This window comes from Leucoraja erinacea, chromosome 29 (assembly GCF_028641065.1).
Source record: "Leucoraja erinacea ecotype New England chromosome 29, Leri_hhj_1, whole genome shotgun sequence".
In the NCBI taxonomy this organism is placed as follows: Eukaryota; Metazoa; Chordata; class Chondrichthyes; order Rajiformes; family Rajidae; genus Leucoraja; species Leucoraja erinaceus.
The window spans coordinates 20,664,601-20,905,295 of NC_073405.1; the positions used below are offsets into that span (position 1 = coordinate 20,664,601).

A 240,695-nucleotide genomic window follows, 5' to 3' on the forward strand; every position below is an offset into this window, starting at 1 on the left:
GACCCTGTGAACCCTCCGAAGAAGCAGAAATGTCCATCTTCGCAGTCTGTCAGACCATGAACCAGCAGCTCCCTCGCAAAACCATTAAGATGAGGCCATAGGAGCAATGAATGTAAAGGAGACACCAGAAACAACACCAGGCCTTGCTAAAGATGATGTGCCAACGTAGTGAAACCGCAACACAACTGTATGCCCAGCGGCAAAAGCTGCAGGTCGTGAAATAAACCAAGGATCAGATCAACACCCTATCTTGCAATATCTAGTCACCAGTAGTGACACAGACCCCAATGGGAAGAACGGGCTCCATGGCAGGGCACTTTCCCCCACAGCAGGTGTCTGAAACACGAAGGCCTAGGTGTAGGAAACTGATTCAAAGGGATCTGAGGAAGACCTTTTATCCCCAAAGATTCTGTCTGAAATCTGAAAAGGATGATTGAAGCAAGTACTCTCACAGCCTTAAATATTTTGAGCAGCTCTCAAATCATCAAATCAGAGAAGGCTATAGATCAAGTGCTGTTAAATAAATTAGTGCAGATGGGTTTTAAAGGGCCTGCTCCTTTTCTGTATGACTTTCTGGATCCATGACTTTATGAACACTGGCAAAACCATGGGACCAGGGCACATCTCAGCTGTAGAACTGCAGCTCCAGAAATGGCTGCAACACTGGCCAAGTTGCTCCAGCACAGTGTCAATACCTGACTATGTGGGAAATTTCCCAGGTAAGTCCTGTGATCACAAAATGCAGGATGAATCAAATCCTGTTTACAACTGTTGAATCGGTCCACGCTCAATCATCAGGAAGGTGGTGGAAAACGTTGTCAACAATACTACCAAGCAGTACTTGCTCACCAATAACCTGGTCAGTAATGACGAGGTCTCACCAGTGAAGTAGGGAACGTTCAGAACCTGGATATTACTGTTGGAGTGAAGGAAAGGCTGGCTGGATTAGGGAACCCTCAATGACGGGATATTAAGACTGGGGAGTGAAAAGGAGGCGGCTTGGATTGAGTGAATTCCTCAAGTACAAAGGATGCAGCATCTCTTGGAGAAAAGGAATAGGTGACATTTCGGGTCGAGACCCTTCAGGTTGCAGGTTACCTGAACCTGGAGAATTTGCTGTTCATGCCGTTGGGGAGTAGACCACCCAGGTGGAGTATGAGATGCTGCTCTGCTTGTTTGCTTTTGGCCTCACCCAGGCAACTGAGGAGGCAGAGGGTAGACAAGTCATGCATGGAATGAAAGGGGAGTTCCAGGTGGGCAGGTGCTTCGCAAAGTGGTCAATGGGTCTGCACTTGGTCTCACAGATGGAGGAGAATCCACAGTGAGAGTAACGAGGTTGCTGGATGTGCAGGTCAATATCTGTCTCAACAGGAAGGTCCTGGACGCTGGTGAAGGGGAGGGGGGGGGGGGGGTGCAGGGACAGGTGTTAAATCTATGATTGAAGGGGAAGGGGTGAGATGAGCAAACCAGGCAGCCATGGAGTGGGTGGGCCCTACAGAAAGGTGAGATGGGGAAGATTCCTACACTGACCTGAACTTTGCCTCCTGCACTGCCAGTGTGAGGCTATACAGAAATTAAAGGAATGGCGCTTCATTCTGCCTGAATAGTCGACAATTCACCAGTACTGATACTGTTAACCACACAACCTGTGTCAATTGCTCTCTAGTCCCGTTGCTGGGTCACGTAGCACCCAGTTTCTTTGTCCTACTCCCATCTGCTGAGCAATCATTCACTCCTCCCCCAATTCTACTATCTCTTTCCACCACCACCCCCACCCCCACTGTTCTGACCAGTCTGCCGCCCCTTCCTTATTTTGTTCCATACTTCCTCTCCTTATTAGATTCCATCATCTGCAGCCTTTGTTTATTTCACATCCCCTCCACATTACGTTGCTTTCTCCACCCTTCCCATCCCACCTGACTGTCTGCCAACCAACCTCTCCTCAACTGCATTCACCTTTGTCATCTCTTGCCCACTACTCTACCTCACATTTTATACTGGCTGTTCCACCCCCCATCCCAATACTCAGTCCTGTGGCAGAGTTCTATCCCAGAAAACTCTTCAATTCTAGTCCCTCCCACAGAAGCTGCTCGACCCACTAAGTTCCTCCAGGTTGTTTGTTAATGTTTAATACGGATCTGCATGTGCATACAGGTGGAAGTAGCTGTCTTGCGGTGTGTCATTTGCTCAGCCTGCTTTTTGACAAATACACATGTTTGACACAACGGTAACAAACTGGCCTGTTTCAAACAACTGAAAGTTTCAATAAATGTGATAAGCCGATTTTCAAAAAACAAAGGAAACAAAAGAACACGCTCCAAACTACACCAAAAAGACAGCAAGAACTACAAACTCTCCTTTAGTTGAGCTCTGAATTGTAGCCAGAGTGTGACATGTAAACAGGACAGGACGGAGCATAATTCTAAAGGTCTTGAACAGACAGACATCAAGTGGGAATCTCTCCACTGGGAATTCAACAAAGTTAATAAATATTCCATATTTTATGGAATTGACAATGTAGTAACAAGACTGTAAATACGTATTTAATGCATATGCTCACTTGAATAAAAATGCTATTTACAAGATCAATCTCATTCTTAAATCAATTTGAACAAATTGGTACATTTACAGAATGAATGACTATTTCCAATCCTTTTAGTAAAATGAATTACCATGTTTACAGGAAACTCATGCAAAGAGTCAGGGTGAAAGGTCAGTGAGTCTGTGCTGAGTGTGATTGGCAACAGAAGATATGGAAACAGCTGATTTTCTGCATGCAGTGAAGGTGCCGTTTCTTGGGAGTGTTCCTATCACTTGAATTACCAGCAGATCCACCTGGGGTAAATCTCAGGCTTCCTCCTTCTGTTTGCTGGGCAATTATTCTGCATGCCTGCCAGCAGGCCATATATTGTGCGATGTAGTGCAGTGTGAACAGCCAGGTCCTGCAGATCTCCATGTTCCTCTCACCCAGTTGCAGCAACAAGCTGACTAAGTTGTAATGGACCTCCTTGCTGTCTGCAACATTGCCAATTTTGGTATTGTCTGCAAGCTTACTAACCAACCCACCTGCATTTACATCCAAGTTATTTATATATATATAACAAACAGCAGAGACCACTACACAGATCCATGAAGAACACCATTGGTCACAGACCTTCAGTTAGAATAACATCCTTCCACAACTGCCCTCTGTCTTCTATGAGAAAGACAGTTCAGAATCCAATCGACCAAGTCACAATGGATCTCATGTATCCCCAATGGTGCTTTAGTGTCAGATGCAAACGCACAATGACATTTTTTTTGCATACAGATCAGTAAAGTATTACCAGACCCAAGCACAATCCCTGCTTAGCAAAGTACAGGCATAGTCTACTGAGACCACATGCAGTGGTGCCAGAGTTTGGCTCCCATTTCAATGTTCTGTCTGCGCTCGAGGTCTAATGAGCGGAGCTCGATCCAGACAAGCCCCAAGCTGCGGCAGGGCCTCCAGCCGTTGCCGTCCTTGGACATCTGGATCGTCCAGTTCCTCCCCTCGCCCGTCCACCTTTGTGCCATGGGAGTGCCGATCTTGATGGCGTGGAAGGCCAGACACCATTTCATTCTCCTACCGCCGTTACTTCTCGCATCTGTTGTCGCCGGCTCCCTCCTCTCCAGTCTCTGGTCTTCAGGGTATGAGCAGTGGTCGGCTCGGCAGCTTCCCCCCTACAGCCCATGGCCTGCTGGGTCTTCTGCATCTGGCTGTGCGGCCCGCCAGGTCTTAATCTTCTGGATCAGCATGCCATGAGGGACTTCATCAATTTCTTATCCTACTGCCCTACCCTCATCAATGACCTTTGTCACCTCTTCAATCTCAAAAACTCAATCCAAATGTTAAGACATGGCCTGCCATGGACAAAGCTCTGCTGCCTGTCCCTAATTAGCCCACACTCTTCCAAATGAGAGTAAATCCTATCCCAAAGAATCCTCTCCAATAGTGTTGCAACCACTGAGGTGAGGCTCACCAGTCTTTAATTCCCTGGAATATTTCAACTTCCGTTCATTGTGGTGGAAGCCCATCTGGTTCAATTCTGTCCTTCAGGGAAGGAAGCCTAATGTCCTCAGTTCCACCATCAAAGCAACATCCAAACTGAACATTTTGGAAATTGTTTACATTACACATACTATCATTGTAGCCACTAAGGAGTTTTGTTAGTTTGGGTGTCCTTAATTTCTACAGCACTTTCTACTGAGAGATATAAGAGACTTTATCCTCAACTGTCATCTGATGTCTAATTGTCATGCATTTCTCCAGCAGGTACTGAGCCTTTTGAAGTGAAAAGGCAGATAGAATATTTTCTTAAGCCTTCAATTACTTCTTTATACCCCATTATAATTCCACTGGAATGAATCAAAACATCTTTTGACAGACAGGAACTAGAGAGTAGAGATAGAGAAATGTGTAAAGAAGTGCCAGGCAGTGGCCAGTGGTATACAACAAGGATCTGTGGTTGGATTCAAGCTCTAGACAACAACTTGGACGAAAGGATTAAATGTGCTATTTCCAGGTTTGTCGATGGTCTGAAAAAGCTGTGAGGATGCAAAAATACAGGGTGAGTAATAAACTGTTGGAGGAACTCAGCAGGCCTGGCAGTATCCGTACAGGGACATTAACAATGTTTTGAGTTGGCACCCTTCTTCAGTCTAACCTGCTGAGTTCTTCCACTTGCCTTTTAATCCAGTATCTGGTGTCTGCATTTATCGAAGGATTCAAGGTTTCAATGGTCTTTTATTGTCACGTGCACCAATTAAGGTACAGTGATATTTGAATTACCATACAGCCATACTAAAAAAAAAAAATTCAAACAAATATATTATATAGGGACTTGGCGAGATTACCCTGGATTACTGTGGGTGATTTTAGTGAAGGTTTCACAGACCGATTGCTCGGATAGTGAGTCTGTTGCACCAGGAGAGATTGGGGTGATGAGGCCTGTATTCACTGGTGTTCAGTGAATATATCTCATTGAAACATACAAAGATTTCAAAATCCTCAACAGGCTAGACACAGGGAAGGCGTTTTCCCCAGCTGGATGATCTGGAACTACAGGTCAAAGGGGTAAGACTTTTGGGATTGAGGATCAGTTGATGGTCAGGTGTGGAGATCCCTAGCACAATAACAGAGGCTAAGTTGTAAAATATATATAAGGAGTGGGCAGATTACTCCCACAAAGAACTTTAAAGAAACTTGTTGCAAATTTATTTTTATGTTATTCATGCTACAGAATCTATTATAAAGGTTTATCTTGATAGTCAGTCAGATACTTTTTCATGGGTGGAAGTGTCAACACTAGAGGGCATTCACTTTAAGGTGAGAGGGGCAGAGTTTAAAGGAGGATGTGTGGGGCAGGTTGTTTTCAGAGAACGGTGAGTGCCTGGAACACGCTGCCAGCGATGGTGGTGGAGGCAGATGTGTTTGAGCATTAAAGAGGCTTTTAAATAGACATGTGCGTATGCAGGAAATTGAATGAAATGGATCAGACGGAGGAAATTAATTTAACATGGCATCGTGTTAGCACAAATATTTTGTGCTGAAGGGCCTATTCCAGTGCTGTACTGTTCTATGTTCTAAGTACTTTGAAGTAACTTGTTGTAAACTCCGTAGTTTGGGTACTTCCTGCTCCTTGAATCCATTGGAAACATTTATTTAGTTGTAAAACCTTATTGTGAAAATTTATGGGAAAGTGGACGTAAAAGAATCATATTTCTTGTAAACGGCCTAATTTGCAATTTCCATGGTAGAATAGTTATTGCATTCCACAATTTTAAGTAAAAAGTTTAAAATAGCTTGTTGTAAACCACTTTATTTTGTTTATTTACTGCTCCTGAATCCATTAGAAACATTTATTTGATCATAAAAACTTCTCCAGTAAAGTTTATTTACCATACTTGTAAAGTCAAATTTGGTGTTCCTATACAGAATAGTCTGTATAGGAACACCATGTTTCATTCACCTGCCATTAACTTGTTGTAAGCCGCTTTATTTTATATAATGTGCTCCTGAATCCATCAGAAATGCGTATTTGATTTTGATTCATTGTCCTGAAAATGTCATGCAAAGTGCATCCCACCTGCTGCAAATAGTCTAATTTCCTGTTTCCAATGCAGAGGAGTTATGTTTTATTTATCTACAATTAAGAACTCGTTTGATAACTTGTTGTAAACCACTTTATTTTATGTAATTCATACTGCTGAATCAATTGGAAATGTTCATTTAGTTATGAAACTTTAGATTCAGATTCAGATTCAATTTTAATTGTCATTGTCAGTGTACAGTACAGAGACAACGAAATGCATTTAGCATCTCCCTGGAAGAGCGACATAGCAAACGATTTGAATAAATAATAATAAGTGTCCGTGGGGGGGGGTGATTGGCAGTCACCGAGGTACGTTGTTGAGTAGAGTGACAGCCATCGGAAAGAATCTGTTCGTCGACTTGCTGGGTCGGCAACGGAGAGACCTGTAGCGCCTCCCGGATGGTAGGAGGGTAAACAGTCCATGGTTGGGGTGAGAGCAGTCCTTGGCGATGCTGAGCGCCCTCCGCAGACAGCGCTTGCTTTGGACAGACTCAATGGAGGGGAGCGAGGAACCGGTGATGCGTTGGGCAATTTTCACCACCCTCTGCAATGCCTTCCGGTCGGAGACAGAGCAGTTGCCGAGAGCTGCCAGAGCAGTTATAATGTTTATAATGAAACATTAGTTAAAGATTTATCAAAACATTGTTCTACTGGCTGCAAACAGTCCAATTTGGTGTTTTTCTTTCCAGCACTCTTTTTTCAACTCACTCGCTCCTGACCCTTCTAACAACCAGTTTTGTTAACCTCCCCCATCTGACTAGCATCCACAACTCCTCCCACTGTGTCCTGCATCACCTCCGTTCCCATCCATCATCCCTCCTTTATTTTGTTCCACTCTTCTTTTATCTGAAGAACGGTCTCGATCCGAAACATCACCCATTCCTTCTCTCCAGGGATGCTGCCTGTCCCGCTGAGTTACTCCAGCATTTTGTGTCTATCTACATATTGCTTGCCAGGCAGAACTGTAACGCAGCAGTAGAGCTGTTGCCTCACAGAGACCCAGTTTTGATCCTGACTACGGGTGCTGTCTGTATGTTCTCCCCTTTTGATTGTTTTTCTCTGGGTACTCCAGTTTCCTCCCATATTCAGATTTGTAGGTAAATTGGCTTCTGTAAATTGCCCCTGGTATAACATTTGAACTAGTGTGCGGGTGATCAATGGTCAGCATGGTGGGCCAAAGAGCCTGTTTCCACACTGAAACTCTAAACGCAGGACACAGCTGGTGTCCTGGTGCCTTTGTAACAACCTGGAGCTAAATTCTCTTAAGACAGCGGAATTGATAGTAGACTTTAGGAGAGCTCCCCCTCCCCTCCCCCCACTCACCATCCACAACACCACAGTCACATCAGTGGAGTCTCTTAAGTTCCTTGGAAGCATCATCTCCAAGGACGTTAAATGGGGGGCAACCATCGACTCCATAGTCAAAAAGGCCCCAGAGGATGTACTTCCTGCAGCAGCTGAGGAAACACAATCTGCCACAGGAAATGATGGTCCAATTCTATACTGCCATCGTAGAGTCTGTCCTCACCTTCTCCATCATGGTCTGGTTTGGCTCAGCCACCAAGCACGACATCCGGAGGCTGCAGCGAATCGTTCGATCAGCTGAGAAGGTTGTTGGCTGCAACCTTCCCTCCATTGATGAACTACACTGCAAGGGCCAGGAATCGAGTGGGTAAGATTATCTTTGACCCCTCTCACCCTGGCCACTAACTCTTTGAAGCACTTCCCTCTGGAAGGTGACTCGGACTGTCAAAGCCGCCCCGGCCAAACATAAAACCAGCTTTTGTCAACGCGCAGTAGCTCTACTCAATAACCAAAAGTTTGTAGGCTCCTTTTCCTCTGGTATTTTATTTCATTCACATGTTTAAACTATAATGTTTTATTCTTAATTGTTTACTGTATGTCGTGTTGTTACTTGCGAGCAGAACACCAAGGCAAATTCCTTGTATGTGTACATACTTGGCCAATAATCATATCATATCATTTACTTATTTAAAAAAATTGATTTTTTTTTAAAAAGCCCACTGCTCAGGGAGGCAGTGGAGTGCTGGAATCTTACGTTCGGCAACGGCTTGATTTGGAGGACCACGCCTCCCGTGGGGGCTACGGGTAGGGAACGGGTGCATTGGGGGAGCAGGTCTGCACTTGGTCTAGTACATATTAAAAGTCTGATCTTCTACTTGTGTATATGTGTGTATGTATATGTGGTTGGCTTTACATCTTCACAAAAACATTACATGGTAACGATAACATTTTACAGGACAGACAGCTCCAACCCCAAAGGTCCAGACCGGATAGAATTCAAGTAGGGAATCTCTCCTTGGGGAAATTTACAGGATTCATCTCATTATATAATCAATTTGAACATATTAATACATATGTACAGCATTGGTCAAGACACCAAAAACTTTTAACGCTGCAGCGCTGCATAGCCCCGTAGAAAGATCAAATTCCTATTACAATTTCAGGGCAAAATTGGATGACGAGGCCAATACTCATCATTGGCAAGAGCTTCTTGAGGGACTCCATCTCATCTGTCATGAAACCATCTTCATGTAGGTGCTTGGACTGCAGGAGATCAGTGATGAGATGACTGTCACAGTGTTTCTTCACAGATATCTTGGACTCGGGCTCCGAGACCATCTCAGTCAGAGCATACAGATGGACAGATAGGGAAAGCTCTTGCACTCTGTCACAGATCGGCCCGGTCCACTCTCAGGCACTGATTGACAGATTGTGGAAGAAATTTCATTGTTCCTTTGCGATGGTGGTCAGGGTGTAGGACAATGGCTGGAGCAATTTCTCTTTCCAGTCCTGATGGGGCAGGGTTTGTTCTGACCTCTCCGTCCAATCACTGGCCAGCCTCAAAATCTGCTTCTCCCACATTTCCACGACTGCAGCACAGCTGTTTAGGCTCATGATCTGCAGGCAGCCCAGTACAGCCGCAGTACAGCCTTTCTCCTCTGTTGGCAGCAAATTGCTACAAATTGCTATGAGTGTCTGAGCACTCAGAAAACCTTTTTCCTCGGAAAATGAGGGAGTATTTCCAATCTCGTTTTTTCCAGGCAACTCATCTTGCAGTGTAACACTGTATTGTCAGGAAGCTGGTATACTGGGGCATACTGATGAAGTGGAGCAGTGTATACCCTCCTTGCTCTCCAGATCTGTCAGGAAGAACATCATAACTTCAAATATTGCAGTTCAATCTTGGTGACACATATCTTTATGCAGTAGGAAATGGGTTACCCAAGTTCCTGGAAAGGATATAGTGGTCCAGGATAAAGGACATGATTTTATTCATTGATCCAGGCAGCCTCCCTTGGCCATGGCATGAATTATTTCCACCAGCATCTTCTTGATGGTGCAGTTGTTGTCCAGAAGCGCTGGTATGAGACCAGCCACAATCTGAGCCTTGCTGCTCTTCAGCTGTGAGGGCACAACCCAGATCAGGTGCCTGTGGATCAGTGTTCCCCGTCCCATCTGTGGACCCTGGATGTCTAGCTGAGGCTGAAGAAATTACTCGAGTGAGTTGGCATCATGTTGAACCACAACAGTGAAGCAGTGCGGTTCCCGGTAGCAACTAGGTCATCCCTGTCACCATCCTGACAAAGCCAAGCTTGGAAGTATGAAAGTAGAGTATCAGATAATTTATCTTGAACACTGATGGTTGAGGTGAGACCTGATAGAAGTACATAAAAGTATGAGAGGCACAGATGGGGTAGACAAACAGAACCCTTTTCCCAGGGTGGAAATGTCAAATATGAGAGGGTGCAACTTTAAGGTGAGAGGGGCGAAGTTTAAACGAGATATGCAGGACAAGTTTTTTTTTTCCACGCAGAATAATGAGTGCATGGAACGCACTGTCCACTACCATGATGGAGGGAAATACGATTGTGAATTTCAGAAACTTTTGGATAGGCAGATAGGTATTGCAGAGAATGGAGAGATATTGATTATGTGCAGGCAGATAAGAGTTGCTCTTCGCATTATGTTTGACGCAGACATTATGGGCCAAAAGACCTGTTCCTATGTTGTACCGTTCTCTATTCTATCTTCAAGTTCAGGCTGGGACAGCCATCCGTGACAGCAGGCTACGTTGTTGTACACACACTCTGGATGATAGGTAAGTGATGGAATTGGACGTGTAATAGAGGCAGAGTTCTGAGAGTTTTATTGAGGCAGTTCGAGCCGTCTATCTTCTGCCATTCCCCAGAGCATTGAGGACTGTTGTGGTCAACACACAACCTTCCATCACAAGCCACGTATTGATGAGAAAGTCAAAACCAGTGGTCATGAGGCTGGCAAATAATTATTTGACCCACCACTGGCTGAGGGTCTTCTTCTTCACTACCTGAGACAGGAAGTTCGTACTAAATGTCCCCAGGGCAGCAGCAGAGGCACATTTCTGAGTGTGTGGGCGTGATTGCTCCAGCTTGGAAAATCATGAACTGAGAGGAAAGCAGGGCTGTGAACAACCTTTATTGGGGTTTTCACCTTATAGTTTGTGGGATGGGAAGGATTGCTTCCTGTCTTTCTTTGCAACCTCCAGGACTTCCTGTGCGACCGTGCAGCGGGCGTGAGTGGGGAGAGTGAGCTACCTCGGCCTCCCCGCTGCCTTTAAGGAGGCCACGCTGCCCAGCTCGCTGTTTGTAAACAGATGCCACTTCAAGATGGCGGCGGGAGGGAGCAACCTCAGCGCCTGCAACAGAGTGAACGTTCCTAATGGCGGCGGTTCGGGCAGCCCGACCCTCGCCACCGGCACGTCGCCACCTCCCTCGATACTGGGAGCCGGCCCGGGAGGGGGTGCGGCAGCGGCGGCCGCTGCAGCCGCCGCCGTGGTGATTTACCGGGAGCCCATGTACAACTGGCAGGCCACGAAGACGACAGTGAAGGAGCGCTTCGCCTTCCTGTTCAACAACGAGATCCTGAGCGACGTGCACTTCCTGGTGGGCAAGGGGATGGGGACGCAGCGCATCCCCGCTCACCGTTTCGTGCTGGCCGTCGGCAGCGCCGTCTTCGACGCCATGTTCAACGGTGGCATGGCCACCACCTCCACCGAGATCGAGCTGCCCGACGTGGAGCCCGCCGCCTTCCTCGCGCTGCTCAAGTGAGTGCGGCCTCGGCACCGGGCGGCCGTTGTGGCGGTTGACGGTTTAAACATTTAAACGGCCGGCCCGAGGCCTGGCCACCGCGCCCGGTCGGCTGGTCACTCGCTCGGTCACCGGCAGCGAGCGGCGGCTCCGCTCAGCGGCGGCCATTCCTCGAGGATGGCAAGCTTTTTAATCCTTCCTCCCCCACCATTGTATCCGTCAGCAGGCAGCTTTGCCATCTTGTTCCATTCGCCGACACGACTATTCTCATTTTATTACTTTTAACGGGTAAATGTTCCTATTTTTTAAAAATCCGTTTTTTGACGGTCAGTTTCTCTTGATTCCCATTGTTATGCTTTCTCCATTTTATTATTCGGATTCAGATTAATTTGTTCGTGTACAGTAGAATACAATGAAATTACTTGTTTCGCATGACTCTGGTGATTATAGGCATTTTTCAATTTCATTATTCTTTTAAAAATTAATCAATATTCTTTCGTGCAAGGAGTTTTCTCGGCCCGCCGTTATTTAGCCTGTAGCTTTTTTCTTCGAGAAAACCGCAGAGAAGAGGTGGTTTTCTCTCTGGATCACGCCCTGTGGCGAGAGGGAGGGAGGGCGGTCGGTCTCTTGCATCTCCAGCCATTCATTCAAGTGGTCCGCAAGAGATTACAGCACTGTCTGATGCCGGGGCTCTCTGGACCAGAGCCTCCTGGCAGACTTACCAACCCCCATCTTTTTTTTTTAAAAAAGGTATTCCCATTAGATTGCCCAAACCTATGTTTTTGCCGGTGACGAGGTATGCTTTTTGTTGGATAATGTATGCAAGATTTAACACTTCTGTGGAAACGGAGACATCTCATTTGATTTATTACATTATATTTTCGTTTTATTTATTAACTCGCAGCGGAGCAACTTAAAGTGGTCACAATTCGTCAATCCAACATTCGTATTTAAATAACATTTGTTATTTTACAAAGCATTTCCTATTTTGATTCTTTTCAATATAAGCTATCTATGTTTTGTTTCCCTTTTTTCTTTTTCAGATTTTTCTGTTTAATGCCACGCCTTCTTTGCACTTGCGCTCTGATGTGGAATTGAACATCCGTTCCACTGCCCTCCCTCCCACTGTTTTGAACATTGTTTTATTCCCCTCCTTTAAGCTTCATATACAGCGCTATCGCAAAATGCACAGCTTTACTGTGCTAAGCTGGGTTGGAGTGTGACCTTACATGTTCGATATGCATCTTGCACAGTGGAGATGTTGTTAGCAATGTCTCTCAATTTTTCTCCTGGTTTCTAATTATTATGACTTATTTATATTGGTATCTTTCAAAACGTGCTTAAAAGTGTGGATGCAGCGTACAATAGAGTGACAGTTTGATTTGTATGTATATTAGCGGCATTTTATTTTATTTGAATCTGGATAGTGACAGTGGGTTATTCAACTGTGAGAATTAGCACAATTGGTCTTGTTATTTATGATATGTGCACGCTCTCTGGAAGTATTTGGTACCAGAGGAATAAATACAACCCTGAATAATATTTTCTTCCAAAGATAGTTACATCATGGGAATTAAAGCTGTGGCTTCTTGTCTCATTTGTACAAAAGGCCATTGTTGTGAAACACAGATGGGCCCTTAAGCCTACGATGTCCTTGTGGACCTTTTTGTCCATAGGCACTAATCCCACATCCACTCTAAGTCCTTAGCTTTCTATACCTTGCCTTTACCTGCTTGGTCATTGGGGATCGACACAAAATGCTGGAGTAACTCAGCGGGTCAGGCGGCATCCCTGGAGCAAATGGATAGGTGACATTTTGGGTCGGGACCCTTCTTCAGACTGATAGTGGAGCAATTGTTGGCTATGGAAGATGTGATACCAAAAGGGATACATCATTCCGAACTGTAGAATTGGTTAACTGACTTTCAGTGGAGAAAGAGAGTGGAAAGTGGGGGGGGAGGGAGAGAGAGAACGTATGTAGAAGTTACCTAAAATGAGAGAGTTCAACGTTTATACCACTGGGTTGCAAGCTACCCAAATGAAATATGAGGTGCTGTTTCTCCAATACTAATATGCAATACAAGAACAAAGAGTGAATTTAAAGCAGGCTCCCATTTAACTGATTGTTATTTAATTGTAAAATGTTTATTTCCACATCTGAGGAATTTAAAGAAACAATACTGAAAATTTGGTAACTTTAGCTTGATCACACTTTTCGGAATAAGTTTTTGGATATTTAAGTATGTTAAACATTTGATAACAACAATTTGAGTGGATTTTGGTCTTGGATGTAGGTGTGCACTTGGCCAAGAGTGGAGTTGATGAATCTTTTTCTTTCCAAATGAATATTAGATTTCCTTCAATAAACATATAAATCGCAAGTCCGTTTTAGGATTTAGAAAGCTTTTTCGCAAACTGTTGAATAGGTTAGATTCATATATGTGTGTGTGTTCCTGTTGGTTTATTGAATAGAATAGTAATGTGACCATGGCTGCTCCAAAAAATGTGACCATGGTGCAAAATCATGTTTAGAACGGAAACTAGTAGTTTTAAAAGTAGCTTGCTAATTGGTGGCAAAGTGTTAATCTTCACTATAAGTGCATTTCACTGGCCCAAATAAATGTTTAAATCTTAGCATTGTATTATTTTATGTTTAGTTTACTGCTGGCTATCTTTGTTCAGATGTCTTGCAACCAAGATTAGATGAAATAAAATGATTGGCTTTTGTTAGCATAGCTGTAGTTAGACTTTGTCTAAGTAAAGGCAGGGTCTCAATTCTCATGGTACTCAGTAAAGCCATCTAGCTGCAACCACCTTGATTTAATCATATAGATTGTCCTATTTTGTATGTTTAGTGTCACTAATTAGTCACACCATGACAAAATCTGTTGCACATGCAAGGCGACCAATTTGTGCAAAGCTCCTGCAAGCATTTCTCTTTGCTGTAAATTCATGTGAACATATAAGAAAAGGTAGATTTAACCATCTTATTTGTGAAGGGCTTTATTTGTTAACATTTTGATAAATACTGTTTTTGAAATGTAATGTACTCGAGGTAGCGTTGATGCGAGTTGTGATTTTATTACTGATAATATTCTTCCTTGAGACGAGCTAGCATGCAACACAGGAGTTGTTTTGCGATTCTTTTTGAGGTTTTCCGATTGCTGTAAAACTGTTTTCTCCAGCAGGCTTGGGGTTTTGGTGGTGCCGGGCTGGCAGATTTTCTGGACGGATGTTATTCCAGTCAATATCTAGTACATTTAAACCATTTTTTTCAGATGTTGCGTAGCATTGTAGTATAATATATTTTCTGGTGCTCTCGTTTGTTTCAAGGAAGCAGGAGATACAGAACTAGGTGAGTTTAGAGGGAGCATGGGAATTGGCACCTGTTAAGTCAATGCCAAACCATTGGTATTTCTGAAAAATTGCATAACGAATTATTAGTCTTACAGTAAGTTACATTTTTACTTTTAAACTTTTACTGTAAGTTAAATTCGTAAAGTTAAATTTTGCTTTATATTTTCAAAGGGTATTCCCCCATGCATGTAATTTAAAAAAATGTGTGTCTAACTTGAAAATGGCAAACCTGCTAAATGTGTTCTGGCCACTATTGATAGGTCTTGCTTAAGGAATTCAATTATTGCACCTGCTAATCATCAGCCTTGTATTTCTACTTAAACGATGCTTGTGGCGTACTCTAGAGCAGTCCAACTCTTGTGTACGTTTTGCAAATCTAACTGGTTATGGGCAATGTGGTTGTGCGAGGTGTTGTCTGAGAAGGTGTTTCTTTACTGGGTCCATGAGACCTTCAAAATTGGTTGTTCTTAAATCTTCTGTTTATATCATAGTTTCGAGGTCCGGGTGATATAAATAAAAATGGATTTGAAATCTAGAAAGAAGACGCAGGCCATTTGTCCCTTTAAGCCTTCATCATCGTTCAGTGCAATCATCAGTGATCATTTACCTCGGTACCACATTTCCAATCTCCCTCCAAGCCCTTGGATATCTTTTGATCAATGAAACGTATGAAATAATGCGGCCTGCTCGTAACCCTTGTTAAACTGATGTCCTCTACTCACTTTGTACAACACCACTCCTTGACAATAAAGGTCCTGGAAAATCTGGCCCACTTTTTGCATGAAAGCAGACTTTGAAATTCCCATCACTTTCAGTGTGCCAAGTTTTAGCTGTGCAAGAAAATCAAGACTGTAAACCTCTCTCTAAACACAGTCAAATAATCTGAGACAGTCCACAGCGAGCACTGCAAAAGCACAGGAGAAGTACCAACAATGCCCGTTCTGTAAACTTCTCCAAATCAACACACAGGATAAGAGAACCACATTAGTGTCCTTTCACATGCCAAATTCCCAGCATGGAGGCCATAATTACACAATTTTCAAATCTGACAACAGATTCCCAAATGCTAATGCCTTTTGGCACTGCAATCTGCCACAAGGAAATGATCCGAGGATGTTATTAGAGCCTCAAAATGGAATGGTTGTATTTGGTCCAGTATTGGAATATTGAGTCTCTAATTCTCTGCACCTAAAACAATTAGTAGTGAAGTGCCATCCCTTCCTACCATTCTCCATCATCTTGTCTCAGGGTTTGACTAGCATTGGAGGAGCTGTATGCGGTGGTCAACAAGCACTGGGTGACATACCCTGACACCTTTGCCATCATAGCTGGGGACTTCAACAAGGCTAATTAGCAGCTCACAAACTACCACCACGCATCCTGCAGCACCAGAAGATCAAATACTCTCGACCATTGCTACAAGGATGCCTTTTGCTCCTTCCCTCACCATCACTTTGGGAAATCAGACACCTGGGCGAACTCCTACCTGCGTATAGGCAGCGACTGAAGAGCGAGGCCCAGCGTAGAGGACTGCACAGATTGGTCAGGGGAGCTAGACAACTCCACAACTGCTTGCCGTCAGTAGACTGGGTAATGTTCGAGGACTCGGCAATGGACCTGAACAAATATGCCACAATTGTTCCTGACTTCTTTAAGAAATGTGTGGAGGAGTGTGTTCCCACTAAGACACACAAGTGTTCCCTCACCAGAATCCTTGCTTGAACAATGAAGTCAGTAATCTACTGAAGACCAGATCTTGGGTATTCAAGTCTGACAATGCCGGTTTCTATAGGAAGCCCAGGTATGACCTCGATATGTTCATCAGACAGGCAAAGAGACACTTTCTCTAAACTGGAGGATGAGACTGACATTTGATAACTGTGGCAGGGCCTCCAACCAGGTGAAACCAAATGGTAGCTCAACATGTAGTGAAGCAATGTTCTTGGAGGAGCTTAATGTTTTCTATGCTAGTTTTGTGAAGGAGAGCAATGATGTACCTTGTCAGGTCAACACAGCGTCCAATGACATTGTATTCTCAGATATTGAAGCCGATGTCAGAAAATCCTTCATGAGGCTGAGCTCACACAATCCAGCCTTGATGGTGTATCTGGTTCAGTTCTTAAAACTTGGGAGTATTTGAACATCTTCAGCCTCTCATTGCTAAGGTCCAAGGTTCTCACCTGCTTTAAAAGGGTATCAATAATACCTGTTCTCAATAAGAGTAAGGTGCAATGCCTCTGACTCTACCAACCTGTGGCACTAATGTCTGCGGTGATAAGTGCTCAGAGGCTATTTATGATGTATATTATCTTCCTTTAATAAGGTCCTGGACCCATTACAAATTTGCCTCCGACCATTATAGATCAACAGGGAATGTGATCTTGCTGGCTCTGGACTATTCGGATAATAGGAACATGTACGTCAGGCTAGATACAAAATGCTGGAGTAACTCAGCGTGACAGGCAGCATCTTTGGAAAGAAGGAATGTGACGTTTCGGGTCGAGACCTCTCTTCAGACATCTTTTCTACACATGTATGTCAGGCTGTTGTTCAATGACTGCAGCTCGGTTTTCAACACCACCAACGCCTCTAAACTTTTCAAACTGAGATCTGAGTGGCTTATCCCTGTCCTACTGGTTCATTTGATTTCCTCACTGATGGATCACAAGCAGTGTGAATTGGCAGCAGCATTTCCCCCTCAATAACCATTAGCACAAGTGCACTTTAAGGCTGTGTGCTTGGTCCCCGCTCTAATCTCTCCGTATCAATGACTACGTTTTTAGACACAGTTTCAATGGCATCTTTAAATTTGCTGACGATACCAGCATTGTTGGTTGAATAATTGGCAATAACGTGTCGAAGTACGGGAGGGAGATTGAACATTTAATGGAATGGTGCCAGAGACGCCAACCTTCCTCTCAACATCAGTAAAACCAAGGAACTGATTGTTGATTTTAGACGAGGAAGGCTGAGGATCCACAAACCTGTCTTCATTGACGGGACAGCAGAGTAGAGTCAACAAGAAGTTCCTGGGTGTGCATATATCTGCAAATCTGTCCTGCGCCCAGCACATTGGTGTAATGACAAACAAAGGCCATCAATGACTCTACTTCCTGAGAAATGTAAGGAGATTGAGTATATCAAGGAATACTCCATTGTACTTCCACAGGTAAATGGTAGAATGCATAATGACTGTTTGCATCATGGTCTCTCTGGTTTGGTAACTCAAACTCCCAAGAACGAATGAGATTACAAAGCGAGGTAGATGCCACCTTGTCCACCATAGGAACTGACCTCCTAACCTAAAGAGACTAATTGGAGGTATTAGAATAGAATAGAATAGTTTCTTTATTATCATTGTAACATGAACCATGTACAACAAAATTTAAACTGTGTATGTGTATGGTACACCAGCTGCACAGCGGCTCAGAGGAAATCGCTCCAGAGGGCCATTGACAACGCCCAGAGGATTGTCGGCTGCCCTCTCCTTACCTTGGAGGACTTACACAGTTCCCGCTGCATCAAAAAATCCCAGAGTATTATAAAGGACATTTCCCACCCCGGACACTCCCCGTTTGAACTGTTGCCGTCAGGCAGACGGTACAGATCTACGAGGACAAGGACAAACAGACTTAAAAACAGTTTTTACCCCACTGCTATAAAAGCACTAAATGTAGCCGCCAAGGAACGCAGGGGCGATACATACTAAGGGACTATGGTACACTGTGAAATCGACAGAAGGATGGAGGGTTTATGCGTGCTATTTTCATGATATTTATTTTAGTTTATCTTTTAATATTTTATCTTGTATGTATCGTTAGCTTTTAGAAATGTTTGAATGGTGCACTGACTGGCTGACATTTTTAAATTTCGTTGTACATGGTTCATGTTACAATGACAATAAAGAAACTATTCTATTCTAATTGGAGGTATTGCCTCAATAAGGCAAATATCATTAAAGGCCCACCCCACCCTAGCCACGTTCTCATTTCATTCCTATTGTCAGGAAAGGGGTACGGGAGCCTGAAAACTGACCACCAGGTTCAAGAATAGGTTCTTCTAGCAGCCATCAGGCTCGTGAACATTACACGACACTAACCTCAGCAACAATGAACTTCTATTGTACTAGGTATTTTGGTATTATAGTTAATTTATTGAATTAAAAAAATATATAATTTGTGTCTATTGTATTTATGGGCCTGTTAAACTGCTGCAAGTAAATATTTAATCGAGGTTTTGTTGGCACATATGACAAACACTTGACTCTCAAGAGCGCACAGATGGCCAGCATAAATGGCGGTAAGCACCCTCGTACCCGCTATGTCAGGCACCTCATCTGTGACTGTTTGCAGGTCCACATTATAGCCCAAATAACTCGTCCTTCATTCCAAGGGACTGCTCAAAAAGACATGTATTCTACCCAAAATTTAGCGGGGTAAAATGCACAACATCTAGGATTACATCTGCAGAGGATTCAGATTTACTCTATTAATTGTGTATGCAAAGAGTAAGCATCACTTCAATGGTTTGAAGACAAATGAAACTCATTTTGTAAGAAAATAATATTTGACAACTTCAGGATTATCAGGAATATTTTTCACTACTGTAGGTAATCGTGTCAAATAATTGACCAGTGGTTCCAAATATAGACACAAATCATGTCCAGTGACAGAACTTAACCAAGCATGTTCCCTACATTTTTCCAGAATACAGAATTTCAACATGGAGCACCATATTAACAGAAAAGTGCACAATTGTGAAGCCCATACCAACTTTTCAAACTAAATACTTCTAAAGGGTCTACAAAATGAATTCGTTATTTCAACATTTCTGAATCAATATTTTATATGATTCTATTGGTAGAAAAGACTAAATATATTGTTTCTCTGCTTGTTCCTTGCTAAGCAATGCAAACTATTGCTTATTTGAACTCGATGAAAAATATTCTTGCAAATTATTTACGTTTGTGTACCTAGCCTCTTGCCGTGCATTTGCATAGTAAAATCATAGCCCACTTTGTCACAGCACAATCAAATTCATGTTTGCACCAGGCTGCATGTGTGTTATTTTTCGGTTTTGGTCAAATAACTGACCATTGAATGCTTTATTTTCCACTCCAGATTCCTGTATTCCGACGAAGTCCAGATTGGGCCAGAGACTGTTATGACTACATTGTACACAGCTAAAAAGTATGCAGTACCTGCCCTTGAAGCACACTGTGTGGAGTTCTTGAAGAAGAATCTCCGAGCAGACAATGCATTTATGCTTCTTACACAGGTACGTTGGAACATTCATGTCGTGCATGATAACTGTCTGCAGAAGAAACTCAGAAAAATGGTAAGTGTTGATCCTATTACTCAAAGTTTATAAGCCTACAATTTTGATTTTGAGATGTGACCTCTGTGCTTAAAAAGCAAGATATTACAAACAGCCTCCAGAATAAACATGACGTGTTACAATGCTGAAGAACTGGCTTTGGTCTACCTTGCTGTTGCATTGCGTAAAGGAAATTTTCGTCACTGGGCTCATTTATCTTGGATGGGCTAGCTTTAAGAAAGAATGTGCTGGAAAAGAATTCATGAAAGGAATTTTCCCATCAATTTACTTAACCCAGTTCATTGTTTAACTGCCAGATGATGACTGTCCTGCTCAAGATTGACCTACTTAACCATTGGCAGTGAAGCTGCCAATATTCAGCGTTTCAGAATTTACTTACTAAACTGATGTGTTGCATTAAGTCTCATAAATCTTGAATGTTACAATGGAACGTGATACTTCCTTGTCCAGTCTACACGTAATGACTTGTATTAGGATTCACAGGGCATCACGATTGGCATTCAGTTTCCTCAAACTTGACATCTCTACTTGAGCCCAGACAATAAAAAAAAACGAATTTCCCTTATCAACCACTTGATCTCTGTAATCATCTTTTTTGATTATTACGGTCTAATACTTGTCTCTATTTCAAAAGTAATCTTTCCTTGATGTGCAAATGTAAAATGTTGTGAATGCTGGAAATACTTGGGTCAGACATGGTTTGTGGAGGGAGACTTTCAAACCAGTGACGTTTCATCAGAACAAGAAAATATTCTCAACCATAGCCAAATGTCCTTCTAATGGTGACTCTAATTACGTGATGAAGCTTGGACTGGGGGCCAAATATATATGGCTCCATACCTGCTGGACACGTTTATTCACAAACCACAAGTAAAGCTTGTCTGAACCTTTTTAAGTAAAGAGATTAGCAAATTTTGGATAAATGAAGAGCAGCTGGTAATTCATAAATTGAAAATACAGGTTTTTAAATGATCACAGCAGGATACACTTAATTTGAATTTAATCATAAACTTGTAATGAAAAGTAAAAACAAGTTCCTTATCATTTTATATAATTATACTTTAATACACATTGAATGGGAGGTTTTATTGGTCAAATGTACCTTTATATATCATTATAAATATACTGATTTAAACGCGACTGAGACAGTGGATCAGTTTGCCATTTCTGTTGAGTTCAAAATCTTTAAAGTGTGGGGGCAGGGAGAAGGTAGTAATTTTAAGTTGTTCATTTTTTCCATGGGAGAAAATAAAATCTAGAGAAAAATCACACTAAATTTCTCTTGCATGTCATTGTGCTGCTGATTAGGATTAGGCCATGGAGTGGATTGGTTGTGGTTAAGACATAATTTAAATAAACTAGGCAGAAATGTGAGGCATGCTGTAGGTATCGTATTTCCCGGCAATAAAGGTTAGATTGTAAGCCAAGAAAAGTAGACTTGGCTATCCCTCAGTACAACAACATCAAGAACGATGTTGCTGAACTGAGGGATAGCCAAGTCTATCCCTCATTGCTGGTAGTAGATGGGAAGCGGCTGTGAAGTGCGAAACGGTTGTAAAAGGACAGCGTCGCTGGGGGGTGGGGGTGGAAAGAGTTCCTTTCACAGCGTGTGGGGGAGTCTGGCCCGGGTCAGCAGGGCCTGGGCTGCAGAAAGTAGTAAACTTGGCTGGGCCGCCAGGGGTAAAGTTGTGGGGAGGGCAGGAGCGTTGAGAAGGAAAGGGTCGGGGATCATGCCAACAACTCACTCAGTAATTCGGGTGGTTGCGAGCGGCCGCCGGGACCGGACAGTGGAACCGGCCGCCACCTCAGCACCTTCTGCCGGCTGGCCTGCCAGCCAGTCACGGTGTCTTTCGGCACAGGCGCAACCAGTGGAGGTGGTGGTTGGCGGGTCGTTACTGGGCGGAAGGCTGGCTGCTCTGTCCCGGGCTCTCGCTCTCTCTCTCTCTCTCTCTCGCTCTCACTCTCTCTCCCCGTTATGTCACCTCCTTGAGCCAGGAAGTCCCCGTCCCTCTGAACCCCACAGCGCATTGTGGGACAGGCGAAGATGGAGGCTCCCCGATCCTCATTGCCTCCTTGAAGGAGTTTCACATCTTCCTTTCTATGGACCAAACCAAACCCTTGATCCTGTCCCACCAGCCCTTTCTTTTAAAAATTTAGCAAATCAAAATGGGAGTGCGTCTTCGACTCTGGTGAATTGCCGGGAAATACGGTATATTTCTGGGTTTGAATCATCACATTTGTTAGATACGTTGATTAAATTAGCCAATACTGGAATTCTGAAGGAGTGAGTATGTAAACTGATAGTTATCAAGATTCAATTTAAACTTATCTAGATTCTTGGGAACTGTAGTAGCTTGAATCGATTTCATAATCTGAGCACCTTTAGACTGTCCTGCTGTGTTGGGCCTGAGAATTTGAATTTCATTGTGTAAGATCCGATGCAGCATAACCTAGTATTAGAGATTTTTAATATTGGCAAAAACCTGAGGCAACTTATGATCAAACACATGTTGAATATTTAATTTTTTGGAGAGTTGCCAAAATTCAAACAATATTCAAAAAAGCTCTACTCTGCATATCCTGATGTTTTCTACTGTTGAAACTGCAAAAATGCACTACAAGATCACCTGAATAGATATTATAACTTGCTTTCAAAATATCTGACCTGCAGCATGAAAAACACAATGCTGTTAACCTATACTTTAATGTATTTGAGAAATTGCGTCAGCTGAACATGTTAAAAGTATGGGGAAAGTGATGAGTAATAGGTGAAACTGAGAAATATGGATAAATGGGTAGTAAAGGGATCAAAGTCAAATCTGAAATCCAGTGGGGATAGGCTTGGGAATTTGCCATACAGTTGAAGGATAGGGATGATTAAAAGCCAATTGTTCAATGGTGGATTCCTGGAAAAGTAGGTAACAAACTATTTTGGTTTCATAGGAAAGCTAGGAAATTACTTTATTTTTGGAAAAGACGATGCAGGATATGTTAGGAGTTATTGTATCAGATACATGGAATACAGCAATGACTTAGAGGGAACCGTGGGATATAATCAAGCACAATTGATGTCTTGCAGCTTGATTTTTCTATGCTGAAATTATTGTTCCCTATCATGTGTCCTTTTTGTACCATACATAGCTGTGGTATTTAAATTTTAAAATTTCAGCTTTTAAAACTGTTTTTAATAATATTCCAGAGGCACAGAGCTATATGTGGTAATACCTGCATAAGGTCAAGTGAAGCATTCGTGGGACAGCCATCTGGATTCCAGGGTTCAGTTTCTGTATGGCCACGGAACAGGGAGGATCGAGAGAGAGAACTAAACGGGGACGAGGAAATTAAGGAAGGAGACCAAGTTGGAGAGGGAGAGGTAGGGCAGGAGAGACCTGAAAAGCAATCTAGTAGAAAATTGTTGGTGGATTTTTTTTTTTTGGATGGGTAAACAAGCTACTAAATTTCCTGTGCTTTCTATTTATCACCTGTAATTATAACTGCATTTGTATTCAATTGTGGAAATTAATGGAAAAAAAACCCCAGCTCATTGAAGATCACAATATAATCTCTTGCATAAATGTATTCAATAGTGATATGCTAAGCTGTGTTATGCTGCATGAGATCACAAATCAATCAAAATCATTTCATCCTGATTATATTTAAAAATATTGGATATCTGGAAAATAGTTGTTTAAAAATAAGTTGGCAATTCAGTGTGTATTTTTTTGCTTCAGTGATGGAATTATTTTAATGAAGCAGTATCAGATAGGCAGAAGTTTTCATGGTGGCTCAATCACTTAAGGAGAATTGTTTAACCTGCTTGGTAGTATTTTGGAATGTGGAGAGATGGACTTTAATTCAATTATTAATTTTAATGGTCAAACTGTTTAAAATATAATGACACTAATTATTATTCAGTTGCATTTTATATGCACTTGTATTTTTAGCCTTTCATTCCTTAGATTTAATGATCATATATATTTTACTTTTGTCTGATAGATTACATATTTAAAGCAGTAGGCTTTCAAGATATTTGGAGGGAATGAGATGGAGAGAATTATGTAACCCCCAGGGAGTGGGTGGGGGCATGTGAAATGCAGATTTTTGAAGTGGAAAATGCTGGAAACACTCAGCAGGTGAAAAGAGAAACATTATTAAAAGCATGAGAAAAGAGGAGCAGTCTATAAATGAGATGTGGTCAATGGTTCTGCCAACTGTAGTAGAGGAGAATCAATCAGTCCTTCAGACCGAAGGAAACATCTCAAAGTCACCTCTGGAGTGTTTCATCGAAGCAAATACAAGAGGATTAAAATACAAACAGGAGAATGGAATGGAGGTTTTAAAGTAGGCAGGATGGAAAGATGTACAGCTGAGATAGCTAATGGAGTCTGTAGGATTACAATGGATGTTTGTGTAGCCAGTGCCCAAGTTGGGAGTGTAGTGTTCCGAAAGGGAAGGGAGGGAGGGAGTGTTGAACCCTGTGAAGGCAAGATCAAGGTGGAAATTGGCAAGTTATATAAAAAAAAAATAAATAAAAAATTAAATGGAGAAAACATTTAACTTGTCAATCTACCAGACAAGTATGACTGAAAGGAAGATTGGTCCATTTATCTCACAAAGACGAGCATAGTTTGGGCCCATGAGAATCTCAATTCTTGCCTGCAACTTTTGATTTTTTTTTTGAAGTGAGCAAAGTCGGCAAAAGTTACTCATTGTGAAAATGAGATAGACAATAGGTGCAGGAGTAGGCCATTCGGCCCTTCGAGTCAGCAATGCCATTCAATGTGATCATGGCTGATCATCCCCAATCGGTACCCCGTTCCTGCCTTCACCCCATATCCCCTGACTCCGCTTTCTTTAAGAGCCCTATCTAGCTCTCTCTTGAAAGTATCCAGAGAACCGCCTCCACAGCCCACTGAGGCAGAGAATTCCACAGACCCACAACTCTCTGTGTGAAATATTGTTTCCTCATCTCCGTTCTAAATGGATTACCCCTTATTCTTAAACTGTGGCCCCTGGTTCTGGACTCCACCAAATTCGGGACCGAAGGATAAAGGATATTCAAGAATCGAGGGTGTTTTCTTGTATGTCCTGAAACTGAACAATTGAATTTCTACTTGCAACAGCACAATGGATCTGTTTGTTTTTATATTTATATATTATAATGGGGGGGGAGTGGATTTCAATTGTATAAGATTTTGAGAATCCTTTCCTGATGTGATATAGATTTTTAAGGGAAGACACTTAAGGGAAAGACTTTCAATATGGTGAATATTGGGTCCTATGGGTGAGGGGTGGAGGGTTGCGTTTGGGAACCAGCCCTCCCCTGTGAAGCCGCGCCCCCCCACCCCTCAATCTCTACCCCTCTCCCCTCTCTCTACCTCCCCCTCCCTCTCTCCTCTCTCCTCCACTCCCCCACCCTCTCTACCCCCCCCCTCCTCCCTCTCCACCCCCCCCCCACCCTCCCCTCTCACCCCTCTCCCCTCTCTCTCCCTCTCCCCCCCCCCCCCCCCTTTCTCTGCCCCCCCCCCACCACCCCCCCACCCCCCCCCCCTACCCCCCCCCCCCCCCCCCCCCCAGCCATGCCTGTGCAGTTGGGGTTATGCGTGAGTGAATAGGGTGGGGGATGGGGTAAAAGGAGCGAAAGAATAATATGAATATAATATCAAGGGTGTGACGCCGAAGGCCGCCCACCCACAACCGTCCCCTTAACGTCCCCCTTGGTCTAGAATATTATAAATGGTGCACGTTTGATAGAATAAACTTTAGTAGCAGTAGCACTCATTCTTATTTTATTAAGTTAAAATTTGGCTCGATACAAGGTAAGATTTAGTGCTCTTTTGATTATTATGACATGATGTTCTCTGTCATGACACAGTGATTGGGCACACTATCACACTGAAAGCAAGTGATTAAGCAGCCAGCAGTTGCTTCCATGTAAAGTTTATTGAAGCACAAAAGGATTATGTTGAGAACGATTTTATTGATGCAGATTGTACATTGAAAATCAGTCCTGAGCAGTCCATTTACGATTCGTAGAATAATGAACTGACTACAGTTTGATCTGATTGGCACACTTTTTTGATCAGCAGAAGTCATGTTATTTCAGATTTTTAAAATAGAGTAATAAGTGAGTTCGATATTCCGAAAAACGCAAGGGATCATGGGATTTGTCAAAGTCACGATAAACATTTTTGGCAACTGTGCTGCTGCATGTATACAGACCTGCGTTTCATCCGTAGTCAGGATCGAACCCGGGTCTCCGGCGCTGCAAGAGCTGCTAAATTGCTACTGCACCATCCCCTCCCGAGTGTCCCGTCCCTGTCCGGGGTGACCTTGGACTGACGGGACACTGGCGTGGAGCAGTGGCGGCCCCGGCATACAGCCAGCGAGGAGCAAAATCGCAAACTCTAGCTCAACTCTGCCTGTCCCGCCGGGTTAACCGACAGTCCTGGAGTTAGTGCTTCTCCACGCTGGCTGTATACCTTGGCAGGTGTCCCATCAGTCCAGGGTCACCCCGGACATGGATGGGACACTCATGAGGGGACGGGGACGGTCCAGTAGCAATTCAACAGCGTTTGCAGTGCCGGAGACCCGGGTTCGATCCTGACTACGGATGAAACGCAGGTCTGTATACATGCAGCAGCACAGCTGCCGAGAATGTTTATCGCGAGTGACCTATGACCTGGGCATGTGCAGTCGGAATACTGAACTCGCTTATTCTTTGAGTAGAAATAAGCTTTTTAAACAAAGTTCAAATTTGCAGTGCTAATTATTTGTGCAGCAGAGATCTGATTTTCTTGTAGTCTTTATTGTCAAATGGAGAACCGTATTCAGGGACTGTTTCTTCCAAGTTGTTCTCGGGTAACTGAGCCATCCTACCAACACTAGAGTGCAGCCCTGAGCTACTATCTATTTCATTGGACACTCGCAGTCTATCTTTGATCGGATTTTACTAGACTTTAACTAGCACTAAACGTTACTCATGTTATACCCTTTGTCATGTATCTGTATACTGTGGATGACCTGATTGTAATCATGTATTTTTCCGCTGACTGGTTAGCACGCAACAAAAGCTTTTCACTGTACCTCGGTACATATGATAATAACTAGACTAAAACTAAAACAAAGCTAAAATATTTAGTTGCAGGGTAACTTGTCAGCTGGCATTCTACATCCATAAGCCAACTCCAGCTTTTACATTGCTTAACCTGGTGCTCTTTATTCTGTAGCAGATTTTTAAACCTAAGGAAAAAGATAGGTTGATGTTAGAGAGTCTGGCGTTGCAGTAACTCATATGAAGGATACAAAATGCACAAGATCCTTAATACTGTACTCTGAAAGGCTAAGGAAGCAATGCATCTAGTTTTAATAATGCTTTCATGTATTTGGCTTTCGTGGATCGAGACTAATCAGATTTTCCACAACTCATTTTAAAGTAACTTTCAGAAAAGATGTGTTACTATTTCTTAATGATGTAACTTGATCTCCGTTCCAAATATTTTGTGGTAAAATACCGGTTCAATTATTCTTTTAGATTGGTTAGATTTATAATATTGTCATTGTAGCAAACTGTTGTAAAATCTGTATTTTCTGTTTATCTGATCTGGTTTACACTTTTCCATTAGCTCATAAGTGTGAAAAATTGAAGTACAGATCAATAGGGTGCCTGCTGAAATGTATAATTTAATTACATTTTGCAAATCGTATTGAGGATGAGTAGCGATCTATTTACTCTTTAGTCAAATCTGATCAATTTCGCCCCACTTAATGTAAAGCCATTATCAGATTGCAACATTATACAATTCAATAACTACCTTCAGACTAAAGACCCGAAGTATTTCTGTAAAGCTTTGGCACTGACTTTGATGATTAAAATTAAAGGTGCTAACGTAAAAAGAAATAAGACTATCGGTGTCCAGTGTTGCAGTCCAGGAGTTCAGGAAAGGCTAAAAACCTGGGTGCCATTTATGTTATGTTGTGTTGTGGACTTTTTGTGTTTGTGCTTTAGTTAAATTTTTAATTCAATTTCAATTTTATTTTTTTTAATATGTTTTATTATTTATTTATTATTTATTTTTATTATTTTTCTTGTGATTTTTTTTTAACGATACTGCTGTACGGGAAATTCATTTCGTTGTCTCAAAGTGAGGCAACGACAATAAAATTTGAATACAAGAATACAATACAAAAGTGTCAGTTTGGAATCTCACTCCTTGGCAGCATGTTGCATTACGGAGCACCGAACTGACATAAAATGGCAAATGTTAACCAAGTACTAGAAAACTGAGTACTTTAACCGAGTACCGAGTCTAAAGAAGGGTCTCGACCCGAAACGTCATCTATTCCTTCGCTCCATAGATGCTGCCACTGAGTTTCTCCAGCATTTTTGGCTACCTTCAAGTACTAGAGAGATTGCTTTGCCAATTAAATTGTTGTGTTATTTGCCATTTTCTTAAAAGGAATGCGAGAGTTTTTTGAGGAGGGTGGTCGCAGGGTGGGTGGTGATGTTTTGTTTAACCTGCATTGCTTTTCTTTCTCTCCCTCCTCTCCCGATAATTTTCTTTGTTTTTGTCATTACATCTGTAAAAGTTTGTTCAGAATATAAATTATGCCAATTTGTATGAAATAGTGAAAATTTTAATTTTAAAGTTGACGCCACAAACAGTAGGTTCAGATGAGATGTTTGTGTTTTACCTAGATTGTTGAAAATGTAACGTCCCAGACTAATAAGATATCGTTGGCATGGCATATATATTTTTGACTAAAATTATTTTTGTCACCAAAACTGGTTATTTCCAGAAGCCTTGCGTGTGCTTGACTGTAAAGGCTATAAAACTAATCCAATTGTTTTATTTGCTCCGCAGGCTAGGCTCTTTGATGAACCACAGCTTGCCAGTTTATGCCTGGAAAATATTGATAAAAATACTTCAGACGCAATCAATGCAGAAGGTTTTACAGATATAGATTTAGGTGAGCATATGGTGAATCTGTCATCTTTTAAAGCTTTTTGAACACCTCACGTTATGAGTTTCATAGAAACATAGAAAAATAGGTGCAGGAGCAGGCCATTTGACCCTTCAAGCCAGCACCGCCATTCAACATGATCATGGCTGATCATCTAAAATCAGTACCCTGTTCCTGCTTTTTCCCCATATCCCTTGATTCCTTTAGCCCTAAGAGTTAATTCATGCTCTCTCTTGAAAACATCCAGTGACTTGGCCTCCACTGCCTTCTGTGGCAGAGAATTCCACAGATTCACAACTCTGGATGAAGACATTTTTCCTCATCTCAGTTCTAAATGGCCTACCCCTTATTCTTAAACTGTGACCCACTGGACTCCCGCAACATTGGGACCATTTTTCCTGTATCTAGCCTGTCCAATCCTTTAAGAATTTTATATGTTTCTATAAGATCCCCTCCCATCCCAAGTTCCAGTGAATACAAGCCAAGTCGACCCATTTCATCATATGTCAGTCCCGTCATCCCGGGAATTAACCTACGCTGCACTCCCTCAATAGCATGAATGTCCTTCCTCAAATTAGGAGACCAAAACTGCACACAATACTCCAGGTGCGGTCTCACCAGGGCCCTGTACAACTGCAATAGGACCTCCTTGCTCATATATTCAAGTCCTCTCGCTATGAAGGCCAACATGCCATTAGCTTTCTTCACTGCCTGCTGTACCTGCATGCTTACTTTCAGTGACTGATGTACAATCACACCCAGGGCTTGTTGCACCTCCACTTTTCCTAATCTGACACTGTTCAGATAATAATCTGCCTTCCTGTTCTTGCAACCATAGTGGATAACCTCACATTAGACTGCATCTGCCCACTCACCCAACCTATCCAAGTCACCCTGCAGCCTCATAGCATCCTCCTCGCAGCTCACACTGCCACCCAGCTTTGTGTCATCTGCAAGCTTGGAGATGTCACATTTAATTCCCTCGTCTAAATCATTAATATATATTGTAAATAACTGGTGTCCCAGCAGTGAGTCTTGTGACACCCCAGAAATTAAGAGGGGGGGGAAATAAAAATTAAAGGGGGGCATTAAAAGATTAACAGGCAGGTCCCATTAAGCAATTAAGGCGTGCGTATAGTCAAATTGAGGGTGCCCCCCATTAGAAAAATTACCTCTTAATAGTTTCATAGTTAATATTTCATGGTGATGACCTTGCACCTTTGACTCTAATTGAGTCTCAAAAACTAGGGTATCCTTCAACTCCAATGATATGGCTGAAATATCCATAAGACTTGCGTCTTGATGGAAGGTTATAAGCTGAAATGTTACGTTTTATTTGATGCAGATGTTGCCTGTTGAATTATTAGCATTTTCCATTCTGTTTTACATTTCCAGCAACTTCAACTTTTTCGTATTTGGGTGTATACAATTCAAAGCTACTTTTCTGAATAAGGGACCAATGTGATGGAATTTTAACAACAGTTGATCCTTATAATGATCAGCTCTAAATTAGATTAGATCAATGACTGGGCCACCCAAGAAGTAATAATAATTTGTATTCTTGTAGTAATCCAAAATCAAAATACTGCTGATGCTGGAAATATTAAAATAAAACAAACTGCTGGAAATTGGCAGGAAGCAATGTCAGTGGACACTATGTTTCCTCCCTATGGGCGGTGCCCAATCCCCTGAATATTTCTAGCACGTTATCGTTTATGTTGGTATCTATAAAGTCACATGGCTTTTCACAAACTAAATTTGACAATAAGCCAAGTAAGGGAATATTGGGACAGACAAAACATGAGGGTAGGTTTTAAGTTAAGTGAAGTGGAGAGACCTAAAGAGGGGATTGATGAGCTTAAAGCTGTGGTAGCATTCCAATTATTAGAATTACAGAAGGTTACTGGTATTTTGAGAATTGGAGAACAAGGGTTTAAAATATATAAAGGTATTTTTAAAATCCTTTGCCCAGTGCTTGAATTGAATGTTCTTGCAACTACAGCATATTTGTGATCAATTGTACACGAGCAATTTTGTTAATCTGCATGCAAATTGGATACTTTTCCATTGCTGAGAAGAACTGCTGATGGTTGTTATATGCAAAATTCAGTGTAAATGCATTTTTTCCCCTGCATACATGTGGGTTTTGCCTTTCTTGTACTTTTTGGCAATCTAATATTTGCTTAATCATCTTTGCCAAATAGTATAGCAGTCGTCTGCTTTCAGAGGAATATTACAGTGTTCCAAGTAGCTAGTTGGCACTCAGTTGGCTGCATACTTGGCATTTTTTTCAATCTGTTTCTGGTTTTTGAACCAATTGTGACCTTCACAACACTTGCTTTAAGCATGCTAATTTAGTTTTGAGATACAGCATGAAAATAGGCTCTTCAGCCCACCGAGTCCATGCTGACCATCGACCATCCATTCACAGTAAGTCTGTTTTATCCCACTTTCTCATCCATGCCTTATACAGGGAAGCTTTTTTTTTAAACAGGCCAGTTAACCTACAAACTTGCACGTCTTTGGGATATGGGAGAAAACCCATAAAACTCCACATAGACAGCGAGATAAGTTAGGATTGAACCTAGATCCCTGGCATTGTGAGGCAGCAGCTTCACTAGCTGTGCCACCCTGACATCAATTCTGACATTAATGTGAACATTCAGTTCCACAAACGGAGGACATTTTTTGGACACTGAAGAAGTGCATTTGTTAAAATAGATGTATTTCATTTTGTAACTGTAATTGTTGGCCTTAATGTTGGTTTCTGTTGCAGATACACTAATGGCGGTGCTGGAACGTGATACCCTAGGAATCCGTGAAATTCGGTTATTTAATGCTGTGGTTCGTTGGGCTGAAGCAGAGTGCCAACGACAGCAGCTTCAACTCACTCCTGAAAATAAACGTAAAGTATTAGGAAAAGCATTGTCGCTCATCCGGTTTCCATTAATGACTATTGAGGAGTTTGCCGCAGGTAATTCTGCAAATTTAAAGATACAAGTTAATTTACTACTTAATATTTAAATTTACATTATTATAACTCAATGGGATTTTAGAACCAGCAGAAAAAACTTTAAATTGTTTTTTATTTTAACTGTTTTCTTCAGTGGTACATTTTGACATGCTTGGTTTTGACATATAGGCTAAAAGTCAAAATTTGATATCAACACATCAGCTTGAAGTATTGGAACAATCTGTTAACCAGTTATTTTCCATTATAAATATATTGACTTGAATAAGAGTATTGATTTATGTCTATTCATGACCTGAATCTTTTGTTTTTATAGTGATGTCTGTTTTTTTTAAATAAACAGACATTCCCTCAACATGGCCTTTTTTTATTGGTTCAGATTTGTCCGCCTTTAACTGCACAGGTTGGCCACTGCTCAAACTCTTAATTGGGTTAAATGCATTGACGTGTACAAACGTGGCATGAATCTTTTCAACAAATTACAAAACAATTATAAATTCTATAAAATTAGAAATTGGCAGTGTTCCTCTCCAATTAAATGTCGGTATAGTACGGTATAGTTCATTATCCCTCAGCAAGTTGCTTACGTCTGCTGTGCATTAATTATCCCTCAGCAAGGTTATTTCTGCTGTGCTTTGAGGTTTCCATTCAAGATGTCTTGAAAGAAATTCATATAGGTCACATGGGGACCTGTAGACTGGGAAAATGAACTAAAATGAACCAGGATGGGAAAATGAACTAAATAAAGCATTTATTGTGTTCATGAATAATCTAAATGGTTACTCACTGTGACTATTAGTTTCACTCTGGCAATTTTTTTTCCTGGCATTGTTTAGAGCAATCTTCTGATCAGCCACAGTTGTCATTTTTCAATGATGCCTGTATCAAGCAATACCATTTTTTTTTCACGAGCCTTTCAGTTATGTCCTACTTAAATTTGCATGTTTCAACATTCTTTGATGTTATGCTACATTAAATATCCATTCTTGTGTAAATGTGGACAGAAACTACAAACAAGTTATTTGACTGAGAAATATAACAGACAAGCCCATCCAATCCTCAATGATATTCACGTACACAATTTACCATGAGAAACCCATTTTGTTTTGTTAACTTCCCTTCAGTCCAGGTGCCCTGAAGACAGTGGTGTCTAATTAGTTTCATTTGAGTAGATACTAAGCAGGAAACTTATTTGTCTAATTTTGAAATTCAATATTACAGTATCAAATAACATGTATTCCCCCCACAGGACCTGCACAGTCAGGAATTCTAACAGACCGAGAAGTTGTTAGTCTTTTCCTACATTTTACAGTCAATCCCAAGCCTCGGGTAGAGTTTATTGACAGACCTCGCTGTTGTCTGAGAGGCAAAGAGTGCAGCATCAATCGTTTCCAACAGGTGGAAAGCCGTTGGGGCTACAGCGGTACAAGTGACCGAATAAGGTATTGTTTCTGTACAGGTTTGTTTCCAGTTCAGTTTAGTTTGTTGTCACATGAACAGTGAAAAACTTTTGTAAAGTGCTAATTAGCCAATGGAAAGATAATACATGATTATAATCGAGCCATTTACAGGGTATGGATACATGATAAGGGAATAACGTTTATCGCAAGGTAAAGACAGTAAAGTCTAATCAAAGATAGTTTGAGGGTCACCAATGAGGTAGGAAGTAGTTCAGGTCTGTTCTCTAGTTGTGGGAGGACGATTCAATTACCAGATAACATCATTCCCTCAGGAATATGTGGGTATCTGCAAGTTGTGATGTGATACTGTGCACTATGGACCATAATGTCGAAGGATTTAATTGTTTTTAATTGAAACGTACTGGTTAGTTAATGTTCTATAGACTCTGGATCAGTTCCTGTGGACTGGAGGGTACATAATGTAATGTCACTTTTTAAGAACGGAGGAACCGAGAAAAGCAGGGAATTATAGACCAGTTAGCCTGACATCGGTAGTGGGGAAGATGCTTGAGTCGAATATTAAAGATGTAATAGCAGTGCATTTGGAAAGCAATGACAGGATCGGTCAAAGTCAGCATGGATTTATAAAGGGGAAATCATGCTTGGCTAATCTTCTGGAATTTTTTTGAGGATGTGACAAGTAGAATGGGTAAGGAAGAGCCAGTGGATGTGTATCTGGACATTCAAAAGCCTTTGACAAGGTCCCACACAAGAGATTAATGTGTAAATTTAGAGCACATGGCATTGGGGGTAGGATATTGATACAGATTGAGAACTGGTTGGCAGACGGGAAGCAAAGAGAAGGAATTAACGGATCCTTTTCAGAATGGCAGGCAGTGACTAGTGGGGTGCCACCAGGCTCGGTGCTGGGACCCCAGCAAGAACATGAAAGCAGATTATTATCTGAATGGTATCAGATTAGGAAAAGGTGAGGTGCAACGAGACCTGGATGTCCTTGTACATCAGTCACAAAATAAGCATGCAGGTACAGCAGGCAGTGAAGAAAGTAAATTGCATATTGGCCTTCATAGCGAGATGATTTGAGTATATGAGCAAGAAGGTCCTACTGCAGTTGTACTGGTGAGACTGCACCTGGAGTATTGTGTACATTTTTGGTCTCCTAATTTGAGGAAGGACATTCTTGCTATTGAGGGAGTGCAAGGTAGGTTCACCGGGTTAATTCTTTGAATGGTGGGACTTGCATATGATGTAAGAATGGATCGACTGGTCTTATATTTACTGGAATTTAGGATGAGAGGGGATCTAATAGAAACATATACATTTTTAAGGGATTGGACAGGCTAGATGCAGGAAAAATGTTCCCCATCTCTAGCTTAATGGTTCCCAGTATCACTTTCCATACCTATCAAGTTCCAGATCCTTTTGTGTCCATGCTTAATGCCCTCCAGGAGCTATCTCCATCTTCAGCCACATCTATCCTTTGTTTTCTTGACTGCTTCCCCCTATCACCCACCTGCCTCTAACTGCCAGTTCCACCCCTCTCCACCTAGATCCGTCCGCCCATCTCTCACCACTCAGTTCACCTATGACCTACTGGTTCCTGTCTCGCCCTTCCCCTCTCCCTTTTAAACCAGCTATCTTTCCTCTTTACTGTCAATCCTGTTGCAACAATGCCAGTAATTCCTTCTCCTGCACAGATGCTGCCTGGCCCACTGAGTTCCCACGGAAGTTGTTTGCTCTAAGATTCCACATCTGCAGTCTCTTGTGTCTCCATGATCTGGAATCAGTTGCCTTAAAATAGGTTAGATGTATATTTATAAAGAGGAAATTGAATAAGTACTTGGGGAAAGTTGTATTGCAGCATTACACAGAAAGTAGTGAATAACTAGAGTCAGAGTAATATAGTGTGGAAACAGGCACTTCGGCCCAACTTGCCCAGACCAACCAACATATCCCATCTACACTAGTCCCACCTGCCTGCATTTGGCCCATATCCCTCTAAAACTGTCCTAGCCAAGCACCTGTCTAATTGTTTCTTAAACGTTGCGATAGTCCCTGCCTCAATTACCTCCTCCAGCAGCTCGTTCCATACACCGACCGCACTGTGCGTGAAAAGGATACCTCTCAAATTCCTTGAAACTATTTTCCCCTTCACCTTAAACCTCTGCCCTCTGGTTCTCGATTCTCCTACTCTGGGCAAGAGACTGTGAATCTACCCGATCTATTCCTCTCTTGATTTTATACACCTCTGTGATACCACCCCTCATCCTCCTGTGCTCCGTTGGAATAGAGTCACAGCCTGCTCAACCTCCCCCTATAGCTCAGACACTTGAGTCATTTGGAATAAGTAGTATACCCCTAGATCAGGAGCTCAGTGCCATTTGCGAAGTCTCCAGGATATTTTGTTTATAATTCCTTGGAATACTTGCCTTGGATATTATTTTGATGAATATTTAATCTGTATTAATATATCCTATGTATTTTAATACTGCAGGTTTACAGTGAATAGGAGGATATTTGTAGTTGGGTTTGGCTTGTATGGATCAATACATGGGCCAACAGACTATCAAGTAAATATACAGGTAAAAATATGGATTTTGTAACATTGGAGTACCCAGAAATGCGTTAAACTCTGTATACTATTCATTGGTATATTGTTGGAAGCCAGAAGGCAATTTGAGAGTAACAATTCACACAAACTGCATTGTGACTTTAAATCAGATAATATATTTATCACGTTAGTTGAAGAATAAATATTGATGGCTTACCAAACAGACATTTGTCAAAATACTGCTTCTGAGTCTTGCATGCATCTGAAGAAATGACGAGAGTCTTAGATTATACACCTAAATACTGGAATGGTACTCGTCATTCCCTTCTCTCACTACAATCAGTCTGAAGAAGAGTTCTGACCCAAATAATCGCCTGTTCGTTCTTTCTCTCCATGATGCTGCCTGACTCGCTGAGCTCCTCCAGCATTTTGTATTTTGCTCAAGATTCCAGCATCTACAGTTCCTTGTTTCTTCAATATCTGGAAAATTGTTTAGATTCAAGATTCAAGAGAATTTATTGTCATGTGTTCCAGATAGGACAATGAAATTCTTGCTTTGCTTCAGGACAACAGAATATGGTCGGCATAAATAAATACACAACAGAACAGATCAGTGTGACCATGTACCAATGAATATATACACACATAAATAAACAGATAAAGTGCAATGGGCTATTTAACGATCAGAGTTTTGTTTGAGTTGAGTTTAATAGCCTGATGGCTATGGGGAAGTGGCTATTCCTGAACCTGGATGTTGCAGATTTTAGGTTCCTGTACCTTCTACCTGAAGGCAGCGGGGAGATGAGCGAGTGGCCAGGATGGTATGGGTCTTTGATGATGCTGGCAGCCTTTTTTGAGGCAACGACTGCGATAGATCCCCTCGATGGTGGGGAGGGCAGAGCCGATGATGGACTGGCAGTGTTTACAACTTTTTCAGTCTTTTACCCTCCTGTGTACTCAAGTTGCCGAACCAAGCCACGATGCAACCGGTCAGCATGCTCTCTACTGTGCACCTGTGGAAGTTCGAGAGAGTCCTACTTGACATACCGACTCTCCGTAATCTTCTCAGGAAGTCGAGGCGCTGATGTGCTTTCTTCATAATTGCATCTGTGTTCTTGGACCAGGAGAGATCTTCAGAGATATGCACGTCCAGGAATTTGAAGCTCTTGACCCTCTCCACCATCGAGGGGAGTTAGGAGTTGTTTACTACTTGTACGAGTGACCAACTGCAAACATTTTATCTAAGAAAAATTATTAAAATGAACCATGTTTGTAAAATAGCATAGAGCAAAGGAAAGCGAATGAAACTGAAGAATCAATCTCTCATTAGTATTTTTCTTCTTTTGAAGTAACTTGTTTTTTGGTGTTTCTAATATGAATCGTTGAAAGCACAGTGCTCTGTAGCAATGTTACAAAATTTTGAGATTTTAAAAATCAAGTGTGCAATTTTATCCCATCAGATAAAGCATAAAAAGATGTTTAATTTGACACCTAATTCACTTTCATAACTCAAGTATTTAAAAAGTTATGGCCATTTTCATACTCGGAAATTAGCATCTTGTTCCCTATTGATTTTCTATGGACATAACAAAAAAGCTGTGATCGTGGACAGTCAAAAGCACATAACTTTCTTAAAAGTTAAGAGAACTGAATGACATTTTCAGTTATCATAGATTGAAGCATTCTGAAACAAATATAAAATAATCTTTGTTTAAGAAGGAACTGCAGATGCTGGAGAATCGAAGGTACACAAAAAAGCTGGAGAAACTCAGCGGGTGCAGCAGCTCCATAGATGCTGCTGCACCCGCTGAGTTTCTCCAGCTTTTTTGTGTACCATAAAATAATCTTACTTGGATGACCTGAAATTAAAGCATATAATTAGTTAGTTACTCAATTGTAGCTAATTTCAAACTTCAATTACTAGATCTAAACATCTATCCATTTCTTAATAAATGAGTAACATTTTTAAATAGCCTAAGTGTCCAAATAATATTCACAAATAATTCACAATAAAACATGATTTTTAAATCTCATTTACATTAATTTATAGGCCAAATGGAAGGAATTTAGTGTTCAATTGCTGTAAATTAAAGTCCATTTAAATCGGCTTTCTAGTGGGATCCTGTGAACGCGCTGGTTTAGAACGTTCATATTGCGGTAGATTTGTGCCCTCAAATGCCCAGAAAAATACTGCGGGATATTATGGGGCCCTACTCGCAACATTAAATTTTGTATAAAGGAATCTTAAGAAGCCCTTTTTAACGTAAAAATAAACACCCTACCTTCCGTTTTCCCCTGTATGAGATCCGACCCGTTGTCGGCCGTCACGGGTTTAGAGGTTAATTTTTAACCTACTATAACAAGTAAAGAAAGTCCTTAAAACTAAAAGTAACTCCAGCTACAGAATCTTCCAGCGATTTTTCGTTAATAATTAACTAGGCTGAAAAACCTCGATTTGAAAGCCTAGGGAAAATCGCGTTTTAAACCCGCCCCCCTCTAAACGGCGCCAAAATCGCGCACAAGGGCTGGGACAGATTTTCAGCGATCTTCAGGTAGGCTTTGCAACATACCTACTCTCTGTTACTTGGTGCAATTAACAATCGAGGCTTCTTCTGCTCTTCAGTCAATTTGCACCTGACTGCAAAAGATGTAAATTGAACCATTGGTCATACAAATTATTTTATAAAGATAATGTAAAATTATAAATGTGTTTTCTAGTAAATTGTAAAGTTATGCTTATTGTAATACGTTACATTTTTAGATTATCCACACTGACAGTAACACAATTTTGGGACAGAATGACACTGGTTTTAGCTGTGATGGGTCATCCAACACTTTCAGGGTTATGTTCAAGGAACCAGTGGAGATTTTGCCCAATGTTAATTATACTGCAAGTGCTACATTGAAGGTATGTCTAAAGATTTACGTTAAAATAGTTTCTTGTTTAGATTTGATGCATACAGAACAACTGTGGATTTTCAGTTACAAAATTGTTGTTTAATGATTGGAAATCAATATACCCATTGCTTAAATAATAGTCCAATAATCCCACCATGATTATCAATGACAACCATCAGTCAGAAAGAGTATAAAATTTGCACCACATACAATTGTTTGTTTATAATATAAATTATCTAGCTCTAATTTAGTTCCTTTGTATATCATGAACAATGTGGTTAAATGCAATCTCTGTGAGTAATGTATTTTCATAGTACCCATATGTGGCCTTGATTGTATTTAACCAAATCTTCTTTAGTCACCGCATTGAAAATGCTCTGTATGAATTTATTAAATACATTAAGGATCACCGTTCCATAAATCAATCCCGCTATTCTTCCTGGCCACTTTTAAATATCACTTTACCATAATTCCTTTTCATAGTCTAAATAAGTTTGTCAGCATTCATTAGTACCATCATTTATTATATAAAAATATTACTTGTTTTCCATGATCCATGAAACTTTATTTAATTTTTTTTTGTATAGGGGCCAGATTCGCATTATGGAACAAAAGGACTTCGTAAAGTTATCCACGAATCTCCCACAACGGGCACTAAAACTGTCTTCACTTTCTGTTATGCTGCTGGAAATAACAATGGAACATCAGTCGAGGATGGGCAAGTCCCAGAGATCATCTTTTATACGTAATCAAGCTCTGTGGGGCCTCGATCTTGGATGGTCTCTCAAATACAAACTGATTGTATGCTACTGTATATTTGAAATGAAGAGTAATGTGCCTACTACTAGGCACAAGTTTTGAATATTGTGCTTTTAAATTTTTATTGGCTGACAATGTAAAAATGCTTTTTCCCTTTTTTCTTTCCTTCTCCTCAGCTCTGTATTGTCACAGAATGTGGGAGTATTGATATTGTGGTGCCAATTTTAAGCAAATGTTTTGCTTAATGATGTGTGAAATGCACTTATGTAACCAGGGCTGTAGCAAAGTTGAGTGTTTAAGCCTTGAAGTTTCAGTTTAAAGACCCAGGGCATTATTACAATGAAGAAGGGTCTTGGTTATGGTTAAGGCCAAAGATGTTACACTGCATACGTGGAAAGCTTCAAATAAGTATATAATACATTACTCTGTAACAGCCTTGAAAACCTTGGATTGTACCAGCGGCTTATGATACAAGAAACTAAATCCAGATCTTTTAACAGGGAATGTATTAACTTGTAATGTTTAATGAAGTGTATTGGTAAATAAATCTTTATCAGCACCAAAATATAACCAGAAAGCTGAAATATGTCCAATCCATTTTCAGCTCTTTCTCTCCTTTAACATTTGTAAATAGTGTAATCCTAACGGAGTGGAAGATCTCTTTTAAACTATTACTGTGATAACGTATGTGGCCAGTTATGTAAGGGTCCAATTTCTGGGAAGAGTGATGGTTTCCAATACTGGTGTAAAATACAAGTCAATCAAATATACACAGCATGCCTTTCCGACTGAAAGGTGATTTTTGTGCATTTAGTTTCAGGGACTTCCACTCAATACCTGAAATTTAATTTCCTTTTTTACATCAATTCACCTTTCAGCTGATTATATTGGTGCAGAACAGCTCACCCTGAGTTTCAATCCAGTTACTGAGTTACCAGACCTAAAATTGTCTTTAGTTCAGATGATGTAATTTGGAAAGACTTCAAACTGAATAAAAGTTATTATGACTTAATGAAACAGGACAGTTTAAATAAAAGATGTCCTCTAAAGTATAGCAGAATTAAAGTTAGAGATTTTAGAAAATCATAACGTTCTTTCTGAGTGATATGTTGCATTCTAGCCTCCCTCGTGTAATATATTTGTAAAGACATTACTTTATTTTCTTCATGAAATTATTTCAAACAGTTTGAAGAAAGTATTCTATTCCTCCAGTCATTAAGGCCACATCTAACCAGCTCTCGTGTGTGTTTTGTGGTTTTTTTTCGGGTTTTTTTAAACGTTTGCACTACTTTCTTCCAGCCACCACTTTGATTTTGTGCACACATTCAGCTATATTAAACACTAGAAAGCGTCAGAACATTTTTGCATTGAGATACAATTTTGGAAAAACTGGTTTAATAGAAAAAACATTGTTATTGTGCAACGGCAGAGAAAGGTTTGATTTTGCTCAATAAGTTTAAAGTTATCACAAAGTATTTAAACAATGTATGGGTATTCACAATGAATTGTATAAATTTCAATCTTGAAATAATCAGTTCTAATTCCACACGGACCTTTCTGCTCAATCCTACTTCACTTGTATTGTGCCTTTAATTATAAAATCAATCAACTTATATGTGTCTGGCAGTAACAAACCTAAACATTTGTAATGACAGAAAAGGCTGAAATACAGAAATACTCAGCAAGCTTGGCTGCATCTATGGAGCAAGGAGCTGTATTAATGATTCATATCAATGACCTTTCTTTAGAACCCAGGAAAATTTAGAAATCCAACCTGTTTACAGAGAAAGGGTAGAGGGGACAACTGGAACATATGTGGTAAATAAGGCTGAGACGAGGAGGGACTGAATGACATGGAAGGGTAGTGATGCTGGCTGAGAAAGAGTGGTGAAGACTTGATGACATTTATATCCAGTGAAACATCAAGGAAGTATGGTCTATGTATAATGTTTCCCTCCATCTTATGATTACAATTGAAAAGCAATGCATTAAAGTTAAAAAAAAATCTAAAAGTTTAGCCTCCCTATTGTATTATACTTGGATGTTAATATAATTTGCTATTGATTTTCTTCCTTTTATACTTATGTTTGTTGTTCAAGGACACTGCTTTCACTTGCGCCATTTAACTGTAATGGAATTAGTCTTTTTTTTTACCAACATTGTAATTCATTATTATTAATGTAGTTTTTTGGACAAGGCTGGAAAATAATGGTGCTAATTGGTGAACCATCACTATGAGACTGGTGATTGTCGCCATTTTGAAATTTAAAAACTTGCCTTGGAAGTAATATTTATCAGTATTGCAGTATTTTTATCTTGCAATCTGCTTTGATGAATACATTTTGACTATTCCATCAAACACAGGATTGCCAAATTTAATCATGAAGGACAGTTTTTTTTCTTGCACACTGTCCAGCTTGGCCGGATAAATCTTCATCTGAAACATTTGTCATGTTTTATCTGCAGTAGGAACTTGCCAAAATAGTTAATTGCACACACCATTTGGTGCAGAAATGCAATTGAATCCTTGTACTTAAAACAGCTTTAGATTTTGTTTTGTTTAAAATGTATTGAACTGCAGCTTTTTTGTGGTAATAACTGTGGCCTCCCATACAGAAAATAATTATGATCTTTTTACTCATGGTTTCATTTTTGTTTTATGAATTATTTAACGTTTTCTCAGGTTCAGACAATTTTGACAAATCCTTTTGAGGAAAAAAATGTAAATCATAGCACCAAATTTCCCCGAGAAGGTAATTAATCTAATTAGCAAATATGTGTAAAAACAAAAAAGAATAATGGGTAAATACCTAGGTTGGTTAAATAAGTTAATGGTATTTGAATTGGCAAGATGTGGCAAAAGCCTTTTGTCCTTGTGCCTTAATAACTTAATAATAACTATGAGCCAATCTTTAAAAATGGGCCCACATAAAAAGTCCATCACAGAAAAATCACATTTCAAAATAGTGAATCCAAATAAGGACAGCATTTATTGATTTTTTTTTCAATGATTCCTTGAGAATTTAAGATACATTTTCAGTTGCCCAGTTTGCTATTGCCTACTACATTTTCAGCCCTACGCAATTTCACATTTTTGTTTGGAAATGCCCGTCTAAAATGTTTACTGAATCCAGGACGTGAAGAACTGAAGATCTAAGGATAGCTAGTTTACAGTTTGATACAGCCTAAACAACCAAGTATGATTAGCAGTCTGCTGTCAGAAATTGCAGAATTCTGCCTGATTCAAAGCCAAGGATCTCCTTGGCTGGGATTTCCAGAGTCATTTATCTGAGAATTATAGACTAACTGCATGCACTTTAAGCATTTGGAATCAGCTATTGAGTGCAGAAAACTTTGTATTTGGGAAGCTGGAATAAGAACACAGTTGTCTCCCCTGGTGCTGCACTGATACTTGAAGGCTTGCTGAGCAACATTGTTATGGCCCTTTCATCAACCAATACACAAGTCGTGGCATTATTTAAAGATAATTCTTGCTTATTTAGACGATGAATGTATTGCAAATTTTATTGTAGAAACTCAAAATTTGCAAGTAAATATGTAAATCTTAAAGTACTTAGAATCTTAGATACAGTGGGATGAATGTATAAACTGATCAGCAAAACCTTATGTAGTCTCACTTAAGCTTTCAGAGCTATCTTGTCAACATGTCTACAACAATTCAGTATCTTTGCAGTAAATATGTAGAATGGCAATTGAGCACAACTGTCTCAGTGAAGGTTCACAAAAGGAGAATATTTTAAAGCTGAGGGAGTTTACAAATAGTGGAACAAGATTTTGTTGCAAACTGAAATACATCTATCTACACACTCCCAAAGGGACAAAAAGGCAGGATGGTTCAGGCCATACAACAAGCATGTAAATTTAAACACAAACTAATTTATCTATGTTAAAATTAAAATACTAGCCTAATTATCATCTACTGGGCAAATATTTTTACCCCTCACATATCTAGGAAAGTCACTATGGTAGTATGATTCCGTTTGTTGCAAATGTGTTGTATTTTGATTGACTTGCAGCTCTCTGAAACACTTGAATAGGGTTTAAAAGATTGGAATTCAGTCCAGAGATGTACTGTAGATTCAGAATTTGTTGAAGTAATTTGGAAAAATAACAAATCAGTAAGTGTAGTAATTCAATTAGTTTTCATGAACACTTAGAATTTTTGAACTGTAATATGATATATTGATATGCACTTTACAAATTTACAGAATACAAATTTAAAGATTGACGTTTCCATTTGGGCCATTACTGGCACTGCAATGCTGTCCTTGTGCTCCTTGATGACTTAGAACCACAGTTTTTTTAAATGTATGTAATCTCATTTGTGTGTGTCTAACTACACTCTGGAATACAGAAGTACAATGTTCATGGGATGCACAGTAATCTTATAGCCCCTTGATGGAGATGGTGGGGTAACAAAAAAAAATGATCAGTGAATGTTGGATTGGGAAAGGAAACAAATTTAGGATATTTTGGGTAAGTCATTGTTATTGGATCATTTTTGTTGGCGCTTGAAATTTAACCCTGTATTTAACTGAGCGTTCAGCCATTTTGAACACGTATAATTTATTAATGGCATCCACGTGCATTGGAATGACTTCTATTTGAGACCATGTTTGATAATGGTTGGCCTGAGGTATTGTTTCGACTTAAATAATTAGCAGGAGAGAGTTATCCAGGCAATTAAATTATTAAAAGGATCTGAATGAGGCTTGAAGAACGTGTACACATTATCAGCCCCAAACTCTGCATTGCACTCCTGTCTATTTTATGATTTAAAAGAAACCCATTATTCATAAATGTGTATTAATCCCTGAAATCAAAATTACTTCAAATCCTTAAGTGATGTTAGTGTGTGCATGTTACAATTAAAGAATAACCAATTAGAAAAAGTAATTGGCAAAAATAGTCCCTAATGTATAATGGATGGAGTCCAAACATTGTTTCACAAATCTACTTTGTTAAAATAAAACTTTTTAAAATATGTTTTTGTGTAATTCACTTTATTCCCTGTGCATCTTGTAGATTGACGACCTAATTATTACAATATGTTTTTGTTATTTTGTTATAGTCTATACTTCTTTAATACTTTATACATTGTCAGATAAATGACATCATTGGTGCATTTGCTTTATTTCTCCTTTCTTAGAATACATCAAGGAATGCTTCCATGTAAATGAAAGTAGCTTCCAGTTTGCAAATATGGTTCCGCAAACATCACTGAATGATTATAGTAAAACTCCAAAGACATGCTATGGACCCTGGTGCCATACAGGCAGATTTTCCAGATTGTTGTTTGTTAATCCTACAAATACCCCAAGTGCATTTTAAAAACAATGTTCCATAGTATTACAACAGATTTTCCAGTGAAATCAATAAGATTAAAAGTACACAGCAATTATCCTATTGCATATGAATTTGTGGCACGGATAGAAATGGACGTGATCTGATAGTGATAATAGAAAGTGGTTACTATGTGAGCAAGATTGGGAACTAAATATACTGGGGTTCTGGAAAGGATAGGCAGGTAGCTGTGAATAGGTGAGATGGCGAAGGAAATACAAAATTGCAAGGAAAAGACTGGGCGAAATAAGTATTTTGTTCTGCTAGCAAAAGGAACAGCACAATCCAGTCAATAATCAAGAAATAACATGGCAGTTGCAGGAAACCTGAAATAAATAAATATTGTTGAAAACACTCAGTATATCAGACTACATTGTGGAAAGTAATATCTATGCAGACCTATGTTTCAGGGAGAAGATGTTTCAGCAGAAATGAAAAAGCGTGAAAATAAATGTGTTTTAATTTGCAACGGGATGGAGAGAACAGTGAGAATATGACCTGGTAGTGACCGAAGAGATATCAAAATGTGGTGGTGCTAGCTGAACGAGGGTGGGGGCGAAATCTTGCTAAATTGCTGTATGCTGACAATGCTGGTCTTTTAACTTCAAGCCTCCAACTGACATTTTAATCTCATCAACAAAATCCATCTCTCCACACTGACTAAAGATCTCAAATTTGCATTGGATTTATTTGGGCCTATTTGTTATTTCACAGGCTGAAACAACTTTGCTTCTTCATTGTTATTATAGCACTTCAAGCTTTATAAATAGCTGCTAGATCCTGTTTCACTTCCATTTTTTACGAAGAAATGACCCATTGCATCTTGAGCCCTTCCTGTGTGTTGCACACTTTCAGTTCCTGCAATTTATGTGATTCTCTGGTGTTCTTTGACCAGTGCGCAAGCTGATCTTTCCTCATTGCAAAAACTGTGCCATACTTGGATTGCATCAGAAGTCCAAAAGTCAGGGACACACATCTTAACCTCAGGTTGGTCTGCTTTGCACGTTAATTTTTAAATTGCAACCTTAAAACGTGAATTTTTTTTTTTCATTTGTCTAAAATGTTATGCTTTATAACATCATCATTTCTATTACAATTTCTCCTGAATGGGCTATTTCCTTGAACAAAGTTAACTTTCCATTTTCTCATTGGATAGAGTTGTGTCGCCATGTGGAAAAATATCACCATTATCCTTTTCATATCAGGTAAGGTAAATACATTGCATTAAGTGATAATAGAGTAGAAACCGATATTTCTAATTTATTCAGAGACTAATTAATCTTTGTTTACTAATGTGCATGTAATAACTAATAGTTTCTCAGCTTGCATATTCTCTAGAATTACAATAGATTTCAAATAATTTATACTCGATTATCAGGATTCTTAATTATAAGCTTCACTTGTTTCTTTTCTCATGTAGGTTATCCCTACATTTCTGAAAGTGTAACCTACAAGTTTCAGAAAACTGCCAAATCATTTGAGGAATCTAAAGGTTATTGTACCACAGAGTTTGATGGTCTAGCTCACATCTACAATGCAGAGCAGCAACTGGCTTTATCACAGGTTGTAGATGGTCCTGCTTGGATCGGAGTATCAAAATGTGGTGAAAATTGGTGCAATACTGGCTCAAATAGGATGATGTCCTACACAAACTGGGCTGCAGGAGAGCCAAACAACCACCGCTCCCGCATAAATGGAGAGGAGGATTGTGTCGAGATGCTCAGAAGCCATAAATGGAATGATGAAAATTGTTCTCATAAAAAGCACTTTGTCTGCCAGAAATGTAAGTAGTACTTTTCATAATCACAAAGACATGTTGAGGTATTATCAAGTGTTCCAGAGGTCTACAAGATCACGTGTCATTGGATTTTATTATTTAGTAACACTGTTAGGATTAATATAGCTAAAGATTTATCATTCATTCACAATGTATGTGCAGCATACCAAGAAGGGAAGAGATGATTCTGAGCAAGAGGTGGAATTTAACTGTGGAGAGCCCACACGATAATTAGAAGTAGAGGTCTTTTAAAAGGCTTTTGAAAGATAGTAATGAAATATAGCTTGTTGGAATTGTTCCAAAGAGTAGATTAGAGTAGAGCAAGGTAGTATGATAGGTAGTATGATAGGACATGCAATAAATAAAAATTGTAGGCAAACAGAGTGAAGTGGGATCAATGGAAACAATAACTCGGATTAGGAGGAACAAAATTACAGATTTTTAATAAAGTGTATGACATTCATAAAACAATGGTTAGAGATTGCAGACTAGTTAGGGAATGAGTGGACGAGAACCCTGTGCAGCTAATCCGATATCCTTCTGTTAGTGACAGACTTATGAAAGATAACATCCCAATGTAGATTGGGCAGATTGCCCGAAAACAGTTTTACATCTTTCTGATTTTGATACACCACATAAATGCATGGAAGCAATATGATTTCCCCCCCATTTGCGTAGCTGCAGATTTAGCAAATTCAGCATTGTAAATGATTGGGAAAATTGAGAGTGATTAAGTATTTTTAATCAACTACTTTTTCAGTTCAAAGTTCCATTTAAGGGTCAGGTGTTAAACTGCATCAGAAATTGTCCAACTTCATTAAAGTTGAGAATTAATTGCATGTAAATTGCATGAGATCAGCATGTTCATTAACTAGGATCGAGTCTGATATTCTATTACCGCAGGATTTTGTGTAGCAGCCATTGTTCACCATAGTTGTTATTAATTGTAAAGGAGTTAAGTCTGACACACTGTAACTTTACTGAGTCTTTAATAAAGGCACATCTTATGCACGTCCCAGTACTGACTGCATCTAGTCTTCAGGCGTACTGGAACCAAGCGAGGAGCAAAGGGAAGATATCACAGTTATACTGAGATGACTAAGGCGTGGGTAGTGGTATTGAGGTAGCTACATTATAGGTTGCATGCATAAACCATCTACATTAATGATTTAGATGAAGTTGTATAGGTTGCTGTGCATATGCTCGCTGATTATACAATGGAATGTTTGAGACAATGTGAACAAACTTTGGGGAGATTCTGATTTAGTGGGAGTCTGAAATGCCCTATGGTATCAATAGATACGTGACTTGTAAGATGTTTGATAAAATTCCAGATTTCTATATCACTATGCGCAGTAAGTTTGCTAATGTGTTTGTTTTTTCTTCAGTAATTTAAATATATACAGTCATTGAGATGCAATATATTTGGACTGGCTTTGAAGAGATAATGGTTGCTCAGGATAACTTAATGCAAGCCATAAAAAGACACGAGTGTTGGAGTAACTCAGAGCAGCATTTCTGGAGAACATGGATAGATGACATTTTGGGTCGGGATCCGGCTTCAGTTTGAAAAAGGCACTTTGTTTTACCTTTTGTAAACGAGCATCTGCAGTTCCTTGTTTCTTCATTCTTCCATGTCTGAAATTGAATATTTTGGCCTGTAGCTAAGTACATGGCAGCACTTGCATTTTAAGTGCACATTACCAACCCAAACATTACTTCTGAAATGAATCATTTAAATTTTATATATAGTACCTGCACTTGCCTGATTACAGCAGATACAGTATTTTGCATTCCAATTCAGCCAAGAAAGAATTTCATAGTACCCTAAATCGGTGGCGCAGCGTTACAGTTACTGCCTTGCAGTGCCAGACACCCGGGTTTGACCCTGACTATGGGTACTGTTTGTATGGAGTTTGTATGTTCTCCCTGTGACTGCGTGGGTTTTCTTTGCGTGCTCCGGTTTCCTCCCACAGACGTACAGGTTTGTAGTTTAAGTGGCTTTGGTAAAAATTGTAAATTATCTGTAGTGTGTAAGATAATGTACGGGGATCGTATGAGGACTCGGTGGGTTAAAGGTCCTATTTCTGCATTGCATCGCTAAACTAAACAAAAAACGTAACTAAAATCCTCATGTTTTACAGAAGTTTCTTAAACTTTTGTTTTAATTTTCCTGACTTATTTACATCTCTGCACAACCCACCACATAACCCAAAACTAGAATCCTCTTGAGTTTGAAATAGTCCCCCAAACCAAAAGTGATATGTCCATTTCCCTCCACGGATGCTGCCTGACCTCCTGAGTTCTTCCAGCAGTTGTTTTTTTTTTTTAACTCCAAATTCCAGCATCCGTGGGCTATTATGACCCCAGAACTAGAGCACGAGGTCCTGCTAAAACTGCAGAAAACATAATTGAGGACTTCGCTGAAGGGCCTCTACTCTCCAAAGACCTTTTTATTTTTAACTGCCGGTGTGACATCAACCATCTCAACCTTTCCACTCCCGTTACCTGCTTTAACGTCACCCCCTCTGAACGTACAGCACTCCCCTCACTCTGCGGCAACCCCGACATTATCATCCCAAACTGCCCCCTCCCCCGGTACATTCTCCTGCAACAGCAGGAGATGCAACACTTGTCCCTATTCCTCCTCCCTCGAATCTGTCCAGGGACCCCCCGACAGTCCTTTCAGGTTAGGCAGAGGTTCACTTGCACCTCCTCCAACCTCATCTAACGTTGTTCAAGATGTGGACTCTTATACATCGGCGAGACCAAACGTAGACTGGGCGATTGTTTCGCTGAACACCTTCGCTTGGTCTGCCTGGACCTACCTGGTCTCCCGGTTGCTAAACACTTTAATTCTCCTTCCCATTCCCACACTGTCCTTTCTGTGCTAGGTCTCCTCCATTGTCGGAGTGTGGCTGGACTCAAATTTGCCGGAACAGTATCTCATATTTCGCTTGGGCAGCTTACAGCCCAGTGGTATGAATATTGATTTCTCTAAATTCAAGGAACTCCAGCATTCCTTCTCTCTCCATCCCTCCCCCACCTGTCGCACCAGCTTCTTGTTGTCAACCAACAAGCAGCAAACAATGACCTGTTTCCTTTATCATCGTTACTTTTTTGCATATCTTTCATTCATTGGTCTTTATCTCTCTACATCATCTCTCGTTTCCCTTTCCCCTGACTAGTCTGAAGATGGGTCTTGACCCGAAACATCACCCATTCCTTCTCTCCAGAGATGTTACCTGTCCCGCTGAGTTACTCCAACTTTTTGCATCTATCTTCGATATATATAGGAGGAGGTAGTTGTGACAAGTATTATAACAGCATTCAGTTGGACAGGTACATTGATAGCAAACATTTAGAGGGATATGGACCAAATGCGGGCAAAAAGAACTGGCGCAGCTGTAGAGTTGCTGTCTTACAGCGAATGCAGCGCCGGAGACCCGGGTTCAATCATGATTACGGGTGCTGTCTGTAAGGAGTTTGTACGTTCTCCCTGTGACCTGCGTGGGTTTTCTCCGAGATCTTCAGTTTCCTCCCACACTCGTATAGGTTTGTAGGTTAATTGGCTTGGTGAATGGTAAATTTATCCCCTGTGGGTGTAGTGTTAATGTGCAGGGATCGCTGGTCGGTGTGGGCAGAAGGGCCTGTTTCCACCGTGTATCTCAAAACTAAACTAAACAGCATCTCCAGAGATGTGGATAAGTGATGTCTGAAGAAGGGTCCTGACCCGAAACCAGCATCTGCAGTTCCTTGTTTCTATGTTTTTGTGGGTTCCCTTTATGATCATTGCCAATCTACATTATTGTTTAATTAATAGATTTCCAGCAGTCACACACACACACACACACACGCACACACGCACACTCTATATGTACACGCGCACACATACGTACACACAAACTAACGAACAATAGTAATGTAATAATAACACTAATAGTCTATTGCAGTTCAGAGCTTATTTGAGGTTGTGACGTTTAATAGCCTGATGGTTGTAGGGAAGAAGCTGTCCCTGAACCTGGACGTTAAAGTTTTCTGGATCCTGTACCTTCTTCCCAATGGCAGGATTGAAATGAGTGTGTGGCCAGGGTGGTGTGGGTCTCTGATGATGCTGGCTGCCTTTTTAAGGCAGTGACCAGTAAATCACTTCAATTGTGGGGAGGTCAGAGCCAGTGAAGGACTGGGCAGTGTTCACAACTTTTTGCAGTCTTTTTCGCTCCTGGGAGTTCAAGTTGTCGAACCAGACTGTGATGCAACCAGTCAATATGCTCTCTACTGTACAACTCTGTATCTCCGTAATCCTATCAGGAAGTAGAGGCGTTGGTGTGTTTTCTTTATGATTGCATCAGTGTGCTGGGTCCAGCAAAGGACTTTTTAGTGAATATATAAAATCTGAGTGTTAATGGTAATGCTTTTGCTAATGTTGTTACAGTGGGGTGTACTGCAACAACCTGCAACAGAAGAGGCACATGTTCTGAACTGGTTAATGACTTTAAATGCAACTGTGAAAGAGGTTATTATGGAAACAAATGTGAAAATGGTAAGAAAAATTGAGAATAAAAATGTATTCAAAGTAATAATCCAGGTATCTTGTGATGTAATAATTCTTCAGTGGAAGATTCAATGCACATTGGTGCTACTCTGGTACCTTGACCTGCTGAGTTACTCCTACGTTTTGCTTTTTCCTCTTAAACCTGCATCTGCCTCCCTTGTGTCTATTCTCTTGGTGCAAGGTCAGAAAGATAGCGGTAATGTTTTAAGGTTCGGAAATTTAGCAAATCGGGCTGATGGTGTGTAATCATTTTTGAGAAGATTTGTATTCTAGATGGAAGTGACTGAGATATTTGCATAAATGAAAGGACTAGACTGTTCAGGTGAGGTAGCCGTTTAAACTAAATGGGAGAGGAATGCTGGACATCATCAATATGTAAATGTTAGATACAACATTGATGCGTTTCCTTTTCATTGAGGTCACTGCTATCAGGAATACATCAGTGTAGTGGTGATGGATTGACTCCTTGCCTTTAGAGGAAATCTGGATGAATTACCGTGAATGGAAGGCATATTGAGATAGTGATCGTTAACGCACCAAATGCTTCCAATAACTGGAGATCTCCGATCTTTAGGAATATGGTGATTACATTATGAGATTAGAGAGATTTTTCTTTCAGAATAATTTTTCCATCTCTGTTTTGGATAAGGCAAATTAACCATTTTGGGAAGGTTGACAGGGAAGGGTTAAAGTTCCATAGATGGGATATGACATTATGTCTGGATGGGATCTTCTGCTTCCTCCCACACTCCAAAGATGTACAGGTTTGTTGGCTAATTTGCTTGGTATAATTGTGAATTGTTCCTCGTGTGTGTGTGTAGGGTAGTGTAAGTGTGTGGGGGTCGGCGTGGGCCGAAGGGCCTGTTTTCATGCTGCATCTCTAAGCTAAACAACCATAGAGCCCAGTCGTTGCATGTGTAAGGCAGCCATTTTCACTCCACCAACTCAATGTAGGACACAAATTTAAAAAATACTTCCCCTTTGTAACTAACGGGGATTTCATCAATTCCTATTTGCATCAATGGCTTTAGCTTTTATGTATTTATTCTGCTTCCAAGGGAACCTACGATGGATCACAGGGTTAACAAATTTCTATCTGTGTATCATCAGGCACTTGCAATTATTGCCTCTCTTGAGAGTTTAGGATTATTTGAGTATGCTAATTTCTCTACAGTAAGTATTTTGCTTTGAGAAAGTAGATCACAATTCGCTGGCAGGTCAAAATAATTTTGAAGGCTTCAACGTTCAAAAAGCATTGAAACCTACCTGTTTACAGCAACAATTTGCAGTGCCTAGTATTACAACTTAATATTTTTCCTCTTTATGTTGCAAACAAGAATTGCCTTGCATTTCCCTTCATCGATCAGCTATGCCTCAGGATTAATGCTACATTATTCTCTGGGTCTTGGGTCGTGACATGGGTAAATAGGATCAGTGTAGGTTGTTGCGATGGACATATTGGGACTAAAGGGCCTGCTTCTTTCTTGTGTGAATCTATGATTAACTCCATAACTCCATGAGTCATTAGGTCTCTGATTGAAATCTGACCAAGCGATAAACACAGAACCTGAGGTTGATCACATTCTGACACAGAATGCGGCTCATTGTTGGACCCGTTCTTTATATGTGACACCAAACTAAGATTCTGTCTGCTCTCTCAAGTAAGTTCGATAAATTCCAAGGCACTCTTTCTTAGAAAAGGACACGAGATCTCCTTTGTCTTCTGGCCAACATTAATTCCATTCTCAACAATACTACAAAACTAGATGTCAGAGGTTAAGGGGGTACTTAATAGAAATATATAAAATTGTGAGAGGCATAGATAGAGTAGACAGTCAGAACCTTTTTCCCAAGGTGGAAATGTCAAACACTAGAGGGTGTAGCCGTACGGTGAGAGGAGGAAGATTGAAAGGAGATGTTCGCGGCAAGTTTTTACGCAGGGATTGGAGGGGGGGGGGTCTGGAACCCACTGCCAGGGGTGGTGGTAGAGGCAGATATCATAGTGGTACTTTAAAAGGCTTTTAGATAGGCATACGGAAGTAGAGGAAATAGATGGATATGGATCAGATACAGGCAGATGAGATCAATTTAACTTGCAATCATGTTCAGCACTGACAGTTGGCTGAAGGGGCCATTCCTGTGTCATCCTGTTCTATGTTCCAAAAAATGAGTTATTGGTTGCTATCTTTTACATAGCACAATGGTGTTCACACTTTAAAATGGCTTAATTAGCTACAAAATGCATTGTCTGTAAAAAAAAAAAGGCATCTTGTATGTTTAACTATTTTTAATGCGTTCTTTTGCAGTTAAAATATGTCCACATTTTGTAAAACCAAGCAATAGTGAAGTTAAATGCGAAGGCTTGCACGGAGAGAACTATTTCCAGTCTGTGTGCACGCTCACTTGCGATCAAGGATTTATTTTGAAAGGGAACAATTCAATCACATGTCAAGCGTTTGGTCGATGGACAACTTACAACACAGTCTGTCAAGGTTAGTGCGCTGGTCTGTTTAACACAAACTGTGGCATTTGACAGAGCACAAGAGTTCAATTAAATTGAATAATTTAAGTCATAAAATAAGTCATAAGGATCTGTAGGCACTGGAATTTTGAGAAAAACAAAAAATGCAGGAGGAACGCAGTGGGTCAAGCAGCATGGGCGAATGGAATGATTCCCAATGATGTATCAAATAACGTAGCCTGCTTAACACAACCCTACTGAGCATAATTGACGCTTCATTGCTGGGGAAGGTGGTATGGGAGGGAGCTCTGACTTTGGTTTGCTTATCTTTCTAGAAAACGTGGAGTATTTTGTGGACATTCCCTTTGCAGATGCTGCCTGACCCATTGAGTATCTCCAGCACTTTGTGATTTGAATAGTTTTCCGGTTTCCCCAACACAAACATTTGTACAAACACTGTCAATGATATACCTGCTCAAAAGAAGTGTAATTGCCAGCACTTGGAGGTGTCTACAGACTGAGACCTTCAATCCGGCATAAATCTCCTGATCTACAATGCAACTGTGAATCCGACCCTACCTGTAATTGTACGCAGTGCTGGTGAGGCGTCCCTTTGAATACTATGCTCTGTTGGTCCTCTTATCTAGAAAAGCATAGAGCACAGGAGGCAATCCAAAGGAAATGCAGCAAGCTAATTCCTGGGGAATGAAAGGGTTTTGCTATTAGGAGAGACTCAACTTTAAGTTCTGTATTCCCTGGAGTTTGGAAGAAAGAAGGGCGACTTTATTCAGATATATAAGATCCTTGACAGGGGAGATGTTTCGATGTTCCCACAAGTGGGAGAATCATGAACAAGAGGATGTAGATACAAAATAATGAGCTGATCATTTAAAACAACGGTTTGTGGAAATGTATTTTCTCAGAGAGGACTGAATCTATGGAATTCTCTGCTCCCGAGGTTGGTAGTGGCCAAATCATTAGGTATATTTCAGTTGCTCTGAAACATCTGTTATTTTCCACGAACCATTAGTTCTTGAATTGAACTGCACAACCTTAATCCTACATTGGTAACAGAACACGATGGACCACTTCTTCAATGATTTAATGAATCTTTGGTTAACACAAAATTCTTTGAAAGGAGACTTGCCTCTCCACATGAAGGAATGACAATTGCAGCACATTACTGCATTGCAATGCTGTAGGTTCATGTACTGGTAATACTCTAACCAGTGGGGATGCAAGAACTAAACCAATGAGTACAATAAGCTAAACTGACACCTACATTGTAGTGGACTTCTATCGGCTGCTTGAGCTGTTTATCTCCAAATCCTTGTAAACGATGTAAACAACGTATCTCATGTGAAATCTCAACAATGGGTCTTGCAATACTTATACAAAAACTACAGCAAGGCTGCAGGCTGAGTTTGAGTTTAGCTTATTGTCACGTTTACCGAGATACAGTAAAAAGCTTTTGTTGTATGCTAACCAGTCAGTGTACAGATACATGATAAAGGAAATAATGTGAATAACCTTTACTGCAAGATAAAGCCAGTAAAGTCCAATCAAAGATAGTCCGAAGGGTAGAGGTAGTTAGAATGAGACTGCATTCTCTGCCTGAGTCTTGCAATGTTTGGAACCACTTATGGCATGGATTTGCTCAGCATTGACTATCACTGGAGCTGTGTGGCTTGACATACACTATGAAGACATGCATCATTCTGAGACCCACCCTTAGAACTCCATTACTATGTCCTCTCCATGGTGGACATAGTCTGCTGCTGTAATCTGGGAGAACTCTTTAAAGCTGGACGGCACGGTGGTGCAGCGGTAGACTTGCTGCCTTACCGGGGCAGAGACCCGGGTTCAATCCTGTCTACGGGTGCTTGTCTGCACCGAGTTTGTGCGTTCTCCCCATGACACCCGTGGGTTTTCTCCGGGATCTTCGGTTTCCTTCCATACTCCAAAGACGTACAGGTTTAAAGGTCCATTGGCTTGGTATAATTGTGAATTATCTCTAATATGTGTAGTTTGCGCGGATCGCTGGTTGGCGCCCACTTGGTGGGCTGAAGGGCCTGTTTCCGTGCTGTATTCCTAAATTAAACTGAGCCCTGCTTTCCATGATTCCTGGTGGGAAGAGTAGAGGTGATTTCTATAAACTGTTGCCATTGCAAAACTGTGGGTTGCATTTTTAGCAGCAGATGGTGAAGGCCATCTGAATTTTTTTTTTCACAGCTTAATTTCACCAAAGTTATGATTTATTGAAGATAATTTCCCAACTGGGCACTAAAGATCGCACCCAATGAAAAGTGATCTCCAAATTCCAGATGTTAGTCTTGCATTGATTTTACATGGATCTTGCCACATGCAAACCCAATATTCTTGGTTTAACTTAGTCTAAATTTAGTTTAGAGATACAGCATGGAAACAGGCCTTTAGGCTGCCCACGCCGACCATTGATCAACCGTTCACACGGGTTCCAGTTTATCCCACTTTCTCATCCACACCCGACACATTAAGGACAATTTTATAAATGCCAATTGACCTACAAACCCACACGTCTTTGGGATGCGAGGAAATAACCAGAGGAAACCCAGGCAGTCACAGGAGAACGTGCAAACTACGCTCAGCCAGCGCCCGTGGTCAGGATGGAACACGGGTCTCTGATGCTGCAGCTCTATCAGCTGTGCCCTGTGCCACCCTTTCTATTCATGGAAACTTCCCATTTCCAAAATCCAAGGGCAGGAAATCCTCTGGAATCTGACTTTCTTTCTTGGTCGGTGTTGGCCTAAGTGCCTGTTTCCTTGCTGTATCTCTAAACTAAATTAAAACCAAGTTAAGCCTTTCTTTCACACACAAAAAAACAATGTGGTGGACGAACTCAGCAGTCAAGGCAATGCCCTCTCCATTTCCCTCCACAGAGGTTGCCTGCAGCTGAGTTCCTCCAGCATTTTGTGTTTTGCTGAAGATTCCGCCATCTGCAGTCTCTTGTGTATCAGTTCGTTCTCAAAAGCTGTGCAAATGCAGTGGTTGGAAAAATTAATTGACCTAATACTCATGTTTTTCTTTTGTTGTGGAGCTCTAGGTGCTGTTAATCACCACAAACTGATCCTCATCGTTATTACCGTGGGGGCAGGAGCAGTAATTCTGTCAATAATATCAGTGATCATTTGGTGGCGTTGTCGAAGCCGTCGAGGTAACTAATGTTGAGACCGTAATCAGCATTAAGCTGCTTAAAATGCTTCAGTCGTTCAGAGTTGAGGGTGACCAGCTTCTGCTTACTGTGCAGTGCTAACAATGTTCTGCAGTTTAGTTTAGTTTAGAGATACAATGTGGAAACTGGCCCTTCCTCCCACCAAGTCCGTGCCGCCCATCGATCATCCATTCACACTAGTTCTATCCTACATGCCAGGGTCAATTTATAGAAGGACAATTAACCTACAAACCTGCACATCTTTGGGATGTGGGAGGAAACTGGAGCACCAGGCGAAAACCCACGCGGCCACAGGGAGAATATACAAACTCCAGAGAGACCGCACTTTAAACCCTTGGATACAGCCCATCGGGATAAGGAGGCTTATCAGTCTGCAACTCCATGATAAGGCAAAGAGAAGGAGTGTATATCGGAAGTTAACCAGGGTGTTGATACTTTTCTGTAGCCACTGAAATAAATACAGAGCTGGCGAAGAGAGGGGCAATGACAAATTTTAACAACAATCTATAATTTAAGCACAGTAGGTTTGGAATTTTTAGTTTGTTAATTTATTTGTTTTATTTTCTAATTTGCTTTAGAACAAGCCAACAGCACCAATGACCCGTGAGTATTAGAATATCAGTGGTCTTAGTTACTTCAGGATTGCTTGCGGATCAAGAATGCTAAAATAATTGTCACTTATAACAGCATAAAACAATGATTGTGTGACTGATATTTGGAAACAATCTGAACAAATTCCGTTTTTGCTGACTTTGGAAGAAATCAGGTACTCTGAAAGTATTGACTTGTATCGAACTTGTACCACCTGTGGCACCGTGGTTTCTCTGGTGTTAGGGACTGAGGGGAGACCTAGTAGAAGCATGGAAAATTATAAGCAGAATAGATAGCATTGACATTCAGTACCTTTCAGTGCAAATATCAATTTCTTGAGGGGATAACATTTTAAATAGCCTAAGTGTCCAAAGATTATTCACAAATAATTCACATATAACATGATTTTTATATCTAGATTTTAAGGAAGGAATAGCCCATTTTAAATCGGGGGTTCATGTGAACGCGCAGATTTTATAATGGATATATCTAATTTACAAATGGAAGGAATTTATTAAATGCCCATTTAAATGCACAGAGCATGATGGGTGCCTGAAACAGGCGACTAGGGGTACAGGTGGAAGCAGATGCAAGATACAAATAATTTATTAGCCAAGTATGTATAAACATACAAGGACTTTGATTTGCAATACAGTCCTACCAAAAAAAGTAGCAAGACACACAACTACATAAAAATTAACTTAAACATCCACCACAGCACACTAAAACAATAAAAGATGAAAAGGACAAGACAGACTGTTAGCGAGGGGCTGCCATTGTAAACCAAATAGGATAGTGGTGTTTAGATAGGCACATGGATATTCAGGGCATGGAGGAATATTGAGCACATGTATGCAGAAGGTAGACAAAAATGCTGGAGAAACTCACCGTGTGAGGCAGCATCAATGGAGCGAAGGAATAGGTGACATTTCAGGTCGAGCCCCATCTTCAGATTAATGTAGGGGGCGGGGCGAAGAAAGTGAGAGGAGGAGACAGTAGGCTGTGGTAGAGCTGGGAAGGGGAGGGGAAGGAGGGAGAAAGCAAGGACTACCTGAAATTGAAGAAGTCAATGTTCATACCGCTGTGGTGTAAACTACCCAAGCGAAATATGAGGTGCTGCTCTTCCAATTTGCGGTGGGACTCACTCTGGCCTTGGAGGAGGCCCAGGACTGAAAGGTCAGATTCAGAATGGGATGGGGAGTTGAAGTACTGAGCCACCGGGAGATCAGGTTGGTTAATGCGAACTGAGCGGAGGTATGCAGAAGGGATTAGTTTGAGTAAGTGGCCTGATCCTGTGCTGTTTAATGTCCTATGTTCTCTTGATGATAAACAATGATAGCAGCTTTAAAGTGATCTCTATTTGGAAGGATCCAGTTATGATAGCATTTAGATTGGGTAAAAGAAGAGTAGTTAAATAGTTAATATTATAACTCTGATCACATTTGAAAGGCCAATTGGGTCAGGAAATGTCGAGGGGAAAATAAAATAGGAAGAATGTTTCTGTGTTGACTGGTCAGGGCTGGAATGGAAGTTAGGATGTGATGGTGGGTGCAGGGGTGGGAGAGAGAAGTGTTGATCCTGTAAACATCCTTCAGCTCCTCTTCAGGTGAGATTGGGAGGGGAGGATGTGGAGATCAAAAATGGAGTATAGGGCAAGAGTGAAGAGCTATATGCATTGCTTTAGTTTTTAGTTTTAGAGATGCAGCACGGAAACAGGCCTTTTTGCCCACCGAGTCCACAGACTAGCAATCCCCGCATATTAGTATTATCCTACACACACTAGGGATAATTTGCATTTATATAAAGCCAATCAACCTACAAACCTGTACGTCTTTGGAGTGTGGGAGGAAACCGAAGATCACGGAGAAAACCCATGCAGTAACGGGGAGAACGTACAAACTACATGCAGACAGCACCCGTAGTCAGGATCGAACTCGGGTCTCTGGCGCTGAAAGCGCTGTAAGGCAGCAAGTCTACCGCTGTGCTGCCCAAAGTGCAGAAAAAGTTTTCTTGATTAGTAAGTGTGTCAGGAGTTCTGGAGAGAAGGTAGGGGAATGAGATTGAATGGGAAAGATAAATCAGCCATGATTGAATGGCAGAGTAGACTTGATGGGTCAAATAGACTAATTCTGCTCCTGGAACTTATGCACTTTGTCGCAAGTGACCTTTTGCTTATCGGATGATGATCAATAATTTATGAAGATTCTTAAAAATATTAGAAATGTTTGCATTGGATAAGATTAAAGACCTAACCTGGATATTTCTGTCCACTTATTTTTTTCAAAGAAATGAATTAATCCATCTTTACAATTTAGTTCTAGCCCAGCACCTCAGGCGATGTCGTTATGCCCGAGCTCAGAGCTGTATTGTGAGATGCAATGGGGTACCATATATGACAACGTTCCCAACTCGCACCAGAACTTGAATGCACCAGAAAAAGAATGAAGTAACAGTGGATGTTGTCATTCAATCAGTTTTTCTAGTCAAAATTTGTGGCTTTTAATCGAAAATGTATCTTCGACATGCTGTAAATGTTAAACTGCTGTTATTTTGACTGAGTTAGTAACCCAGTTAAAATATGTAATGATCAAGTAACTTTAAGGTAAAAGCTGGGGGACAGTATTGGGAATAAGGCAAGCATTTGTTAACTTTGCTCATCTCCAGGCTGTGCTTTGTAATTAAACTGGAAGAAAATATTGGACGAAAAACCATGCGAAATGTATTGTGGAGAGCCAACAGTTGGGATTTGATCTAAAGTAGGATATGTATTTGAAGTCTGTATGTAACTTTTATGATTACATCACAGCATGGCTATTGTTTTCATATACTTAGAAATATATGCAGGCATCAGCCAGGTCTTGATGCACCAGGGTGGCACGGTGGCGCTGTGCTAGGGTTGCTGCCTTATAGCGTTTCCAACGCCAGAGACATGGGTTTGATCCCGACCACAGGTGCTGTCTATACGGAGTTTGTGCGTTCATCCCATGACGACGTGGGTATTCTCTGAGATCTTCGGTTTCCTCCCGCACTCCAAAGACGTACAGGATTGTAGGTTAATTGGCTTGGTATAAATGTAAACTGTCCCTAGTTTGTGTAGGATAGTGCTAATGTGCGGGGATCACTGGTCAGTGTGGACTTGGTGGGCCGAAAGGCCTGTTTCCACGCTGTAACTCTAAACTAAACTAAATAGGACGAGGTTCATTATTTCCAGCCACGTTGTAGTTTTCACTTCACCGGCATTTGATAGTGATTTCTCCTGACCGCTCACTACCTAATACAGTGAATTGTTAGGTCCACATATGAAGAAAGCCCCAGCTTCAGTCTCTATTCTCTTTGAGATTACTGCCCTTGCTGGAGAGAGTGGGTCCACTGCTCTGAGCATCTTAGTTTCAGAACTGGTTCATACATCGAAGAGATTCACAGTCCACAGTAGTTTGTGCTGGATCCCGCGCACAGGCTGACTGTACGAGACTCATACAGGAATCAGTGGGCACCTCAGAGTCATTGCTCCCAGTGGGTGTATAAAAGAAAGGCGTGCACTAGCGGAGTGGCTTGTTGGTAGTGGCTGTGTGGAGGTGAAGTATTTTGCAGAGGGTAAGAATTGAGGCTTTAACTCAAGCTTCAGCAAATAAATTGACAGTGGAATAAAGCATGGTCTTTGTTCTTTCTTTCTTTTGTAAATATTCCCTTGTCTAGTGCAGCAGAGATGGCAGCTGGGGCAGTGATATAAGGTCATAGTTTATAGGATCAGAATTAGGCCATTTGGCCCATCAAGTTTCTGCCATTCAATCTTGGCTGATCTATCTTTCCCTTTCAACCCCATTCTGCTGCCTTCTCCCCAAAACCCCTGACACCTGTACTGATCAAGAATCTAACTCTTCCTTAAAATTATCCATTGATGGCCTTACGTGGCAATGAATTCCATAGATTCACCACCCTCTGACTAAAGAAATTCTTCCTCGTCTTCTTTCTCAAGGGACGTCCTTTTATTCTGAGGCTATGGCCTCTGTTCCTAGACTCTCCCATCAGTGAAAACATCCTCTCCACGTCAACTCTATTCAGGCCTTTCACAACTTGGTAAGTTTCAATGAGGCCCTCCCCTCATCCTTTGAAACTCCAGTGGTATGTTCCCCCTGCAGCGATGTGGGAAGTCAGGGAGACTTCCAGTATCACTCAGCACTACACCTGTGGTAGGTGAGTTCAGTTGCAGCTCCTTACAGACCGTGTTAGGGAACGTGAGCAGCAGTTGGATGACCTCCAATCATCTGGGAACACGAGCTGGTTATAGACAGGAGATCCAGTGAGATGCTCATGTCTCGGGTGTAGGCAAAAAGCTGATGGTTGGCCACCAGGAAAGGGAATAGACAGAGTGCAGGAATCCCCTGTAGCCGTTTCCCTCAACCACAGGTATGCTGCTCCTTTGGATACTGTTGGGGATAGGTGAACCACAAAGTTTGACTCATTTGTTATTTTAGCTGATCTGCCTGCTTGAAATTAGCTGCTGCATTAATCCGTGGGTCAGTCGTCATACAGTACATCTACTCGCATAACTCCCAGGATCAAGTTGCAGTCCTGAAGAAAGGAGGTGCAATAATAAACTGTAATTATACATTTATTACACTGGCAACATTAACTCTTCTTTTGTGTGGCGTGCACAGCCTAAAGTTGTTGGACAACTTGTTCTACTTGATCTTCCATTTGTGCACGACGAGTTGATTGCATTAGTCGAAACTGGGCGGACCACGTGAAGGTTGCGATCTTCCACCCCGCAACATTAATTCTTCTGCAATGATTCATAATGTGTATGTAGGGATTTTGAATTTTTCAAACCTTATCTGAACTTCCAAGTCTCTGCATCTGACGATCATTGCCCATCTTCTCCAGTGATTACCTATAATCTGTTCAAACTGTAGTTTATGACCTTATGATTTTAATGTAACTTTTGTGAATCTATAAAGATAGTTCTTTCTGCAATTGTATTTTGTCGCCTTAAATTAGTTTCTATAATTTGCTAGTTTTGTACTGAAATTTATAATACATTTTTGTATTATCACCATTATTGTGACTGTGAAGCTTGAATGAATTTCTTGCTGAATGGGTACATTGGTTTTCTTGCCTGATTAGTTAGCCAAATTAGTTTTTCATAATTTAAGGTCTTCATTACTTATAAATCATTATTTATGCAACAAATTACTTATTCAGTCATATAGCATTAAGACAGTTTTTGGGTGATTGCTTTGGCACAAGAAGGGGTCCTTTGGCCCACGATGTCCATGCCGAACAGGATGTCAAGTTAAATTGACCTCCTGTGCCTGCTCATGATCCATATCCCTTCATTCCCTGCATATCATCAAAAAGTCTCCTAAATGCCGCTGTAGTACCTGCCTCCACCACCATACCTGGCAGCATGTTTCAGTCACTCACTAGTACTGCCCTCTACAAACAAAAACTTGCCCTGCACATCTCTTTTGAACTTTGCCCTTCGCCAGATCGCTGAGGGAGCCGAACACACCAGCCCCAGTCTGTGAGATCTTTAGTCCTGCTGGTCAGTAGGTCTTCTGTCAGTTTTGATTGTGGGTTGTACTGCCATCAACTGGTGGGACCAGGAAACGGCCAGCCCATCGTTTCCTGGTTATTTCACTTTATACTAACTGTTGTTTATACCAGTGGCAAAGCTCTTTACATGAGAAAGGACACAAAGTGCTGGAGTAACTCAGCAGGTCAGGCAGCATTTCTGGAGAACGTGGATGAATGCTTTTTGTCTGGAAAGATGTCTTTTGCATTCTAAATGCATATTCCCAACATGGTATTGCATTGATTGCAACTACATCAACACCAGATATGTATTTGAAAAACTATATGGAATTGGAAACTACAATTGTTAATTTTTGAGTAGAATTTCCCCATATATCAGATTTTTTTATTATGTGTGTTCACACAAATTGTGAGTTTCAGGGCACTAATAAGCCCCCTTTCCCCTATTGATTAAATTTGGAACCATGTGAACGGACAGCTCGCCGACGCTTCCTCTAAGCCCACACATCCATGATGACCGTGATCATCCCATTTGCCTACATTTGGCCGATATGCCTCCAATCCTTTCCTATCTCAGTACCTGTCCAAAATGCCTTTAAACATGGGTGGCTTGGAGGTGCAGCAGTGGAGTTGCTGCCTCACAGCACCGGTGACCAGAGTTCGATCCTCACTGTGGACCACTGTCTGTGTGGAGTTTGTACGTTCTCCCTGTGACCACGTGGGTTTTCTCCGGGTGCTCCAGTTTCCACCCACACTCCACAAAGACGTGCAGGTCTGTAGATTAATTGGGTTTGGTAAAATTGTAAATTGTCCCTAGTTTGTGTTCGATGCGGAGTCGGTGTGTTGAAGGGCCTGTTTCTGCGTTGTATCACTAAACTAAACATAGTAATTGTGTGTGCTTCCGCCGCCTCCTCTAACAGTTCATTGCAAATATTCACCACCTGTGTGGAAAAAAACGCCCCTCTCCTTTAAATTTCTTCCTTCTCTCCTTGAACCTGTGCGCTCTTGTTCTAGACTCTCCTGACCCGCAAAACAGACTCCATCTGTCCTACTTATGCCCCTCATAATTGTACAAGTTGTGCACAGCTTTCTATGTCAGTGGAGAGTAAATCCGGTACTCTTTCTTTGTAACTACAGTGCTCCTTTCCAGACAATGTCCCAGTGAACCGTAGACACGAGGAACTACAGATGTTGGTGTACAGAAAAGACACAAATCCTGATGAATCCTGGTGAAAGTCAGCCTTATAGTTCTGTGCTCATAGGCGGCACTGTGGTGCAACTGGTAATAATAATAATAATGCATTTTATTTGCTGGCGCCTTTCTGGACACCCAAGGACGCCTTACAGGACATAAAATCACAATACATTTATCAATATTAAAATCAAGTTGATTAAAAACAAAATGTTTTGTGTATTTTTTAAGTCATTAAAATCAGGGTGAACATGGTGGAAGTTATGTCGGGTATGCTAATCTAAACGGGTGTGTTTTGAGTTGTGATTTGAATTGATCGATAGTGTCCAGGTGACGGATGGGAGGTGGGAGAGTGTTCCAGAGACGTGGGGAAGAGCAGCTGAAGGCTCTGGCACCCATGGTGCTGAGTCTAAATGTGGGGACAGTTAAAATTGCAACTGAGGAGGAACAAAGTGACCGGGAAGGAGTGTATGGTAGCAGCAGGTCAGAGAGGTATTGGGGAGCAAGGTGGTGTAGGGCTTTGAAGGTCAGCAGTAAAATCTTGTAGTTAATCCGGTGGTGCACAGGGAGCCAGTGGAGCTGAGTGAGGATGGGTGTGATGTGGTCCGATGATCTGATGCGGGTGATGATCCGGGCTGCAGAGTTCTGAATGCATTGGAGGCGATGAAGAAGTTTATTGGAGGTGCAAGTGAGGAGGGCGTTGCAGTAATCGATGCGGGATGTGACCAGAGCGTGGATGAGGACTGTTGTGTCTTTGGAGAGGGTGGGGCGGAGTCTGGAGATGTTGCGGAGATGAAAGTATGCAGAGCGTGTGATATTGCTGATGTGGGGGCCAAAGGAAAGTGTACTGTCCAGAATGACGCCGAGACTTTTGACATGGGAGGAGGTGGGTATGGGTGAGCCATCAACTGAAATGGTGAACGGGTGGGTTTTGGAGAGTGTGGACTTTGAGCCAATTAGCATGATTTCTGTTTTATTTTCATTGAGTTTTAGAAAGTTGAGTGACATCCAGTTGCTGATAGCTTGAAGACAGGTGGTGAGGGCAGTTGGGGGAAGGGAGGTGTTTGGTTTTGTGGAGAGGTAAAGTTGTCTATCATTGGCGTAGCAGTGAAAATTGATTCCAAAATGACGGGGAATATTGCCAAGAGGTTGAATATAGATGATAAAAAGCAGTGGCCCCAGCACCGATCCCTGAGGAACACCATGGGTGACTGTGGCAGTTATGGATGTGACTTTATTTCCCTGGATGAACTGTTTTCTGTCGTGTAGATAGGACCTGAACCAAAGTAGTGCATTGTTGTTGATGCTGGTGGCAGATAGACGTTCCAGAAGAATTGGGTGGGAGATGGTGTCAAAGGCTGCTGTGAGGTCAAGGAGGATCAGGATGGATAAGTGGCTAGTGTCAGCTGCGAGAAGGAGATCATTTGTAATTTTTACCAAGGCTGTTTCAGTGCTGTGATTGTGGCGAAAACCGGACTGAAATGGTTCATAGAGGTTATTGTTTTGAAGGTGGACTTGAAGTTGTGTCGCTACTGTCCTTTCCAGAAGTTTAGTGATGAATGGGTTGGAGATGGGGCGGTAGTTATTTGGATTGTTTGGATCAGAACCTGTTTTTTTTAGAATCGGAGTGACAGAAACTGTTTTGAGAGATGTAGGGACAGTAGCAGTTGATAGGGAGGAGTTAATTATGGACATTATGATGGGTGAGATAGAGGGCAGACAGGATTTAACCAGGACAGTAGGGATGGGATCAAGCAAGCAGGAGGAGTTATTGGACTTGGTGATGAGTTTAGTTATTTCTTTGACTGTTGGAAGCTGGATAGTAGATAGGGTGGAGAGTGGGGAGTCCAGTGTGGAAGTCCAGGGTGGGCTGTTGTGAGCAGAAGCTGAGAAAGAGTTCAATTGGTGATGAATGCTGGTGGTTTTGGTACTGAAGAAGTCCAAAAACGTATTACACTGAGCAATGGAGGTGAGGTGATTCGAGGTTTCAGGAGGCTTAAGTAGTTTGTTGACAGTGGAGAATAAAGTCCGAGTGTTATTTTCACTGTTGTTGATGATGTTGGAGTAGTAGGAGGATTTAGCAGCAGTCAGGGCAATTTTTATATGAGAGAAGATGATCTGTATGCATTTGGTGGTGAATAGTTAGTCCAGTTTTCTTTGTAAGTCTCTCCAGACGCCGGCCCACCATTTTCATATGGCGGAGTTCAGGAGTGTACCACGGAGATGACCTGCTAAAAGAGACTATACGGGTTTTCAGAGGAGCCAAGGAGTTTAATGAGTGGGATAAACAGTCATTGTAATGATCAACCAGGTTAGCAATGCAGAGTGGGTGGGGGGGGAAGTAGGATGAAGAGAGTTACTGATTAGTCTGTTGAGTTCCACTTGATTAATGTTTTTCAGATTACGGAAGGATATGGCGCGCTTCAGATTGCGTTTAGGGAGTGGCAGATTAATATCAAAAAGGACAGTATTATGGTCTGAAATGGGAAGCTCTGTAGATTTAAGATTTTACTTCGGAGTCACGTGAGTGACTACGTGAAGAACCCCGCCAGGACGCATGCGTGTCATATCGCTTTCACGCTTGCGAAACGACAGGAGGGGTGGAGCGTTCCCCCGCAGTGGTAAGTTTGAAACCGCGACCTGCAGGTAAGTGATTTACTCTGCGGTAGTTTTTGTCCCCGCGCTATTTTTACACAGGGGGGGAAGCTGGACAAAATAGTGTCCACAAGTGCTGCAAGTGAAGCTGGCTGGGGAGGACCGCGAAGTTGCGGGAGTCAGCAGCAGCTGAAGGCACAAGCCCCGTAAGTGGGATCAGCTGTGCCGACTTTTGGTCCCGCGCCGGCCAGAACACCACGGCCGGGCGGGAGACTATACAGAACGGAGCCGTTGGCTTTGACAAGTCGAAACGGCAGGAGGCGGGGTGGAACGATGTTCCCCCGTAGTGACAGTTTAAACCTGGACCTGCAGGTAAGTGAAACTGTGGTCTTTATTCTCCCCATACTGTTCTACAGGTGGGGGAAACATGCACAAGGTAAAGAAGTCGACCAGAGCTGTGACAAAGCTGGCGGGGGAAGACCGCAGAGTTGCGGACGCAGTAGCGACCGGCAGCACAGGAATCACCCGTAAGGGAACAGCTGTGCCCGACTTCGCCCCCGCACCAGCCAGATTAAACACTACGTCTGGGCGGGAAGGCAAGAAGAAAACCAAAAGAGTCATTGACTGATGAGTCCGACTTTGAGCAGCCGCGAGCGGCTAGCGACTGTGAGCGCTGGAGCCGGTTGGAGCGGCTTATGGAGCAGAGCTCCAACATGACAGACTCTGGGAGATGGAGTCTAGTCACCGTGGGGATATAAAAAACACCCACAGCAACACCTTACGTAGGGCTGCACAGTGCATCTCCCTCGTCAGAGGGGAGTACTGGGGGGGTCAATTCTGGGCTGACCTTGAAGAGGGATTTGACGAACAAAACTACAAGTGTGCAGGGGGTGCAGGAAGGCAAAATCTACTGGTCATGGTGTCCAAATACATACAGCCAGACCACGATGGACACCACTGCAAAAATACTTGGGACCAGGAAACTGCGTATCCCTGAATGTTCCAGTCGTGGAAATAGCATCTGGAAACATGTCGGAGCAGGACTTGGGAAAGCCCTGGGGCTCATAAAGGCGACACCATTAAGGATCTCCTACAGCCAAAGACAGCACTCTTATGCACCCACCAGCAGAACAAGAGAAGCTGGTGAAAGCTCAAAGGCCGGGCATACAGGACAGCGGTCTTTTAGACCATAGCCCAGACCAGCCTTCCTGGAAGATGCGCAAACCCCCAACCCAAAAACAAACCCAGACACCGGCGCCTCAACCTCCACGAAGACCACACAGAAGAAGCAAACTTCCACTGGTAACAATGGAGGTAGGTGGGTCTGGTCCCTTACAAATTATAGGAAGAGTGGATAATACACACATTGGTGGGAGATTACACTCTTTTGGATACATGGTGTATATCAACTACAGACACTTATATCCTAAGCAGTATCCAGGGATATACCATTGAATTGTGCAAAAGGGGTAATGGGTTAACCCAACACGATTGGCTGGAATTTGTGTCTTATATCTTTACCAAAAACAAAATAGATGGTGACAGTCGCATCGTCATCGAATTGACCAAATTGAATACATTGTACTATATATTCAGTACAAAATGGGAACTGGTAACTGCTAAATAACTGATTTCCAAAGGCTACTCCATGGCTAGCATCGACCTAAAAGATGCTTACTATCAGTGCCTACACGGACTGATCACAAACGTTATTTTAAAAAATTCAACTGGATGGGGCAGCTCTGGCAGTATAGAGCTACCAAATACATAATCATATGATCATACTAATTGTGGGCATAACTTTGGAGTTGGCCTAACTAGCTGTAACAGCCGCCATACAATTGGGTGAAAACTGGGGTTATCATCCATCCAGTTAAATCTAAACTACCGCCTACCAACATAATGGATTATTTGGGGTTCACTATTGACAGCTCACATGTCGGTGACTTTACCAAAGGACAAGGCTACAGTCTTAACTGAGGCCTGCAACAACCCCACTGACATCTGTGAACCGTCTATCAGATTGGTAGCAAGGATAATTGGCATATAGTGTCTGCCTTTCCAGCCACACAATTTGGACCTTTGTATTACCAAAAATCTACAAAGGGCAAAAATACAAACACTCAAAGTTAATACTGGTCATTTCGACAGACCAATAAGCCACCAATCAAAGCTTATGGAATTAAAATGGTGGAGGGATAACATTCGGCATTGTTCCAACCCTATCGTTATCAGCAAACCCTTAGTGGTGCTACAAACTGATGCCAGTGCACTTGGTTGGGGTACTACCAATTTCCATCTCCATCTGTGGAGGTAGATGAAAGGCACAGGAGGCATCATTATCACAGACACTGGGCATAAACTACCTGGAAATGTGGGGTGCGTTCTATAGCCTAAAGTCATACTGCTCTGGGATAAATCAGCAGCATGTTAGACTACAGAGTGACAATCTGACTAATACAATTTGGTAATGGTGTAGCCAGAGAAATATTTGAATATCAGCTACTTACCTACCAGGTAACTCAAAATTCAGTGACAGACATCAGGTCACGCATATTAAATAAAATAAGACTTAATCACCAGTTACCAAACTGTGTTTCTTGGGAACCAGACCCTGGGACAGCAGGGACAGATGCTTTTCACTGCATTGAGGGGGCAATTGTTTATCTATGCATTCCCTCCTTTTCTGCATCATCAGTCGGGTATTACGAAAAATACAACAAGACTCAGCGTCTGCTAATTGGTAGCGCCGATTGGCCTACTTAACCATGGTTCCCTGTGATACTCAACATGGGTTTTATCTGTGTATCACCATCCTGAAACAACCAGATCATTGGTTCATCCCATAACAGGGGAACCCATCCATGTCAAAAACAACAGACCTATCAATTGTAGAGTCTAAAGAAACCTCTACTGCAACTGGGACTGGCGGACCGAACATTGAACATTATCTCAGCGGGCCACAGACAGTCCACCAAAAAACTATATCTGGTATACATCAGGAAATGGGAGATATATTGTCACAGAAACAACATCACCTACAGTTGATGAACATAACATCTGTTCTGGAATTACTGGCAGGCCTCCATTATGATGAGGGGCTCTGTTGCAGTGCCATTAACTGCGCCAGAAGTGCCCTATCAACATATCTATGGCGAGGATCAGAGCGTCATTCTGTTGGGACTCACCCCTGGTAACCAAACTTGTGAGGGGAATTTTTAATATCAATCCCCCAATAACCAGGTACTCTCTAAAATGGGATATGAGTATTGCCCTAACGTTGCTAAGGAATTGGTCTCCAGCAACAGCTCTGTCCCTGCAGAGACTGACGCACAAAACAGTCATGCTGATGGCTTTGGTCACGGCACTAAGGGTACAGTCGTACATAAGTTAAGGCTGGACTATATGACTTCTTCAACAGGAATATAACATTTCATATTACGAATTAGTCAAACAGAACAGACCGGGATCATCAGGCCTCAAAATAGAATTTAGGGATTACCCTACAGATATCGTCTCTGTATAATAAGACAATTATTGTTATATATGAAGAACACCAAAAACATCTGAGGCTATGAGATGGCATTACTAATCAGCCACAAACAACCCACAAAAAAGTGTCAGTTCAAACTATTTCCAGATGGCTGAAACAGGTTTTAACAACAGCTGGGGTGGATACTAACATATTCAAATCTTATTCCACCAGGGCTGCAGCTACATCGGCAGCTATGGAGTTGGATGTACCAATGAACAAAATCCTCGAGACAGCAGGATGGATCAGGGGAAAATGTTCCAACTATTCTACCACAAACCAGTAGTTAAACTGGAACTTTGCAGAGCCAATTTTAAGTTCTGTAATATAATTTCACCCCATAGATAGGGGCTATAATTTGTTGTTAACAATTTATCATGGATTTCAATGTTGGATTCATGTCTAAACATGTTAACACAATTCCTCCCACAGTCAATTAAGGCAGATGTGATGCATGGACTCATTTCCACGGCATGAAATCACAAAGCTTTGAAATCTTCACGTAGTCACTCACGTGACTCCGAAGTAAAATAGTAAGATTAAACGAGAACTTACCAGTTCGAAGTTTGATCGTTATTTTATGAGGAGTACGTTGAGGTAATACGTGCCCTCCGCTCCCACCCTTGATCATATACTCAACTGGTATTTTCTTCTCTAATCTTTGTTCAGTCATTACAGTTATCTGTGATTTCCCACCGCTGCTTTGAAGAATGACACGCATGCGTCCTGGCGGGGTTGTTCACGTATTCCCTCAACGTACTCCTCATAAAATAACGATCAAACTATGAACTGGTAAGTTCTCGTTTAATCTTACTATTGTATGGTGTCACTCCAGAGCAACAGACTAAATCTAAAATATGGCCTTTATTATGGGTTGGGAAATCGATGTACTGAGTGAGGCCAAAACTATCCAGAACAGAAATAAAATCTTTAGTAAAGGTGTCAGTATGTTTATCTAAATGAATATTGAAATCACCCATTAAAATGACATTGGGGGACATGGGTCAGATAAAATAGCAGTGAGTTCGCTAATAAAAACTGTAGAAGGCTTTGGAGGACGATAGATAGACACTATGATGGTGGGTGTACACCCATGTAGTTGAGCAGTCAGGATTTCGAACGAGGATGGCTCTGTGACTGAGACTGACGAGATCTTGTGATTCTCGCGATAGGGCAGTGCAAGACCCCCTCCTCCCCCGGAAGCGCGGGGTTTGCAGATGTAAACAAACTCACGAGGTATGGCTTGGTTGAGGTGGAGGTAATCATCAGGCTGTTGCCAAGTCTCAGTAAGACACAGAAAGTCAAGTTTTGAATCCGAAATGAAGTCCGAGATGAGAGGGGCTTTGTTGGAGAGAGATCTGACGTTGAAGAGTGCAAATTTGGATCCATTTGAGGGAACGGCGGGGTCAGCTAGCAGAGGAGCTAACACACTGTGGTCAGCAGCTCGACCCGTGTTGTGTGGTTTCCGAGGACCTGTGGACCAAAAGGAGCTGATGGAGTTGGAGTTATTGTTGGAGAAGTTCCTGCGGGATCCACGGTGGGTGTATCTTGGTCGACGGAGAATGTCTCGATGGCTGAGGAGGCAGGAAGGAAGGCCCGGAGCGGAATCGACGCTGGTGGAGTTCTGCTGTCGAATAGGATAGCCGTGGGGTGGCCGTCACTGCGGTGAAAAGCAGGACAATCCAAAGCAGCATTTTGCACGTCCACATCTTGCAGCTCCGGTCGTGCTATGGGCTCGTCTAAATCCGACAGCAGGCTGTGAGACGCTGGCTACCACAGCTGACACAGGTGCTATCAGCAGCAGCAGGTTAAGCCAAACGTGATGCCGAAAAGAATCAACAAATGCCACAAGGGCAACGGCAGAGGATAATCAGTCCAACAAGTTCAAGAAAAACATTTGGTCGAACAATAATAGTGCACACAGTTAGTAGGCTGTGTAAAATTAGCTAACAGGCAAAACAAAACAAAAAGTCCGGTGAGCAGCGGCAGCCAGCTGCGCCAGCATTCACTCGACCGGAACCGGACGAACCGGCAGTTCTGCCTCACACCGCCTGAAATCCGGGTTCAATCCTGACCTCGGCTGTTGCCTGTGTGGGATTTGCATATTTTCTCTGTGACTGCTGAAAGGTCTCGACCTGAAACGTCTCCCATTCCTTTTCTCCAGAGATGCTGCCTGTCCCGCTGAGTTACTCCAGCTTTTTGTGTCACTCTCTGTGACCATATTGTTTTCCTCCAGGGTGCTCTGGTTAGCTCCCACACCCTAAACACATGCGGGTTAGTTGCCTCTGTAAAATCGCTCCTAATGTATAGCGAGTGGAGGCAAAAGTGGGCGAATATAGAACTGGTGTGAACGATGGCCTGCATGAACCCAGTGGGTAACAATGTTACAACATTTTAAAAATCAAGTCTGCAATTTATCCCATCAGATAAAGCATAAAAAGAAATTTAATTTGACACCTAATTCACTTTCATATCTTCAGTTTAAAAAAAGTTATGGCCATTTCATACTCTGAAATTAGCTTGTTCCCTATTGCTTTTCCATTGACTTAACTCAAAAGCTGTGATCGAGGACAGTCAAAAGCCCATAACTTTCTAAAAAATTAAGAGAACTGAATGAAATTTTCAGTTATTATAGATTGAAGCATTCTGAAACAAATGTGAAACAATCGTACTTGGATGACCTGCAATTAAAGCATATAATTAGTTAGTTACCTAATTGTAGCTAATTACAAAACTCAATTACTAAATCTAAGCATCTATCCATTTCTTAAGAAAAGGTTAGCTTTTAAATAGTCTAAGTGTCCAAATACCATTCACACAAGAATTCACAATATAACATGATTTTTAAATCTCATTGTCATGAATTTATAGGCCAAATGGAAGGAATTTAATGTTTAATTCCCGTAAATTAATGGGCATTTTAATCATCTTACGAGTGGGTTTTTGTGGAACACGATCGATTGGAATTTTGCGGTTTGCGGTGAATTTGAACTCCATATCGGCAGGAAAAACACTGCTGGTTCGTCGGGGACCAAAATCACATTATCGCTAAGGAAATTTGGATTAAAGTCATCCGAAGAAGCAAGTTTATATGTAAAATACACGACTTACATTTTGTTTTGTCCCCTACGTGAGATCCGTCCGTTGTCGGTGTTAATGGCGTTAGAAGTAGCTTTTATTTTACTCCAGGGATTAAATTGTCCCGCCATTTAAAAAAAAAACTTCAGAGAACGCAAGTAGGATTGATTATTCTTCAGCAGCTTAACAGCCTGAGGAAGTTCGACTCCGACAGGCAGGAGAAAACGGCATTTTAATCCCCCCTCCCCCCCCCCCCCCCCCCCTCAAAAGCGCCAAAGTTGCACACACGGCCAGTGGCAGAACTGCAGCGCCGCTGAAGGTAGGTTTTGTAACATAGCTACAGTGGGGCCGAAATGCCTATTTCCATGCCATAGCTTTCAATCTTTCAAACGTTGACACATTTTCCTGTCTGTGGGTGTTATGATGCTGTTTACATTGTAATTTGAGGCAATTGTCATTTCCCAGTGAGTTACTTGAAATAGATGTCACTTAATAATTCCACCTCCTTTCCTTAATTAGGGCATGCCAGATATTTATGACTCCTTGTTTCCACCAGTATTTATTTCATCTGACATTTGTGTGGTTTGGTATTATCTCAGCATTAAAACTAGTCTCTATCAGTGTGAGGTGAGAGGATTTGGTGGACTGCATTAGAAACCACACTCAGAAACAACAGCAGGGTAAGTCATTCATCCTTTGAGCCAGCATTACCATTCACTGAGGCCATATTATACCTCCGCACCACATCCCTGTGGTCCCACAATACCCCTAACCTCCAAGTATACTCCAGTTTTACGAGGATGTTGCCAGGACTTGAGGGCCTGAGCTACAGAGGGAGGTTGGGCAGGCTAGGACTTTATTCCTTTGGTGTGCCGGAGGCTGAGGGATAATCTTTTGGAGATGTGTAAAATCATGAGGGGAATAGATTTGAATGCACAGTGTATTTTACTCAAGGTAAAGAAATCAAGAACCAAAGGCCATACATTTATGATGGAGCAAGATTTAACAGGAACCACAGTGAGAATGTTTTCACTCAAAAGGATGATGGGTATATGGAAGAAGATGCCAGAGGAAGTCGTTGAGGTAGGTATAACAGCATTTAAAAAAACACTTGGTATAGACAAAGTCGTTTGGTTTAGAGATACAGCGCAGAAACAGGCCCTTCGGTCCACTGAGTCCGCACCGACCAGTGATCCCTGCACATTAACACTATCCTACACACATTAGGGACAATTTACATTTATATCAAGCCAATCACTCTACAAACCTGTATGTCTTTGGAGTGTGGGAGGAAACCAAAGATCTCAAAGAAAACCCACGTGGTCACGGACAGAACATACAAACTCCATGCAGACAGCGCCTGTAGTCGGGATTGAACCTGGGTCTCTGGCGCTGTAAGGCAGCATCTCTACCACTGTGCCGCCCATGCACCCAGTGCTGGAGTAGCTCAGCAGGTCAGGCAGCATCTCTGGGGGAAAAGGATGGGTAATGTTTCTATCCGGGACTTTTCTTCAGACCAGCATCTGGAGTTCCTTGTTTCTACTTTAAAAAATACTTGGACAGGTACATGTATAGAAAGGTTTAAAGGGATAAGGACCAACAACAGGAAAATGGGATTAGCTTATATGGGCATCTTGTTCGGCATGGATGAGTTGAGGCAAAGGGCATTTCTCTGTGCTGTGTGACTCAATGCTTCTGAGAAGTAATTTGTTGCTTCTGTTGAGGAGGAGATGGTGCTTTTCTGTACAAACCCCAAATTTGTTTTTTTAACTTTTAACAGTTGCTTTGATGTGGGCAACAGTTGCTTTTCATTAATCGAGATAACTCACGAGTAGTAACACTAGATGAAGCCTACACTGGTAGTAGACTGCATTAGTTTAGGTGTTGAAAATTATTTAGCCAATGTCAAAAAAAGTCTGAAGAAGGTTCTCCTATTCCTTTTCTCTGGAGATGCTATCTGACTCACTGAGTTACTCCAGCCTTTTGTGTCTATCTTCAGTTTAAACCAGCATCTGCAGTTCCTTCCTACCGAAAATATACTTTATTGATTAGATTTACGATTTTAATATGCAGGACATCAATTTATCATCATTCACGATTCCCATTTTATCAAGATATTTTAGAATAGTTGGAATATTATAGCATGGATTAATTCCCTTATCGCCCCAGAATTCAATTTTCCACATGTCAGCAGATTTCCTGAAATATTATCGAGGATCTTGGAATAAAATACAGTGTAACAGTGGATGGTATTTTGTACGTAATACAGCATTGTAACATTGTCATTTACGTTGTCTAAATAAACCAAGTCTGTTCCATCAAGGCAATAATCAATGATAGGGAAATTGTTACAGGAAGTAAGTGCGTCACAGCAGGAAGTACATGCCGTATGTTGGAGTGCAACAGCAGCAAGTAAAATTTACATAATCAAGTGTGGTTGTGCGGGCGTACACAGAGATTGAATTGGCCAAAAATGAAGAAAGAGTGGGGATCATCGCACATTAAATCAGCATGGAATGACTTAATTATGCCAGGAACTGATATAATCACAAAGGTGGAAAACGGGGCCATCTCTGGAGCAATACGTCATGTTAAAAAAAAAAAAGCAACTTTCCAAAGCAATGTCAATTATTTCTTTCTCACTAAGACCCATTGAAGACCTAATGCTACAAAATATCCAGTCCTATCATATCCAATTAGAGTCATGGAGTCATAGTGTCAAACAGCACAGAAACATGCCCCTCAGCCCAACTCATCCATGTCGGCCATCTACGTTAGTCCCATGTATCAGTGTTTGGCCCATATCCCTCAAAGCCTTTCCTCTCAATGTACCTATCAAAATGTCTTTTAAATCTTGTTTTTGTAGCTGCCTCAACTATTTCTTCTTGCAGCTCTTTCGAAACATACACCACCCTCTGTGAAAAAGTTGGGTTTCAGGTTCTTATTAAATCTTTCTCCTCTCACTTTAAACCTATACCCTCTAGTTCTTGATTTTCTGACTGGGGAAAAAAAAGACTCTGTTCATCCATCCTATCTATTCTCCTCATGATTTTGTATGCCTCATTCGGATCACCTCTCAGCCTTCCGCGGTTGATGGAATAAAGTCCAATCCTGCCCAACTTCTCCCTATAGCTCAGGCCGTCAAATCTTGGCATCATCCTCATTTACCCTCTCTGCACTCTATCCAGCTTAAAGGCAGGTTTCCTTTAGCAGTTGCCCATACATGAGCTAAATACGTCAAGTGTGGCCTCATTAATGTCTTGTAAAACTGCAACGCTATGTCCCAACTTCTATACTCAATTCCCTGACTAACAAAGGCTAATGTACCATTGCCTCTTCACCACCCTGTTTCCATGTGATGCTGCTTTCAGGGAACTTTGTACTTTTGCTCTGAGATCCTCTGCAACACTCCCCAGGGGCCCTGCCATTCACTTCAGTGCCCATGAAGGTCCTGCCTGGTTTAACTTTCCAAAATGTATCACCTCACATTTATCAGAATTAAACTCCATTAGCCATTCCTTGGCCCACTTGCCCAGCTGACCAAGATCCCACTGTAAATCTGGATAACCATCTTCACCGCCTACCATACCACCCATGTTAGTCTCAACTGCAAACGTACTCACCATATCTTGTGCATTCTCATCCAAATCCTCAATATTGATGACATACAGCAATGGGGTCAGCACTGATCCCTGAGGCACACCACCTAGTCACAGGCCTCCAGTACAAATATCAACCTTCCCCCACCCCCCCCCCCCCCCCCCCCCCCCCCCCCCCCCACCCCCCCCCCCCCTGCCTCTGCTTCCCACCATGAAGCCTATTCCATATCCAAATGTACCAGGAATGGAAGATTGGAGATCAAATGCGCTCTTCATGTTTCAGAAGTAATGGCACTGCTTATTTAGTGCTTCACTGTTATTAATGGTATATTCCTCTCTCATTTACTTGCTGTGAAGTTGTCTCGGGATTGAAAATACCAGCCTATTCATCAGAGTTCATGTTCTTCTATTCTGCTGAATGTGCTGTGTGTAGGACTGTGCCGACTTCATCCTCTTGAAAATAGTTCACAAAATTGGACGAGAAAAACCCATTAAAAATAGCAACATGTCCGTTGGCGTGTGGATTCCTGTGCTGATCTGTTTGAGCTTTTGTCTGGAGCTCCACGCAGAGCTTGCATCTTCACCCACCCACTGCTGGGAAGCGAGCCAACATTTCAATAATTCCCTTCTTGGCAGCCAGAGGTTCAGCTGTCGACGGACTGCTAGGGAAGTCACGGCACATCCCCCGGTCTGTCTGGGCAGCCTCCACGCAATGAACTGGCCCCTGTGACAGTGATCAAGCAGTCAATGATCACTGAAGATCGGCACAAAGAGCTGGAGCAACCCAGCGGGTCAGGCAGCATCTCTGGAGAAAAAGATCAGGTGATGTTATGGGTCGGAACTCTTCGTCAGTCGATGATTCCTGCCTGCAGCCCAAAATAGACTCGTGACTGAAGGATCTCTCAGTGAAGGCCAAAAATATACTAATTGCTGGAGTAACTCAGCAGGTCAGGCAGCATCTGTGGAAGACCATGGATAGATGATTGTTTCAGGTGGACCTGAAACATTGCCTGTCCATTTGTATAACCTAGAAAGATACAGCACAGGAACGGGCCCTTTGCTCCACAATGTGAACATGATGCCAAGCCAAACTGATCTCATCTGCCTGTACACGATCCATATCCTTCTATTCCCTGCAATTACATGTGCCTATCTAAAAGTCTCTTAAACGCCACTATTGTATCTGTTTCCCCTACCACCCCTGGCAGTGGCTTCAATGGCCCCCACTGCCCTTTGTGTAAAAAGACTTGCCATGCACATCTCCATTAAACTTTCCCCCTCTAACCTTCTTGCTATGGCTTCTAGTGTTGGACATTTCCACCCTGGGAAAAAGGTTCTGACTGTCCACCCAATCTATTCCTCTCATAATTTTACACATCTCCATCAAGTCCTCTCTGAACCTCTGACAATCCAGAGAAAGCAATCCAAGTCTATCCAACCTCTCCCTGTAGCTGAAACCACCTGATCCAGGCATCATCCTGACCAGGGGTGCTATCTGTTCAGAGTTTGTATGTTCCAAAGAAGTGCAGGTTTGTAGGTTAATTGGCTTCTGTAAATTGTCGCTAGTGTGTAAGGTCTGTAGAAGGGCTCCAACCCTCCCCTTACTTTCAGGCTGAAGAGGGGCCCCGACCTAAAATATCACCTATCCTTTTACTCCAGTGATGCTGCCAGACACATAGAGTTACTCCGGCACTTTTTGTCTATCTCCAGGGAGTACGGGACCAGAGCTGTCAAACACTCCTCTTTCGTTAACCCAATTGTGCCCTGGGATCATTCTCGTAATCCTCCTCTGGGCCTGCTCCAATATCAGCATATCCTCCCTTGGATACAAGTCCCAACACTGCTCATAGTATTCCGAATGTGTCCTGACCAGTGCCTTATAAATCTTCAGCATTACATCCTGGCTTTTACATTTAAGTTGGCTCGAAATTAATGCTAACATTGCTTGTGCCTCCTTTGCCACCCTGTCCACTTTCAAAGAACCACACACTTGTACTCCCAGGTCTCTCTGTTCTGCAACACTCTCCAGGGCTCTACCATTTACTGTGTAAATCCTGCCCTGGTTTTACATACCAAAGTGCAACTCCACACTCTTGTCCAAGTTAAATTACGTTTGTCAATCCTTGGTTTGCCTTCCCAACTAATCCACATCCTTTGTAAACTTGGATATCCACTATTTTGGTGTCATCTGGTGTCATCTGATAATAAACTAATAATGTTAATTACATTGTCATTCAACTCGTTAATGTAGATAACAGCGGGCCCAGCGCTGATCCCTGGCGCATTCCACTGGTCAGGAAAACGACCTTCCACAACTTGAGTTCTAGGGAGAGGTTGAAGAAGGGTTCTGCCTTGAAACGCCATCTATCCGTGTTCTCCAGGGATGCTGCCTGCCTAGTTGCGTTACTCCAGCACGTGGTGTCCTTTTGTGTAAACCAGCATCCATTTTTAGAGATATAGTCTGGACACAGGCCCTTCGGCCCACTGAGTCCGCGCTTGACCATCAACCCCCGTACACTAGCACTGTCCTGCACACATGAGGAACAATTTACAATTTTTACCAAAGCTAATTAACCTACATACCTGTACGTCTTTGGTGTGTGGAAGGAATCCAGAGCACCCAGAGAAAACCCACGAGGTCACAGGGAGAACGTACAAACTCCGTACGGACAATGCCCATACTCAGGATCGAGCCCAGGTCTCTGGCACTGTAAGGCAGCAACTCTAACTCTAACACCACAATTGTTCCTTGTTTCTATACCTCTATAATTATCTTTTGACACCTTCCTCCAAACCAATTTTGAAAAGAAGTATGGTCGGAAATCAAATTAATATGGAGGCATGGAGAAAGAGCAGCCGTTAATTACATGGCTCCTTCGAAGGGAAAGATGCGCCAATGATTCTATCAGGCATCTGAACCATCCTACCACAACCATAGAGCAATCCTGATCTACTAACCACCTCATTTGGAGACCCTCGGACTAACTTTGATCGGACTTTATCGGTTTTACCTTGCACTAAATGTTATTCCCTTATCATGTATCTGTACACCGCGAATGGGTCGATTGTAATCATGCACTATCCTGGTTTGGCTGGTTTGCCCGCAACTAAAGCTTTTCACTGTACCTCAGTACACGTGATAATAAACCAAAACTGAACAAGACGAGTGGCCTTTGTCGAAGTTTGTCGAGCACTGGACTCGGAGACCTCTAGTGTGTGACCCAAGCTGCAAGTATCCAAAGTAGACAAAAGTGCTGGAGAAACTCAGCGGGTGCAGCAGCATCTATGGAGTGAAGGAAATAGGCAACGTTTCGTCCCGAAACGTTGCCTATTTCCTTCACTCCATAGATGCTGCTGCACCCGCTGAGTTTCTCCAGCACTTTTGTCTACCTTCGATTTTCCAGCATCTGCAGTTCATTCTTAAACAACCGCAAGTATCCAACATTGGAGATCATGTCAGATGGATATAATCTCACCGCCTGGCTTCACAGGTAATCAGCCTGAGTAGACGTTAAAGGTGGAGTAACGCATTGAAATGTTGCAAAGAGAGGTGTATGTAGCTGTTTGGAAGCCAATGAGACGAGCGGCTGGGCGTCACATGCGAGGGGAGGACAGAGTAACGGAATGCGCTGGCTGTCACCAGCCGCTCGCAGGGGGCTGTGGTTACAGCGCGGCGCCACCGCACTGCATGGAATAGAGTGAGGGGGACGGCAACTTGGTTGCAGGCACCGCTGGAGATAGAGGGGGGAAGCGAGTCCTCCACGTCCCAGGAGAAGGGAGTCAGCGGCGGATAAAAGCGGCAGCGCTCGCCGCCGGGGTTGGAAACATGTTCTCTCGCAAGAAAAGAGAATTGATCAAAACGCCATCGATATCTATGAAAAACAGAACAGGAAGTCCCGTGCCGCACTGCACATCTGTAAGTTGCAAGCATCCGAATGCGTTCAACTCATCCTCGGGGTGGTTGCAAAATCCTCTGCACTTGCAGCTTTGGCTGAGAAGGGCAGAGCTGGGCGGAATGCAATGCAATGCATTGGTGAATGGAGTTGTGTCCTGTCCCCAAGAAAGTAATAGCAAAGTGGGGAAGTGGCAAGTGGGTGAATAGTTGGTGCCCTGTGTGTGAGGTCCAGGTTGGGCCAGGAGAGGAGGATGCTCAACAAGCGAAACGCCGGCAAAAGCAGCTACAGCCCTTACACCACGGGGCTGCGGGGCAAGAAAGGCAGGTCTAAAGCGGGGCTGGACGCGCTGCCTAACCGACCAAAGGTATGGCTCACGGTAGGTAGAAAACACTCGGGGATGATGAATTGTTTGTACAAGACGCTTGGTAAATGTCCCTCTTGTCACCCATGCTTAACTCTTGGTGAGAAACGTCGCCGGGAGCTCGCAGCGCCATGGAAAGGTGTGCGTGAGTGTAAATCTACAGTGGTGCAATAATATCGCCATATCAATCCCTTGCGCGTTTTTTTTACTCGTTTATGATTAACGCTGATAGTAGCTGGAAACAAAATCAAAGCTGTTTTTTTTACAACAGTTTTTTTGTTTTACAAACTGTTTTTTTTTTACAACAGACTGACAAAATGATATAACGCGCACAAGACGGGTTGCTGGAGCCCGCTCTGTGATAGCTGCCCCATCTATACTTCATCGCCCGGCTGGGAGATGAGTCGCTCCCATCTAACGGTGCTTCAGCTCACGGCGTGTAGTCTCCGGCACCGGCGCGCTAACACACACTCCCGTTTTATTTTGCTACCGCAAAGAGATCGGTGGCATCAGGTCACACACAATGCCTTTATTTCACTATACATTCATTTTGCAACCCAGCACCATTCTGTAGAAGCGACGGGGTAGACGGAATTGTGGAGTAACTGGTTGTGGCGGGGGAAAAAGATTGGTTACAAAATAGTTGGTGGAAACTTGGTTGGAACACTACGAGAAGAGTTCCCACTTTTGAACAGGGATCTCGGGACTGAAACGTTGACTGTGTCTCCCTTCCAGAGATGCCGTCAGATCCGCAGATGTTAACAACTGTCCCTGTCTCTTTCTTTATTGCAGTTTGTAAAAAAAATATTATTTACTGAACGAAATGTGAGAGATAGAGTCTGTGGGCGAGGCAGTACACGTGGAGGCATATAGATGACCTGTAGGCAAACCTTTGGAAACTTTAAGTTGAAACTAAGAACTGCTGTCGCTGGTTTATACCAAAGAAAGTTACTCAGCGGGTCAGGCAGCATCTTTGAAGAAAAAAGGGCCCTTTTTTCTCCAGAGACGCAATTGACTGTTTCTCTCTCCACAGAAGCTGCTCAACTGGTAGCTCTGACATTTTCACCCTTTAATTTAGATTGATGTTGATTTTTAACCCATTTATATAATCCTTTTAACCCATGATATTTCCATTTATATTCAGCCAAATGCATATTACAATGGAAACTCGTTATATTCTTTGCATTCACTTTTTAAAGATGCTACATGTAATATTCTTCAAAATGCAAGCAGCCTGAAGTTTGTAATGTGAGAGTATCATCTGTCGATCGCCTTTATCTGTCCTTGTCCATAAGGACATTAAAGAAATATCGCCCAGAGTTCCGTTAGTTTCACAAGATGTTTGTGAGCAGTAGTGTTTTTTTTTTTTTTTTACAATTTTGTTGAGTTTGGTTGTTGCAATTTCATCAAAGATGTGGAAAGAGGAATCGCCTGTGGTCCCATTTGCTCAAGAAGATGAACTGGTAGTTTGCTTCTAACTAGGTTGCCGGTCGCACTGTAAGTGTTAGTCGTAGGGAGTGGCTTGTATACTCTGGAATTTAGAAGGATGAGATGGGATCTTATTGAAACATATAAGATTATTAAGGATTTGGACAGGCTAGAGGCAGGAAACATGTTCACGATGTTGGGGGAGTCCAGAACCAGGGGGCACAGTTTAAGAATAAGGGATAAGCCATTTAGAACGGAGATGAGGAAACACTTTGTCTGTGAGTCTGTGGAATGTTTCGCTGCCTGTTCTCTGGATACTTTCAAGAGAGAGCTAGATAGGGCTCTTGAAGATAGCGGAGTCAGGGGATATGGGGAGAAGGTAGGAACGGGGTACTGATAGTGGATGATCCCATTGAATGGCGGAGCTGGCTCAAAGGGCCGAATGGCCTACTCCTGCATCTATTGTCTATTGTCTATTGGCTCTGATAGCAAGGCAGAGGGAGCCTCTGTTTAGGGTTGTTGCAGAAACATAGAAACAGGTGCAGGAGGAGGCCATTCGCCCCTTCGAGCCAGCACCACCATTCATTGTGATCATGGCTGATCGTCCCCTATCAATAACTCGTGCCTGCCTTCTCCCCATATCCCTTGACTCCACTAGCCCCTAGAGCTCTATCTAACTCTCTCTTAAATCCATCCAGTGATTTGGCCTCCACTGCCCTCTGTGGAAGGGAATTCCATAAATTCACAACTCTCTGGGTGAAAAAGTTTTTTCTCACCTCAGGCTTAAATGACCTCCTTTTTATTCTAAGACTGTGGCCCCTGGTTCTGGACTCGCCCAATCTGGTTCTGAACTGGCCCAGAAAGAATGCTTCCTCTGGGAAAGAGCGGAACAAGGAATCGGCAAAATCAGAAAAGTTACTGAGGCACTGGAGGCGATGACAAAGGAATGACAAAGAGGGACTGGAATGTGGAACTTGTCACTGTAGAGAATCATTGTTGCAGTTACTGTTGACGCATCTCAGGGAACATGGACAAGCCCATGTGGGAAAAGGGAAGGCAGGGCCACACTTAGGGTGGCATAGCGGCACTGCTTGTAGAGTGCTGCCTCACAGCGCCAGAGACCTGAGTTCGATCCTGACCTCGGGTGCCGTCTGCGTGGAGTGTGCACGTTCTCAGTGTGACCACATGGGTTTCCTGTGCTAGTGTGAATGAGTGGGCGGCATGAACTCAATGGGCTGAAGGGCCTGTTTCCCAGCAGTATCTTTCAATCAAACTAAATGTTGATGAGGAAGTCAGAAGTAGTGGAGCATTAATTTGGCACATGCATCTTGGGCTTGACTGGGCAGATTCTGTATATCTTATGTCATCCTTTGTAAACCCATGAGGATGTTCCATTTCATTGGGATAATCTTAAATTGTCAACCTCCTGCGGGCTGCATCGTACCTTTGAAGCACGCACAATCCCTGGGTCACACACGTGTGGGCTCACTGCCATAAGAAATTGACACCTGCGCAGAACAAGTTCGATAAACGTACGCTACAGAAAGGCGCAGTGACACCATTTAAGGGAATAATCTGACAGTCACTTCACTGGTCCTTATCTTGAAATCACAAAATTGTACTTTAACTGTTTGTGATTTCTTTTTGGACAAATATCAGCCCTGGGAGGAATTGATGCATGAACTGCAATTCCACGATGTGCGGTGATATAAAACTTTCTTTAGCCGAGTTGATCTGCCTGTTTGTGAAGTCAGCTTCCTGTGTCTGTGTTTGAGTTGAGCTTGGTAGCTGGTGACGATGTTACTCAGTGTTGGCAGTGAGAAGTGAAAATCCATTTCAGATCCATGCACCTGCTATCACCAGGTACCAAAGATTAGGAAACGTCTAAAGGCCCTGTCCCACTTTCCCGAGTTACTCACGAACTCTCCCGAGTTTTCCCCTTGATTTGAACTCGGGGAATGTCGGGGAATGTCGGTAGCGAGCTCGTAGGAGTCCGTAGATGTTTCGTAGCGGCTCGTAATGCCAGACGTAAGAACTTGGGGCATCAGGTAAGTCGGGACGTTTTTTCAAAATGTTGAAAAATGTCCACGAGTAAAAAAAATAGCCCCGAGTACCTACGAATGGCTATTACCATAATTCTCTGAGTTTGAACCAAGGGGAAAACTCGGGAGAGTTCGTGAGTAACTCGGGAAAGTGGGACAGGGCCTTTACTCTGTGGTGCAATTAGCTATTGAAAAAAAAATTCAGCTTTAAAACGCTTCACTACGCTTTTGAAATCAGGAAAAGTGAAGAGAGTCAGTAAAATATTGCAACATGACATCTGTGGAAATGTGGAACATGATACTGCAGCTGTCAACGAACATGAGTATGGAAATAAAACAATACGCAGCACACTGAACAATGCGAAAACAAAGATGACATATTACTGGGTATATTTCCAAAACAGTTGAACAAAATATCATTCATAGCTCTCTGATGGTGAATTCGTGAAGTAACCAGGGGTGGGTGCTGAGCTCTGGGGAGATTTTAACTTCATTCTCTCCATTCTCTCCATGAAGTTCCATCACCTTAGGTTAAGTAGCAAAGGCATGAAAACTCAGCTTAATCCTAAAGAGTGCACAGGGAGAACATTTTATATTCTTGATTATTACCCAAATACTTTGAAGATGCCGGAAAGACATAAAGTGCTGGAGTAACTCAGTGGGTCAGGGGGCATCCCCGGAGAATCTGGAGAGGTGACGTTTCGGGTTGAGATCCTTCTTCAGACTGATTGAAGATGCAGTATATTGGTGCCCTGGGGTTAGGTTGTACATTGATTGCCTTCCTCTGGAAAGCTATCAGTAATCCAAACGTTTCACTTTTCCCCTCGATGCTGAGACCACCGAACCTGCTCAGTAATTCTGGTACTTGTTTTTTTTTTCTTGTATTTCCAGTTTCGGCATTATTGGATATAAATTGAGCAAGTTTGGATTTAGTTTAGGTCTGGGTTAGATTCACCTACTACCTGGGTTTGCTCCCTTGTATCTATCACTCTATGACTCTAATGTGCTACTTTAGTCAGCATCTTGGGACTCCATCATTCTGCACTTACCCCATCCTCTGCTGATGTATTTATACTCCACCTGAAGTTGCAAAAGATGCACACATATAGAGCTTATTAATAATGTTTCAAAGAGATTTCACAGAATTAGTGCGTGGAAACACACAGCTCATCACATCCGTTTCCTTGCCTTAATTTCGGCATTCACAAAAATCTTTGATGGTTTTTAGTTGAGATAATAGTTCGGCTTCCAAACAGTAAATTGTTAATAATTGAAACAAACCAGGGAGCTTCCCGCTGCTGTCTACAAGATAGTCTAAGATGTGACTATGTGTTGAACTATTGGCAGAAGAACCAGGTCCACGCCAACCATCGATCACCACTTCACACAAGTTCTATGTTATCCCACTTGCAACAATGCAACAAGCAGGAGTTGATCCAAACTTGAACATGTGGGTCAGGTCGGGGGGAGTTCCCCCTGCCACGGGTACCATGTTATCTCATGGTCGGATAGTCGGTGATTAAACCGTCTCCCCCACCTGATTTGCCAGGTGAGGAGGGGGCAGTGGACCCCCAGCAGGACTAAAAACAAGACCTGTCAAAGGGCGGATGAGCTCCTAGCGAGCCAACGGCCATCCCCACTTCAGTAGAAGTAGAGATCACTGTCGTACACAGCATTGTAAGACATCGTGCCCATTGATGTTATCAACGATGATGATGATGATGAACACGTGGACAGTGACAATCTCTCCTTGGGTGGTGTTGGAAGGTCAAAGGTTAAACTTTCACTCTACCTGGGACATCTGTGAATGTGAAAAGTAACGGCTAAAGTGACAAAAGTGCCCATAGGACATCAGTTGTGGTAGCTGTGAAGACGTTGAACATGCATGTGATCTTAGTCAGCATGACAATGGATGGTGCAGCTGGTAGTGCTGCTGCCCTGATAGCACCAGAGACCCATCTTGACCTTGGGTACTGTCTGGGAAAAACCTTAACTGATGAAAAATCCAACCAGTTATCATCTTCTTGGTATTTTTAATAAGTGATTTAGTCAACACATATAATTGTAATATTTAACCTTAAACTAATGAAGCTTCTGGCATGAAGGAAAATTACAAAAATGAACATAGAAAAGTTTGAACTGCATTACATTTGCCTATTCTTTCCCCATATTCTTTCTCAACTTTAACAACAGATCAGTCAAGTTGACTTCCGTTACTTTTATTACTTGATATTTGACGGTGTAACCTCTACAGGTGGTACTTCTCCTTTTTAAAAATTAACTTTGAATCCTTTGCTCACCTGAAAATCGGTGCTGATTATTACAAGAAAGCAGAAGGTGGCATCAGAAATCTAATCAAGATCGATCACATGAAACCGTTGTTTGCTAAAAGTTACATATTACATGTTCACCTATACGAAGGGTCCCAACCCGAAACGTCACCTATCCATGTTTTCCAGGGATGTTGCCTGATCCTCTGCAACGGCATACTAGTTTTAAATAAGGAGATTATTTCTCCTATCTGAGTTCTGCACAGTCCTTCCACAAACTAAGGTACATTGCCAATCCTCCAACCTACCTGATTGCGGACATTGGAATTTTTCTCTGGAATTGCAGAGAACTATATTCGGCACACTGTATCGCTCTCTTTATTCGACCTATGTACTTGAGTTTGGCTTGATTAGAATCTGATTTGATCGGATAGCATGTAAAACAAAACGTTTCCCTCCCGACTGTCTGAAAAAAGGTCTCGACCCGACCTCTCACCTATTCCTTTTCTCCAGAGATGCTGCCTGACCCGAAGAGTTACTCCAGCTTTTGTCCCTCTCTTTGGTGTAAACCACCATCTGTAGTTCCTTCTTACACAAAACCTTTCAGAGTACCTTGGGACAAGTGACAACAATAAACCTAATCCTAAAGCAGTTTGTGGAGTTTGAGGTTGAATCAGGACCTGCCTTCTGCAGTAGATGTTCATCCCATATTGATTTCTAGTCTGCTGATTAGCATGGTTTTGTGACTCTTTCCTATTGCCTTGACAGGAGCTGCCTCGTAAAGATGCTGTCGAGGTATCGGTCTCACAAGCCGGCTCTTTGTCTGAACTATCTGCTGGGAACACCTCCTTGACCAAGCTCAGTTCTAGTCCGAGTGGTGTCAACACTCTCAAGAGGCCCGCCACCCTGAGCAGACACTCCAGCGCTGCGGCTTTCACAATCGGCACCGCCAGGACGTGGGGAGGCAACAAAGGGTACAAGACCCATGGCGCTAGCAGTTCAGAGAGCAGCGAGGGCCTCGAGGTGGAGGAGATCACCCATCTACTGCGGGACGTGGCCAGGTTCGCAGAGACGGTGGAGAAACTGAAGGACATTGTCTTAGAAGGTGAGTGGACATCTCCGGAAATGGTGGCCTGACTTACCAGGTACCCTGCCTGTCAATGCTGAAGGTTTCATCATTTTGCTTGATTACATTTTATTTGCTGTAAGTGCCCGGCTTCTTGCAGTCAGGTCTCAGACGTTGTTTCCTGCATGCATTTTCCATTTGCATCCTGTGATGAAATTCTCTCACTCTGTGTATGGTTCTGAGGGGGGAGAGAGTGTGTAGTATATCCACACATCGACAACCTGCTCTATTTAACAATCTCAAGTGGTTTAAGCAAACACTGTGTTTAATTCATCATTTATTTGCCTGGTCTAGGTCCATAGAATGATGGTGTCATGTACGTTGCTTTACAATAGTATTGTTAGCTCCTCCAGTGAAACAGGTGGTTACATTTTCTATCAAATGTGGTCACAAGGCATAGAAATGAGAAATTCTTGGGCTTGATTCTCTCACTGTGTTCTAGTAGAGGCGGGGCATTGGAGGGGGGTGATGGGTGTGGAAGACTGCAATGTATGGCTTAGATATGATTAGCCTCAACATGCCTGACTCAGGGTGGGCAGCTTGGACCAGGAGAAGGCCTTCGACAGGATATCGCACACGTATATGAGGGACGTGCTCTCCAAAATGGGCTTTGGAGAGTGAATCAGCAATTGGATCCAACTGCTCTACACTGATATCTGTAGTGCAGTCCAAATCAATGGGTGGGAATCAGATAGCAGGTGGGGGGTAAAATTGTGTAATTTTGTATACAGTATTGAATGTATGTATAGCCTCTAAGAATATTGGATGGAGTTTTGTAAGGATCATGTATTGTATTCATTTATTTCTCGAATAAAGTCTATTTTGAAATTAAATTAAATCAAATAAAATAAATAAATAAATAAATAAATAGATAGATAAAAGGGGGGGGGGGGGGGGGGGGGGGGGGGGGGGGGGGGGGGGGAAAAAGATGGCCAGAAAAACAAACAGATCAATAAATAGGTGAATAAATAAATACAATTTTAAAAAAGAATGAAAAAAAAAAGAAAAAAGAAAAAAAAAGGAAGAGAAGAAAAAGAAAAAAAAGAAAAGGAAAAAAAAGAGAAGACAGCACCCAAGGTCAGGTTTGAACCCTGGTCTCTGGTGCTGTGAGGCACCAATTCTCCCAGCTGCACCAATGTGTTGCCAATATAACCTAAAATACCTGGTTCCAGTGGAATCAGAGACCTGTTGAATTGTGCAACAGCAACAAAACTGGATAACATGGTCCTGTTTACTTATTTGGCTGTTTTCTAATAACTCTCTCTTGAAAACATCCAGTGAATTGGCCTCCACTGCCTTCTGCGGCAGAGAATTCCACAGATTCACAATTCTGGGTGAAAAAGTGTTTCCTCACCTCAGTCCTAAATGGGTTGCCCCTTATTCTTAAACTGGGACCCCTGGTTCTGGACTCCCCCAACGTTGGGAACATTTTTCCTGCATCTACCCTGTTTTTCCTGCATCGATCCTGTCGTGTCTTTGTACCTTGTACCTGTCATGTCCTGCACTAACCCATCTGCCGATCCTGGCCATATTATTTCCTGCTCAATATTTCGCAATAAATCACGATTTCTATAAATGGGGTGAAAAACAAAACGTAAACACTTTATCTCTTAAATTGTTTTACAAACTATAAACATTACTGAGCACAGGAAGCAACAATAGATAACATAAATACTGACGTCCCTTCATGTGGTGAAACAGCTAAACATGAAATATAAAGAACACTATGGGCGGCACAGTGGCGCAGCGGGTGGAGCTGCTGCCTCACAGCGCCAGAGACAAGGGTTTGATCTTGACTTCGGGTGCTGTCTATGTATTGAGTTTGGTAGCGTAGGTTTCTTCCGGCTGCTCCAGTTTCCTCCCACATCGCGTAGACATGCGGGTTGTAGATTAATTGGCCTCTGTAAAAATGAGTGGGTAAGAAAATGTGATAAGAAAGAACTAGAGTGAATGGTTGATTGAAAGTCGGCATGGACACAGTGGCCTGAAGGGCCTGTTTCTCTAAACTGATCTAAACATAACCACAGTATGGCTTTTATTGGACTACACTCTGAAGATGTCCACCCACCTTGAACAGCAGGCACTAGAAGTTTTAAGTCCATTGCTTTTCCTTCTACAAAGTCCAAACAATCCTTTATTTGGCCACTCACTGAGTTTCCAATCTCTGCAAGTCAGGTGTTTGATAAAACACTCCCATCTTGCTCTCATGAGTATAGCTCAAACAGCTTTCCAGAAACTCAACACCATTCAGGTAAGAGCTTGATCAACAACAACTCCAAATGTCTGAACATTCAGTAAAACCCCTTGCTGGGTTAATTCAGTGGATCATCTTCCATTCTAAAGAAGAGCCCTGTCCTGAATGTCACCTATGCATGGCCTCCCAAGATGCTGCCTGACCCAGTTTGTGTTTTACTCGACTGTGATCGAGTGAGCGGCCTCCAGATGCTCTGGTTTCCTGAAACATTTTCTGTTAGTCATTTTCTGTTTTAAAAATGACTCTTTAATGACTAAGTTTAGCTCAGATACACAACTTTGACCCATGGAGTTCACGCCAACCATCGATCACCACATCACACAAGTTGTGTATGTTGCAACAATGCAACAAGCACTAGTTGATTCAAACTTGAACATGTGGACAGTGAAAATCTCTCCTTGGGGGTGGAGTTGGAAGGTCAAAGGTTAAACTTTCACCACCTGGGCCATCTTTAAATGTAAAAATAAAGGCTAAAGTAAAGAAAGTGCCCATAGGACATCAGTTGTGATGGCTGTGAAGACCTTGACCATGCATGTGATCTTAGTCAGTGTGACTACGTATGGCACAGTGGTGCAGCTGGTGGACATGCTGCTGTCTCCGAGCAGCAGAGACCCATCTTGACCTCGGGCACCGTGTGGAAGAAATTTGCACGTTCCCCCTGTGCGGGCGGGTTTCCTCCAGCTACTCCCGTTTCCTTCCACATCCCGAAGATGAGTGGGTTTGCAGGTTGATGGGCCTCTGTAAAATTGCAGGGAGTGGATGAGGAAGTGGGATAACATAGAACTTGAGATTGATGTCCGCTGAGGACTCCATGGGCTGAAAGGCCTGTTTCCATGTTGTAGATCTGAACTAAACCCAGTCATTAAAGAGCAATTTTTAAAAACGGAAAATTACCAGCAGAAAATTGTGGGGTTACCGATGATGATTAAAGTGAGCGATACCTGTTAACAAAAATTCAGAAGTAAATTCTAACGCCTTTAAACAAAAGTCTCCTTTCTTCCTTCCCTTAAATGATGTTTTTCTACTTGTGACAGCACAAACTTGCACAATGCTGACCTTTAGTTTCCTCTCAGCAACGCTGTGGTCTGCCACAGTGAAACAGGAAATTCTCATTTATTCGCCCCTGTGAGTACAGTCTCTACAATAACCAGTTCCGAAGCAAATACTTTATCTAAAATGGTCTCTAACTCTGAACGGTATTTCACATCTCCACTCCTGGGCTGCAGCAGCCATTGTATTGCCATCAAAACATACGGTTAAGAAGGGTGGGGAGTGCGCCATGAAATAAAAAGAAAGAAACAGGGCAATAATTTTCTTGGAATTGTCTTTTTTGACGTAAGCTAATTGATTTATTTACTGGTTTTGCAGTTTGGATGTTGCAGCTGTTCAATCAAGGCATTCAAGAAGGCACCTCAACACTGCCATTTTGTTTCCATGTGGTATGACTCTTTGACTCTTGGTCTTTTGGACAAGTGGATGGATGGGAATTAATTAGAGGAATTTTGGGACAAACTGGGGCAAATGGGACTAGCTAAGATGGGGCATCTTGGCTAGCATGGACGCGTTGGGCAGAAGGGCCTGCTTCCATTCCTCATGACTCTATGGCACCTTCTCAAGAACAAATTCCATCAATCACTAATTAAATGTAATGGTGTGAGGTGGCTTTTGAAACAGTGGTGGCGTAAATACTCAGGGTGGGGTTACGTATAACATTCCAGACTTTTTAACCAGTGATGAGAAAGGACCTGCTGGTAGAGGTGGCTGATGGGCTGGTGCGTTGAATTGTGGCAGTGCATTTAGATGGAGTGGGTGCACACTATAGTCACGGTGCATAGTGGTAGATGGAGTGGATGTCTTGGGTCGGTTAGTGAACAGAGGCAGGCAAATGGGTTCCTCAGTGATAGCAAAGCGCATGTGTAGAGAGGAACTGCAGATGCTGGTTTATCCTGAAGATTGACACAAAATATTGGAGTAACTCAGCGGGTCAGGCAGTATCTCTGGAGAACAAGAATAGGTGACATATCAGGTCGAGACTGAAGAAGTGTTCTGATCCGAAACGTTTCCTATTCTTTTCCTCCAAGTTACCTATTTATTTTGTTGCCTGACCTGCTGAGTTATTAAATGGCCCTCCTTGTCTTAGATGGTGTTGAGGTTGTGTGTTGTTAGGTGTGTGCTCTTCCACACCAGTGAAGATATTGGATCATACTGCTGAGTTCTCCTTGTTCCTTCACTTTGGAGTGCCCCCATGCTGGATTAGTGAGGTTAAAAAAAAAATGATACAGCACGGAAACAGGTGCTTTAGCCCAACTTGCCCATGCCAACAACAATGTCCCATCAATGGTAATCCACCTGCCTGCATTTGGCCCATACCCCCCTAAACCCTTCCTATTGATTTACCAATCCAAATATCTTTTAAATGTTGTTATAGCACTTGTCGAAGGTCAACAGATCGTTAGCATGAGTTAAACCTATTCATAGCTGGTTGTTGTTGAGTTTGAATGGGCACTAAAGGCCATGTAGATGAGAGGGAGTTGAATATGAGAGGTGTGGAAAATGGATACATCAAGCAGGGAACTTTCCCGCGACATGGTCGGAGATAAACAGGAAGATTGCAGAATGTGCTTAATATAAACAAGTGGGAGGGCAGTGCATGAAGGCCAATGTGCTGAAAGCCTTCTTGACTACCCTTACCACCTGTGATGCCACTTTCAAGGTACCTTTACTCCTAGATCCGTCTGTTCTACAACACTCCCCAGAGTTGAAATCAAAACAGACAATGCTGGAAAGCTCTCAGGCATGAAACAGAGTTAACATTTCGGGTCAATGTTAGTTCACATTTCCAGCGGATTTTTAGATTTTTAATTGCATGGAAAATTATATTTGGTTTCCAAATGCAGAACTTCAGAGATAAACCTGAGAATCTGGGATTCATCTCAGCGGTTACAGGAGATCTGCAGGGGACATAGCTGTGGTGTGGGCATTCTGCGGTTCCGGGATTTGTAGCGACTTTATACTGGAAAACTGCAGCATCATAATGCAAGGTACACAAAATTGCTGGAGAAACTCAGCGGGTGCAGCAGCATCTATGGAGCGAAGGAAATAGGCGACGTTTCGGGCCGAAACCCTTCTTCAGTCTGATGGGGGGTGGGGGGGAGAAGGAAGGAAAAAGGGAGGAGGAGAAGCCCGAGGGCGGGGGGATGGGAGGAGACAGCTCGAGGGTTAAGGAAGGGGAGGAGACAGCAAGGGCTAGCAAAATTGGGAGAATTCAACGTTCATGCCATCAGGACGCAAGCTGCCCAGGCGGAATATGAGGTGCTGTTCCTCCAATTTCCGGTGTTGCTCACTCTGGATCATAATGGATATGGATCTCGGGTGTGGAGCAGTTAATTCATAGAACACTCAACATAGAACATCGAAAAGTACAACACAGCACAGGCCCTTTGGCTAGCAATGTCTGTGATGAACATAATGCTCATATAAACTAATCTCACCTGCCTGCTCATGATCCAAACCCCTCCACTCCTTGCATCACTCCTGTGATGTCCAATTCAGATGAGATTTAAAGAAAACATTACTGACTGGATACTGATCACTGGAACAGCTCAACTGCGATTTGTAGTGGCAAGCTGGTAACATTAATTTTAACTTGATGTGTTCACTCCCCATTCGTGCCAGCATAAAATGCCCTGCATTCTGTCTTGCCTAGGCTGCACCTAGATAGAGCAGATGTAGATAGAGTGGATGTGGAGAGGATGTTACCAATTGTGGGAGAGTCCAGCACCAGAGGACACAGCCTCAAAAAAAAAAGACCTACCTTTAGAATAGAGATGAGGAGGCATTTATTCAGCCAGAGGGGGGGTGAATCTGGAATTCACTGTCACAAGGTCTGTGGAGGCCAAGCCATTGGGTATTTTTAAAGCGGAGATTGATAGGTTCATGATTAGGTGGTGTGTCAAAGGTTGAGAGGCGAAAAAAACCAAGAGTGGGATTTGAGAGGGAAAAATAGATCAGCCATGATCGAATGGTATAGCAGACTTGATGGGCTGAATGGCCTAATTCTGTGCCTCTGCCGTGGTCTTATGGTCTCTGACAGCCCTTCCCAATCTGGCAGGGTAAGGGCAGCAAGAGCAAAAGAATATCCTCACATATCCTCCGAGCTCCCCATGGTCCCAATCTGGAAGTGTGTCGCTATTCCTTGGGGGGCGGTGGGGGGGGGGGGTGGCAATGGTGGCACTGAAGGGTGGCAATGGTGTTAGATAGCAGCTCACCATCATCATGGGACGGGCAGAAACTATTCTCCTTGTCAGTGATGTCTCCACTGATGAAGGGTAAGTTTATAAAAATCAGCTTTGATGTCTTCAAAACAATACAGGCAAGCACCGTGGCCAAGGTTGACTAAAACAGAGAGGAGGGCAGCACAGAGGTACAGCGCTAGAGTTGCTGCCTTACAGCGCCAGAGACCCGGGTTCGATCTTGACTACAGGTACTATCTGCATGGAGTTTGTACATTCTCCTGGTGATCGCGTAGGTTTTCTTCGGGCGCTCCAGTTTCCACCCATACACCAAAGGTGTACAGGTTTGTAGGCTAACTGGTAAAATTGTAAATTGTCCCGAGTGTGCGTAGGATGGTGTTAATGTGTAGGGATCGCTGTTCGGCACGGACTCGGTGGGCCGAAGGGCCTGTTTCTGTGCTGCATTTCTGAACTAAATTCTAAGCTAAACAATGTTTCAGTGGGCCTGCCTACTCATCTGAAGTTTGTCGCGGTGATAAACACGCACCATGCATGGTTTATTCAGCACTTTCCTTGTGTGGTAGTGAAATCAGAATCTGTTACAGACCAAATGAGCAGAGAATAATAGGATGTTAATGTGGACAGATAGTTTTGATATGAAGGCGTCTGTAGAATCTAGTGTTGAGATTATCTTTCTGGCTATCAGGGTGCAACCGTTGGCTTTTAACAAACCAATTTTTTAAGTATCCAAGGCAACAAATGATTTCCTTTCTGATATGTCACTGGATGCTTCCATGAGTCATCAATTCACTGGCAGTTTATCTGGTGTAGAGCAGCCAAGTGGGTTTTAACCATACACAATGTGTTTCTGGTTGTGCTACTGTTCACAGAGCGCAATTGAAGAGAGCAAAGACGTTTTAATGTTGGAATTGTTTAGGAAGGAACTGTGGATGCTGGTTTAAACCGAAGATAGACACAAAGCTGGAGTAACTCAGCGGGTCAGACAGCATCACTGGAGAAAAGGAATTGGTGAAGTTTCAGGTTGAGATCTTTCTTTATTTTTGTAATCCAGCATCTGCAGTTCCTTGCGTCTTTAGTGCTTCCCCGCATCTGATCACCTTGAGGTGTCCATTCACACGTTGGTGGAAAACCTTGCTGGAAAACTATTGTTTGATTCATTTTGTCCAAGTTTCTCTCCGTCGTCTTGTCACTGGAGGATAGTTGTCCGAAGTCACAACCCCAAATAGCAAGACGAAGAGGCGTTTTTCATGAATGAGCCTAAAAAAATGGCCATTGACTATCGATATCAAAGAGGCCAAATTGGAAAGAGGCCAAAGAGTCCAGGATTGGAAGCAATATTCCGCAGATGTTGGAAATCTGAAACGATCCCTGAAAATTCCACAAAGAGTCAGCAGGTCAGACAGTATCTGTGGAGAGAGAAACAAAATATATTTCAGGTCCATCCAACTCAAATCTCACTGTACCAGTTGGTGCATGTGACAATAAATGGAACTTGAACATGAACAATTTATAGTAAGGATGGACAACATTTCTTTGGCAATAGTTCATGAATTCACCTTCATCATTTTGCTTTATTCTTAAATATTTTTTAACCAAACTGCTCCCTTCTCAAGAGATCTAATGGTTACATACATACATACATACATACATACATACATACATACATACAAAATAGGTGCAGGAGTAGACCATTCGGCCCTTCGAGTCAGCACCACCATTCAATATGATCATGGCTGATCAACCAAATCAGTACCCCGTTCCTGCTTTCTTCCCATATCCCTTGATTCTGTTCGCCTTAAGAGCTATATCTAACGCTCTCTTGAAAACATCCAGTTAATTGGCCTCCGCTGCCTTCTGTGGCAGAGAGTTCCGCAGATTTACAACTCTCTGGATGAAAACTTGTTTCCTCATCTCAGTCCTAAATGGCCTACCCCTGATTCTTAAACTGTTGCCCCTGGTTCTGGACTGCCCCAATATCGGGAACATTTTTCTTGCATCTAGCCTGTCCAATCCCTTAAGAATTTTATGTGTTTCTTTAAGATCCCCTCTCATCGCTCCAAATTCCAGTGAATATATGGCCAGTCGATCCATTCTTTCATCACAAGACAGTACCGCCTTGCCGGAAATAGTCTGATGAACCCACACTGCACTACCTCAATAACAATATCCTTCCTCAAATTAGGAGACCAAAACTGCACACAATATGCCAGGTGCAGTCTCGCCATGGCCCTTGTACAACTGCAGTAGGAGCTCCTAGCTCCTATACTCAAATTTGCTCGCTATGAAGGCTAATTTGCTTTCTTCACTGCCTGCTGTACTTGCATGCTTACGTGGTTCATTGGTACTTTCTTATCACACGTACCGAGGCACAGCGAAATTCCTTTTCTGCATACGGTTCAGTAAAGAACGTACTACACAATGATGTAATTCTACCCTTAATTATTCTCATCAAAATTATTAATAAGACACAGAATAGATTTTCTTTTCAACTTTTGCTTAAAACCCTTTATATTAGTAACAAAACAAATTTGTTTTGTTTGTATTTTTATTTTTGAAAGGGAAAAGGACATCGCGAGTACTTGTAACTCTAAATGTCCAACATGGAAGAGTAGGTAGTAACCGGTTCCCCATAAATTTCTTTTTAAATGTTTATTTTACTGAAGGCTGGAAGAGTTTCAAGTGGTGCCTGACTCCCTGTTCAGGTATCTGGGTAATGTATTGAAGAAGCTGTACCTGCAGGCATTCTGGAATGATTCCATAATAAATAGTGAACGTCTGATCCATTTTTGTCCTGAAACTCCAAAGCCCCTTTGGCTATTTTTGAAGTTTTACTCCTCGTCCTATAGAATGCAAGTTGGAACAGGCAGTGAAGTAGCTGCCTCAAAGCGCCACTGACCGGGCTTCGATCTTAACCTCAGGTGCTGTCAGCGTGGAGTTTGCATGATCTTCCTTGGGCTTCCTCCAGCTACCTCCTACACTCCAAAAATGTATGGATTCCCTAATCGTAAGTGTGTAGATGAATGCTGGAATCTTTGGAGAGTTGGTGAAAACGTAGGGAGAAGGAAAATGTGCTAAATGTTGGCCTGCAGATTTGACTTTGCAGTTGGATTAGATGCACTAATGTTGACATGATGGGCCTAAATGGTCGTCTTCTATGTCAATGCTTGAACTCTCAAGAGATGCTGGACAGGCTGGGACTTTCTTCCTGCATTGTAGGAGACTGGGGGATGACATTACAGAGGTCTATAAAATCATGAAGGGCACTGACAAGGTGGATGATCACAGTCTTTCCCCCAGGGTAGAGGAGTCTAACGCTAGACCACATGGAGTAAACATGAGAGGGAAAAGATTTATAGGATCTGAGAGGCGACTTTTCACAGAGGGTGGTGGGTACATGGAATGAGCTGCCAGAGGAAACTGTCGAGGTGGGTATGATTACAATGTTTAAAAGATATTTGGACAGGTACCTGGATAGGAATGGTTTAGAAGGATATGGACTAAATGCGGGCGAATGGGATGTTTAGATGGTCGGCATGGATGAGATGGGCTGAGGGTCATCTCTATGACTCTTAACTCTGATTCTAAAATGTGAGGGCAAGGACCTTATCCTTGCTTGGCTGAGGATGGGAGAGAGTGCGTCTAATGATGTTCACTGATGTTGGCTAGAATACACCTTGGATGATGGTGAACTTATTTTTCCGTTTAAGCCGCAGAGTAGTGGAGCCTCTGGCCTTGTGGAGCACAGTGATGATTTGGGTGTCAGACAGTAAGTCATTCATCGCCAAAGATTCGCTCTCCGAACTGCTCTTGTAGTTACACATTTTCTCAAGGCCGATTTAGTTCCTCGCTGGTAGCACATTCTGGATATGATTGGCAGAAGAATTTTGAAGATCCAGAAGAGGTATTCGGACTTCCTGCATCTGGGCTTTGGAGATACAGCGCGGAAACTGGGCCACCAAGTCCGCGCCGACCTGCGACCTCCCCGTACCCAAACACTATCCTACACACTAGGGACAATTTACAATTTACAGATGCCAATTAACTTACAGACATGTATGGCTTTGGAGTTTGTGAGGAAACTGGAGCACCTGGAGAAAAGCCATGTGGTACCGACCATACAGGCAGCACCCGTAGTCAGGATCGAACCTGGGTCTCTGGCGCTGTAAGGCAGCAACAATACCGCTGCGTCTCTGTGCCGCCCAAAGCCATCAGTAGGCTTCTACATCTTGTGAATGTTACTTTTGACTTATCAGCTGAAGCCTGACTGAAGCCTACAATGCTCACTACAATGTGAGAGGTCAGAGTTGGAGAAGTCAGGTTAGGCTTACTTGCAGATACAGGCAGTTTCATTATCTGACGAGCTGTGAATGGGACTGAACATCGTAAGATCATAAGAACAGAAGTGATAGGAACAGAATTAGGCCATTCGGCCCATCTAGCCTACTACGCCATTCAATCATGGCTGATCTATTTCTCCTTCAAACCTCATTCTCCTGCCTTCTCCCATAACCCTCTGACACCCGTACTAATCAAAAACGTATCTATCTGCTCAAAAATATCCATGATGGCCATCCAAAAAATTCTAGTGGCAAAAAATCCACAGATTCATGAACCACTCTACTAAACATTCAACAGGCGTTCCGATCGGCAGCGGCACAACAGTGGCTCTGCTGCAGTGTGTCCAGGTTGGGGGTTTGTGCGCGATACTTGGCAGGGGGCAAAGTCCATTTAGTTTATAGCCTGTGGGAAGAAGCTGAGGAGCATCCTTAATTTTGAGGCTAATGTCCAAGCCTCTCTTTTATCATCATCAGTGAACATCATTATTCGTAACATTTTGAGTTGGAGGGCTCAAATCATTGACCTCGCAGCTGAAGACCCTTGAGTCTAAAACACTGTAGCCTGAGAAATTCCCAGAGTGATGCCTGGGTCTGAGGGGTCTCGACCTGAAACGTTACCGATCCATGTTCTCCAGAGATGCTGCCTGACTTGCTGAAATATTCCAGCACGTTGTGTCTACCTGGGGCTGAGATATTTAGTCTCCAACCATCAAACTTTTTTATTGTTAAGTATAACTCCAGTCCACTCAATGTTCTCCATTGACTCTCGTAGACTCGAATATCGTAGACTCCGTCATAATCTGCCTTTGTACAGAGGGTAAAAGACGCTGACCTCGTCTCTAGAATTAATCTTCTTTTTACAAAAGTGTTTGCACCAAAGTGATGTTGAGATCTGATTGTTGGTTGTGGGATCACTGCATTCTGATTATAGCTCACTGCTTCTACTGTTTAGTTGGGGTGCAGACTTTTTCCGATCTACTTCAGCTGGGCCACTCTCCTCATTGGCCCAAGGTGAGTTGCTTGGTGTGATTGTTGGTGGTATGGGGAGGGATAGAGAAAGCCAAGATATTGCAGATTGCAATGGTGACAAATTCCACTGTTTCAGGTGGTCCAAAGTCCTTCATGAATGATGAGCTTCCACTGGTCGGGTCTATTATTAATCTTTCCCACTTAGCAACATGATAGTGACACAGTATCATCACTATATACTCCTTTGATGATGGGTTGACGAGGGATAGAGAAAGCCCATTCAAGGACAACATGATAGTGATAATAATCTTATAATATAATCGTCCACAGTATCATCACTATATACTATTTGATGATGGGACGACGACGCCACAAGGACAACGTGTTGATCATCCCTGCCACCAGTACTATTGCAGTATATATTTGCCACAGGTGGATAGGATCCTCAGTACTCAGCAGCCAGGCTCCTTTTCCATAGTTATGCTAAATCTTATTGAATTATGGGCCATTACCTTCTGAATATTCTCCATCTAATATGATCCATCTTTGTTCTTGAAAGCTTAGCCCCTTTGCAGCTCCAGACATGAACAAGTCCACTGTCATGTTGAACTCTGGCTGTTAACTTCCACTGCTTACATTTTGGGAGCTTCACTCCGCTTCACTCCGCTTCACTGCACATGGAACATGACAACAGATTAGGAGAAGGCCTGGCCAAGATGACAATACATCCTGTTTCTGCACTATTTTTGTTGTCACGGTTTCCTGTTTACCCCGTGTGAAGTGTTGCACATCTGACAGTTGGCATTAAATATGCATTTTTAAGCTCCTACTGAAATTTTAAAAAACAGCCGGAAAGAACTCTCATTGCGTATGCGTTCATCAATAAATTTGGCACCTGAAAAAGAAAACTTATCAATGTCAAACTGCTAATCTAGGTTCCAACAACCTAAACAGGAATTTGCTCCCTTCCTTTCTAAATATTTATGTTAGAAATTATTTAAAATTGTGCTTGTGAAGATAACTCGTTGCTACAGATACTAAATAGAATAATGGCTTCTGTACTTGCTGTCAGTATAAAATTACAGGGGCTTGATATATTACATTTTTGGGCATTACTTGCGCATATATATTCATGACACTTGAATTTACTTTAAGCAGCTTATATTTGTGTTGTGAAGGCCACACAGATTGTGTGTATTGTGTAGTATTTTCTCTTAGAATTAAAAAAATGTAAAAAAAACTTTATTCAGAATAAAAAATATGTGCAAACCAGAATGCAATAATTTGGAGAATGCAAAATTCTTCCAGCATTCTCCGTGGCTATACGTACATTTGTTAGTGTTATATTTGGTGGTGTTCCCAAACAATATAGTTATACCTGACACCCACGCCACTCATGTATTTTTTCGTAGATAGGTTGGTTGTTTAACAGATGAGATGTTTTTGGTGCATGTGGGAGGAGAAACTGGAGGTAAAATTAGTCAGGACCCCCTTTTGAGCAAATAATCCATGAGCAAGTGACTTTCTAACAAAGCCAATGTGATTGAGGTCAAATGTGAACCATTGCTGCATTCACGGTGGCGTAGAGGAAGAGTTTCCGCCTTACAGTGCTTACAGCGCCAAAGACCCATGTTCGATCCTGACTATGGGTGCTGTCTGAGATCTTTGGTTTCTACCCACACTCCAAAGGCGTACAGGTTTGTAGGTTGATTGGCTAAGTGTAAATGTTTATTTTTATTTATTTTATTTTTTTATTTGTTCCGAACAAGTAAATAATAATAATAATAATAATAATAACTTTATTTGTTAAGCACCTTAAAAACAACCAAAGCTGACCAAAGTGCTGTACAGAAAAAAGAAAACAAGCAAGACATCATAAAACAGGCAGAACAACAGAACATACAACTAACACGAGGCGCATAAATTACATACGAAAATCCAAACAATAAATTAAAAAACATAAAACACGAGTACGAACAACGCAGCAAAACCAAGCAAATAAAGTTAATAAACAATTCAACACCTCACTGGTCTACAAAGGCCACGGAGAATAGATATGTCTTCAGGAGCGACTTAAAAACAGCTAGAGAAGGGGCCTGTTTAACGTGCAGAGGCAATTCATTCCACAATCTCGGAGCCGACACAGCAAAGGCACGGTCCCCTCTGAGCTTCCGCTTAGTCTTTGGCTCAATCAGGAGCAGCTGATCATCTGACCTGAGAGAGCGGGAGGGCGAATAAGGGTGAAGAAGCTCAGATAGGTAGGACGGGGCAAGACCACTTAGGGATTTAAAAGTAAATAAAATAATTTTAAAACAAATCCTATACTGAATAGGCAGCCAGTGGAGAGAGGCCAAAAGGTGTGAAACATGATCATGCTTTCGTGTGCCAGTCAAGAGACGAACAGCTGCATTCTGTACCATCTGGAGACGGGCGATGGAGGACCGACTAACCCCTAGATACAGTGCATTGCAGTAATCCAGCCGGGTGGTAACAAAGGCATGGATTACCGTCTCAAAGTGCTGCCTTGACAAAATCGGCTTTATTTTTGCTAGCTGCCTCAGATGGAAAAAACCAGATTTAACAACAGCCCTCACCTGACAGTCAAATCTAAGCTCAGGGTCCACTTTAATCCCCAGGTTCGTGACGTTAGGTTTGAGATATGCAGACAAAGAGCCTAGATCAACAGGGGGGGGCCCAGAGGTGCCACCAAAGATCATTAAGTAAAGACATAGATAGGAATAAATAACAACAACAAAATCGAAGTAGTCAAACAATTGGACATTCCAGGCAATATTTGCAAAGCAATGAAAAGCATAAAGCAAAATTTAAATGTCCAACACTTTTTCTTTACAAGCTCGAAAAGGAGTGAGAAGAAGAATAACTTATTTAATCTCACCCCTTCTCCCTAAGGGTTTAGTAAACCCTTCTACCATATTTAATAATTAATTAATTAATGATAATAATACCCTAGACAATTTTAAGAGATGCATACAGACATATATATACATACAACTGATATACACATACAAGTAATATGTATGAAGTAATCAAAAAACATAAATAAATAATAAATAAAATTATAAATAGACATTAACCCCTTGTTTGTCAACCATCCCCTTCATCCCTGTACCTTGTGAAAAAAAGTTTTTTGTATGTTATTTTGAATTGGTTCATATTTGGACATTGCTTTAACTCCACATTCAAACTGCTCCACAATCCTACTCCACAGACCGAAATACAAAAAGTTTTTCTGGTCGTGTAAAAAAATTGTTCCTCATGTGTGTAGGATAGTGTTAATGTGCAGCGATCGCTGGTCTCGGTGTGGACTCGGTGGGCCAAAGGGTCTGTTTCCGCGCTGTATTTCTAAAACTAAAACCAACGATGATTCTTAAGCCTATTGTAGAAAACATTAGTTCTTTTTTTAATGGGTATGTAAATTATCAGTTAGAGGAGAGACAAAGAACTGCAGGTGCTGATTTACAAAAAAAGACACATTGTGCTGGAATAGGGCATTGGAATAATGCAACGGGTCAGACAGCATCTCTGGAGAACACGGTTAGGTGACGTTTCAGGTCGGATCCCTTCTTCAGATTGAATTTTATATTTTTATATTTTGCTTAAAATTCTCTGTAATTAATTTGGATTTGCATCTGATGTCAAAGATTGTGAGTTATTTACTCACTAATTTCCCTCATTCATCACTCAACGAGATGGCTTCCTAAACAGTGTATCGCCACCGTAACTCCCACATCCCCCTATCAGAGATATTTCCTTTGTCCGAAACATCACACACTTTCTGCAACTTAAAACCAACTTGTTTCCTCTCACCACTGTTTAAGGCTCGTTGACTTCCAATGTTAGCACTTTTTCCACACAGATGCTGAGTGTGTTCAGCATTTACTGTTGTATTCCGTGTTGCATGTTAACTACTTTCAAAGTTTGTGCAACAGATCAAAACTAATGATCGAGGCAATTTGATTGCGCGGTGGTTGAAATATCGTTAATGAGCATTGAGGGCTTCTCTCAACAAGTGAACAGGAAGAAAACGCATAGATTACAGGATCTAGAATAGAGGCAGCTCTCTCCTAGCTTGGCTCCAAGTTTCCGATTGTCACCATTGAGAGTAAACACATGCAGATGTTGGAAACCCCCATCTAAGTGTGGCCAGCCAGTGAAGTCCCGCAGTGTCCCCCCACTTGGCTGAATTGGGCAGTTTGTTACAATACACTTTGGAAGTGCGGAAATTGGCCCTAAGGTTGTTGCCTGGTTTGTTTGGACTTGGAAAGTGGATTACAAGCATGACGTGGATTCCCATTGACGTTTTAAAAATAAACTCCAATCTATACAAACATCAGAGTTTATTTAGCAATTCATAAACAGTAGTTGAACCTCTTTTCCTGCGCTCCATTATTAGAATAGTGTGCTCTGTTGGATTGAGGAAATGGATGCTTAATCAGACGCTTTGCTTGACCCCCACCTCTACTTAAATCTTCATATTATTTGTCACAGTTGCACAAGCTGTCAACATAAGTACAAATATGTAAGGAAGGGTGGAGGATTTACATAAGATGCAACCTCCAAACAGAATTTCAAATCTCTTTTAGAAAGAGTGGCGCAATGGTAACGTTGTTGCCTTACAGCACCAGAGACCCAGGATTGATCCAGACTACAGGTGTTGTTTGTACGGAGTTTCTACATTCTCCCCGTGACCTGCGTGGGTTTTCGGGATCTCCGGTTTCCTCCCACACTCCAGCAACGTCCAGGCTTGTAGGCTAATTGGCTTGGTATAATTGTAATCCCTCGTGTGGGCAGGATAATGTAAGCGTGCGGGGATCGCTGGTTGGCGCGGACATGGTAGGATGAACGACCTGTTTCCAAACTAAACTAAAAATAGTCCTTCCAAGATTATAAATGGTCAGCGGTAACAATCCATCAAAAATGCCGCAACAATACACAAGGTGGGTTGAAAATTGAAATATTTTACAATACTGAAAGAAAGAATCCACCATGTTTAAGTAGAATCGGGCATATGATGGACGTTTTGTTAATGAAAGGACAGGGATAGGTGTCCTGTCGAACTTTCCCAGTGACCTTAATGTCCACAAGAGCCAACAATGTTGAAGGAATGTATGGAGTGAATGGAATTAGAAATTTAGCATTTAATTCATTTCAATAAATACACGCTCTAAAATGCAGAAACTGCTGATGAACTTGTATTTGATGATTCTCCCTATGAAGCATCCCTGGAAAAACTTCTTGCCGTGTGTGTGTGTGTCTGTGCGTGCGTGCGTGCGCGTGCGTGTGTGTGTGTGGCTAGGATAACCATTCATCACAAGACTACCTAAGATTCTATTGCTGGTCTTTCATCACTGCCTGGATCTACGTCCCGGAACTCCCTACTCAGTAGCATCTTGACAATATCTTCACCCGAAGGATGTGAATGAAGAAGTGGCTCATGACCACCTATGTAATGGTTATTTATAGACAGGCAATGCACACATGACATAATAAATTAAAAAATGCTATTGATTCAACAACATCACACGGGATTCAAACTGGAATTACTGATATGTGAAGAGAAAAATGCTCACATTTAAATAGTGTGTTTCAGGTCATTCCATAGTGTTGTCCATGCAGTATTAGGGAGTATCGGCATCATTTTAATGCAGCAACTAATATGCAAGAGCAACCTGAGAACCATGACCACTAGGTTCACAAATAGTTTTTTCACAATAACCATCAGCTCTTGAACATTACACAACACTAACTTCAACTATGGTCGCACTAAATACTTTGAGTTTTCTTGTACTAGTATTGTGGATATTAATGTATTGGATTTTTGCTAATTATGTATTATCTATGTGTGGTGTGTTTACAAGCATGTTATGCTGGTGGAAATAAGAATTTTATTGCTCGGTTGTGGATACATATGACATTTAAACTTCATAGAAACATAGAAAATAGGTGCAGGAAGAGGCCATTCAGCCCTTCGAGCCAGCACCGCCATTCATTGTGATCATGGCTGATCATCCCCAATCAATAACCCGTGCCTGCCTTCATAGAAACATAGAAAATGTTTCTTGATGCTTAACTCTTGAATTCCTACAAACCTCAATCCAATAATACCCAGATAGCAGTGCACAACCTTTTATCCGAAAGCCTTGGGACCAGACACTTCTCGGATTTCGGAATTTTTCGGATTTCGAAATGGAAGATTTTTAGCGTAGATTAGGTAGGTAGCGCGGGCGGTTTGAAAAGTCTGGAGCGGCTGCCTCCTCCCCGGAGACCGGGGAATCATTGTAAATCATTGCTTAAATGTTAGTCAGTTAGTTTGGAGGGATTTTATGTGGTGGGGGGAGGGGAAGGGGGAAACTTTAATTCTTAGTCCCCTACCTGGTCGGAAACCTTACCGGGTCGCCGTGCAATAAGCTCCGGAGCGCTGTGGCTGCCGACTCCCAACATCGCGGAGCTGGGGCTGCGGGCGTCCGGCCGCGGGCGGCGCCGGTTGGAGCTCTGACCCCGGCGAACTCTACCCCTGGCTGCGCGGCGCTCCAAATCCAGCGCCGCCAGCGGCCAGACGCCCGCAGCCCCAGCTCCGCGATGTTGGGAGTCCGTGGCCACAGCGCTGGGATACCAGCGGTGAGCGGGCAATGCCTTACCGGGTCACCGTGCGGTAAGCTCCGGAGCGCTGTGGCCGCCAACTCACAACATCCCAGCATCAACTACCTCCTGTGGCAGCTTGTTCCATACACCCACCACCCTCTGCGTGAAAAAGTGACCCCTCGGATTCCTATTAAATCTTTCCCCTTCACCTTGAACCTATGTCCTCTGGTCCCTCGATTCCCCTACTCTGGGTAAAAGACTCTGTGCATCTACCCGATCTATTCCTCTCATGATTTTGTATACCTCTGTAAGATCTCGCCTCATCCTCCTATGCTCCATGGAATAGAGACCCAGCCTACTCAACCTCTCCCTCTGCTCAACAACACTACCCAGAGGCCTACCATTTACATTTTGTGTCTACCTGTTGATAATACATTCCCTCTTTGAGCAGAAGACAGAATGGGCTCCACAGGCTGTTCTGAAAGAACTTCAAAGAAATTGGCACCGTTGTTGAATGAAAGAAACCAGACCATAGAAGTTTGGAGAATGATAGACACAAAGTGCCGGAGTAACTCAGTGGGTCAGGCAACATCTCTGGAGAAAATGGATGGATGATGTTTCGGGTCAGAGCCCCTCTTCAGACTTTCCATTTACTGTGTAGGTCCTGCCCTTGTTCGGCGTCCCAAAATGCAACACCTCGCGCTTCTCTGTATCAAATTCCATCAACCATTCCTCTGCCCACCTGGCCAATCGATCCAGATCCTGCTGCAATCGTTCACAAACATCTTCACTATCTGCAAAACCACTAACTTTTGTATCATCAGCAAACTTGCTAATCTTGCTCTGTATGTTCTCATCCAAATCATAATGACAAACAGTAACGGGCCCAGCACCGAACCTTGTGACACACCACGAGTCACATGCCTCCATTCTTGAGCAAAACAGAAAATGCTGGAGTAACTCAACGGGTCAGGCAGCAGCTGTGGAGGGAATGGATAGACAACATTTTGGGTTGGGTCCCTTCCATTCTGACTGTTTTTGAATGATCTACCCACCTGAGCAGCCTCTTCAATAAAGCACTCCCATCAGAGTTAACCTATTAATCCTGTTAGCAATCCTAAAGATTAGATATTCCTGCAGCTCTTGTATATCATCAGATGGAGAATCCATTCCACATAATGTTTCCCCATTATCGTCCACCTCTAAGGTTTATTGATTGAAAGCTACAGCATGGAAGCAGGCCCTTCGTCACACTGGCTCCACATTGATCACCCGTTCACACTAGTTTCATGTTGTGCCACTTTCGCTTTCACACCCCTTACGCTGGGACAATTTACAGAGGTCAATTAACCCACAAACCAGCACATCTTGGAAGATGGTACGAAACCGGAGCACCGGGAGGTAACCCACAAAGTCACAAAGAAAATGTGCAAACTCCACACAGACAGCACCCGAGGTCAGGATCGAACCCGGGTCTCTGGCACTTATGTTTAGGTTTTCACAGTTTAGGTTTAAGTTGACCAATGTGGCCTCTCTGTTTTGGTGAAGGACCTTTGACCTGAAACTTGACCCCTGTTTCCACTGAAGCCGCCTGACCTGAGGAGAGTTTCCAACATGTTTTGTGTTTGTTTCAGATTTCCAGCCACTGCAGTGCTTTAGTTCATTAATGCATCATCTGCTCCCTTCAATTGAAGTTGATCCACATCTTAACGCAAATCGGGTGGATCCAAACCACAATTCGTAAATCAGTGAAATTTTTTTTTTAATATTGATATTGGCCCATGTGGCACCTGTGGTCAGAGTGCTTTCACTTATTAAGCTGCACCATAAATAGACTGCCTGAACAGGTTAAAATATAAAAATATTTCAACAGTTTTTTGTTGTTTCTTACTTGCAAAGCTATCTTCAGAAAATGATGACCTGGTAGCGCAGTGGTAGAGTTGCTGTCTTCCAGAACCGGGTTCTATCCTGACTACGGGTGCTGTCTGTATGGAGTTTGTACGTTCTCCCCGGGACCATGTGGGTTTTCCACGAGATCTTCGGCTTCCACCCACACTCCAAAGACGTACATGTTTGTAGATTAATTGGCTTGGTATAAATGTAAAATTGTCCCTGGTGTGTGTAAGATAGCGTGAGTGCGCGGAGATCCCTGGTCGGTGCGGACTTGATGGGCCGAAGGGCCTGTTTCTGCATTGTACCTCTAAAACTGAACTAGACATGTCAGATTTTGGAATTCTGCTGCAGGGAGGATGGTTCTTGTAACACAAGGTCGTGGCATCTTTACCCACAGGAGGTCAGCCTGATACAGAGGTGCCCCTCATTATGTGGAGAATTCCCCCTCTGGGTACATTGTAACCCATGATCAAACTCGGCAGGTTCCTGCACAGTGAGGGGCTCTGACTGTGTAATGCTGGGCATTGATTTGATTTCACGCTGAGTTCATTGCATGAGTCTGACTTCCCACTGGTTTACGGGTTATCTAGAGGGTGGATGATGCGCCACAGATTCATCATGCTGTTAGTGCCTAACGACATGATCAAAGTAGGAATGTCGAGAACAGGACTAACAGTGGGTCCAGTGGGTTAGAAAATTACTGTTACCTCCTAACTGAGGATGGAGGAATGAGGGGGAGTGTGTGATGGGATGTTATAGGCTGCCCTTTTTGCCCCAGGCAAAGAGGAAAAGCCCACTACAGTAGGTGCACCTTAATGCTTCCTGGTGACTCCAACAGACTGAAGGACTTGGAGATCTCTGTACAAAGGAATAGGTTGCTAGACTCTCTGTCTAAACTCGCATGAACAACTGCCTCTTTGGAAAACTGTAAGCAAACAACTTCGACGGAGCTGTAATCCATCCTAAACGAGAGATGAGTGAAAAGAGATGTGAAGATTTTTTAATTAAAAAAATGATATTTCCATCTCGCTTCCCAGACCATTGGTGCGGCGGGTCGGACTGCTGCAGTGACCCAGGCTCCAGCCTGCCCTCTGCTGCTGTCTGCGTGGAGTTTGTGTGTTCCCTCTGTGGGATTTGCCCGGTAGCTCGGAGTTTCTTCCACATTCCCAAAGTTGATTGCATTGGTGGGGTAACATAGCTCACCCCTTGTGTGTAAGTGACTGGTGGAATATGGGGGGGGGGGGGGGGGGGGGGGGGGGGGGGGGGGAATGGGGGAGTAATGGGAATGGGAATGGGGGGAATGTGGGGAACATATACTACATGGGAAATTAGTGCGGGATGGGGGGGGGGTGGGATAGGCCAGTGAGTCAACATTGATGAGTCAGAGGGACTTCCTTCTATATCATGTGGAAACATGCAAAACCTGAGCTTCTATCTTCTGAGTGCTTTTCTTTTGCTTTGCCTCACTTCCCCCGCTGGCTCCCCAACACCTTATCCAAGAGACAAATTGGTAAATAGTTTCATATCACATGGGGAACGGACAGAGAGAGAGGGAATGCAAGGGTTACTTGAAATTTAAATTCACTTGCCTCTCTTGCCTCTCTCTTCGTCCCTCCCCCAACCTAGTCGTCTTGCTAGTCTCACTGTTTGTATCCCTTCATTATCACCTCTTCCACAGCCAACAACGGACCATTGTGGGCTCCACCTTTCTTGAATCATTGGTGCAAGCTGCGATTTGTTCTGCACCTTTTCATACCTCTAGTTTCCCTCCCCCTTGACTCTCAATCTGAAGAAAGGCCTCGACCCGAAACGTCACATGCACCTTTTCTCCAGTGATGCTGCCTGACCCGCTGAGTTATTCCAGCTTTTTGTGTGTATCTTCGCTGACTATTTAGATTCTCTAATCACATTTGCCATTTAGTCAGGAAATATCAATCATCAAGCAGGCAAGATACAATGCAAAGGAGGAAATAATCCAATGGAACTATTGGAAAAGTTTACAGCCAGGATTTTGTCCAAGGAAATTAAGTGATGCCTAATTATGTAAATCATAAGTTATAAAACTATTATTGCGCTTGACTGTTTTGAGGAAATATTATTCAAGAACAAAGTTTGAAAATTCACCAGTTATATTTCATATATTTAACAACCTCTGTGATCTTGTGCTCTATTTTATTGACATCCAGTGTGCGTTGTTTTGTTCTTGAGTCTATGGGATAAAAAATTATATTTCAAATTTAGTGAATGGATTAATGCAGATATCCGGTATTGACTGTGGTACATGGCTGTGTGTGTTTCAGGTTTCCTTAAGGGACGAATTTTGAGATGAGTAGGTTTTCAATGGTCAGTGTTTCAGTACAAATATCCTTACCAATAGCGGAAGCCAAAAAGGGAAGTGTGTACAGGTGCCCTGCTGTTGCTCATTCACTTTGATAGATGTTCCCGAGAGGTTTACATGTATCACGCAAAATGAAACTTAACAATGAGTGTCAAGCATGACTATTTCCTACAGTCGCTCTTATTAATGAACTGAATCATATTTCTTTGCACGGCAATAATTCACGATTTTGTGGAGGAGACGTCCATTATCTAGGAGAGTAATGCACCTCCAGCAGGAATTCCTATGGGACCAAGGAATGGAATTTTCATCCCCCGCTTGACAGAAATATGAGGAGGATTCTACCCCGGAAACAGGAATTGTGTCGTTGAATTGGTCCCAAATCAATGTTGTGCACTTTACTGCAGAAATGGGAATACTGGAAGGATTTCCGCATGGTTTCAATAGTCACCTTCACTTCTGTGGGATAGAAGGTGTTGGAAGGAACTGCAGATGCTGGTTTAAATCGAAGATAGACACAAAAAGCTGGAGTCACTCAGCGGGATAGGCAGCAACTCTGGAGAGAAGGAATGGGTAACGTTTCAGGTCGAGTCTGAAGAAGGGTCTCGACCTGAAACATTACCCATTCATTCTCTCCAGAGGTGCTGTCTGTCCCGCTGAGTTATCCAACTTTTTGTGTCTATCTTCGGATGGGAGGTGTTACCAGGTTTGGTAAAAGCAACTTCCCCTGTAACAGAGAATCGATAGAGAAAGGAAAGCGCTCAACATGTTTGAGAAACCACATAGGAGAGTCCCTTTATTATTAAGTTTAAATCCCTGACCCAGAAGGGTGGGCCCAATGTCTGAGCGACTCCAGCAATTTAGTGATTTTTTTTTGTAAACCACTCTTGTATACATATGATTTACAGAAGTAAACATTACTTAATTTCTCTGGACAAAGGCCTGGCTAAAGACCTGTCCAAGTCACATTTGGGAGAGGGTTGCAAAAATATATTTGGGGAAATTGGATTCTCGCAATAATGATTGGGGGCATCAATGATTGAGGGATATGAGAATCTTTCAACAATGGTTGGAAGGAATTTTAGCTGATGAATGGTGAATGGGATGTATTGGACTCCGGAGGTGGTGGGTGGGTGTTTATGGGAGGGATCATTGATGGCCGTTACTGATACAAGATACAAGATACAAGATACATTTAATTGTCATTTGGACCCCTTGAGGTCCAAACGAAATGCCGTTTCTGCAGCCATACATTACAAACACATAGACCCAAGACACAACATAATTTACATAAACATCCATCACATCGCTGTGATGGAAGGCCAAATAAACTTATCTCTCCACTGCACTCTCCCCCCCCCCCCGATGTCAGAGTCAAAGTCAAAGCCCCCGGCTGGCGATGGCGATTGTCCCGTGGCCATTAAAGCCACGCCGGGTGGTGCAAGGTCGCACACCGGGTCTGATGACTGATGTACTGGTGCATATGTGGAGATCAGGGCCTGAATCATTAGAATCATACAGCACAGAAACAAGCCCCTTTGCACTACTTGCCCATGCTGACCAAGGTGCCCCATCCGCACTAGACCCATCTACCCGTGTTTGACCCATATCCCTCTAAACTTTTCCTTTCCATGTACCTGTCCAAATGTCTGTTACATGTAATTATTGTATCTGCCTCAACTACCTTCTCTGGGCAGCTCGTTCCATATATCTACCAACATCTGTGTGAAAAAGTTGCCCCTCAGGCTCCTATTAAATCTTTCCTCGTTTGCCTTAAACCTATGTCCTCTGGTTCTTGATTCTCCTCATCTGGGTAAACATTTTGTGGATGATAGGGTTGGCAGAGCAGTGGGCGACTGGGCAGATACGATACGATACGATACGATCTAACTTTATTTACTCCAGGAGGTTAATTGGTCTGACAACAGTCATTAAACACAAGAAGATACATGAAACATGAAACTAAAGTGAGGATTGGAAAATCCAGGATTGGAGATGTTCAAAGATTGTGGAGGGGAGGGGGGTGTCAGGGGAGTCAATCTACCCCAAGACACAAGGGGGAGGAGTTGTACAGTTTAATAGCCACAGGGGAAAAAGGATCTCTTGTGGGGTTCCGTATTGCATCTTGGTGGAACCAGTCTGTTGCTGAAGGTCCTCCTCAGGTTGACCAGTGTGTCGTGGAGGGTGTGAGCTGTATTGTCCAAGATGCTCCAAGGAACATCCTTCCCTCCCGGACCACCTCCAATGAATCCAGCTCCACTCCCAGGACGGAGCCAGCCTTCCTGATGACCTTGTTGATTCCGTAGGTGTCCGCAGCCTTCGCCTTGCTATCCCAGCACACAACAGCGTTGAAGATGCATTGGCTACCACCAACTGATAGAACATCTGCAATGTCTTATTGCAGACGTTGTGACGAATATGTTCTGCTAAAGGATACAAGGTAGTCGTTGATGGTACCTGGCAGGTTTACTGCCCAGCAAACCGGATTGCCCTGGGAATGACCAATGATGATCACTCTTGGATAACTCCTGCACAATGATTCGCACACTGAGCATTTGACCAGACAGCATCAAAATGTTATTGCCTTGCTTGCACCCTACGCGGGAGAAGGGGTGGCCTTGCCAGCGGATAGCCAGGGACGTTTGTGCAGTGTTCCTAACACAACAACAGAGACGCAAGTAGTGGGCTCGTGTGGAGGATGGGCATGGAGCGAATGTGACCAGAACATAGCAGCCAAATGCAAAGGATAGAAAAAAATTAAAGTCTGTGCATTCTGCCATTATGTCCAATGTCATAGAGCCATAGATTACTACAGCATGGGAACAGGCCCTTCGGCCCAACTTCCCACACCAACTAATACCTTCCATCTACATTAGACCCTGCCTGCATTTGGCCGACATCCCTCTAAACCTGTCCTATCCATGTACCCGTCTAATTGTTTTTTAAATGTTACAACAGTCTCTGCCTCAACTACCTCCTCTGGCAGCTTGTTCCATACACGCACCACCCTTGTGTGAAAAAGTCACCCCTCAAGTTCCTATTAAATCTTTCCCTCTTTACCTTAAACCTCTAGTTTACGATTGCTCTACTCTGGGTAAGAGACGCGATCCGCCACATGTGTTAAAGTGCATTTTGTTGGAGCCCCTCATTCAACATCGTGGGGCAGTAATTATGACGGAGTCACTGTTTCTGCTTTTTTTCCACACCCCTCACTCGCCCTGACACCGGGGTATCTCAACACTGCAGCATGTTCACTTCTCCCTATCACAGGAAGCCAAGAGCAGAGTGTTGTAAACGAGCTGGGAGTTGAACGCATGGGACCAATGTCACTTTAAAATAAAACCTCAAAGATAAAAATGAGATGTTTACAAATTTAGAAAATAGCTGCCGACTTTCCTTTCCAAAATAGAATATTCCAAGTCAGACCTGCTGGCTCCCTGAGAAAATTCTTTTTTAAAGTTGTCAGCTTTGTCTATTAAAGATATTGGTGCAATTTCTGATTCTGAAGCCAAATCTAATCTTAGGAGGTGAAGTCAACACATTCAGTGTGTGGATGTCCAGTCTGTTTATTAGAGATATTTTTGAGTATTATTTCAGAATTATAAATAAGTGGTTTGACATTTGACATCAAAATAGACAAAGGAATTGTGTCTCAGTGCGCAGCTGCTAAAGCTGCTGCCTCACAGCGCCAGAGACCCGGGCGGGTTCAATCATGACCTCTGTGTGGAATTTGCGCGTTGTCTCTGTGACCACGTGGATTTCCAGCGGGCGCTCCGCTTTCCACGCACATCCCAAAATCGTGGGTTAATTGGCCTCCTCTAATGTGTGGGGAGTGTATGAGAAAGTGGGATAACATAAAACTGGTGTGAGCGGGTGATCGATGGTTGGCTTGGACTTGGTGGGTTGAAGGACGCGTCTCCATGCTGTAACTCTAAAGAGAAATTCTACCCACACAATGATCACGCATGAACATTGTGAGGTTACCTACCACTGCACTCCAGAATATAAGTGAACATGGTGGTTAGTGAAAGAAACAGGGTAAAATCAGAATGAATAAGTAGAATAAGACTTTTCCCAATGTAGGGCTGAAGGATTGGTTCTGGGGATGGGGAGGGGAGGGGAAAGAGTAGGTCCATACTTGGGATTCTGTATGTGGAAGGTATGAGTATGTAACCCTAATTATACCCCTAATAAACTAAACAAAACTAATTCAATCATTGGAATTTGAATTGTAAAGACCAATTCGGTTAGGTGCTGTAAAAACTGCAATGCTGGATATCTGAATTAAATATAGAACGTGCTGGGAATACACGGCACATCCTTCAGCTTGTGTGTCTCCACCCAACAGTGGAATGTTACGTTCATGTGCCCAGATCGCTAATCGTAATTTCCAACCTTGTTACAATATCACAAAATAGATTTGTGACAACACCGAGGATGAGACGTTGTTGTTCCCTGGAGGTCTTTGCTGGAGGCCTGCTTCCTCCCGTTCCTCTTTGGCAAATGAAATCAGACCAACTTTATTTTGAGCCGTGATGTATTTTTAATTTAAGTTTCCATTATTCATAGTGGAATAGATAGAAATGAGGAGGAATTTCTTTCTCCAGAGGATGGCGAATCTCTTTTATTGCCGCTGACGGCGGTGGAGGCCAAGTCATTGGGTATTTATAAAGCAGAGATTGATAGGTTCTTGATTAGTAAGGGCGTCAAAGGTTACATGGAGAAGGCAGGAGAATGGAGTTGAGAGGGAAAAATAGATCAGTCATGATTGAATGGTGAAGCTGACTCAATGGGCTGAATGGCCTACTTTCTGCTCCTGAGTCCTTTGGTCTTATTTACAACTTGAGCAACTACAAACTTGAGAAATTACCAATCACATTGTGCTGTTCCTAACTTTTTACATTAAGTCAGAATATAAGGCAGTTTAGCTACAAGAATATAGACACAAAGTGCGAGTGCAGGTTGGACAGCACCTCTGGAGAAAAGAAATGGGTGACATTTTCGGTCAGCCCAACATCAACCAGCATCTGCAGTCCCTTCCTACACATTTAACTACAAGACTGAAGACCAAAGAAACTGGAAATACTGAAATCTTGGTCAGCTGGTCAGACAGCATCTGTGGAGGGAATTGTTCAGGTTGGGTCTGAAGAAGGGTCCCGACCCGATAGAGGCTGTTTGGCATGTCGTGGTCATGCCAATGAAAATCCGATGCGGTCACGAAGTGGTTAAATCATCAAACTCGTATCTGGAGCTCTGGGTCATTGATCCAGATTAATAAATTGGAAACCCACCAAAACAGATCCTGATGTTCATTTAAATAATTGACTAAAATCTGAATAAAAAGCTAATATTAATGGGCTTTAAGCAACTGGATGACTGATGACTCGACCCGAAACGTCACCTATTCCTTTTCTCCGGAGACGCTGCCTGACTCGCTGGGTTACTCCAGCATTTTGTGTCTATCATGTTCAATGATGTCCTTAAGGGAAAGGAATCTGCTGACCAATGTGACTGTAGATTCACCAATGTGGATGACTGCCTGCCAACCCAAACGTCACCTGTCTATTCCCCCCACAGATGCTGCCTGACCCATTGAGTTATTCCAGCGCTTTGTGTTTTGCTCGGGGTTACTGCCCCCTTAGGTTAGGCATGGGCAATATATGCAGTCGGATAAATGCAGCATCCACACACACCAAGCCATTGAAACAACAGCCTATTTAAACTCACCCCATTGATCACTAACCTTCTAAACTCATTCAAGTACGTTGTAAATACTCCAGCCTTCCACAACTCGCTGGGTGGGAAAAAGTGACCTCACCCTTGTACAATGCTTTCATCAATTATAGACATGAAATGCTTGGAGTAACTCAGCGGATCATGGAGAAAATGGGTAGGTGACGTTTTAGGTCGGGACCCTTCTTCAGCCTGATTGTAGGGGGAGGGGGGGAACTGGAAGCAAGAAATGTCTATGGTCGGCACCAGATGACATCAGGCCGATTGCTTGCTAGGGACTGTGTGATCTCATCATTGTGAACTATGGAACTGGTTTACCACGCTTGGATAGAATGGGTGTGGAGAGGATGTTTCTACCAGTGGGAGAGTCTCGGACTAGACAGAATGAAAGGATGTTCTTTTAGAAAGGAGATGAGGAGGAATTTCTATAGACAGAGGGTGATGCATCTGTGGAATTATTTGCCACAGAAGGCGGTGGAGGCAAAATCAGTGGATATATTTAACGCAGAGATAGATAGATTCTTGATTAGTACGGGTGTCAGATGTTGTGGGGAGAAGGCAGGAGAATGGGGTTAGGAGGGTGAGATAGATCAGCCACGATTGAATGGCTGAGTACAATTGATGGGCCGAATTCTATTCCTATCACTTATAATCTTATGATAAATGGAGGGAGGAGGAGGGAGGGGAGTGTTTGTATAAGCTACCTAAAATTAGAGAATTCAACATTAAATTCAACTCCTATCAATTACGATGAATCTGTTGGCACCTATCAATCAATAGAAAAAGTTACTTCCTGTTCACTCCAACCACTTCTCTCATAATTTGATACATCTCGATTAAATCTCCCCACAACCTCTATCTAGAAAAAAAACAACTCTGAAGAAACAGTGCCGAGGGAGTCAGCAGATCAGGCAGCATTTGTGGAGGGAATGGACCGTTGATGTTTTGGGTTAGACCCCTTCTTCAAACATGATCCAAAACATTGTCAGTTTATTTCCTCCACAGATGCTACCTGACACGCTGAGTTCCTCCAGTACTCGGTGTTTTGTTCAAGATGACAAGCATCTGCAGTTTCTTGTGCATTTTCCCCACCGCCTCTCCATCCCATCCCCAAACCGACTCTACGCAGAGCTATCACATCCTTTTTCTAATGTCCAAACAAGACTGTGGATGGAAACTGCGGAGTGGTCTAGCTAAAGTTTCCCAATTCCTCAAGCTGATCCTCCACTCACCCATATCTTCTCAGAATCAATAAACGACAACATGTATGGCTCCTTCATCATTTATCTGCCCTTCATCACTACCATCAAGGATCCAGGAGAATCCAATGTTCCTTCGCACTCCCCAATATGCTACAGTTATTGTGTCTTTCCTCATTCCTTGTCCCCCCTCCCTGAATGCATTACCTCGTTCTTCCCTGGATAAATCTCCCATCTACCATTTTTCTCTGCCACCTCACTGGCTCCATTGATTTCCGCTTACAGTCCATACCTTGCTTCAACGCAGTCAACCACAGGGACATTTCAGTACGTGCAGGAAGGAACTGCGGATGCTGGTTTACACTGAAGATAGACACAAAATGCTGGAGTAACTCAGTGTGTCAGGCCGCATCTCTGGAGAAAAGGAATAGATTCGGGCCAAGACTCTTCTTCAGAAGAAAGGACTTGACATAAAACTTCAATTAGATATACTTCAAAATGTACATTATTTTACATAGAAACATAGAAAATAGGTGCAGGAGTAGGCCATTCAGCCCTTCGAGCTTGCACCGCCATTCAATATGATCATGGCTGATCATCCAACTCAGTATCCCGTACCTGCCTTCTCTCCATACCCCCTGATCCCTTTAGCCACAAGGGCCACATCTAAGTCCCTCTTAAATATAGCCAATTAACTGGCCTCAACTACATTATGTGGCAGAGAATTCCAGAGATTCACCACTCTCTGTGTGAAATATGTTTTTCTCATCTCGGTCTTAAAATATTTCCCCCTTATCCTTAAACTGTTACCCCTTGTTCTGGACTTCCCCAACATCGGGAACAATCTTCCTGCATCTAGCCTGTCCAACCCCTTAAGAATTTTGTAAGTTTCTATAAGATCCCCCCTCAATCTAAATTCTAGCGAATACAAGCCGAGTCTATCATATTTTGTATTATCATACAAGCCGAGTCTAACATATTTTGTTAAAATAGCCCTCATAACTTATTAATGTTTTAATTGTGGCTGTCAGTCGGGGAGGATTATTTAATTGAATCTTCTTTTCTCTTTGGTATTTGAAATACGTTCATTTTAAGATTAAAATAAAAATAATAAAAGATGAACAAAAACATATTAATAATAATAAAAAGATTTGTTCTACAAAATATGGATTCATTCAAAAGGCCGCACTTAATGGCCTAGAAAGCCGCATTCGGCCTTAAGGCTGCAGGTTCCTCACTCCTAGTTTAAATGTTAAAACTGTACGGAGTTTGTATGTTCTCCCCGTGACCGAGTGGGTTGTCCCTAAAGTGTGTTGGATAGTGTTAGTGTGTGGGGATCGCTGGTCGGTGTGGACTAGGTGGGCCGAAGGGCCTGTTTCCGCACTGTATCTCTAAATTCTAAACTCTGAACTCTGAGCTCTAAAAGAGAAAACTCTTGTTAGGCCACTCCAGGAGTAGAACCATTCCTACCACCGACTCTGATTTGGATCCAGTCTGTAACGTTCCCTGCATCCCACGGGCTTTTACTTCACTGATCTGTCAGGCAAACACCTTGCTAAAATCCATATAAATTACTTCAAGTGCTCTCCTTGTTACCTCCTCAAAAAAAAAATTAAGTTATTAATCAGTTGTGACCATCCATTAACAAATCATTGCTGACATTTACAACCAGGGATAAAAAAAAAACCCCCACAATGTGCTGGAGTAACTCAGCGGGTCTGGCAGCATCTTTGGAGAACATGGAGAGCTGACGTTTTGGGTCGGGACCCTTCTTCAGACTGATTGTAGTGTGTTGTGTGGGGGGGGAAGGTTGGAAATTGGCAAAGAGGTAGGGGTGAGACAAGGTCTGGCAAGTGGTAGATGCACTATGGTAAGGTCTGGTACTTTATTTATCACATATTCCGAGGGACAGTGAAATTCATTTTGTGATGGATAAAGATGAGGGTGGTTTGGTTGGCAGATGGGTAGCGATGAAAAGGAGACAAAAGGGGGTAAGATAAGGAGGACAAGGAGAGAAATGAGAAACCAGAGGGAGGGATGTAGGTGGAAGGAAATGGGGTGGGGGGGAGGTGGATGGTGGGAGAAATGAATGCATTCCAGGATGGGACAGGGAAGAGAGGGGGAAAAAGCAGAGTGGGGAGAAGTGCTACTTAAAATTGAAGCATCCAATGTTCATGCCAAATTTACAACCACAGAATGTTCCAAAATGCTTCACAGCCAGCAAAGTACTTTAGAAGTGTAGTCACTGCTTTAATATGAGGAGAATCAACGGTAATGATTAATGGAATGAATGAGCTCCTGGGTGTAGTCAGAGTAGATTGGAGACACAAGAGTTGATGGATTGCCTCAATAATTACCTGTCTTAACATCAGAGCATTTGTTTAGAGTTCCCCCTTTGGAAGATTTCCTAGCTGGGTGGAATACGTCACATATTGAGCAGTTTGAACAAGGATCAGATTTGAGCAGTCTTTTTTTGAATTATTTTATTCCACACGTTAAGTGGCCCAAGGAGAAGAATGCCATTCAACCCGTTTCCGACGCATTCCTATTTCTGACACATCGAGGATTCATGGGGAAATTTGTAGGTGATCTCAGTATGCAATAAATACCAATGTCTGGAAATTGTAATTCTTGAATGAATTATATGATGTCAAGCTCTATTTCCATCGCTGTTGGGTGATTAATTTAACAGTGTGGAACTAAGGTATGTGGATTATAATATACCCAGGCTGCAACATTATCCATCTTACCTGAACTATTATCAGTGCTCTATAATTAGCCTCTCAAACTATAGAAAACCAAATTGGGGTCCCTCCCTTCACTGTTAGAGAAAGATGGCAGCTTTCCCATTGTTGCAGCAGTCACTATTCTTCTGAGTGGTGCCGTGATGGCACCCTCGGTCCCTCGCTAACAGTCTGTCTACCTTTTAAACTTTTAAAAATTATTTTTAGTGTGTTTTAAAAGTATGTGTTAATGTTCTCTGGTTTGTTTTATGTGTGGGGGTGAGGGAGGGGGGGGGGGTCGGGGGAAACTTTTTTTCATTCTCTTACCTTGCCGGAGATGCGATTGTTTTCCGGATCGTATCTCCGGTCGCTCTGCGGCCTAACATCATGGAGCTGGCGGCCTTGCTCAGGACTGACTTTGAGCCCCACCGCGGGGACGTGGACTTACCATCGGAGCCGGTCCCTTGCCTGGGATCGACGCTCCAACCGCTTCTTGCGGATTTCACCATCGAGGAGCTCGCAGTTAATAAAATGAATAGAGGAGCCATGGAGGCATTTGCAAAGTAGGAAACTTACCCGTGGAGCCGTTGGGTCCCTGCTGTAAGGCCAGGCAAGTACACGCGAAAATAAAACATGGGAAATTTTTTTCAATTAAATTTGGTATCCCATTTTGACATCATTGTGACGTCGAACACGGCTTATGTGCAGGGCAAGTGGAAAAGTGATTTTTGTAAAGTTAAAAATGTCAATAACTTGTAAAATATACCATCAATCTGAACGAAAGTTGTTTCATTTACATCACAGGACAATAGTCAGTAAGGTGGGCCAAAAATTGTATTGCTATCGTGTACCATTTTGACGGGGTATCGGACACACGCACACACAAACACATACACACACACACACACACGCGTGCGCACGCACGCATGCACGTGCACACACACATGCATATATATAAGACCAAGTGCAGACCTGTTGGGTCTGCTCCCCCAACGCACCCGTTCCCTATCCATAGCCCCTACGGGAGGCGCTGTCCTCCAACTCAAGCCATTCCTGAACGTAAGATTCCAGCATTTCCCTAGGCTCCATCAGCAGTGCTATTTAAAAAAAATCTCCAATAGCACTTGCCCTGCATGTTCCAATAGCAATTCGCCCTCCCCCTTCTAGTGCTGCCATTGTGACATCATCATTAGAAGCTGGTCGGTTTGAAATTTAAAGACGTCATCATTTGAAGCTGGTCGGTTTGAAATTCAAGGTAATTAATCAGTAATAAGTCGAGAAATAAAGCATAAAATGTTCAGTGAAAGTGATCTATGCCTCGAGGGAAAAATGTGAGATGTAAAAATCCTGTGAAAGTTGGCATTTTTAAAGCTTTAATCATGAATAACGTGTCAAATATAGGATTAAATCTTCATTGAGGCATGTCTCTGCTAGCTGAGCCATTGTGACGTCATCATTTGAAGATGGTGGTTTTAATTTCAAAGTCTTTTGACTTAATCAGTAATTAGTCGAGAATGTCGAGAAATAAAGCATAAAATATTCAGATAAGGTGATCCCGGCCTTGACGGGAAAAATGTCAACCAGAATATGTAAAAATGTAATCGTTACTGCGTAGTGTTTTCGCGAAGATGTAAAGACAACCACATATACACACACATATACACACTAACATAATCAGAGTTTTAATAAGTATATGATTAACAAACAAACAAGATGAGAGTTTTAGTAATATATAGATATACACACGCACACACATACACGTTCATACAAAAAAAACCAATAATAACAACAATAGTCTACGTAGTTCAGAGCTTATTTGAGGTTGTAGTGTTTCATGGATTATTAATACCTGGCTCACCAAAGCTGCTATACCTCACAGTTCCAGCAACCCGAGCTCCATTCTGAATCTGGGGCTGTGCGTGGAGTCTACGTGTTCCCTGTAAACGTGGGGGTTTTGCCCCAGGCAAACCGGTTTCCGCATTCCAAAAATGTGCCGATTGGAAGTTTAATTGTCTGACAATAGACAATAGATGCAGGAGTAGACCATTTGGCCCTTCGAGCCAGCACCGCCATTCAATGTGATCATGGTTGATCATCCCCAATCAGTACCCCATTTCCTGCTTTTTCCCCATATCTCCTGTCTGTATATTACTCCCCGTGGGGACAGTTAGTGGGAGTATCGGGGGGGGGGGGGGGGGGGGGAGGGGGGGGGGGAGGTGAGTGAGTGGGTGCGGAGTGAATGGGCATGTGAAAATAAGTGGGGGGAGGGATGGGATTAATGGGAATGCTTTCAGAGCTGGCATTGAGTCGATGGGCTGAAGGGCCTCCTCCCACATTGTAAGGCAATCGGAAATACAGGCGCTCCCCAATTTATGTAAGTCAGATTTTACGCGTCAGAATCTCCTGTCTGATATAACCCACTGAGAGTATTAACTGTCTCAGCGGCGTCAGGCCGTATCTGGGACACTTTCTGCAGTGTGCGGCCTTCTGGGTAGGCGCCACCACCATTGCCAGCTAGGTTCCGATGTAAACTTGAGTGATCGTACAGTGTTGTATACACTTGTGGCCTGAGTATAGAAATGTTTTTCTAAGTGCGAGTTTGCACAAGTCAGGAAGTGTGTCATATGAAAAATCTACGGTAATAGGGGTGTTATTGTAGTAGTCAAAGCCAGGAATATTGATCGAGAAATCCGAGCATGGAGGCTGGGGAATTTGCATTCAAGCAAGTGAGTTTGGGATAAAACACGAGGATCAGTTTGTGATACCCACCTGTTTTGATCTACATCTGACGCCAGACCCACTAAAGTAGTTACTTAAACAAACCTGTACGACATTCACTTTAAAGAGATATTAGGCAGGTTAGATCTTGGCCTTGTTGAGGATATTCACAACATGTGATAACATTGTTAAATAGGTGTTGAAACTGTACTTAAAAAAAACCCTTTTCTCTTGCACTCACTGTGCAAAGTATTGAAGGATAACATTTATTTCTGATGAGAATTTCACCCAAGAGTTAATTGGGCTGGGCACATCCTGTTGCAATTCTCTGCCTGTTGGTGTCACTTCCCTGCCTTATTTTGTACACACTGTACTTTAACGTCATCGATCATGTGTTTCAAACACATTGGCAGAAATATAATCATGAAATCGCAACCTGTGATTGTCACTCATGATGAAGAAAGAATATTGGGGAACTGTTCAGACATCTGGGAAGTTGATTTTAATTTCAACAACTTTCCCACCTTTGGACTTAAATGAGCTGGCGTTCAGGACAGCACTGATATCACAGCAAGAGAAAAGACATAAAGTCAATCAGCATCGCGGGGAAACATGGTCAAGTGTTGTTTTGGGTCGGGAGCCTTCTTCAGACTGATATCACAGCATCTGACCTCTCCATCTGTCCCCATCACGCAACAAGACAATGCCCCTCCCTCTCCTCTCCACGATTCCCCTCAGCACCGAATACCATTGACGTGGGAAGCACTGTTTCCCGCCTCAGACGGGCAGTGAGTGAAAGAGTTGGCAGCTGTGAGTTCAGGCACCAGTTGCCCTTTGTTGACCCCTAGGTCACCTTCAGACATATTTAAAGACACTTAAAATGATGTATTTAAAAATCCCACGCCATCACATTCCTAAAACCATCAGGTTCTTGAACTGACCTGCACAACACTAATCCTATCACAGCAATGGAACACAACAGACCACATGTGTAAAAAGGAACTGCAGATGGTGGTTTATACCGAAGATAGACACTAAGTGCTGGAGTAACTCAGCAGGTCAGACCGAATCTCTGGAGAAAAAAGATGGGTGACATTTCGGTTCAGGAGCCTTCGTCAGATTCAGACTAATCAAAAACGGCTCTATGACATTTGGATATTTAAAAATTCCCATGAATACTAAATAGAGCTTTCAGCATCTGTTCTGTATCCTGCCAGCCATGACTACTGTACTTCAATCAACTATCAGAAGTTTATATTTCTACAAGATTTACAAGAAGGTGCAAATCAAATGATTAAAAAATGGAAAATAGATTTGCTTTAAAACAAATTAACAAGTTAACTTACAGGGAATGTACTCATAACGAAAAGTCTGCGGAGGCCACTGAAGGGAGTTTTCCAAGTAAGGATCTAATCTGGTCCTTTCTCATCACTTGGACCCTCAATAATGTACGTGGAGACCGGAGATGCTCATAGCTGAGAGACCACCAATTTTTGGTTTTAAGCCTCAAGGGTCAGTTGGAAGGCAATTGGCTGCACTCTTCTTCCTTGCTCGTTTGTGATATCTATTCTTGCCTCACTCTAAGTTCTGAGGTCACTAAGGTGTAGGGCAGCAGATTCAGCGGTGGGAACTTGGTGACTCGTAGGAACTTATTGCATATCTTGAGAGGCTATGTGGTCAGGTGGTGCCTGATGTTATCAGATGCCGTTTTACCATTGACCTTAGAAACATAGAAAATAGGTGCAGGAGGAGGCCATTTGGCCCTTCGAGCCAGCACCACCATTCATTATGATCATGGCTGATCGTCCCCAATCAATAACCCGTGCCTGCCTTCTCCCCTATATCCCTTGATTCCACTAGCCTCTAGAGCTCTATCTAACTCTCTCTTAAATTAATCCAATGACTTGGCCTCCACTGCCCTCTGTGGCAGGGAATTTCACAAATTCACAACTCTCTGGGTGAAAACGTTTTTTCTCACCTCTTAAATGGCTTCCCTTTTATTCTAAGACTGTGGCCCCTGGTTCTGGCTCACCCAACTTTGGGAACATTTTTCCTGCATCAAGCTTGTCCAGTCCTTTTATAATTTTATATGTTTCTATACAACCCCCCCTCATCCTTCTAAACACCAGTGAATACAAGCCTAGACTTTTCAATCTTTCCTCATATGACAGTCCCGCCATCCCAGGGATCAATCTTGTGAACCTACGCTGCACTGCCTCAATCACAAAGATGTCCTTCCTCAAATTAGGAGACCAAATCTGTACACAATACTCCAGATGTGGTCTCACCAGAGCCCTATACAACTGCAGAAGAACCTCTTTACTCCTATACTGAAATCCTCTTGTGATGAAGGCCAACATTCCATTAGCTTTCTTCACTGCCTGCTGTACCTGCACGCCAACTTTCAGGTGGCATTTAAAGCCTGCCAAATGCATGGGAGCAGAAAAAAGCTTGAAGCCAAGGACCCAAGAAGGATTGAAGAGGGGAATGGGCGGAGTGTGTGGAGGCACAATTCCATGGGAGATGACGCAGGGCATATACAGTACATGACTATGGTTTTACCACAAGCTCATTCATCTTAAAATCAGGTCTCCATGAGTTTAACAATAGTCTGGTGACACAGCACTTGGGAATCATTGTGTACCTTGGTGCACGGTGATTTTTCCCGTTCTCAGTTCACAGATCCACCAGTTATTTCCCCAATACACAATTACAGGCACACCCCTTAATTTGCGGAATGTTGTATCTGTGGTACAAGGTCTCTTTTTTTCCCAGGACAAAGAGTCACAGCTTAAGGATAGAGGGGAAATCCTTTAGAACCGAGATGAGAAAAACATTTTTCACGCAGAGAGTGGTGAATCTCTGGAACTCTCTACATCAGAAGTTAGTTGAGGCCAGTTCATTGGCTATATTTAAGAGGAAGTTAGATGTGATTCTTGTGGCTAGAGGGATCAGGGGGTATGGAGAGAAGGCAGGTACGGGATACTGAGTTGGATGATCAGCCATGATCATATTCAAAGGGCCGAATGGCCTACTCCTGCACCTATTTTCTATGTTTCTATGTCTCCATCATCTGAAAAAATCTGAACTACCTGCATTATTCCGGGATTATTTATCAACCAAAATAGATCATTCTGTTCTAGAAGATAAAAGATTCTAAGGAGATAAAAAAAAATCGAATTTTACCATTCTTTGGTTCATTTTAATCATTGGAAAATCGCAGGCAAGTTCTGATTTCTGAATGGATGATTTAAAAATCTGCCAGCCCAATTTATTATTACGTTTGCAACGAATTATGATCTGGTAGGGTTAATGCCGTTTGTGAATCTGCCCGTGACTATTCCTTGGCTGATATGAATCACCAGTGTCTTTACAATGGCTGCCGCCAACATTTCTGGTCTGTACTCAGTCAACAATTTACCCCAACAACATACGTTGAAACTTCTGAGCACTGAAAACGTGTACCTACACATTTCCTGTCCAACATATCTCATCCTGTTCATCTCACTTCCTTTCGCAAACTCTTCTTGCTACAAGATTGGCTGCTAAACAGCAAGCAATTGGGCTGCATGGAGAATACTTTATAAAATACTGTCAACTACGAAAGATTCCTTAACAACTAAATTATTTAGTTTAAGGTTACATATAGGATGCATGTTTTTATAAAATGTTGATCCGGGTACATTCGACTGATATTCAAAGATCAATGATTCAGTGATAACAGCTAAATTCTACCACAACATTTGAATTTAAAGCCAATTGGTTAACGTCTGGACTTAAGACCCGGCATTTGCAATAATGACACATCAACTTTCCTCATTTCCTTCAGGGAAAGAAATTTGTCATCCTTACGCGATCTGTCTTTTACCTCAACATGACTCCAGAACCCTAGCAATGTGAGCAACTCTTCAACAAACAGCAGACACTGCTGGAGATGATCAACAAGTGTTTCCATTAGTGGGAGAGTCTAGGACTAGAGGTCAGTGAGGCTTCTCGTTGTGCAATGACAGTGCCACTGGGGATTGGGAAAAAGGGCTGTTGACAGAATCGAAAGTTCTTCATAAATGAAAGGAAGTCTCTGATCCAGAGCCAGCCTCGGACTCTCAGCCTTATTTTTTATTCCAAATTTGCGTAGAGTCGATGTTTTTATTTCCATCCAGTACTCTTGTTATCCTAGTTGAAAGCTGGCGTCATGGAAACTGTGGCAGAAAGCAGGTGGGAGATTGATAGAAATTTCTAAAGTTGGATGGCATCTCTTGTGCAACTTGTTCTCATAGTTATAGTCACACAGTGTGAAAACTGGCCCTTCATCCCAACTGGCCCACACCGACCAACATGTCCCATCGACATTAATCCCACCAGCCTGCATTTGGCCCATATCCCTCCAGACCTGTCCTATCCATGTACCTGTCTGAAGAAGGGTCTCGACCCAAAACGTCACCCATTCCTTCTCTCCAGAGATGCTGCCTGTTCCGATGAGTTACTCCAGCATTTTGTGTCTATCTGTCTAAATGTTTCTTAAACATTATGATAGTACCTTCCTCAACTACCTCCTCCGGCAGCTCATTCCATACACCCACCACCCGATGTGTGAACATGTTACCCCTCAGGTTCCTATTAAATCTTCCCTCCCTCACCTTAAACCTATCTCCTCTGGTTCCCGATTCCTCTAATCCTCAGGGCGAAAGACACTGTGAGTCTACCTGCTGTATTCCTCTCATGATTTTGTACACCTTCCAACTGGTGGTTAGAGGATATGTGTCTGTGGCAAAAGGTGAAGTGAGATTAACTTTCTTGGTAAACATCACCGTTGATCCTGTCTGTGGAGCGGAGGGCTCCACGCTGAGTTGTGTTAGGGCCTTGGTTTCTATCCCGAGAAAGGGCGGCACGGTGGCGCAGCGGTAGAGTTGCTGCTGCGGAATCGGTGGGCCAAAGGGCCCATTTCTGTGCTGTGGCTAAACTAAACTAAACCATGCTGGGGAGTGGGTGCTCAGGTCAGGAGAGGCACATGTGAGGGATATGTCCCACCCATCACTGAGTCACTGAGGGCAGGAGCAACACAGGTTTCATGGAAATGCCAGCCGTTGTTTTGGGGAAACCCCCTGTCTTAATCAGGAAGAGCTAATTGATGCAGTTCCTTGCCTATTACTCAAAAAAAAATTCAATCCCTGAAACACAATACAGGTTATTGGGGAAATAACCCATTTAAATACATTACAAATGTGATGACACTGAAATTATTTCTTTGGTTGCCTTGAGTCAATACACACCAACGACCATGTATAATTCATGTATATATTACTTATTATGATAGGAAAAGAACATTAAGCCCATTGGTAGACAAAAATGCTGGAGAAACTCAGCGGGCGAAGTAGCATCTGTGGAGAGCAATAGGCGACGTTTCAGGTCGAGACCCTTCTTCAGACTGATAAAGATGCCCATTGAGTCACAGACATAGTCACAGAGAGATTTTCAGCCCATTTAATCCGCACCGACTATCAACCAGCTAGTTACACTGAGGCTATTTTAATCTCCCCCCTGTTTTATTCTCCCTCCTCCCCCCTGAATTCTACCACCCAACTAGTGTTAAACTACAAACCCATCTGTGTTTGGGATGGTGAAGGAAGGAAACACACAGGGAACCATCCGGACATTCCCATTTCACCTCGCCTCGTTTCCCTGAACCCCTCCTAATTATGTTCTCACACACGACCACCAATTCTTGTTGGATCCTGCACCAATTAACCTGCCAGCACGTCCCTGGGAAGTGGGGGGGGGGGGGGGGGGGGGGGAGCCATCAGCAGGGAAAGCCAGGCCATCACAAGGAGAACCTGCAAACCAAATTCAAGCTATGTTTAAGTTTATGGCCATATGCATGAGTACATTGAGCTACAGGTACAACAACAATCTTGCTTGCAGCAGCTTTGCAGGCACATAGACTCAGACAAACACACCAAAATAAAAGATACATAAATTGCACAAAATATTTTACCAGAAAGAAAGGTGTGTTAAAACACGATGTTAGGGCAAAATCATTTATTAAAGAAAATGAAGCAAGTCCATAGTAGTGCAAGAGGCGGTGCATAGCGTTCCGCTGGCGAGATAGGATTAGGGTTTGAAGGTTGGTTCAAGAATCTGACGATTGTAGGAAAGTGGCCGTTCCTGAAGCTGCCGGTGTGGGACTCGGTGCAAAACTGGATGTCAGAATCGGATCCTGGACCTCGGAGCTGTGTGGCATCAGCACTGACTGCTGCACCACCTCCAAAGAGTTTACTCCACCTAGAAAATAGTCACTGGGGTTTTCACATGGACGCTCCCAGAGAAAAATCCTGACTCTGTGGGTTTTAGTGCAGGCCAAAGAACCCAAAGAGCACACCTTGGAAGTGAGAGGGAGAAGGAGGTTTCGAGAGTGAATGCGAGCGTGTGGGCCACAATTAAATAAAGCATCACACTGAATGCATTTTTTCCCTTTATATATATTTATTGAGGATGCTGCATCTTTCATGTTGCTCTGGTTTGACCCATTGAACATAACACTTGATTCGAGGGGTGAAAGAAGATATGATATTGACTCGTAAGTGAGCTGTGAGGTAAATTGTTTACTCCACTTCACTGGACAGTCATCGGCTCCATTCAGGCGCTTGAGAGACACCTAGTTTGTTCATCAGTGACCCAAAGCAAACTCAGATACTTTAACACTTGTGGTTGAACCTACAAATGTAGCAACTAAAAGTGTCGATCCACTTGTCACGGACAGGCACCAGAACCTTGCGTGTCTAGCGGACCACTGTGAGGAGATCAGCCCTCGGTTTAGCTTTACCATACTTTGCAATTGCTGTGATTTCCTCAATCTGTTGCATCGTAAACGCAAAACGCTGGAGTAACTCAGCGGGTCAGGCAGCATCTCTGTGGAAAGGGATTAGTGATTTTTCGGGTTGGAAACCTTGTTTCGACCGTAAAATGGGGGCGGGGGGGACTGGAGGCAGGAAAAGGCCAGAACAGATCAGGGCCGGCAACAGATGACCTCAGGAAGGATGGAGTCCATTATGGTCCATTGTTGGCTGGGGAAGATGTGATAACAAGAGGCGTACAAGGATGCAAACAGTGGAACTCGGGGAGACAATGGAATGTACCTTCCCTGCCTTAGCTACTATATTAACCATTGCACCACAGCTTGCCACCTTTACCGCTGCTGAGACTGAACACACGAGCAGCCTCTTTTGTATGTGAATCTAAAACATTAAGTCGACACAGGATTTGGGGAATCGGCAGGCCCTGTACCCCTGCCCTTATTCCTTGACCTGATTCAGGATTTTAAACAGGATTCACTGCACAGCATTCAGGAGCATGTTCCTCTTACCTGTAGAAAGCTGCAATGGGACCCCAACATGTGTCCATGCACCTGTGTGCCTCGCACTCCAGCATTGACTTGGTTTAATCCTACCATCCTCCCAACCTCGTGTAGATGCTGGTTTATACCGAAGGTAGACACAAAGTGCTGGAGTCACTCAGAGTGTCAGACAGCATCTCTCGAAAAAAATGATGGGGTAATGTTTCGGGTCGGAACCCTTCTTCTGACCCTGAAGAAAGTCTGAAGAGGGGCTGTGACCCGAAACATCATCCATCCATTTTCTCCAGAGATGCTGCCTGACCCACTGAGTTACTCCGGCACTTTGTGTCTATCATTCTCCAAACTTCTATGGTCTGGTTTCTTTCATTCAACAACTGTGCCAATTTCTTTGAAGTGGAGCCCATTCTGTCTTCTGCTCAAAGAGGGAATGTATTATCAACAGGTAGACACAAAATGTAAAATGTGGTCGTAGTCGGAGGGAAGGACGAATCAGGTGGGGAGTAGTGAGAGAGGATGTATTATCAACATACAGGATCATTTTGGTGCGGCCACTGTCTACAAAGGGGAAGAGGTGACTCACTCAGTAATGACTGGGAAGTGGTCTATGACTCAGAGGATCATGGGACCATAAAGCAACCAATGAGCCATTTGGCCCATCATTTCTCTGCTGACGTTTTGAAAGGACTATCTAATGGGTCCCCAGTAACCTTCTGTTTCTCTAACGACCCACTGTGTTTAATTACTCATTATGCCAAATGCCCTAATTCTACTCCTATCACTTATGATCTTATGACTTATGATTATCATCTCCTCTCTGAATCTCTGACTAAATCTTCTTCCACTCTCCATTATTGATCACTGCTCAAAATAATGTCTCTTCACCTCTGAACATCTGCTATCCATATCCTCTATTTATCAGTTAGTGAAAACAATTTCTCCAACATGTAGCATAAAGAAGAAGTTGGCATCTGAGGAGGGAAATAGAGGTGCTTTTTTCATAAGCTCATGTTCATAAGTTATAAGAGTAGAATTAGGCCATTCGGTTCATCAAGTCTACTCTGCCATTCGATCATGGCTGATCTATCTTTCCCCCTCAAACCTATTCGCCTGCCCTCTGCCCATAACCCTTAACACGTGTATTAATCAAGAATCTGCCAATCTGCGCTGTAAAAATATCCATTGACTTGGGCTCCACAGCCGTCTGTGGCAATGAATTCCACAGATTCACCACCAAAGAAATTCCTCCTCATCTCCTTTCTAAAGGTACATCCTTATATTCCGTGGTTCTGGTCTCTTGCCTGGACCTTTTTGGTGTGTATCCAATAACAGATCCACCACCCCTGTGGAAAGAGAGTTATATTTACATATTTATCAACCTGACATGTTTCCTCATTGGTCCTGCCTGGACTGCCGTGTCACAAGGAGAACGTGCGGACTCCACACAGCCAGAACCCGAGGTCAGGATCAAACCAGTATCTCTGGCGCTGTGAGGCAGCGGCTCTATCAGCTGCGCCACTGTGCCGCACATTGCTCGCTTACTGGATAGGATTTATCTTTCCTAATTGCCGTGCCCTGATCCAACATTCAATTCTATTGATAGACACAAAATGCTGGAGTACGTCAGCGGGTCAGGCAGCATCTCTGGAGAAAAGGAATAGGCGCTGTTTTGGTCTGAAGAAGGTTTTCGACCCGAAACGTCACCTCATCCTTTTCTCCAGAGGTTCTGCCTGACCTGCTGAGTTACTCCAGCATTTTGGGTCTATCTTCGATGTAAATCAGCATCTGCAGTTCCTTCTTACTCATTCAGTTCTATTAATTTAATTGGTATTAGTATTAGTTCACTAGTTAACTTGATCACGTATGCTATCCGGGACAATCATACCTCACGGGAGTACAACAGGTCGTGCAGAAAGAGAAAAGAAACGGTTTTATGCAGGATCATTTATTATAGAGTAATTATCAGGTGCATTACATTTATGGCGAGACTGTGGGCGAGACTGACAATTTGATACACTTCTGAGGGCCACGCACAAATACAGAAACACATTAGTTAACTTCCTGAGAGGAACTTCCTCCCCTTCCATCTCATCTGCCGTGCAGGAAGATCAGGGCAGAATTTTAACCCCAGGACCAGTCTTCGCCACTGACCTCATGCTCCTTGCTTAACTTAATGGCCAAATGTCTGTTGCTCTCCATAAGAAGGCAGACAATTTATTTTTTGTCATCCGTTTTCAGGAATGAATCAAAAATACCTTGCTGTAGTAACTCTTTGTAGGATTCCTCCCCACGGCACTGTACAGCCATTACATTCAGGCAATGAATATTCCCTTCCCAATCTTTGCACATCCCCAATCCTTTCCACTCGTCACTTTCATTTCATGTTTCATGTATTTTGGGTTTTATCACTGTTGGCAGATCAATTTCCCTTGTGGGATAAATAAGGTTCTATCGTATCGTATTGTATCGTATGTGGTAGATAGAGTTTTAGACCCTTGGCAATTGGATTGTGATGAATCGGGTGGGAAACTGGGTGAATTAACAGGTCAGACGCAATCTTATTTCAAGTGTTTGGAATGGTCTACTCTGGCCTCTGTTTCTTATGCCCTCTACGGAGATTTCAGGCTTCTCTTGCAATCCATTCCCTGGCAATCTGATCCCATCTCCAAGCTAGTTCCTTCACACTGTAACAGCCTAACCTCTATCAGCCTAACCAATGCCAAGGGATTATGCTTGAAAGGTACTAGACTATGTGCAGAAAAAGACACAAATGTAGGGATAAGTCAGCGGGTCTGGCAGCTTCTCGAGTGAAAAAGGATGGTTAACCTTTCGAGTTGGGACATTTCTTCAGATTCGACCTGAAACTTCCCCCCTTCTTTTTCTCCAGAGATGCTGCCTGACCCGCTGAGTTACTCCAGCACTGTGTGTCTATCTTCGGTATAAACCAGCATCTGCAGTTCCTTTCTACATGCTGCAACTAGAGAGCTACTATCTACCTCGTTGGTGATCGTCAGACTATTCTCGATCGGACTTTACACTAAATGTTATTCCCTTTTCATGTATCTGTACACAGTGAAGGGCTTGATTGTAATCGTGTATTGTCTTTCCGCTGATTGGCTAGCATGCAACAATAGCTTTTCACTGTACCTCAGTACACGTGACAATAAACTAAACTGAAGTGGACTGTAAAGGTGGATCAGGTCTTTCCTGAGCTGACTGATTGCAAAATCTCCTGTTAGACGTTCCATGTCCTCTAGAGAAGCTGCCCGAACGGACACTTTGTCTCTTTTTTTTGTAAACCAGCGTTCCCTGATGTCTAGACTATATGCAGTGTGCTTCCAAACCATCAATTACATCCAGGCTTAATGTGGGAATATTATTTCCTCCTTTTGTGAATGATAACAGACAGGGAAACAATAGCTGGCAACCTGCTGTGACATGTATCATTGTCTCAACGGCCCAGCGTTCCCTGAGGAAGTTTTTCCTAATGTCAGCTCCAACGTCAACGTATTCCAAGTGGGTGGAATTTCCTGAGGACTGCCACGTGTTGTGCTGCACCAACATTATTCCGAGAATCTTTGACATGAACCACAGCGACTGTTTTCAGCACAAACCCTTCTGAGTGACATTATTGGGCGGGTAGCTGAGAGCCAAGGCATTTTCTCTGGGTTCAGAGGAGAGGGATACAGGTGATGCTGTAAATTCCTTCTCTCCAGAGATGCTGCCTGTCCCGTTGAGTTTGATCAGCATTTTGTGTCTATTAGTTTAGATTAGAGATACAGCACGGAAACAGGCCCTTTCAACCACCGGGTCCGCGCGCAATCCCCTTACATTAACACTATCCTATACCCACTAGGGACAATTTTTTTTACATTTACCAAGCCAATTAACCTACACACCTGTACGTCTTTGGAGTGTGGGAGGAAACCGAAGATCTCGGAGAAACCCCACGCAGGTCACGGGGAGAACATACAAACTCCGTACAGACAGCACCCGTAGTCGGGATCGAACCCGGGTCTCCGGCGCTGCATTCGCTGTAAGGCAGCGATTCTACCGTTGCGTCACCGTGTCGCCCCATGTTCGGTTTAAACCAGCATCTGCAGTCCCTTCATTCATATGCAAGTGGTAAACCCTGCTGAGATGTATTATTGTCTGAGTGATTATTGCTGGCCCCGTCATCTAACACAACATGATGTCGGTTCCATTCTGGCCCAAGAGGTTTTGGGGGTCAGCTGACTCAAGTAAGACCTGAAAATAGGCACAAAATGCAGGAGTAACTCAGCGGGACAGGCATCGTCGCTGGAGAAAAGGAATGGGTGATGTTTCAGGTCGAGAACCTTCTTCAGACTGAGAGCCAGTGGAAGGGATGATACAGAGGGCGTGTAAGGTGTGAGAACGAGACATCAGAGGTGGAGATCAAGGGAAATGTAGAATAGATCATTTTTGGCCAGGAGCAGGTAACAACAAAGCAAACAGAGATAAATGTAATTGGGGACATTCAGACTGGTTGGAGAACTGGGAAGGGGGAGCGGTGAAAAGAGAGGGAAAGCAAGGGTTATTTGAAGTTAGAGAAATCAATACTCATACTGCTTGGTTGTAAACTACACAAGAGAAATACGAGGTGCTGTTCCTCCAATTCGTGCTGGGCTTCACCCTGACAATGGAGGAGGCCCACTGTTCCAATTTAGAAATGAAAGTGGGTCTCCAGTGTGAGGCTACTGTCTCAGTTGAATATGAAAACCCTTTCAAACTTGAGTTCAGCCAAATGAACACAATTGAGCAAGTAGTTTAATAGGGCGGCACAGTGGTGCAGCAGTAGAGTTGGTTCCTTACAGCAATAGAGACCCAGGTTTGATCCTGACTACGGGTGCTGTCTGTCTGGAGTTTGTATGTTCTTCCTGTGACTGCATAGGTTTTCTCTGGGTGCTCCGGTTTCCTCCCACAATCCAAAGGCGTACAGGTTTGTATGTTATTGGCTTTGGTAAAATTGTAAATTGGCCCTAGTGTGTAGGATAATGTTAGTGCACAAAGCATCTGTTTCTGCGCTGTATCTCAAAACTAAACTATAAACTAAACCAAACCAGTAATTCATGGGTCAAACTTCACCTCGGGTTGCTATCTTTGTGGAGTTTGCACTTTTCCCTGTGACCACATGGGTTTCCTCCAGGCGCTCCGGTTTCTTCCCACGTCCTAAAGACACGGGGGTTTGTAGGTGAATCGGCCTCTGTGAATTGCCCCCAAGCATGTGGAGAGCGAATGTGAAAGTGGGATAACATGGAACTAGTGTGAACCAATGATCGATGGTTGGTATGGACTCGGTAGGCCAAGCTGTGTCTTACTATAAATTAATTGATCAATATTCTTAGAACTCAAACTAGGTCGGGTGGGATGGGGGGAGGTGCTTTTTCTGAGTATGAGCGCCATTGTGGGGGCCACGATAGGGGAAGCACCTGGGGAAGGATGAGGTGACCACAATACTAGACTACTCATCGAGATTAGAGGAGCGGTGAAGTTGTGAGAGGTCTCTGAATGCTATAACATGGCCTTCAATTCCTATTCTAATTGTGTATAAAAAGGCATGTAATCTTATAAACCCATTCCTTGGGTATCCTTTCCCCCAGTATCACTGGAAAAATAGGATTGGAATTTCCCAATTATAGAGGATAAATTGAGGAATGTTTGAAATGTTCCCTCTCTGTGTGGCTGATAACTTGTAAATCGAAATCTTTTATGACACACTGTGATTGTATGGAAGCAATATTTGAATTCCTTCGAAAATTGAGGGGAAATCTTTGTGCTACTTTCAGAACAATTCAGAGTTATCGAGTCATAGTCCTGGAGTCATAGAGTATGCAAACAGGCCCTTCGGCCCAACTTTACTTAGCTTTACTGTCATTTTAGTGGTGCCTACAACGAAATTCTGCCTGAGCAGAGCTCAAATGTACAAGATTAAAAAATAACAATAAAATAACAGCAAAAAAGTGAGAAAAATTGTTCATACACTCACGTGCACGCACTGTGACACACACACAGATTCACACACGCATACACATTATGCCTACGTATGCTCCCGTACCAGAATATAAGATATTGCACTCAGATGGTCATTGTCAGAATATAAGATATTGCACAGAATAGTATTATAAAATTAAATATTATAAATGTATATATCAGTATTGCACAAGGTAGGTATTGTATAGTATAAATATTGACTGTGGGGGATTTGCTTCCAGTGCAGAGTTCAGTGAGGTGATGGCCTTAAGGTGGAGACTGTTTGTTAGTCTTGTGATGTGCGATTTGATGGGCCTGTAGCGCTTTCCTGAAGGCAGAAGGGCAAACAAGTGATGGGCGGGGTGAGATGGGTCCTATAGGATGCGGGATGCCTTCCGCAGGCAACGGGAGCTAGAGATGTCTTCCAGGGCTGGCAGATGTGTGTTGGTGATCTTCTGGGCTGTGTTGATGACTCTCTGCAGAGCCTTCTTGTCGGCCACAGAACTGTTGCCATGACACCACACCAGGAGACCATGTGTCAGGACACTCTCAATGGAGCAGCGGTAGAAGGACACTAGCAGCTGGTGTGGCAAGTTGAGTTCTTAGGAAGTGAAGCTGTTGTTGTGCCTTCTTAACCAGAGAGTTTATGTTGGTTGACCACGTGAGATCTTCTGAGATGTGGGTGCCCAGGATCCTGAAACTGGAGACTCTATCCACTCTTTCTCCATCGATGTGCAGTGGGGGATGGTCACCCTGCTTCATCCTGAAGTCGACGATGAGCTCTTTTGTTTTTTTGGTGTTGAGTGCCAAGTTGTTTTCTGAGCACCAGCCTATTAGCCTCTGTACCACCTCCCTGTAGCTGACTCATCGCCCTCAGTGATCACTGTCTGCAAATTTAATGATTGTGTTCGTGTTGTGGATTGATGTACAGTCATAGGTATAGAGGGAGTAGAGGAGGGGGCTCAGCACACAGCCTTGTGGAGCCCGTGTGCTGAGTGACAGAGTGGGGGAGTGGTGGGGGGCCCATCCTGACTGACTGCAGCCAGTCTGTTAGGAAGTCCTTTATTTGGGGTAACTCAGCGGGTCAGGCAGCATCTGTGGAGGACATGGATAGGTGACGTTCCAAAAACAGATGTTGTGTTCGAAGCCTAGGTTGGATAACTTGGAGACCAGTCTGCTGGGTATGATTGTATTAAATGCAGAGCTGTAATCAACAAACAGTATGCTGGGCGTATGCTCTCCGTTGTTCAAGATGGAGCAATGCAGTATGGAGGACAGTGGCAATGGCGTCATCTGTTGGCTCTGTATGCACACTGGGTGGAAGAGCGGCCTTGATGTGCTGAAGGACCAGTCTCTCCAGGCACTTCATGATTATTGGTGTTAGTGTAACCGGCCTGTAGGCATTGAGGCAGGTTCTGGCTGTCTGTTTCGGAACTGGCACTATTGTGGATGTTTTAGGCATGTGGGGACCATGCATTGTGCCAGAGATTGGTTGAAAATGTTAGTGAACACGTCAGCTAACTCAGCAGCGCAGTCTCTGAGAACCCGTCCTGGAACTCCGTCCAGACCAGCTGCTTTCCCTATGTTGACATTACGGAGTGTGTGTGTGTGACATCAGCAGCCTGTATGATGAGTGTCGGGCTGTTGGAAGCTGGAGCTGGAGTAATCAGCATGACTGGCTCTGTTCTCTCCACCTCATGGCAGCCAAAGAAGTGGTTGAGCTGCTCCACCAGTGAGGCACTGTTGCTGGTGGACGGGTTGTTGCTGTTATTGTGATTGGTGATGTGCTGTATACCCTGCCATACACGACGGGGGTCTGAGTTGTCGAAGTGGCTCTCAATCCTTCGCTGGTTGGTTGCTTTGGCGTCTCCGATGCCCCTCTTCAGGTCGGGCCTGGCCGTACAATACAGCTCTGTGTTGCCGGACTGGAATGCCATGTTGTGGGCTTTTAGCAGGAGTTGGACGTCTTTGGTGATCCATGGTTTGTTATTGGGAAAGACACGGATGCTTTTTGTGATAGTGACATTGTCTACACAGCTTTTTATGCAAAACAGTGCCGTGGAAATGTAGGTGTCAATGTCCTCATCCTCACATAACTCCCAGTCAATGTGGTTAAAGCAGTCCTTACTTGCGCAGAAGCTCCCTCAGGCCACACTTGTATGTCTCTAGCAGCTGGTTTGACCGTGTTGATAAGAGGTCTGTATGATGGAGTTAAAAACCAGGAGATGTGGTCAGACTGGCCCAGGTGGGGGAGAGGTGATGCTTTGCCCCCTTGTTTAATGTTACTATAAACATGGTCAAGTGTGTTTTTCCCTCTTGTGGGCCACTACACATGTTGATAACATTTCGGGAGGACGAAACTTCAGCCCAACCTGCCCACACCCACCAACATGTCCCATTTACACGAGTCCCGCCTGCCTGCATTTGGCCCATATCCCTCCAAACCTGTCCTTTCCACGTTATTCTCAATATTATTTGTGTCATTTACATCTAATCTCCTCCCTGTTTGCGGTATCTGATTTCTTCACAGCTTCCCCTTTCTGCTGCACCCCTTTGTCTTCCACATGCCTGTGTTGTGTGACCAGCCAACCCGCTTCCACAGTACCTTACCTGGAACAGCGGAGGAAGCTTGCCAGGGTCCCCACTGTGGCTGAAATAACAGATTGGATTCATTGACTCTCGATTCCACACATAGCTGTGACCAAAGATCCTATATTCTCCGCTATAGGATCTTTGGCTGTGACGCAGAGATTCGAAGCAGAACACTGAGCCTTCCTTCCCTCCCCCGACAGATGGTCTCGACCTGCTGAATTCCTCCAGCAGATTGTGTTTTACTAGGAAGGAAGTCATTGTGCTGCAAGGAATGCAGAGGAGATTCTCCAGGATGTTGCCTGGACTGGAGAAGGTTAGTTATGGGGAGAGGAGGCTGGATAGGCTGGGCCTGAGTGAAGGATGCCTGGGGTGACTTGATAGATGTTTAAACAGTTTAAAGAGACAGACATGGAGTAGACAGAATCTTTATCCCGTGGCATGGGTATTAAAAGGAAGCAAGCATAAGTAACATGGTCAAGCCAGCTGCTAGACCTTAGTAGAATCTCTACTTTGGGCTGAAGTAGAGATAGTTGAAAGACTTCAAGTACTTAGGTATAAATATCACCAGCAATTTGTCCGGGATTAGCCACATCGAAGCAATGGCCAAAATCCCTCCTCTTCCTTAGAAGGCTTAAAAAGTTTGGCATGTCCCCAACAAGCGTCACCAACGTCTACAGATGTATTTGATCGCGATGCGTCACAACATGGCTTTGGGAACAACTCCATCCAAGACAACAAGAAACTGCTGAGAGTTGTGGACGTGGCCCACATCTTATTCAAGCCAACCTCCCCCCAATTGATTCCATCTACGCTTCACGCTGCCTTTCTTGGCAAGACCACCAGCATAATCAAGGACCAGTCTCACCCCGGTCACTCCCTCTTCTCCCCTCTCCCATCAGGCAAGAGGTACAGAAGTTTGAAAACGCATACCTCCAGATTCAAGGACAGTTTCTACAGGCAAATATCGTGCAACTGAACCATCCTTTCACCAACTAGAGTGTGGTTCTGACCTCCCATCTACCTCATTGGAGACCATTGGACTATCTTTAATTGGACTTTACTGGCCTTTACCTTGCACTAAATGCTATTCTCTTTACCCTGTAACTGTACATTGTGGACAGCTTGATTGTATTCATGTAGAGTCTTTTCACTGACTGGATAGAGTGCAACAAAAAGCTTTTCATGTATGTTTGATTTGTGAAATAAGAAGAGGAAGAGATAGGATGAATGGAGACTCAAGGAATTGCAGATGATGGAATAGCGAGCAAAACACAAAATGCTTGGGAATTCGGCAGGCCATGCAGCATCAGTGGAGGGACTGGAGAGGCAATGTTTTAGGTTGGGAGCCTTCTTCAGACTGATTGTGGTAGGGGGATTAAAGCTGGAAATGAGAGGTAAGGGCAGGACAAAACCTGGCAAGTGATGGGTGGATACAGGTGAGGGGACTTTGATTGGCCAATGGAAGGAGCATATGACAAAGGCTAGAGGTGAAAGGGAGACCAAAGTGGGTAAGATAAGGAGAGAAGACCCGAATCGTCGCCAGTCCATTTCCCTCCATGGATGTTGCCTGACCCGTTGAATTACTCCAGCACTTTGTACAGAGGGAATCTACTGTACCTCCCTTACTGGAAGGGAGTGGTGGAAACGGTTGGGAGGATGGGATTCATCGCCTCTTACGATTAATCTAAGATTAATCTTACCAGCAACTCTTATCACACTCAAAATTGTGAAGTTGGGTTTTATCTCGACATAGTTCAGATGTTCACCATTGAAATATTTTACCGTTATACCGGGAAGTGATTTACCTTGAAACCATTATTATCGGTGCAGATACTAAACACCTCAATCGGCAAAGGAAAGTACATCATAAGCATTCTTTACCACTCTGCCTACTTGTGTTGCTCCCTACTTTCAGGGATCTATGGACTTGCACCCCAAGATCCTTCTGTACACAAGTGCTTGTAATGGCCCTGCCATTTACAGTACACTTTCCTCTTGCATTAGACTCATTGAGTTATATTTTGCAACTCTGAAATTTTTCATATGAATATTTATATTCCTGTCCCAACCTTTCTCTATTCCTGCTTGTATATTAATCTGATTATTTTAGACTGGGGGTTGGGGGAAGCCACAGAGTATCTTGTTAATGGGTGTGGTCAGCTAATTCTGCACTAAATATAATGCAGAGTGAATGTGACTAATCATTAGGCTGTCATTCTGCAGGCAGGGAGAGCCCATCTGATGATCATGAGTTTAGAGTCACTGGGTCATTATGTAATCACAGGGTTGTTGTGCTCACACAGATGGAGGCTGCACTAGGACGTTGGCAAGCCTGGAGAAGTCTCAGACCCAACCCTGTCTGGGCGATGGAGGTCTCCCAATGAGTTACCTCAGTCTTAAAAACCCATGAACTTCACATGTTCAGGAATTACATGAAGTTCCCGTACAAGTGGAGCCACCATGTGTACCTTCCTCACAAATTAGTTTAGTTTAGTTTAGAGATACGCCCTTTGGCCCATCGGGTCTATGCGATCACCTCGTACACTAGTTCTATCCTACACACATAGGGACAATTTTACAGAAGCCAATTGATGCACAGAGTCCCTTGCCCAGCGTATGGGAATCTTAGACCAGGGGACACAGGTTCAAGGTGAAGGGGAAAAGATTCAATTGGAATCTAACTTTTTCACACAAAGGGTGGTGGGTATCTGAAACAAGCTGCCGGATGAGGTCGTTGAGGCTGGGTCTATCCCAACGTTTAAGAAACAGTTAGACAGGTACATGGGTAGGACAGGTTTGGAGGGATATGGACCAAGCGCACGCAGGTGGGACAAGGCTACCTGGGACATGTTGGCTGGTTTGGCCAAAGGGCCTGTTTCCACAATGTGTCACTCTAGGCCTCAATTAACCTACAAACCTGCACGTGTTTGGGATGTGGGAGGAAACTTGAGCACCTGGGGGTGGTGTCACAGTGAGAACGTGTAAACTGTACCTAAACAGTGCCCGTGGCCAGGATTGAACCCACGATCTGCAGCAACACTGTGTCACCCTTCCCAACTTGCACCAATAGCACGGCGGCTATGAGCTGTGCAGGCAGTTGCCATCAGGAAATGCCCAGCCATGGATTTTGCCCAGAATTCTATGGTCCATTAAAATATCAATACATTTCCCACACATATGTTAAATATTTCACATTAATGTCCAGTTAAGTTTCAATGTCCTCTTTATTAAATGCCCAAAATGTATACATTTTCTTAGATCTGAACTCAAATGGAAATTTAATTCTGATATAAATGATTAGGGTGCATCGGCCTAATTATACCAGTGTGTGTATTTAAGTTTAGGTCTCCAAACTTTTTGTTGGAAAAGTAAATGTAGTTTGTCAAATCAAACTGCCCCAAATGATTAAAGAATGAATGAAAGAAACTGTCAAAGAAAATAGCAAGGTATTTAATGACACCAGTTAAACGAAAAAGAATGCACAAAATGTTTGAGCAACTCAGCGGGTCAGGCAGCACCTCAGGAGACATGGATAGGTGGCGTTTCGGGTCAGGACCCTTCTTTGGACTGAAGAGTCTGAAGAGGAGCATCAGTCTGAAGGGAGGTTCTGACCTGAAAGGTCATCTATCCATGTTCTCCAGGGATGCTGCCTGACCCGCTGGGTTACTCCTTGGTAAATCAGCATCCCTGGTTCTTTGTTCCTTGTTTCTACAAACAAAATATCTCAGGTGATCTGTGTGGTTCGACTGTAATGGAGGGAGGTTCCTGGCTATCTGGTGCCCTCTTGTGGGGATGAAGTGTTTTGAAATCCAGACCAAGTGGGGGAAGTGGCAGGGAGAAAAAGTGGGAGCAAGGTGAATACCAAGGATTCATCCTGTTAGCAAAGTACGTCGTGGCGTGAATGAAGATAAGGTTGTTTCTGCCACAGCTGTGACCAGACTAAATATTGGCACATTTAAAAAAATCAAAGTTTAACCAGAAATACAGCTGCTAAACACTTTAATTCCCCTTCCCATTCCCACACTGACCTTTCTATCATTGGCCTCCCCCATTGTCAGAGTGAGGCTAAATGCAAATTGGAGGAACAGCACCTCATATTTCGCTTGGGCAGCTTAGAAGCCAAGTGTATGAATATTGACTAGGCTCGGCGATCGTTTCGCTGAACACCTCCGCTCGGTCTGCCTAAACCTATCTGATCTCCCGGTTGCTAAACACTTGAACTCCCCCTCCAATTCCCACAATGATCTTTCTGTCCTGGGTCTCCTCCATTGCCAGAGTGACGCCCAGCGAAAATTGGAGGAACTGCATCTCATACCTCGCTTGGTCACCTAACACCCCACCGGTATGAATATTAACTTCTCTAACTTCAAGTAGCCCTTGCTTTCCCTCTCTTTCCATCCCTCCCCCTCCCTTGTTGTACAACCAGGCTGACTGTCCCGTCTGAAGAAGGGTTTCGGCCCGAAACGTTGCCTATTTCCTTCGCTCCATAGATGCTGCTGCACCCGCTGAGTTTCTCCAGCTTTTTTGTGTCCCCAATTACATTTATCTAAGTTTGCATTGTTGTTACCTTGATCTGTTCTACATTCTCCTTGATCTCCACCTTCTTTGATGTCTCGTTATCACACCTTATGTTTCCTTATCTCTGTATCTTCCCCCTCCCCTGATTCTCAGTCTGAGGGTCTCGACCCAAAACATCACCCATTCCTTCTCTCCAGAGATGCTGCCTGTTCCGCTGAGTGACTCTGGTATGTTTATCTTAGGTAGGGATATTGATTTCTCTAGCTTCAAGTAACCCCTGCATTCCCTCTCTCTCCATCCCTGCCCCACCCAAGTCACACCAGCTTTTGTTCTCACCTAGCTACAGCTTTTCCTTTATCATTGTTACTTTTTTTTAATTCATTTATTCTATATCTCTCTGCATCATCGTCTATATCTCTCGTTTCCCTTTCCTGTGACTTTCAGTCTGAAGGAGGGTCTCGACCCAAAATGTCACCTATTCCTTCTCTCTGGAGATACTGTCTGGGCTGCTGAGTTACTCCAGCATTTTGTGTCTATAGAGAAACGATATTGTTTAATCATAGAAACACACGAGGAACTTCAATGCACAACTCATTCTTGACCCCTCAGATCGCGTTGCTGGAGAGTTGGCAGTGACCCAGTTCATTCCCTAATCCCAGATCCAGATCAAGTGCAAAGGGTTCCCATGAGTTTCTGAACATGACTGATTTAGCTCCTTCTAATGTCAAAGACCCCCAGTTTAAAAAAAAAATCTCTTCCTGGGACTAGTTGTTATTTTGCCTTCTGTGGTGCTTCTCTGCAGCACAAACTTGGCTTGGTGCCCGGGTAAGAGCGTGGTGCTCAAGAACTGATTTGTCTCGCTCAAGATACAACATTGTATATCAGCTTCCGAGTTTACTTTAGTTTAGAGATTATGGCACAGACTCGATCAGCCTGTTTCCATGCTGTATCTCTAATCCACGCACACTAACACTATCCTACACAAACACTAGGGACAATTTACACTTGCATCAAGACCTGCAAACCTGTACATCTTTGGAGTGTGGGAGGAAAGAAACAATGCCTTTCTTCAGAAAATTTAGATTCAAGGAGTCTCTGGAGGGAAAGCATTTTTGCAGTTAAAATTAAAGTTCAAAGAAGTTTAATATGTTGCTTCTGTCTCGTGGGATTTGTAGGACCTAATACCCTTTCATTTTAAGATAGCTTTCCGGTATTTGTGTTTCTTGTATTCAGTCAGAGATTCAACCATCTGCTGAAGGTTTAGGTTTAGTTATAGTTTTGCCATATGACTATTTCGTTATGGTCCATGTCTATCTGAGAGCAAGAACCAGCATTTCTATCACAAGTCCCTCTTCTGGTTTGTACGCATGTACCGATTGTGATGTTGAAGGCTGAGCTGTAGTCAATGAATAGCATTCTGACATATTGTGTTCCTATTGTCAAGCTGATGATTATGTTATGCAGGAACGATGGCATTCAAATGGACCTAATTTCCCCTCATGGCAAATCGCAAAGCGTGTAGATTACCCAGGACTGGCACAGATGTGGGCCATAACCAATCTTTCAAAGCACTTTATTATGGTGGTACCTGTAGTACTACTATGTGCTGGTCATTGAGATAGATTGGCCAACTTTATTCTGTGGAGGACTGGACCACATTTTTTGATGAAACCAGTGAAGATTGAGGTATATTCATTCATTCTGGTTGACGTGATCTTGAGCCTGTTCCAGTCCACTGACTCCATGCGGTCCTGAAGTAGACCCTCAGCCTCCTTGGACCACTGCAGGGTGGTTCATGCCTCACGCTGCAATCTCTGCCTGTAAGTCGGGAGGAGCAGCACGGATGGGAGCTCAGACTGATAAAATGAGGGCGAGGGATGGAGCGATAGGCTGCACCTGTTGAGTGGTGGAGCAGAGGTATAGAGACGTAACACCCTGCGTGAGGCAGGAGACTTGTTGCTGCACAAACAAAAGCCATTTGGGTAGGAACCTAGGTGGAAACAAGGAACTGCAGATACTCGTTTACCAAGGCACAACATGCTGGAGTAACTCAGCGGGATAGTCAGCATCTGTGAAGAACATGGATGGGCAATGTTTCGAGTTGGGACCCTTCATCAGACCGATGAAACTGATGGTTTTGATTTGCTTTCTCTCACATCTTCCTGTGTTCAATCATCCACTGGTGGGGAGGTCAGAGGTACTGACCTCCCCACCATCGAATAGATCTGTTGCAAGCGCTGCCTCAAAAAGACAGCCAGTATCATCAAAGACCCACACCACCCTGGCCACATTCTCATTTCACTCCTACCATCTGGAAATAGGCACAGGAGCCTGAAAACTGCGACTACCTGGTTCAAGAATAGCTCATTCGCAACACACATCAGGCTCTGAAACAGCTGCAAACTATGGACTGCCTTTAGTTGCACTGGGGAGTTAAGGGGCTTTTTTGTGCACCAGTATTGGGAGTACTAGATTATTGAATTATTTTTATTATATATTACATTGTGTACTGCTACAAGTAAGAATGTCATTGTAGAATGTCAAGGACATACCTTCAAAATGGAGATGAGGAGGAATTCCTTTAGCCGGAAGGTGGTGAATCTGTGGAATTCATTGCCACAGATGGCTGTGGAGGCCAAGACCTTGGATATTCCTAATGCAGAGATTGATAGGTTCTTGAATAGCAAGGGCGTCAAAGCTTATGGGGAGAAGGCAGGAGAATGGGGTAGAGAGGGAAATATTAAATCAGCCGTGATTGAGTGGTGGAGTAGATATGATGGGCTGAATGGCCTAATTCTGCTCCCATGTCTTAAGAACTTTATGAACTTACGTTCCATTGTCGGGACATATGGCAATTAAACACTCTTGGTTCCTGGCCCACCTGTGTCTCTCTGGTCCTCTCTGTGACTGTGCTGTTGGCTGTTTGCATTTACTGAAGGTAACACTGCTATTATTTCAGTCTGCTCTTGACTTCCTACCACCGTGGTTCTACACATGCACCTACAACTGGTGTTAACTGAGCGACCGTCCCTGTCTGAGTGAGGAGATGCATTCATCGATGCCACGGAGAGCGGGTATCCACTGGGGTGGGCGGGTGTCTGTTGTCCCTTTAAACTCACCGACTGTTTGAAACCCCGGCCCTGAGCCCGTGACGAGGCCACAAACTCTGAGGCGGTTTGAGAGAAGTCTGAATAACAGGAAGCTGCAGAGAGTTTCACGTCAGATCTACTTGACACCTTGAAATGTTCAGAATTTTGGACATTTCCTTTACCCTAAGATTATTCTGTTTCTCAAGCTGAACCTGAGAGTAAAACGTGAAGGAAGGAACTGCAGATGCTGATTTAAACCGAATATAGACACAAAATGCTGGGGTAACTCAGCTGGACAGGCAGCATCTCTGGAGAGAAGGAATAGAAACATAGAAACATAGAAAATAGGTGCAGGAGTAGGCCATTCGGCCCTTCGAGCCTGCACCGCCATTCAATATGATCATGGCTGATCATCCAACTCAGTATCCTGTACCTGCCTTCTCTCCATACCCCCTGATCCCTTTAGCCACACGGGCCACATCTAACTCCCTCTTAAATATAGCCAATGAACTGGCCTCAACTACCTTCTGTGGCTGAGAGTTCCAGAGATTCACCACTCTCTGTGTGAAAAATGTTTTCCTCATCTCGGTCCTAAAAGATTTCCCCCTTATCCTTAAACTGTGACCCCTTATTCTGGACTTCCCCAACATCGGGAACAATCTTCCTGCTTCTAGCCTGTCCAACCCCTTAAGAATTTTGTAAGTTTCTATAAGATCCCCCCTCAATCTTCTAAATTCTAGCGAGTACAAACCGAGTCTACCCAATCTTTCTTCATATGAAAGTCCTGCAATCCCAGGAATCAGTCTGGTGAACCTTCTCTGTACTCCCTCTATGGCAAGAATGTCTTTCCTCAGATTAGGAGACCAAAACTGTACGCAATACTCCAGGTGTGGTCTCACCAAGACACTGTACAACTGCAGTAGAACCTCCCTGCTCCTATACTCAAATCCTTTTGCTATGAATGCTAACATACCATTCGCCTTCTTAACTGCCTGCTGCACCTGCATGCCTACTTTTAATGACTGGTGTACCATGACATGGTACAATGCTGGAGTAACTCAGCGGGACAGGCAGTATCTCTGGAGAGAAGGAATGGGTGACGTTTCGGGTCAAGAAGGGTCTGAAGAAGGTTCTTGACCCAAAACATCACCCATTCTTTCTCTCCAGAGATACTGCCTGTCCCGCTGAGTTACCCCAGCATTTTGTGTCTTATCTTCTGAGAGTAAAACCATTGGGCAGTAACTGATGCCTTGCCTGTGCATCAGTAAATTGTGATTTCAATTTCCGCTCTATAGACTTGACCCCAAAGTCCAAGCATTGCAGTACCAAGGGAGTGCAGTATTGCCAACAGTAACATCATGGCAGATCAACTTCCCTCCTGGGATAAATAAAGTTCTATCGTATCGTATCCTAACTTTCATATGAGATGTTAAACTAGAGCATCTTCTGTTCTTTCAGGTAGTTGTATAATTAGATAACAACCTGCTGCTATATTTTCCCCAAAGGGTCTTTATTAATAAAATGTACCGTAAATAGAGTCAGGGTATGTCTTTCTGTATATTCACTATTGCATCAATTCAATGCAATATGCTGTTAAACCCTCTCAAACGCAGTGGATCACAGGAGACTTGAACCCATGATACCCCGTTCCCCCTTGTAATTGTGATAATCCTTACTTTACTGAACAGTGAGGAAAAATGTCCCAGGAGCTGGCCAGACGGAAAGTCGTTTTGGTGCCGAGGTGAGCCTACAGTAACAGAGAGGCTTAGACTAATGATACAAACTGATCACCCGCAGAGCAATGGGATTCATTGCCTACATCCAGCCCTGATTACAGTGACCATGAAACATGAAACCGGCATTAAAGCTCATCTGGTTGACTCCTGTGGACTGGAAACTGCTCCTTGAGCCCGCTCCTCTATTTAATCAGACATGGCCTGATCTGATTGTAGTCATTTCTCCCCCCCCCCCCCCCCTCCCTTTCCTTGCTTATCATATTCAAATTCCCTGCTGCCACCCCCCTCTCTCCCCCCCCCCCCCCCCCCCCCCCCCCCCCCTTCCCAAACTTTGAGGAAGAGAGTTCCAAAGGCTCACGACTGCCCTGAGGGATGGTTTGTTGTCTCATTACTGTCTCGACGCAAGGACCTCCAGATGCTGGAATATTGAGTCATTAAACAAAGTGCCAGAGAAACTCAGCGGGTCAGGCAGCATCTGTGGAGGGACTGGACAGGTGACGTTTCGGGTCAGGACCCTTCTTCAGATCCTTCTTCTGAACGGTCCTTCCTTAACCCAGGGTACTGACCGATTCTCCTCTACCCCAATATGGACATTCAACTTTGCCTCTGGAACTGTTGTACTACAGTGCTGAGAACTATATTTGGCCATCTGTATCTTTCCCTTTGCCCTGCCTATTGTACTTGAGTCTGGCTTAATTGCATTTGAGTATAGTATTCTCTGAAGAATGGTGCTGACTCGAAACCTCACCTATCCATTTTCTCCAGATATGCTGCCTAGTTACTCTCGCATTTTGTGTATATCTTTGGTATAAACCAGCATCTGCAGTTCCTTCTTAATACATTATGGAATTATGTATTCGATTGGATAACATGCAAGACAACACTTTTCACTGTACCTCAGTACATGTGGCAATAATAAACGTAAACCTAAACCTTCGCACCCCGTCTGTTTCACATGCACAGCTTTAGGAAGCTAAAGGGCGAGGGTTCCCAGCAAACGGGACAAGCGAGTGTTTATATAAGAACCAGGATGGATTTGCAGTTGAATGCCAGTTAATTAATTTGTCTCAGAATGGATGAGTTAACATGCCAATAGGGTGAGCAAGAAGATGACACAGGTTCAAACAGTATAACAAAAAACACGGCATTAATGCGCGTTAACTAGATCCTTGTTTTTCCTCTGAGGCTTTTCATAAGGAGCAAGTTCAAAAGTTCAAGTACTTTGTATTATTTTTTTCTAGGCCTCTACCCTCCCTCCCTCCCTCCCTCCCTCCCTCCCTCCCCCCCCTCCCTCCCCCCCCCTCCCCCCTCCCTCTCACTCCCTCTTTCCCCGTCCCCCCCTCCCCTCCTCGCTCTCCGCCTCTCTCTCCCTCCCTCCCTCCCCCCTCCCTCCCTCCCTCCCTCCCTCCCTCCCTCTCCCTCCTCCCTCGCCCCTCCTCTCGCCCCCTCCCTCCCTCCCTGAGGTTTGAGCAAGTTAAATGGGCACCAGCCACCTTATTTTGCACAAACACACTGCCAGGTACGCAGGGGTTATGGAGAAATAGAGGAGGAAGGATGGATTGACTGTGATCTTGCCGAAGATCTGAGCGGGCTAACGAGTGGATATGTTGTTACCCTGCTCCTATTACTTAGGATTTCCAGAATCACAGGCTCAATGACTGCTCTAAATAGGCAGAACAGTTGCAGCAACATTCAATACTCACCACCGCTGAAATTCAGTTCTGTATATCTGGTATAAAAGGCTAGAGTGCATCAGTGCACCAGTGCCTCAGTCCCATACTGGGATGCCAGTTTAGGATTGTGTGCGCAAGTCCCTAAACAGGGTTAACATAAAAGTAACGAATTTAATACCAGGAAGGTTGTTTTGTTGACACTGTTAATTTAAGTTATTTTCTCTGAATGACCGACCAACCCACGCGTCTTTGTGAGAAACAGAACACCTGGAGGAGAGCTTGCACACTCCACGCAGAAAGATCCTGAAGCCAGGATTGAACCTGAGTCTCTGGCGCTGTGAGCCAGTGGGTCTACAAGCTGTGCCACTGTGCTGGCCACATGGTTCAAAATGCATAATGTTGAATTGTTGAGGATTGGCACCTGATCGAACTTGGGATGGTCCGGCATCCCTGAACTCAACACATGAACAGACGGAGGCTGTGAACGTGGACTCACGAGGTGACACTTTGGAAACATAGAACAAAGAACAATGAACAGGACAGCACTGGAGCTGGCCCTTCGGCCCACATTGTCTGTGTCGAACATGGCTCCGAGATAAACTCATGTATTGGAGTCTCAAGGAGCTACAGATGTTGGAATCTTGAGCAAACCACAAAGTGCTGGAGGAACTCCGTGGGTCAGGCAGCATTTGTGAAGTGAAATGGACAATGTTTTATGACCTGAAATGTCGCCTATCCATGACCAATGCTGCCTGCCGCTGAGTTCTTCTGTCACTTTGTGTTTTGTTTTGTATTGTTTAGAGATACAGCGTGGAAACTGGCCCTTTGGCCCACAGAGTCCGCACCGACCAGCGATCCCCGCGCACTAACGCTATCCAACACACACGAGGGACCATTTACATTTTGTACCAAGCCAATTAGCCTACAAACCTGTATGTCTTTGGTGTGTGGGAAGAAACCGGAGAACCCGGAAAAACCCCACACAGGTCACGGGGAGAAGGTACAAACTCCATACAGGCAGCACCCATAGTCAGGATTGAACCTGGGTCTCTGGCCCTGTAAGGCAGCAACTCTACCCGCTGCCCCACCCTGCCGCACGTTTTGCTTTGGAAGCTTGTTGTTCTGCTTTCCCACAAGCTGAGATATGGAGAGAATACAATGTTTTTATTGCCTTTAGAGATGTGCAGTGCCAGCCCACTGAGGCAAACTCCACCCTGACTAAGGTGAGCGACCCTAGGCAGCTGAAAGGGCGATCTAGAAACCAGAAATGGTGGATTTGGTTATCTGAATGAGATAGAGAAGGGCGAGGTCGATACGATATGATATGGCATGATAGAACTTTATTTATCCCAGGAGGGAAATTGGTCTGGCAACGGTCACAAAACACAAGTTACATGAAACATGAAATTAACGTGATGAACAGAAAGGATTGGGGATGTGCAAAGATTGGGGGGGGGGAGAGTCAGTCTACCCCATGACAGAATGGGGAGGAGTTGTACACTCTGATAGCCAGAGGGAAAGAGGATCTCCTGTGGCGTTCCGTACTGCATCTTGGTGGAACCAGAATGTCATGGAGTCATTTGGAAACAAACGGCGGAACTTTGAAGCAAAGACACAAAGCACTGGAGTAACTCAGCGGGTCCGGCAGCATCTCTGCAAGATATGGCAAGGCGACGTTGTTTTGGGTCGGCACTCTTCCTCAAACTTCAAAACATGGTGATAAACTGGAAGAAGGGTCTGAAGAAGGGTCCCAGCCCGAAGCATTACCCATCCTTTTTCTCCAGTGATGCTGCCTGGCCCGCTGAGTTACTCCAGCACGTTGTGTCTATTTTTGTGATATACCGGAAGACCATTGCAGTTATTTGCAAGCCTTGCAGACTTAACCAGAAGACAGTGATAAGTGGGTGAAGCTAACTGGATAGAAACTGCAGCAAATGTGACTCTCATTGTTGCTTATTCTTAAATGAGCAAACTTGCTGTAAAGCTGATGGCTGGAGCTGAAGTTGAGAGATATGAAGCAAATTTAGGATAATCTATTGTGCTCACTTGTATTTTTGGAAAGTGTGTTGAAACAGAAGTTTGGTCAGCAAAGAATTAACCGCAACCCCGCAACACTGCTCTCTCTCCCCATCCCCGCACTCGCAACAAGGGCAGAGTCCCCCTAGTCCTTACCTTTCACCCCACCAGGCGGCAAATACAACAAATATGACCGACTGAAGAATTAAAAGAGTATGACTGCTGCTTTCTAAGTTGTTTGAACATACACAGATTCCTATAGATTTATCAGCTGCAGTGTTAGCTACAGTCTGAAGAAGGGTCTTGACCTGAAACATCACCTGTTCCTTTTCTCTGGAGATGCTGCCTGACCCGCTGAGTTACTCCAGCCTTTTGTGTCCATCTTCAGTTCCAGCTGCTTGTTTTACTTTCCTGTCACCTGCATTTTAATGAGGTGAACTTTTTTTAAGAAGCCAGGAGCCAGTTATCTCCTTCCTGTCCTCGTTATGCCCAACACATTAGCCTGCAGAGGGTGTTGCTCCAGGCAAGTCCAGCATGCAAAGCTTCACCTCTCCTCGGCTGTTCTGCGAACCAAAGATCTTATAGCTGCGAACATTGAACAAAGAGCAGTGGCTCCAGATTCCTGCACAGACCCGGTCTCCGTTCCTCAGTCTTAGTGGCATTGATCAGGATTGGTGTGTCAGCCGTGCAGTGGCTCGCTCGTGTGAACATGTGCCTGTGCGATGTGGTTAACTTATTACTGAATGACCCTGAAGAAGAGAAACAACCTTCTTGGCTCCATGCTACATGGGGTAAGACCTACACTCACTTTCCTTGCAGAGAACTCTTAAACACAGGATGCATTTCCTGGTGAGCTGCTGCCCCTGATGTGTGCATGAAGTGTCAAATTCTGTGGGGACTCACAAGACAGTCAGTCCCCTGGTAAAGTTAAAACGGCAGTACCCTGTACTTTTTGTCGATGTCATGGAAGGAATGTGCTTATTTTTAGATATTTCAAAACGTGTAATTGTTGCTTATTGAATTAGCGAACTTGCTTTAAAGAAGAACGAGGAACTCCAGACTGCTAGTCTATAAAAAAAGAACACAAAGTAAGGACAGGAGTAACTCAGTGGGTCAGGCAGCATCTCTGGAGAACATGGATAGGTTATGATCCTGGCCGTGACTCTTCGTCAATTTAGTTTAGTTTAGTTTATTGTTGTCACGAGTTTCGAGGTATTTTGAAAAGCTTTTCTATTGCCTGCTATCCAGTCATTGAAAAGACAACGCATGATTGCAATCAAGCCGTCCCCAGTGTACAGATACAGGATAAAGGGAATAACGTTTAATGCGAGATAAAGTCAGTAAGGTCTGAATAAAGGTAGTCCAAAGATCTCCAATGAGGTGGATGGCAGCTCAGGACTGCTCTATAGTTGGTGAGAGGATGGTTCAGTTGCCTGGTAATAGCTGGGAAGAAACTATCTCTGAATCTGGAGGTGTGCGATTTCAAACTTCTCGACCTGAGGGTGAGACTTGTCCTTGATTATCCTGCTGGCTGTGCTGAGTCAGCATTAGATGCAGATGGAGTCAATGGAAGGGAGGTTGGTTTATGTGATGGTCTGGGGTACATCAGTGCGAAAGTTCACTGGCTGGAGCTAAAGGATTGAAGTTGGAATTGAATTTTGAGGAATCACTTTGTATTTTTCAAGGTCATATCGGTGCAGAAGTGTAGTTAATGAGGAAAACATCGAGAGGCTTGTTCTGAAAGGGGCTGCAGGAACACATCAGGTATGTCAATGAAAGCGCCAAGTATTTTGAAGTGTAGTCACAGGTGTAAGGCGGGAAACGTCAGCAGCTGCGTTGTGCACAGCCTGATTGCAGTTACATGAAAAGGACACAAACTGCTGGAGTAATTCAGCGGGTGAAGCAGCATCTCTGGAGAAGATGGATAGGTGACGTTTCGGGTCGGGACCAGACTCCCGAAACGTCACCTGGCCCCGCTCTCCAGAGACGCTGCCTGACCTGCTGAGTTACTCCAGCACTTTGCGTCCTTTTGTGTATTAATCAGGTTCTTTATAGTTGCCTCGGTTAAGAGACAAATTATAGGCAGAGAGCGCCAGAGAGAATCTCCTCCATTCTTCTAAACTGTCCAAGAGAGTCTGTTACACAATGGCTCGAGAAAATAGGTGATTGCCCCTGTTTAACAATTTATTCAAAATACCGACCTGTGTGTGCAATGATTTGTCCAAAGGCATTCAAGTCAATACAGTATTGGGGAATTCATCCCAATGCCCTGTCCAACAAGATACCACTGAATAGCCACCTTAAACAGATGATCTGGCTGCCTATTTCATGGTCATGTTTGGGAATTGGTTGTTGCATTTCTGAAGTTACAGCAGTTTCAAAAGTAGCTTTTTCCTTGGGACCTCCTGCATCTGTGAAAGGCATCGTACAAATGCAGTTTTTAAAATATTGTACTGCTCTTGTCTGTTTTTGCAAATGCTTTGGAATGGTTTTGCTACGTTGCGCAGATAGATGGCTGTGCGTTGAAAAATGCACTCGACTACGGGATCACTCACTGAAGGTGTTCACAGGCGATCAGAAACCTAGTGTCGACTAACAGCCAAATCTAGGGACACAGGGACTGCAGGTGCTGGGATCTGGAGCAAAAAATAAAGAGCTGGAGGAACTCATCGGGTCAGGCAGCATCAGTGGAGGGAAATGGACAGACGATGTTTTGGGTCAGGATCCTTTTGCAGTCTGAATTCCTCAGCTATTTCTTTATTCCTCATTATCACTGCTCCATCGTCATTTTCCAGAGGTCCAACGCCCACCCTTTCTTACTCTTTACATACGTTAAGAAACTTTTGTTATCCTCTTTTATATTATTGGCTAGCTTACTTTCGTGATTCATCTTTTCTCCCTTTATTGTCTTTTTAGTTACACCTTCTGTTGGTTTTTAAAGGCTTCCCAATCCTCCAGCATTGCACTAATCTTTGCAATGTTATACGCCTCCTCTTTCAGTTTTATGTTGTCTTTGACTTCCCTTGTCAGTCACGGTTGCCTCATTCTCCCATTAGAATCTTTCTTCCTCTTTGGAATGAAAACATCCTGCATCTTTACGAATTGTTCGCCGAAATGCCTGCCATCGCTGTTCCACTGTCATTCCTGCTCAGATCACTTTCCAATTGACCTTGGCCAGCTCCTCCCTCATGCCTCTGTCCTTGAATCTGAAGGTAGGCATTTTAAAACTTCTGTACTTCTGCCTGATAGGGTAGTTACAGTATTCACAAAGGTCGTAAATTGTGACCTTTCGACGGAGTTTCTGTTAAATAATAGAAATAGCCCCACGTTGCTGCGATGACCTCGTCACATGTGAGGTACTGGAATGGGGAAATAAAACTGCTATGAAGAAGAGTCACAAGTCAAAGTGCCCAGACTAATTTCAATAAGGTGGGCACTCTCTAACGAGAGGACAGCAGCAAATGCTCCAATGTTTCAGGCACGTGGGCAGGGTGGGTGGCGGATGAACACTAATGGTCCTGATCAAGGCTGCTTTTACACACCTCCAGACCCAGCCGTCTGAGTCAGAATGGCATCGGGGCCAGTCCCTCTCCATAAACAAAGATGTTTGCTAACATCCCTGTGCAGTGCTGGAGCAAAACCCTTATTACACATAAGATATCAAACCACAGCCCGATTGCTCAGTCACATGGAAAAATCCGCAGCTCGATTTCAAAGCTACCCTGAGAAATATTAGAATGGGCACTGGGGTGGCACAGTGGTAGAGTTGTTGCCTTACAGCACCAGGGGCCCAGGTTCAATCCTGACTGCAGGTGCTGTCTGCACGGAGTTTGTACTTCATGTTGCAAGTAAGAATTTCATTGTTCTGTTTTGCGACATATGACAATAAAACACTCTTGACTCCATTTTTTGCTGGGATTCTCAGCGGGGGAAAGCTGAGAAGAAGGATTCCCATCACGAGTCATGGCAAAGGTTAAAGCGGTAAGACTTTTGGAATCAAGGTCCCGAGTTTTGTCCCAAGCGCAAAGAAAGTCTGGGAAAATACCTTCACCGGTTAAAAACACGTGAGAACTATGCAGTTCCGTAGACATGTGCCGTAGAAAGTATTTTATCGGGATGCATCACAGCTTGGTTTGAGAACAGCTCCATCCAAGACAGCAGGAAATTGCGGAGAATTGTGGAGGCAGCCCAGACCATCATACAAACCAACCTCCTTTCCATTGACTCCATTTACTTCTCACGCTGCCTCGGCAAGGCCAGCAGCATAATCAAGGATGAGTCGCACCCTGGTCACTCCCTCTTCTCCCCTCTCCCATCGGGCAAAAGATATAGAAGTGTGAAAACGCACGCCTCCAGATTCAGGGACAGTTGCTTCCCAGCTGTTATCACAGAACTACACCATCCTACCAACAACTAGAGAGCAGTCCTGAACTACTATCTACCTCATTGGAGACCCTCAGACGATCTTGGATCGGACTTTACTGGGGTTTATCTTGTACAAAACATTATTCACGTAATTCCCTTCATCATGTATCTGTGCACTGTGGATGGCTCGATTGTAATCATGTATTGTCTTTTCACTGACTGATTAGCAGGTTAAAAAAGCATTTCACTGTCCCTCGGTACATGAGACAATAAACTAAACTCAGTTCTGCAAATGCTGCCTTAAAGACCACCAGCTTAGCACCTGCCACTACTGAGCATTTGGGGCTGCCCAGTCAATGTTAAAACATAATTATTTAAACTAACGCTCTCAAACTAAGGTAGACAAAAATGCTGGAGAAACTCAGCAGGTGAGGCAGCATCTATGGAGCGAAGGAAATAGGCAACGTTTCGGGACGAGACCCTTCCCTCAAACTAAGAACTGCCGATAATGGACACAAACTGCTTGAGTAACTCAGTGGGACAGGCAGCATCTCTGGAGAGAAGGAATGGGTGATGTTTCAGGTCGAGATGCTGCATGTCTCGTTGAGTTACTCCAGCATTTTGTGTCTATCTTTGGTTTAAACCAGCATCTGCAGTTCCTTCCGTCAAACTAAGAAATGCCCATTTGTTACATTTATTTTTCTTCTGTGAAACTCCAAAGTCGATGTGAATTACAGTAATTGTGCTGAGTACACACCCACTCATTTCACCGGAGGCCCGAGATTAAGATGTTAATGAGAGCAGGGTTGTAGCCACAGGATCGGAACTGTTTCACGTTCGAGTAAGTGTAAGATAATTATGTTAAATTGACCAAAGACAGTTCAATGCAACAACAATTGGATAGCAGCTTGAAGCAGCGCCTGGAAGGCAAATTCCTGCCCAATGTTATTAGCAGCTGAATGGGGAACATATCCGATAATTGCAAAATGTTGGCACCCAGCGGTCTACATCCAACAGGTGTGACTTCTTTCTGCAAATTCTCACAGTGAGCTCGCCATCCAGCACAGAAACAGACACTTTCAATGCACTCTGTGCTTGCTGGCCTGAAATACGGTCTGAAGAAGGTTTATTTTCAGCTTTGATAAATCTAATTATTTGGTCAAAAAGATTTTCCAGAATGGTTAGACCGCTAGTCACATCTTCCCATCACCACTCCTTTCCGCTTTCTGCAGAGACAGTTCCCTCCGCAACTCCCTTGGTTAACTCATCCTTTCCCACCCAAACCACCCCCTCCCCAGGTACCTTCCCCTGCAACTACAGATGATGCAACACAGAGCCCAAGGGTTTCGGCCCGAAACGTAGCCTATTTCCTTCAATCCATAGATGCTGCTGCACCCGCTGATTTTCGCCAGCATTTTTGTGTACCTTCGATTTTCCAGCATCTGCAGTTCCTTCTTAAACACAGGTATAATTAATGCAGGAGGGTGTTTTTGTGAGAAGGCCCACTCTCACCTGCATTGTTAGTTTCAGGGAGGTGCCGTAGTTTCAGGCAGGATAATTAAGAGGGTCTGCACTGTAGCAGACATTGCCATGAGCTGTCTGGAAGATGTGAATATGCCACATAACTAACTGCAGGTCTTTCTTCCTCGACTGGTCAACGCCTGGAGCCGACCCAGGTGGAATATGAAAGTGATCTGTCCATACTTAGTGGAACAGGGACTGCAGCATTCGAGAACGTCAGAGAGAGCGGAGGGGAAGGTGCTGGAGACGGTGGAGAAGAGATTTACTGGAACAAACCCTGGGATGAGGGAATTCAGCTGTCGGGTTTAGAGTGGAGAAGTTGGGATTGTTGGAGAAGCATCTTGACTGCTTGCACTGCGTGCCGCCCCTTTTAAGCAATAAAAGTGAACCATTTGTTGGAAAACACAAAAGTCAGCATGTTTTCCCCGCATTTAAAAGGGTTATCAACACCTGCTGCAAGTTACAATAACATGCATTTGTATAGAAAAGGAAAGAGAAAATGCAGAAACATTCAGCAGGTCTGGCAGTGTTGATTGACAGAGAAACATTTAATCATTTGGCTTGTTGGCCCATCTCAAGAATTAGCATTAACCTGATACGTCAACTCCGTTACAGTCTCCATAGATGACTCAACCTGACGTGTCAACAACACTGCCTTCGCCTCGACAGATGCTGCCTGACTGCTGAGTTTATCTAGCAGCTCAGTTTATTGCTCCAGTCCCCAGCATGTTCAGTCTCTAGTATCTCCACAGTTGCTGATTGACCTTCTGAGCATTTCCAGCACTTTCCATTTATCATTATTTTACATTGTCCACTGGGGTGCCACAATGGTACAGCAGTAGAGTTGATGTTTTACAGCGCCAGAGACCCAGGTTTGATCCTGACCACAGGTGCTGGCTGTATGGTGTCTGTACGTTCTCCATATGACCGCATGGGTTTTCTCTGGGTGCTCCGGTTTCCTTTCACATTGCAAAGACGTGCAGGTTTGAAGGCTAATTGGGTTCTGTAAATTGTCCCTTATGTGTAGGATAGAACTATTGTATGTGTGATCATTGGTTGGTGTGGACTGGGTAGGCAGAAGGTCCTGTCTCCACGCTTACGGTCCTGTCCCACGAGCATGCGACTGCATGCGGCGAGCGCGACCAAACCAGAAGCGGGGGCCGCACGGCGGTCGAGTGAGTGACATGAAGTTCGAGCGAAATCCGCGAGAAGTTCGCGCGTGACGTACGGCGTCGAGACAGCTGCGGGCCGGCAGGCCGTTGCCACGCGGAATTTTTGAACACGGTCAGTTTTTCGGAGCCCCGCGCGATGTCGGGACCAGCCCCGCACAACTCCATACGGCTCCGGCGATCGAAGTGGGACCGGCCCCGCGAGGCCGTATGGCTCAAGCGACCGCGTTAGGTCGCGCTTGCCACATGGAGTCGCATGCTCGTGGGATCTAAGTGAAATGAGCTAAGGAGGGTTGCCACCCAAGACGTCTCGCATCCATGTTCTCCAGAGATGCTCCAGAGTTACTCTAGAACTTAGTTCTCCAGAGATGCTCCAGCGTTACTAGCACTTTGTGTCTATTTGTGGTAAACCAGCATCTGCAGTTCCTTGTGCAGCCATTTTTCTTGCCGTTCATCGCTAACTTTGGGTTGTCTTTCCCTTCCAGAGAAAACCGAGACGCGGCGACCAGTGGCCCACGAGTGTCTCGGGGAGGTGCTGAGGATCCTGCGGCTGGTCATCAACAAATATCCACTGCTGAACACCGTGGAGACGCTCACGGCCGCGGGGACGTTGATTTCCAAAGTGAAAGGTACAACTGAAGGGGCACTCGGCTGCTATTAACCTGGGATTCACAAAGTAAACATCCGGGGGATTCCAAGCTGTCGCACCTACTTAAAGGGGAGATTTAATGAGGGGAATCTTCATTGTTCAGCACTTGTCATCTCAGCCTTCGGGGAGAATACAGGTGGATTGTAGATGTCCAGAGGTCAGAAGTTCAAATGCCACTGAGTAAAAGGTGAACTCTAACTGCTTGCCACAGGCAGAGGACCGTGTTTAGCTTAGTTTACTTTAGTTTAGTGATACAGCATGGAAATAGGTTATGACACATGGAAGGGCCGCACGGTGGCGCAGCGGTGGAGTTTTTCGCCAACCTGCACACAGACAGCACCCGAGGTCAGGGATGAACTGTGTACTCTGGTGCTGTGAGGCAGTAGCTCTACCAGCTGTGCCACCGTGCCACTCGAACATTTTCAGTGTTTTATAGATTAAAGATTATTGTTGTTGCCAGTAGAAAGTTGTCTTCAATGAGTGCATTCAGCACCTGCCAGACTCTGCACTGCAGGAAAGTCTTCCTACACCACAGTATATTCACTAGCGTTAGTGGTACTTTGGACATGTCCTGTTGAGAAATTCATTCTGTGAGGATGGGGGTGGTGAAGCAGACTCGTTTGAAGCTGGTTCAAATCAAACACTGAGATCAAATAGGGGTGGCGCGGTGACGTGGAGGTAGAGTTGCTGCCTTACGACGAATGCAGCACCGGAGACCCAGGTTCGATCCCGAGTACGGAGTTTGTACATCCTCCCCATTACCTGCGTGGGTTTTCTCCGGGATCTCTGGTTTCCTCCCGCACTCCAAAGGCGTACAGGTTTGTAGGTTAATTGGCTTGGTATAATTGTAAATTGTCCCTAGTGTGTGTAGGATAGTGTTAGTGAGTGGGGATTGCTGGTCGGCGCGGACTCGGTGGGCCGAAGGGCCTGTTACTGCGCTGTATCTCTAAACTAAACTAAACTAAAAAGCATCAGTTTGCAATTGAAGATGATGATGAAACTCTCCTGGCAAGGGCTGACTGTTTAATCCTATCGTGCTCCGTAAACGGAACGGTTGGGTGTGGTGACCAGCGAAACGTTGTCCCACGCCACCTGCACCCACAACAAATCAGAAGCAAGTTTCATCTAACCCATGTAACAGAGGAATAATATTCAACCAAATTGTTCCATTAAATCGTCTAGTCCTGTGCACATCATCAACAGGAGACTGGGCTGGGCCACAAGAAGCCCGGCCTTTACAAAATACTGCAGCTGCAGGAAACCTGAAACAAAATTCTACACCAATACCATACCTCTATACCAAGGCAGATTATAAACTCAGATGGACAGGCAGGATCAGATGCTGCCCAATTCACTGAGTTACTCCAGCAATTTGTGTCTAATGAAACCAGTCACAGCTTGTATGACAGAAGTTCCACTGAACAATAGTGCTGGGTCCACCAAGGCCTGCTTTATCTCCTGGTTGCCAACCATGTTATATCCACTCCCCATTCCAATACCAACTTTTCTGTCCTGGACCTCCGCCATTTCCAGCCTGTGGATGACAACCAAGCACCCATCTAAGCTATTCCCATTTGCCCCCCATTTGATCCATATTCCTCTAAATTTTTCCCGTCCATGTATCTGTCCCCAAGTCTTCGAAATGTTGTACTTCGCTCCAATTCATTGGAATTTAGTGGAATAGGATAAAGGTAAAGAATTCTCTACATAATCCTAATACTCATTCATATATTTTCTTGTGACATTTGGCTGCTGCAATTAGTGCTAATGTCTGATGATCCCATCAATCTCACAACACCTTCAGCTCCCCCCCCCCCCCCCCCTGATGCTCTTTCATGTCCATTACTATCCTTGAATTCCCCACCATCCGCTGACACATGCGAGTGTTTACAGTGACTAATTGATGCCTCTAGGATGTAGGAGTGAACTGGAGTGCATGAGGGGAACCCACCTGGATACAAACAGCGCCGGTGGGCAGGATCAAACCGGGGTCAATGGAGATGGGAGGGGGAAGCCTCACCTGGTGCTCTGCTGTGTCACCCAGGCAACATCCTGGGGAGTCTGAAGACTATATTATTGAATGAATGAATTGTTACATGCTGGGCCTCTGAACTCTGCAAGAGTCACGCACTGTGAGATTGTGCCGGGATGTCTCAGGCTGGCGTTTCCAGTGCCTGTTTCATTTTATCTGAATATGATCACAGGAATGTTACAGTCATTCTGCGAGGAGGCTGTAGGCGATGAACCTTCCTTGTACTCTGGGGAATGGACCCGTTGTGCCCAGCCTTCAGAAGGGTTAAGCCAACGTCATCAGTGCCCCAGTGGTTTACACAAAAGGACACAAAGCGCTGGAGTAACTCAACGGATCAGGCAGCATCTGTGGACAACATGGATGGGTGACATTTTAAGTTTAGACCCTTCTTCAGACTAATTGCGTGGGGGGGGGGGGAGGGGGAAAGTTGGCGGAGAGTGTAGGAATGCAAACTTTCGGGAGGCGAACTGTTGCAAGAAGCGGTGTATTGAATGTTATTTGGTTTGGCCAAACTGGGAGGCCTGGAAGTGGAGCTGGAAGCCATGAGGCACAAGATGGTGACGCAGGTTTGTGTTAAGGAACCACGTGGCTGCGGTGCTGAGTCCAGGTTAGAACATGATCGTAGAGTGGGAGAGAAGTGGGAATCACAGTGGGGCAGCGCAGAGAGAGCTTCTCACACAACCCCCGTTGGAGAGAGGTCGAGTTCTTCAAAGTAGGCGTTCTTTGAGGAGATTTCGCAGTGGAGCAGACAAAATGTAGCATGTTGCTTATTAAGGGCATCAAAGGTTACGATGAGAAGGCAGGCAAATTCCAAAGGAATAGACCAAGTCACACTTAGTCAAGACCTTCGTGGCTGTAGCCTCCTTCCTCAGCTGCTTCAGAATTTGTGCAATTTGAACTTGGCCTCAAGAATCCAAACTCATTTCTGAAAATCTTCACATGCCAACGGTTACCGTTTAACCAAAACTGTCCTGAAATCAGTAGGAGAAGGATAAATGAAGAATAAAGGATATTCTGGCCAAATGTCTTTAGTCACAGATGCAGAAGCTGGTGTTTCTCTCCGATGTAGGATAGTGTATCTGGTGTATCTAGTAGGATAGTGTGTGTGTGTGTGTGTGTGGACGGTGATTGTTGGTCCGTGCTATCTCAGTGGGCTGAAGGGCCTGCTTCCACTCTGTATCTCTAAAGTAAAGAAAAGTATTCTAAGTCCCATGAGTTGGATTGAAACCCTGCCCGGGGTAACAGTCACAACACAGTGCAACATGGTGGTGTAGTGGTATAGCTACTGTCTTACAGGGCCAGAGGACCGGGTTCGATCCTGACTACGGGTGCTTGTCTGTACGGAATTTGTATGTATCCACTGAGCTGCGTGGGTTGTCCCTAATGTGTGTAGGATAGTGTTAGTGTGCGGGAATCGCTGGTCGGTGTGGACTCGGTGGGCTGAAGGGCCTGTTTCCGCACTGTATCCCTAAATTCTAAACTCTGAACTGTAAAAGAGAAGACTCTTGTTAAGCCACTCCAGGAGTAGAACCATTCCTACCACCAACTCTGATTTGGATCCAGTCTGTAACGTTCCCTGCATCCCACGGGCTTTTACCTCACTGATCTGTCAGGCAAACACCTGTTTCCGCGCTGTATCTCTAAACTAAACCAGCCTTTCCAGTGCTTTAGATTCTGATTTTACCTCACAGAACAGTACAGCACAGGAACAGGCCCTTCAGCCCACAATGTCTGTCCCAAACATGAGATCAATGTTAAAGTAATCTCCGCTGCCTGCACATGATCCACTTCCCTCCATTCCCTGCTCATCCATGTGCTTTTCTCATTTTGCTGAAGTATTTTGTTAGAGGGAGCGAGGGGTGTGTTCTGTGCTCGACGACTCTATGATCTGAGGCATAATTATTGATGAAAGGTTTGGAGTAAAAGGTTTCTTTGAGTGTAATGATAATGCAATTAATGTACAAAGGCACCGCTGCATGGCCACGTGTGTGACGCCACCATGAATTAAACGGGAACATTTACTGTCTGTCTCTTAAAGCGCATCAGTCTGCTTGTAGTATAAGCTTTGCACAGGGTTAGTCCCCATTAACACATTTGTTTCTTTTTCCTTCAGGCTTCCATTACGAATCCAACAATGAAAATGATAAAAAGGAGTTTGAGAAGGCAATTGAAACAATGGCCGTGGCCTTTAGCAGCAAGTAAGTATATCGGGACCCTCCCTCGGTAGACACTGGGCCTGTGGAAGGGTCCCGACTCGAAATGTCACCCATCCTTATTCTCCAGAGATGTTGCCTGAGCCGCTGAGTTACTACAGCACTTTGTGTCTATCTTTGGTGTATACCAGCATTTGCAGTTTCTTTCTGCATATCAGTCACTTGTCTGGATAGAGGTAGTGTTAGCATGCATGGTAAAAAGTGAGCACAGAGTCGGAACGCAAGAAATGAAACCAGTCTTTCATGCTTGACTATTGAAACCCTAAGTTAGTAAAGCTGCCTCATGACTGCCTCATGACTGCCTCTCATCAGCATAATAGCCTCAGAGTCTTTTGGGGCATGGCAGCATGGTGGTGCGAGCAGCACGGTGGTGCAGCGGTAAAGCTGCTGCCTTACAGCGCCAGAAACTCGGGTTCAATCCTGGCTACTGGTGCCGTGTGTATGGAGTTTTGTACGTTCTCCCCATGACCTCGTGGATTTTCCCCTGCTGCTCTGGTTTCCTCCCACATCTCACTAACATACAGGTTTGCAGGTTAATTGACTTCAATAAAAATTATAAATTGTCCCTGGTGTGTAGGATAGTGCTAGTGTATGGGGATCGCTGGTCAGCACGGACTCGCTGGGCCGAAGGGCCTCTTTCCGTGCTGTATCTCTCCAACTAAACTAGACTGTGTGGCTGGGACATTTTGTGCCTCCATATTGGCCACTGCCGACATTATCTTGGATGCCAAGCACCCACAGGTAAGATTGTGGTATGGAAGGAATGGGTAGAAAGCAAGGAGGTCTGTCAAAGAGGCACACAAGACCAAGAATCAAACCTTCTTTATCCAGAGAGTGGCTTGTGTGTGTGGAATATACGACCATATCATCATAGATAGACACAAAATGCCAGAGTAACTCAGCGGGACAGGCAGTATCTCTGGAGAGAAGGAATGGGTGACATTTCAGGTCAAGACCTTCTTCAGACCATATCATCTTGCCTGTAAGGTGAGACTAAAAAAGTACAGAAAGGAGACAGGGTAGCCCAATATAGAAAAACAAGAAGTGCTGGAGACGCTCAGGGGAGTGAGGAAGCATCTGTGGTTTCAGTCTGAAGAACATCACAACCCACAACATCGTCTGTCCTCCTCCCTCCACAGACGCTGCCTGGTCTGCTGAGTTCCTCCAGCACTTTGTTTTTCTCTCGATGACATGATTGCCGTTTTTTTACCCCCCGTTCTGTTCCTTCCCCCTGTCGGACTGGTCCACCCCGACACTTTGGTCCAACTCGGCATTCGTCACTTTGGCTGTTAAATCTACCCGGGCATTTTTACCCCACGAGACCTGAACCCATGGCAGCAGGTTCACCCACAAGTCAAATAATGCTCAACGTTTAAATAACATTCAAAAAAATCCGTCGGAGCGGATGCGAGCAAGTAAACAAGAGGAAGTGCCTTCAGGACAAAGTGTGGTTAATATTAGCAGACAAGATTGATGCTTGCATTGGGTCCATCTGCAGATTGGATAGGAGGCAGGCCCTTAGAGAGGATAACCCTACTGACGCATTCAGGAACAGCCTGATTAAAATGAAGCCACATGCACTTGAGCCATTGGGCCTTGCACTAAGAACTCACCAGAGTGATGGATAGGAAATAATGTTGCAGCAAGGTTGCATGGAGAGGGATGACATTATTGCAAAAGGTAAGCGGCTGCCAACCTGTCCACGGTGCATTTTTTAAAAGCACAATTTTTCTTTGTTCAAATGCACACTTTGTGTTTTCAATTTGGCTGCAGGAAGTGGCTGGTAAGATCTGATGATTGACGTGGAGGCAGGAAGTGGAGTTTGTGGGCAGGTTATCAAGTGCTGGTTGTCAAGCACGAGGAGATGCAATGAGGCATGTGGGAGGTCTTCAAGTCGTGCGCAAAGTAAAAAACACAGCCAGATATGCAGCTCTCTTGGGATCGTACCTCTCTGGTGTTAAGATTGTGATGAGAACGGATCACAATGTTTGCATTGAAATACTGAGCTCTTGACCGAAGTGTCCACTGATAATGAAGAAGTACAACCGATTCTGACGCAAGCGATTGAGTCATTCAGGTTTCAGTGCAGAAACAAGCCACCCTGACTCTACTTAATCTCTTGATCCTCGCTTTCTCCATAACAATGAACGTGGCTCTTTTTCAGAGAACATGGAGAGGTGATATTCTGGGTCAGGACCCTTCTTCGAAGAAATGTCCCGAATCGTCACCTATCTGCATTCTCCAGAGATTTTGCCTGAGCTGACGAGTCACACTAGCGTTTGTGTCTTTTTTTGTAAACCAGCATCTGCAGTTCCTTGTTTCTACATAGTTCTTTTAAATTAATCGAATTCCTTTTTTATAGGCAATCAAATTATTTTCAATAGACTCTGCTGACAAAGATTCGCGTAGCTTAAAGACTTTACATGGAAAGCGATGTTCTGAACTAACATAGTGTGCTTTGTTCATGAACAGCTCAAATCCAAGGTTACTTTCCTTTCTGACTTGATCACTTCACTCGAATTACTTTCTTTAGCAGAAGCCTCAGTTCTGCTAACAGCATTCCCAATGTTAACTCATCAAATTATGCTTTAAACTCTATTCCCTTGGAGAAGGAGTGGAGGAACAACTCCCGGCTCCTGATCAATATTTATCTCCCTGCAAACGTCGCTGAAACATATTATCTGATCAGGCCCACCTAGCTGAAACGAGGAACTGGCATTCTGCAAGAGGATGCAAAGTGCTGGAGTAACTCAGCGGGTCTGGCAGCATCTCTGGAGAACATGGAAAGGTGACATTTTGGGTTGACCTGAAACCTTGCCTATCCATGCTCTCCAGAGATGCTGCCTGACCCACTAAGTTACTCCAGAACTTTGTGTCTTGTGTATGTCCGCCTTGCTGCTCTGAGCAAATTAGGGTAGCTGTTTTAGTGGCCCGATAGCAAAGGTACATCTTCACATGCCAAGCTCCTTGAGCAGTTCTGATGTAGATATAAAATACACCACAAGAGTGCAGCTTTTTATCTGAGTGCTCGCTCTCTTGAAGTGTTTGGAAATGGTGCAGAAATGCAGCTGTTCCTTTTCTCGGTATGGCCACAAATTCAGGGTTGACATTGTACATGAACACCTGAGGAAAATGCCCTGGTGGTGACAACAGTGGGAACCTGAAGACCAGACCAGGTTGAGCTATGATCCATGCAGCTGCATCACCTGCCAACAACCATGGGGCCATTAAGAATGGCTATGGGAGGTGCAATTGAGCACCGTCTATCAATGTCCATTACTAGAGTACACTAGGTCGAATAATAGAGGAGCCAAAGCTATTTGACAGATCAGTTCAACATATATTGGGTGTTAACATTACATAGACACATACAATAGATAATACATAGACAATAGGTGCAGGAGGAGGCCATTCGGCCCTTTGAGTCAGCACCGCCGTTCAATGTGATCATGGCTGATCATCCACAATCAGTAACCCGTTCCTGCCTTCTCCCCATATCCCTTGATTCCGCTAGCCCTAAGAGCTCTATCAAACTCTCTTTTGAATGCAGCCAGTGAATCAGCCTCCACTGCCTTCTGAGGCAGAGAATTCCACAGATTCACAACTCTCTGTATGAAAAGGTTTTTCCTCATCTCAGTTCTAAATGGCCTATCCCTTATTCTTAAACCGTGGCCCCTGGTTCTGGATTCCCCCAACATCGGGAACATGTTTCCTGCATCTAGTGTGTCCAATCCCTTAATAATTGTGTATGTTTCTATAAGATCCCTTCTCATCATTCTAAATTCCAGTGAATACAAGCCCAGTCGCTCCATTCTTTCATCATATGACAGTCCCGCCATCCCGGGAATTAACCTCGTGAACCAGGCTGCAGCATTGTTGTTTCCTCCTCATCTCCCTTCTAAAGATATGTCCCTTTATTCTGAGGCTGTGCCCTCTGGTCCTGGACTCTCCTCCTATGGCTTGATCTTTCCATTATAATCTCACTGTTGACACTGCTGTCGTAGCAAGTGAACAGAAAATGCTGGAAACACCCAGCATGTCAGGCAGCATCTGTGAGGGGAAATATCTCAGGTTAATGAATGATTGAGTTTCACATTTTCAGCATCTGCATTATTTTGCTTTGGTAGCATTGAACCTTTGCAGGAAGAAACAAGAAACTGAGTTACTCCGGCACTTTGAGTCCTTAAACCCCTTGCATTTTGCCCTTGACTTTGGTTTATTGTGTGGCACTGAAGACAATACTGGAATGGAAGATTATTCACTTGGGCAACATAAAAAAAATAGGCTTAAATCACTAATTTTAAGTGATTAGAATTACTTAATCACTCATGCTGATGCTGGAGATCTGAAACGAAAACATCTGCAATCTATGGAAAGAAAGCAGTCAACGTTTTGGGGCTGAGAAGTCCCAAAGAACTCTCCAATGAAGGGTTGTAAACCGAAAACGTTGATTGTTTTTCTTTCCGCAGATGCTGCCTGACCTGTTGAGTTTTTGTAGCATTTTCCGTTTTTATTTTGTTTCAGATTTCCAGCATCTGCATTTTTCTTAAATTGTTTTAGACTCGGAGGAAGTAGCTGAGTGAAGAAGCATCTACCACAGCAGAATGGGAGGATTCAGGGGCAAGTCAGCAGGAGCTGTTCTGATGTAGCTCCCTGATGACTCTGCATGAAACAATGCTGTCAGCCTTGGAGCAAATGTTTTAGTTTTAGTTTTAGAGGTACATCGTGGATGCAGGCTCTTTGCCCCACGAGTCCATGCCGATCATCGATCACCCTGTCACAATAGTTCTGTGTTACCCCATTTTTTCATCCACTCCTCACACACCGGAGGCAATTTACAGCAGCCACTTATTCCACTTGCACATCCACTCCCTACACATTTTGGACAATGTTTACAGAGGCTTATTAACCTACAAACCCACAGTCTTTGGGGGGGAAACCGGGGCACCCAGAGGGAAACCCACGCGGTCACAGGGAAAGCGTGTAAATGCCACACAGACAACATTCACGGTCGGGATTGAACCCGGGTCTCTGGCTCTGAGAGGCAGCAGCTCTATCAGCTGCGCCATTGTGCCCCCCCCCCCCTCCCTCAACTGTGTCTTTCTGAATTCCAGCTAACTGAATGAGAATAAAATGTGCAAGAGGGGACTTTTGCTTTTGAAAGTAAATGGAGATGTACACGTTGAGGTTTGCCGAGCGCTCTAACTGTGATTTCCTCTTTGGCAGTGTGTCGGAATTCCTCATGGGTGAGGTGGACAGCAGCACTCTGTTATCATTGCCACCAGCGGACAAGTGCAGGGTGAGTGGATGGAATGGGCCTGGGTTACACAGGAGCGTTGCGTGCATACACCAGCCACTGCTGGAAAGCTCTACGTCTATAAATTGTCACCTTGGGGGTTGTGTTTCTGCCGATGAGTCTCGGAAGCCTGCGGATGGTGAACGACTGATTCAAAAATGGCAATCAGCTCGAATCAGATCCATCTAATCTGCCTGCCAGCTCTCAAAGTTTACAGTTCCATACGTTATCCATTAAGCAGGATTATTCCTGAGGCAACGTCTTTGGTTTTAAAACTCGCTGACCCATGGGATTTAAAAAAAATGTACATAGACAATTAAATAGCAACATATTAATCTGGAAAATGATGGGTCAGGGCAGGGTCATATTTCCCAATTAGACTTCTACAGAGGTTTTAGCTCCTGTATCTATTTTGCAATTCTTTTTGGTTGTGACATTTTAGTTTATGTTCCTCTTCTCACAACAATTAAACATTAATTTAGGCTGGGCATTGGATGGACTGACCCTTCGCCTCTCCTCTCTTGCCTCCCTCAATAAACTCGGATCGATCCCGTCAGGGGGCTTATCCACCTTGCTGCTCTTCAAGAGCTTCGACACCACCTCCTCCTTGATCTCAAACTCCCCAAGTGTATTCGTCTCCCCCACACTGAGCTCTCTGTCCTTTCACATCCTTCTCCCTAGTGAATACAGATACAAAGTAGTCATGGAATCTTCGAGAGGGGAAACAGGCCCTCCAGCCCAACTTCCCCTCACCAGCCAACATGCCTCCCTCTACAATAGTCCCACCCGCTTGCATTTGGCCCAATTCGCTCTAAACCTGTCCTATCCATGTACTTGTCTAAATGTTCTGGGGGGAGAAGGCTGGAGAATTGTGGTTAGGAGGGAGAGATAGATCAGCCATGATTGAATGGCAGAGTAGACGTGATGGGCCGAATGGCCTAATTCTGCTCCTACAGCTTATGATCTTATGTTTCTTAATCTACCTCCTCAGGCAGCTCATTCCATACACCCACCTCCATTTGTGTAAAAAAGTTACCCCTCAGGTTCCTATTAAATATTTCCACCCTCATCTTAAACCTATGTCCTCTGGTTCTTGATTCCCTTACTTTGGGCAAGAGAATCTGTGCGTCTAGCCGATCTATTCCTCTCATGATTTTGTACACTTGTTTGGTACTTCACCTACATTCTCAGATTCATAACATAAATTCCTTCAATTATCCTGGAGTGCTTTTACCCTGTCTTTGATTTCGCTTTTCTTTTGTATGTACATGTAAAAAGCCTTAGGTTATTTTTTACCATCTGCCTCACCACTGACATTTCATGGTCACTTTGGGCCCTTCTAATTGCCCGCTTGAGTTCCTGCCGGTTTGCTTTATATTCCTCAGAAGCCCCGTCTCATTTCATCTTTCCAAACCTTATATTTACTTCCTTTTACTTTGTGGCCAAATTTAGAACCTCTTTGGTCATTGAAGGTTCCCTTAGCTTGCCGACCTTATCCTTCTTCCTAACTGGAACTTGACAGTCCTGAACGTTGATCAACTGGCCTTTAAACGGCACCCACGTCAGATGTGGACTTACTCTATAATATCTGCTCCCAAATTACTCTCTCAAGCTCCTAACTAATAATTTTGTAAACTGCAATATCTCAATTTAGTGCCTTTTTCCCCAAGATACAGACTTAACCTTATTCATTACTGTCTTAAAAGTTTTGATCACTGTTCCAAAATACCCTTCCATTGAACATTGGACAGTTTGACAGACTCATTTCCCAATACAAGTTTCAGTGCTGATGCTACACTTAGCCCCATTTTATTCTCCCCCACATTCCTCTCAATTCAATGTATAGAAGTGTGAAAATGAACCATTCTACCAACAACCAGAGAATAGTCCTGCGCTACTATTTACCCCATTGGAGACCCTCAGACTATCTTTAATTGGACTTTTTCTTGCACAAAACGTTATCCCCTTTATCGTGCTTCTGTACACTGTGTGGCTCGATTGTAGTCATGTAATGTCCTTCCGCTGACTGGTTAGCACGCAACAAAAGCTTTTCACTGTACCTCAGCACACGTGACAATAAACTAATTCCCTCCAGAAGTTTCTATTCATCTGTTCACCGGGGGCAATTTACAGTAGCCAATGAACCTGTCAACCTGCACGCCTTTGAGATATGGGGAGAAACCAGGGCAGACAGGGGACCCATGAAGGAGCAAATTCAAACAGAGTGTTTAAGTAGGAACTGCAGATGCTGGAACATTGAAGGTAGACAAAAATGCTGGAGAAACTCAGCGGGTACAGCAGCATCTTTGGAGCGAAGGAAATAAGAAGGGTTTCGGCCCAAAACGTTGCCTATTTCCTTCGCTCCATGGATGCTGCTGCACCCGCTGAGTTTCTCCAGCATTTTTGTCTGAACTCAAACAGAGGTCAGGATTGTGAGGCAGCAGCCTGGCTAGTGGCTCCACTGTGCCACCTTCCTGCATCAAGTAGACATGAACACTGAAACATGGAGCTGGTTTGGCAGTCGGGTGGCACGATGGTTCATTTGCTGAGATTATTCCCTGCAAGACCACAGATCTAGAGAGATTGTTCCCGAAACCCACCCTGGCAGCTGAACAACTTCAACTATTAAATAAATGGGAAATAAAAAGCATTCATCAGTGTTGTTATGATTGTTATGAAAGTTCATTTGGTTCACGGTGGTCCTCCAGGGAGGCTAATCCATCATCCTTATGCAGACGTGCTCCTGATCCATCAATGTGCTGGATTCCTTGCTCCCTCCTCAACCTAGGCCATTATGGGTGGACATTAAATCCAATACACACTCCCCTCCCCAGTTGAAGAAATGGTTACTGCAAAGGAAGCGGAGAGGTCCTGGGTGACCTTAATAAACATTTGGACAGGTGCATGGGTAAGATAGATTTAGAGGGATGTGGGCCAAATGCAGGCAGGTGGGACTAGTGTCTCTGAGGCATGTTGGTCGACATGGGTAAGTCGGGCCAAAGGGCCTGTTCCCATCCCGTACGACTATGACAGCTTTAGAGAAGGAGTAAATGATTCCAGGTCAGAGAAGTGAGGCAAGATCCAGCAGGATGAGACCGCACTGGCTGATGCCATTGAGCCTAGTTGCAAGTTAAGAAAGCAGACAGCTCCGGATACATAGAACAAAGAATTGCAGATGCTGGTTTATACCAAAGATGGACATGAAGTGCTGGAGTAACTCAACGGGTCAGGCGGCATCTCTGGAGAGAAACGATAGGCGATGTTTCTGGTCGGGACCCTTCTTCCGATTGAAGACTTCAGACTATCTGATGCAGGGTCCCGACCTGCAACGCCACCCATCCTTTTTCTCCAGCGATGCTGCCTGACCTACTGAGATACTCCAGCACTTTGTGTCCAGCTCTGGATATTTTACTGTCTTGCCTAAAATAGTTTCTAAGAATTGTTTTCTCTGGTGTCCTCTAGCTTTTTGACACAGTGGCTTTGCAACGTGTCAAACGTTCATGACTGAATCGACAAAGTGTCCTAGTCGGCAGGCTGACTAATGCAGTTACATAGCCACATCTAAATGACACTAATTACAGTTTGTCCCTTCACAATCTTTCCCTGAGGCCAGAGCAACACAAAGTGAACGACACTCTGCTTTGGCCAAGATGTTCCACGAATGTGATAAAATAGTGACTCGTCGTTGCTTTGCCTTCTCCCTCCATTTCCCCCGTGGGCTCGCTGTGTGGGACACTGCTCGCAAGTGGCGAGTGTATTCTGCTGCCTCACCCACCTGGCTGTGGGTCCAGTGGGAACCGATCCCCAAACCCAGTCTTCTCCAGCAACCTCGCTGGGTGTAGACCAGGAGCAGTCTGTCCACTTGTTTCTCTTGTTGGGAGTGTGGAGCTCAGTACCGACACCACGAGCAGCTCCTTGGCTGCGGCTGGCTGATGCATACTGCAGCAGTGCTGCGACCATGCATGGTTCCAATTCAATAATTACCTCCGGATGACACCTCCCTCTGTTCTCTAAGGTGAGGAATTTGCAAAGGATTGTCGTCGGTGATAGATTTTCATGCTCATTATGGGTCTTATGGAGTAATATATCTGTTGTGCAGCTGCAAGTAAGAATGTAATTGTTCTGTTTCGGGACATATGAAACAGTAAAACACTCTTGACTTGATTTTCTATGTTTCGGGACATTATATTTGAGCCGCTGCTGGAACCACAGGTGCTGGTTTACAAAAGAAGACAGATAGTGCTGGAGTAGCTCAGTAGGTCAGGCAGCATCCTCAGAGAACATGGGTCGGCAAAGTTTTGGGTTGGACTTTTCTTCAGACTGGGGACTTGAATCTGAAGAAGGGTCCCAACCAGAAACGTCACTAATCCATGTTCTTCTGAGATGTTACGAGGGCACACTTGAAATCCCTTCCCCCGAAAATGTGGTGCCTACGCTGGGTGAAGCGGCTGATCTTGACCTCATCGGGACTTGCAGTCGGGGGGGGTCCCCCCTGGGTCCGGGGCTGTGGAACACCGGCCCAGCCGGAGCCGGCAGATCCCATAGCCGATTATGCGAGCCGGTATCTCGGCCCATGGGCAGCCTAGGCGGTCCGTTCTGGGACCATTAGACTCCTCTCGGAGGCTGTGACCTCCGTGGTCCGGCAAATCGGTTCATCCAGGAGAGCTCTAGATCCAGAAAATCAGTGGTGGACCTATATTACCGAATATCGGTGTGGGCATTTGCACCGGTATTTTTCAGATTGCCTGTGCCGGAATGCAACAATGCTTTGGTTAAATGAAAGCAAGGCATGAATGAAGTTTGAATCCCATGGCCCTTTGATGGTTTTTAGAGAAAGTAAAGAATTTGGCAACTTTAGGGGTTTTTGGGGGTTTACTCACTGAAGATAAATGAATGTCTTTGATGCTCTGAAATCTGAACAGAATAGGATGGCACAGTGGTGCAGCGATAGAGTTGCTGCCTCACAGCGTCAGAGACCCGGGTCCGATCCTGACAACGGGTGTTGTCTGAATGGAGTTTGCACGTTCTCCCGATGACCACGTGGGTTTTCTCCGGCTGCTCCGGTTTCCTCCCACGCTCTAAAGACGTACACGTTTGCATGTTAGTTGGCTTTGGTAAGTTGTAAAGTTGTCCCTAGTATATAGGATAGTGTTAGTGTACGGGGTGATCGCTGGTCACTGTGACTCGGTGGATTGATGTGCCTGTTTCCGTGCTTCATCTCTAAAATCTAACATCTAAATCCTCGTCCAAAATTGCCCGTGTACTGCTCGACTTGGCATCTTGCGATGGGGTTCAACAATGGGTTGATTCTGGCTGAAGATGAAGGCCTGTTTAAGTCACTTGTCCCAGACGTTTGGTTTATTCATCGATGCATTAATGAAATCTCATTGCTTTTATTTCTCCCCAGTCGATGGAGAATCTGTGTGGCGGGATTGCTGGACAGGGTGATGCTGTGCTAATGAAGGATCAGTACAGCGATGCAGGTAACGAACGTCTCTGTGCCACATGGTCTGCACAAATTAAATAGTGAGGCGCTTTTAAAACATCGTAAATTAAAAAATACCTGTTGAAGAATGGCGGTGGGGTTTGGAACGAGGGAGGATTTCCTCAGGATCATCTGTGTGAGGGAAAGGATAGGCGGCATTTCGGGTTGCACTCATCTTCAGACTGATTGTGGTGGGGGGGGGAGGGGAGAAAGAGGTGGGGATGTCAATGTCTGGCAAGTATAAGGTGGATACAGGTGCGGGGGCGAGGGGTTATTGGCAGATGGATGGAGTGGGTGACGAAAGCTAACGATGCAGCGGAGATAAAAGGGTGTCGGATTAGGAGAGAACAGGAATGAAATGTAAAGTTATGGGAGGGATATACGTGGTGGGGACGGGAAGGGAGGAGGGAGAGAGTGAAGGGTGTAAGGGGTTACAGAGGCAGAGAGGGATATAGGGACCAGAGGGGAATATTTTTAGTTTGATAATCCGTCGGGACAAACTCTATGTATAGATGTTTGAAAGATGGTGGTGGCACGGTGATAGAGTTGCTGCTTTACAGCGCCACAGATCCGGTTCAACCCTGAGTATGGGCGCTGTCTGTACGGAGTTTGTACGTTCTCCCCGTGACCTACGTGGGTTTTCTCCGGGATCTCCAGTTTCCTCCCACAATCCAAAGACGTACAGATTTGTCGGTTAATTGGCTTGGTAAAAATTGTAAATTGTCCCTAATGTGCAGGATAATGTTAGTGTGCGGGGATCGCTGGTTGGTGCGGACTCAGTGGGCCAAAGGGCTTGTTTCCCCGCAGTATCTCTAAAGTAAACTAAATCCTATTACTTGGATTGAAATCCAGCCCAGGATAACAGTAATGACACGGCCTCTCCAGTGCTTTGGATTCAGATTTTACAACACAGAACAGTCCAGCACAGGAGCAGCCCCTCCAGCCCACAACACTTGCTTGCTTCATAATCCAGGATGCATACCATCTGCCCACATGACGAAGACCAAGCCCTTCACACAACACCTCATCAGGTTTTAGCCCAAACTAAGCTGAGTCTGGAAATTCCACTTTAAAATAATTGCAGTGGGGTCCCGAAACATAAAATCTCCCTTCCTTTATTCTCTGAGGCCAGGACCAGAGTATTCCCGTGTCAAAGGGAACAATAGCCCAAATATTTCAGGGAACCATTAGGACAGCGCCAGAGATCCGGGTTCGATCCTGAGTACGGGTGTTGTCTGTATATACGGTGTTTGTACGTTCTCCCCATGTGTTTTCTCCGGGTGATCAATTTTCCAACCACACTCCAAAGACATACAGGTTTGTAGGTTAATTGGCTTTGGTAAAATTGTAAATTGTCCCTAACGTGTAGAATAGTGTTAGTGTACGGGGTCATTGCTGGTTGGTGCGGACTCAGTGGGCCAAAGGGCCTGTTTCCATTCTGTATCTCTAAAGTCTAAAGTTAAGTCTAACCGAGCACCTCCCATGATCGTGCCTGAGGAACTGCAACAAGGTGTTTTTGTTCTCAGTTGGTCTGTCATGTTTGGATTGCAGGCTGCCCGTACACGGAAGAAGTGGACATCATTCTTCAGCGGTCGGAGGGCGGAGTCGAAGCCGCTTTGCAATATGCCAAGACCGTCTCCAAGTACATGAAGGATCTCATTACCTACCTGGAAAAGAGGACAACTTTGGGTGAGGGGCTGGCGAGTTTATCACAGTTGTAGTCATTGTCATCGAATAACGGAGCCATCAATGTCAGCTCATTCCATGCGGATGTTTCAGACATCCATGCTGTTATTGGGCTGTTCCGTAATAATAGTCTGAAGTAGGGGCCTGACCTGAAATGTTGCCTGTCCGTTCCCTCCACGGATGATGGCTGACCTGCTGAATTCCTCCAACAGTTTGCGTTTTGCTTAGGATTCCAGCACCTACAGTACTTGCATCTCTATCGTAATAGCGATTCATTGCTGCTCCACCTCACCCCATCCCATCCATAACCCCCCCCCCCCCCCCGCCCCGAGCATGCTTGATCCCACCCTGCACCGCACCGCCCCACTCCTGATCATTTGTCCTACCTCACTAATCCTTTAAACCACATCTCCCCCTGTACCGGCCTCTGCCCAATTGTCCCCCACCGCACCCCAGCCCTACCTTCAGTTATTTGCCCTAAGATTCCACTTCTCCCCACCCTCCCACCAACCAGCTTGGTAAATCCCTTGGGAAATTTAGAAACAAGGGTACTGCTGGAAATTCCACTTTAAAATAGTTGAGCTGCTCCAAAAAAAACCCGACAACAAGTGCACAAAGTAACAAAGTTACGTCCACAGAGTGGAGTGACTCAGCAGGTCAGGCAGCATCACTGGAGAACATGGATAGGTGACGTTTCACAGAGTGCTGGAGTAACTCAGCACTGGAGAACATGGATAGGTGGCGTTTCGGGTCGAGACCATTCTTCAGGGTGGGAAATTTGTTGTTGCACTAATACTTCTTATCGTTGTTGTGATCAAGACTTTGTTGGCAAGGCCAGCATTTATGCCCCATCCCTAAATGTCATTGGAGCAGTGGTGCTGAACAGTCCATCTGATGAAGATGTCCCACAGCATTGCTGGGGATGGAGTTCCCAGATTTAGACCCAGATATTTAGATCCACGGCCTGGTTTATGAGGGCAACTTGGAGGGGAACCCCCTTGAGCAATGAGGGTGAAGATTTAGGAGATGAGCAGTCTGAGTAACTAGTGTGCATTTTGTAGATGATTCACACTGTAGTCACTGCACTAGTGGTGAGTTTGAATATTGGTTTTGAAAAATGTTTCCAATAACTTGCTACAAACCCCCTAGAAATGATTTGTACACCAGAGATTGTGAACTCTCATGTGTTCTCATCGAACAAACCTTGATCAAGGAAAGTTCCAAAGCCTGATATTCAGGCATCTCCTGCCATTGTCCACAACCTCTAGAGGGAGAGTCTGGGACCAGACGCCACAGACTCAGAATAAAAGCACGTATATTTAGAAATGAGATGAGGAGGAGTTTTTTAGGTCAGAGTGTGGTTATTCTGTGGAAGTCATTGCCACAGAAGACTGCGGCCAAGTCAGTGGAGATTGACAGATTCTTGATTAGTACAGGTGTCACGGGTTATGGGGAGAAGGCAGGAGAATTGGTGTTTGGATGGAAAGATAGATCAGCCATGATTGAATGGCGGAGTAGACTTGATGGGCCAATGGCCCAATTCTGCACCTAGAACTTATGATCTAATGAATAATTGTTAGTCTGATAGTGAATGCTTCCACAAGAAACCAGCCATGTTAAAGTGACAGTAGATGCAAGATCCGTTATGTGATTTTTCCTGTTTTATAACAACAATTTTTTTTGTTGAAATGTATACAGAACTGGACTTTGCCAAAGGTCTGACCAAAGTGATCAATACGTGTAGGCAGGCCATCACTCACGAGGTAAGGAACTACGGTGAACAATTGCAAGATGATTAAACTGAATTGTGCTGACAAACACGACCATATTGATTGCTGAATCTAAAACCTGATTTGACATCAACAGGGGGATTCATTGTCATGCAGCAGATGAGGATGCTGACCTGGACTTACTCATAGTATGTTCCAGTTCACTAGGCTGTGTACATGACTGCTTCACCCACTAGGTGTCTGATAAATGTCAGTTCTATCTTGAATCCAGTTGTGTCCAATAGCATATATGGATTTAAGAAGAAACTGGGTACTTAGACGGAAAAAAAAATCAATGGAGAGATGCACTGGCAGGATTGGATAGAGAAAGTAGGGAGAGGTCTGTTTGAAGTATACAAAGACATGCATGGAATAATTGGTACAAAGAGCCCGCATCCATGCTGTGCACTTTGTGTAGTTCTATACAATTGAGAAATCTTAACCAAGCTCGAATCAGCTGTACTCTCCAGGTCTATTAACACCAACAGGCCACGAGCTGTACAGTCATCTCAAGGTTAGGGATGTGGTATCAACCAGATGTGATACTATTCCTGCAAGGGGTTGAGTTTGTTGAGTGATGTTGGAATGACAATCACCCAGATCATTGGACAATATTCCATCACAATGCCGACTTCCAGTGGAATACAGAGGTTCTCATGTCCCAAGAATAACTTTACAAACTTAACAAACAAATTGATCATATTCCAAAATTAGGTCAGAATTGCCACTGCCGTTGATGCTTAATTTGGTTTGTGTTTAATTTCTCTGTTCCTAGTGGACGCTACCTTTCAATGTTAATATCTAAGAATAATCCTCAGCTGCTATCCTTCTATTTCCTACCAATAGAAGCACTAAAATTAACGTCATAAATCTTTGAATGCAAGCACCAGTTAGCAGCTGACAGGATTAAGTTATACCAGAGATTGAGAGGGATTGTCACCTTATCGTGGTGGAGAAGCTTGTGTGGTCCGGAGATCCTGAGAGTGATGCCGTCTGGAGCTATGCTCCTGGTAGGGCCACCCATGGCCGTAAGGTCGAGGGGGAGGTCTCTGACAAAGAGCAATCCAACCAAGACCTCAACGGGGAGGTCTCTGACACGGCTGGGAAGGTGGCTGAAGTTTGCGGCAGAAAAGAGTCTCCGGTCGTCTTGGACTCCATGCCACTGGATTCTAACCCAGATATGTCAAGGACCATGTGGTGGCTGTCTGTGCACCAGTCTCCCCACGTTAAACAAAGTCACGCATAGGCGTCCTCCATGAGAGGACAGTCATACTCGTTTTGAGTGACCGCCGATGAATAGAGAGGGAATGTGCCTCTGTACATCACTGTACATCACTGTGAGTGTGAGTGATTCTTTGTTTCCCTTCAGTGAGTGTTTCACGTGCATTAATTGTGTCCCCTTAGCATCACGTGCCATTTCTGTCGATCTATTCACTGGCATTGGAGCAAGACATTGACTACGGACAGAGTGTGATGCAAGGAGTTAACATCCTCCAGAATCAAACCTTTCTCCAGGTAAATGAGATCCCCCCCCCAAAACATCCACAGCCCGTAGAAATTTATAATGAACCAGAGAATGCGGGGAAAAGCTCAGCGGAAATCAACACAAAATGCCAGAGTAACTCAGCGGGTCAGACAGCAACTCTGGGGAAAAGGAACTCGTGATTTTTAGGGTCGAGACCCTTCTTCAGATTGAGAATCGGGGGAGAGGGAAACTAGAGGTAAAGCTCAGCGGGTCAGGCAGCCTCCGCGGAAAGAGAAACAATTAACATTTCAGATTTGGGATGTGATCAGAAGTGAGAAAGAGAGAGACAAGCTGGTCTGAGTAGCAGCGAATATAGGGAGGGCGATTGTTGGAACAAAGATAATTCCTCTGATAGGGTGAACTAAGATGACTGATATGGGGCAAATAAAATAATTTGCGTGATACGTTGCTAATTTTCAATGTTGCTAATTTTATATAATATCAGTAATGTTGTACAGCCTGGCCCACTGCGAATGTTTCTCCAAGATAGTAGCCTTTAACAGGCTTTCAGATAGGCACATTTGGCCCACAATGTCTATGCCGAACATCACACCAACTAATCTCATCTGCCTGCACGTGATCCATATCCCTTCATTCCCTGCATATTCATGTCATAGGGGTGTACAGCATGGAAACAGGCCCTTCGGCCGGAACTTGCCCACGCTGTCCAAGATATCCCATCTACACTAGTCCTAACTGTCTGCGTTTGGGACATATCCTTCTAATTTTTTTGCTATTCATGTACCTGTCCAAATCACAATTTTTAAAAGACATTTGGACAGGTACATGGGTAGGACAGGTTTAGAAGGATATGGGCCAAATGGAAGTTGTGCCACCTTTTGAAGCTGTACAGCACTTTTGAAGAAGGTGCCTGTTTTATAGAAAGTTGATTTCTCTGTTAATTTACATAGATACGTAGAAAATAGGTGCAGGAGAAGGCCATTCGGCCCTTCAAGTCAGCACTGCCACTCAATGTGATCATGGCTGATCATCCACAATCAGTGCCCCGTTCCTACCTTCTCCCCATATCCCTTGATTCCGCTAGCCCTAAGAGCTCTATCTAACTCCCCTTTGAATAGTTCCATACAGTCACCACTCCATGGGGCATGAAGATGTTTTCTTATGATTGTTACTTGAAACTTGGCACTTGTTTGTATGTATAACACAACAAGGGTGTTTGGTCCATCAGATCCATACTAGGCCCTCTTGACCATCTCTTTAAAAACACAGGGAGAATAGGACTAACATGAGCCATTCAGCCCTCTTATTTCCTTCTACCACTACAACATTCTCTCTCTCTCACACATGCCCATCACTCACAATTCCCTCCTTACCACGAACCAAGGAAGTTCCCTTGCTGGCCATGAACCAAAAAGAGTTGGGTGATGGCAGGGAAGTTTGGACTGGTAGGAGGAATGGAGCTAAATGGGGGGTGGTGACAGAGGGGAGCAGCGGAGGGAGGGGGGATCCAGTGGGAGGAGGTGGTGCGGATTACTGGCTGCAGTAACTGGGTGTGCATCTGTGCGTGCACGTGTGTGCGTGCGGGTCTGTGCATGTGTGTGTTGTTCACGCTGGTTTTGTGTTTGCACAGCCGCTGGCCGGAAGAAGATTGGATCACGAGAAGCGCAGAAAAGAAATTAAAGAGCAGTGGCATCGAGCGCAGCGGAAACTGGTATGAGAATCTACCCTGAACATCGTAACTCTCTGTTGTTGGACCTAAGCTAAAACTCAACTCCATTATTGATATCATGAACTGAAAGCTGATAGTAAAATTTAACGGTGACAGCGTCCTGCACAGATACTGTGGGCTGAAGGGCCTCCAGCATCAGAAATGTCAAAGACCACGATGCTATGACCTTAAACGTGACTCAGTTAGTTTCATTTTTTAATCAAAGTCAATAATGCAATTGATTTGGAGACACAAGAGACTGCAGATCCTGCTATCCTGAGAAAAAAACCAAAGTGTGTTGTGGAACCCAACTGGTTAGGAGGGAATAATCAGACGATGATTTGAGTCAGGACAGACACATTGGGATTTGGAGCCCTTCATGTTATGGGATTTTTGAATCACCAACCTTCTTAATTTTATCTTTAGAGGCATAATAATAATAATAATATATTAATAATACATGTTATTTCAGACTCATGGTCCAGACAAGGGACAACATTACATAAAAATACGTTGCATATAAAAACAACATGATACATATAAAATCTTAGTATATCACATAAAAACATCATAAATTATATATAAAAAAACACAATACATGATTTGAAATCCAGGATTTAAAAGATCAATGTCCTACAACGAGACAGCGATACCAATGTCTCTACAACTGGGATTCATAGCGTGCAGTGCTAAACCTTATGTTTGACGAAGCCACGATAATTACATTTTTAGAGTCATTTATCCTGCAATCCTGTTTTTGTACATACAGCACAAAAACAGATCCTTTGGCCCGACTCTTCAATGCCGACCAAGTTGCTCCATATAAGCCAGTGCCATTTTTCTGCTCATGATTTTATACACCACTGTAAGATAACACGTCAGTCTCCTGCACTCCAAGGAATAAAATCCTAGCCAGCCCAACCTCTCCATTTAGTTCAGACCCTCGGGTCCTGGCAACAGCAGTAGAGTTACTTCCTGATAGCACCAGAGAACCGGGTTTGATCCTGACTACGGGTGCTGTCTGTACATAGTTTATACGTTCTCTCTGTGACCGCGTGCAATTTCTCTTCGTGCTCCGGATTCCTCCCACATCACAAAGACGTGCAGGTTTGTCGGTTAATTGTGAACACTTTATTTTAAAGTAAACTAAAAGGAATGATAACATGTTATTACAAATTAAAATGCTGAGGTTTGTACAAAAAAGAACTGCCTGGGCAATTTAATAAAATAGAGGTATGAAAGACGGTAGGTAGCACTGTGGTAGAGTTACTGCCTTTTAGCTCCAGAGATCCGGGTTCAATCCTGATCACGGGTGCTGCCTGTATGGAGTTTGTACGTCCTCCCTGTGACTACATGGGTTTTCTACGGGTGTTATGGTTTCCTCCTCCACTCCAAAGATGTACAGATTTGTAGGCTATTTGGCTTGGTAACATTGTAAATTGTCCCCTAGTGTGTGTAGGATTGTATTAGTGTGCGGGGATCGCTGGTCGGTGCGGACTCAGTGGGCCGAAGGGAATGTTTCCTTGCTGTGTCTCTAAACTGAACTAAACTAAACTCACAATCGAGTTAGACCTATGAACTTTTCTTGATAAGGTGCATGCAACAATGTGCGGTAAGTTTGGCTCTTCACTTCACCTTATTTCGCCGTGAAATGTAAGATTTCAGATCGTAAGATTGAAGTCTTGTTTAGCGCTGTTGAAAGAAATGTCTGAGTGCATTTGGTGAATTAGCAGAGTTTCTTTCATCCGATCTCTGTGACCTGATACAATTGCCCAGTGAATCGATCAGTCTCTCTGTCACCATCTTGCAGCAAGAAGCTGAGTCCAACCTGAGGAAGGCAAAGCAGGCGTACATGCAGCGCTCGGAGGAGCACGAGAAGGCAAAGCTGCTGACGGTGAAGGCGGAGGAGGACCAGCAGAGTGCCAGCAGCAGCAACACCAGCAAGACTCTGGACAAGAAGAGAAAGATGAAGGAAGATGCACGCAATAAGGTACGGTCCAGGAGCAAGGCTTCTGCAGCGAGCTGGAGCTGAGTGTGATCATCTGTCTCTTTATACAAAGAGATGGGCGGCCTGGTGGCCCAGCGATAGAGTAGCAGCCTCACAGCATCAAACACCCCAGACTTTGAAATTGGTGCGTCCCTTTCCCCCGTCCTCTAGTTTTAGTAAACAACAGAGACAGAGAACAGAGATGCCAGATTGATGCAGGCTGGTCAGACGTTAACACATTCACCTCACGTTGCCTGGGTTCTATTCCACACAGAGAAGAAAGGCAGCACAGTGGTGCAGGGGTAGTGCTGCTGCCTTACAGCACCAGAGACCCAGGTAGTATCCTGACAATGGAGTGTGGCAGTGCGTACGGAGTTTGTACGTTCTCCCCGTGACCACGCGGGTTTTTTCCGGGTGCTGCGGTTTCCTCCCACATTCCAAAGGTGTGCAGATTTGTAGGTCAATTGGCCTCTGTAAATTGTCCTTAGTGTGTAGGATGGAATAGTGTATGGGTGATCCTTGGCCAGTACAGGCTTGTTGGGCCAGAGGGCCTGTTGCCATGTTGCATCTCTAAACTAAACTAAAAATGAGTCCCACTGCAAATTGGAGGAGCAGCACCTCATATTCGCGGGTAGTTTACAGGTAGTCAATCAAATCGGGTAATACTTGACATGAGCACTATCGAGCCAAACACACGTACAAAAGTACAAGAGTGAATAGAAAAGTACTAGAGTACAGAACTAGAGTACAGAATCTATACTCTAGTACCTTCTTTCCGCCCCCCCCCCCACCCCCACATCAGCCTGAAGAAGGATCTCGACCCGAAACGTCACCTATTCCTTCGCTCCATAGAGGCTGCCTCACCCGCTGAGTTTCTTCAGCATTTTGTCTACCATCTGCAGTTCCTTCGTAAACAAAGAGTACAGAATCTAGTTTCTAAACACTAGTTTATGAGAGAGAGAGAGAGAGAGAGAGAGAGAGAGAGAGAGAGAGAGAAAGAAAGAGAAACTAGAGTGTTCTACTTTGTTATGTCCTGAAAAGGAACAATGAAATTCTTATGTGCGGCAACACTACAGATATGCTGTGCTGTTGCAACGACTGTTGAGCAGACCGATCCTTAATCAGAGTGTGGCTGGCGTTAAGTCCTATGCTGGGATTTTAACAGGCCCTAGGTGTGTTAGATGTCACCATGAGAGGAATAGATTGGGTACATGCATAGTCTCTTGCCCAGAGTAGGGGAATCGAGGACCAGAGGACAAAGGTTCAAGGTGAAGGGGAAAAGATTCAATAGGAATCCGAGGGATAACTTTATCACACAAAGGGTGGTGGGTATATGGAACAAGCTGCCAGAAGAGGTAGTTGAGGCTGCGACTATCCCATTGTTTAAGAAACAGTTAGATAGGTACATGGATAGGACAGCTTAGGAGGGATATGGACCAAGCGCAGGCAAGTGAGACTAGTGTAGCTGGGACATTGTGGGCGGTGTGAGCAGGTTGGGCCGAAGGGCCTGTTTCCACACTGTATCACTCTATGGCAGTTAACATACAGTGAGATTATTCAGACCACAAGCGAGATTAAAACTGTTTCCTGGGGTAAATGTAACACACAGGCAAAGTATTCCTTTCACTTCCTGCTTCATATTGAAATGAAAACGAACCTCTGTATTCCTTCACTGTGCTTCAGTCGTCAGTGTGGAAACCTCAGTACAAAATCAGTAGCTGTGAGAAAACGCAGCACGTTTGAGGTGATAGGAAAAGGTGCAGGCCGTTCAGCCCATCTAACCTGTCCACAGTTCGTGGTTTGATCTGTGCCACGTCATGGAGTCTGGCTCAATGAGAAATTATCAGTCTCATTTTGGAATCGAGGGATATGGGGGAAAAGCAGGAACAAGGTGCTGATTCTGGATGATCAGCCATGATGATATTGGATGGCGGTGCTGGCTCGAAGGGCCGAATGGCCTACTCCTGCACCTACTTCCTATGTTTTGAAATTTTGATCTGACCTCACCCATGTTTTGGGGGCAAGAATTCCTGTTAATCTTTACGTACTAACACGCATTCTGACATTGGTGGTTATATCTTTAATCCCTTCAGCTGATTGAGTAATACAGCATGGAAACAGGCCCTTCAGCCCAACTTGCCCACGCCGACCAACATGCCCCGTCTACATGTCCCACCTGCCTGCTTTTGGCCCAAATCCCTTTAAACCCTTCTTACCCATGCACCCGTCTAAATGTTTCATAGACGTTGTGATAGTTCCCTGTCTCAACGACCTCCTCCGGCAGCTCATTCCATACACCTACCACCCATTGTGTAAAATTTAGTTACCTCTCAGGTTCCCATCAAATCTTTCCCTCCTCACCTTAAACCTATGTCCTCTGGTTCTCGAATACCTTACTCTGGGCAAAAGATTGTCCAACTTGTCCATACCAACCACAATGCCACATCCAAGCGCGTCCCATTTGCTCTGACCTGGGCCATACCCCTCTAAACCTTAGGTACACAAAAAAGCTGGAGAAACTCAGCGGGTGCAGCAGCATCTATAGAAAATCGTAGGTACACAAAAAAGCTGGAGAAACTCAGCGGGTGCAGCAGCATCTATAGATGCTGCTGCACCCGCTGAGTTTCTCCAGCTTTTTTGTGTACCTTCGATTTTCCAGCATCTGCAGTTCCTTCTTAAACCCCTCTAAACCTTGTTGCTGAATGTAATATTTCACTGCATCGGATAATCGGCACAGACCATTTGGCCCAGCTCATCCGTGCTGGCGTTACCCTCCTCCTGACTGTCTTCATCTCCTCTGTTCTGCAGGCAGACGAAGCAGAAGCAACGTACAGAACCTGCATCGCAGACGCCAAGACGCAAAAGCAGGAGCTGGAGGACGTGAAAGTCAACGTGCTGCGACAGATCCAGGAGGTCATCAGACAGAGCGACCAGACCTTGAAGTCGGTGCGTCCCCCTCCCCCTCCCCCTCCCCCAGCGTTAGTGAAACAAAAGAGGCAGGGAGCAGAGAGACGCAGGATGGATGCAGGCTGGTCAGAGTTTGACACGCATACTTCTGATGAAGGGTCTCGACCCAAAGCGTCACCCATTCCTTCTATCCAGAGATGCTGCCCCGCTGAGTTTCTCCAGCATCTTGTGTATAGCTTTGGTTTAAACCGGCATCTGCAGTTCCTTTCACAGCGCCAGAGACCCAGGTTTGATCCTGACTGTGGGTGCTGCCTGTATGGAGTGGGGAAAACCGCATGGGTTTTCTCCGGGTGCTCCGGTTTGCTCCCACATTCCAAAGACTTACAGGTTTGTAGGTGAATTGGCTTCTGTTAATTGTCCCTAGTGTGTAGGATAGAAGTAGTGTATAGATGATCGAAGGTACACAAAAATGCTGGGGAAACTCAGCGGGTGCAGCAGCATCTATGGAGCGAAGGAAATAGGTGACGTTTCGGGCCGAAACCCTTCTTCTTCATGGGTCGGCAGCATGGACTCGGTGGGCCGAAGAGCCTGTTTCCACGCTGTTTCTCTAAACTAAACTAAAAAGAAGAATCTCCTTATCAGTGGTTCCCCCGCACCGAGTCCTCCTTAGATCTTGGCGATTCCCCCACACCGGGCCCTCCTTTGATCTCCCATTGTGGTCCCAGAATACCGGGTCCTCCTTTGATCTCGACGGCGTGTCCGATGGCCAGATTCCATGACCTCGACCGCCTTACTCCAGCACTTTGCGCTCGTGGAGATCGTTGCTATCGGTTCCTTTCTTCAGGTACTTCGAGATAAAATCCAGGTTAAGCCTACTTTATCCAAATCTCTCTGTTGGAACTTGCAGGCCACCATCTCCTACTTCCAGATGATGCACATGCAGACCGCGCCACTTCCAGTCCACTTCCAGACCCTGTGTGAGAGCAGCAAGCTCTACGACCTTGGCCAGCAGTACGCCTCCTACGTCAAGGACCTCCAGATGGAGCCTGAAACAGAAGCACATTATGATTTCGAGTCCTATTCACCACATATGACCTGGTACGTTGATTCTAAACTCGCTCTCGATTCGTTTCTTTGACTCTTCCCTGTGGCCGGAGCCATTTGTGTGAGAATCGGCATGAACAGGCACAGCTTACTTCATATTTCCGTACACTTTGCTAATCATGATCATGTGATAGGAGTAGAATTTGGCCATTCAGCCCATCAAGTCTACTCAGCCATTTAATCATGACTGATCTATCTCTCCCTCCTAACCCCATTCTCCTGCCGTCTCCCCATAACCTCTGACACCCATACTAATCAATAATCTATCTCTGCCTTAAATATATCCACTGACTTGGCCTCTATAGCCTACCGTGGCAAAGAATTCTGCAGATTCACCACTAAAGAAATTCCTCCTCATCTCCTTCCTAAAAGAACGTCCTTTAATTCTGAGGCTATAATCTGTAGTCCTAGATGCTCCCACTAGTGGAAACATCCTCTCCACATCCACTCTATCCAAGCCTTTCACTATTCTGTACATTTCCATGAGGTCCCCCCTCATTCTTCTAAACGCCAGCAAATATAGACCCAGTGCCTATAACCGGGGATCATGCTGAGGTATCCCCCTGTTAGCACCATTGAATCACTGAGAGTCAGAATGACCAGCCACAGCATACTTGTTCTTTTCACACCTTCTCTGCGTGTGGTCAGAGCTCATCATATCAACAACCTGGGCTGAGATCAACAAAGGCCTAGATAGAGAGTTGGTCTTCCGTTAATGGGAGAGTCTAAAACCAGAGGGCACAGCCTCAGAATAAAAGGACGTACCTTCAAATTGGAGATGAGGAGGCATTTCCTTAGCCAGAGGGTGGTAGAACTGTGGAATTCATTACCAGAGAGGGCTGTGGAGGCCATGACATTGGGTATCTTTAAGGCGGAGATTGATAGGTTCTTGATTAGGAAAGGTGGCATAGGTTCCGGGAGAAAGCCATAGAATGGGTTTGAGAGGTAAAAATCGATCAGCCATGATTAAATGGCGGAGTAGACTCGATGGTGAGATTCATTAGACCTTGGCAGACAGAGAGCAAGTGTCTGGAGGCCACATCGGGAGTACTCAATGCTACATTTTGAAGAGTTTGAAGAGGAGGACGTGAACCTCTGTCTCTCCTGGAAGGGCAGCTGAGGAGCTGCCTGGACAGGTATTACACCGCCTGCAGTTGCAGGAGAAAGTACCTGGGGAGGGGGTGGTTTGGGGGGGAAGGGGTGAGTGAACCAAGGAGTTGCAGGGGGAGTAGTCTCTGGGGAAAGGGGAAGGGGATGAGGAAGGGAGGATGGGACTGGTGGTGTGATCACGTTGAAGGTGACGGAAGCATCAGAGGATGATGTGTTGGATGCGGCGGCTCAAGATGTGAATGTTGAGGACCAAGGGAACTCTATCCTTGTTTCATCTGGGGGGAGGGGAAGTGAGAGCTGAACTACAGGACACAGAGGAGATCTATGGATGAAGGATCATCCACAAGGGGGGGGGGGGGGGGGGGGGGGGGGGGGGGGGGGGGGAACCAGGGGAAAGAAAGTAGAGTGGAAAGCCCCAAATTGGGGAGCAATAGAGACAAACAAATTGAGAATATTGCAGAGCATCTTGGAAAGGTGCCCAACCTACCCTTGCCAACCCAGATCCCCCATCTGGCACTAGTCCCTTGCCAACCCAGATCCCCCATCTACACTAGTCCCTTGCCAACCCAGATCCCCCATCTACACTAGTCCCACTTGCCCGCATTTGGTCTATATCCCTCGAAACCCTTCCTATCCATGTTCTGCCCAAATTTGTTCTTTCATTGTTGTTATAGTGGAACTCAATATATTTGAAAGCCCATGTAAAAGAGAGTTGTTACAAATAGTGAATTGTGTCCCATTTTACTCTTTACGATGCCGGTGTAAGAATGTATTTGATTCTACAAGTTGCTGTGAAATTCCTCCTTTCCCAGGTCTCCCTATGTGAGAACCCGTAAGGGCAGCTTCAATGCTCATGACTTTCCTCCTAACACGCCAAATGAGTTACAAGGCCAGGTGTTCGCAGAGGAGCCCGGCGCCCATGAGGGAGGTCTGGTCCAGAAGGAAGCGCGTGACGGGGGTATCTCTGAGAGACGAGGTGAGTCTTCAAACCCAGATGTCAAGAGAGACAAGAGTCAAGAGTTGTAGGAAGGAACTGCAGATGCTGGTTTAAACTGAAGATAGACACAAAATGCCGGAGTAACTCAGCGGGACAGGCAGCATCCCTGGAGAGAAGGGATGGGTGACGTTTCGGATCAAGACCCTTCTTCAGACTGACCCTCAGTGCAAACACCGTACAGACAGCTCCCGGAGTCAGGGTCAAACCAATGTCTCTGGCACAGTAAGGCAGCAACTCCACCGATTCGCCACATATTGTCATATGTCCCGAAAAAGAACAACGAAATTCTTACTTGCAGCGGCAGCAGCATAACAGGTTCATAAACGCAGCAGTTTAGTTTAGTTTAGTTTATTATCACATGTACCAAAGCATAAAGCTTTTATGTTGCATGCTATCCAGTGTGCAGAAAGACTATACATGGTTACAATCAAGTCGTCATCAGTGTACAGATGCAGGATAAAGCGAATAGCCTAGTTAGAGTAAGAAATGCTGTTGTTGGGGTTAGTGGTTTAAAAGAATGGAGCGAAAGTCATAATGATTGCAGATCTGCTTCTGGGACCAGCACGCAGTGAGTCACCATGGCTTGGGTGCCATCGATAATATGGCCCATTCTCTGGAAAGCGAACCAAAACGTCACACACGTGACCAGACGTCATTACAAAGTGCTATATTAAAACATTCTTATAAGAGATGAATCTTATTCATTGCTATTTTCCCACCTACAGAACTATAATGCATCCCTGCTAAAGATATGAACGTTCTGGCTTTTTAAAATCCGCAGAGTCTGCATAATGCTTACGTGTGGTGTCACCCACACCAGTCATATTTGACCTCTGACCCTAAACAAACATTGTCAGCATAACAAATAAACATTTCACTTGATAAACCGAAAAAATTATGAACCATATATACAGAACAAAACCATATACCTGTAATGCTTTCAGAATTAGAAAAAATGCATTCCACAATTTTTCATCGTATTGGTCACACACGTGACTAAGAATGGGCCATATAATAAACTAACAAAAAGCGAAGTTCAATAACTAAATAAAAAATCCCTGCTTTGGGGCCTCCCATTGGTGGCAATGAGCAGTAGAGACTTGATAAACCTACACCTGGGGTACGGGGGTACAGTAATGTCTGAGAGACACAGGAGATCCTGGGATCTGGAGCAAAGAAATGAGTTTGGGATGGGCCGAGTAGGACTGGGAAGCGGCAACATTTCTTTCCACAGAAGGGCTCTAGTTTTTACCCACAGATGCTCGCTTGTTAAAGTTGATGGATGTTTGGATACTAAGAAATAGAGGCTCTGGGAATCAGAAGGGAAAGTGGGCAAGTTGAGGGATAGCCATGATCCAACCCTCCATCTTCCTTCCTTATCAGATGATAACATTTGCACCCTTTTGTCTTCTCCACTCATCACCTCCAGCCTTGGTTCCTCTCTCCACCCTTCCCTCCCCTCCATCTGACTCCCTTGTGCCAACCAACCCCTCCCAACCTGGATCCACGTATCACTTGCCTGCTCTCACTCCATCCCTCACCCTCCCCTCTTTCTCGCCTGGTCTGAAGAAAGGTCCCGACCCACAACGTCATCTGTCCCATTCCCCTCCACAGACACAGGCTGACATGCTGAGTTCTTCCAGCAGTTTACTTTTAGCTCAGGATTCCAGCATCTGCAGTCTCTAGGTGTCATTGGCAGGTGTTGGCCTTGATCTTGTTGAATGGCAGAGAGGAATCGAGGCTGGAGGTGATAAGTGGAAAAGCCAAAAGGGTGCAAGGGTGCAAATGATAAGAAAGGAAGATGGTGAGTGAAATGTAAAACCAGAGGCTTGGATCGTGGCTAATCCCGCACTTTGTCCACTTGCCCCTTTGGTTCCCATATCTGAGTTTCAGACTGTCCAAGCATCTATAAATCTTAACAGGCGAGCATCCACATACCTGTGGGTATAAATTAGATCCTTTCTGTGCAAGGAAATGTTGCCGCTTCCCTGTCTTGATGGACCATGTGCTCCCCTCCTGCCTCTGCCCTTGTGTTGTTTTAAACCACATATTCATCACTTCCACTGTAAGCGTGTTGATAACCCATTTAAAAATGGTGCATGATGCAACTAGGCAAAAAAAAACAAAGTGGCCACGAAATTAGATCTTCAGTAGCTACAACTCAATATATAAAGCAAGATTTCCCAGCACAACTCTCTAAGGAAAGGTTGGTACAGTGGCACAGCGATAGAGTTACAGCCTTACAGCACCGTACACCAGGATTCAATCCTGACTATGGGTGCTGTCTGTACGGAGTTTGCACGTTTTCCCTGTAACCGTGTGGGTTTTTTTTTTTCGGGTGCTCTGGTTTCCTCCTACACTACAAAGACTACATGTTTGTACGTTAATTGGCTTTGGTAAAATTGCAAATTGTCTCTAGTGTGTAGAGTGTGTATAGCATTAGTGTAAGGGTGATCGCTGGTCGGCGCGGAACAAAGGACCTGTTTTTGTGTTGAATCTCTAAAGTCTAAAGAAAGGTAGAAAGGCACGACCAGATCTGCTACAGTTGAGGTGCTGTGCTGCTTAAACCCTCTGAACATAATGGTAAGGGAGTGGCTTCTGCAAGTGGAGTTTATTCATCTGCTGCAATAAGCAAGCATAACTTCCCCTCATCCCTCTGCACAGCGCTGATCATCAACACCAGCAAACCTTCCCATCATTTTGTTCATTGTTTTTATTTGCAATTGCAATCCACAAGGTTAACTGAGCTCCTGATCCCTACAAAGTGATAAATGAATATATGGATCGTACTTGAAAACATTGTAAATAAGTACAGCTGCATTGTTCCCAAAACCACACGTTTGTGCTTTCATCATGTGAAACTTCCACCCCTGTGGTGGCCAATGAGGAGGAGTGTTTTACTAGATGTGCTCGTTTTGTGGTTGTGCCTCTGTGTGCAGTTGATCTGCGTAATGGGACAGATTGTAACGACTAACATCAAGCTAATGTGTTCGCAGCTGTTGTGAGTCTAAAGTTTAGGTTTAGGATTTTTTTTTTGGGGCTATTCATTGACCAGGTTCAAATCATTCCTTCTAAGCACTAAGTCATAAGTAAGTTATTATGATTATGATTCCAACCTGTTCCTCTTCTTAAAAAAAATTCCCATCAAACTAATTACCGTAATGTTTGAGAAGGAAGAAACCTTGGATTGCCTTGGGTTTTGTGGTGATTGACCCTTCTAGATTAATTTAATTTACTTATGTTTATCTCATATGAACTTTGCCAGAAGGAGCATTTTCGTGCCTTTACTTTAGATACTTTAGAACAACGGCACGGAAACAAGACATTCGGCCCACCGAGTCCACACTGGCCAGTAATCCTCCCATTCACTAGCAATTCACAACTGACAATTTTTTCTGAAGCCAATTAACCTACAAACCTGCACCTCTTTGGAGCGTGGGAGGAAACCAGAGCACCAGGAGAAAACCCACGTGGCCACAGGCCACGTATAAACTCCATACAGAAAGCACCTGTAGTCAGTGTCGTAGGCATTGTAAGGCAGCAACTCTATCGCTGCACAACCAAGATTTCCTCTTCCTAAAAAAGGCTGGTCAAACTAATTAATGGTTGAAAAGGAAGAATCCTTGGATTGGCTTGGATTTTGTGGTGAGTGATTCTTCTAGATTAGTTTAATTCATGTTTATCTCATGCCAACCCTGCCAGAAGGAGCAGAGTTTCTGTGTCTTTGGTGAGGCTTTGAAAGTCCCATCACTTTAATGAGGAACTGTTGGGTAAAATATCCCTGGGCATCCCACCTCTCATAGCCAGCTGTATTAAACTAAGCATCATTCCAAATATCTAAAGAAACATAGAAACATACAAAGTATATGTAGAAGTAGGCCATTCGGCCCTTCGACCCAGCACTACCATTCAATATGATCATGGCTAATCATCCAAAATCAATGCCCCATTCCTGCATTCTCCCCATATCCCTTGATTCCATTAGCCCAAAGAGTTATATCTAATTCTTGACAACATCCAGTGAATTGGCCTCCACTGCCTACTGTGGCAGAGAATTCCACAGATTCACAACTCTCAGGGTGAAAGTTTTTCCTCATCTCAGTCGTAAATGACCTACCCCTTCCTCTTAAGCATTTGAAAGTAATCTAAAAGCATCAAATATTTATTGGATTTTTTATTATTTTAAAGATTGGATTAAAAAATAGTAAAGCGCTAAACTAAGTGGGACCCGTTGGGTCTCAGCATCACATGGGAGGGCTGGTCCCCCAATGCCAATTCTTCAGACCCTTTTTCTCCAGAGATGCTGCCTGACCCGCTGAGTTCCTCCTGCACATTGTGTCTATCTTTGGTGTATATACCAGTGTCTGCAGTTCCTTCCTGCACATTTTGACCTGCTGTTGATATTTGAATGGAAGTGTTGGAATATAAACTGAATTGAAATGAACCGTTTCAAAGCAAAAGACGTCATTGTTTCTCACGCGTGAAAGGATTGAGAGATAATGATTTCTACACGAGGGTGCCAACTTGTGGAGGAGTCAAGTCTTTGAATGACTCAGTCAGTAACATGTGACCCTGTCTGGCCCTTCCAGGAATCCGCAGTCATCAGGTACACAAATCGTGGCCCACAACCATGAGTGATACCGACAGTGTCGGAGGAGGAAACAGCCTGGATTCACCCTCTTCTGTCACAGGTAGGATCAGCAGACTCTCAGTTCGCATAAGAACAAGTGAATCTGATTGATAGGAAAGGTGACTGACGTTACATATTGTCATCAGTTGTTTTTTTGCTTCAGATAGCAGACTTGATCAAAACGTCTCGCATCCCGAAAGTGCGGAGGAGATTCCTCCTGTTCACGTATCTAAAAATGAAGGGTCCCTGCTAGCAAAGAAGCAGAGATGAAGCCATTTTTTTAGCCGGAGGGTGGTGAACCCGTGGAACTCATTGCCACAGATTGCTACGGAGGCCAAATGACTAGTTATTCTTAAGGCGGAGTTTGGCTGGATTCTTGATTAGTAAGACGGATTCTTGATTAGTAAGGGTGACAAGGATTATGGGGAGAAGGCAGGAGAATGGGGTTTAGAGCATAAGATAGATTAAATGGAGGAGGAGACTTGAAGAGCCAAATGGCCTAATTCTGCTCCAATGATCTGTAAACTTATGCTGCCACGGCCAAGAGCATGGAACTGCCGTGAATAGCCACAAAGTTCTTGCTGCTCAGTGGTGTTGGAATCCATCCAGCCTTGGCCAAGGCTGACGTATTGGGAGAGGCTGGACTATGATGGTCAGGGTTTGGATGTGCCGTCTAAATGCAAATTCCAGATATTTTCACCTGGCTTTGCACAGGCCATTCCCGTTGCATATTATGGACCGGTCACATGGGCACAAATGAATATCTCATGATGCAAACTGTGCTAAAATGGTTGCATTCCAGGCAGCCTAACACAGGACAGGGACAAAACACTAAGGAGTTGCTGAGCAATTCAGTGGGTCAAGCAGCATCTGTGGAGGGAATGGGTCAGGACCCTTCTTCAGACCCGCTGAGTTACCCCAACACTTTGTGTTTTGCTCTAGATTCCAGCAACTGCAGTTCCTTGTATTTCTACAGGACAGAACATTCTGGAAACACAAAGCTGGTCAGGCAGCGTCTGTTGAGAGAGAACCAATTTCAGGCTGAAGCCATAACTGGAAAGAGAAGGGGGGGGGGGGGGGGGGAGGGGAGGCAAGTTTGTAGAGAGGATTGGCAAGGGGTAGAAAGGACAAAGACAGTATATGTGATAGGTGAGACCACCAGGGATGTCTCTCACAAGGGTTGGTTCCTGTTCATTTATCAATGGCATCGGTAGTATGATCAGGCCACGATTCCACCAAGGACATTAAAATCACTGTAACAATGTTAGCAGAAATGATCTTTCAGACAAGCGGACAAAGTGCGATGATTTGAACAACAACATTAATATATAACCCGTACCATCTACAGAGCTGAGTGCTGGAACACTCTCTCACATGAGGTCAATTTCTCTCAAGACCGCAAGCCCACAAACATCTAGAGATGCACAGCGTGATAAAGATTCAACTCTGGGCTTTTCAGTTGTATATTTTTATCTGAAAACATAAATGAACAAATAATGACCAGTTATCAGCAGTGTTTTACCTCTGATCTCTTGATCGATAGGTGATTTTACTCAGAAGTTGCCCAGGGTACCTTCTTCCGGAACCATGGCTGCTACTGAGCACATTGACGATAAAGATGGCAGCAGCAACTTTGAGCAAAGTAAGTCAAATGATGTTTGTTTCTGAGGCCTGATGCTAAAGTCTGTATCATACCGTGTTGTGTTTAAAAAAACATTCGGCAGGAGCTGTCAGTATTTACGTTTAGGTTTATTATTGTCACGTGTACAGTGAAAAGCTTTGTTTATCCAAGGCGCTCAGATAATACCGTACATAAATACAGCCACGTCAAACTCAAGTACAATGAGTCGAGTGAAGTCGGGTTACTTTACTACAATGCTTTATTACTATAAGCTCCGCCTGCTACCACACCATTCATTTTTATCACAACCTGACATGTGCTGTTAGTTGGTGCTGTTGCATGGTAGGATTAACATGCTGCAGTGTGTTGTACTCACAGATCTACTATACCAGAAAAACAAAACAAAAAAAAGCGTATACAACACACTGCAGCATGTTAACCCTACCATGCAGCAGCACCAAGTAACAGCACATGTCGGGTTGCGATAATATGAATGTTGTGGTACTAGGCGGAGCTTATAGTAATAAAGCACTATGTCGGTTAGTAAGTATAGTAACCAATCCACAAAGGGGAGGATACAGAGGGCAGATTATAGTTCTCAGTGTTGCTAGTGCTATAGTTCGATAGACAAATGCCTCGTTTATGTATCTCATCCAAAGGGCAGCGTCTCCAACAATGACCCAACGGGACCTGCAAAATACATGAACCATTCCCTCAAATCTTTTGAGGATTGGTTCTGTTGCAGCACCAACCCAGGGAGGGGATGCAGATCATCACAAATATTTGATTGTCAATGCAGCTCCTAGTTTTAGACCGGCCCTTGCAGATAGGCACGGAAATCGCTATCAAAACATGGGGGGGTGGACAGGGGGGGCACAATTTCTTGGCGCACACACACACTCTCACACACACACTCTCTCACACACACACACACACACACACACACCTGCGTGCGCGCGAAGTTTCGGAGGTTTCAGCCGTGGGCCCTATGGACGGTGTTTAGTGACGGGTGTCGGCAGTCGCCTAAAAAATCGCGTAAGGCCCACAGCCAGCGCGGAGAAGCAGCGCTAAATGCAGCTCAACTATGCCTGTCTCGCCGGGTTAACCTACAGCCCTGCCTGGACTGACGGGACACCAGTCCAGAGCCGTGGAGCTAGCGCTGCTTTTCCGCGCTGGCTGTAAACCTGGGCCGTCGTTGGCAGGCAGAGTTGACAGGCAGAGTTGAGCTGGATTTAGCGCTGCTTCTCTGCGTTGACTTTGGGCCTGGGGGGCAGCGCTCCCATCTGACTCCCGACGTTTCTGGCCACCCCCAGCGTTGGGGGAGTACTCGGGTGGGGACGGGGATGGTCCAGTGGTGGCGCGACAGCGATTGCAGCACCGGAGACCCGGGATCGATCCTGGCTGCGGATGAGGCGCGGGTCTGTGTCCAGGGCTGACGAGAGTGTTTTTCGCTTGTGACCCCATGACCTGGGCATGCAATTCAAGTTCCGCTCTGATCTTTGCTCCACAGACGTCTCCCTCCTCCAATCACCGCACTCTATCCTCCGTCCCACCCCCACTACTTCCGCCTTTGACCGACAATTCCCTCCTCCAATCCTTGTGTTGAATTATCATGGTCCCGCCCCCCCATTGCCTGCTGACCAACGTCTCTCTCATCCAATCAGCGCCCTCGATCATCAGTCCCACCCCTAAAACTGGGGGGGACTGTCCCCCTGCCCCCCCCCCCCCCCCCCCCCCGCCCCCCCCGGGATTTCAGCCCCTGCTTGCAGAATGAACAACGCCAAGGCCCCATTTTATGTCAAGGTGTTTCAGTGCAGCTTGATCAGTTGTGACGTTTGAGAGGAATGTAGCCGTTGCTATTGACTACGGGTCTGAAGAAGATTCTTGACCCAAAACGCCACCCATTCCTTCTCTCCAGAGTTGCTGCCTGTCCCGCTGAGTAATATCAATAAACCAGCATCTGCCGTTCCTTCCAACACATGTATGTTGCTTTTGACTGTATGTCCTGAAATGTGTTTCCGAGCAGGTATTAACGGGATGGCTCCAGAGATGGTGGGATCCACCGGCCCCTTCAAGAACGTCGGTCTCTCGAAGGCTGCCCAGACGCACCGCCTGAGGAAACTGCGCACGCCGTCCAAGTGCAGGGAATGTGACAGCTACGTGTACTTTCAGGGGGCGGAGTGTGAGGAGGTAAATAACGCGGAATCAAGCAAGGAGAATGAGTCGTGTTTTGGTCCTGGTTCATTGTGATTCACTGAGCCTTGTCAGAACATAGGGAACGTATAGCACAGGAACAGAGTGGCACGGCAGCACTGCAGTGGAGCTGCTGCCTCATTGTATTGCATACCCGGGTTCGATCCTGACTACGGGTGTTGTCTGTGTGAAGTTTGTACGTTCTCCCTGTGACCGCGTGGGTTTTCTCCAGGTGCTCCGGTTTCTTCCCACATTCCAAATAAGTGCAGGTTTGTAGGTTAATTGGCTTCTGTAAATTGCCCCTAGTGTGTAGGATGTGATAGTGGGATAACATAGAACTAGTGAACGCGTGATTGTCAGTTGGCGTGGACTCGGTTGGCCGAAGGGCCTGTTTCCACACTGTCTGCGCTGAACGTGAAGCCAAGATAAACTATGCAACTAATCTCCACTGGCAGCACCAGATCCATATTCCTCCATTCAGTGCGTTTCCATGTTCCTATCCAAAGGTTCCCCCTCATCTTAACGCTATGCCCTCCAGTCTTTGATATTTCCACCCTGGGATAAAAGATCTGTCTGTTGACACTGTCTGTGCCTCTCATACGTAATTGGACACACTTACGTCAGGTTTCTCCTCAACTTCCAGCAGTACAAGGAAAACAATTCAAGTTGTCCAACCTCTGCAGAAAGTTACTGCCCCCTAATCCATGCAGTATCCTGGTGAACCTCCGGCACCCTGTCTATAACCTCCACATCCTTCCTGTAATAGGGTACCGGACTAATCTGATTTCCCTCTAATTCTGTGATTGTCACCGCATTAGACTTTACACCAGCAGAACCACTCATTTTGTACCAACTTTAATAGGATTTTAACAGCAGGGGGCGGTCACAGTGGCACACCGGTAGAGTCGCTGCCTTACAGCGAATGCAGCGTCGGAGACCCGGGTTCGATCCTAACTACGGGTGCTGTCTGTACGGAGTTTGTACGTTCTCCCCGTGACCTACGTTTGTACATTTGTACTTTCTCCCCGTGAAAATGTCTCCAAGATCTTTGGTTTCCTTCCTCACTCCAAAGACGTACAAGTTTGTAGGTTAATTGGCTTGGCATAAATCTAAATTGTTCCTAGTGTGTGTAGGACAGTGTTAGTGTGCGGGGATTGCTGGTCGGTGCGGATGCAGTGTTTCAGTGCTGTATCTCTAAACTAAACTAAAAGTATAAAATAGGATTAGTGCAGATATGGTATAAATGGGTGGTTGATGGTGAGCGTTAATTCAATGGGCCAAAGGGCCTGTTTTCACACTGTATGACACTGGCATACATGCTGTATGCTGCTGGCCTTGCCGAGGCAGCGTGAGGTATAAACGGAATCAATAGAATGGGAGGTTGGTTTGGGTGATGGCTTGGGCTGCGTCCACAATTCGCAGCAATTTCTTGCAGTCCTGGATGGAGCTGTTCCCAAACCAAGCTGTGATGCATCTGTGGACGTTGGTGAGGGTTGTTGGGGACATTCCAAACTTCACAAGCCTCCTAAGAAAGTGGAGGCGCTGGATTCATAGCAATGTTCATTTTAATGTAGATATTTTACGTCGGGTGAAGATTAGCGCGGACTGTTCCCGCGTGAACACGGTGTGAGTGTGACCGAGCCCTGACTGAAGTGTACTTGCCCCACAGTGCTACCTGGCCTGCCACAAGAAGTGCCTGGAGACGCTGGCCATCAAATGCGGTCGCAAGAAGTTGCAGCGGAAGCTGCAGTTGTTTGGCAGAGACTTCACTCAGACCTCACGCGGGAGTCATGATGGCATTCCTTTCATTATCAAAACCTGCATCTCCGAGATCGAGAGCAGGGCTCTGAGCATGAAGGTGAGTAGCTGCCCAACGGGTATCGAAACCTTCCCCAACACAGCGGCAAGCAGCACAACCACTAAATTCAAGAAAGAATGATTTTAAATCATTAAACTCTGATAATCAGACAATGTAGGATAGTGCTAGTGCACGAGGTGATCACTGCTGGGCAAGGACTCGGTAGGCCGAAGGATCTGTTTCCACGCTGTATCTCTAAAGTCTAAATGAAAGACAATTCCGTCTTTTGCTGTTAAGTTTTGTTGTTGTCATACTTTCCCATCCTTCCTTTCCTCACAACTCCCAGCCTCACCCCCTCCTTGTCTCTGAGGTTATGCTTCCTGCCTCCTCTTATGGGGCTATGGGGAGAAGGCAGGAGAATGGGGTCGAGGGGGGAAGATAGATCAGCCACGATTGAATGGCAGAGTAGACTTGATTCTGCTCCTTGATAGAACTCGTGAATTCTTTGCGCTGAGTCCACCTTGTCCACCCGCACGTCTGCCTGCTGTTGACCTTTGTGCCGTTGCATCCGCAGGGCATCTACCGTGTCAATGGTGTGAAGACTCGAGTGGAGAAGCTGTGCCAGGCCTTTGAGAACGGCAAGGAGTTGGTGGAACTCTCGCAAGCGTCTCCGCACGACATCAGCAACGTGCTCAAGCTCTACCTGCGGCAGGTGAGGAAGAGAGGGGGGTACACTCATCAGGTCTCACCTGGTCAGGAATCATCCCAACATGGAGGACACCACCGAGCTGTTCCAACAGAATCATCTCCTCTTCGTCTAGATTTCATTGGTTCAATGTGATTTTATTGTCACATGTGCGAGGTGCAAATGCACAGTGAAATTATTTTCTTACAAACACTCCAGTAATATATTGCCATACCCAAGCAAACCCCCGATTGGCAAGTGTACAGAAATAGTCCACTGCTCTCGCACGCAAGAGGCACCATTTTTTGGCACCATTTTGAAAGTCCTGTCTGAGCTCTAGTTATGAGCGTTGTCCGCTCCAAGCAAGCCCCAGACTGCTGCTGGCCTCCAGCCATCGCCTTCCTTGGTCATCTGTATCGACCATCGAGCAGTCGTCCCTCTCCTCGCACATCCACCTTTGTTCTCCGGGTGCCTTCCGCAGCTAACCTCGAGGGTGCGGTATGCCAGACCCCAGTTCCCTCTCCTACTGGCCTTGCTCCTCACCCATCACCTGAATGGTCCTTTAGGAATATTGGGAGAGCTTTCCTTGGCCAAAGTATAAAGTGATGTTTTATAATCCTGAATCTCATGTACATAAAAACGTTCGATAAAAAGTAGGTATATGGAGCAAGCTACCAGAGGAGGTAGTTGAGGCAGGTACTATCACAATGTTTAAGAAAGGTACATGGATAGGATAGTTTTCGAGGGATATGGGCCTAATGCAGGCAGGTGTGACTTGTCTAGATGGGACATGTTGGCCGGTGTTGGCAACTTGGGCTGAAGGGCCTGTTTTCATGCTGTATGTTGGGGAGGGGAAGAGATGAAAGCACAGGAGATCCAACTTAGTGATTGGATTGGAACATGCTGCAGGGCGAGGTGGTAGGAGGGGATCAGAGAATCGACCAGGGAGTGGTACAGCGAGCCTTCCCTCAAAATTACCAAAAGGGATGGAGAGGGGAAGATGGATCTGGTGGTGAGATCTTGTTGGAGCTGGTAAAATTGCGATGGATGGTCTGTTGAATGTGGGCACCGGTGAGGGTGAGGGTGGGGGTTTGGAGAGTGGGGTGAGGACCACGGAATGTTGTTCTTACCCTGTGCAGGAGTAGAGCAGGTGAGAGCAGTGTTGTGGGAGGTAGAGGAGATTTGTTCAAGATCTCTGTCCACAAAAGGCATAGGGGCAGCCATGGTTCAGAAAAAAGGAAGACCTTTCAGAAGCACCTGTGCAGACACTCTTACCATCAGAGCAAGTACAGTGGAAATGGGATGACTGAGAGAATGGAAAGGTGTTCTTCCAGGAGGTAAAGTGTGAGGTCATACAGGTAATATAACTGGGGGAGAAGTGACACATACACAGTATGTTTATAATGTCTACCTTAATCCCTGGTATCCACAGAGCAGACAAAGACTCCTTCACCCACTGCTGCCCTAACAGGTGCGAGTAGGTGTATGATCATTTCTAGGCTATTTCACTTTGATCGGCTTAGGAAGATGGTTCAAGAATGAGTTTGTTTGATGGCCAGGGGTAAGACGGCGAAGGTGGGGGTGAGCGGTTGATAGAGGCACCAGGAACACGCCCAGCTAGAGCGGACAATCCCTGACCATTGTGCATAAACCTGTCAGAGAGGCTGCTCATGTCTGAAGAGTTAGGTCGTCACGGTGGCGCAGTGGTAGAGTTGCTTCATTACAGCGCCAGAGACCCGAGTTCCATCCTGACAACGGGTGCTTGTCTGTGTGGAGTTTGCACGTTCTCCCTGTGACCTGCGTGGGTTTTCTCGGGGATCTCCGGTTTCCTCCTAAGACTCCAAAGACGTACAGGTTTGCAGGTTAATTGGCTTCGGTAAAATAGTCAATGACCCTTAGTGTGTGTAGGATAGTGTTAGTGTACGGGGATCGCTGGTCGGCGCTGGTCGGGGGGGGGGGGGGGGGGGGGGGGGGGGGGGGGCATAATGCCTGTTTCTGCACTGTATCTCTAAACTAAACTAAACTAAACTTAATGAAGTCAACTGATTTCCCTGCCCCTGGTGTTAGCTTCCAGAACCCATTATGCTCTTCCGCCTCTACCATGACCTGATGGGCCTGGCCAAGGAGAGCTTGCAGGCCAGCGGGGACAGAAGGAACAAAGAAGTGGCCGTGGACAAAGAGGACATGCTTCTGGCGACGCGGCTGAAGGAGCTGCTGAAGGAACTACCCCCAGCAAACAAGACCACTCTGCGCTACATTATCCGACATCTCAGCAGGTGAGTTCAGACAGGCAACCGACTCGCAACTCTGCCGGGCAATTGCTAACATAGAAATTAGGTGCAGGAGTAGGCCATTCGGCCCTTCAAGCCTGCACCGCCATTCAATATGATCATGGCTGATCATCCAACTCAGTATCCCGTACCTGCCTTCTCTCCATACCCCCTGATCCCCTTAGCCACAAGGGCCACATCTAATTCCCTCTTAAATATAGCCAATGAACTGGCCTCGACTACCCTCTGTGGCAGAGAGTTTCCAGAGATTCAGTGTGAAAAAAGTTCTTCTCATCTCGGTTTTAAAGGATTTCCCCTTTATCCTTAAGCTGTGACCCCTTGTCCTGGACTTCCCTAACATCGGGAACAATCTTCCTGCATCTAGCCTGTCCAACCCTTAAGAATTTTGTAAGTTTCTATAAGATCCCCTCTCAATCTTCTAAATTCTAGAGAGTATAAACCAAGTCTATCCAGTCTTTCTTCATAAGACAGTCCTGACATCCCAGGAATCAGTCTGGTGAACCGTCTCTGCACTCCCTCTATGGCAATAATGTCCTTCCTCAGATTTGGAGAGACCAAAACTGTACGCAATACTCCAGGTGTGGTCTCACCAAGACCCTGTACAACTGCAGTAGAACCTCCCTGCTCCTATACTCAAATCCTAAGCGCATCTTCACATTGTGCCTTTGGCGATGAGGAGAATAGGGAGGAGTCTGTGTTTTGACCACAACTACATGCATGTGTGAATACTTGCCGTTGTACAAGCAAGTAGTGAATGCCATTGGGAGGAGCACTAGTTCTCATCCGAAGGTTTTATAATTATTCAATGTAATTGCATTCAGAATTAGCCAGGATGAAGCTGGAAAGGGTACAGAGAAGATTTATGAGGATGTTGCTAGGGCTCGAGGGTCTGAACTATTTAGGTAGGCTGGGACTCTATTCCTGGGAGCGCAGGAGGATGAAGGGTGACGTTGCAGAGGTGTATAAAATCAAAAGAGGAATGGATCGGGTAGATGCACAGTCACTTGCCCAGAGTAGGGGAATCGGGGACCAGGGGACATAGGTTTAAGGTGAAGGAGAAAAGATTTAATAGGAATCTGAAAGGTAAATTTTCCACACAAATGGTGGTGGGTGTAAGGAACAAGCTGCCAGAGGAAGTAGTTGAGGCAGGAACTATTGCAATGTTTCAGAAGCAATTAGACAGGATAGAACAAGTTTAGAGGGATATGGGCAAAGTATAGGCTGGTGGGCCTAGCGTGACTGGGACATATTGGCCGGTGTGGGCAAGTTGGGCCGAAGGGCCTGTTTTCACGATGTATGACTCTGTGACTATGATTAAAAAAAACTGACCCCTCATATCTTCTGGCACTCTCCTTAACTTGTATCTATTATTCTTAGAATTTCAGAACTTGAGCAGCAAAATAAGATGTCTCCGAGCAACCTTGGTATTGTATTTGGACCTACGCTGATGAGACCCAGACCAACAGAGGCAACGGTGTCCTTGTCATCACTGGTTGACTATCCTCATCAGGCTCGGATTGTGGAAACTTTAATTGTCTGCTACTCAGAGATATTTGAGACTAAAGTAGAGTTTGGCTTGGCTTCAGATGAAGACACTCGCGATGAACAACCACCAACCGATATCTACAATGAGGTAGGACCGTTCTCCTAATTATGACGGCTGTGGAGGCCAAGGCATTGGGCATTTTTTTAAACGGAGATTGTAGAAAAAACTGCAGACACTGGTTTATATCAAAAATCGACCTAAAATGCTGGAGTAACTCAGTGGGTCAGGCAGCATCGCTGGAGAAAAGGAATAAGTGACGTTTCGGGTCAGAACCCTTCTTCAGCTTGTCCTTGCTTAGTAAAGGCATCAGAGGTTACGGGGAGAAGGCAGGAAAATGGGGCTGAGAGGGAAAAATAGATCAGCCATGATTATATGGTGGGGTAGATTCAACGGGCTGAATGGCCCAATTCTATAAACTAATATTTTGTTTTGTGAAAAGTGGGTGTTGTTGATAGGGTTGCCATTCATTGCCCATCCATAATAACAACTTGAATGTGGAAGTCTGTGGGATTAAGGTCTCCTGTAGTGTTGCTGTGTAGGGAGCTCTGGGATTTACTCTTAATAGCTGAGAAGAAATGGTTATGTATTTCCGGGTCTGGGTGGAGTGTGGGCTGGAGCGGGGACTTACTGGCAATCCTGTGTCTCTCTGAGCGCTGGAAGTCGGAAGCACATCAATTGTGAAAGTTCATTGGTACAAATCATCTTTTTACTTGAGTCGTGAGCTATTGCGTGGTAGGTTTTGGCTTCTCAGAATACGTTCATCATTCGACACAAATCGAAGATGTGTCCTTTTCTGTTGGATTGTGGGACCCAAATTGTGCAGTCTATTTTATTGTCACATGTACCGAGGTACAGTGAAAAGCTTTTTGTTGCATGCTATCTAGTCAGCGAAACCCTTCTTGTTCCTCAGAAAATTCAATCCTTAGTCAGACGCAACCTTCCCTTAATAAACCAACAATCTGCACTGGTTCATCGTGTTTAACCAGTGGCTTTCTAACTGAAGGTTTCCGTTTCAGAGAGGGTCTTCCACGGCAAGAGTGGGATTGGGAAGTGATGTCCCCGACCTCGATGGGACTGCGGAGTTTGACAGAGCGAGGCTGGACTCTGATGCACATCGTGGTCAGTAAACGAGGACGTGCTGTGGTTCATTAGATTTTAACAGATTTAACAGGGTGGAACAGCGGCGCAGCTGGTAGAGGCCTAACCTCTGGTGCTTTCTGTGTGGAGTTTGCATGATCTCCCCCCCCCCCCCCCCCCCCGTGGCTGCGTGGGTTTCGTGCGGGTGCTCCGGTTTCCTCCCATATCCCAATGACGTACGGGTTTAAAGGTTAACTGGCCTCTGTAAATGATCGCTAGTGTGTGTAGTGATTGGATGTGAAAGTGGGATTAAATGGAACTAGTGAGAACAGGTGATCGATGGACAGCATGGGCTCGGTGGGCCGAACGACATGTTTCCATGCCCTACCTGTAAACTAAACTCAAAACTCTCTATTCTAGTGGGCTTTAAGTGCAAAGTTACATGTCACCTATTACATATATCGGGGAGTGCCTATGTGAAAAAATAGCACAAATGTCACTTTAAAATCTTTTCCCCCCTCACCACCCTATGCCTTCTAGTTTTTGACTCCCTACACTGGGGAAAAGTCTGTTGCAGTTCACTTTATCTATGCCCCTCTATACTTCTCTAAAGTCACCCCTCAGCCTTTGTGGCTCCAGGGTAAAAAGATCCAACCTTCTTCCAGCTCAAACCCTCCAGAACCGGACAAATCTTCGTTGATCACCCCTTAACCCTTTCCAGATTAGTGACATCCTTCCTACAGCAGGGTGATCAGAACTGGACACAGTTCTCCAAATATGGCGTGACCAACGTCTTGTACAGCTGCAATATGATCTCCTAACTCCTGCACTTGGTGTCCTGACCAATGAAGGCAAGCGTGCAAATTGGCTTCTTCGCTACCCTGTCCAACTGTGTTCCACCTTCAAGGAACTATGTTACTGCACCCCTGGGGTTCTCTGTTCTACAATACTTGCCAGGGTTTTATCATTTACTGTATAGGACCTGCCCTGGTTTGGATTTATGCCACACATCAAATACAAAGATAAGGGGTTTAAATTGGGAAGTATTTTGCTTCATATTGGGAAACTCTTTGTGTTTCTTGGGTGGTTTGAAAGGAAGAGATAGCTTTGTAGTAAAGGAGTAAATGTTGATGTTTCTAGGGTGAACGTATTAGAAATGATTGGCAACGGCTTTTAAAGCTAATGCTAATTTTGTCACACACTGGGTGGCACGATGGCGCAGCAGTAGAGTTGCTGCTTTACAGCGCCAGAGACCCAGGTTCAATCCTGACTACAGGTGATGTCTGTATGGAATTTGTACGTTCTCCCCATGACCTGCATGGGTTTTCTCTGGGTGCTCCGGTTTCCGTCCACCCTCCAAAGACGTACAGGTTTGTGGGCTAATTGGCTTGGTAAAATTTGTAATTGTCCATAGTGTGTGGAGGATAGTGTTAGTGTGCGGTTGGTGCGGACTCGATGTGCCGAAGGGCCTGTTTCCGCGCTCTATCTTTAAACTAAACTAAATTGCCTAATGGTGTTAATAATATGCACATTCTTCTTTCAGAAAGTTCTTTAGGATCAGAAAAGTCGTCAGAATCACGCGAGCGTTCACTGGGCTCTGACTGTGAGCTGGAAGACACAACGACGGAATTTAGTACGGGATCTGAGGAAGGGTTGCAGAGAAATGGAAAGGGGAACTTGCAGAAACAGGAGAGCGTGACCAGCGCCGATGAGCCTCCACTCTACGACAGCGCGGGCGAAGAGCCTGTGTCGGAGCGGGCCGAGCAAGCTCACACTCGGTGTGTGGGCAGCGACGAGGCCCAGACTGAGGGACCAGAGCGCGAGAAGGTTGAGGAAGGTTCAAGATGTCCACCTCCACAGGCGGAGAATGAGAGGCAGGACCTGACTGGAGCCGACAAACTGGACCAGCCCAGTAATTCCAGCCAAAGTCTGGCAGATTTCAACACAAACCACTCAAACAATGTGGACAGAAATAATCGGCGGCCTGTTTACTTCAGGGCGCAACTCCATATCAGAGAGCAGCGGGCCCCGTTGCCATGGGTACAGATGCGTCATGGAAAAATAGACATTGGTCTTGAAAATCGGGACCCGGAATTTGTCTAATTGTATTTTATCACAAGTTGCTTATAGAATAGGGATTTTCCACAAGCAAGCGCTAAAATACTCTGCACTGGGACAGAGAAAGGACTATATTCAGCCTTCTTCTTCTTTTGTGTCCATCTTCCATGTTTCAAATGTTGACATTGCTGGCATCGTCCATCCTGAAAAGGATGCAAGCTTCCGGCAACAATCTGTGGGAGCCATCACTTGTTGAAATAGATGATGGTGGTAGCAGAATTAGCTCGGGATACTTCCAGTTGCAAGCCCGTGGACTCATCTGCTATGGGGCCTATATTCAGCCTGAAATTGGACATCGTGTATACGGCATCACATGACCAGACAACAATAGTATGCATCTTACAACTCGTGGAAAGCAAATATGTTTTGATGCAGAACCATTATGTTTTATTTAAAGGGTGCAAGATGCATATAATTGATTAACTGAAGCCAGTATATGCAACAACAGGAATGGATTTATAAGACCTGGTTTATATTTTTAAAGTATCCTATACTTGTCCATTTGTCAAAGGTTTTTCATTCACCTTGTGCCATTACAGACATCTCCAAGGCTGTGGTCACAGTGAACATCATAACAATCCTATCACCCACATTGCAAGGCACTTCCACAGAAAATTGGTTCAGTTAAATGAAGAGAACGAACTTGGAACTGGACCTGGCTTTGCAGATGGATGCGATTAGGGAGAGGAAGTTATCTTTCATCACTGGGTAGACTTTAGTTAGTATCAGCTGCAGGTTTATATTAAATAGAATCAAACATTGATCATATCTCTGGTGGCCAACACAACGGCTCATATTTAATGGTAACAGATCGAAAAATCAACAGCAGGAATTAATCTACAAGCATCTGGGATAACAGAAGTAAAGACTTAGAGTTTACATTGAATGTAAGAATCAGTAAGTCTTGATGCAGCTCTATAAGATTTTGGTTTGGAGTCTTTTATGCACATTGGAGTAATGTGTGCAGTTCTGGTCGCCCCATTACAAGAAGAATGTGGAGGCTTTGGAGAGGGTGCAGAAGAAGTTTACCATTATGCTGCCTGGATTAGATATATTACCTATATGGAAATATTATAAAACTTAGATTGTTTTCTCTGGAGTGGAACCTGATGGAGGTAAATAATATGAGAGGCATAAATAGAGTGGACAGTCAGAACGTTTTTCCCAGGGTGGAAATGTCAAAGACTATAGGGCATACCTTTAAGGTGAGAGGGGCAAGGCTTAAAGGAGATGTGTGGAAAATTCATTTTGGCAGAGAATGGTGAGTGCCTGGAACGTGGTGCCAGGGGTAGTGGTGGAGGCGGATATGATAGTGCCATTTATAAGGGGTTTAGATTGATACAGAGATATGCAGGGCATGGGGCAACCTGGATCATGTGCATGCAGATAAGAGTTGACCTAGGCATCATGATCAGCCATTGTCAGCCAAAGGGCCTGTTCCCATACTATAATAAAAAGGGACTGCAGATACTGGTTTGTACCAAAGATAGACACAACATGCTAGAGTAACTCAGCGGACAAAAAACTCAGTGGGTCAGGCAGCATCTCTGGAGAAAATGTATAGGCGTTGTTTCGGGTCGGGACTTTTCTTCACGCTGATTGTGGGGGGGGGGGGGGGGGGGGGTGGGGGGGGGGTGGGGGGGGGGGGGGGGGGGGGGGGACTGGAAAGAAGAAAAGACCAGAACAAATCAGGTCCAGCAATAGATTACCTCATAGGCCATAGCGAGGAGGAGGGGTGTTTGTAGAAGTTGCCTACAATTTGAGAATTCAATGTTCATACTGCTGGGTTGTAAGCTACCCAAGCAAAAAAAGAGGTGTTGTTTGTACTATTCTATATTCTAATAGTGCTTTGGCATCAAGAGGGACAGGTTTTAAAGCAGGAATAACCAAAGCAGATGTGTGGTCAATGTTCTTAACAGACCAGCTTCAACTAAGGAGAAGATTGGACAAAGTACACAGGCATAAAGACAACTCGTAGAACCAAGGCAAGCACGATATCAGCTCAGGTGACATTCGAACCGAAACATCAGCTGTCCATGTTTACCAGAGATGATGCCTGACCTGCTGAATTTCTCCAGCACTTGACGTCTTTTTTTTTGTAAACCAGCACCTGCAGTTCCTTGTATCTACATGGTATCAGTTCATCTGTATGTGAGATACTCTAGCCTATAGGCATTTTGGTCTGATGTTGTACATTACCAAGGAATTATTTTGCATTATGAGTTTGGGGTTTGTTGATATGTGTGGAAAGCAACAGCTGCTTATTAAATGAACTGTCTCCAAGCAATGAAACATTGTTTAAGTTGGGATCTGGCGATGGTTTACCTGGCCACAAAATGGAGCAGGTTTTCAATGCATGTGTAAGCTGAAAGTGGAGCCAAGTGTAATGTGAAAGGCAAACCATGTTCCTATCATGTGTGCTGGATGTCACTGGAATATTTATTGTGGGGAAAAAAAGATCACATGCACCAGTAAAATTATTTTCACAAGTTTCACTGCTTTCAATAGCAAATATGATATAGGTGCTGAAATTATTGTGCAGGAAATTGAGTCTGGTTATGCCCAATCTACTGCGCTTTTGGTTAAAAAAAAATCCATTATACATTATAAAGTATGGGCATTGGGAACACTATTAAATGGAACATTGATTGCCTTTCACTGCAACCATTTACAATTATCCCACAGGTTTTGTTCCCAGTCTGTCACCTTCCCTGTGTGTAATAGCAGTCCCATTGGCAGCGAGTGCCAGTCAGAAGTCTGGGTGGTTCCCTCCTTAACAATTTGTCTTTTCCATTGACCGATATCCAAAGGCATCTCACAGGAGTGCCGTCAGAGAACGTTTGATATCAGGCCCCATAAGGAGACCTTGAGGCAGATTGGAGACTTAATGAATGAGAAGAAGGTAAGAGAGATTTAGGCAGGGAATTTCAGACCACAGATCCTAGGTAACTGAACGTGTGGCCTCCAATTGTCAAGGGTTAGAAACATAGAAAACAGGTGCAGGAGTTGGCCATTCAGCCCTTCGAGCCAGCACCGCCATTCGATATGATCATGGTTGAACATCCTAAATCAGTACCCCGTTCCTGCTTTCTCCCCATATCCCTTGATTCCGTTAGCCCTAAGAGCTCTATCTAACTCTCCCTTGAAAACATCCAGTGAATTGGCTTTCTGTAGCAGAGAATTCCACAGATTCACAACTCTCTGGGTGAAAACGTTTTTCCTCATCTCAGTCCTAAATGGTCTACCCCTTATACTTAAACTGTGACCCCTGGTTCTGGACTCCCCCAACATGGGGAACATTTTTCCTGCATCTAGCCTGTCCAATCCCATAAGAATTATATATGTTTCTGGAAGATTCCCTCTCATCCTTCTAAATTCCAGTGAATATAAGCCCAATCGTATAACCAATGGTTACCATTGAGGTTGCTTGGACCATCAGTACAGCAGTTTCCATGGATTATTAAGATCCTGAACTTTCCTGTGAGTGCAAATCCTACCATTTTGTGTTGGAGTACTGGAGTCGTGGACAGTATTTTTCTGATGAAGTTTCACCTCTGGCGATGACCTAGCTCATCCAGCTGCCGCACATTCCCAACATCTGTTCCAACTTCACGTCAAAGGGACTACTTTGATGCCAATACCAAAGGGAGAGTCAATGTGTTACACCTCTCATTTGACAGAGTCTCCAAGTTGCTCATGCGCTTATGGTGACTATCAGAAGTGAAAGCAAGGGGCAATACCATTATTCAGTATCACAGAATAATCCATGAAAACACATGACCACACCTGCCGTACAATAAATGGTGAATGAATACTGTATTCTAATACATCCTTTAAGCTTTAATGATATGGCACTTCATTTTTAAATGCTTATACAATCAGGTCGTCAGCAGGACTTGGTATAGATGCTTTATTATTACAATTTTTTTGCCACTTTGCTTCAAGGCCATTCTGTGTTTGAGCAAACGAGCATTGGTGCAATGGTAATGCATTTGTAAGCGGACACGTGCAGCCTCACGGTGTTGCAGGTCTGTGCTGGTTCAGCAATGCTGGCAAAGACTGGCTTAATCTCCAGCCACATGTTGTTCAATGAGTGTATGTGATCAGAATAATGTTTGGATTTTAAATGTAAAAGCAATTGTTCTGTGTCAGAGTTCTATGCATTTTTATTTGACGATGTAAATAGACGACGTTTCCTTCTTGGATGTTTCGGGAGAAAAATGAGCAAATGAATTTATATTTCTGATACTGTTTAATAATGGATGTGTCTGTCATTATTCCCACTGTTATAACAAGGAATTGCAGACGCTGGTTTATACCTAAGATGGACACAAATTAATGCGCTGTTATTAAGACTGGAGAGCATATTGCACACATCTGTTAAAGACCAATATTTATTGCCACAAAATGCTGAAATAACTCAGCAAGACATGCAGCATCTCTGGAGAGAAGGAATAGCATTCCTTCTCTCCAGAAATGCTGCCCGTCCCACTGAGTTACTCTAGCATTTTGTGTCTTTCGTCAGTGTAAACCAGTATCTGCAGTTCATTCCTACACATTAGATATTGCCATCCCGATTTAGTCAAACTGATGTTTACAAAATAAACTTACGGTATCCCATATTCCAATCCTGGCCTCTTGATCAAACCCATTGTTAATCATTTGACCATTGGTCCCAATATCTCATGCAGCTTGTCATCAAGTAATATTTTTATTTCCTCTTGTTGGGTCCCCCAGAATGTTTTACCAAATCTCAGGCAACGAGTGAAGGAAGGATGCCAGTGAGTGTAGCAAATGCTTCAAATATTCCCACTTTTCAGGCACATTTTTCAGAAAGCCTTTTCAGCTCAGAACAGACGTCAAATTCCGATCAGTTTCGGGAAAAATAAATGAGAGAAAGCTGCAACGTTAAAACAATAGCCAGGATCACCTTAACCTACCACACAAAGTCTCCAAACCAGACTAGACATTGGGGGTGAAATGGAGTTCTTCAAAAGAAACTAACATAGATGTGATCTAACAATGGGTCAAAAATTTGGATGTGATGATGATAAATTATTTAAAAATTATAATGCTTTGTTTTGCATAGCTTTTTGCAGCTCAACTACAGAGTTGTAACCTTGCAATAGCAAGTGGTCAACTTGGCAACTGTTCATAAGTTATAGGAGCAGAATTAGGCCATTCGGCCCATCAAGTCTACTCTGCCAATCTATCTTTTCATCTCAACCCCATTCACCTGCCTTCTCCCCATAACCCTTGACACCCGTATTAATCAAGAATTTACCAATCTCCACCTTAAAAATGTCCATTGACTTGGCCTCCAAAGCAATGAATTCCGGATTTTTATTTGAAGCCACTAAAAGGCCTACAGGTAAGCAAGATGAAACGAGCGACACAGTAAACATAGAGCGCAGGGAAAAACTGAGGGACTGCACATTTTTATGATTCAGTTAGAGTCACCCACCTACAACTCATCCATGCTGACCAAGTGAACCAGCTCCACTTGGCTGCACCTGGCAATATCCCTCCAAACCTTTCCTATCTCTGTACCTGTCTTTAAATGTTATAATTGTACCCACTTCTACATGGACAATAGGTGTGGGAGTAGGCCATTCAGCCCTTCGAGCCAGCACCGCCATTCAATGTGATCATGGCTGATCATCCACAATCAGTACCCCATTCCTGCCTTCTCCCCATATCCCTTGATTCCGCTAGCCCTAAGTGCTCTATCTAACTCTGTTGAATGCATCCAATGAATCGGCCTCCACTGCCTTCTGAGGCAGAGAATTCCACAAATTCATAACTCAATATGTGAAAAGGTTTTCCCTCATTTCAGTTCTAGATGGCCTACCCCTGGTTCTGGACTCCCCCAACATCGGGAACATGTTTCCTGCATGTAGCTTGTCCAATCCCTTAATAGTTTTATCTGCTTCTATAAGATATCCTCTCATCCTTCTAAATTCCAGTGAATACAAGCCCAGTCGCTCCATTCTTTCATCACATGACAGTCCTGCCATCCCGGGAATTCACCTCGTGAACCTGCGCTGGGCTCCCTCAATAGCAAGAATGTACTTCCCCAAATTAGGAGACCAACAATACTCCAGGTGTGCTCTCGTTTGACTGCCAGCTTGTTCCACCTTGTTACCAGGTTCTAGGGATCTTCCTGGTGAAGCACAAGATTGTTTGGACCCTTGCGATTATTTAACGCAATGCACAAACCATGCAATTAATCCAAAGCCCACACATTTTTCCACATCAAGAATTTGCTATTATTGAATCCTTTTCCAAAGCCCTTTCAGTTACTCCCCTCTGGAGTGTAACAACCACAGTAAAGAGTAGTGCTTCATTCACATTGTGCCTGGATCATATCCTGAGTTTTTGAAGTTTGGAGCCAATGAAGTGATAATGTAATAAAAAGGAACTGCGGATGCTGGCTTATACCAGAGATAGACATAAAATGCTAGAGTAACTCAGCGAGTAAGGCAACATCTCTGGAGATATTGGATAGGTGACGTGTTGGGTCAGGACCCTTCAGAGTGATTGTAAGGGGGCACTGGAAGCAAGAAAACCAAACAGGACAAATCAGTGCCCGCAACAGGTGACCTCAGGCAGGGAGGCTCCCTGATAGGCCGATTGTTGCTAGGGACAGTGTTGTGAACTGTGGAACTAGTTAGCTGATTTTTAATGGAGGAATGGGAGGAGAGGAGTATTCGTAGAAGTTACCAAATATTAGTGAACTCAGTGTTCATGCCGCTGGGTTGTAACGCACCTTATAGTCACCTCATCTGGGGGATTTCTCCTCGAGTACAATCTACAGTTTCCAATGCTCATGTCTTGCAGTTTGAATGGATTCTGCACCAATTGGCAACGGATTCAGAGGCAAAGCCTGATTTACGAGTCCTGGGTCTGTTGCTATTAGTTTACTATGTGATGTTGTTGACAGTGTTTGTGGTAACACCTTAGCTAATAGCCTGCTAGATGCTGTAAAAATGAGCTGCTACAAACTGCAGACTTGGAATAAAATGCTGCTAATTGGAAATTAGTTTTTCTGTTGCATATCAAACTGTTGAATTGGTTACGACTTACAAAACCTGTGAATGTTTATTGTATCCCGGTATGAAAAGCATCATGTTAGGTGAGCACAGTGTTTTATATTGTCTGCACTCATATATTCTCCAGTAATTCTACTTGTGATATTCAGTAGAACATCTCAAAGGAGATTGTCCAAGAGCAAAAGAACTAAGATCATAATCAAGGTACTGTTGCTATATCGATTCTCATAAGGTCATAAGTAGTAGGAGCAGAATTAGGCCATTCGGCCCATCAAGTCTATTCCGCCATTCAATCATGGTTGATCTATCTCTCCTTCCTAACCCCATTCTCCTGCCTTCTCCCCAAAACCCCAGACACCCTTTTCCCCTAACACCTCCCTTTACATTACTACTTTGCCTTAAGGTGGTAGGGGAAGGTGGTTGAAGCCAGTTCATTTGCTATATTTAAGGGGGAGTTAGATGTGACCCTTGTGGCTAAAGGGATCAGGGGGTATGGAGAGAAGGCAGGGATGGGATACCGAGTTGGATGATCAGCCATGATCATATCGAATGGCGGTGCAGGCTCGAAGGGCCGAATGGCCTACTCTTGCACCTATTCTCTATGTTTCTAACAGGAAACCTCAATAATAAAGTCCAGAAGGATGCAAGAGTTTTGACATTGAGTATTACAGACAGAGATAGGTGGGACTATTGTACATGGGACATGTTGGTTGGCATGGGCAAGTTGGGCTGAAGGGCCTGTTTCCATGGTCTATGACTCTATGAGTAACTAGGGCAGGAATTAGTCATCCTTGTTCCTGGGAGAGCAATGAATAGAATGAGCAGAATTAATGAAAGGCACAGAAGTGGTGGTGGTGGGTAAACAGAACTCAGGGTCCACTGCATAATGCACACTAAGCACTTTAAGAACATGGATGCCTGCGTGTAATTTGTACAATGTACCCCTTTAAAATCAGTCTAATTTAAGTTACAAGGCATGTCAATATCTATTACCGATAACCTGATATTGCAAAATAATCAAACTAATAATAACTATGGTAGACACAAAATGCTGGAGTAACTCAGCGTGACAGGCAGCATCTCTGAAGAGAAGGAATGGATGACGTTTCGGGTCGAGACCCAACGTATCTATAATGTCACCCATTCCTTCTCTCCAGAGATGCTGCCTGTCCCACTGAGTTACTCCAGCATTTTGTGTCTACCTTCAATTTAAACCAGCATCTGCAATTCCTTCTTACACAAAATAATCACTGTGTTTTGATGTAACTGTATTTTAAAACACACTTGGCACAGTGGAATGAAAATACAGTACATAGATACCCAGACCTTCGACATTGAATGCTCTAAATGTAGGTAATTCCCCCACCCATTTTCCCCTCCCCCCTCTCTTTTCCCTGTGCCTCCTCTGGCCTCGCACCCATTTCTCCTCATCCTTTCCCCTCCACCTACATTCCTTCCTATGACTTCACAATTTGAAACTCTATCCTTATCTCACACTTTTTATCTCTGGCCTTTGTCCAACCATCTGCCTATCTAAACGCTCCCTCACCTGTATCCACCTATCACTTACCAAACTTTCTCCTGCCCCTTCTCTCTTTCACCTTTTTCCGCCTCCCGCCATCACAATCATTCTGAAGAAGGGTCCCGAAACGAAACATCAGCTACCTGTTTCTCCAGAGATGCTGCCTGGCCTGATGAGTTACTATCCGTCTTTTTTTTTCAAAGTGATCTGCAATTTGTTTTTATTTATAGCTTAGTAAAGGGAAGTTGTTATGACTTTATAAATGAGCAATACGGCAGACTAAATACTATTCCTTTCAAGATTATGTTGACAGGAAAACAATGGCTTTGCACGTTGCCAACAAGAAATTGTGCCATTTAGAGTGATGTAAGGTTGATACGAATCAAACACAGGCACAATACGAATGTCCATTGACAGATTCTTTTTGAAATTGCAACAGAGGTGAATGTTTCCCGTGCTCTATTCTCAATAAAAATTTGCAACATTCCTATCACCACTTCATTTACATTTCCCATTCAATTTGTCATGCACGCATTTGAAGGTATTACGCGCGGACTGGGCATTACTTCACTGGCACTAGGTCAACCTCATGGACCTTATCTTGGCAACTGCTCTATTCGGCTAAAGATCACAGCAAATGCGACGCTGCCTACAGCTGACCTGTGTGTGTATATCTCCCTCAGGGATGAGGAGAGGAGTGGAGGGGACAGGGAGGTCCATTTGACAATGATGAGACACAATAACTCAGCAATTTTATTTCAACTCGTCCATGTTTGGATACTGAAGTTTAGATACACAAAATGCTGGAGTACCTCAGTGGGTCAGGCAGCATCTCTGGAGAAAGGGAATAGGTGATGTTTCGGATCGAGACCCTTCTTCAGACAGAGAGTTAGGGGAGAGGAAAACTAGGGGGTATGAAAAGGTACAGAACAATCGGAGCCGGCACCGATGACTCGGGAAAGGTGGAGCCCACAATGGTCCACTGTTGGCTGTGGATGAACTGATAATGACATCTGGGATGCTGCCTAACCCGTTGAGTTACAATAGCATTTTGTGTCTCTCTTCGATGTAAACTAGCATCTGCAGTTCCTACAAATTACTTTTAGATCAATTAATGTAGACTTGGCTTCATTTGCATTGGTCTGGTTTCTCAATGCATGAACTAATCGAATCATTGGAGGAATCCACAACATCTTCATCCCAAAATGCACCATGATAGTTTGCTTTTCCATCAGGGTCACCTAGCCTTACTTGTCGCAGAACAATCTTTCCATGGATATCGAGAGGCTTGGAAACTATCAAAGGCAGTCACAAAACCATAGCCAACGAGTTATTTAGTACGCCAACAGGCCCTTCAGCCCAACCCGTCCATGCCAACTAAGTTGCCTACCTGAGCCAGTGCATTGCAAAACCAGATGTAATTCAGCATGAAATGGTATTAAATAATTCAACACCATCTATTTAAATGTGAAAGGTTCAGGTTTACCAATCTCAACATACGTTCAGATCACACACTTCAGAGTAATGCAGCAACAGGAGTTGTTATCTCAATCTCTCAAATCTGTACCACCAATCAGTTAAATTGCAGAAGATGTCTACCTTGACTCCGTCTACCTGCATTTGTTAAGCCATTGCGACTTTAAGATGTGAGACACATGTTGTACTTGCAACAGATGGGTTTAAATATATATTTTACAAAATGCCAAACAAAACACAGATGAGCAGATATAGGATGCACCAAATAACATTAGTTAATTAGTTAAACAAAGAACCATGAAACTGTTCCTAATACATTGTTTTAATGCTGTCATTGTCTCTGAATCTCATTAGTCCAGATATAGTAATGCTGGTGAACTCAATGCCGGTGAAAATATTTGTGTTCACCAGACACCTATGCCTATCAAATTTCAATGTATCACATTTCCAAAGCTTGAATAGCTATGATCTTCCCGAGCACAGAACAGCCCACGGCATGGACCAGATCGGAAAATTCCCAGACCTGCTTCAGCGATGAACTGAAAGTCTCCAAGAGGCCAAGTGGAGTTCAGAAGTGGAATAACACACATACATATGACAGTTTTATGTGAGTGCTGGAGACGAACTTTAATCCCTGAATATTGACAGCGAATGCAAGGATTTGACTTTTGCAAGACTCCACCCGTTTGCTGCCTTCTTATACCAAGCAATGCATTCATAGAAGCTTTAAAGCCAAATATTGATTTTACATCACAAGTATTAAGATCTTTGACAGAAAATATATATGTATATAAATATATTTCTGTCCATTTATCAGCTGTGAATTCCTCAATGATCCCAGCCTCCCCTCCATTTTTTCACTCACGTTGAGGATTAATCCCCTGGTTTAGCCTTCAAAACCAGGTTGTTTGTCGGGTTGGAGGCCAGTGACTAGTCGGGGTGCCACAGGGATATGTGTTGGGTCCACTGTTGTTTGTCATGTACATCAATGATCTGGATGATGATGTGGTAAATTGGATTAGTAAGTATGCAGATGATACTAAGATAGGTGGGGTTGTGGATAATGAAGTAGATTTTCAAAGTCTACAGAGACATTTATGCCAGTTGGAAGAGTGGGCTGAAAGATGGCAGATGGAGTTTAATGCTGATAAGTGTGAGGTGCTACATCTTGGCAGGACAAATCAAAATAGGACGTAAGGATGGTAAATGGTAGGGAATTGAAGAATGCAGGTGAACAGAGGGATCTGGGAATAACTGTGCACAGTTCCCTGAAAGTGGAATCTCATGTAGATAGGGTGGTAAAGAAAGCTTCTGGTGTGCTGGCCTTTATAAATCAGAGCATTGAGTATAGAAGTTGGGATGTAATGTTAAAATTGTACAAGGCAGTGGTGAGGCCAATTTTGGAGTATGGTGTACAATTTTGGTCGCCTAATTATAGGAAGGATGTCAACAAAATAGAGACAATACAGAGGTGATTTACTAGAATGTTGCCTGGGTTTCAGCAACTAAGTTACAGAGAAAGGTTGAACAAGTTAGGGCTTTATTCTTTGGAGCACAGAAGGTTAAGGGGGGACTTGATAGAGGTCTTTAAAATGATGAGAGGGATAGACAGAGTTGACGTGGATAAGCTTTTCCCACTGAGAGAAGGGAAGATTCAAACAAGGGGACATGACTTGAGAATTAAGGGACAGAAGTTTAGGGGTAACATGAGGGGGAACTTCTTTACTCAGAGAGTGGTGGCTGTGTGGAATGAGCTACCAGTGAAGGTGGTGGAGGCAGGTTCGTTTTTATCATTTAAAAATAAATTGGATAGTTATATGGACGGGAAAGGAATGGAGGGTTATGGTCTGAACGCAGGTGTATGGGACTAGGGGAGAATACGTGTTCGGCACCGACTAGAAGGGTCGAGATGGCCTGTTTCCGTGCTGTAATTGTTATATGGTTAAAACCAATATCCAGGCCTTGACCTTCATGACGCAGTGACTAAACCCTTCACTAAACCTGTGTTATTTGCATTTAAAAGTCCCGGATTCCATTCAGATTGTACTGACATAACTCATAGAAATGTACTGGAGCATCATTCTTTCGTAAGAAAGTTTTACATTTTACCAACACTGCTCAAGTATCAACAATTTGTATTTTTTGCTTTAGATTCCAGCATCAACAGCCCATCGTAGTTTAATAATAATAATAATATCTTTTATTGTCATTGCTCGTCAGTGCAACGAGATTTAGTATGCAGTTCCAACCAATGAAAAAGAAAAGCAAAATAAATAAATAAGCTGTGTGTCGTGACCATCCGAGGGAGACAGTCCAGGGGGGGTGGGGGGCACTCAGCAGGGCCGGTTCAGAGCGCTATAGCTCTGGGAATAAAGCTGTTTCTGAGTCTGGAGGTTCGGGCGTAGAAGGCCTTGTAACGTCTGCCGGAGGGAAGTAGTTCGAACAGTCCGTTACAGGGGTGTGATGAGTCTTTATGGATGCTGACGGCCTTCCTGAGGCACCGTGTGTGGTAGATGCCCTCCAAGGCTGGTAGCTCTGTCCCAATGATCCTCTGCGCTCTGTGGACGACGCGCTGAAGAGCTCTCTTCTCCGCCTCTGTGCAGCTGAGATACCACACAGAGATGCCATACATTAATATGCTCTTTGTGGTGCAGCGGTAGAACGTTGTCAGCAGCTGTTGGGGCAGACCAGTCTTTTTTAATGACCTCAGGAAGAACAGTCGTTGCTGTGCCTTCTTGACCAGCGCAGCGGTGTTGGTGGACCATGTGAGGTCCTCTGAAATGTGAGTGCCCAGAAACTTAAAGCTGGACACTCTCTCCACACTTTCCCTGTAAATGGAGATTGGGGCCTGAAGTCAATAATCAGCTCCTTGGTCTTGGAGGTGTTTAGTGACAAGTTGTTACGTGTGCACCAGTCCGCCATGTTCTGCACCTCCGCTCTGTATTTTGTTTCATCACCGTTGGTGATCAGCCCAATCACTGTTGTGTCGTCTGCAAACTTCACGATGGTGTTGGTGTCGAATGCATGAACACAGTCGTGAGTGAAGAGGGAGTAGAGCATGGGGCTTAGTACACAGCCCTGTGGTGTGCCGGTGCTCAGGGTGATAGTGGAGGACAGGTGCGGGCCCAGTCTCATTGCCTGCGGTCGCTCCGTCAGAAAGTTCAGGATCCAATCGCATATCGGCGAGCTGGTGGAGTTTGGTGGTGAGCTTGGTGGGGATGACCGTATTGAATGCAGAGCTATAGTCAACGAAGAGCATCCTCACGTACGTGCCCTGTCTGTCCAGGTGGGTCAGGACAGTGTGAAGAGCCAGAAAGATGGCATCCTCTGTTGATCTATTTGCCCTATATGCAAATTGATGAGAGTCCAGTGAGGCAGGGATGCTGGGTTTGATATGGGAGAGGACCAGCCTTTCGAAGCACTTCATTGGGATTGGAGTTAGGGCAACCGGGCGGTAGTCGTTCAGGTTGGTGACTTTGGACTTTTTCAGCACCGGCACTATGGTGGCTGTTTTCAGGCACTTGGGGACCGTTGCCAGAGATAGAGACAGATTGAAGATTCTCGTGAATACCTCCGCCAGCTGTACAGCACAGTCCTTTAGTACCCTACCCTGGACTCCATCCGGGCCTGCAGCCTTACGTGGATTGATCCTACCCAGAGCGCACTGTACCTCCTGAGTGCTCAGTGTTAAGGCCTGTCCCTCCGCCATGGCCGGGGTTATTCCACTCCTGGTGGTGTTGCCAGTTTACTATCTCACCTTGAGATGTGGAATTAGAGGCTAACTCAATATCAATTGCCCATCCTTGAATATCAGAGTCTTTTCAAAGTGAACTAATTAGAGGCCATCAGAATTAGTCCCTAACCCAATACATGCCCATAACACTAACCCCAATGTGTGGCCATGATCCCAACACTAATATATGACTATGAACATAACCATAATATAAGATTATGACCCTAACCCTAATACATGGCCATAATCCTAACTCAAGTGCAGGACAATAACCCAAACTGTAATACAAGACCATGACCCTAACCCTAATAATATATCACTATAACCCTAATCCTACACATGCATATCACTGATTAATTAGTGCAGAACTGAAGTTGTATATGTTAAATCTAATTATGACAGCAGTTTTCATTCTTAAAGTAACGTTATGGAATCAGCGAATTTTCACAAACTAACAACATGATCACTTTTACCGATACCCGCATTTTATTTCCAGTTTTCTTGCACAGAGTTCAAGCCGGCATGAGGGGAACTGATCTGTATGACTAGTGCAGTAACATAAGTAGACACCACATTGTGCATCTGTCGACTGCGCTCACCGCATTGAATAGAAAAGTCAGTGTAGTCCAGTAGAATAGTGTCTGTCTCACGAGAAATAGATTGTAACTGAATGCCTGGATGAGCTAATGTAACTGCTTCCATGGCAACACATGGTGGTTGTTAAAGACAGCAACCCTTGTATCATTTCTCTCTCGGACAGGATAGCATTTCAGCGCGCACTTGGCCTCATCGACTCGAGCAACAGCAAATTCTGGGGACCTGGGACGTTTTGATCCAGGAGGATGGACAACAACACCGAGAAGGCTTATGCCCCAATTGCAGCTCGGGAGCGAGGTAACCCTCTGTCCTGCTAAACTATTGCTTACGGTTATGAAGTTTTAATAACACCATTGAACTGTAACTAGAATGAAGCAAGGATGGTGCATGGAATAAACGCAACACAAATCTATACAGTACATTTGTACGTGTGCAGGAAGGAACTGCAGACGCTGGCTTGTACTGAAGATAGACACAAAATGCTGGAGTAACTCAACGGTTCAGGAAGTATCTCTGGAGAGAAGGAATAGGTGATGTTTTGGGTTGGAACCCTTCCTCAGACTCAGAGTCTCCAGAGATATTTTTCTCCAGAGATGCTGCCTGACCCATTGAGTCACTCCAGCATTTTGTCTCCACATTTGTAAGTGCATTCCAGCGTCGACTGGAAAAGGCTATAGCAGATTGGAATTATAGTTAGACACAAAATGCTGGAGTAACTCGCAAAAAGTAACGATGATAAAGCAAACGGTTAGATGTTTTGTAGTTATGGTTAATGCACACATTCAGCCATCTTAAAAAAAAGAGATTTGAAGGAAAAAAAAGAATACAAATTTTTTTTTAGAGTGTCAGATGACCTTTCATCGCTGTCATCTAGACTGCCCTGGAACATTCATTGTGCAAGGGCATGCCTGTTCCTGCTAGGGTGGTGGAAATAGACCAAGAAAAAGAGGTGCCAGTGGCGACAGGCAGTGGTTGTCGAACAGCCTCAGCAGATCCAGGTAGTTATTTATTGATTTAAAAAAAAGAAAAGGGTGATGTTTTGGGTCGAGGCCCTTCTTCAAAGCACAGTGGGCGAGAGATTGTAAACGGTGACGTGGAGTAACTCAGCGGGGCAGGCAGCATCTCTGGAGAGAAGGAATGGATGACTTTTCGGGTCGAGCCCTTCTTCAGACTGGTTAGGGATAAGGGAAACGAGAGATATAAACGGTGACGTGGAGTTAAAGAACAATGAATGAAAGATACGCAAAAAGTAACGATGATAAAGGAAACAGGCCATTGTTAGATGTTTGTAGTTTATGGTTAATGCATAACATTCATTTTATCCATTTATTTATTTATTTATTTATTTATTTATTTATTTATTTATCTATCTATGTATTTATTTATTTATTTATTTATTTATATTTTTTAAAAAAGAATATTTATTTTTTAATGCCCTTTCATCTCTCCATGTGAAATGGCAAGAAAGAGGTCAGAGTACAAATTTAAATTGGCTGGAAGTGAATTAGAGTGTCAAGATGACTAGACTTTTGTTTACACTGTGTCCTGTCTTGATCTAGACTACAAAGCCTGGAATTCATTGTGGGCTGAAGGGCCTGTTCCTGTCCGAATGCCTGCAAGGGTGGTGGAAATAGACCAGGGGTAACCTCCAAAAGAGGTAGCACAGTGGCGCAGCAGTAGAGTTGTCGCCTTACAGCATCAGAGATCCAGGTTCGATCCTGACAATGGGTGCTCTCTGTACGGAGTTTGTGCGTTCTCCCTGTGACCTGCGTGGGTTTTCTTCGGGATTTCCGGTTTCCTCCCACACTGCAAAGGGGTACAGGTTTGTAGGCTAATTGGCTCGGTATAATTGTAAATTGTCCCGAGTGTGCGTAGGACGGTGTAAGTGTGAGGGGATGGCTGGTCAGCGCAGTTTCAGTGGGTCGAAGTGCCTGTTTCCGCTCTGTATCTCTAAACTAAACTAAACTGACAGAGAAAATGAGAAATACTTGATATTATATTCTATAGAGTTTTGTGAAGCGAGGGAAGAATGAGGGACTGGGACTGGGAGTGAAGAATGGACCTTCTGATGTATCCCTAGAAAATGAACCACAAAAAGGTTCTGACATCTCTGGCCAGAGTGTTGCTCCCAATCTCAGTTTGCATCAAGCCTAAATTAATGCACAACCATCTCTGGAGTCTGAAGAAGGCTCTCGACCCGAAACATCACCTATTCCTTTCCTCCAGGGATGCTAACTGACCTGCTGTTACTCCAGCTTTCTGCGTCTATCTTCGATTTAAGCCAGCATCTGCAGTTCCTCCCTACCCACGCATCTCTGGAAATATATTCTCTATAACTGCTGCGTTGGTAATATGCACAACTGCTGCATCAGTGTGGACACTAAAGTAAGACCTTTCTCTCTGAAAACTATAAATGTAACTCTCCATTAATTATCAATCGTCTGTCTGTTTTCTTGTTTCCACCAACGACCTGTTGGCTCCTGGGGATAAAAGTCTTGTTCTGTCACACCTATGAAAGACCTCCTGCAGTGCAGCATTGCTAAATCCAGATTATATATTTATCAACAAATTACTTCAGGCAGTCAAGACATGATCTGGCACACACCCAGGGTCAGGCTTTGAAACCAGTGATGGCAAATAATTAAAGTGAGCACGAGTGTCTGCCAAGTTGATGCACAGTCAACTCTTTGAATCACTTCCCTCTGGAAGGCGACTCCGGACTGTCAAAGCTGCCACAGCCAGACATAAAAACAGCTTTTTTTCCACAAGTAGTAGCTCCACTCAATAACCAAAAATCTGTAGCCTCCTTTTGCTCTAGTATTTTATTTAATTCACATGTTTAATCGATAATGTTTTATTATCAATGTTTAATGTTATATGTGTAATTCCTAACTGTTACTGTATGTCATGTTGTCACTTGCGTGCGGAGCACCAAGGCAAATTCCTTGTATGTGAATACTTGACCAATAAACTTATTAATCTATTAATTCATTTAAAAAATAAAACTGAAAACACACTGATCCTGCCGTAACACAAGTCACATGAGGCAGTGAAACAAGTGTAGGAACTCACAGGTAGGGATCATTGAGACGAACTGAGCCAGTGTGAGATTTGTATCAGGGGTTTGATGGTTGGCAATGTTCTCTGCATTTCTCAAGCTCTGTCACTCCTGCAGGTAATGTTTGCCTCCATTATGCCATTAATGCCATCTCACTCCAAATGACTTTGCCCTATGTGATCACTGCATTAGATTAGAAAGTTATAAAGTCATACAGCACAGAAACATGACACTCAGTCCAATACATCTTTGCTGACTTTTTTATTACAGTCATAGTCAATAGCATGGAAACAGGCCCTTTGGCCCAACATGCCTATGCTGACCACATGCCCTATCTAGTCCCACGACCCTATGTTAGGCCCATTTACATCTAAACACATCCTTTTCATGTACTTATCAGCTTTAAGGTTCCTTCCTCTTGTTTTTAAGGCGTGGTCAATTCCTCATTGAGATGTTCAGAGGGAGTATAAGGAAGACTTCTTTCAACCAGAGGGTGAAATGGTGAAATTTTATACCACGGAAACAACTGAAGCTAAATCACTACATGCATTCAAGAATTTTCGAAGGACATAAGGAATCATAGTACTGCGTTTGACAGTAGGAAGGTGTAGAAGGAAAGAATTTAGGAGCAGGAGTAGGTCATCCATCCTTTTAGCATGGGACAGCACAGTGGTGCAGCGGTAGTGTTGCTGCCTGACAGCACCAGAGACCCTAGTTTGATCCTGATCTCAGGTGCTGTCTGTATGGAATTCTTATGTTCTCCCGTGACTGCATGGGTTTTCTCCGGGTGCTCCGGTTTCCTCCCACACTCTAAAGACCTCCTTGGTTTGTAGATTAATTGGCTTTGGTAAAAATTGTAAATTGTCCCGAGTGGGTAGAATAGTGCTAATGTACAGGGTTGTTGCTGGCCGGTGTGGACTTGGTGGGCCGAAGGGCCTGTTTCTGCACTGTATCTCTAAACCAAATAAAATTTTCAAACCTTGTCTGATCAAAGGCGGCCTGGTTGGCTCCACCTATCCTTTCCTACAGTGGAGGATAAAATTACAACTTACAAAATAAATTTGGACAGATGTATGTATGGAGCCGAAGGGTTTAGAGGGCTATGTACCAAATGCAGGCAAATGGGACGAGCCCAGTAAGCAAATTTGATCAGCACAAACGATGTTTGCCTAACGGCCTGGTTCACTATTACGACTGACTATCACCCTCTGGATCTGTCTTCCAATGTCTCCACCAAGGTGAGAATTTATATATATATATATATATATATATATATCTACATGTGTGTACTGAACTTTTTTGTTGAATATTCTGGTGTTTAAAGAGTACTATGTTCACGCTTCTGTTTTGCTGCTTCAAGTAAGAATTTCAATGATCCGTTTCAGTACATATGACTACAAAACACTCTGGACTGTCTTGGCTCTCTCTAGCACGCAAAACAACGTTTTTCACTTTACATCAGTATATGTGACAATGATAAATCTAAAAAACGTTGCCTATTTCCTTCGCTCCATAAATGCTGCCTCACCCGCTGAGTTTCTCCAACATTTTTGTCTACCCTGAGTTAATACATGAACCAACCTGTGCTACGTCCACTAAGCCACACTATTCCCCAAGTCAAGACAGTAAAGAAACAAAAATGAGACAATTTCCTCTGAACTATTTACTGTGCACGTATGCACCAATTGACAAATATTTTCGTTTAAAGATACAGCACGGAAACAGGCCCTTCAGCCCACTGAGTAGGTGCCGACCGGCGATCCCTGCACATCAACACGATCCTACACTCACTAGGGACAATTTACAATTAGACCAAGCCAATGAACCTACAAACCTGTACGTCTTTGGAATGTGGAAAGATACCGAAGATCCCGGGAAAAACCCTTGCAGGTCACGGGGAGAATGTACAAACTCCGTGCAGACAGCACCCATAGACAGGATCGAACCCTGGTCTCTACCGCTGTAAGGCAGCAACTTTATTAAAATCTTGCAATTCCCTCTTCCTTCTGTTTTTTGACCTCCGCTCACCCGCCACCAAGCCACCCCTTGTTTCCCACTGTCGATCAAGGGCAGACTACACAGGGTACATGGTAAAGGTCCCTGCTTTATGGCAGGTGACAAGAAGGGCTATTTGATGTACTGTCTTTCATTCAAGAGGTATGTTTTCTGCAATTGTCTCAAAGAGAGTATTTATTCTGTGACTTTGTAAAGGGCCTGGACCAGGGAGATACGGATTGCCTCCCGCCATTGGGTTTATGGGCCACGATCTTACCAAGCACATGAATCCAGCCTACACTTTTGGGAGAAAACACAGCGGTGCATGTAAGTAATCATTGCAAAAAACAAAAAAACCTAAGGGAAATGCGACAAAGCAAAGAGTTTTTAATGCAGTCAAAAATATGCTGCAAAGAGGAATGCATAAATACTCTGTTATTGCATGCCAAAATGATTAACAAACAATCTCTACTGCTAGTTATCATTGTTGAATGGTGGCTTTGTTTTGCCTCTAATTTATTTATTTGTTATCTGGAAGCTGATGGTTGCTGGAAACATCTCCCGACATTGAAAAAAAAAGGGGAGGCACAGTGGCGCAGCTGTAGAGTTGCTGCCTTACGGCCCCAGAGACCAGGGTTCAATCCTGACCACGGGTGCAGTCTGTACGGAGTTTGTACGTTCTCCCCGTGACCACGTGGGTTTTCTCCGGATGCTCCGGTTTCCTCTGACATTCCAAAGATGTGCAGTTTTGTAGGCTAATTGGCTTCTGTAAAATGCCCCTAGCGTGTGAGCTAACATAGGACTCGTGTACAGGTGATCGTCAGTCGGCATGGACTCGATGGGCCGAAGGACCTGTCGCCACGCTGTATCTCTAACTAAACTAAACTACTTGCAGTTACAAAGCACACAGGAGACAGTGCAATTCTTATTGTGATATTACACATCAAGAGGTTGCAGGGAGACCTAATAAAGGTATACACGATTATGTATAGATAATGTTTACAGTCAGAACCTTGTTCCCAGGTTGAACTTATCATAGAGTAGAGGGCTTAATTTTAAGGTTCGAAGATGAAAGTTTAAAGGAGGTGTGGGAGGCAAGTTTTTACAAGAACCTGTCAATCACTGTTTTAAAAATATCCAATGGCCTGAATAGAGTGGATATGGATGTTTCCACTAGTCAGAGAGTCTAGGACCAGAGGGCATCGAATAAAAGGGTATTAGAAAGATGAGAAGAAATTTCTTTAGTCAGTGTGGTGAATGTGGAATTAATTGCCACAGACGACAGTGGAAGTCAAGTTATTGGATATTTTTAGATCAAAGATTGACAAGTTCTTGATTAGGCTGTCGGGAGAAGGCAGGAGACTGGAGTTGAGAAGGAAAGATGGATGAGTCACGATTGACTGTTGGGGTAGACTCGATGGGCCGAATGACCTAATTCTGCTCCTCTGACTTATGAACATGAACTATACCGTGAAATGCATAGAGTGTCCAGGTTTATATCCGTGAAGCTGCATCATTTGAAAGCAGGTCGTAATGCTGGTGTCAAAATTAGCTCAGTCTACATACACAGAGCCAGAGATTTGGGTTCGATCCTGATCTCGCCTGCCATTTGAGAGGAGTTTGCACGTTCTCCCTACACCCAAAAGATGTGCGGGTTTCCAGGTTAATTGGTCTCTGTAAATTGGTCCCAATGGGATCGAATCTGATGAGAATGTGTGGAGAATGCAAAATGTGATTAATGCAGAAGCAGTGTTAGTGGTTGGTTGATGGTCAGCACGGACTTGGTGGGCCGAAGGGCCTGTTCCCCTGCTGTATCTTTCTGTGACTAAGTGCTAACAAATGTAAAAGGAAATGGGACTGGAACAAGGGTAAGGTGACAAGAAGTCTTTAAATGATGCAGCATTTTCTCTTGTCAGTGTATTACAACAGCTGCAGCCCCGGACCCCGCTACTACGTTGATCCAAAGATCACTCGATTCGGCAGGAATGGAACTCCATCCTACTCCATGGCAGCTCGAGTGAAAACCTGCGGTGAGTAAAGTCGCACCCGGAGGAAACCCACGCAGTCACCGTGCAAACTCCTCCCAGACAGCACCCGAGGTCAGGATTGAACCGGGGTCTCTGGCGATGTGAGGCAGCAGCTTTACTATCTGCGCCACCCCACCACAAATTCAATGGTTCTTTATGGTCACGTATGCACAGCACAGTGAAATTCTTTTGCACAACCCACTAATGCACAATCGCCATATTTTGCCACCGTTTACAAAGAAAAAGAAAAAGTCCGAAGTCCAGTACTAATGCTGGAAGTACTGGAGCGCCCCTGGTTCAGGTAAGCCCAGGTAAGCCCAGGTAGGCCCAGGTAGGCCCAGGTTAGCCCCAGGCAGCTGCAGGCCTGCGATCCGACGTACCTCTCCTCCCCCGACCACCTCTGTGTCCTTGGAGTTGGGGGGGCACCTCCTGCAACCGACCTCGCAAACGCTGGAAACAATACCCTCTCCTACTGGCCCACTCCTCACGTCTGTAGTCACCAGCAGGTCTCTCCTCAACTCTGATGATTCCAGTACAAAAACGCTATTGGTTGCCTGTACTTCTGTAAAACACATGAGTTGTGCAGTATTGGTGGAGTTATTAATTGAGGAGCCGAGATTTGAACAGAGCCCAATCCTTCAAACAGCCCAAGGATGTCAATTAGTGACGTGACTATAAGCAGCGATGGAAGTGCCTTTAGGCTGTTTGATGTGAGGTTCATACATGCTGCATGTATTGCTCATGAGCACCTCATAACCTCTGTCATAAAGTCTTGGGTATAATAACAAGGCTTCCACCTCACCAACATTCCTAGCAGAACATCCACCCGCACATTTCAAGAGCTTCCATCAACATGGTGGGAACATGGACATCGAGGGGAGGAGGTCACGGAGAGAGTGAGAGAGTGGTGGGAGTGATCGCTGGTCAGCGCGGACTCGATGGGCCGAAGGGCCTGTTTCCGCACTGTATCTCTCAACTCATTAGACTTTATAAAGACCATTTGTCATCTTCTATCTTATTCAATGCATCACAAATGGTCCGCATTTAAAGGACTAAGGCAGTCAGAGCCCCTGTTCCTTAGAAAATAGGTGCAGGAGTAGGCCATTCAGCCCTTTGAGCCAATATGATCATTCAATATGATCATGGCTGATCATCCAAAAATCAGTACCCCGTTCCAACTTTCTCCCCATATCCCTTGATTCCGTTAGCCCTAAGAGCTATATCTGACTCTCTCTGTAATACATCCAGTGAATTGGCCTCCACTGCCTCTCTTAAGAAGAAAAAGGAGAAAAATGGAGGAAACAAAAATGAAACAAAAGACAGCAGAAATATTTAAATCTAAGAAACAGCCTCAGCTCCTATAGTCTTATTCCCTGTTCAACTAGAATTTTTTTGTGATTATTTAGATCTTTCCAAGATACCAGCAACACCTGGACCAGGGGCATATAATCCAGAGTGCACGCCCCACCTCAATGAACACAGGTCGCCAGCTTACACAATGGGATCCCGAACCAGGTACCGCAAGCTGGACACAGTGCCTGCTCCAAATAGCTACACGCTTCCATCCCTGATGGGACCAAAGGTTCCGACCAAGCCCTCCAGTGCTTGTTTTTCGGTTACTGGCAGAACAAGGAGAGAAGATCTGTCCAAAACCCCTGGCCCTGGCAGGTACAACCGCACTGACCCCAATATTTACCTCCGCAAACAGCCGGCGTACTCAATGCTGGGCCGACATGAGTTGCCCACCTATTATACTCAGAAGCCAGGACCTGGAGCACACAGCCCGGAAAAAGTGACCATCACTAACCCCAGTGTCCCGGCATTTTCACTGGGAATGAGGCACTCAGAGTATGTGACCCCTCTTATCATAAATATGTCAGATTGAATTCCAGCTCCGTGGCTGCAACTGGAACTTTAAAGCTTCATTCTATTCTGAAATCTATGCTTGTTTTAAAGTTCTGTACACCAATAAAGCTAATATTTAGATTTTTATATTATATTTTTATTTCCAGATTATATTAACGTTTCTGTCAAGCTCATTTACATTAAGCGATTAATACATTCAAATAGTGTAGTCAGATGCATTAGTACAGTGAATATCTTGCTTGCAGCAGCAATCCAGGCACATAGATTCAGACAAAAACATAAATGTATAAATTACACATAAATTAGACAAGACTGTGATAACAAAGAGACTGTAAAAAACAAGACATGAGTGCAAAACACAGTTAGAAAAAAAAATCCCATGGTAGTGCAAGATGCTGTCCGTGGTGGTCCGTAGGTTGGTTCAAGAATCTAGTGAGAAGATGTGGGAAAGTAACTGTTCCAGAATCTCCTGCCCAACAGTAGCAGTGGGAAGAGAGCATGGCCGGTTGGTGGGTATCCTTTATGATAGATGGTGCCTTCTTGAGGCAGTGCCCCATCCAAATGCTTTCTATGGAGGGCAGGGCTGTACCTGATAGAGTCCACCACGCTCTGCAGCCTCTTGTATTCCTGTACATTGGAACCGTACCAGGTCACAACAGAACCAGTCAGGATACGTTCAGTCTAAAGAAGGGTTTCGGCCCGAAACGTCGCCTATTTCCTTTGCTCCATAGGTGCTGCTGCACCCGCTGAGTTTCTCCAGCATTTTTGTGTACCTACGTTCTATAGAATATCTGTTTAGTTTAGAAACACAGCATAGAAATGGGTCCTCCAGCCCACCAAGTCCATGCCAAACCAACGATCACCCATTCACACTAGTTCTATTCTATCCCACTTTTGTATGCACTCCTTACACACTTGGGGCAATTACAGCAGCTGATGAACCTACAAACCCGCATGCGTTTGGGATGCAGGAGGAAACCAGGGCACCTGGAGGAAACACACGTGGTCACAGGGCGAACGTGCAAACTCCACACACAGCCAGCACCTGAGTTCAGGATTGAAGTTGTGTCTCTGGTGCTGTGAGGCAGCAGCTTTGTGCTGTGTGGCAGCAGACGTTGAAGTCTGTAGAAGTTTGCTAGAGTATTCGGTGACACACCAAATCTCTGAGAAAATGGAGGTGCTAACACCACACTTACTTCAATGGAGCCAACTTGGTTAGACAATAATCAGAAGTGCAATCAAAGGTCAACTGCCTGAAAATGCACCAGTTTGTAGTTTGTGGGCATTGGTTTTGAATTCACTCCAAATAAAAGTTCATGTGCTAATATTGACGATGAACTTTATCTGTCACAATTATTGTGGTTGTTTCTGAATTAGTCAAACTTGTGTATTTTTCCTTGAACAGACTTCAATAATTGCTGACTTTCTGTAATTCAGCAAAGCTTGTACACAATGATTCTGAGTATTGCATCATGCATTTTATTTCCTTTCATCCATTGTGCATTAAGATGTCAGGTTATGCTGGGGACACAGTAGTAGTGACCAACTCATAGCTCCTCAGCACTCACCCCTGGCATGAGGGCAGATAGTGAGTTCCAATAGGACTATTTCCCAAGGGAGGTGGCACAGTGGCGCAGCGGTAGAGTTGCTGCCTTACAGCACCAGAGACCCAGGTTCAATCCTGACCACGGGTGCTGTCTGTACAGAGTTTGTACGTTCACCCCATGATCGCGTGGGTTTTCTCCAGGTTACCTCCCACACTCCAAAGACATACATAGGTTAATTGGCTTTGGTAAAATTGTAAGTTGTAAATTGTCTCTAATGTGTGTGGGATAGTGTTAGTGTGCGGTCAGCATGGACTCGGTGGGCCGAAGGGCCTGTTTCCGTGCTGTATTTCTAAACTCACCAAAAGAGACCCATGACAATCAAACACCCAAGATATAATCAAAGAAAGATCAGAGGTGCACACATTTTTCCCCATTTATTGTTGGCTAAATTGATGATTGGTCAAGATACTTCTTATGGAAATGGATTAGCAAAACTCAGAAAGCAAAGTTGAAACTTACCAGGGTTGCAAGATACCAGTTGCATCTTGCAACCCATTCTCATTTACTTGTTCATGGAGTCTCTGTGTTCCTAGCAAGGCTGACATTTATTGCCCACTGCAAATTTTTTTGCAGAACCGAAGAAGCAATTGCAAGACAGCCACATTGGTGGACTTGTAGATCATTGGGTAAGGAGCTACCTATAAATTGTAGGTAGGGGCAGCAGATCATAGGTAATGAGATAGTAGAGGTGAGAGGGGAATGTTTAAATGAGCTGTGAGAGGCATTTTTTTACTCAGAGAGAGGCGGATGCATGAAACTTCTGTCAGGGGTAGTGGTGGAAGCAGCTACACAAATGACATTTAAATGGGTTTTAGATAGGCACATGGATATACAGAGAATGGAGGGATATGGATTATGTGTGGGCAGAAGGGTAGTTTAATAAGGCATCATGTTCGGCATGGACATTGTAGGCTGAAGGCCTGTACCTGCACCGTCCTGTCATATGTCCATGACGTGACTCTTTGCGTTAAAGGTTAAGAACCATCTTAGCTTTCATATCCATACAAAGTTGTGGTGTGGCATTTGACCAAGTAATTTCCTCCATTGTTCACTCACTGAAGATCTCGTGAGACCTCTTAGTCATACTGGAACTGGAACAAGTGCAGAGAAAATATTTGAGGATGTTGCCAGGACTCGAGGGTCTGATCAGTAGAGAGAGGAAGGGCAGGCTTGGATTATATTCCCTGGAGTGCAGGAAGGTGAGGAGTGACCTCATAGAGGTGTATAAGATCATGAGAGGAATAATTAATTAAGGTGAGTGCACTGTCTTTATGCTGAGCAGGAGAATCATAGATATGGAGAGTGAGAGATCTGTGAAATCTATGCTTCACATACTTCAAAGGTGGTTCATTGTACATAATGCATCTCAAGTGCAAAACATCCAGGACCTCCACTGTAATATGCTGGTCTTATGAGGTCCATGCTGGAGATGGTAGATACGACCACTGAAATTAATTACTGCCAGATAAAATGAACATGACCCTGGTAGAGAACGGAAGGATGAGTAGAATTAGGGGATACAGGATGCCCAGAGTTCCAGGGCCTGATAGCTGCGGTGGAAGGGAACGCCCGACTGCTGGGAAAGGAAGACATCGTTGGAAGAGATGTGACTGAGGCTGAGACTAATTCTTAGAAGTGGTGCGAGAGTAAGTCTGATGAAGGGTCTCGACCCAAAACGTCAGCCATTCCTTCTCTCCAGAGATGCTGCCTGAACCCCTGAGTTATTCCAGCATTTTGGTATCTGTTGAGAGTAAGCAATGACTATGTAGCTGTAGGATTTAGAGTTGAGGATGAAAAGAGAAGGCTGCTATTAGGACCATTGAAGTTGAGGAAAACAGAAAGCAAACTTCTCATTGTTAAATGCCTCAGATGTAACCCTGAAGAGATTCTACAAATCTGAGTGTGAAGGGGTGAGGGGAAGTAAATAAGTGTCCTCTTAAATTATATCAGTAAAACTAAATGACATGGAATGATATGTAATAATCTTAGAAAATGAACTATTTTTTAAAAAGAAACGACATGTACAGTTTTGTTCCTCTTCCTCGGTGTTCAGAGGTTTCAGAGAAACTACTATAAAGTTATGCATGGATATCAGTTTACCAGTTGAAAGTCTTATACAATACAAATATGTGCAACAAGAATTAAAGTAAGGAGGAACAAGCTGTATAAATGCTATAGCATTGCACAAAACCACAGTTTGCAATAGCTCAGATGAATGTTCAAATAGGAACTGAAAGAAATAGGACAACATGATGCAATAAACACACACTCCTGTTACGTTTCACGTCGACAGTTAGATTTTGTGGTATTTCTGCATACAAAATGGTGGTTCACTATTTTTGCAGCAATCATTTCACTTTTTAAAAGCACAAGGCTGCAGAGATACACGGCTCCTGCAAGGCAGTTCTTGTGCAGCACTAGGCTCCAATCATCGTTACACACAGACCACAGGGTTTTCACCATTAGTTCCCCTCAGATTTACTTTAGAATTAGGTGAAAGACGCTCAGCATTCAAAAGTTGAAAAAGTCTCTCATGGTAGACTTAAGGGGTTGGACAGGCTAGATGCAGGAAGATTGTTCCTGATGTTGGGGAAGTCCAGGACAAGGGGTCACAGTTTAAGGATAAAGGGGAAATCCTTTAGGACCGAGATGAGAAAAACATTTTTCACACAGAGAGTGGTAAATCTCTGGAACTCTCTGCCACAGAAGGTAGTTGAGGCCAGTTCATTGGCTATATTTAAGATGGAGTTAGATGTGGCCCTTGTGGCAAAAGGGATCAGGGGGTATGGAGAGAAGGCAGGTACAGGATACTGAGTTGGATGATCAGCCATGATCATGTTGAATGGCGGTGCAGGCTCGAAGGGCCGAATGGCCTACTCCTGCACCTATTTTCTATGTATCTATGATCCTGAAGATTAAGATGCACAGGATTAGGTGACTTGCTTGTATGAGTTCAAAATTGTTTTGCTGAGAGAAGGCATAGGGTTGTGGTGGAAGGACAATATTGAGGCCTAAGGTCTAGAGTTACAGTATGGAAATATGCCCTTCGGCCCAACCTGCCCACATCGGCCAACATGTCCCATCCACCTGCCTGCATGTGGTCCATATTGCTCTCAACCTGTCCTATCCATGTACCTGTCTAAATGTTTCTTAAAAGTTACGATAGTACCTGCCTCAACTATGTCCTCTTGCTGTTCGTTCCATACACCCACCATCTTTGTGTGAAAAAGTTACACACCAGGTTACCACTAAATATTTCCCCACTCTCCTTAAACCCATGTCCTCTGATTCTCGATTCCCCTACTCTGGGCAAGAGACTCAGTGCGTCTACCTGATCTATTCCTCTTGTGACACCTCTATAAGATCACTGTTCATCCTCCTGCACTCAAGGAATAGCCCTAACCTGCGCAACCTCTCCCTCTAGTTCAGGTACTCGAGTCCTGGCAACATCTTTGTAAATCTTCTCTGCACCCTATCCAGCTTGACAACTAGTCTGTGATTAGTGGATTTCCGCAGCGATCTGTGCTGCGACCTCTGTTGTTTATGATATATATAAGTGGCTTGAACGTAAATGTAGTCAGGTTGGTTAGTAAGTTTGCAGATGACACCAAGATTGCTGGGGGTCATGAACTATGCGATAGGCTGTCATAGTATACAATGGGGTATAGATCAGCTACAGAAAGCGGTGGATCAATGGCAGATGGAGTTTAATCCGACCAAATGTGAGGTGTTGCATTTTGGGAGGTCAAATGTGAGGGGAAAGTTTACAACAAATGGCATAATTCTTAACAGCATTGATGTACAGAGGGATCTTGTGATCCAAGTCTACAACACCCTGAAAGTGGCAACACAAATAGTAGTGGTAAAGAAGGCATTTATAGGACTTTGGTTAGGCCGTCTTCAGAGTGTGTAGCTCGGAATGCCCCGTTGCAGGAAGGATGTGGGAACTTTAGAAAGAGTACAGATTGTCAGAATGATTCCTGGATTAGAGGGTATTAACTACAGGGAGAGCTTCACCAGACTTGGATTGTTTACTCTGGGATGTCATAGGTTACAGGTCGACCTGATAGGAGTATATAAAAGCAAAGATCTTATAGCGAAGCTATAAGATCTTTGTATAAAAGTATGAGAGGCATAGATAGGGTAGACTGTACAATTCCCAGAATGGGAAAACCAAAAACTAGAAGGCATAGCTTTAAGGTGAGAATGGCTAAGTTTAAAGCAGATGTGTTGCGCAAGTTATTTCCCCCCACAGACGGTGGCGAGTGCCTGGAATATACATCTGGTGGTTGTGATGGAGGCAGATACAATAGTGGCATTGAAGTGACTTTTGGATACGCATCTTTTGGATAATCAGGGAATGGAGGGATATAGATAATGTGCAAGCAGATATGGGTTGGTGGCACAGTTGTAGAGTTGCTGCTTTACAGCACCAGAGAACTAGGTTCAATCCTGACTACGGGTGCTATCTCTATGGAGTTGGTACGTTCTTCCTGTAACCGCATGGGCTTTCTCCGGGTGCTCCAGTTTCCGCCCCCATTCCAGAGTTTGTAGGTTAATTGGTTTCTGTGAATTGTCCTGAGTGTCTAGGATCCGAAACCAGGAAAATATGGACTGGCGGACTCAACGGGCCGAAGGGCCTGTTTCCATGGTGTCTTGTTAACTCATGGCTCTAACTTTCATTATTCCTTGTAAATGTCTTGACATTGCTGCTATTAAAATTTAGAAAACAGAACTATGTCTGAAAATTTAGCTTACCGCTAAAGCATATACGACAACATCTGAAGCATCAGATCTATAGAGATTTTGCTGCCAATTGTGCTGCAACTTGGTGCTTCTGGGGAAGCCTGGCAAATTGCTCAGACATGCCCCCTAGTGAACTTAATAACGAGTAGACACAATAGAGTGATTAGGGCACATCATCAAACGACAGATTCTATATGTGATGCCAAGGCGTACACAAAATTTACAAATCAGGTACATTGGTGGAATTTACAGAACTGGGACAGGCCATTCTGCCCATCTATTCCAGGTTGCTGCTTAGATTCTACAGATATCCTTCCAAATACACCCGAGATATGACGCATTGGATTTTCTTTTAGATAAATCTTGTCAAACATTAAGCCTGCTTAGATTTATTATAATTTTTTTTTCAAAGCTGCATACCACTCTAAAAATTAAGTAACCAATTTAAAGTGATAATATGCAAGATTGAAGTAGGCTTTTTCAAAGCCTGTGTCACTATATGCCAATATAGAGGCAGAAATTACTTGGAGAAAAGAGATTATAAATGCTGGAATCTTGAGCAAAGAACAAAGTGTTGGGGAACTCAGCAGGCCAGGCAGCATCTCTGGAGGTAAACAGACAGATGTTTTGGGATTGGTCTCAATCTGAAACATCGGGCTATTTCCCTCCACAGATAGTGCCTGACCTATCGAGTTCCTCCAGCAGCTTTTTCTGTTTTTAAACACAGGAATTCATGTGTTGGGGGCAAGAGAGATTGCAGATCTTGTAATCTTTGATAGGAATAGTGCTCAAACAATTATGGTTGAGGTGCAGGTGTTGTATCATGAAATGAATGTGCAAAGGATAGTCACTGAATGTTCCGTAGAACAGCGCAGTGCAGGAACAAACCCTTTGACCCGCCATGTGGCATTATCGGTGATGCCAATCTAATTAATCTCATCATGTGCAGAATCTGTATCCCTCTTTTCCTTGACTATTCATGTGCCTAAACGCCTCTAAACACTGTTATAATATCTGCTTCCACATCCCCCACCAATGTATTTCAGGACACATCATTCTATCGTGAAAACAATTCACCCCGCATATCTCCTTTAAACTTTCCCTCGCTCACAATACACCTATCTAGGTAACCACTGATTCTCTAATGCTCAAGAAAATCAATCTGATGTGTAATAAACCGGATTTGATAAGGGAACTCAAGGTAAAGGAACCATTAGGGGATAGTGACCATAATATAAGTTTTAATCTGCAATGTGAGAGGGAGAAGGTAAAATCGGAATTGTCACAGTATTGCAGTTGAACAAAGGGGACTATTGAGGCATGAGGGAGGAGCTGGCCAAAGTTGACTGGAAAGGGACCCCAACAGTGTGACGGTGGAACAGCAATGGCAGGTGTTTCTGGGAATAATCTAGGAGATGCAGGATCATTTCATTCCAACGAGGAAGAAAGATTCCAAGGGGAGTAAGAGGCGACCGTGGCTGACAAAGGAAGTCAAGGGCAATATAAAAATAAAAGAGATGACGTATAACATAGCAAAGATGAGCAGGAAGCCAGAGGATTGGGAAACTTTTAAAGATCAACAGAAGGTAACTCAAAAGGCAATGGGGGGAGAAAAGATGAAGTACGAAGGTAAGCTAACCAAGAATATAATGGAGGATAATAAAAGCTTCTTTAGGTACAGTATGTGAAGAGGAAAAAAAATAGTTAAGACAAATGTGGGTCACTTGAAAACAGAAACAGGTGAATTTATTATGGGAAACAAGGAAATGTCACATGAGCTGAACAGGTACTTTGGTTCTGTCTTCACTAAGGAAGACACAAACAATCTCTCAGATGTACTAGGGGACAGAGGACCTAGGGTGATGGCGGAACTGGAGGAAATTCACATTAGTCAGGAAATGATGTTGGGTAGACTGATGGGACTGATGGCTGATAAATCCCCAGAGCCTGATGGTCTGCATCCCAGGATACTCAATGCTGGAATCGATTATCAAAGATGGAATAGCGGCGCTTTGGATAGCAGTAACAGGATCGGTCCAAGTCAGCATGGATTAACGAAGGGGAAATCATGCTCGACAAATCTTCTGGAATTTTTTGAGGATGCAACAAGTAAAATGAACAAGGGAGAGCCAGTGGCTGTGGTGTACCTGGACTTTCAGAAAACCTTTGATAAGGTCCCACGTAGGATTAGTGGGCAAAATTAGAGCATATGGTATTAGGGGTAGGGTATTGACATGGATAGAAAATTGGTTTGCAGACAGGAAACAGAGTATGGATTAACAGGTCCCTTTCAGAATGCCAGGCAGTGACTTGTGGGGTGCCGCAAAGCTCGGTGCTGGGACCGCAGCTATTTACAATATACATTCATGATTTAGATGAAGGAATTAAAAGTAACATTATCAAATGTGCAGACGACACAAAGCTGGGTGGCAGTGTGAACTGAGAAGAAGATGCTATGACGATGCAGGGTGACATAGACAGGTTGGATGAGTAGGAAGATGCAGTATAATGTGGATAAATTGAGGTTTCCACTTTGGTGGCAAGAACGGGAAGAAAGATTGTTATCTGAATGGTGTCAGGTTAGGAAAAGGGGAAGTACATCAAGACCTGTGTGTCCTTGTACATCAGTCACTGAAAATAAGTCTGCAGGTACAACAGGCAATGAAGAAAGTGAAGAAGGGCCCTGGTTAGACCACACCTGGAGTATTGTGTGCAGTTTTGGTCTCCTAATTTGAGGAAGAACATCCTTACTATTGAGGGAGTGCAGCGTAGGTTCACGAGGTTAATCCCCGAGATGGCGGGACTGTCATATGAGGAAAGATTGGAAAGACTGGGCTTATTCACTGGAATTTAGAAGGATGAGAGGGAATCTTATAGAAACAAATAAAATTATTAGGGGATCGGACATGCTAGATGCAGGAAACATGTTCCCGATGTTGGGGAAGTCCAGAACCAGGGGCCACAGTTTAAGAATAAGGGGTAGGCCATTTATAACTGAAATGAGGAAAATCTTTTTCACACAGAGAGTTGTGAATTTGTGGAATTCTCTGCCTCAGAAGGCAGTGGAGGCCGATTCACTGAATGCATTAAAAATAGTTAGAGCTCTTCGGGCTGGCGGAATCAAGGGGTACGGGGAGAAGGCAGGAAAGGGGTACTTATTGTGGATGATCAGCCATAATCACATTGAATGGCGATAATGGTTCAAATGGCCGAATGGCCTACTCCTCCTACTAAATTTCTCTTTATCTATCTATATTACTAAATCTCTGTTCTTGACCGCTTTTGGCCGTCTGTGCTGCGATTTCCGAGAGGACGCCGCCACCTACGGCCGTCAATTTTGGCCACCTTGCTCAGAGCCCCCCTCCGCCGCATGTGTGCCGAGGATTTCTCCCGTCGATGAAAAATGACAGATATTAATGTTTTTACAAAATTCCTCATACTCTCTGCTGCCCCCGCTGGCGGCAGGGGGGAGGGACTATAAAACTAGGAAGTGGTGTGCCTCACTCACTCTTCAAG

The 240,695-nt window shown here is 44.0% G+C and overlaps 4 protein-coding genes across 10 annotated transcripts; all 4 read left to right on the forward strand.

Annotated features, from left to right (window-relative positions):
• The first annotated feature begins 10,561 nt into the window (after window positions 1–10,561).
• On the forward strand, window positions 10,562–44,466 carry LOC129711302 (BTB/POZ domain-containing protein 2-like). 7 transcript variants are annotated; one of them, XM_055658854.1, is made up of 9 exons: window positions 10,562–11,220; window positions 19,681–19,897; window positions 23,097–23,270; window positions 28,762–28,867; window positions 31,638–31,835; window positions 33,082–33,274; window positions 35,748–35,835; window positions 38,566–38,712; window positions 39,290–44,466. In XM_055658854.1, exons 1-9 carry the CDS (start codon window positions 10,784–10,786, stop codon window positions 39,449–39,451), a joined length of 1,722 nt encoding a protein of 573 aa, XP_055514829.1. In that variant the 5' UTR covers window positions 10,562–10,783; the 3' UTR covers window positions 39,452–44,466. The 7 variants fall into 7 exon arrangements, with proteins under 7 accessions (XP_055514829.1, XP_055514832.1, XP_055514831.1 ...); XM_055658857.1 differs by having other exon boundaries at window positions 33,145–33,274; XM_055658856.1 differs by having other exon boundaries at window positions 19,681–19,837.
• A 562-nt stretch (window positions 44,467–45,028) lies between these two features.
• Window positions 45,029–64,140, forward strand: LOC129711303 (P-selectin-like). The gene is made up of 8 exons (XM_055658862.1): window positions 45,029–45,812; window positions 45,982–46,030; window positions 46,246–46,608; window positions 51,038–51,145; window positions 53,464–53,649; window positions 56,695–56,811; window positions 57,408–57,432; window positions 59,736–64,140. Exons 2-8 carry the CDS (start codon window positions 45,994–45,996, stop codon window positions 59,863–59,865), a joined length of 966 nt encoding a protein of 321 aa, XP_055514837.1. The 5' UTR covers window positions 45,029–45,812; window positions 45,982–45,993; the 3' UTR covers window positions 59,866–64,140.
• Window positions 64,141–80,618: 16,478 nt separating this feature from the next.
• LOC129711304 (rho GTPase-activating protein 45-like) lies at window positions 80,619–209,102 on the forward strand. Its single transcript, XM_055658863.1, has 23 exons — window positions 80,619–80,867; window positions 87,717–88,053; window positions 159,598–159,741; window positions 163,907–163,991; window positions 169,233–169,305; window positions 174,710–174,785; window positions 176,339–176,476; window positions 178,172–178,236; window positions 179,647–179,757; window positions 181,359–181,439; window positions 183,247–183,426; window positions 186,232–186,369; window positions 187,238–187,428; window positions 189,357–189,520; window positions 194,131–194,232; window positions 195,715–195,813; window positions 197,819–197,982; window positions 199,655–199,843; window positions 200,358–200,495; window positions 202,536–202,744; window positions 204,137–204,392; window positions 205,322–205,424; window positions 206,926–209,102. The coding sequence occupies exons 1-23, from the start codon at window positions 80,778–80,780 to the stop codon at window positions 207,483–207,485; spliced, it is 3,693 nt and encodes a 1,230-aa protein (XP_055514838.1). The 5' UTR covers window positions 80,619–80,777; the 3' UTR covers window positions 207,486–209,102.
• Window positions 209,103–221,993: 12,891 nt separating this feature from the next.
• Window positions 221,994–230,944, forward strand: LOC129711305 (outer dense fiber protein 3-like protein 2). The gene is made up of 4 exons (XM_055658864.1): window positions 221,994–222,177; window positions 227,150–227,260; window positions 228,850–228,963; window positions 230,367–230,944. The coding sequence occupies exons 1-4, from the start codon at window positions 222,126–222,128 to the stop codon at window positions 230,843–230,845; spliced, it is 756 nt and encodes a 251-aa protein (XP_055514839.1). The 5' UTR covers window positions 221,994–222,125; the 3' UTR covers window positions 230,846–230,944.
• The last annotated feature ends 9,751 nt before the right edge of the window (window positions 230,945–240,695 follow it).

Excerpts from the sequence above, each read along its gene's own strand:
- LOC129711304 (XM_055658863.1), top strand. The coding sequence starts at position 80,778 with ATGTTCTCTCGCAAGAAAAGAGAATTGATCAAAACGCCATCGATATCT. Across the intron at positions 174,786-176,338 it reads GGATCAGTACAGCGATGCAG|GCTGCCCGTACACGGAAGAA; the intron begins GTAACGAACGTC and ends TTTGGATTGCAG. Across the intron at positions 205,425-206,925 it reads GGACTCTGATGCACATCGTG|AAAGTTCTTTAGGATCAGAA; the intron begins GTCAGTAAACGA and ends TTCTTCTTTCAG.
- LOC129711303 (XM_055658862.1), top strand. The coding sequence starts at position 45,994 with ATGTGGAAAAATATCACCATTATCCTTTTCATATCAG. Across the intron at positions 53,650-56,694 it reads TTACAACACAGTCTGTCAAG|CTCTAGGTGCTGTTAATCAC; the intron begins GTTAGTGCGCTG and ends TTTGTTGTGGAG. Across the intron at positions 57,433-59,735 it reads GCCAACAGCACCAATGACCC|TTCTAGCCCAGCACCTCAGG; the intron begins GTGAGTATTAGA and ends TTTACAATTTAG.
- LOC129711305 (XM_055658864.1), top strand. The coding sequence starts at position 222,126 with ATGGACAACAACACCGAGAAGGCTTATGCCCCAATTGCAGCTCGGGAG. Across the intron at positions 227,261-228,849 it reads GAGAAAACACAGCGGTGCAT|TGTATTACAACAGCTGCAGC; the intron begins GTAAGTAATCAT and ends TTCTCTTGTCAG. Across the intron at positions 228,964-230,366 it reads AGCTCGAGTGAAAACCTGCG|ATCTTTCCAAGATACCAGCA; the intron begins GTGAGTAAAGTC and ends GTGATTATTTAG.
- LOC129711302 (XM_055658854.1), top strand. The coding sequence starts at position 10,784 with ATGGCGGCGGGAGGGAGCAACCTCAGCGCCTGCAACAGAGTGAACGTT. Across the intron at positions 28,868-31,637 it reads TTTTACAGATATAGATTTAG|ATACACTAATGGCGGTGCTG; the intron begins GTGAGCATATGG and ends TTTCTGTTGCAG. Across the intron at positions 31,836-33,081 it reads TATTGAGGAGTTTGCCGCAG|GACCTGCACAGTCAGGAATT; the intron begins GTAATTCTGCAA and ends TTCCCCCCACAG.